Source organism: Sorex araneus, chromosome 4, assembly GCF_027595985.1.
Source record: "Sorex araneus isolate mSorAra2 chromosome 4, mSorAra2.pri, whole genome shotgun sequence".
NCBI classification, from domain to species: Eukaryota; Metazoa; Chordata; class Mammalia; order Eulipotyphla; family Soricidae; genus Sorex; species Sorex araneus.
In genome coordinates this window covers 178,309,014-178,597,371 of record NC_073305.1, presented here as the reverse complement: position 1 = coordinate 178,597,371, position 288,358 = coordinate 178,309,014, and the positions used below count along the sequence as shown (strand labels likewise).

General features: G+C 46.3%; 3 protein-coding genes across 4 annotated transcripts; 1 reads left to right on the top strand and 2 right to left on the bottom strand.

The window, feature by feature from the left end:
- Positions 1 to 76,203: 76,203 nt before the first annotated feature.
- Positions 76,204 to 204,902, bottom strand: CCDC170 (coiled-coil domain containing 170). The gene is made up of 11 exons (XM_055136748.1): positions 204,837 to 204,902; positions 177,285 to 177,413; positions 174,785 to 175,041; positions 169,938 to 170,082; positions 164,676 to 164,861; positions 137,129 to 137,446; positions 125,628 to 125,828; positions 120,602 to 120,775; positions 115,956 to 116,198; positions 81,763 to 81,999; positions 76,204 to 77,694 (listed from the first exon to the last, which is right to left on the bottom strand). The coding sequence occupies exons 1-11, from the start codon at positions 204,900 to 204,902 to the stop codon at positions 77,494 to 77,496; spliced, it is 2,157 nt and encodes a 718-aa protein (XP_054992723.1). The 3' UTR covers positions 76,204 to 77,493.
- A 10,245-nt stretch (positions 204,903 to 215,147) lies between these two features.
- ARMT1 (acidic residue methyltransferase 1) lies at positions 215,148 to 228,352 on the bottom strand. The gene is made up of 5 exons (XM_055134914.1): positions 228,183 to 228,352; positions 225,292 to 225,397; positions 223,524 to 223,768; positions 219,772 to 219,937; positions 215,148 to 216,802 (listed from the first exon to the last, which is right to left on the bottom strand). The coding sequence occupies exons 1-5, from the start codon at positions 228,221 to 228,223 to the stop codon at positions 216,038 to 216,040; spliced, it is 1,323 nt and encodes a 440-aa protein (XP_054990889.1). The 5' UTR covers positions 228,224 to 228,352; the 3' UTR covers positions 215,148 to 216,037.
- Positions 228,353 to 228,593: 241 nt separating this feature from the next.
- On the top strand, positions 228,594 to 277,306 carry RMND1 (required for meiotic nuclear division 1 homolog). Of its 2 annotated transcripts, XM_055134912.1 has the most exons (12): positions 228,606 to 228,753; positions 236,509 to 237,026; positions 242,746 to 242,854; positions 245,122 to 245,197; positions 247,329 to 247,368; positions 251,320 to 251,420; positions 252,243 to 252,349; positions 252,772 to 252,836; positions 253,650 to 253,726; positions 256,006 to 256,126; positions 275,869 to 275,985; positions 277,176 to 277,306. In XM_055134912.1, exons 2-12 carry the CDS (start codon positions 236,523 to 236,525, stop codon positions 277,215 to 277,217), a joined length of 1,359 nt encoding a protein of 452 aa, XP_054990887.1. In that variant the 5' UTR covers positions 228,606 to 228,753; positions 236,509 to 236,522; the 3' UTR covers positions 277,218 to 277,306. The 2 variants fall into 2 exon arrangements, with proteins under 2 accessions (XP_054990888.1, XP_054990887.1); XM_055134913.1 differs by lacking the exons at positions 252,243 to 252,349; positions 252,772 to 252,836; positions 253,650 to 253,726 and having other exon boundaries at positions 228,594 to 228,753.
- The last annotated feature ends 11,052 nt before the right edge of the window (positions 277,307 to 288,358 follow it).

Sequence of the window (288,358 nt, the reverse complement as noted above, 5' to 3'; positions counted from 1 at the left end):
GTGTATGGTTTGTGATAGGGTTGTTAATCCGATGCCTCCTGGTTTATCTACTTCTAACCAATGGAACACTTTTTTCAACCCCTCGGTCGCCTTCCTCATTCTTCATTATCATCTCATCTTTACGGGAACAAATTAAAAGGAATTCACCATGCCCTATTACCTGGCCCCAATCCCTCTATCCAGCCTCGGACACTGAGCAAACTCTCTTTCTCTGACTCCAGTAACCCATGCTTACGTCTCCAACCTTTCCCCTTCTGCGTCAGCTCTGATCCGACCACTTCTTGTTCCTTTCGAAGAATGTCTCCTCCCTGCCAGATTGCCCAGTGTCACCCCTGCTGAATTCCCATGGTGAAGTGTTGCGTCTCATCCCTCCAGCAAGCTGTACTTGTGGAGCAACTCCTCTGTGCCAACCCAGGATTAACAGACATGACTGAAGAGTTTGAGTTGAGGAAGGAGAGGGATACTTCAACAGAATGATTGTAAGCCTGGCAGCCTGATGATTGATGCTTCAGAACTCAAATGCCCATTTACTGAACATATGATAACACTCTGGCCAACGCAGCCCTTTTGGTCTGCTTGCTGAGATTTTGGTACAGTTCTCACGCTTTAAATTCCAATTAAGTCCACTGCATTATTTCCCTGAGAAGGGGGTCTTACTCTACCTTGACCTATGACTGTCATTCACCCATTGCCTGACACACAGACAGTTGCTTTTATTCTAGCAATATTATGAATCAAAGGGATGGACAGAGGAGCCCATTTACCTCCAAACCATATCCTTCCATCATCCTCAAGCCATGAACTATGAGTGTGTGGTCAATTATCGGAGCATTGAGTAACCCCAATTGCCAAGACATCGTAGTCTGGGTATGACAAAAACTGCTTCTATAATACCAAAATCTATACTGAAAACTACTTTCTCCAAAGCCCAGATAAGTTCAGGATCCTTGAAATTAGGACAATAAGCAAAAAATAAACAAAATATTGGAAATGAAGAATGAAACTAGATAATCATACCAGAGATGGGGTGTTGCTTGCTTAAATTACACAGTATTGGTGTTAAGTAGATGGAGGTGGACAATGAGAGCAGGCATTTGGATCATTAGTTCTCTGTAAGTGTAAAATGTGCTTTAAATGGCTGGTAGTAGTTTAATTTGAGATCATTCCTTGGGCCACAAATGTGTTTAATATTGTTTTTTCTCAAGTAAATTTTACTTGATTATATCTGGATTTTTCTCATAAAGTCATTTCTACTGTTTTGCTTACTCTACTCCCTCAAAGAAAAAAATGACCCGCAGATATCATTTCAGGGGATGGAAGCCCCAGAAATCATATCAGCCTTTCGGTACATAAATACGAGTTTTAGGGGGTTTTTCTCTGAGAAAAGAACCTAGAAATATCATTTAACTCTTGAAAAAGCCTACATTACTGCCAGCGAGATAACTTGGTGGGCTGAGGCACATGCAAGAGATGTAGCTTTGATCCCTGGACCCCAAAGTACTACTGGGAGCAACTTCCAAAGGACTAAAATAAAGCACAGAGTACCACCGGCTATAGTCCCCAACCCAAAGGAACCAAGGTCAGTATCCAGAAATAGAAAATAGATTGGTTCTTGGCTGGGTTTGAAGTAAGAAAGAGGCTTAAACTGCAATGGACACAGAGGGTCATTTTAAGTTGTTGGGGAAAAGAAAAATCATTAAAATTTATGCTAAAAAACATTTTAAAAATAAGTCAAAATTGGGGCTGGAGCGATAGCACAGTGGGTAGGGCGTTTGCCTTGCACGCGGCCAACCTGGGTTCGAATCCCAGCATCCCATATGGTCTCCTGAGCACTGCCAGGAGTAATTCCTGAGTGTAGAACCAGGAGTAACCCCTGTGCATCGCCGGGTATGACCCAAAAAGCAATAAATAAATAAATAAATAAATAAGTCAAAATTTCTTGAGACTGGAGAGCAGCAGGTAAGACACTTACCTTGTACACGGCTGACCTGAATTTGATCCTCAGCATCTCATATGTTCCCCCAAGTCTCACCAGGAGTGATCCCTGAGCACAGAGCTTGGGGTAAGCCCTGGGCACTTCTGGGTATGGCCCAAACCACCCCACACCCCCCAAAAAAAATTTTAAAGAGGTCTAAATGACTAAAAAGAATGAGTTTATTATTATAAATATTTCAATGCTAGCAATACACTGTCTTTTCAAAAATTTTAACAGTTCCTATGTGATTGCTTTTCCTTTTCAAAATTAGCACCTTTGACCAAATTAAGTAGTATAATTTACACCTTTCTTCTAAAACAAATTGGGATCATCCTGTCTCATTTTTTAATATCTTGCTAGAAAAATTCCAAAGAGGTCTCAATTTCCAAAGCTTCTGGTTCATTCAGCAATTACCAAGTTGTGATATGAAGCAGCCCCTGGAATTCAAAGTGAGAACCACACAACTTCCTCTTCCTGCAGAGATCAATCCTAAGCTTCCTGGCCCTATCACAGCCATCTCTTTGTGGGGGAGGCCCTCACCTGGAGGTGCTCAGGGCTTACTCCTGGCTCCAAACTCGAGGATCACTCCTGGAAGAGCTCTGGGGACCGTATGTGGCGTCAGGGGCTGAACCCGGGTCAGCAGCATGCAGGGCAAGGGCGCTACCCACTGTGCTATCATCTCTCTGCCTTCCCGGTAGCTTCATCTTTAGAAAACAGAGGAAAGTGAAAGTTGATCTGAGAAAATCTGGAAGAGGGTCAGCCCCAGCCTGACAAGTTCATGCTGCTCTTGCCTTTTCTCCACTAGGAAATCAAGGGCAGGAGCGCAAAAGAGAAAGTTATGAACAAAATCAAACCTCAGTTTTTGGAAAGTGGGTCTGGGTCTGGGGAGATTGCGCAAACCTTCATGGGAAAGTGAAAATCCTATAATGGGAGGTAAGGGGGTGAAAACTAAGCTATCAGGGGGAACGGATTTTCTCTGAAGGGGGGACAGAGCGGGGCGACACCCGTGAGCACCTGCCACACCAGCTCTTTTAACCGCTGGGGCTTGCAGTACCTTTGGTACTCTTTCTGTCCTTAGGGAAAAACTCAGACGGATCCACAGTTGATTTCCAGCTACAACCAGCCCGGGACCCCACCAGCCCAGTCCTTGCCCCAGCTGGATCTTTGCTTGCTAACATGCAGAGACATCTTACAGACATGTTGGCAGAACCTGCTCCCAGAAGGAACAGGGGTGGAGGACGTGGCCCTGTCAATCTGTCAAGCTGGGGAGGTGAGGGGAGGGGGATGTTGGGGGAGTGGAGGGGAGGGCGGAGGGGCGCGCGCAGAAACCAGCAGGATCCCTGGTAAGCTCTGAAGCGGAGCTAGCAGCCCGCCCCCGAAGAGCTATTTATTCAGGCAGAGAAAGAAGGTTCGTTTCAGCCATAAATTTTTAGGTTATGTAACACCCGGCTTGAAGAAAACGAGGCTTGTTTCTTTCCTTTTCTTTTTTTCCTGGAGAAAATGTGTTGTGAAATAGTCTAGGAAGAGCTATTCCAGGCTTCACGTCCTGCTTCTAGAAGCTTCCCCAGAAGCACAGGCTCCGCAGAGTCCTGAGCAGCGCCGGTGGAGGAGGAGACAGGACCAGGAGGAAGGGGGGGCCACACGCCCACCACGTGAGAGCCAGCACCAGAGAGCTCAGGGATGAGTTAATGCAAAGGGGTGCTCATCTCCAGGACTAGATTTGGACGGAAGGACCAACATTCTGAGAGATGAACAACTGGCCAGGGCGGGGGGCGGGGAGGGGAGGGGACTGTCTTTGAAAGGAAAAGTTACAAGGTGAGGTCCCACCTGGAGGGCAGAAGCAGAAGGAGCGTTAAGTGTTAAGTGAAAGGGAACCAAGCCCTGATTGGCTGATTGAGTAGAAACAGGAAGTGGACGCCAGGCAGGCCAGACAGGTGTGAAGGTGGTCCAAGAGGTCATGGAAGCAACAGGGTCTCATGGACAAGAGGGGGAGGACATGAAGTCAAGACTGGGTCAAGGAGGAGCAAGGCCATTCCAACCGCATGGACTGGATTTTAGAGCTGCTCTAGGATTTCAGGTCACTCTTCAGCCAATACCCATTTGTTGATGCCTGCAATATGGCAGTATTTGCCTAGATGCTGGGCACACAGCAATGAATAAAAAATAGGGGAACACTGGGCTGGGAAAGTGGTTCAACAGTAAAGGATGTTTTCCATGCTCCAGACTTGGGTTTGATCCTTGGCACTGGAAGAAAGAAAAAAAACAAACCCTAAACTATAACTAAAATAGATCCCCTGTCAAAAAAAAAAATCTCTGATCCCACATATGGTTTGTTGGAGAAAGAGGAGAACACACTAGTGGATAGATGAAATTCAGAGAAATTCCAATGGTGAGCAAGTGGCAAGATGAGAACTAAGAAACAAATGGGACAAGAAGCACCAGGACCAGAGTTGAACCCTGGAAGAGGATGTATAGACACGGAGACTGGAGAGGCTGATACTGAGCAACCATTGAAGACGGTGTGGGGAGAATTGACTCTCCGGGGGGAGATATTCAAGGGCAAACACAAGCTGTCTCAGACTGTATATGCATTGCAGTGGTGGTGACCCTCACCTGTTGTTCTATGTGTTAACATTACAATGACTTTGATCGAGTGAGAGGTGGGAATCATTTGAGAAATAAGGTCTTAAGTAATCAATTAAAAAGAATCACTTTAATCATGTTAAGTGAAGTGAGCCAGAAAGAGAGAGACAGACATAGAAAGATTGCACTCATCTGTGGAATATAAAATAACAGAGTGGGAGACTAACACCCAAGAGTTGTAGAGATAAGGACCAGGAGGTCTGCCCCACAGCTTGGAAACTGACCTCACATGCTGGGGGAAAAGGCAGCTCAGATAGAGAAGGGAACACCAAGTAGAGGATGTTGGGAGGACCCATTTGGGTTGGAAGATGAGAACTAAAAGTAGACTATAGACCAAACATGAAGGCCACTCAATACCTCTATTGCAAACTACAACACCCAAAAGGAGAGAGAACAAAAGGGAATGCCCTGCCACAGAGGCAGGGTGGAGTGGTGGGGGATGGGATGGAGGTGGTGGAAGGGATACTGGGGACACTGGTGGAGGAGAATGGGCACCGGTGGAGGGATGGGTAAATGATCACTGTATGACTGAAATGCAAACACAAAAGTTCATAAGTTTGTAACTGTACATCACAGTGATTCTCTAATAAAAATTTTTTAAAAAAAGAATCACTTTATACAAAGGCACTGATCAACAGACAAAGGGAAGGAAACATAGAACCTGATTGTGCCAGAAGGCCCGGCCCAGTTAAAAATTATAGGCAGTTCTGATAATATACCACTAAGACAGGGTATAAATTTAGGTAACAAATTTGGCCAGTTCGAACTATGTCTGGACTCTGTGCCCGTGATCCGGAAGCTTTCTCCAGGTTTTGGAGAAAGTCCCTGGGAACTTTGGTCTGAGAAGTAGCTCTCGCCTCCCCAGAACGGAGCCTGCCAAGACTCTCCAGATTCCAACACCACCCACCCACATGCCAGGCTCCAGAGCCCTGCCAAGTGGTTTGTATCCTTTCCCCCTTTTAACTTCCAGTGGAGTTATGTCTATTTTTATAACGTGGACTTTACCCCTACCCCCAGCCCACAGTAAAATCATTGAGTCATAAGTGAAATGTCTCCATGCAGGTGGGACTCGGTACTTTTGAGATCTGATCTCAGATTGCACAGGTACATCTGGGGAATTGGATGGGAGAGAGATTGAACACGAGGTAAAGGAGAAAGGTCAGAGGAGGTAACAGGCTCCCCAGGGTGTGTAGGACCTAGAAGGCTGTCCAAACGGGGTTAGCTTGTACCGGGATTGTGCCAGGAGACCATTGAGAGACTCCACAAGAGAAGTATCATGATCTGACTCGTGTTTTAGAAGCCACTTAGTCACCGATTAATATAGATAAAAGTGTGGGGGAGGGGGGAGGTACAGGGGCCAGTTAGAAGGGCACTGCCACAAACCAGATGAGAAGTGATGGTGCTGGCACTATAATAGTAGGGGGGCAGCTACTGACATTCTGGGTATCTTTGAAGGGTAAATCCAATATGTTTGCTGATGTAGTTGATGTCCATGAGTGAGAGGAAGAGAAGAGGCAAAAAAAAAAAAACACTTCCAAAGCTTTTGACACACAGAACTCTAGTATAGAAATATCATTTCCTGATTAAAGGAAGTACCAAACAGGGAGACTGGAATGATAGCACAGCAGGTAGGGTGTTCGCCTTGCACACAGCCGACCCCGGGTTCGATTCCTCTATCCCTCTCAGAGAGCCCGGCAAGCTACCGAGAGTATCCCGCCCGCACAGCAGGCCTGGCAAGCTCCCCGTGGCATATTCGATATGCCAAAAACAGTAACAACAAGTCTCACAATGGAGATGTTACTGGTAGCTGCTCAAGCAAATCGATGAACAACGGGGCGACAGTGCTACGACAGTGCTACCGTGTTACCCGACAGGGAGAGGTCTGAAGGAAGAGAGAGTTCCACATTCCAAGCAGGTCAAGTCTGAGATGGCAGTGTGGACAGTCGAATAGACATGGCCTTTGGCAATTAGTGGATCAGGGGAAGAACTTGGGAATATCCCTTGGGAGGTCATTGACATGGTTGGGACAGAACTTAGCATTTCAAAGAGCAGGTTGGTACAGCTGGGCCCTGGAATCTCTCTGCTTCCATTCAGCCTCCCCAGGCCTCTGCCCTCCGCCTTCTCCCAGACTGCCGCTCATCTCCCTGCTGGGCTGCTGTGGCCTGTGCATGCTTTCTCTGTTCCCAGCTTCCACCTCAGCCACACTGACTGCTTTGGAGCCCTAGTTTCAGAGCCCTCTGCTTTGGATACAACCTCCCATATTAATATATACAAACTAAGTTAAGTAGTCTGCTGTCTGCAAATTACCTTTCCAAGCGAGTTGATATTTTAAACACGAAACCTTTAGGCCACATCAAAAGGAGGAATCAGGTCACCTTTCAGTTATGTGCTTTCCTTTGACTTGCACTGGGGGAGACAGCTGATTCTAAGACGTTGCTTTTGAGGTAGAGAAAAGACATGGTACCTGCTCAGAAAGCGCTCTGGGGGGGGGGGGCGGGCAGAGGGGTAGTACGGCGAGTAGGGTGCTTGCCTTGCAAATGGCTGGCCGGGGTTTAATCCCTGGCATCCCATATTATTCACTGAAAATCACCAAGAATGATCCCTGGGTGCAGAGCCAGTAGTAACAAACAAAAAATATTTTAAAGCCCCCCAAAAGGACTCTTTCCACAGCACCTTCAAAAGGACCATCTATAGCCACCACAATTCAAATAAAGGCTATCATTAGTATTTCATACTGTCTCATTCAGCATTTTCATTCAGTATCTTAAGTGTTCCATGAGTTCAACCAAAGAAAAGGGGTCTTTTTTATATTTGAAAATCAGAAAGAGTCTGATAAGAGAGTGGCAGTGTGGGGCTGGAATGATAGCATACCAGGTAGGGCATTTGCCTTGTATGTGGCCAACCTAGGTTCGAGTCCCAGCATCCCATATGGTCCCCTGAGCACCACCAGAGTGATTCCTGAGTGCATGAGCCAGGAGTGACCCTTGTGCATCACCAGGTGTGACCCAAAAAGAAAAAAAAAGAGAGAGAGTGGCAGTGAGGTTGTGACAGAAAGAGAAAACTATTTATAGGTAAAAGTACAGTCAGCAGCCTTTCCCTGGAGACTCTTCTAAAAAGCACTTTTTCATTGGTTTTCAGTAGCTCACAATCCAAGTTGAGGGGTCTCCGTAAATGTTATGCCCAAACCACATCCTCAGGTGTCCTGATGTCTGGGGAGAGAGCGTAGAATTAGTTTTTAAAAGGAAATCCTCTGACATGATACTGACATGAAATGCAAACTGAGAACACTGAGTTTTATTCTTCTTTCCACACCATTTCCCCCTTGTGTGTGAAACACACACACACATGTGCATGCGCCAGGCCATGACGTTGCACACACCACACACAACCATTTCTGTGTGCCAACTTTCTTCTTCTTTCCTTACATTTCCCTCCATATGGTTTTCTTTAAAGCAAAAATACTTTTCATGTATACTAGTACCACACAAGAGAAAGTGTCTGTAAATCTTCATTAATGGAAAAGATGAACTCCAGCACCTGAAAATATCAAGCTGAAACAATGCAATATCCCAAATTTAAACCAAGCCTTCCTTCCTTTGCAAACTCTGCCACAGAAATTATATCTCTGTACCCCATTCCCGGAGTGATTCTAATATTGACGTGTGAATAAAGAAGTAAAGTCAAAAAGTCATGCACATTACAAGCAGCTAAACACAGGCCAAAAAAAAAAAAAAAGGAAAGCAAGAAAAATTAAATCAATCAACCTTTGCCAAGTGGAAAAGAACATAACCAGTACAGACTGGAGTTGTATATTCAGCTTTTAAAATAGTATTTTGAACAATTGAGACTGGGTACTGGGTAATCTCTTAGAAAATTTACAAACAATGCAACAGAACAATGCAACCAGAGTCAAAAGCACTGGGTACATGTTACTCTACTAAGCAAAACTGAACACACTGAACTTCTTTAATAAAATGCTCTAGGTATTTGCTTTCCTAGACGGTAGTCTTTGCCTCAGAGAACCTGGGCTGTCAGTCACCATTCTCTAGCCTTGTCTTAAAAATCCATTTAAAACACTGTCAGCAAGTCTACTTATTCTCATTTTACAGTTGTTCAAAAGAGGAAGGAGGTAAAATACCTGGATCAATGAACGCGGCTTTGTATAAAGCCATCTCTGCTGGCTGGTGTCATCCGTACCCAAAAGGCCTTTTGTCCATCCTCTCAAGAAAATCAGAGGCTAAACTTAATGTGCACTAACTTAAATTCCCTCCAAAATTTTCCAAGCACTCTACAACTGTTACCATCCCCCTTGTTTATGAAACACACACATACACACACACCATCACACATCATCACATACTATCACACACAATTAAACCAGACTACAACATAGCACTTCCACACATAACCATGTCTGCGTGTCAATATTTCTGCTTCTTTCCTTACATTTGTTTTTATACAGATTTCTTTTTTTTTTCTCAAATCACCATGAGATTCAGAGTTACAAAACTGATAATGGTCCTGTTTCAGTCATACAGTGTTCCTACACCCATCCTTTCAAGAATATACATTTCCCACCACCAATATCCCTAGTTTCCCTCCCCCCACCCTTCCCCCTCAGTCTGTGTTTATGGCAAGCACTTTCCTTCTCTCTCTCTCTCTCTCTCTCTCTCTCTCTCTCTCTCTCTCTCTCTCTCTGTTAAAAATATACATATTCTTCATATACATGGAGCTATAGCACAGCGGGTAGGGTGTTTGCCTTCCATGCGGCCAACCCTTGTTCAATTCCTCTGTCCCTCTCGGAGAGCCCGGCAAGCCACCGAGAGTATCCCATCCGCACAGCAGAGCCTGGCAAGCTACCTGTGGCATATTCTGTATGCCAAAAACAGTAACAACAAATCTCACAATGGAGACGTTACTGGTACCCGCTCGAGCAAATTGATGAACATCAGGATGACAGTGCTACAGTGCTAGATATACATTAGTACTACGCAAGATAAACTGTAAATCTTTTAAAAGATTTACACTTTGCTGTAAAATTAACAGCAAAGAAGAACTCCCTTAAAACAGTTCCATGTATCACATATCCTGCCTATGTGGGTTTTTTTCCATACTCTGCATCTATTTCCAAATTACCTTCTAATGTCCAAACAGTTATAATTAATTCTAAGTAACTATCCACAAGCTTTGCTTCTGCAGGATATGGGAGAATATACCTGTTAGGAAATAAGAGCCATCTTCCAGAGCTTGGTTATGTTCTTGACTACATAGTGGTGCCAGCTTACCTGGGTTTGGGAGGGATTGATGTGGAGAAGGTTCAGATGGGGGGATCTTCAGGCCATCTCCCACTAGCAGTGCTAATGCAATGCGTAAGCACCAGGAGAGGGGATGATGCAAAATCAGGGGAGGGGCTGGTGCCCTTGTGTTGGCTTTATAAATGAGCACCATTTGACAATAGTTATGACAAGACCACACAGGGAGAGCCTGATGTTTCCATGGAGTAACCCATTAAGTAATGGGAGTACTGAACTGACTTTCCTGGGAAGCAGGGAAAATTCTCCCAAATGATAGAGAGAGGGATGCCAAAAGGGCTTTAGTCCTTGGAAAATTCCAAGCCAAGCTGCATTCCTCTGTAAATGCCACCAAATTGTTCCACGTTTTCTAGGTAGGTTTCATTGTTTGTGACTCTAAGAAAGGGCACCAAGGAAAACTTGACCTTCCCTTCTGAGGTTCTTCAAGGGCTGGTGGATTCAACAAATGAATACCAGACAGATGAGGAGGAGAGGAACAAATTTGATTACATGTGCGTGGAGAGTTGACTTGGCTGTATATTCTATCATCATTTTGAAGGTAATGGCAATGGTTTCTCTTAAAGGTGACAGCATCTTGGGAAATACCTACTCTGGGATATCTTTTTTTTTTTTTTTTTTTTGCTTTTTGGGTCACACCGCGAGATGCACAGGGGTTACTCCTGGCTCATGTACTCAGAAATCTGTCCTGGCGGTGCTCAGGGGACCATATGGGATGCTGGGAATCGAACCCGGGTAGGCCATGGACAAGGCACAGGCAAAGGCAAACGCCCTACCCGCTGTGCTATTGCTCCAGCCCCTCTGGATATCTTAAGGAAGACCTATATGAACCACACAGCAGAGCCCTTCCTTCATTAACAGAACCGGAACTTAACATCTCAGCTCAAGGCAGATTGTTGACGGACATCTCCAATACCTCAAGCCATTCAGAAAACAAGGTCTTTGGAAGACCAAGCCCAGAGCTGACCCCTATGTGGGGAAGCATGACAAGAATTATGGGTATAGCTGGAGGTTTCCCTGCTATTCACTCACTCTCTCCCTCCCCCACCCAGCTCTTGACCTATCGGCTCCTTCCTTTCCTTGCTTCTCCCACATTCTGACCTCTGTTGTTTCGAAGGCACTTGCTTACTTCCCCTCCTTCCAGAAACAGATTCAAAACCTTGTCTCTGCTTCCTAGGTCTTTGCCACCCCCTCCACGTCCACTCCAGATGAGACTGCCCAACTGCCTTGGGTGGAAGCAGTCAGCTCTCTGCTGCCCCCACCCGGTCCACAGCAGCACCTGCAGATGGTAACCTATGCAAATGGGTCTTAATTCCAACTTGATAGTTGGCATCAACTTGAATGTTGCTCATTTTGTTTCATTACATTCTGTTGTTAAAATATGTCTCGCGCTGGGGCTGGAGCGATAGCACAGCGGGTAGGGCATTTGCCTTGCACGTGGCCAACCCAGGTTCGAATCCCAGCATCCCATATGGTCCCCTGAGCAACGCCAGGGGTAATTCCTGAGTGCAGAGCCAGGAGTAACCCTTGTGCATCGCTGGGTGTGACCCAAGATATATATATATATATATATATATATGTATACATATATATATATATATATATCGCGCTGCAAAAGGGAATTCCCTGCCACAGAGACGGGGTGGGAGGAGGGGGGTGGTGGGAGGGATGCTGGGAGCATTGGTGGTGGAAAATGAGCACTGGTGGAGGGATGGATACTTGACCATTATATGACTGAATGTAAGCACAGAAGTTTGTAAGTCTGTAACTGTACCTCACGGTGATTCAGTAATAAAAAAAATTTTTTTAAATATGTTTCGTGGGCCAGAGTGATAGTACAATGTTAAGGGCACTTGAGTTTCATGCATTTGACCTGGATTCAATCCCTGACAACACAGTCGATTTTCCCCAAGCCCCACTGGGAGTGATCCCTGAACACAGAGTCAGGAGTAAACCCTGAGCACTGCTGGGTATGGTCCAAAAAATTTTTTTAATTTAATTTAATTTAAAAAATAGAATGTAACTCCCAGGGTTGGAGAGATAGTACAGCTGGTAAAGTGCTTGACTTGCTTTGGCCAACTCAGGTTAAATCCCTTGTACCATATATGGGCCCCCAAGGACCATCGGGGTGATCCCTGAGAGCAGATCCAGGAGTAAGCCTTAAGTACTGCAAGGTAGATGCCAAAATCAAATAAATAAATATATCTATATTAGTCACTGTCATCTTGTTGTTCATTGATTTGCTCGAGCAGTCACCAGTAACATCTCCATTGTGAGACTTGTTGTTACTGTTTTTGGCATATCGAATATGGTGAGATACTCTCGGTAGCTTGCCGGGCTCTCCAAAAGGAATGAAGCAATCGAACCCAGTTCGACCGCAAAGCAAACGCCCTACCCGCTGTGCTATACAAGTGTTTTATATGGGTCACAGCAGCAAAACTGATTTAGCAGAGTAGTTGGTTCCCTGACTTGTGAAAAGAAGCCTTAAAGTTAAGGACAGAGAATGAGCTAAGTTTTTGTGCTGATGAACGCTCTGTATTATCGAAAAAGGCTGGAGTGGGCTTCTCTGTATCAGATCAAACAACAAAAACTGGACTGATCAACAACGCATGCCAAATCTCGAAATGAGATTTGGGAAGAAGAACGTTTCCGCTCCAGGAGAGTATCAGCTGGAGAACTCAAAGGCAGGCCAAATGGAAACATGCTCAGGGCCACACACAGGTGCGATAACAGTGAAGCCAATGTTAAGGAAGTCAGCATGGGGAGGTTCTCCAGGGAGGCCATGTGGTGCAAGTGTGGGTTCTACTTCAGTGGCAGTGATGGGTGAGTTCACCTTTGTGACCAGGGCTGGACAAGCATTTCTTGCACTGTAACACTGTCGTCCCGTTGTTCACCATTTGCTCAAGCAGGCACCAGTAACGTCTCCACTGTGAGACTTGTTACTGTTTTTGGCATATCGAATACGCCATGAGTAGCTTGCCAGGCTCTGCCATGCGGGAGAGATACTCTCAGTAGCTTGCCAGGCTCTCTGAGAGGAACGGGAGAATCAAACCCAGTCAGTCACATGCAAGGCAAACACCCTACCCACTGTGCATTTCCTAGAACGCATTTTCTGCCTTATTTGTCACATAGACAGCTTTTTTTTAAAAAAAAAAGTGCTCAATTTGAAGCTGTAAGACGTGGCTGGGTTATTCACTAGCCGGGGGCTATGGCACTCATTTCTTCAATATGGCTTCCACGTCCAGTGACTCTCTAGGGAATAACAATCAAATATAAGCAAGTTAAACCTCTCACCCTATAAATCTAAGTTTGGAACACCGCAAATGCTTTTATGAGTAGCAGTCATATGCTCCGCCCTGTCAGGAGGTTGGACAACCCAAGACTGAGGAGATGCTGAGAGACTGGGAGTTGGGTGAGGGCTCACTTCTGGTTTACTTGGCCATCCGATCTCAGAAGGTGAAGGGGTCTCTTAGAGGGCATTAAGTCCATCCATGCCTGAATCTTTTCTGGAGGGCCTCGAAGTACTGCTTTGACATTTTCATAAAAATATGCAACATGCAGAGAACAATGACCTATAGAGAGGATAAGTGAATAAAAACAGATGCAGCCAGGAAAGAGATATAGAAACCAAGATTTTGAATTTTTAAATGCAATCTTACGATCTATGGGTTGGTCCTTCTACGAAATTCAGCAAGAGGGACTTGTGCAAAGAATTAGAGGAGCAAAAAAGGCTTAAGTACAAATTATAGGATTGAAAAGTTACAATTGGAAGAACCCTGGGTTTATAGCAAATTAAATATAGTCAGAGGTCCAGTAAACAGAGAGTGCTCAGAAGGAAAAGGACGTTGGAACACAGTTTTAAAAGGATTAAGAAAAGAGAAAATAGCTTCTTCAAATGTGTGTTAGAGATTTTGCTATGGACTGAATGTGTTCCCACATACCTGCTTTAATATACCGATCTATATTAGAGCAAAAATAAAATAAAGTAAAATATAGATCTCAAACAGTTCTTAGCATTTGATGACTAAGTGATGCTTGTGGATAAATAAGGTAGAATAGGAGAATTTTTATTTAATTTGGGGGGATCGTCTCTCAAGCAGTATTCAGGGTGTGGGAAATCATCTTCCTAATAATAATCCTCAGGGCAAAACAGTTTAAGTACTTTAGAATTTAATGGGACAAGCAAAGAACCCCTGGAAAGAATAGAGTAGACGACAGACAGCAAAGGACACTCTGGAAAGAATAGAATAGAACAGCTAGGGTCTTTTAGATGTAGAGGGCAATGCAGGCAAAAACAGAATAGGAAGTTGTCATGACTACAGCCTGCTGATTGGTTGTTTGAAATATCCCAGCCTCTGCCTCTGCTCCTAATGGACCCATTGAATCTTGATGCGCTTACAACTGTCCTAATGTCTCTGTCCACATAAACAACAGCTCTTGTGTTGGGAGCCAGGGTGGGGGAGCAATACTGTACTGAGTTAATGGCCATCTTAAAAGGTCACTCTGAGGGTTGCTGCTGAGGCTCCCTAACCCGAGGACAGTTCTATATGTTTGTTTGTTTGCTCATCTCAATCTCTGGGACTAGCTCCATGGTGAAGGATATAGAAATTCATGACACTAGGGGCCTGAAGGGCATTCCCAGCAATACTCAGCCAACCTGCGGGGAGAAGGCAACTGGGACAGAGACGGGACCATTATGACAAAGATACAAAGATAACTGGAGATGATAGCTCTGGATAAGAAGTGTGTGTTAAAAGTAGGTAAAGGAATAAACATGATAACCTCTCAGTAACTGTATTGCAAACTATAGCGCCCAAAGGAAAGAGTGTGTGTGTGTGTGTGTGTGTGTGAGAGAGAGAGAGAGAGAGAGAGAGAGAGAGAGAGAGAAGGAAAGTGCCTACCATACATCCATAGAGGCAGGTGGGGGTGGGGCGGGGGGGAGGGGCAGAGTAGCAAGAGGGAAACTGGGGTCATTGGTGGTGGGAAATGGATACTAGTAGAGGGATGGGTGTTGGATCATTGTATGACTGAAACCTGATCATGAACAGCTTTGTAACTGTGGATCTTACAGTGACTCAATAAAAATAAAATAAAATAAAATACTCAGCCAACCAGGCTGGATAGTTCAAGGCTAGTGCCCTTTGATGCATTCCTTCCTGGGTCCAGCAGTATTGGAGACCACAAAGACAGCCCAGAAATGCTCAGAGACCACCATGGTTATACCTGAGAACTCGGGGAGGGCTGTGATCCTGCCAAGGCATGTGTCTTTCACTCCCAAGGTGTCTCCGTAGCCCCATAATTTTCATTATTTCAAGTAAGATTAGAATAATGTTCATAATGAACATTCTGAAAGTCAAGGCTAAAATGGCACCTTTTGGAAAACTCACCGGAACACACTTTTTAAAAGTAGAGTTATTTCAGAACTGTGACCCTGTGTGTAAAGTCGATTTCTTTTTCTTTCCTTCTGATCCAAATTGCCTAGGATCCTAACACGGCGGGGTGGAAGAAGGAAAAACTGGAAGAGGATACTTTTGGTTTGTGAAGCAACTCATAAACTCGTTAGATCATTTTAAGTCACTGATTTCACCATCCGGCCATTCAGACCCAGAGAGACAGCGGAAGTGTTTGTCTAGGCCTGACCACATCATCAGTACCACCAGCCACAGCACCTGCCTGTAATCAGCCCCACAGAGACCTCCAAGCAAAGGTCAGTGAATGCGTTCACAGCACCTTGTAGATCACCCAGACCACTGTACATAGTTGCTGTTTGATGTAATCTGGAAATTTCTTGTAGGACCTGTTTCCATGTGCATAGATACTCAACAATGCAGACTCCATCCCCTCATCTCATATCTTTATTAGTATAATTTGAACCTTCATACTCCGTTGTATGAGTCCAACTGGGTCATGTTTTCATGTTTTACTGCAGCATACAATGCTTGGCTTAGAAAATAATAGTTTGAAAACACATCTCTACATTTTTTTCTTCTTTGGAAAGCACAGCATTCTCGTGAAAATCTTAGCAATTCCTAAAAATATTCTCCTGTCCTTGTACTTGCTTCAGCTTTTGTATATGTGTGTGTGTGTGTAAGAGTGGGGTTCAGGATTAAGACCCAGCAATACTCAGAGATCACTCCTTGCACTGCTTGGGGGACCATATGTGGTACTAGGGATCAAGCGTAGGTCCATCAGAGTCAATCAAGCACCTTACCCCCTGTACGGTCTCTCCAGCCCTTTATCAGCTTCTTGAAGGTATACAATGGTACTGCTGAGTCTGATTATTTCAGGTATCATGGAACTGAAATTTAGGTTCAAAAAAATGTGTGTATTATCTTTCAATGGAGACAAAATGATGTTAAGAGGAAAGTTCATTGCTATGCAAGCATTCATCAAGAAGGAAGAAAGGACCTGTATAAATAACTTGACCACACACCTTAAGCAACTGGAAAATAGCTAACAAAAGGAGCCCAATGCAGGCAGAAGAAATGAAATAATTTTTTTAAAATAGAATAGAAATTAATGAACTGGAATCCCAAAGAACAGTCTGAAATACCAATGAAACCAAGAATTGGTTCTTTTAAAACAATAAACAATATTGACAAACCACTAGTAAGACTCACAATGAAAGAGAGATAACCCTAATAAACTGAACCAGAAATGAAACAGGGGTCATCAAAACACCACGGAAATTCAAAAGATCTTGAATCAAGGTCACTTTGAGAAACTTTATGCCATGAAACAAGAGACCCTAGAACAAATGAACACATTCCTGGGCTCCTCTGACCTCCTAAGGCTGAACCAAGTGATTTGGAACACCCATCACTGCTGGGGAAATTGGAAAGGGGGAGTAGTGGCGGCTCTTGAACTCTGTACCACAGAGCACTATGGCACAGAAATTCTCTATAATTTCGCAGGAATTAATGTAAGTGTCAATTCTTTAAAAACAAAAACAAGTCACTTTTCAAGGTCAGCTGGCACCAAGAACTCCTATGGCACCCCAGGTTTCTGCATGAGCGACTGACTTGGGCAGCTGCGTGGCTCTGGGAACTCACAGATGACCAGGCATCTGCCCTGGACTCAAGCTGCATCATGACTCAAAAACCTCCCCGGCTACCCCCTCGGCTCCGGCCACAGGTCACAAGAGATGCTGCAGGGCCTCTAGAATCTCACTCTGGACCCAGAAGCCAGGTAAGACTGAGAAAACCATCCCCACCCCTGTGGCCCAGAGCGCAGACCACGGCAAGCTGCTGCAGGACCCCAAGGACTCACCATGAGCGGCTGGCTTGGATGGCTGAGCAGCTCCAGGAACCCACAGCCAGCTGGGTCCCTGCTCTGGGTCCATCTCTGCTTGGTCGGACTCCACCATCTAGGGACGGACCTCACCAAGATATTAATCTGCTAAAAATTCGGGTATATGGGTTTTGTGATTGAAATCTCCAGGCTTTCTTGGGCTGGGGGCGGTGACCTCCTCCCCCACCACCCTGTACCTCTAGAATTCCTGATAGTCATGTCCATACCCCAAGCTCGCAGCCAGCTGGGCACCTGCTCTGGATGCCAAGACTGAAAACCAGCTCTGCTCACAGTTCCCACGGCTCAGCCGCCAGCAGGGCGACCCTGCCATCGTTTCTTCCCCAGACCAGCCCACACCCCCGATGTATATGATAAAGGAAAAATCTCCCGGAGCATCAACTATCTGGAGACACAGGGTGGGGGCTCTGCAGGACTGGTGGCTGCAGCCCACACAGAGTGTCCAGACAGTGAACAGTAGCAGCCCTGGCCCTGGTCCTGGTGCCTGCCAGGGCCACTGCTGCTATCACCACTGGGACCCAGGGGTACAGCACTGCCAGCAGATCAACCTGCACCCATGGGGTGAGAGCATCAGCAGCCTGATGGTGCCTTCAGGCTTCCTGATACCCAAATTTGCTGTTTTACCTCTGGCTGGATTCCCACCCCTCAAGAATACATTTCCAGAAAAATTAAACCACCAAAATTAGGTATGTGGGAGCCACTCCCACAAGCCATCTCCAGCTCAGCCATATAAACTCACTTATTGGCTTTGCTTCAGAGACCCATAAATAAATCTCAAAAACAGATCAAAAGCTGCAGTTAATCTCGGATCCATGCAAGGCTAAACAGACCAGGGTAGATCAGAGGGGGGCAGTCAGCCCGCCCAATCAGAGCCCCTGGGAGCCGCTTGCTCCCACAATCCAAAATCTCTGCCATGCCCTGGCCAGCTTTCACTATCTCAGTATGGACCTCACCAAGATATTAATCTGCTGAAAATTTGGGTATCCCAGTTTTCTGACTGAAATCTCCAGGTTTTCTCAGCATCAGGAAGGCTACCTTACCCCACCTTCCTGTACTTTCAGAAGTCCTGGCAGTCATGTCCACACCCCAAAGCCACCACTCAGTTTAAAAAAAAAAAAACCTACTCCAACTGTGCCTTCCTGATAAAAATATTAGACACTCTGAATAAACATGATGATCTCTTAGTGCCTGTATTTCAAATCATAATGCACAAAAGGAGAGAGAAAGAGAAAAATAAAGGTGCCTTCTATAGAGGCAGGAGTGTATAGAGGAGGGAGGGGTGTAGAAGGGTGCGGGGAGGGAAACTGGAGACATTGGCGGTGGAAAATGTACACTGGTGGAGGGATGAGTGTTGGAGCATTGTATGACTGAAACCAAATCATGGATATCTTTGTAATGGTCTATCTCACAAAGAAAGAAAGAAAGAAAGAAAGAAAGAAAGAAAGAAAGAAAGAAAGAAAGAAAGAAAGAAAGAAAGAAAGAAAGAAAGAAAGAAAGAAAGAAAGAAAGAAAGAAAGAAAGAAAGAAAGAAAGAAAGAGAGAGAGAGAGAGAGAGGGAGGGAGGGAGGGAGGGAGGGAGGGAGGGAGGGAGGGAGGGAGGGAGGGAGGGAGGGAGGGAGGGAGGGAGGGAGGGAGGGAGGGAGGGAGGAAAGAATCTTCCCCAAAAGCCCAGGCACAGATGGACTCTCCAGAGAATTATTTCAAATCTTTAAAGAGGACCTACTGCCAATCCTTTCCAGGTTCTTCCAGGAAATTGAGTAAATAAAAACACTCCCAAATGATTTCTATGCAATAAACATCACCCTGATACCAAAAGCAGACAGAGACCCCACAATAAGAGAGAATTACAGGTCAATGTCTTTGATGAACACAGATGCAAAGATCCTCAACAAAATACTAGCAAATAGAATTCAAAAATCATCAAAAAAATTGTCCACCATTAACAAGTAGGATTCATCATGGAAATGAAAGGATAGTTTAACACATACAAGTCAAATAACATAATACAGCACACAAACAAAATAAAAAATAAAAACTATATGATCATATCAACAGATGCAGAGAAATCATTTCACAAGATTCAGCAAACTTTTGTGAAAAAACTCTCAACAAAATGTAAATATAGTCAGAGCCATTTACCACAAGTCCACAGCAAACATTATTCTCAATGGAGAAAAATTAAAAGCTTTCCCTCTAAGATCAAGACAAGTTTGCCCACTCTCACCACTTCTATTCAATACAGTACTGGAAGTACTTGCCATTGAAATTAGGCAATAAAAGCTATCAAGTGTATCCAGAGAGCAAAGGACAAAATCACACTCTTATTATTTGCAGATGACATGATACTATACTTAGAAAATCCTAAAGACACTACACAAAAGCTCTAGAAACAATATATTTGCATTGTAAGGTGACAAGTTACAGAATCAATACCCAAAAGTCCATGACTTTCCTATGTACAGACAATGAAAGAGAAGAGTATTTTTTAAAAAGAAAATTTTCATCCACAATTGTGCCTTAGAAAATCAAGTACCTCAGAATCAGCTTAACTACAGATGTGAAGGACCTATATAAATAAAACTATCAAAATACTGCTTCAAGGGGCTGGAGCAATAGAACAGTGGGTAGGGCGTTTGCCTTGCATGTGGCAGACCCAGGTTCGATTCCCAGCATCCCATATGGTCCCCTGAGCACTGCCAGGGGTAATTCCTGAGTGCAAAGCCAGGAGTGACCCCTGTGCATCGCTGGGTATGACCAAAAAAATCACAAAATACTGCTTCAAAAAATAAAAAAGGTCACAAGGAAATGGAGACACATCTCCTGCTCATGTATTGAAAGGAATGACACTGTCAAAATGACAATACACCCCAATGCATTACACAGATTCAGTACAGCCCCTACAAGAATATCCAGGACATTTTTCAAAGAAATAGTTCAAACACTCTTGAAATTCATATGGAACAACAAACTCCCATGAATAGCAAAAGAAATCCTTGGAAAAAGAAGATGGAAGACATCACCTTCCCCAACTTCAAACTGTACTACAAAGTGGTAGTAATTAAAATAGCATGTTGTGGGAATAAAGACAGACCTACCTGCACATCAATGAAATAGAGTTGAACATCATGACACAGATTTTCAAATATATGATCACTTTATCTTTGATAAAGAAGCAGGAAATATGAGATGAAACAAGGAAAACCTTTTCAACAAGTTGTGATAGGTAAACTGGGCAGCTACCTGCCAAAGAAAATGAACTCTCTCTAACATCATGCACAAAAATAAGACAGATTAAAAATCTCGATATCAGGCCCAAATCCATAAGGTATATAGGCAGGAATCCCCAGGACATTGAAGCTAAAGGCATCTTCAAGGATGAAACATAACTGACCAAGCAAGTGGAAGAAAAGATAAATGGGACTACATTAAACTAAGATGTTTCTGCGCTTCAGGTCCGACTTCGGGGGGGGGGGGAAACTCCAAACAATAATAGTGAGTTTTTTTATTGAAATATTGAATGTAATTAAAGTAAAGAGAAAGTAAAGTGAAATTTATCAGCTTCACAGGCAGGGGGTGGGGGTCGGGCGAGGTATACCGTGATTCTTGGTGGTGGAATATGTGCACTGGTGAAGGGATGGGTGTTCGAGCATTGTGTAACTGAGACTTAAGCCTGAAAGCTTTGCAACTTTCCACATGGTGATTCAATAAAAAAGAAAAAAAAAAGAAAAGTTTCTGCACTTCAAAGGAAACAATGACCAGAATACAAAAAGGGCCCACGAATGGGAAAAATTATTTACCCCACACTATCTGATAAGGGGTTAATATCAAAAATAAAGCACTGGTATAACTTTACAGGAAAAAAGCATACAATCCCATCAAAAAATGGGGAAAAGACATGAACAAACATTTCCTCAAAGAAGAAACGCAAATGACCAAAGGACACATGAAAAGGTGTCCTATATCACTAATTATCAGGGATATGCAAATCAAAACAACAATGAGTTACCATTTCACATCACACAGACTGGCACACATTAAAAAGAACAACCAGTGCTGGCATGGAGGTGGAAAGAAAGGGACACTCATTCACTGCTGGTGGGAATGCTGATTGGTACAGCCTTTTTGGGAAACAATATGGATATTCCTTAGAAGTTGAACTTGCATACAACCCAGAATTACTATTCCTGGGAATATACCTTGGTGGCCAGAAACACAATGCAAAAAAAGCACCTGCACTCCTAAATTCATTGTTCACTATTCAGAATACCAGTATCTGGAAACAACTGGAGTGCCTGACAACAGATGACTGAATAAAGAAATTATAAATAAAGAAACTATGGTACATCTATGCAAGGGAACACTATGCAGATGTCAGGAAAAATAAAGTCATGAAATTTGCTTATGCATGGATGGAAATGGAGAGTATCATGCTAAGTGAAATGAGTATGAGAGAAAGGGACAGACATAGAATGATCACACTCATTTGTGGGACATAAAAAATAGTCTGAGAATAATACCCATATACAATAGAAATGAGAACCAGGAACCCTCATAAGAAACTCCAAACAACAAGGTAGTAATAACAAAAGTGTTGTTTCTTTCCTTTAAAAAGGGTGGCATTCATCTGAATCCCTCAGAGATCTCCCCTGGTAGTGGTGGGGAAAGGAGAGTGTTTACTTGATAAATTAGAAAGACTCACCCCCAGACTGCAACAGACGCAGCAGAGAAGTAGTGTGAAACCCTACTGAATTTACTGAGTTTATTAAGTGAAGACAACAGTCTGGAAGACTCAAGCAGTGCTCATCAGCTCTGTGATCTCTCAGATAAGGGCTTTAGAGAGAACTTGATAAGAATGTTTAATGAGTTCAAAGAAACAATGGTACAAGTACATAAGAGTAGGAGGCTAGGTATGAGAAAACTATGGTCAGAAGTGGCAGAATTAGGTAGATGAAATAAAAATCTCAATGGCCCTGGGATCAGAATAACAGCAGTTGAGGATAAAATCAAAAATCCTCAAGATGGGATAGAGAAAATCTCTTGAAAATAACAGAAGACTTTTAAAAGGTCTCAAAGTACATGAATAGCACACCATGGGATGAATTCAAGAAGAGCAATATCAAAATAATTTGATTGTCTGAGGAAGAGAAAATCAATTTCAATAAAGAATCATTAGTCAAAGAGATCAGAGCTGAGAAGTCCCCAGAGATGAATAGAGCATGCCCCCATATTCAAGAAACCTGAAGAGGTGCAGCCAAAAGAGAAAACCAGACAAAAATTACTCCAAGTCACATCTTTATGTGAATGACAAAAGCCAAAGAAATAGAGTATTGAAAGCAGCAAGATCGAATGAGGAAAATATATGCAAAGGAGGTCCTTCCTTGAGATTCACAGCAAATTTATCAAGTTGGACTATGGCCCAGAATAAAATGGTAGAATATTATTCTTTATAAAGATGAACAATATGAACACCTCATCAAGATACTCTGCCTATTATCATTCATATTAGAAGGAATGATACAGAGCTTCATAGATAAGCAACAGGTCATATACTTCACAGCCATTAAACCAAGTTCACAAGAAGCATCAAAAGGGCTTCTTTCAGACACTACACACTTCACAAATATACATAACTTCTACAGAACTAGGCAAAAACAATTCTTTTGTGTCAAAATCTCACTCACTGCCAATGTCCTAAAGGTACCAATCAAGAAACACAGAGTAGCAGGATAGATCAGAAAATTGACCCCAACTTTCTGCTGCCTGAAAGAGAGAAATCTGAACAGTCAGAGCAAACATTGGATCTAAAATCAAAGGATGGGAAACAATATTTCAAGCAAACCCTTTAAAAGGCCAGAGTTACCGTACTGATACTGGACAAAACAATCTTCAAGTTTAAAAACAGTTATGGGGCCAAAGAGAGTCATTTCTTAATGGTCAAGAGATATATACACTCTAAAGAACTTACACTCCTGAACATTTATGCACCTAATGAGGGACCATAAAAATTCTTTTAAAACAACTAGTAGCAGGCCTGAAGGAAAATACTGACAGCAGCATAATAGTAATTTGAAATCTCAACACTGCTTTATCACCTCTGGATAGATTAACTACACTAGAACTCAACAAGGAAATGCTGGTTTTGCAAAGGAAATGCAAGAGATATACTTGACAGACATTCAGCCCCCAAAAGTTGAATACACATTCTTCTCCAATGACACGGGACATTCTTCACCATGTGCTAAGTCATCAAACATACCTTCATGAAAATCAAGAAAAGAGAAATTGTATCAATATCCTCTCAAACCAAGATATATTGAACATGGAAGTTAACTACAAACAAAAATGAGGGAAAAAAACTCAAACACTTGGAAATTAAACAGTTCGCTATTGAAGAACCAGGGGTCAAACAGGAAATTGAATATTCCTGGAAGCACATGAAAATAAACATATGAGCTAACAGAACATATGGAACACAGAAAAAAATGATGACAAGAAGAAAGCTCATAGCAATGCAAACATTCAGGAGGGAAAGTGAGGAAACGCCCACAGAAATCACAGCTGCTAATGCACAGCTTAAGCAACTAGTAAAAGACCAACAAAAAAGAACCCAAATCCAGAAGGAAGGAGATAAACAAAGTTAGAGCAAAATAAATAAAATGGAAACTAAGAATAAAATAGAAAGAACAACAAAACAAAGGGCTGGTTATTTGAAAAATAAAACTGACAATTAGCAAGATTTACCAAGAAACAATGAGAGGAAATCCTTTTAAACTGAATCATAAATTAAAGGGGAAACATCACAGCAGATACCACAGAAGGATCATCAGGGATTACTTGGAAAATCTTTATGCTGCAAGACTGGAGATCTTACAAGGCACAAGACCTGATGTCCAATTTGCTTGTTATTATTATTATTATTATTATTATTATTATTATTAAATTAATCACCATGAGATACAGTTAAAGACTTACAAACTTTCATGATTTGCATTTCAGTCAAACAATGTTTGAGTACCCATCTCTCCTCCAGTGCCCATTCTCCACCACCAATGTTCCCAGTGTCCCTCCTGCCACCCCTACCCCTTTCCACCCCCTGCCTTTGTTGCAGACACATTCCCTCTTACTCTCTCTCTCTCTTTTGGGTGTTATGGTTTGCAACATAAGTACTAAGCGGCCATCATCTTTGGTCCATCGTCTGCTTTCAGCACACATCTGCCATCCCAAGAGATCCCTGCAACCACCAGTTACTTAGTGGTCTCTTCTCCATCTCAGCTGCCTTTTCCCCCAGCAAAAATGTCCAAGTGTTATCACTACAATTTTATATGGTATTGGGAGCAATTAGGCAAGAGAGATATTAAGGGCATCCAATAGAAATAGAAGTCAAATTCTCACTATTTGCAGATAATATTGTACGTTACTTAAAAAAAGCCTAAAGTTTCCACCCAAAAAAGCTCATAAAAACAGCAATAACTTTTACAGCAAAGTAACCAGTAAAGAAATCAACATGCAGAAATCTGTAGATTTTCTATACACAAATAATTAAATAGAAGAGAGAAATTTTAAAACATGATACTATTCACAATTGTATCTCAGAAAATTAAGTACTTTAGAATAAACTAAACAAAAAAGGGTTAAAAACATACGAAGAAAATTACAAACTAGTACTAAAAGAAATAAAAGAAGACAGAAGAAAATATACTCATATCCCCTGTTCATGGACTGGAAAGATCAGTAATGCCAAAATGATAATCTTGCCCAAAGCAAAAAATAGATTCAATGCAGCCCTTACAAAAATACCATGACAGTTTTCTAAAGACATAGATCAAACATTGTTGAAATGTATATGGAGTGATAATCCCACACACCAAAAAGCCAAAGCAATCCTAGGAAAAAGGAGTTTTTTCTTTCCACACCTTCTAACTCTACTATAAAGCTGTAATAATCAAAACAATGTGGTACTAGACTAAGGATAGACTCTCAGACCAATGAAATATAATTGAAAGTCCAAAGATAAATCATCTGTTATATAGACAGCTTAGTTCATCTTCTATAAAGGATCAAAAAGTATGAAGTGGAACAAGAAAAGCCTCTTTGACAAATGGTGCTGGAAAAACAAAATAGGAGAGGGCTGGAGCGATAGTGCAGTGGGTAGGGTGTTCGCCTTGCATGTGGCTGACCCTTGTTCAATTCCTCCACCCCTCTCGGAGAGCCCGGCAAACTACCGAGAGTATCTCGCCCAGCAGAGCCGGCAAGTTCCCCGTGGCATATCCAATATGCCAAAAACAGTAACAACAGGTCTCACAATGGAGACGTTACTGGTGCCTGCTCAAGTAAATTGATGAGCAACGGGATGACAGTGACAGTGACAGCAAGAGAGAAAGAAGGAAAGCATCTGCATAGAAGCAGATGGGGGTGTGCAGGATGGAGAGATGGAAACTGGGGACATTGGGATGGGAAATGAACACTGGTGAAGAAGCAGGTGTTGAAGCATTGTGTGACTAAACCCCAATCATGAACTACTTTGCAACTGTGTATCTCACAGTGATTCAATAAAAATAGATCACGAATCACGAAGTCCCGTTGATCGTTGGTTTCTCGAGCGGGCTCAGTAACCTCTCCATTCGTCCTATCCCTGAGATTTTATTTTTTTTTTTTGGCTTTTTGGGTCACACCTGGCGATGCACAGGGGTTACTCCTGGCTCTGCACTCAGGAATTACCCCTGGCTGTGCTCAGGGGACCATATGGGATGCTGGGATTTGAACCCTGGTCGGCCGCATGCAAGGCAAATGCCCTAGCCACTGTGCTATCTCTGCAGCCCCTCCCTGAGATTTTAAAAGCCACACTGGAGGCTCTTTCAGGGTCAGAGGAATGAGATCCAGCTTGTTACTGGATTTTGCATATGAATACACCCTGGGAAGCTTGTAAGGCTGTCCCATGTGGGCAGGAAACTCTCATTAGCTTGCTAGTTTCTCCCAGAGGGAGAAGCAGGTTATAAGATATCGCTTCTGGGAGCTTGCTTTTAAGTCTCTGGATGTTGGCCCTCGATGGACTTACACACACCTGGGTTCCTCTGCCTGTACCTTCATGCATGAAGCTTGTCCGAATGTGTGGAGAGGGGCCTTGAGCATGGCTGTAGCTAGGTTCTGGTGTTCCTCGGCACCCGGGAGCTACACTCGGGACAGGGAGGGAAGATGGAGCCCATCCCCTCCAAGGGGTCCTGGGGAAGATAGCCAGGCATGCGGGTAAGAGACTCTCTATATAAATAGATAAATAAATAAATGGAAAACAGTTCAGCCACATGCAAAAAAACAAATAAATTCAGACCCCTTTCTAACATAATGTACAAAAGTCAAAGCAAAATGGATTAAAGGCCTTTAATAGCAAATTTAAATCCATAGGTTATATTTAAACAATGTAGGTAGAACTCTTCATGACTAAATCCAGAGGCATCTTCAATAGTTCAATGCCGCTGGTTAAGCAAATGAAAGCCAAGGTAAACAGAGAGTACTACATCAAATAGAAGCTTCTGCACAGCGAAGAAAACAGCAGAATAAAAAGACACCCACAGACTGTGAGTATTTGTCCAATACTTCTCTGATAATGGGTTGATACCCAAAATATACAAAGCACTGGTAGAACTTTACAAGAAAAAAAAGCAACCCCATCAAAAAATGGAGAGAATAGGTGAACACAATTTCCTCGAAGAAGACATAAAGAAGGTCAAAGGCATATGAAAAAAAATTCTCTGCATCACGTATCATCAGAGAAAAGCAAATCAAAACAATAAAACATTATATCATACCAGTGAGACTGGCACAGAGCACAAAGAACAGAAACAACTATGGATGTGGGGGCAAAAATCACCCTCACTCATCATTGGTGGGAATACTGACTGGTCCAGCCTTTTTGGGAAACAATATGGACACTTCTAAAAATACCTAGAAGTTGAGATGTCAATGGGCAAGCCAATTCCACTTCTTGAGATCTATCCAAGAGCCCAAACACTCTGTTCTGAAAAGATATTTGCACTACTTTGTTCACTGCAGCACTGTTCACAGTGGAAAAAAAAACTGAAAATAATCCAAGTATCCAAAAACAGATGACTAGATAAAGAAACTATAGTACAGGGCCAGAGTGACAGCACGACACGTAAGGCATTTGCTTTGCATGTGGCTAACCTGGGTTTGATTCCCAGCATCCCATATGGGCCTCCAAGCACTGCCAGGAGTAATTCCTGAGTGCAGAGCCAGGAGTAATCCTCTGTGCATCGCTGGATGTGACCCAAAAAAGAGTAAAAAAGAAAAAAAGAAACTATGGTATATATCACTTGTATCACTTGTCATCCACGGGACGTCAAAAGAACGCCTGGCCACCCACTTACAAGATGGTCAGACTTCTTCATCAAGACCCTGAAGGAACAGTTTCAGGCTCTTCGTGTTCCTGGAGTGAGCAGACGCCGTTGGGCTGCACTAGCACGCAACAGGGATGAATAGAGACATTATTGGCGCCAGCTCGAGCAATGGTACATATACACAATGGCTTAAAGAAAAGATGAAATCAAGCAATTTTCTACTATGAATGGATCTGGAGAGTATCATGCTGAGTGAAGTCAGAGGGAAAGAGACAGACACAGAGTGATCACTCTCATTCGAGATATAAAGAAGCATTATAGGGGAATAACAAGTGCCCAAATGCAACAGAAACTGAGAGCTGGGGTGTGGGGAGACAGGGAAAGGGAAAGGATACTGGGACAATCGTCGAGGGAAGCAGACACTTTGGTGAAGGGCGTGATGCTGGAATGTTTCGTGCATGAAACCCTACAATTAACAGTTCTGTAAATAACAGGCTAAAATCTTAAAAATTGAATTAGGATAAACATATCTAATGAATCATTGAAACTGAAAATATACCAAAGGTGATATTCAAACTATCTTGCAGGCAATAAGATAAAAAAGGTCAAACTCACATCTATAGCTCATGAAAGAACTTAACTTGAATTCAATTTTTGAATTCAATATTTATATCTATAACGCATATATTTATAATGGCTCTATAAGTATATAATTGCTTAGTAAAACGGCATATTTATACATGTGTCACATAGAGAATAAATATAATACTCATCTTAATAAACTAGAGAAGAGAAAATATACCCCCAAATTGAGAAAAGAAAGTAGAGCCTGGATCCCCACAGCTCCTGTCATGCAAACAATGCCCCAGGTTCACAGCTGCATGACTGATCTCAGAAGGGATGCCATGCCAAGCCAGTGCAACGCACATTGGTCTTTGGGCTGAAAACTCTGGGGCGCCCTCTAGAGGCGGGTAAGTTGGGTTAATGCTGTGACTGGCGATGCCCCAGCGGCTGCACACACACCCCACAGCTGGCAGCTGGTCAAATAACCCAACTTGACTGCATGACGACTAGTATCTGCAGAGACACCAAGCAGACAAAACTCTCAGGAACGCAAAAAGCTCTCGCGTCTTTTCAGAGAGAGGGCTGGCAGCCTCCCCCACCGCCCGTACTACCGGAAGTCCCAGCAGCCACACCAACATCCCGCAACCCGCCAACTTCTCCACCAATCTCAGGAGAGATGCAGGCCAAGCTGATGCTTCTCATGGGTACACCAGACTTCGGGCTGAAAACTCTGGGGCACCCGTGGGAGGGAGGAGAACCGAGAATCATCCCAGTTCTACAGATTCTGGAGCTCCTGCAGCACGCGGCCGCACAACATCTCCAGATTCTACAATACTGACATTCAAGTTTCTCATATTCTTTGTTGGGCTCTTGGGTGGTGCTCAGGAGAAGAGACGGAAGAGATGGAGGACTTAGTAGCTGAATTTGTTTTGTTTTGCTTTTTCGTTTGTTTTGCTTTTTGGGTCACACCCGGCAATGCACAGGGGTCACTCCTGGCTCTGCACTTAGGACTTATCCCTGGCGGTGCTCAGGGGACCATATGGGATGCTGGGAATCGAACCCAGAACGGCCACGTGCACGGCAAACGCCCTACCCGCTGTACTATCACTCCAGCCCAGTAGCTGAATTTGGAAAGGAGGAGGAAGAAGATGGTGGAAGAGAGCTGGGACAGTGGAATAGTAACAACAATTTCTTGGGAGTTCCAAGTTAGAGAATTAGAGTGTTAGAGAATTAGGATCCACATTTGATCCCCAGAACTGCCCCCACAGAAAAAAGAATATAAATTAGATCTCGGTGATTATGAAATCTGGCTGAAGAAGAAAGGCACATTCATAGTGAAAATAGAGCGAAGATGTTATCAGTGGGTAAAACAAGGTACTTCTCCTTGCTTGGTTCTCTATTGTTAAGAACTTAAAAGAGGCCAAGATGGGATCCCGGGGTCCGCATGTGTGCGCCCTCTCCGCAGCTGCACGAGCGTGACTCCAGACACCAGCTAAAGTTTTCAGCATGGGCAGCTCCTCGCAGAATGTCTCCAGACTGAGAACTAAGCCATGCCCCCATGCCCGCCCAGGAGGGGAAAGGAATCTCTCTCTCTCTCTCTCTCTCTCTCTCTCTCTCTCTCTCTCTCTGTGTGTGTGTGTGTGTGTGTGTGTGTGTGTGTGTCTCTCTGTCTCTCTGTCTCTCTCTCTCTCTCTCCTCTTACTTGCCGGGGGTGAAGGGCGTGGTGACTGCCATATTATGATGACCACAGATGGGGTTTACAAGCTTGCAATGATCCAATATCTGGAAGAAATCTCCCTGGACTTAGTTGCTAAAGTACAGAAATGCTCAAGTACAGAAACCTCATATCTCTTCATAACAGGTCTGACTCTAGTGGGGTACTCCTAACAATAATAGTGAGGATTGTGTTGAAATATTGAATGTAACCAAAGTAAATAGAAAGTAAAGTGGAATTTATCAGTTACAAGGCGGAAGGGAGTTGGGGGGGGGCAGGATGGGAGGTGTACTGTGTTTTCGTTTTTTTTTTTTTTTTTGGTGTTGGGATATGGGCACTGGTGAAGGGATGGTTGTTCCAGCATTGTATAACTGAGATTTAAGCCTGAAAGCATTGTAATTTTCCACATGGTGATTCAATAAAATAAAATTCTTTAAAAAAAAAAAGAACTTAAAAGAAAACAAATATGGTCTCTTTCTGTATCACCAGAGAAGTGGTGTTTGTACTTAGCCTTTAAGAAGGGGCCAGGATTGAGGGCCAAGAGTTAGTCTAGGGGTTAAGGAGCTTGTGTCCTAGAACCCTGTCTTCACACGTAAGTAGGCATCAGCCAAGTGCAAGCAGAGTCTCTGTGGATATGCTTTGGACCACAGAAATAGATGGGACTAGGCAGGAGCCCCTTCACTTTCAGAAACTGATCATAGTCTTAGATCCTGGAGCTGAAGGTGCAGTCTGGAGGGATGTGGTTGGAGAGATACACAGCAGAGTGGTAACAAGGCCTTGCCTTGCACGCAGCTGACCTGAGGTCAATCCCGCAGCATCCCATATGGGAGCATCACCATGTGTATTCCCTGAGTGCAGAACCAGTAGTAATCCTTGAAAATTGCCAGGTATATCACTCCCAAAATAAAAATATAGTCTGGGAGGATTGGCAATGGAGGTCAGGTGAAGATCAATGGTCAGAGAACCCAGAAGCTTCTTCATTATCACCCATCAGGAAACTACTTACTGCTTCCCTGGAACAACAGGGAAACACTCTTTCCCCATAGAAATAGCTGAGATTAGTAACATACGCCCCCCCCCAATAAAAAACAATGCCTTATTGGTGGAGCAACAAGGAAAGTATCATGTTAAGTGAAATGAGTCAGAAAGAGTGGGACAGATATAGAAAGATTGCAGTCATTTGTGGAATATAAAGTAACAGAATGGGAGACTAACACCCAAGAGTAGTAGATATAAGGACCAGGAGGATTGCTCCACAGCTTAGAAACTGGCCTTGCATGCTGGAGGAAAAGACAGCTCAAATAGAGAAGGAACGACGAAGTAAAGGTTGCTAGGAGGGCCCGCTCAGGATGGGTAATATGTGCTGAAAGTAGACTATAGACCGAACATGATGGCCACTCAATGCCTCTATTGCAAACCACAACACCCAAAAGGAGAGAGAGAGAGCAAAAGGGAATGCCCTGCCACAGAGGCGGGGTGAGGTGGGGGGACGGGGTGGGAGTTGTGGGAGGGATACTGGGACCATAGGTGGTAGAGAATGGGCACTGGTGGAGCAATGGGTACTTGATCATTGTATGACTGAAATGCAACACGAAAGTTTGTAAGTCTATAACTGTACCTCACTGTGATTCACTAATAAAAAAAATTTTTTTAACTGAAAAAATAAAAAACAAACAAACAAAAAATGCCTTTTTTCCTTCCCCTTCCCTTCCCTTTGCTGTTAGGACATCACACAGAGATCACACATGGTTTGTGGTGCTTGGACAGCACATCCACTTCAGTTGTGGCACACACACACACACACACACACACACACACACACACACACACTTGGTGTGGCTCCTGGCTACCATGCAGTAGGCACCTGATCCCACGCAGAGAGGTGGCTGGTGTGGGAGGATAAAGTTTAGCATCTCACACTCGAGCCAGGCAGGCCTCACCACTGAGCCACCTCCAAGAGCCCTACGAAACACTTCAGCAAAGTGATGGATAAGGAAGCTTGTGTGTCTTCTTCCTCACTTCCCTTCTCGTCTAAAGCCCAACAGCAGAACCAGCATGAGAGAGCCACGGGGCCTGGGACTTTCCTCTGTTCTTTAATGTCTCCACACTTAAGATTTAATTTTTTTCAATGTAATTTTTCCTTTCCCAGAATGCCGGTTCCTTATGGTGGACACATCTCAACGATTTTCTATGAAGAGCCCAAAGAAAGACACGGAAATTAGCCAATTTCCTCTGATCATTACAGTTGTGCTAATGGAATTTTTTTCAATAATTTCTAAGTTTTTCAATACAATGCTTTAGACTCTCACAAAGTAAAATGTAATTTTTAAGTGACAGAAGAAAATATAGAAGGAAATAACTGTCCGAGAGATTTAGGGGAATTGAAATAAAATAACTAAAATGATTTGAGAACTAGAATGGGGCAAAATTTATGTCTCTTTTTCTTTGGAGTAATAATTTGAGATGATGTCTCTATCCTTAAAAGAGAATATGGATGAGAGTGAAATGACTTCTTAATATGCCATTGCACTTTGGGAAAATGTGATAAAACATTTTATATTAGTTACCTGAAGTAACTTAGAAAAAAATTTATTTTTGAGGTATTGGAAATCTTTTTAGTCTCTGTATGGGATAGGGAGGAAATTCATGAATTTATTTAGAACACAAAAAATACGGAAGTATGGAATAGTAGAAAGACAGGAGGGTTCTGCGCATGAACAGCTTGCTCGCTCTCTCTCTCTCTCTCTCTCTCTCTCTCTCTCTCTCTCTCTCTCTCTCTCTCTCTCTCTCTCTCACACACACACACACACACACACACACCAGTTCCTCCAGCTTCCATGAGGGGTGCTCATTCAGTAGTTGCCAGATTCAGAATTTATCCTGAATATATCAACTATGATTTACTCCCACTAAGCGCAAGTGACTTGTGCGGGAGTGGAAAGCGGGGAGAAGATCCTTGTAGATAGCTCTGCAGGAGAGAGAGAGTCACACAGAGTTCACACTCCTGTTGTGTTCCAGCCACATTAGGGCTCTATGTACTTTCATTGCCATTTCTGCAGTCTACATTCAGGCACCGGAACCTCTAACTGTAATGTCTCTTTAAAATAAAATCTTTCCAAGACCAGCTTAATGATGAAATGAAAAATGAATTATTGCCCAGACGGATCCTTCTACAAAACAAACCTCTTGAAGAAATGAGTGGATGGGATGACACTTGGGCTCAGGTCCAATTCCCTGAGCCTCTGCTCTTTCTCTGACCCAACCCTCTTTGGTTGTCTGCTTTAATGGAAGCAGCTCTGCTCCAGGAAAATAAGCACCTGATAACATCTCTTTCAACAAGCAAATCTCTGCTGGGTACAGTCGAAGCAAGGCAACACGAATGCTGTCTTCTCTACCCAATATCTCCCCACAAAAGGAATTTGGACTGTTCACAAAATGGGATTTAATCTTTATTTCTGCTTATCACAATAATAGTAAAATTACAAAAACAATTTCGAGGATTACAAGTTTGGGGCAGGGGAATTTGGCGTGTTCGCTTCTCCTTTTATAATCAAAGGCAGTCATTTAGAAAATAGTAGTTTGTGCACCCAAAGTCATCATCATAATAAGTTAATGATGCTTTCTCATATTTAGAAAATACTTCATCATTTTTAAACCCAAACTCATCACAATAATAAAATAACAGGATTCGGAACTTCACGACTCATCTCAGAAGAGACACCAAGATGATCAGTTTCACAGGTACACTGGTGTTAAGGCTGAAAACTCTGGGTCTCAGCCCTGCAGAAGCAGCTGCACAACCCACGGCCTCTGCCATGAAAATGGCTCTACTTCACTGCTTGACAGCTCTGAGGAAATTCCCAGGTATGTTGGCCTCTGAGCTGAAAATTCTGGGGTATTCTCTGGGTGGGGCTGGAGCAATAGCACAGCAGTTGGGCATTTGCCTTTCACGAGGCCGACCCGTGTTGATTCCTCCGCCCCTCTCGGAGAGCCTGGCAAGCTACTGAGAGTATGGAGACCACACAACAGAGCCTGGCAAGCTACCCATGCGTATTGGATATGCCAGAAACAGTAACAATAAGTCTCTCAATGAGAGACGTTACTGGTGCCCACTCAAACAAATCGATGAGCAACGGGATGACAGTGACAGTGATTCTCTGAGTGAGGATGGGCAGTCTCTCCCACCCACAACCCCAGTACTGCTGAAAAGCCCAGCAGACACACCCGCACCCCACAGCCTACTCCACATAGACAGCCTCGCTTCACAGCTTCACACTTAACCTCGGAAGAGATGCCAAGCTAGTAGACATGACAGGTTCACCAGTTTTCAGGCTGAATAATGTGCAGCCTCCTCAGGGGAAGGTGGGCCAAGAATCGTCCCAGTTATACAAATTCTGGAGCTCCTGGAGCTCATCTCCAAATTCCACAACGCTGAGAGTCCAGTAGGGGCACAGCAAATTTGATGGGAAAGTAGCACAGAAGCCAACTAAGCTCAATAAATAAAAACAACACAGAAGGCTCATCTTGTAACAAACAGCTCAGTTAATCCTCAGACAATAACTTTTTAATAACCCCTTTGTGATATTTAACAATTTTCACAAATTTCCTTTTACTGAACTGTGGTTTCTTTTTTTAAAAAAATTCTATGTATCATTTTGTTATAACAAGCAATATAAAATAAATTATTATGTGCCTACTAAGGGGGCAGACTTGGGGGGGGGGTGGAAAACTGGAGACGATGATGGAAGGAAGGTCACACAGGTGATGGGATTGGTGCTGGAACATTGAGTGCCTGAAGCAACTGTATTATGAACAACTTTGTAAACCACAGTGTTTAAATAAAATTAGAAATAGCAGGATAGAAAGTATAGGAGGTAAGGCACTTGCCTTGTGCAGTTGACCCCAGTTTAATCTTAAACAGGTCATATGATCCCCCAAGCAGCACCAGAAGGGAGCCCTGGATGTGCCCCCAAATACAAAAAAAAAAGATAATAAAATAGAGGCCACAACAGGTAGCTGATGCTGACTGATCCCCAGCACTCCATATGGTTTTTCTGAGCCCACCAGGAATGATTCCTGAGTGCAGCGCCATGAGTAAGCCCTGAGCACAGCAAATAATAGAATAATGACATGGTGTTTTTTTTATAAGATCATTTTAAGAAAAACTTCCCTTTCCTATTTCCTTCTCAAACTGGAAGTGAGAGAGTTTTCCAAGAAGTGCTTTAAAGAGATGAGAGGCAAAGAATACTGGACATAGCCTATTTTGTCTTAATTCACTTTTTGCAACAAGCCAAACTGGGCTCCAGTGTGGAAAAGTGAAAATCAAACTTTGCACACAGAAGCCAGAGTGATAGTATGACAGGTAGGGTCTTGCCTTGCACATGGCTGACCTGGATTCAACCCCCAGCATCCCATATGGTCCTCTAGGAGTTATTCCTGAGCACAGAGCCAGGAGTAAACGTTGAACACTGCTGAGTGTGGCCTCCAAAACAAAACAAAACAAAACTTTGCACACCAGATACAAAAAAAAAAATCATTGGCTGTTTTTCTAACTTTAGGAAAATGTTATAGTTTGCATTGTTAAAACCATATTCAATATTTTTGTCAGGCAAGTATTTTGTGTGTGTGCACAAGTTTTTTTGGGTGTACAATTTTACAATTTTTGACCCTTATTAGATGGGCTGGAGAAAGGGGATTTTGGAAGATCACACTGTCAAAGATAAATTTAACTCTGGTCATTTTCTGAAGGCCTTCAGAAAATGAGTTTATGTTATCTAAATTTTATCCTTATTATCACTGTCACTGTCACTGTCATCCCGTTGCTCATCAATTTGCTCGAGTGGGCACCAGTAATGTCTCCATTGTGAGACTTGTTGTTACTGTTGTTACTGTTTTTGCATATCAAATACGCCATGGGTAGCTTGCCAGGCTCTGTCATGTGGGCAAGATACTCTCGGTCGCTTGCCGGGCTCTCCAAGGGGGGCGGAAGATTCAAATCCGGGTCGGCTGCATGCAAGGCAAATGCCCTACCTGCTGTGCTAACATTCCAGCCCTATCCTTATCATAACATGATATATATTTTTCATAGTTGTTTGTTCCTTAATAGCTCTTCTTCAGTAAACTATTGGGCTTAATATATACCTAGAAATGATGTTGTTAGTATGATACTAATACCAAAAGGACAGTAGAAACAAGGGCCAGGAGGACTGATCCACAGCTGGAAGCCTACCCCAAGTGCTGGGGCAAAAGGCAGTTGGAATAGTCAAATTTGGTGTTGGAATTATGTACATGGGAAGCCATTATTAATGGTATTGTACATTGCAATAGCTCAATTAAAAAAAAAAGAATATCCAAATCCAAATTGCAGAGAAGCTGCTAAAACCCATCAAATGGTGCCAGGAAAACTGGATAGCTACGTGTAAAAAAAAATAAATAAAATAAATGAAACTGGAACCAGAGAGATAGCACAAGGTGTTTGCTTAGGACACAGTCAACTCAGGTTTGATTCCTGGCACCCATATGTTCCCCAGAACCTCCCTAAGACTATAAGCGCTGAATACAGAGTCAGAAGAAATCCCTGAGCATTGCTAGATGTGAACTAATAGCAAATAAACACAACTAGATCCGTATCTCACACCACACACAAGAGTTGATTCATAGTGGATGAAGGGCCTCAAGATTAGACCATGATTCAAAAAATACATTGAGGAAAACAGTGAAAATGCTCCAGGATATATACCTCGGAGGGGTTTTTTCAATGTTTTAACTTCACTGGAAAAAATCAAACAAATTAGACTAAGTCAAATGGAAAGGTTTTTACATTGCAAAAGAAACTCAGACTTAAATAAAAAGATGCCCCATTGAATGGGAGAAAATATTTGCACACAGTAAAACAGATTTAGGGTTAATATCCAAGGTAACAAAGTTTATCCATATATATAAAAAAAGATAAAAGATAGCCCCATCCAAAAAAAAAAAGCAATACTTTCTCAAAGATGCCAGTAAGCACATGGAAAAGTGTTCATTGTCACTTGTTACCAGGAAAAGCAAATCAAAACAAGAATGAGACATCATCTCATACCAATGAGACTGACATACATAAAAAGATGGAAAACAACCATTCCTGAAGGGAACATGGTAGAAAAGGAGTTGGTGGGAATATTGTCTAGTTTGACCTCTACAGAAAATAATACAGAGATTACTCAAAAAAAAGTAAGAACAGAGTTTCTGTATGACCCAGCTATTCCATTTCTACCCCAAGACCTCAAAAACATCAATTTAAAAAGATGTATGCGCAGCTATGATCATTGCAGTTTTAGATCAATAGCCAGGATCTAGAAACAACCCAAGCATTCAATGGCAGATGAATGGATAAAGAAGTTTTGTTGTATATACACAATAAGACACTGCACAGGCTGAATGAAACTAAAAGGTATCATGATAAGCAAAATAAGTCACAGAGAGAAGAACAAATACCAGATATCCTCACTCATTGTGGTATATAAACAAAACAAAGAAATGGAAAGTACCAAATGATAATAAACCCTTGACCCTAGATTACAGAATTTGGATTGCCCAGTATAGTGGTTAAAGAGGTGGACTGGAAGTGCCCTAGACACATAGGTGAAAAGTCTTGAGTACTTTGGTGGTGATGAACTGACTACACATCAAAACCATTAACATTAACACTACAGCACACATGAGACCTAAACTATAGGCATTACATTTATTAAATCTTTAAAACTTTTTAAGTCCAGGATTCTCCATAGGAAGAATATCCTTTAAGAGTTGAAGCTAGAGAGAGGACACACCATACAACAATGTTTTGATGAAAATCAACACATTCCCCACATCTTTTGGGTTCATGTCTTATATCTTTCATTGACTGTTTTTTATAGACTAATCTTTTCACTCCCTGGGAAAACTGGTGCATTGTTTTATACCATAAGCATAGACACATATGATCAATGTTTCAATTTTATATTGTTCTTGAGTCATTCCTTAATTGTCTGTGTGCAAAGAAAAAGAGAGGGAGAGAGAGGGAGGAAAGAAAAGACCACCCATCTTACATTGCCTCCAAGATGATACCTCTGAATATAGGACTTTCTTTCAGGATGCCACTGTTGGTGTCTTAGAGAGTTCTGGGGTCACACAAAAGCTTCAACAGCAAGTACAGGGAAATGAGCAAAGAAAGCTAAACTAACTCTGACATCAGTGATTCTTTTTTTTTTATTGAAAGATTCTCCAGTATATCCTTTTACCTACTTTTAACACTCAGCGCAATCATTTCCATCTATTATTGTCATCCTGGTCCCTTTTTTTTTTTGGCTTTAGCATTTTATTTTATTTTTTTTAATTCTTTTATTGATTCACCATGTGGAAAGTTACAAAGCTTTCAGGTTTAAGTCTCAGTTATACAATGCTCAATGACATCAGTGATTCTTCATTAAGCTGAAAATTCTTCACTGAAGCTTAGACAATTATGGGAAGTCAACATGAAATAAAACATGGAAAGAGCACCTACCTTTTGCGTCTCTGCAGATGGAATTCTTGGGAAACGTGCTCAACCAAAATGCTGACTCTTGGATTGGGGCCCAGAAAGTTCCCTTAGTCTCGGCAGAAGAACAGATCTTAAAAGTCAAAAGATGAGCAGATAAGTAGAAATGGAATTTTGAAGTAGCCAACCAACTTTCATCAATGTCTACAGGTTCTCTGTTAGTTTAACAACTTAATTCCCAATCCAACTTCTTCCTGGAGTATACATTGTCTCAGAAACCCTATGTCCCAGGCATTTTATAAAAATAGTCTGCTTTTGTTGCCACATAGAATTGTATAAACAGCGAAAAGGGAAAGATTTAAATGGTGAGATGTTATATCCAAGAGCAGGTAGCTCAAAGCCAATGTTTCATAGAGGAAAATCTTGAGACTTGAACAGTATAAAAGACTGCTGAAAGTTACAATGAATTTGAAGTCAGACCATTCCTAAACCCAGGCTCCCTGAGTCACAACGTAGGCATGTTTTCCATTACATAAAATAAATAATGACCTAATTTACTAGCTGCACCAAAGTTTAACAAGAGTTTTCAAGGAAGCATGGGAACACGCCACATTTTTTCTTGTAAACAAGGGATTTCATTTTCCAAATCCCTGATAAAAAATTTTTAAAACTAGCCTCTGCAACCAATTTTGGACAGAAACTGACCATCGATGCACTTGTTACTCATTTCTCTTTACTTCCTAAAGAGTGGTTTCCTTTTGGGATGGGGGAGCAGAATCTCAGAGTGCTTCCTCCTGATCCATCTGATCCATCATCCATGGTGATAACACTTAATGAATGGTGGTCTTCTCTGCTCTTCCTGGTACAATCACTTATTGGGCTGAAATGAACTAATTAATTGCAAGGGATTTGAAGACATGGGAGCAAAAGATGAAAAGACAAGGAGAACTGACAACAGGAGCTCCAGGAAATATTGAAAGTCAACTCAAGACTCAGACCTAAGTTTGCAACCTGACTGTTAAGTGGGGGTGGGGAGTTCAGGAGTACAGATTATCTCACTACTGTTTCCTCCCCCCTTTTAATATGAAGAGTAGGTCAAGGTCTGATGTGAGATGTCTATTCTTCATAAGCTAGAACCATAATCATCTGCCCCAACTGAAAGTAAATTGTGGTTGTCACCCATAAATTTTCTTCAAACATACTGTAACACATAGTACTGTGATCAGTGGCAGGCAGACCAGTAACTACCTAGTACATCCAGAAAGGGGAGAATTATCATTCAAATATTGAAATATCTCTACCGTAGTTGTTCAAGTGCACTAACTTGAATCCCCAGGGCAACCTTTCAACCTTCTCCAGCTAACTTGGGCCCTTCCCCCAAGTCTGAGTTCTCTCATCTCATCTCATGCCACCCAACACCTGGCAAGGTAGCATATAGTTAAGGAAACCACAGGATCTGCTTACGTTACTCTGACCAGCATCTAATTGGTTGATCCCCGTGCTATATAGATTGTGCCCAGGAATATTTAAATATCTACTAGTGTCAGTGGGGAGAGGAATGTGACATTCCACAGTCTTCAGAACCAAAAGGACAGACATGCAGGAGATGGAAGTCAATACTTTTAGAACCTTTGTACTCACTAAGAAAAGTCCCATCCTCTGCCCCCTGGAAGCAATCCCTCCCCAGGAGACACACCCAGGCCAGGAGGGGAATGCTGCCTAGGTCTCAGCCCCCACTCACATTTTGTCAGAATATGCTGTCTCAAGGCTTTGCTTTACACAACAGATTCCCACTTCCCACCCTGAGCCTTACTGACTTCAACGTAGACACACAAGTTGCAAAACCTTTCTAAGAAAATCTAACAAGCTTGTGGGACTTTTCCCATAATTCCTGTGAATTCTTTTTTGTTATTATTATTTGAACTTAGGCAATGTGATTTACATATATTTTAATAACAGAGCTTGGGGCAGTCAATATGCTAACTCCAAACCTACAACCAGTCAGCGTCCTTCCACCAATAACCCAAGTTCTCTTTGCTCTTCTCCATCAATGCCCTTAACAAATTCACTTTTTTTAAAGTTAATTAAATCTTGAGTCACACATTTTCCATAATGTTGGCTTTTATTTTTTGATGTATCTAGTTCTTCCACCTCTCCACATTGAAGTGTCCAAGACCCTTGACCAACATTCTTGTTACTGTCACTCCACCTCCTTTTTTCCCCATCCCATCTCCACTTCTCATGTCTTACATTCTCGGTTCTATAATCCAAGATTTGCCATCATCTGATACCTCCCATTCACTTGTTCTGTTCACAAGGGCACTACAAAATATTAATTATTTAACTACTGGAATAAGCCAATTTTTGTACCCTCTTCCCCAATTGTCCCACTTGCTATTCTAAAGTAATCCCAGTATTGGTCAATTTTAACCACTCATGAGAACTGCCTAGGAAACTTTCCCTTTACCCACTCACTCAGGCTGAGTGGTTCTCATGGGATCATACAGTGCTGAGATTGAACCCCGATATGTTCTACCACTTTAGACACCTGTCTGGCTCTCACCTAAAAAGAAATAATGCTTTTCTACAAAATATTGATGCATAAGCCCAACCCCATTAAATCACAAGGGTGTATCTCAAGCATCTATTTATATTTTAAGTTCATCAGGAATATCTAATGTGCAAGCAAGGTTTAAAACCACTGTTTTGCCTGACGCCAAGATGTGATCCCGGGGGCCGCACGTGTGTGCGGCCTCTCCGCAGCTGCACAGCGTGACTCCAGACACCAGCTAAATTTTTCGGCATGGGCAGCTCCTCACAGAATGTCTCCAGACTGAGAACTAAGCCGAGGCCCCATGCCCGCCCAGGAGGGGAAAGGTATTTCTCTCTCTCTCGCCTCTTCCTTGCCGGGGGTGAAGGGCGTGGTGACTGCCATATTATGATGACCACAGATGGGGTTTACAAGCTTGCAATGATCCAATATCTGGAAGAAATCTCCCTGGACTTAGTTGTTAAAGTACAGAAATGCTAAAGTACAGAGACCTCATATCTCTTCATAACAGGTCTGACTCTAGTGGGGTACTCCTAACAACAATAGTGAGGTTTGTGTTGAAATATTGAATGCAACCAAAGTAAATAGAAAGTAAAGTGAAATTTATCAGTTACAAGGCAGGGAGGAGGGTGCTGGGGGTGGGATGAGAGGTGTACTGTATTTTTTTTTTTGGTGGTGGGATATGGGCACTGGTGAAGGGATGGTTGTTCCAGCATTGTATAACTGAGACTTAAGCCTGAAAGCATTGTAATTTTCCACATGGTGATTCAATAAAATAAAATTCATTAAAATAATAAATAAATAAAAAATAAGACCACTGTTTTGGGTTCTGGAACTATAGTTGAATGATAAAACACCTGCCTTGAAGAATACAAAGTTGGTAGTGTATCTCGGCATGATGAGCTTACTTGCTTCTTCCTTCTGTATCTTACTATAATAATTAATCTCTTTTTTTTTAAAAAAAAGAAAAAAATTGTTACTTCTCTGTATTTAGCAATCCTTAAAACTTTTAAAATGTGGAGGAGCACCCTTATTCATGATAGCCAAAAGTAAAAACAAGCCAACTTAACAAGCCATTTAATGGCAAATGGATATACACAAAATATCTACATAGTGGAGTACTATTGGGCAATAAAAGTGACTGAACTACTCTAAAAAAGAAAAAACCTGCCTTGAAGAGTTGAGACTTTGGGTTTGACCCCTGGTGAACCCTGCGGGGGGGTAAACTGTCCTAAACTGCTAGAAATATTATTTAGAAATAAAGAAAGGCACACGATTATGCCGACAAACTGAATTTGCCAAGTGTCAGGAGGTGAGGGGTGAACAAGAAGGGACGTAGAGACACTGGTGGAGAGATACTGGCACTCTAGTGCTGTGTATGGTGCAGTAACATTGTATGCCTAAAACATTAATACTATGGTAAACTACAATACTTCAATAAATATTTAAAAATTAAGCAGCATATTGGGAATTTCCCATCTGTGTGTGATGAACCCTTTTTGGCTATACATATTAATACTTGTTGTGATGAAGCATATATTCTAGACAATTTCTGAATATATATGTATGTATTTTAATCATATTAAGATAAAGAACACTCAAATACAGACCATTCAATTCCAGAGCTAGAACATTTCCAAAACAGAGAAAATCTATTTTTTTCCCTATATCAGCACCTTTAGCTCTCCCTGACCAGGTAACCAGACCTTAAAATACTGTTTTCATCCTTCTGTTATTTTATTTTATTCACAGATATATGTACAAACATTGAATTTTTTTCCTGGTTTTATTGTGGATTCCTATGCTGTAATTTTTTTTGAGGTTTGATTTTTTTGTGTGTGTTCAAAATTATGTTTGGATGAATTTGACCACAACATTTCAGCCACAACAGCTGCCTCAACAAAGTTTTGAAGATGAGAAAAACGAAAAGTTAACAGAACTAGCAGCTTGACTAGAGTTATGTGCTAACTATGATTGAGAGGAAAGCAAACATAGATCTTCCCAATAAACCCAATCCCTGAAAAGTGCGAGAACTTATCTGGGCAGTGAGATAGTATAGTAGTAGGTAGGGCACCTGCCTTGCGTGTAGCTGGTCTGGGTTCAATCACCTTCACCCCATCCCTGAGCCCTGCAAGGAATGATTTGTAAGGTCAGAGGTAGGAATAAGCCCTGAGCACAGGCAGGTATGGTAAAAAAAAAACAGGCAGTTGGGGGGAATGCAAAATAAAGCCACTGGTAGCAAAACTGAGATCTTAGGAACACAGATTAAGCTAGTTCTCAATCCCTAAGGTATGTTCATTAAAGTAGCCAAAGCAAATCCTGACATTCCCTATAGTGGTCACTGGAAATCCGACATTTTCCCTTAAAGTAGATTGTACATTTTACCTGTCAAGTGAGTGAATAGAATTGATGTTCATTCCAATTTCCTCAAAACTAACAAACTCTAAAGTGACAAACTGATGGATGTTATCTCCTCTGAAATAAACACAGCATATCTAGAAGAGTGATAGCAAGTTCCTTCTTTTTTTTTACTATGGCAAATAAAAATCCAGCCTAAGATAGTACAGCCATAGGGCATTTAACTTTGCATGCAACAGACATGGCTTCAATCTTTAGCACCACATGGGATCCCCCAAGCCTACCAGGAATGATCCCTGAGCGCAGAGCAGGAGTAAGCCCTAAGCACTAGTGGGAGTGGTCCAAAAACCAAAAATAAATACATAAATAGACATAAGTAACTCTTAATAGTAATATCTCCCACAAACAACTATGAACAGTAATAGGTTCTTTTAAAGACAAACTATACCTCATTGATTCTATGTCTGTTCCCTCCTTTATTTGGCTTTCATAATAACAAGCTGCTATAAATTTTAGGGATAGCATTGAGTTGATGTGTAAATCATAGTATTTCCTATTTTTTAAACTTAATTGAGAGTCACACTATAAACCTTTAGATGGCAGTTTTGAACTGAAAGCTCTTGGTGAGGTTAGACTTGCTAAGGAAGATGTTCTTTGTTGATTTCAATCAACAGTCTAATCTCCAGGTCTTACCTACTGCTCAGGAGTGAAGCCATATTTCAGAGATTTACTAGATCCCATAAACGAATCTAACTGATTCCTAGTCACCAGAATTCAAGGTAAGATGAAGCATCTTTGGACAAATCAAATAGAGAACCATTTGTAAATGGAAGTTTTCTGGATGACCAGTAGAACCAGAAAAAGCAGAAAAATCAGCACTGGCTGATTCTCTGCAGCAAAGACTTCCATAATTCAGGAAATAAATTGAAAAGTTCTGAGTCATTTCCTTACTGATCACAACAACCTTAGCTTGAATTGCTTTTCTAGGAATCCTCATCCGCTGATGGTAGGGATCTCAACTAGTTGAACTTCTTTACAAAGCAATATAGACACTTCTTTTTAAAAATATTTGGAAAAATAAAATTGAGTTTCCATATGACTCAGAAAGTCCCCATTTCTTAGTAGTTACCTCAAGACCCAAAACTCTATTCTAAAAATATCTTTGTATTCCATTGTTCATTGCAGCTAAACATACAATAGCTAAAATCTGAAAGTAATTCCAGTATCTAAGACCAAATGACTGGATAAAGAAACGATGGAATATATACACAGTAGAATACTACTTGGCTATCAGAAAAGATGAAATCATGCAGTTTTCTGCTATAGGAATGGAGGTGGAGAGAATCATGCTGAGTGAAGTCAGTCAGAAGGAGAGAGACAGATGCAAAAATGATCTCTCTCATATGTGGGATATATAAAAATCTGGTAAGAGAATTAAAAATATGCCCCAAAGTAACAGAACATAAGAACTGGTCTTTCGAAGCTTACCATAGCAGAAGGACATGTTTTTGAGGTGGGAAATAGCAGGTAGGGGTGTGAGGGGCACTGAGATGATAAGGATTAGAAAGCAAACACTCCAGTGGAGGGTATGGTGCTGAAACATCCATGCATGAAACACTACTATTTACAGCATTATAAATCACAGTGTAGCACTGTGGTACTGTCTTCCCATTGTTCATCGATTTGCTCTAGCAGGAACCAGTAACGTCTCCATTGTGAGACTTGTTACTGTTTTTGGCATATCGAATAGGCCATGGGTAGCTTGCCAGGTTCTGCGTGTGGGCGGGATACTCTCGGTAGATTGCTGGGCTCTCCGAGAGGATGGAGGAATCAAACCCAGGTCAGTCACGTGCAAGGCAGACACCCTCCTATACACTGTGCTATCTCTCCAGCCCATTATAAATCACAGTGCTTAAAATAAATTTTTTTCATTAAGTTAAAAGTTTTTTAAAAGACAATGTTTTAGGGGCTGGAGTGACAGCACAGCAGGTAGGGCATTTGCCTTGCATGCGGCCAACCCGGGTTCGATTCCCAGCATCCCATATGGTCCCCTGAGCACCGCCAGGAGTAATTCCTGAGTGCAGAGCCAGGAGTAACCCCTGTGCATTGCCAGGTGTGACCCAAAAAGCAAAAAAAAAAAAAAAAAAAAGACCATGTTTTATAACTTGATCTGTATCCAAACCCAGGATTTCGATTCAGATTTAAGAGGCTGGAGCGATACATTGGGTAGGGTCTTTGCCTTGCGTGCAGCCGACCTGGGTTCGATCCCTAGCATCCCATATGGTTCCCCCAGCACCGCCAGGAGTAATTTTGGAGTGCAGAGCCAGGAGTAACCCCTGAGCATCGCTGGGTATGACCCAAAACGAGCAAAACAAAAAAAAAGATTCAGATTTAGTTGCTTTACTAGTTCTGACATGAATTCTCTAAGCCTGGATTGTCTTTATCCATAAAGCTAGAAAATCATTTTTTACTCTCAGCATTATGTGAGATGAGTAATAACTGTCATGAACTTAATACACCACACAGTATTTGCTTACGATATGCTACAGATTTTAAATAACAACAGCAAATGCTCATATATTTATAAATATATGTTTAGCATGGCATTTAACTTTTACACAGAGAGAGAAAGAAAGCAATGCTGTTGGGGTTTTGGTTTTGTTTTGTTTTGTTTTGTTTTGGATCACTGTGAGATACAGTTACAAGGCTGTTCACGGGTTTTAATCATAGAATGTTCCAACACCCATCCCTCCACCAGTGCACATTTCCCACTACCAATGTCCCCAGTTTCCCTCCTGCCACTTACCCACCCCACCACCACCACCACTACCTCTATGGCAGGCATTTTTCTTCTTTCTCTCTCTCTCTTCTTTTGAGCAGTAAGTCACATGCTTTTCACACCATACTATCTCTCCAGCCCATGTATAGTAATAACACATAATAATTCACTATGAATAATTCCCCCAAAAGAGAACAAGTTTTGCTTAGAAGACTCTATGGAACATGAACTATAGCATATGATGCCACCCCAAAATTTGTTTCAATGTACTATAATGAGTAAGTGATAGTATTAAAGGATCCTTTCTTAAAAATAATTTATTTAACTCTTTCCATGGTACAATATTTTGTTGTGTACCTTCACAATAATTTTAAAACCACATATATTAGAATTATTTGCAATCCTAAACCTGTAATCTGAGAGGATTTTTTAAATTTTGGTATTGTTTTTGGGTTTTGGTTTGGGGGTCATACCTGGTTGTACTTAGGCATATTCTGGTTCGAGTGTCCCCTGCTAGTGCTCAGGGGACACTTTGTAATGCTGAGGGTGCTGGCCTGGGTCACAGCCATTGTAGCCACAAGCAAGGCAAATATCTGACATCCTGTATTATCTGTTCATAACCTAACATCTGAGTTTTTAAGAATGTGTAAACTAACTGAGGAGTCAAATAAAATTCAAAATGAACAAAATGTGTTCCCAATAGTCTAGGCATTTGCTGCTTTAATCCAGTTAAAAAGTTGTTTGCTACCATTCACTGATTATCTAAAACTTCTCCTAATGTAATAAGGAGATGTCAAGCATGCAATAAGTGCTTAAAACACCAACCACTGTGCTCACACAATAACCCACAGGCACTCCTGGAATTACTTTAAAAGAGACAAATGCTCTAAGTCTCAAATGATTTAAATCCCCTATGTGAAACTTTGGTTTGATTTCATCTTTTCTAGATATTATACTAGATAATGAGGTAAATTTCATAGAGTAGAAAAAAATTAAGAAGACTTACCTTCTCTGAGAGCCAAAGAATGCACTTCCTAATCAAAAGATTAGGAACAAGGATGAAGATAGTTACTCATGTATCTGACTGATCAGATCCTGGAAGCCTACTAAAATAAACTCTATTAACCAAATATTGTTTTTGAACAAAGCTGACACAGTTTGTTTAGGTATTGATAGATTTCCTGGGAGTCATTTCTGCTTTCAGATAAATTTTGCTGAGAAATCACAGAGCTGCTGTCTTAAAAACAGTCAGGACTCTTTCCAAGACAACAGATATTCTATTCACTGTGAAGGGAAAGGCTAGTCACTGGTATTCAAGGTAGGCACGCCAACACAAGGTAATGAAAAAGTAGGGGAACAAATCACAAGTATTTGATGTGTCAAATACTTGGCATGTCAACCTACAATATTCTACTCACAGCCCTATAGTGGGAGGCAAGAAATTATAGAATCTAAAAAGAAGCAGAGCAAATGAAATTAATCAGAAAGAGAGGGACAGACATAGAATGACTGCACTCATATGTGAAATAGAAAGTAGCATACTATGAGACTAACATCTAAGGACAGTGAAGATAAGGGTCAGGAGGATCCAAACTCCATGGTTTGGAAGCAAGCCTCATGTGCTAGGGCAAAAGGCAGTTGGGATAAAGAAGGGACTACTAAGTAAATAATGGTTGGAGGGATCTCTTGGGATGGGAGATGTGAACTAAAAATAGACTAAGGACCAAACATGACGGCCTCTTAGTATCTGGATTGAAAATCATAATGCCCAAAATTAGAGAGAGAATAAGAAGGAATGTACCTGCCATAGAGGCAGGGGGTAGGATGGGGTGTGGACGGTGGAAGGGACACTGGGAACAATGGTGGTAGAAAATGTACACTGGTAGAGGAATGGATGATCGATCATTGTATGACTGAAACATAATCATGAAAGTTTGTAACTTTATCTCACAGTGACCCAATAAGAATAAAATAAAATAACACCTTAATAAAATATTAAGGCAAAATTTAAAAAAGAAACAGAAGCAGAGCTGCTGGTAGGAGCCAACTTGCTGCCCTCTCCCAACCTTGCTGTTAGCCTTGTAGATGGATTACACATTGGCACCCACAGTCCACACTAATAGAGGGAAAATTCCTGATGACATCTCGCCCACCCCTGAAAAAGTAGCCGAGATACCTACAGGCTGAGAGACTGCTCTGAAGAACTGCCTCCTGGCAGACAGACACACCTAATGGCTAGCAACAACTTACATCCTCCGGCCCATAAGCACCCCAATTCACATCCCAAATCATAGCCTGCTAGCAAAGGAGGCCCCGCTACCTGCTTCAATCCCTTACTGGCCCATGACCGGGCAGATTCTTCTCAGTACTAGCCCCTCATTGCCCACTCTACTCCACCTGGGACTAAGATACCAATCTCCTTCTAGAAGCCTCTCCTGGAGAGACACAGTGATTCACTCATAGGTGGGATATAAAGAATCATAGTACGGGAATAACTAAAGTACAAAGACAATGGGAGAGAAGAGCAGGAGAAGGGGACCTTAGCAGAAAGGGTGCCAGAGGGGAGGAAGGGAAGAGGTGGGACAGGTCAGGGAAGGAACCACATAAAGGAACATGGTCACTCTGATCAGGATTAGGTAGGTGCTGAAAGGAGGTCAGGTAACTCACATGACACCCTATTAGTAACATTACGGTAAACCCAAGTGCCCAAAATTGGGTGGGGGAGAAAAAAAAAAAAGAAAATAGTGCCTGACTTAGAGGCAAGCCAGGAAGTGAAAGGAAAACTGGGGGACGTTGGTGGAGGGAAGTGGACACTGGTAAAGGGACTGGTGTTGGATCACTGTACGCCTGGAACGCCATCATGAATAATTTTGTAACTCTGTAATGCAGGGTGATTCCATTTTTTTAAAGAAATTTTTTACCGGGAAGCCTCTCCCCATGAATGGGTTTTCCCAGTACCCATCACTGACCGGGTTTGTGTCACAGCACCTTGCTGGCTACCAGCCACCTGTAACTATAAACGTCCCTAGAACTGCCCAGATCTGCTTGATCTGATGCCAGGAACGTACACTGTGTGTCCCTGGCTGGCACCCAGGCCTGTGCGGCCATGGCCTCCTTAGCGGCCGCCAGTCACTCCTGATGCTAATTCTCCCTGTAGCCGTCCAAGCTCGCGCGGCCCTGGCGGCACAGATGATGCCAGACACTCACCAACGTGTACCACTGGCGTCCACCCAGCTCTGAGCAATCATGGCCTCCTTAGAGGCTGCTGGCTACTCACAGCTCCGAACTGCGCAGGTCCACCTGACCTCAGCACCACTGCAGGTGTCGGGTGCTGACGTCTGCTAAGCCCTCTTTAAGCCCAGGCCCACTTGACGATGGTGCCGTAGTCACAGCCAGATACTCACAACAGCAAGATCTGTAAAGATCAACATGGAGATCCGTGTAAAATCAACATGGAGAGTCACGGTCACTGTCACTGTCATCCTGTTGCTCATCGATTTGTTCGAGTGGGCACCAGTAACGTCTCTCATTGAGAGACTTATTGTTACTGTTTTTGGCATATCCAATACACACGGGGAGCTTGCCAGGCTCTGCCGAGCGGGCTCCATACTCTCGGTAGCTTGCTGGGCTCTCCGAGAGGGGCGGAGGAATCGAACTCGGGTTGCCCACGTGAAAGGCAAAAGCCCAACTGCTGTGCTATCACTCCAGCCCAACATGGAGAATATCATGTTAAGTTAAGTGAGTCAGAAAGAGAGGGACAGACATAGGAAGACTGCACTCATTTGTGGAATAGAAAGTAACAGAATATAAAGTAACCCAAGAATAGTAGAAATAAGGGCCAGGACGATTGCTCCACAGCTTGGAAGCCGGCCTCACACGCTGGGGGAAAAGGCAGCTCAGATAGAAAACGGAACACTAAGTAAAGGTTGTTTGGAGGACCCGCTCGGGTTGGGAGATGCGTGCTGAATATAGACTATAGATGAAACACAATGGCCACTCAGTGCCTCTGCTGCAAACTATAACACCCAAAAGGAAAGAGAGAAAAAAAAAAAAGGGAATGCCCTGCCTCAGAGGTGGGGCAGGGTGAGGGGGAAGGGGTGGGGGTGGTGGGTGGCATACTGGGACCATTGGTGGTGGAGAACGAGCACTGGTGGAGGGATGGGTACTTGATCATTGTATGACTGAAACATAATCACAAAAGTTTGTAAGTCTATAACTGTACCTCACGGTGATCCACTGGAAAAAAATTTTTTTTAATTTTAAAAAAGAAAGCTAAGATACATTTTGCCCTAATATTAATTTCCTTCAAATTTCAGCAGTATTTTCTATCCATCTGTCAATAGTATTTGCTGACAAAAGCTGCATTTTTTTGTTACCATATTAGTGTTTGTGTATTACTTCAGTCATGTTTCATGCCAGAGAAAGCAAGTATTTCCCTAAGGGCATTAACTTCTTGTGTTTGCAATTACCAAGAAACTCCAGAAGTCTTGTATAATTTATTACATTTAATAAAATTCTGTCAAATACTGGAGAAAAAAGAAATAAACAAAATCAGGACATAAAGGAACAAATCCACAAAGAAATCATAGAGAGAAGAGAGTTAAGGAGAGGACAGGAGTTAAGGGACTGCACTGCAAATGATCAACCGTGGTTTGATCCCTGGCATCATATATGGCACCCTCAGTACTTCCAGGAATGATACCTGATTACTGCTGGCGGAGAGGAGAGGAGAGGAGAGGAGAGGAGAGGAGAGGAGAGGAGAGGAGAGGAGAGGAGAGGAGAGGAGAGGAGAGGAGAGGAGAGGAGAGGAGAGGAGAGGAGAGGAGAGGAGAGGAGAGGAGAGGAGAGGAGAGGAGGGGAGAGGAGAGGAGGGGAGGGGAGGGGAGGGGAGGGGAGGGGAGGGGAGGGGAGGGGAGGGGAGGGGAGGGGAGGGGAGGGGAGGGGAGGGGAGGGGAGGGTTGGGCAGGGGGGATGAAATTAGAAGTGGTGAAAAAAATTTTAGCTTTACCTAATATTTGGTTACTACTTCCAGGAGATTATATTAATTTATTACTATTGCACATTTATTTCAAAATTCAAACAGCAGAAATTTGGGTCTCAGTGCTCTCATGTGTTACATATATCATATATGTAATGCAAGTGTTACATATATCACTATATCACTGTATCACTGTCATCCCATTGTTCATCAACTTGCTCGAGTGGGCACCAGTAATGTCTCCATTCGTTCCAGCCCTGAGATTTTACCAGCCTCTCCTTACTCATTTTTCCCAACAATTGGAGGCTCTTTCAGGGTCAGAGGAATAAGACCTGTTATTGTTACTGGTTTGGGCATATCGAATACGTCACGGGGAGCTTGCCAGGCTCTTCTATGCAAGCGGGATACACTCAGTAGCTTCCAGGAGCTTTGTTTTATATAGTCTCTGGATCTTGGGCGTTGATGGGATTACATGCCAAGCTACTGGAAAATAGGGGGTCTGGGTGGAGGAGGCCCAGTCCCGATCCAAGCAGACTTGGGAGATCTCAGCCCCGGGTCCCCCATGCTTGGGTTCTTCTGCTGGTTCCTTCATGCATGAGGCTCGTCCGAGTGTGTGGAGAGGGACCTTGAGCATGGCTGTGGCTGAGTTCTGGAGGTTTTCGGCTGCCAGGGTTTTTCTTGGGGTGGGGAAGGAAACTCAACCTGCCCCCCTAAGAGGAGCCCCGGTAAAGACAGCCTGGTGCAGGGATAGGAGATTCTGCCGTTACATATATAGGATCTAGACACTCTCAGTATCAGTATTGCAAATCATAATTCCCAAAAGTAGAGAGAGAGTGTGGGGAATGTTGTCTGCCATGGAGGCAGGGGAAGGGAGGGGAAGTGGGGGGTATAACGGGGATATTGGTGGTGGGAAATGTACACTGGTGGAGGGATGGGTGTTTGATCATTGTGAGAGTGTAACCCAAACATGAAAGCTTGTGACTATCTCACGGTAATTCAATAAAATTTAAAAAAATGAAACACCCTCCATGATAAAGGTTGCTACAACAAAAAAATTGTAAATGTGCCTGTCAAGGAGACAAGTTGAGGGGTGAGAGAGAACCTGGGGATACTGGCAGTGGGATTGTACTGCAACACTGTATGCCTGAAGTCAACAATAAATAACTTTGTAAATCACGGTGTCTTAATTTATTAAAATTATTTTAAGCTGAAGCTTGCAAACAAGTCACATTATTGGCGATGGGAGGTTTAATGTATAGGAGGAAATACTGCACAGTCTTTCTTACTGACTAACTGCGTAGTTAATAATAATCCGCAGAAAATAATCCGCAGAAAACCTATTTCCTATAAACTTTCTAACAAGTAAGAGAGGACTTTAGCTAGGAAGAAGCACACCTATTCAATCATTATTTAGAGGTATCAAAATATGCATTATGCTGTTGCTTATAATTTGCGGTCGGCATAACCCAGATGAAGCATGGGATAGAAAAACCTGGTGTGTTTGGGGAGCGATTTCTACAAAGGACACTGAAAAGCTGTGGGCCTCTAAGAACCAAACTGTCACTATCAGGACATGTAAAAACTTTGGCCCTTGAGGATCATCATCAGATGAAGCTTTTTGTGAAAATAAAGTCTGTGCCCAGTGACCTTCCCCAGGCCATATGCCCACTTTTTTCCACTTAAGTAACCTCACTTTCATGGGAGTCATTTTCAAAAATGAGTTTGTTTTTCTGTGCATAGTTATCCGTCTACTCTTAACAACTCCCCATGAAGCCTTTCCCACTATCCGAATTGCACATTAATTCCTAATAACACCAAACGCACATTTTGGTTTCCTCTGCAAAAGCATCAGTAACTCTAATGGCTAACGTTATCACTCAATGCTCTTCCACAGCGGATCACGGTATAAATGATAGAGCAGTATTCAGTCATCATAGAAGCAATGTTTTTCTAGTACTGGGGGCTTTATGCTGTTGATAGAAGATGAAAAATAAAAAGGTACCGCTGGTTGGAAGGAATCTATCTCATGTAAGAGGAGGCGATCTGTAGCCGGAGCTTTGTGAAGACTCTGTCGGGACAATGGTCACTGAAGTCTAGGTATCTAGGGCTGAAGTTGACTTTCAGTCAGAGAAAACAGGGGCCAGGAGGACTGGTTAGTAGCCAGAAGCTTGCCACAGAGAGTCTGGGGGCCAAAGAGAAGTTAGGATAGAGAAGGGACCAGTAAGACAATAACAACTGGAAACAGTTGGATCATTTTGGACAGGAACTAAGTGTTGAGAGTAGATAGAGAGATATACCTGATAACCTTTCAGTATCTGCATTGCAAACCATAAGGCCCCAAAGAGATAGCAGAGAGAGAGAGAGAGAGAGAGAGAGAGAGAGAGAGAGAGAGAGAAGAAAAGAAGAACTTGTGATAGAAGCAGGTAGTTGGGGGAGGAGAAACACACTGGAGACACGGTGGTGGGAAATGTACACTGATAAACGGGTGTTGGAACATTATATGACTGAAACCCAGTCATGAACAACTTTGTAATTATATCTCACTGTGATTCTGTTTTAAGCAAATAAAGTTAGTCTTTAGTCATGTCCCTTTCCCCACTGTCCTGCCTGCAGTCAGAATATGTCTCCACCATGGACATCCTTTAAGTGAAATTGTCCTTAGCCAGAGACCAACCTGAATACAAAGAAAATCAGCAGAAATATGCATGATCCCAGCAAACCCTCACCAAGGAAAACTCAGTACTGTCTTCTAACAGTTTGGTTTATTCTATCTCTGGATTCCAGACACCTGCCTCTCCACCACCACAACTTGGCAAAATTTCCTTAGTTCCTGCAAACCCAACATTATGATTTGTTTGTACATCATGTGGCTTTCCTTAACACAATCAAAACATGCCTCTGCTATCTAACAGGTCCTTTCCACCACCTATACACTTGTAACCCTCACAACCAGCTCGTGGGACAGGTAAACACTCTTGTCTCAGTTTTCACAGGGTGTAGGTCTACTCTGATGAGTAACATACAATTTCAAAGTGGTGAATCTGGACTCAGAGTGAACCTCTCACATTTCAGAACTTTAAACCTCTAGGAAGTAGGACTTCCAAATGTATTGGTGGCCCCAAGCTGGTCATCAAAAGACATTAAAGTTTTCAGACAATCCAATTTCCTAGAAACTTCCAAATGCTAAAATTAATATACATCTCACATATATACTTATTCATTCAGGAACCATTTGACGGGGTTGGAGTGATAGTATAGCAGACAGGGCGTTTACTTAGCATACAGCCACCCCAGGTTCCATCCCTAGTATCCCATATGGTTCCTTGAGCACTTCCAAGAGTAACTCCTGAGTACATAACCAGAAGTAGCACCTGAGCATCACCAGGTACAGCCCCCCCAAAAAATATTTAATGAAAATCTTCTGCATCTCATCTTAGATAAAGCAAAGATTCAAAATCAGGAAGTTATTACATCTCTGGAATTCAGATGCAGCAAAGTGACACAGAAGCAAAATAAAGAAATATACTAAACTCCTCCCCTTTTCTAGTTTCCCTAATTGCTCATTCTTTAATACTGTTTACATTTTTCCAATTACAAAAGAATGAAATTATACTCTTTTCTTCACATAGAAGTATCAGGTTTGTTCAAGAACCAAAGCATACCAATTCTTCCCCCAAGATGTGATCAAGATAGATAATATATTTCTATCTGTTCTTAAACATTTTTGTTTTTACAGTGCTAAATTCAATTTAAATCTATACATTTTTTCGTGTTCCCCCAAATCTCTCCAGCCCGCGAAGAGACAACAGTTGAAAGCGCTCCTAATTGAGTGGGTTTCGTGAGCGGTCCCGACCTGAGAATAAAACTGGTGAGGTTAGAAAGAAGGAGGCTCAAGACAACATTTGCTGATCAAGAGCATCTTTATTATCAGTCATGCTGGTTTTATACCTTTCTTAGCAGGGGGTTGGTACATGAGTTGTCAATCATCAGGGAGGTGTCTTCTCAGACCAAATAAGGAAAAGTTTGGGGTGTTCTTTGGTGGGCTACAATATTCTCTAAGAGTCAGTTGAGAAATAGTGGGGAGGGGAAAGAGCGGTTGCGTAGATAAGGGTTTATCTGGCAGGAACATCTGTCAGGACCACACAAGGTTTCCTAAGCTAGGGTATGGCTTTTAAGTAAGGTATTCTACTCTACGGGCCCTGAGGGTCTCGTGGTTAATTGTCCTGGGCTACTTTTACTTCTTGAGTTTAGCTATTTCCTTTGTCACAAGGGCACATGTGCCTCAGGTTATGCAAACGCTGGTAATGGAATTTTCCGGTTTGTACAGAGTAAAAGGTTGAAGGGTTCAGGGTCCTAAACAGTCCCTAACACATTTTAGTGCTTTCTTTTCCTTGCCAAAAATACTCACAAAACACGTATTTGATAAAGGACTATTAACAAAGATACACAAATATTCTCTGAAACTCAACAAGAAAGGAAATAACCCAATTTAAAAATGAGCAAAAGACTTGAAAGAGAAGATATACCAGTGGCAAAAAAGCATATGAAAATATTACCAATATCATTAGCAAGTTGTAAATCAAAATGACTCAGATACCACATCACACTTACTAAAGTAGTCAAAATCTGGAAGATTAACAATGTCAAATGCTGGCAAGGGTTTAGATCAACAGAAACTCTTAGAACTGCTAGTGGGGATGGAAAACCCTTTAATGGCTTAGATGTTTATGCTGCCAAGGAAATTATAGGTACAGTTCCTTTGGAAGATGGTTTAGTTTCTTTATAAAAGTAAATATACTATTACCATATTATCCAGCAACCAAATTCCTTGGTATTTACTCAAATAACTGAAAACTTATATGCATACAAAAGCCCATGTGCAGATGTTTATAGCACTATTACTCATAATTGTCATAACTTGAAAGCAATGAATTTGTCTTACAAGTAGGTAACTGCATAAGTAAACTGTGGTAAACCGCACAAGGAAACTTATTTAGAGTAAAAAGAAATACATTATCAAGTCATGAGAAGACATAGAGGGATCTAAAATCCATCATACTAAGTAGCAGAAATTTATCTGAAAGAGTTTTCTGCTGTTTGATTTCAGATATGTTGCACTGTAGCACTGCCATCCCATTGTTCATCAATTTGCTCAAGCGGGCACTAGTAACATCTCCATTGTGAGACTTAAGTTATGAAGACAGGAAGAAATATTGGGGTGAAGAAGTAGGGTGGGATAAACTGGCAGCGTACAGAGGAATTTCAGAGCTTCAAAATTGCTGTGTGAGACTTGAATACCCTCTACAATGATACCCAAGTGCCCTACATTTCTCAAAACCCATTGAGTCCAGAGCATTCTAAGAATGAAAGTGTCTCCTTATGTAAACTGCAAAGTTGGGTGATCAATTGTGTATCAGTTAGTTCAAGCTCATCAGTTGTAACAAATGTCATGCTTAGTGTTGGATCTTGGTAGTGGCAGAGTCTGTGTATTTGTGGAGAGGTAGAATGTGTAGAAAATCTCCACAATTTTTGCTCAATTTATCGTAAACTAAAAATTGTTCTTGCTGTGAACCTAAGACTGTTATAAAAATATATAAGCCTTTTTAAAAATAAATAAAATGTATTTTTATTGAATCACCATGAGATATACAGAGTTTAAAAATTTGTTCACGATTGAGTTTCAGTCATACAATATTCTAACACACATTCCTTCACCAGCATACAAAAAATGTATTTTTGAATAAGATAATTTGATACATTTTTGAAACATTCATTCAAAATCTATTATTTTATTTATTCTAGCCTAGTCCTGGATAAAAGGTAGTTCCTCCCTGGAGATTTAGAACCTGCTCCAGTGTACAAACCACTGAATTTATTTCATGTACATGCAGTGACTAGAAAGAAGTGCAGAAAAGGAAAGTTGAGTAGCTGAGACAGAGAGACCATGAGTCACCCCAGGTAGAAAGTAAGTCCTGGGTCACATCTGTTTCGAAGCCACAGTGCAAACATACTAACATTCAATATTACTTAGCACTTTCTCAAGATAACTCTTTCTCTACAACTATTTCTCCCCACATATTTGGGGCAGAAGAGACCAGGAGTGTGCTGCTGATAGGACAATTTGCAAATTAAACATTTATTTCTCAAACAAAATTTTTTTTCTTCTATAAGAAACACATTTGGGGGCTGGAGGAATGGTGCATAAGATAGGCATTAGCCTTGCATGCGGCTGAACCAGTTTTGATCCCAGCCACCCGATATAGTCTCCCAGCACTGCCAGGAGTAACACCTGAGCACAGAACCAGAAGTAATCCCTGAGTACCACTGACTGTGCCCCCAGCCTCCTCCCCCCAAAAAAGGCAAGAAAAATAAAAACACATTTTTATGTGGTCAGAGGTCATGCAGGGGAAGGGTGATGCATGCCGAATGTAGACTAGAGACTGAAAGGAATGGCCACGCAACACCTTTATTGCAAACCACAACACCTAATCAGAGAGAGAGAACAAAAGGGAATACCCTGCCATAGTGGCAGTGTGGGGTGGGGGGAGACGGGACTGGGGAGGGTGGGAGAGATGCTGGGTTTACTGGTGGTAGAGAATGGGCACTGGTGAAGGGATGGGTTCTCGAACTTTGTATGGGGAAAACATGAGCACAAAAATGTATAAATCTGTAACTGTACCCTCACGGTGATTCACTAATTAAAAATAAATAAATTATTTTTTAAAAAAAAAAGAAAAAAGAAAAAACCCACATTTTGTTGGCAAATAGTTTTGTAAGTCTCAATGAGAGTAATGCAACTGGGGTGTCTGTGAGGGCTTTGGCATTTGAACAGGACAAACGGCCATCACGTCACTTTCCCATCAGGCAGGAGCCTGGACATCTCGCTGAGTACCTTCTGATGGACGACTTGACAACCAAGCCTGGGTCTTGATGAAAATTTTTCTCTTGAGTTCTTTGGAGATGCTTCTCTTTATTCACAATTGTCCATTTAGTATTCTAGACTGACAATAATAGTGGAAGTGCTGTGTTCTTATCACAACAGGTTTCCTTTCACTTTTTTTTAGAGAAGCAAGAGCTTTTATTGAGTGAAACTTGCTTAGAAAGACGTGAGAACAGAGAAAAAGGACAAATGTGTTCAAGAGAGAACACGGGCGTCTCCAGAGTGGAATGAGCAAGTAACATCCCGTTGCTGATATCCCATTGGCCAAAGCAAGTCACATGGTCAAAGGCAGAGTTGTAGAGTGGGGAAGGATTGCATGAGAGCATCAATACCAGGAGGATTCATTGGTGACCCTGTGAGTAACAGTCTGCATGGGGGACGGTGGGTGAAGGAAGGGCACTTTTTGTTTGCAGTGATTTGGTTTAGGGGAAAAGGCATTCAGTAGGAGAGCATGGTGACTGAACATAGCCAGGACCTAATAGTAATACTAATCACCAAATATATGTCAAATATATGTTGACAACTGTGATGCGCCAGGCAATGAACTCAATATTTTATATTAATTACCTTTGGAAGTCTTCATTTTAAAATAAGAGATAATACACAGAGACAGGACAGTAAAAGGTGAGGTTTAGATGGGAGTTTTATTTGTACAATTCCAAAGTCCCTCTTACTTATCCACATATCACCTGACTTCTTAATGAATGTAGTTGTGGGAAGAACCATTCCTTAAAAGTTGACGTTTATGGGCCAAATACGTCACTCAAGGTCTGGAATTTATGTTTTTCTTGCAGGAGGCCCAGGTTCGATCCATAGCACCCCATGGTCCTTGAGCACTATTGGCAGTAACTCCCCCTACCTCTCTCCACCCTCCCCTACACACACACACACACACACACACACACACACACACACACACACACACAGCACCACCAGGTATAACCAGAAAAGAAAAAAAAGTCTTTAACTCACAAAATTAACAAGCATTCTTGATCACACACCTCTGAAAACTTGAATTAAGCTCATATGAGATACCTTCTTCACTCAGAACTCATAGACTTGAAGTCTTCTCCAGATTTTAGTGAGAATCACTGGGAATTTTTGCCCGAAGAGGGAACCCATCCCCCTGCCAAAAACAATCCAGATCCAGGCAGCATCAGCTTGCAGAACACCTCACTGGACTTCTTCTGATTGTTTTCTACCAATTGAATTGTATGTTTATACTCTTGCAATGTGGATCCCTGCCCCCCAAAAGAGGAAACCCTATAGAAATTAAATGGTTGGCTCAAATCATAAAGAAACCTCTCTACCTGGGTAGGAGCTAGAAGATTTGAGATGCACACATCTGTGGTATATAGAATAACTGGATGAGGAAATTTAATTCAGTCAAAGGGAGGGGGTGCCCAAGAGGGGACGAGCCTCACCCAAGACAGGATAAACCTCTCTAAAGAGCAGACCAGCAGGAAAACCCAGGTATGCGGGAACTCGTGACTGAGATCTCCAAGCCCACTCAGATCAGGGCTAGGCCTCCTCCTCAATTCCCCAGTTTTCCAGGAGCTTGGCAGTCACACCCACAGACAGCCCCTGGCACCATATAATCTCATCAACAGTCAAGACCCTGGACTATAAACTAAGGCTCCCAGAAGAGAGCACTGCAGAATTTCCAGAGTTCAAGGGCGCATTTGCAGCCACACGACCTCTGATACTCTACCTCACTTACTTATCTTACTTATCAAAAGTATCACATATTTGGTTTCTAACATACTTGCCTGTATTCTCTTATATATTCGGGCTCAAATGGCTCCAGAATGGAATACACACCTCTTATCGTGGTGGGATGGTACTCAGTGGTGGGATTGGTGTTTGAGTTCATCTGTAATGAACTATTGTGAACTTCTTTTATGAAATTTTTAAAAAATAATAAAAATAAATAAAAATGAAAGGGGGTGCCTAGATCACTCTTGACCCCAAAACTTAAGGAGGAGAAAGATAGAGAAGGGAAAAGTAAAGGAGGGGGAGGGAAAAGATGAGAAAGGGAAGTAACGAGGGGACAGGGACTGAGGGCTTTGGATATACTGGTGATGTGGGCAAGTGGCATAACCATATGTGCGGAGCACAGACTCGACAACACTGAAAACATGAGACATACACTACAAGCACCCAACTCTGCAATGTACCTGTTCAGGTGGCAGGTGGGGAGAAGAGGAGCAGGGAGATGGATCGATGGAGTACAGAAGCACTGGTGGAAGGCAGTTGGCCCTGGTGGTGAGATTGGTATTGAAATATTTTATGCTTAAAAACTCAACTATCAATAACTTTGTAAATAACAGTTATTTAATTAAATTGAAAAATCATTTTTAAAAAATTGAGATCCAAACTTCATATGCATGAGATGCACAGACACAGTTTTGACTCCTATTTTATATAGACAGAGCCTGGCCAGGCTCCACACTCGGGGACTGGCAATAGAATCCTGCCATGGAAAGGCAGAATACCACAGAGTAGACCACACCGTGATGCCACCTTGTAGCAGTCCCTTAACCTTCCTCGGGTTCTGTTCCTTCAACTTTGAAGTGAGGATAATAGCAGTGTCTATCTTAAGTCGTTTCAGGAGAGATTAAATGAAATGGAGTTTGCAAGGAGTTCAACTGCAGACTGGTACATAATTTAATAGCATCTATTATTATTGAGATTAAGTGCTTTTCAGAACGTCTTAGGAAGCTGCTCTTTCTTGTAAGGCCCCAATCATCTCTGTGGAGGTCTTTCCAATGACTACTAATAGAACCATGGAAACTATATATTAGATTATTAATAAGAAATCTTTTTTTAAAGCCTTCAAATAAGCTTCTTGACTTAGCTGGAAAAAAATAAGTTATGCAATTCTTAACAGTATATGAATTGTATCCACCCAAACTGTATAAGACATATTCCACGTGTTTATGTCAACTCAACCTCCATGCTGAGTCACTGTCACTGTCATTGTCATCCCATCGCTCATCGATTTGCTTGAGGGGCACCAGTAACATCTCCATTGTGAGACTTCTTGTTATTGTTTTTGGCATATCGAATATGCCATGGGTAGCTTGCCAGGCTCTGCCGTGCAGGTGGGATACTCTCAGTAGCTTTCTGGGCTCTTCAAGAGGGACAGAGGAATCGAACCTGGGTTGGCCACATGCAAGGCGAATGCCCTACCCGCTGCACTATCACTCCAGCCCTCTGTGCTGAGTGAAATCAAATTTTATTAGAGTTATTTATTAGAGTTATTTAAACATAATGTTATATTTAATATTATGATTTTTTGTGCAAAAAGGAAAGGCTCAAAAGATGCATTGATTTTAGAGTAAATTTGGTTCAGGTAGATAGTTTGTGAACTAGACAATGTACCTGGCATGACCAAGGTTCTCAGTGTAATTCTGGGCATATTCATAGCCCCACAAACTCTGGTGGCTTCTTGAGCACTACCAAGTCAGGCACGGAGCCATCCAGCTCATACTGCTGGACCAAGAATAGTCAAGAGTAGACCTGAACCCTCCTAAGCATGGGGGTGGCTATTTAAGAGTGAAATGAGTCAGTAGAGGGACAGACGTAGAATGACTGAACTCATTTGTGAGATATTTTTTTAAAAGTAGAATGCAACTAGTTCCCAAGGACAGTAGAGAAACAGGGGCCAGGAGGATTGGTTCACATTTGGAAGACTACCTCAAGTGCCGGGGAGAAGGCCATTGAGGTAAAGAAGGAACCACTACGACAATGATAGTTGGAAATGATCTACTCTGGATGAGAACTGCATGCTGAAAGTAGGTAAAGACCCAGACATGATAATTTCTCAGTTCCTGCATTGCAAACCATAATGCCCAAAAGAAGAGAGAGAGAGAGAGAGAGAGAGAGAAGGAGGAGGAGGAGGAGAAGGAGGAGAAAGAAGAGGAAGAGAAAGAGGAAGGGGAAGGGGAAGGAGAAGGAGAAGGAGAAAGAGAAGGGGAAGGAGAAGGAGAAAGAGAAGGAGAAGGAGGAGGAGGAGGAGAAGGAGAAGAAGGAGAAGGAGAAGGAGAAGAAGAAGGAGAAGGAGGAGGAGAAGGAGGAGGAGGAGGAGGAGGAGGAGGAGGAGGAGGAGGAGAAGGAGAAGGAGAAGGAGAAGGAGAAGGAGAAGGAGAAGGAGAAGGAGAAGGAGAAGGAGAAGGAGAAGGAGAAGGAGAAGGAGAAGGAGAAGGAGAAGAAGAAGAAGAAGAAGAAGAAGAAGAAGAAGAAGAAGAAGAAGAAGAAGAAGAAGAAGAAGAAGAAGAAGAAGAAGAAGAAGAAGAAGAAGAAGAAGAAGAAGAAGAAGAAGAAGAAGAAGAAGAAGAAGAAGAAGAAGAAGAAGAAGGGTGGGAGGGATATTGAGGACACTGGTGGTAGGAAATGTACACTGGTGAAGGAATGGGAATGGGTGGTGGAACATTGTATGACTAAAACCCAATCATGAACAGCTTTGTAACTGTGTATCTCAGGGTGATTCGATATAGAGGTGGTTGGGAGAATAGGGACAATGGTGGAGGAAAGGTCACTCTGGTGGTGGGACTGGTGGCAGGACATCGAAAGTCCATAACAACTGTATTATGAACAACTTTGTAAACTATCGTGTTTTGATCAATATTTTATTAATTATGTTTTTAAAAGGTGAATATTTAAAGGGAAAATTACTGTATACTTTTAAAGGTACTTCATAATTTTGATCTTCCTCACATTGTTACATCCATACACACAGTCACCCTATATACAACAGGCCATTATGTTCTTTTGCAAAGTGGAGGTGTTAAATGAAATATTTGATATCATTGAAAAATTCTTCTAGTTGAGGGATAGTCCATTAGGAGAACGCTTGCCTTGCGTGTGGCCAACTTGGGTTCAATCGCCAGCATCCCACATGGTTCCCTCAGCACTCCCAGGAGTAATATCTGAGTACAGAGCCAGAAGTAACCCCTGAACATTGCTGGGTATGTCCCGCCTCTCCCCAAATTCTTTCACTTCTTTTAAATTGTCTCCAGCAAAAGGAAACCATGATAGATATTAAACTAAAACCAAGCCTGGAAATAATCTTCAAAATTTCACTGTGAATATCAACATTCTAAAAAGAGCAAAAAGTAGCATAGGAAGATTTTAGATAAAATTTGGGTATAAGTACACAACAGAATGTTGTCTCTTTAGCTAACAACAAACATTCCAGTCCTCCTAATAAAATCTGGTCTGAGTATTTTTTTTCAAGTATACTCACTGGTATAGGAGGAAAAGCAAAAATCTGTGAGTTCACCAGAATTGAGTTCAAATATCATTCTGTTTGTGAGGGGGTGCCTCACCAGGGGTGGACCCCTTTTGACCACTTTTATCCTTTTTCTCCTCATCTCTAAAAGTGAGACTCAAAATTCCTCCTTGAACAATTGTTGAGAGGATTATACAGGTAATTGTAGATGAAAATTCTTGGTACACCATTTGACACAGACTAAGTAGTTCTTAAATGTTTATTTGTTCTGCCCTCTCGACATGCTTTCTTTTAAAAACGGATTACCTTCCAACCTACACTACAGCAGAACATAAGTCCTTGTTGAAAGCCACAATTATTGACAATATAAGCTTTTACTTAAAGGCTCTCTATTAAGGGATTAAATTCTATGCAGTCTTTGTCATTGAAATTAGCCATCACCTTCCAAATACGTGGCAGCTGAATAAATCATACTCTGAGAAAATCATTACATTTTACACCTACACTCATAACTGGAACTTTACTAAAACCAAATGATGTTTTTCAGTAGCACAATAGTTGAGCAACAATTGCACTAACCACCAATACTGCCTTACATGCTTAATCAACCCTTTTCAAAAACCTACAAAGAACCAATCATCCTTTTTCTCAATTTTCTCCGTGTCAGACGGGTTCTCAGTACCAACGTTATTTCCAAACTCTGATTTACAAATGGTGAAACGCCTGTGGCAGGACTAGAATAATTATTCTAGTCTTCCTAATTCTCCAGCTTCTACATAGTAGGTAATATTCGACATTCTTTTGGTGAAGAGCCTTAAACCCTTTTTTTGTTAATTCAGGGGCAGGGGAGGGGTAAGTGGATATTGTGGATGAATTGGCACTCAATGTCCATTTCTCCCTTTTCTTTAAACAGCACTTTTGCCATCTCTGGTTGCCATCCATTAGTCTGTCAGTAAATCAACTTATTGGGTCAAGCCCAGCGTTTCTTAATGGAATAGAATGGTCTTGAGCAGCAAAGAGTTGAACAGCAGACACTAGAATAGCAGCCATCACATGGTCTTGGAAACTTCTCTTTCAAGCAGGCCTAAGTGTAACTGTGTGTCTGTGAGTTAAATGGAGTGTGTAAAAAAAAGAAAAAAAAGAAAGGTTGGGAAACAGTGGTCTAGTAGGCTTTCAGTACTTCTAACATTGGAGAGCTGAGACTGATGTTTTCTAGAACCCCTTGAAAACAATATTCTGGTTTAATCTGGGTTCACCCAGTCAGATGCTCAAGTATGATATCTTGAAGATGATACTGGTCAGTTCTGCCACGACAACCATTTATGTTGACAAGCAAAAGGGATCATTAGCAGGGACCTAACAGCCATCAAATACTTGGGTACTGAGACAGAGGAAAAATAAAAACCAGTTCGTGGACAACATGGCATCAAGAAGGGTCCCTGAAAGTGGGCTTCCAGATGTTAGTAGGGCCAATAAAACTTTGGAGCCTCTGGCTTTTAATTTTTAAATTGAATCACTGTGGAATACACAGTTTCAAAGTTGTTCTTGGTTGACTTTCAATTATACAATTTTCCGACACAAATCCCATCACCAGTGTACATTTCCCACCACCAATGTCCCCATCTCTCCCCCTCACTACCCCCACCCAGTCTGTCTCTATTGTACTCTATTGCAGATACTCTATACCTCTCTCTCACACACTTTTACTCTCGCTCTCTCTTGCTTTCACTCTCACTCTCTTACTCTCACACTCTCTCTTTCCTTTTGGGCATTATGTTTTGCAATACAGTTACTGAAATGTTACCATGTCTATCCCTTTACCTATTTTATCATTATATCATAAAAGGTTATAATTTGTATCCCTTTACCTTGTCCAGAGTGATCATTTCCAAGTGATTATCATTGACTATCACTGTCATAGTGGTCCCTTCTCTGTCCTAATCACCTCCCTTCCCTGCCCACATAAGGCAAGCTGCACGGCCGTGGCTGGGTTCCAGAGGTCCTCAACTGTCGAGCCTCTGCTCATGGCAGGAAGGGAAATGCAACCAAGGGGCCCCAGGGAAGACAGCCAGGCACAGGGGCAAGAGAACTGCATGGCTCTCTTCCAGGAGCTTGGTTTTATAGTCTCTGGATGCTGGCCATTGATGGGATTACACAACATCTAATAGCCTAAATTTCCCTCTTGGAGATCCTGACATGCTATGGAGAGCCTATTACACACTCAGGAGAGCCTGGCAAGCTCCCCGTGGTGTACTCATATCCCAAATACAGTCACGATCATGATCACAAAATCCCGTTAATCACCGATTTCTCGGGCAGGCTCAGTAACATCTCATTTCATCCTTTCCCTGAGATCTTAGAAGTCTATATCGACTCAGCCCTCCTAACGATGTTGCACTGGGGCTCTTCAGGGTCAGGGGAATGAGATCCCGCTTGTTACTGGATTTTGCATATGAATACACCATGGGAAGCTTGCAAGGCTGTCCCATGTGGGCAGGAAACTCTCAGAAGATTGCCAGTTTCTCCCAGAGGAAGAAGTAAGCTAAAGATATCACGTGGCCATGAGCTTCTGAGAGCTTGCTTTTAAGTCTCTCTCTGGATGTTGGCCGTTGATGGGATTACACACACCTGGGTTCCTCTGCCGGTACCTTCATGCACGAGGCCTGTCCGAACATGTGGAGAGGGACCTCCAGCATAGCTGCAGCTAGGTTCCGGTGGTCTTTGGCCATCGGGAGTTCTGCTCGGGGTGGGGAGGGAAGCTGGAGTCCATCCCCTCCGAGGGGCCCTGGGGAAGACAGCCAGCCGTGAGGGCAAGAGACTCTTTGCATCACTCTCTTCTGAGAGCTTGCTTTTAAGTCTCTCTCTGGATGTTGTCCGTTGATGGGATTATGCACACCTGGGTTCCTCTGCCGGTACCTTCATGCATGAGGCCTGTCCGACTGTGTGGAGAGGGGCCTCCAGCATGGCTGTAGCTAGGTTCCAGTGGTCTTCAGAGAGTCTCTTGCCCGCATGCCTGGCTGTCTTCCCTGGGGCCCCTCAGAGGGGATGGGCTCCAGCTTCCCTCCCCACCTCGAGCAGAGCTCCCAGCGGCCGAAGACCACCGGAACCCAAATACAGTAACATATATACATACCTCTAGAAGAGCCCGGCAAACTACTGAGAGTATCCCGCCCTCACAACAGAGCCTGGTAAGCTACCCTTGGCGTATTTGATATGCCAAAAACAGTAACAATAGGTTTCATTCCCCTGAGCCCGAAAGAGCCTCCAGTCGTTGGGAAAGATGAGTAAAGAGAGGCTGCTAGATCTCAGGGCTGAGTGTAATAAGACATTACTGGTGCCCGATTGAGTAAATTGATGAACAACAGGATGACAGTGATACAGTGATATAAAATTTTAAATATAATCCTTAAGGATTTCTGTTAGAAAACATGCCTATGGTATAAGAAATAAATCCCATGCTCTCTGCCCAGATATGACCCCGAGCAGCCGCACATGAATGGCTCCTCTGTTCCTGAATGCCCATGATCCTGGAGGCCAACTGACTACTTTCAGCACCCAGCGGTGGAGAGGGACCTCCAGCATAGCTGCAGCATTTCTTGCAGAAATGCCTCTAGACTGAGAACTAAGCTATGGCCCATGCCGCCCCGGGAGGTGAAAGGTTTTTCTCTCTCGGCCTTTCCTTTCCCCAGCAGCGTGGCGACCACCATCTTATAAGGCCCACTAAACAGAGGTACGAGCTTGCAATGATGTGACTTCTGGCAGAAATTCCTCCGCACTTAATTACTAAAATACCAGAAATCCAAAACCACACGACCTCATAAACTCTTCATCCTCAGCAATGAAAAACAAATTATCAAATGATGCCTTTTCGGCAGATCTAATTGTTGGGGGAAAATTCCAAATAATAGCGGTGAGTTTTCTGTTGAAATATTGAATGTAACCAAAGTAAAGAGAAAGTAAAGTGAAAATCATCAGCCACACAGGCGGGGGGTGGGAGTGGGATGGGAGGTATACTGGGGTTCTTGGGGGTGGAACATGGGCACTGGTGAAGGGATGGGTGTTTGATTATTGTATGACTGAGACTTAAGCCTAAACTCTTTGTAACTTTTCACACGGTGATTCAATAAAAAATAAAATATAATGAATAAATAAATAAATCCCAGCACATATATAGTCCATAATCACATGAACTATTTATCTTTGGACAAATGGAAAATCCTTTAACAACATCATTTCTCTTCTTGTGAAAATGCCAGTTGGTTGTTGCCTTTCCGTCTGTGCATCCATTGTAGAGCTGACAGGCCAGCTTCCTGGTTTTTGTTCCTCCATAATACCCATGTATATTTTATGTGGTACAGTCAAATATGTTAGGTTGATACAATTTTGGAAATAGTGTTTTAAAAAATTTAGCACTAGCTCTTCAACCAGATAAACTGGAGAAATAATTGTTACTGAGGTTATTATCCTGGCCGTTACCTGGGTCACTGAAATATTTGCATAAAATCTCTCAGGAGAGGGTTTAATCTTGATCTGTCTAAGTTTCTGGTTTCATCATCTATTTTGCAGGTCCACAGCACACGATTCAAGGTCAAGGGGTTATGGGCAGAAAAGCTTGTTAAAGAAAACCCATGTTAGTGAATTAATTGTAATATTATTTGAGACTTAGATATTAGGTCTGATTTTTTTCACTGGAAATCATTTCATGACTTTATAGCCTTTGAGTTGGAAGTTGTTTTTTTGAGGTTCCTTGGTTCTCATGTTTTCTCCCTATTAGCCTAGGAGCCAGCCAAATAATAGCTCATTTCCTCAATCACTGTCTTCCTAACACCTTGAATTATTTCCACATCCTCCTCTTCTCAACTTGGTATTAATCCCAGCTATCGATGTTTCTGCTGCTTTTCCTGTCCTAGTGAATAAGGCTGGAGGAAATCACATACAATCACAGGAAAGTGACATGTCAAATGCCTGGCCTTCAAACTCACTTGTACAACTGGTAATCCTTCATCCTTTTTCTTGTTAGATCTCACCGCCACTTCCAAAATGGCTATTACAAATATTCCTCCCTCCCTCAAGGCCCTTATTATTATCTGAACGGTTACAGATAGTCTTGCCTCCTATTTCACCCAGAAAATCGTTGCCATTACAGGAAGTACTTCAATACCAGATCCTAATATGACCTGACATCCACATAAATCCTTTGCTCCCTTCCCTTCTCTGTCTCAGGTTATTTCCTCTAACCGACCACTTGCCACTTCAGCAGCTTGTTAGTACCCACAAGCATTGTAAATATGTTGACATCACTCTAATCTCAAAAAATAAAAATAAAACTTCCCTCCACAATGTAGAGTCTTATGCCTCTCTTCCTGTTAATTAATAGTTGAACAGCTTGAACAAGTGGTCTACATCACTGTCTTTCTGCCTCCCCGAACCCCACTCTCCATTCGCATATTCATAGCAACCTGACTTCTGTCCCCACCTCCCCAGCTCCACTATTTTTGCTGCATATCTCTATTACTTTGAACGAACAGATTTTACTTGAGTTTTGGGTAACATTCGATACCATAGACCAAATCCTTTTTTTTATTCCGAACATTCTCTTCTATTTGATTTCATGATGTGACCTTAAATTTGCTTCCCCTTACCTCAATGGGATTGTGGTGGGGGGGCTTGAGTTAGGTTATTTAAAGGTATTGAGACACAGAAGTGGAAAGAGAGATTGATGGAAACTTCAATGTGGATCTAAATGGGAACTGACCTCACAGGACTCTGAAGGTCAAAAGTTCAGGGCACTGGAACAAGGAAGACTGTGCAAGACTAGGAATGCTGACAACACGTTACAGCTACATTCTCATGAAAATGAAACTTCTTTCTCCCTCTGCTTCTGTGTATCCTATCATCAATTCTTCCCTCTTTTCCTTACCTGCAGCTTCTACTTCTCTTATTTGAAACTCCTCTTGCCTGCAGACTTTCTAGTACTTTCTGATGGTTTTTTAAATGTTAATTTTTCATTTTATTGAACCACCATAAGATAGAACATTACAAAGCTGTTCATGGTTGGGTTTCAGTCATACAGTGTTCCAACACCCATCCCTCCACCAGTGTACATTTCCTACCACCAATGTCCCCCGTTTCCCTCCCACCCTACCATAACACCCCCCACCTCAGCCTGCTTCTATGGCAGGCATCACTCTTTTCTCTCTCTCTCTCTCTCTTTGTCTCTCATTTTAGGCATTATGGTTTTCAATACAGATGATGAAGGGTATTATGTTATTATATATTATTTTATATGCTATTACATCATTATTATGCATATAGCTTTATCTACTTTCAACACTCATTTCAGAGTGATCATTTCTAACTGCTGTCATAACGGAATCTCCTCTATCTGAACTACTCTCCACTTCCCACATTACCCTTGTGGTAATTTCCAACTATTTGACCCAGCAATACCACTCCTGGGAATATACCCTGTGGGTTCAAAATCACACAGCAGAAACACCATCTGCACTTCTATGTTCATTGCAGCACTATTCACAATAGTCAGAATTTGGGACAGACATAGAAGGACTGCACTTATTTGTGGAGTATAGAATAACTTCACATGAGGCTGACACCCAAGGACAGTAGATACAAGGGCCAGGGGGATTGCCCCATAGCTGGAAGCCTGCTTCATGAGCGGAGGGGAGAAGGCAGATAGAATAGAGAAGGGATCACTAAGAAAATGATGACTGGAGGAATAAGTTGGGATGGGAGATGTATGTGCCAAAAGTAGATAATGGATCAAACATGATGACCTCTCAGTGTTTGTGTTGCAAGCCACACTGCCCAATAGGAGAGAGAATATGGGGAATATTGTCTGCCATGGAGGCAGGAGGAGGGTGGGAAAGGAGAGTCACAATCACGACATCCCGTTAATCACCGATTTCTCGGGTGGGCTCAGTAACATCTCATTTTGTCCTTTCCCTGAGATCTTAGAAATCTATCTCGACTCGGCCCTCCTAACGATGTTGCACTGGGGGCTCTTCAGGGTCAGGGGAATGAGATCCAGCTTGTTACTGGATTTTGCATATGAATACACCATGGGAAGCTTGCAAGGCTGTCCCATGTGGGCAGGAAACTCTCAGAGGATTGCCAGTTTCTCCCAGAGGAAGTAGGCAAAAGATATCACGCGGTCGCTTTGCATGTGGGAGGCCCAGATGTGGACATGTGAGTGGTAGCCCACTCTCTTGGGACGCTGTCAGACTGGCTGCTGGAGCCCAGATGGAAACCGGCTGCTGTTCACGGTCTTAGGGGAACCGCTGATCTACTCCTTGTCGTTCCCCCAACACGGGGAGGGGAAGGGGCGCTTTGGAGGTGCCAAGTCAGTGACGATTGTGGCAGATCTGTCCGAGACGACCATCCAGGCGCCATCCAGAGAGGAGAGGCTTGGGGGACAGGCTCACTCCATGGTGTGAGACCCAAGCGGGGAGCTTCTGGCTGTGCTCATGAAAGGAAACCCGCAGGTGCAGGAGGGGATGCCAGTCATCCTTCTCTTCCGCACCGGGAACAGCCCCGTGTTTGAGCTGCTGCCTTGTGCTGGTCCACAGGGAAAGGGGGGTATACCAGGGATATTGGTGGTGGGGAATGTGCACTGGTGGAGGGATGGGTGTCTGATCATTGTGTGATTGTAACCCAAACATGAAAGCTTGTAACTCTCATGGTGATTCAATAAAATGTAAAAAAGAAAAGAATTTGGAAACAACCAGAGTGTCCGAGAACAGATGACTGGTTAAAGAAAATATGGCACATATACACAATGGAATACTATATAGCTGTCAGAAAAGATAAAGTCATGAAATTTGCTTTTAAATAGATGGACATGGAGAGTATCATGCTGAGTGAAATAAGTCAGAAGAAGAGGGACAGACATATAATGACTACACTCATTTGTGGGATAGAAAAATCATAGTATAAGACTAACACCCAAGGACAATAGAAATAAAGGCCAGGAGGATTGGTCCACAGTTGGAAGCCTGCCTCAAGGGCTGGGGTAGAGGGCAGCTGGGATAGAAAAGGGACCATTATGACAATTATGACCATTATGACCATTATGAAGGGGTTTCTCTGGATGGAATATGTGTGCTGAAAGTGGGTAAAGGACCAAACATGATGGCCTCTCAGTATCTGTATTGCATAACATAATGCACAAAAGGGAGAGGAAGAGAAAGAGAGGAGACAAAGAGATGTACCTGCTGTAGAGACAGGCTGAGGGGAGGGTGGCAGGAGGGATATGGGGAATTTGGTGGTGGGAAATGTACACTAGTGGAGGGATGGGTGTTGGAACATTGTATGACTGAAACTGGATCGTGAAAGCTTTGTCATTTTATCTGACAATGATTCATTTTAAAAAAATAAAGCTGCTACTCAAATATTAAGAATAGAGGGATTTTGCCCACAGTTGATTTAGAAATAGGAGATCAGGTATAAACATTCTCTGCATCTAGACTCATAGTTTTCAGTTAGAAAACCATACTCAATTGCACGTGTGGCTGAGGGGAAGACACATTTCATTATTAACCTCATTCAGAAGTCATTTCCATACTGTGGGTTCACCTTTCATGTTTTTCTCGATGGATTGGGTTAAATGTCTTTTACAGGTGCTCAGGGAACTCTAAGAAACATGAGGAAGACTTCTTTGAATTCTGAGATCTTGGGGTATGCCACTGTGGCTCCCCATTATGTAGCACTGTAGCATTGTCGTTCTGTTGTTCATCAATTTGCTCAAGGGGGCACCAGTAACATCTCCATTGTGAGACTTGTTGTTACTGTGGGGTTTTTTTAATTTTATTGAATCACCGTGGGATAGTTACAAGCTTTCATGTTTGGGTTACAATCACACAATGATCAAACACCCATCCCTCCACCAGTTTGGCATATCGAATATGCCACGGGGAGCTTGCCAGGCTCTGCCGTGTGGGAGGGATACTCTTGGTAGCTTGCCAGGCTCTCTGAGAGAGATGGAGGAATCGAATCTGGGCCAGCCTCATGCAAGATAAACACCCTACCTGCTGTGGCTCCCCTTTATAGTAGCATTAATCCTCCAGCACCCATAGTTGTTGGCCCTTGACAACCTATTGACAAGGCTTTGCTCTTGGCAGAAGAGAGTCCCTCACCCTGGGTCATAGGCACTTCCCAAAGTGAGCTCTCACTCAGGGATTAGTCAACTGGGTCACATTTAGTCTTTCTGTTCACACTTACTGCCTTTCTTCCCTTTTCTTTCTTTCCTCCTTTCTTTTTTTTTCTTTTTCTTTCCTTCCTTCCTTCCTGCTTTCCTTTCTTTCTCTTTCTTTCTCTCTCTTTTTTCTCTTTCTCTCTTTCTTTCTCTCTCTCTCTTTCTTTCCACCACAGTGAGACATACGGTTGCAAGGTTGTTTATGATTGGGTTCAGTCATATAATGTTCCAACACTCATCCTTTCACCAATGCACATTTCCACCAATGTCCCCAGTTTCCCTCTTGCCCCCGCCTTCTCCTTAAGCTTCTATGGCAAGCACTTTTCTTTTCTCTCTCTCTCTCTCTGTTTCTCTCTCTATCCTACTTTTTTCCCATCCTAACTGATTTCTCCAGTCATCATTTAAGTTAACAACTTAGAAAGTTGTTCTAAGTGTGCATTGCAACAAACCTCACGAACCCAAATTCTCATATTAAGTTCTTTCTAAGAACCCCAGCCTAAGATATTACTCATTATGCTAGTAACTCATTATAAGATGTCATTTTGATCATTTTTCTCAAGTGGTTTTATCAATCAATCAATCAACCAACAAATAGTATGTACATATGCAAAAGAAACTTGGGTCACATACTTAAAATATTATTAAATGTGTTTGGATAAATGGAATTTAATTCATACAACAAGGAAAAAAGTAAAGTACTAACCACTATGGACCATTTTAGTGAGTCTAGAAGAGTCTAGGAATATAATAAATTATAAGTCTAAAATGGGAAATATAATTACACCAGCATAGGTAGGAATGTGGAGAAATGAGGACCTGTGTACACTATTGGGGGAATACAAAAAGTTTTGCATCTTTCAAATAATTCTTGGGTGTCAAAAATTAAAATCAGAATTGCCCTACAACTGAGTGATTCCACCTCCTTTCAAGAGAGTTGAAAACACAGTCTTAAAAAGTATCTACAGATCCATGTTTAGAGCAACTTGATGTACAAGAACTCTAACAAGAGCAAAAGCCCATAACTGGATAAGCAAAATGTAGTGTTTTATATATAGTGGAATATTATTCAGATTTAAGAAGGAAAAAAGTTTGAGACATGCTGCAATATGAATCAACTCTAAGAACATTATGCTATTAGCAAAATATTCTAATCACAAAAGGCTTATTATAATTCCACTTATGTAAGGTACCTAGAGAAATCAAGACCATAGAGAAATAAGGTATAATGATGATTACCAGGGACTGGGAGATGGAAAGAATGGGAAATTATTGTTTAATAGTAAACAGATTTACTAGATTAAAAGATGTAGGAAAAGTGTGGTGATGATGGCTTCCCCAAAATGTTAATATACTGGACCAGAGTGAACAGGGCACTTAATATGCATGCAGCAAACCTGGATTCAATATTTTGCACCACATAGAATCCCCCAAGCACCACTAGGAGTGATCCCTGAGCACAGAGCCATGAGTAATCCCTGAGTACTTTCAGGTGTGGCCCCTAAAAACAATGTTAATGGGACAAAGAAACTATGGTACATTTACACAATGGAATACCATGCAGCCACCAGAAAAAATGAAGCCATGAAATTTGCTTATAAATGGTTGGACATGAAGAGTATCATGCTAAGTGAAATGAGTCAGAGGGACTGGGACAGACATAGACTTATTGTTCTCATTTGTGGGACAAAAAATATAAGTAGGCTGGATCGATAGCACAGCCGTTGGGCGTTCACCTTTCACGAGGCCGACCCAAGTTCGATTCCTCCGCCCCTCTCTGAGAGCCCGGCAAGCTACCGAGAGTATCAAGCCCGTGCGGCAGAGCCTGGCAAGCTACCTGTGCATATTGGATATGCCAAAAACAGTAACAAAAAGTCTCTCAATGAGAGACTTTACTGGTGCCCACTCAACAAATTGATGAGCAACGGGATGACAGTGACAGTGGCAATGTAGTATGAGACTAATACCTAAGGACAATAGAAGTGAGGGCTAGGGGACTGGTCCATGGTTGGAAATTTACCACGAGTCTGGGGGTGGGATGGGGGACAGTTACGATAGAGAAGGGGCCACTGTGACAATGGTAGTTGGAAATGATCACCCTGGGCAAGAGCTGAGTGCTGAATGAGGTAAAGAGATAAACATGATGACCTTTCAGTATCTGCATTGCAAACCATAATGTCCAAAAGGAAAGAGAAAGAGAGGCAGAGACAGAGACAGAGAAGGAAAAGTGCCTGCCACAAAGACAGGCTGGGGAGGGGTGATGGCGGGAAGAAAACGGGGGACATTGATGGCAAGAAGTGTGCAGTGGTGAAGAGACAGGTGTTGGAACATTGTATGACTATCTGACTGAAACCCAATCATGAACAAGTTACATGATCCACCATCATGTGACTACGTAACTCATGGTGATTATTCAATTAAAAAAAATTCAAAACAGAAGCCAGCGGTGGGGAGCGGGGAAACAATGTTACTGGCTTGTGGTAAGCTTGTGGTACTGGTGATGGGGATGAGAGTGGTGCCTGGGACCAGACTGGGAAGCACGGGGGATCAAACCCAGCCTCTCCCACAAGCAAGGATGGGACTCCACCACTGAGCTACATCCTTCGTCCTAAGGTGGTGGGAAATGTCATGGTAGGTGCTTTGTAGCTCAAAACAAAGTGATCCTGTTGAAAGCATCTTTGAATAAAACCCAAAGTAAACTTGCAAATAAAAGCAATCAAGTTTATTAGAGATTGCAGTTGGAAAAGGAAAGCGATGATACACTATGAACACCACCTCACCCCGGTGACCACTCTCTAGGACTCGGGGGAGGCAGGGGCCACTCGGTAATACCACCCAATGATGATGCTTCCTCCGCTCAGGTCTGAGTCCAGCAGGGCAGCGACTTGCACTGGCGCATCTGCAGACTGTAGCGCTGCGAGCTGCCTTCCTCGCCCTCTGTGTTGGTATCTGCAGCCTGGTGATGTGTTTCCTCGGCAGCTCCCAGGCACAAGAATCCAGACAGCATTGACCCAATCCCGGTGGAGAGCCCTGGGAACGCTCCTCGTGTGCTATCTCACACAATCCGGCCCATCACACTCACTTCCTTTCTTTTGGAGTTCTCATTTCCTCTTCCTATTTGGGAGTAATTGGTCCTCGCCATCCTCCCCCCAATACACACATACACGTTAATTAGATGCCAGTTTATTTTTACCCCTGATCTACAAAACATAGTTTTTCTTCTTTCCTCGGCTAGTAATCCACTTAAATAGTTGCAGTAAATTTTTTTTTTTGCTTTTTGAGTCACACCTGGCAATGCACAGGGGTTACTCCTGGCTCTGCACTCAGGAATTACTCCTGGTGGTGCTCAGGGGACCATATGGGATGCTGGGAATCGAACCTGGGTCGGCCTCGTGCAAGGCAAACGCCCTACCCGCTGTGCTATCGCTCCAGCCCCAGTTGCAGTAAATTTACTTCTAATATTTCTAGCAATGTCATTTTGTATGAGCCCAGTAAGAGATATCAAGCTAAAGTTTGGTTCTTCCTGGGGACATCTCACTAGATATTCCAGACCACAGTCCTCAGGCCAGATTAATCTTCCTAACCCCAGAAGGGTCCTTATCCAGTTACCTCTTTTGTGTCATGACAGTTTGTCCGTGACCATGATCTTAACTTATAATTAAGTATTGTGGTACTTGGCCTGGCCCATTTTGATGCAAGGGTCGCTCACAGTTTGCCCTGGGTCCATCAGTCCCTCATCAGGACTAGGTTCTAAGTGCAACTGAAGCTTAAGCCAAGTAAATATGGATGCCCAGGAGTAAATATTATTTTGTAGTCAATTAACTCCCATGTTACATAGCATAGCATCAATTGTCTTCCTGTGTCTATGCAAAAAGGACATTGCCAAATAAACCACACATATGATATAAAGGAAAGAGAAAATCAATATAGAATTATTAGTTGTGCCTCAATTGCACTGTTGTAGGAGTAGCTCAATAAACCCTAAGGTCTCTGTAGGAGCAGCAAAGACAGCTCAGTATTATCCAACACCACATGGCAGAAATAAAATAATCGCCTTAAAGAGTAACATGTTTTCTCTCAGGGAAGAAGACAGTTTCTGAAAAATATCTGTGAAGTAGAATTATTTTTAAGAGAAGTGGTAGCTATTCATAATCAGATCCCGATCCTGAGAGTACCCTGATTGCATTTGATAGTAGTGAATGAAATGACATCAGAGTTCTTCACCCTTCCAGGTTCCACACTGAAGCTTTCATTATGAAAGTGCAGAGCTTGGACTGTCCAATCATTAAAACTATCACCAGAGGAGGTGGGGAAGCAGCTCAGAGGGGTAGAGTGCAAAAATCACCATCGTGTGCAACCCTGAAGCAAGATTTACGACCACTAGGGTTTGGTTGGGTTTGGGTTTGGGTTTTGTGGGACCTCAGACCTATGTTTTATCCAAATTATTAGGTCCGATGTTTTTTGAAGAGATCAGAAAGATCACACTCATAGATCTCAGTCACTGTTGGGCTTCAATCCCGGATTGCATGGCTGTTTTTTGTTCTTTCTCCAGGTGATACCCACCAGATCAGGAACAGTGACAGACCTGCCCCCTCACTGACAAGGGGGCCCTTGGAGGCAGAGCCAGTGGTTTTCATTCTGGTTCCATCAACTACCAGCTGCAATTGTGAATCAGTAACACTTTCTCTCTGAGCCACAGAGAGGCTGTAAAATAAAAACATTAAAGTTTCTCCATGCGGTTATTCTGAGAATTAAATTGGGTAGTAAAGCCCCCGACTCATAATTGATATCCATAAATATAAATTCCTTACTGCTGTTTTCTGGTCTAGATATGCAATTGAGTGGAATTCTTCTGGGTCCCTAACTGCTATCAAATGAAATAATAGGTGTGTTTAGTGCCAAGCATACACCTAAATCTGGCATCTTTGAGATTCTTTTTTAAATTCTGTCATCAATGAATTCTCGCTCTACCATCAGTATACACAACAGTCACACATGAATCCAATTTCAAATATATGGGGATTTTGTGGAACTGAGAATCATTTCCCATCTCTTAGTGTCACCTTTCCCGAGAGAAACAGTGTTCAATTGAGAAGCTTTAAATGGTCTTTGAGGTGCCTATCTACCCCCGTGGTCCCATTTTGGAGGCAGGCACAGGTGACAAAGTGATGTTGATGTGAGTGGATCAGTCGCTCAAGACATTTGATGATTTCATAGTCTGGAAGAGCCAGACTCGTCACATTCAAGCCCAGCATCTGAGAAATCACCTCCTTGAAGTCTACCAGCTGAAATGGCAAACAGAAACATTAGCTGAGAGAATTGATACCCATAATGTAAACATGACAGTATATATGCATATAGAAATAAGCAAAAAAAAAAGGCAATACTGCCTACTGCTATGCCAAATGAAACAACAAAAACCCAGGAAAATCTAGGCCACAAGTCCAGGTGGTGAGAGGACAGCAAATAACTCGTTCTCTTTAACCTTTGAGTTCTAATTAACAAAGTAAGAATGCTAAGTTACTAAATTCACTCTAAAGTCCTTCCAGGGACCAAACTTCAGCAATTTCACAACCATGTAGGAGTCGATAATGTGGCATTGGCTACCTTATCAAAACTTCCAGTTGGGTAACAGGTCTGAGACCAACTCACTCAGACTCCATTTTCTCATTTTTCAGGTTTGAGGCTATTCTGATATTCAGATCCATTATCAGTACTATACATTGCAATAATCCTAACTGATAAAGACATGGTGGCAAGAGAGAGAGAGAGAGAGAGAGAGAGAGAGAGAGAGACTTAAGTTATTTATTTAAAAAGCAACCACTTGACAATAAATAAACCTGACAAGCACATAAAAGACAAAGTGAAATTAAAAAATTGCCTATGAGGGCTGGAAAAACAGCTGAAAGTGTTGGAACACAGGAACCCCAGGTTCAGTCCAGTACCATCAGGGAGCAACCTCTCAGCACCACTGGGGAAGTGGCCAAAAAACGAACAAAAAGTTCTGTTTCTGCTGAGAGGTCCTAGCTAAAATTCATTAAAGGAGGTAGTACTGATAATGTACATCAAGTTGTACCTAAGTAGCACTGTGGCACTGTCTTCCCATTGTTCATCAACTTGCTCGAGCAAGTTCATCAACTTGTTAGTGTTTTGGGCGTATCCAATACGCCATGGGTAGTTTGCCAAGCTCTGCCATGCGGGCGGGATACTCTCGGTAGCTTGCCGGGCTCTCCGAGAGGGACGGAGGAATCAAATCCGGGTCGACCACATGCAAGGCAAACGCCCTACCCACTGTGCTATTGATCCAGTCCATACCTAAGTATAGATGCCAAATTAAGCTAATGAAATGCTTCTGGACTCCCCATGGTGGTCCTGGAGCATCCTCCTAGTTTTGACAGAAGTCCTTCGAGACATTCACCTAAGAAGCGTCCCATTTTCTCCTTGAATAGGACAGTCCACAGGACGCTCTCTGGACCACAGCTGGGCCCCCACTGAGTTCAGTCTCCTGAATATTACCAAAGAGTATATATCCTTCTCCTCTTCTAACCACCAATTCAACTGTTCGATTATATTGTTGCTGTGTGACTCCCACCACCAAATACATTCACACCATGGTTCATACCTTTGTCTGGAGCTGTAAGTGAACCCTCTCTACCCCGGGGGAGGCTAGCCCTTTAGATCCGGATCTCATATTACAGGACCAAATGAAATGACAATTATGTATGTGCTCTGCATGCTAGGAGTTCTTCATGAAGTTACTGTGTGGACCAGTGTCTGGCACCGCAGTAGAGAAACTTGCCTGGAATGCATAAGACCTCAATACGATCATCGGCACTGGCAAAAAAATTAAAGAAGTTGGTGTGATCTGTGTGGGTGATAAGTATCTATGCAGTGGAATTTTTACTTGGAATAAATCTCTTAAAATAAAGAAGGACAAAATGCAAGGATGTCAAGCAAATAGAAACAAGAGGACTTCGGCGGGGCTGAGCCATAGGACACGTGTCTTGCACGTGGCTGGCTCTGTGGAGTTCAGTCCCTGCCCCCCATAAGCTCTCCCCAAGTCCCACCAGGAGTGAACTGTGAGTGCAGAGTCAGGAGTAAGTCCTGGGCACTGCTGAGTGTGACCCAAAATCAAAAAACAAAAACAAACCAAAAAAAGGACTTTTCAATGATGGCCAGATCATACAGTTGGCCTCTCAAAGTCCATCATGCAGGATGTTCTAGGACCACTTTGCCCACTCTAAAAGGAAACTCAAGAGGTAGAAAAAGGCTGAAGACAAGGATTGAAGTGCACCCGGGACGCTCCAAATTCTTCTTGCTAAAGTAGAAGCAGGATAAGTCGGGGGTGTCTGGGCAACACCACCACAGAAGTACCTTTCATTTTAAAAATAAAAAAATATAGATGAGGCTGTTTCACTCAGGGCACCCCAGAGTGGGGGAGTGGAGCCCGTCCCGCCCCAAGGGACCCAGCCCTGGCAGCCAAAAACCTCCAGAACTCAACCACCGCCATGCTCAAGGCTGCTCCCCACACACTCGGACCCTCACCCACGAGTGAATCTTTTCCTGAAGCTGTGCGACACTTGGTAGAACACAGCCTACCCACACTTCATCAGTACTGCGCCACTTTCGATGGAATTCAGAGTAGGAGGCAACCAACCTTAGAGGGAAATATCATATTATTTTGGTTCTGTTTGGGGGCAGGGATGGAAACGCCCCAAATATGGTGGTGGGAAGGTGTATGGTGGTGGGGTTGATGTTTGAATGTTAAATGCAATCAAATATTGTGAACTAGTTTATAAAATTTTTTTAAATTTTTTAAATTTAGAATCTTTTATGAAGACAGCCATTATGCCCAGGTGACCCGGGATCTGCACATTCCCACTGGCTGCTCACGAGCTTCCTTTCTGTCCTGAGTGCCACCTAGGAAACACAGCACCCTCTTCGACCTCATCTCTCAGAAGAAAACATTTCCCTCCATTTTTCTGCCCTTTTGAATACAACCAGAGCCCTCAATTCCTGAAACAGTTCCCTTCAAGAATACTGACTCTGGGGCTGGAGCGATAGCACAGCGGGTAGAGCGTTTGCCTTGCACGCGGCTGACCTGGGTTCCATTCCCAGCATCCCATATGGTTTCCTGAGTACCTCTAGGAGTGATTCCTGAGTGCAGAGCCAGGAGTAACCCCTGTGCATTGCCGGGTGTGACCCAAAAAGCAATAAATAAATAAATAAATAAATAAATAAATAAATAAAATAAAGAATACTGACTCTTCTAGCTCGATCTTCCTCAACCCCCTCTGATACATGAGCCAGACCAGATACAGCTAAAGAGGGGGAATGTCTGAAGATGGGAGTCCGCTCTGTGCCCTTTTGAGCTTGAGAAAGGGTGAGATGAAAAAAATGAAAGCAAGGGGGTCAAGATACCCGGACAAAATTTTTATGCCTGACCTCCTGATGAGCCCACCAGATAAAGCTCCCCTCCTTGCAAGCAGAAGGCCAGTGAGTACTGTTTTATGGTTTCCATCTGGATTGGGTTGGCTACCAAGTCTCAGTGCCACTGTTTGGAGATCTGACCCTATTTCCTGCAAGTGACCTGGGCCAGAGATAGGATTGCCCTCCAGAGACTGATGCCCTGGTGAAAGTCAGCAGATCTGGAACTATGCAAACGTTAGTGAACTCAGCGAACAACCCCAGAGCCTAGCTTTCCACCAGTGTGCTGTGGCTTTGATAAGAATGCCTCTTCTAGGGAGCTAAAGAGATAGAACAGTGGGTAGGGCACTTGCCTTGCATGCGGCTGACCCGGGTTCGATCCCTGGCATCCCATATGTTCCCCCTAGAACCACTGGGAGTAATTCCTGAGTTCAGAGCCAGAAGTAACCGCTGAACATTGCCGGACATGTGGCCCAAAAACAAAACAAAAAATCAATACCTTTGATTTCCTACAGTTTATGCCATGAAATACATGAGTTTTTTATTTGAATAAATCACTATAGTGATTTTCATGCCAAAAGGACACTAGAGAGCATGCAGTTAAGTGGAAAGGAAGAGAACATTTTAGAAATTGTTTTTGTTTTTGTTTGTTTGTCTTTTTTTGCTTTTTGGATCACACCCTGCAATGCACAGGGGTTAGTTACTCGTGTCTCATACACTCAGGAATCACTCCTGGCAGTGCTCAGGAGACCATATGGGATGCTGGGAATCGAACCCGGGTTGGTCACATGCAAGGCAAACACCCTACCCGCTGTTCTATTGCTGTAGCCCCAGAAATTGTTGATAAAGAAGTATGAATAATTGTCAGGTATACGAATTGTCCTTATTTGCCCTGAATAAGATTTTACCACCTGATGTATCCTCACCTGCTTTTCTCTCTTTTCTGCTTCTTCCAGAGATTTTTTCAGGGTCTTCATTTCACTGGTGACCCCCTGCATCATCTTCCTGGCCTTCTCCTTATCCTCCTTCGCCTCATGCTCAGTGCTATCCAACTCTGACTTCACTGATAACAGCTTCTTCTCGGCTTTCTCCTTCATCTTCTCCAGCTTGTCTTTGCATTTATTCAGGTCCTCAATGGCTTTGGTCTGTTCCAAAGTTTTAATCTAAGAAGTCGAGAGAATACTGATCAATCTGTTTGTGTTTATGTTGGAAAAATGGATCAAGAAGACAAAAGCAGAAGTCAATGATAGTCTCTTAACAACTCTGTATATAAGAAATACAAATATAATTAAAAAATGGAACACAATACCATATTTACCCATAAACATACTTTACCAAGCATAGATGTTGGACAAACATCTCAAAGACAAATCAAGTTCGTGAATCACCTAAATTCCCTTATAGGGAAAGCTAATGAGATTTTGAGAAAAAAAGAAAAAGATGGCAGGCCAGAACAATAAAATAGCAAGTAGGGTGCTTGCCTTGCACATGATTTTCCAGGATTTGATCCCTAAGCATCACCAGGATTGATACCTGATCACAGAGTCAAGAGTTAGCCCTGAGCACCACTGAAGGAGGAGAAGGAAGGGGAGGAGGGGGAGGATGAGGATGAGGACGAGGAGGAGAGAAAGAAGAAGAAGAAGGAAATGAAGGAGGGGGAGGAGGAGGAGAATTCAGAAGAAGAGGAAGAAGGAGAAGGAGGAGGAAGATAAATAGGAGAAGGAGGAGGAGAAAAGTACGAGGAAAGGATGAAAAAGAGCAGAAGAAAGAGGACGAGGAGGAGGAAGAAAAAGAGGAGAAGGAGGAGGAAGATAAAGAGAAGCAGGAGGAGAAGGAGGAGGTGGTGGCATGATTGTGGGATAAAATATTAAAATAAAGTCTGCTGCTGGGGACTGGAGCATAGGATGTAGGATGCTTGTCTTACATGTGGCCAACCCAGGTTCAATCCCTGCCATCTCATGTGGTCCCCTGAGTACTGCCAAAAGTAAGTCCTGAGTGTTCAGAGCCAAGAGTAACTCCTGACCGTAACCAGCTGGGTGATCTGTAAACAGGCAAACAAAAAAACCCCACAAGATCCACTATTACTTTCAGACAGAAAGTAATAACAAGCTCCAGAGGCCATAGCTATTTGCACTTTTTGCCCTTCCAAATAGTCATCCCTAATATAGACACAGTAAAAAGAACAAAATTCCCCCCATGATTTAACCATAAGATAGTTCCACCTAAAAGTAACCTGTCAAGTGAAAGAAGCACTATCTCAGAAACGATGTCTTCCGACCTGACCAATGAGTATGAGAGTGAGGAGTGGGCATCAAACCCTACTATTATCAAGGGAAGGAGGTGGCTCCCTAAGGAATGCTACTAGGATATTATAGCCAGAGCACAGAGCATCCTAGAGTTTGAAGTGCATTTTGTTAGCTCAGCACAGATTCCACATTCTGCATGCAGAGCATGAGCACATGCTTAGCATGTGAGAGGCCCAGGTTTGATTCCTAGCATGGTTGCACACACACACACACACACACACACACACACACACAATACCAATGCCACCATAAATTAACTCCCAAGCACTACCAGGAGTATTTCCTGATCACTGAGTAGGAGAATCCCAAACACAGGAAAGGAAAGGGAAGGGAAAGGGAGAGGAGGGGAGGGGAGGGAAGAAAGGGAGGGAGGGGAGGGGAGGGAAGAAAGGGAGGGAAGGGAAGGGAAGGGAAGGGAAGGGAAGGGAAGGGAAGGGAAGGGAAGGGAAGGGAAGGGAAGGGAAGGGAAGGGAAGGGAAGGGAAGGGAAGGGAAGGGAAGGGAAGGGAAGGGAAGGGAAGAAGGAAAGAAAAGAAGAGAGAAGAGAAGAGAAGAGAAGAGAAGAGAAGAGAAGAGAAGAGAAGAGAAGAGAAGAGAAGAGAAGAGAAGAGAAGAGAAGAGAAGAGAGAAGAGAAAAGAAAAGAAAGTAAAAGAAAAGAAAAGAAAAGAAAAGAAAAGAAAAGAAAAGAAAAGAAAAGAAAAGAAAAGAAAAGAAAAGAAAAGAAAAGAAAGGAAAGGAAAGAAAGGAAAGGAAAAGAAAAAAGAAGAGACAAAAAAGAGACAAGAAAAGAAAAAAGAAAATGAGGACAAAAGCAAGAGCTAGTTATCATGTGGGGGTCAGAACTCATGTGTTATTGCTGTTGAGAATGCAAAGAAAGACGTTTTTGTGGAAAGTCTGGCAGTTTTCAAAATGTCAGACTTAGAATTCATTTACAACCCAATAATTCCACTCCTAGGTATATCTAGCCAAGAGAAAGGAGGAGGCGCTAAAGAGATAGCACTGTGCTTGCCTTGCACGTAGCTGACCTGAATTCAAACTCACTCCAGCACCCTATGTGGTCCCCCAACTTGACCAGAAATGACCTTTGAGCACAGAGCCAAGAGCAACTCCTGGGCACTGCCAAGTGTGACCCAAAAATAAAAAAAGAGAGGGAGGGAAATGAAAACACGCTGTTATGTAAAACTTCCTGTATATAAATGTTCAAAGTACATATTCATAATAACCAAAAAGTGAAAACATGTATCAATTGATGAGTTAATCCATAAAATAGGGTACAGTGGAATATTATTAGATGATAAGTAGAATTAATGCACTGATACATCCTTCAAAAGAAATGAACCAAGAAAACATCATGCCAAGGGAAAGTGTCTGATCCTATTTCTGGAATTTCTACTCCCGTTCTGTAGAGATCCAGAAAAGGCCAGAGCCTAGTGGGGAAGAAAACAGGGAGAAGATGTTAATGTACACACGTGTTCTTATGAAGGTGATGAAAAGAAACGAGAGAGTGGCGGTGTGTGTTCCACTCTGCAAATACACTAAGCACCATTAAACTCTACCATTAAACTACCATTAAATTCTACCTAAAGGAGTAAGTTTTGGGGTATATGAATAATGTATTGAACTTTTTTTTTTTTTTTTTTTGCTTTTTGGCTCACATCCTCCTAGCTTTGCACTCAGGAATAATCCTGGCAGTGCTGGTGGGGTGGGGGGGGGGCATATGGAATGCCAGGGATCGAACCCAGGTTGGCTGCATGCAAGTTTTGCAAACACCCTACCCGCTGTACTATCGCTCCAGCTCCTGTATTGAAATTTTTGTTTCCCTAGGTCTCAGTCTAATCAGAGGGTGGGCTAGAGATCAATTGAAAGGCTAATGAAGGCAGCCAGCAGGTTTTGCTCCAGGTGAAGTGAGGCAGAAGGAAAAAGTGTAAAAGGCAGGTAAGAGGAAGAGAACAAGCCGGCCAGAGGCGAAGGAACGTGTGGCAAGCTAAGAAAGGCAGAACCTTTCTCTTTATCCCTCAGTAGCAAGCAAGGTTTTGCTATTGAGCAAGGTTTCTAGGAAACCCACGGCACTCTGGTTCTGGCTCCAACGCAAGCCGTGGTTGTGGTGGACACCTGGGAAGGCCCTGGGGACGCCGGGGGTAACTCAGGAATCACTAAAGGAAACGTCCTCGCTTGTGATTTTCTGATAGTCCGGCATGCAGTTGTGGTCATGTCTGAACCAGAACCCTCTAGAACCACAGCAATTCAGGCAGAAGGGGACAAAGCCCCTTGGGAGAAATTACCAGGAGAAGAGCTTGCCAAGTACCATCCTTTTTCATAGGTTAGTGCTGGCACTCAGGAAATGTGAGAAATTCTACATTGGTACCCAAACATTGGGGCTGGAGTGATAGCACAGCGGTTGGGCATTCACCTTACACACTGCCGAACCGATTTCGATTCCTCCACCCCTCTCGGAGAGCCCGGCAAGCTACCGAGAGTATTGAGCCCACACAGCAGAGTCTGGCAAGCTACCCGTGTGTATTGGATATGCCAAAAACAGTAACAATGAGTCTCTCAATGAGAGACGTTACTTGTGTCCGCTCAAACAAATCGATGAGCAATGGGATGACAGTGACAGTGACCCAAACATACTCCTTTGAGTTACTTACTGAAACACTGGAAGAGCCTCCAGCTAGATAGTTCAAATAAGGAATATCTTGTTGATCCCTGCAACACCACATGACCTCAGTATAAACTAGAGCACAGGGAAAGATAGCCAGTGAATGGCAGTTTGCACTAAAGAAATAGGATTATCAAAGCAGAGGAGGCAGGAAAATGGAGATCATACGATTATCTGCTTGTTATCAGAAACAAAGAAATGTGTCACTGAGGCAGCCTATTCCCATATCTGATAAGAAGATACTAGCTCCGTGCCTCAGAACTAATCTTGACCTTAAAATGGTAACCTCTGACCACCTCAGGTTCCAACAACTTTGTCATAGTTTGTTTTGCTGGCTAATGTCAACAGAAGCACTTTCTTGACCCATTTTTAACAATCAGGAAACTGGCTGGTCAGACTAGGAACTGGGGGACAAGGTTTCCAATCAGTAGACAGAGCAAATTTTACTCTGGAGACTACCCGTTCCTTCTCTGTCTATCAGTTTTCTCCTTGCCGTTTTTGAAGGGTCAGATCAAGCGATCAACTGCAGACGTGTGCACATGTACATGTGGTGTTTTTAGTCAGTTCATTTTATGTCTGTTTATCTCCCTGTCTGCGAGGAACACTCGAGTGTTAGAGCCAGGTTGAAAAAGATTTCTCCTCAGAATATTGAGCCTACAGAGAAGGCTCAAATTCTCAATCTAAATTTCATATTGGAAGAACATTAATGGTTACTAACAGCTGAAATTCTTTTGAACTTAAGACTCTGGCTTTCCGGCCCCACGCGAGATCGACCCCGGAGGCAACTGAACCACTTTGGACATGAGCGGCGCCCCCAAAATGCCTCCAAACTGTGTGCTGGGAGCTTTTGGCCCAGGCGCTGCCGGCAGGGTATGGTCTTTTCTCTCTCAACTCTTTCTGTTTGAACGCAGCAAGGCAATAGCCGGTTTTTAGACTCTACAGGAAGCCCGGGATAGCCGATGGGCGGGACTTCCAGATCCGCCCTGTGCCGGCCGACATTTAAGCACAGAGCCATGTGGGGACGCTCCTTTCCGGCCCCGCGAGAGATCGACCCCGTAGGCATCTGAACCACTTTGGACACGAGCAGCGCCCCCAAAATGCCTCCAAACTGTGTGCTCGGAGCTTCTGGCCCAGGCGCCGCCAGCGAGTGATGCAATTACCAAAAGAATTTTCCCTGGACTTCATATAGAAATCCAAAACCTAATATCTCTTGATTGTCAGCAACGTGTAAATGTTCCTTTTTGCCAGGGCTTACCGTGGGAGGAAACTCCAAACAATAGTACTGAGTTTTTTGTTGAAGGGTAAAAGATTGTAGCGATAGAATTTTAGGCAGAATTTTCCCTGGACTTTATATAGAAACCCAAAACCGCGCGGCCGCGGCAGCCTAATGTCATCTAATCATCAGCAATATGAAATGGTTCCGTTGTAATGGGTTGGACTTTGGGGGGACCATAATAGGGTTAAAGTTTGTAGTGACGTGTAATTTCTGGCTGTACTTTCCCTGGACTTTATACAGAAATTCAAAGCCGTGAGGCCGCTGCCATGGCCGCGCAACCTATTGTCATTTAATCATCACCAATATGAAATGGTTCCTTTTTAACGGGTCGGACTTTGGTGGGAAATCCTAACAAGAATAGTAAGTCTTTTGCTGAAATATTGAAGGCTACCAAAGTGGTAGCCATCTCTATAGACTGAACTAAGCCACTTCCCCACGCCGGCTGAGAAGAAATATCCTTCTTTCTCGGGAAGAAACGCAGCGTGGCGTTAACCATAGTATGATGTCCATTAAGCTGACACGGACCTGGTGGCGTGGGAATGGGATACAAGGGAATAAATTATTACGTACTTGGAACAGCGGGATGCTGGTGGAATCTCGAGCTGGGGCCGATACCAGCGTATTACTTTTGGTTCCAGAAACTGCTTGCAGACATTCTACCAGACTACCAACTAAGCCAGAGCCCCACGCCGGCTGATGATGGGAAATAACCATCTTTTTTGGTTTGTTTTCCCTTTGTCAGGCAGCTGGTGATTACTAAACAGGCGTGAACTCGGTGGCGCGGGACAAGGGGGGAAAAAAATAGAAAGGTTATGTAACAAACAGCGGGACTTAATATCTCTACATTCTCAGCAATGGAGAGCCATCAAATGCTTCTTTGACAGTGGTACTGTCTTTTCTTTTTTGGGGGGAAACCCTAGCAACAATAGTGAGTTATGTGTTGAAACATGGAATGTAACCAAGATAAAGCATAAACGAAGTGAAACTTATCACTTACAAGGGCGGGGACTGGGGGGGCGGGAGGGGGCGGGAGGTATAATGGGGTGGTTGGTGATGGAATATGGGCACGGGTGAAGGGAAGGGTGTTTGAGTATTGTATAACTGACATAATACTGAGAACTATGTAACCCTCCACATGGTGATTCAATAAAATTTAAATTAAAAAAAAAAAAGACTCTGTACTGTCTAGGAAGAGCTGTGAAACTAGAGCCTGAAACTGAAGTGAAATAAAGTTCAGAGAATGCAAGGCTTTATCTTACAAGCCTCAGCCAAATTTAATGAAAAAATTAGGCTGGTTTACAACCAACAGAGGTACAGAAGCCATTAAAATAAATTTTCCTCATGTTTTCATAAACATTGACAGTTCAAGCGTTTTTTTTCTATGCTAATATCAAAGTTTGGTAAAAAAAAAAAAAAACCAAAGGGCTTTTTCTGTGTCTGAAAGCATGTTTGTATTCTTGTGGGATTGTTAAAAGTATCTGGTGTAGAAAGCTCATAATTTTAAATAGCTAAGGTACAAGAATGATTGGGCTGGAGCGATAGCACAGCGGGTAGGGTGTTTGCCTTGCACACAGCCGACCCGGGTTTGATTCCTCCGTCTCTCTTGGAGAGCGCAGCAAGCTACCGAGAGTATCTCACCCACATGGCAGAGCCTGGCAAACTACCCATGGCATATTTTATATGCAAAAAACAGTAACAACAAGTGTTACAATAGAGACGTTACTGGTGCCCGCTCAAGCAAATCGATGAGCAACAGGATGACAGTGAATTAAAAGCATTAAAATTCATTTTTTCCTTCCTAATTATTTAAACACCATGGTTTACACAAAATTGTTCATAATATATTTGCTTTGGGCATTCAATATCAATCCTACCACTAGCATGACCTTCCCTCTACCATTAAGCATCAAAATTCTTATCTTTGAAATAACTAAGGATAGGGCCGGAGCGATAGCACAGCGGGTAGGGCGTTTGCCTTGCACACGGCCAACCCGGGTTCGATCCCCGGCATCCCATATGGTCCCCCAAGCACCGCCAGGAGTAATTCCTGAGTGCAAAGCCAGGAGTAACCCCTGAGCATCGCTGGGTGTGGCCCAAAAAGCAAAAAAAAAAAAAAAAGAAAGAACTAAGGATATATGAAAAGTATAAGCAAATAAATCCAGGAGAATCTGAATACAGTTCTGACCTTCCTCCCTACCAGTCCAGGCAAGACCTCGTCAAGTCCTTCTTTTTTTTTGGGGGGGGGGTCACACCCAGCGATGCTCAAGTATTGCTCCTGATTGTGCACTCAGGAATTATTCCTGGCAGTGCCTGGGGGACCATATGGGATGCTGGAGATTGAACCCAGGTCTGCCGCATGCAAGGCAAACGCCCTACCCACTGTACTATCACTCCAGCACCTTCTTTAAAAAAAGAAAAAAAATGTAACTCAAGGTTTTCCATGCTGAACATCTAAAAGATATATGTTAAAAAATTAAAATGACATATAAAGTAATCAAATATACTAAATAATGAATGATTGATGTCTTCTCCCCTCCATTTTGCCCACCCTTTTCCCAAAGAGAAAGGGATACTTTAGGATTGTGTTTTAGTCCAATTTTATTGTTGAGACCTGTTTCAGGGGAACTCAGGGAGGAAGAAAGTCTGAGAGACTAACTTAATCTACATAATAAAGAGCTGAGAGAGCAACAGGAAGGATGAATTCATGTCACCTAAGCTGCAGGAGCTGGTATGTGTGTCTGTGTGTCTGTGTGTGTGTGTGTGTGCCTGCACACACGCACACTTAAAATAATATGGTTACAATAGTGTTGATATTAAAAGTTACTTCACCTACACCATCACCAAAGTACCAAAGATCCTCCATCACTATTCACATATTTCCTCCATTTCTTTTAGAAATTTCTGTTTTTAACACAATCAAATTATTGCTTTAACATCTCACTACTGCTACACCATACCCACCTGTCTCAGGTGGTAAAAGAGAGACTCGTGAGGTGGTGCGGGTGGTAGTTGGGAAAAAAGTAAGAAAGAAAGAGAAACAGAGAAAGAGCTTTAAAAATATTTCTACTCTTATCATGCTATGTGAAATGAGTCAGAAAGAGAGGGACAGATATAGAAGGACTGCACTCATTTGTGGAGTATAAAATAACATAACACAAGACCAACACCCAAGAACAGTAGATAGAATCAGGAAGATTGCTCCATAGTTGGAAGCCTGCCTCATGAGTGGGCGGGGAGAGGACAGCTGGAATAGAGAAGGGATCACTAAGAAAATGATGGCTGGAGGAATCGGTCGGGATGGGAGGTGTGTGCTGAGAGTAGATAAAGGACCAAACAGGATGACCTCTCAGTGTCTGTACTGCAAACCATAATGCCCCAAAATAGAGAAAGAGTATGGGGAATATTGCCATGGGAGCAGTGGGAGGGTGGAAAAGGGGGTGGGGGTATACTGGGGATATTGGTGGTGGGGAATGTGTACTGGTGGAGGGATGGGTGTTTGATCCTTGTGTGATTGTAACTGACATGAAAGCTTGTAACTATATCTCACAGTGAATCATAAAATTAAAAAAAATTCTACTCTTATGTGGTCACTTTGGACAAGGACTGGAAGCTAAAAGGAGATAAAGTGGCATGTTTGATACCCTCTCAGTAACGATATAAACCACAGTGCCCAAAAGGAAAAAAGAAAAAGTGTCTGCCATAGCAGATTGTGGTAAGGGAGAGAACAGAAGGGAAACTAGAGACATTGGTGGAGGGAAGTGAACACTGGTAAAGGGATGGAATTGGAAAACTGTACACCTGAAACTTAATCATGAATAACTTGTAGCTTCATAATTTAGAGATTAAGGTTTACAAATTTTTAAACAATTATTTCCACACCTGGTAAATAAAGTCCTTCTTTGTATTTTCTTTCATTTTTTTAAGTAATGATAATAAACCTAAAAAATATCCTTTAGTAGCTGAACTGCTGATTGTTTACTGAGAAATGATTTGGAGAGGGTTGTGCTGTAGGTCATATTTAGAGACTACGGCCAGATAATAAAACTCTTCCCTAGCCGGAGTGCATTTCATTGAGTGTAACTGAGTTTCAGAAGTATGGTACATGGAGGAAAAATCATTCTGATCTAAGCTGGAAATCAGAGCGCTGGTAAAAACAGTTGTGATTAGAATTATGACATGATACTGAAGACATGTGATTCTTTAGGAGATGGGAGCCCAGATGGGAAACTAAATTGACTAGTGTGATGAGCAGATAGAGTGAGTGCATCTCTAAAATATGCCACTTGGGCAACTAAGTTGTCTTGTGGTGAAGGCAATCAAGACCCATGAAATTAAAATATATATATATTAAATTAAGAAATGTACCTCTCCCAGAGAGAACAAAATGGAATACCCTGCCATAGAGGCGGGGTGGGCAGGGAGGACGGGATTAGAGGGTGGGAGGGATACTGGGTTCATTGGTGGTGGAGAATGGACACTGGTGGAGGGATGGGTTCTCAAACATTGTATGAAGGAAACACAAGCACAAAAATGGGTAAATTTGTAACTGTATCCTCACTATGACTCACTAATTTAAAAAATTAATTAATTTTTTAAAAAAAGAAAGAAATGTACCTCTCCCTGGGGCTAAGGCGATGGTATAGGAGGTAGGGCATTTGCTTTGTAAACAGCCAACACAGGTTCAATCCCCGGCATCTCAGATGGCCCCCCCAACCACCACCAGATGTAATTCCTGAGTGCAGAGACAGTAGTAACCTGGGTGTGACAAAGGAAGGAAGGAAGAAAGAAAAAGAAAGAAAGAAAGAAAGAAAGAAAGAAAGAAAGAAAGAAAGAAAGAAAGAAAGAAAGAAAGAAAGAAAGAAAGAGAGAGAGAGAGAAAGAAAGAAAGAAAGATAAAATGTACCTCTCCCCTATCTAAAAGAATTGTTTAGATAGTTTGTTTCAGTGCTGGCTTTTTTTAGCTGACTGATCAATTTTACTATCAAATATCTGCTGTCTTCAGTCTGTGAATTCTCCTTCTCCCCATGTAAGCCCCAATCCCCATCCCATTTCTCAGCTCATGATGACATACAAGCTTCAGTGACCCAACTTGCCCTTTAACCTCATATCTTTACATTTTCTTTATATACAGAATCATTTTTCTCTTATTAAGCTGTCCTTTAATACAGGGGTTGTCACATTCAAGAGCCAAGAGAAACAAAAGGGGAAAATTTTTTTTGCTCCACTACAGTGAGCTCACTAAGATGAGGAAGTTTGAATCAAATACTTAAGCCGGAAACTTCTATTTACCTGCGATAGCACAAATGAGTTCTTAATACATTTATTTAATTAATAAATTCCTTCCCAGAGAGTGAGGGAGTTAATAGCAGACTTCTTATACAAAAGAAGTATAAGACTTCTTATACAACAGACTTCTTTTGAACTGGTTCCATGTAAGAAATAATAAATCCCTTGGAAAATCAAGAGATGCCGTAGGGCTTGCAATCAAGAAGACATAAGAACATACACAGTTTGAAACACAAGTATGAAAATATGTAAATCTGTAACTGTACCTTCATGGTGATTCACTAATACAAACAAATAATAAATTTTTTAAAAAAGTTTAACAAACCCATGATCAGATATAACAATCTTCACATAAAAATTGATTCTTTAGGGGCTGGAGCAATAGCACAACGGGTAGGGCGTTTGCCTTGCACTCGGACGACCTGGTTTCGATTCCCAGCATCCCATATGGTCCCCTAAGCACCGCCAGGAGTGATTCCTAAGTACAGAGCCAGGAATAACCACTGTGCATCGCTGGGTGTGACCCAAAAAGCAAAAAAAAAAAAAGATTCTTTAACTTATTGATTTTAATATTGAAGTTTTGTTATCTAATCAGTTTAAACTCTAAAGTTGTATCAACACTTTTGGCTTTTTTCTACATTAAAATAGTAATAATTTTCTAAAAACAAAAAAAAAGAACATACACAGCTTAGGTAATTTGCAGGGGACAAGATGTCAATAGTAGTCAGGGGAAAGACTGGTTCAACTTCAAAACAATGACATGATTCCCATCAAGTAAGCACTTGAGACCAGTCAATGACACCTTACTGAGTGCAGTACAGGGCTGACCTTAAAGATCATTTATAGAATCCAAGGTCTTTCAGCTCCTATTTGAATATGGACTACACATTAGATACCAGGATATTAGAGCGCTGTCTCAGTGTTGGTGAGTATGCGTGGTTATTAAACAGTAGCAAAGAGTCCCAACCTCTACCATTTTAACTAGCCCAGTTTCACAGCTCACTTCCACACCTTATAAGCACAGCAGGATCACAGGAAACCCAATAAGGAAGACATTTAGAAGCCCACCATGCTCAATGAGCATAAAACAATAACACAGAAAGCTCAATCAGCACCAACCACCTCAGCAAATCCTCAGTGATTTTAGTGACACCATTGTGAGGATGTTTAGTGAGTTCAAAGAACAATGGCACAGGTAATCAACAAAGCACAAGAAGGTATGAGCGCTGAAATGAGAAAACTAGGAGAAACTAAGACTATGTAAGTGATGAAAAAAAGAAAACTCAATACAAGCTCTGAGCAGCATATTATCAGTAGCTGGGAAAAAGACTAAGGAGCATCAAAATGAGATAGAGAAATTTCTAGAAAACAACAGAAGGTGGAAACTAGTCTAAAAAGAAATGACTAGCATACCACGGGACTATGGGATGAATTCAAGAGGAACAATATAAGAATCATTAGAGTCCCTGAAGAATAGGAAGGTAAACTTGATGAAGAAACAATAGTTAAATGATAAGGATTTCCCCAGAGTGAAGGAATATAGGCCACCAAATCTAAGAGGCTCAATTGGTGCCAGCAAAATTAGACTCAAATATGAAAACTCCAAGACACACTGTGCTCAGAATGACAAAGTCCAAACACAGAGACAGAATACTGAATGCAATAAGCTCAAAATGAAAGCTGCATCCAAAGGAAAATCCCTAAGATTCACAGCAGATCTATCAAATGAGACTACATAAGTCAGGAGAGAATGGAGAGATAATGTATAAAAATCCAATGAACTAAACATGTCAGCAAGAATACTCCAGCTAGATGATCACTCAGATTTGGATAAGCGATACAGAGATACAAGGACAAGCAATGGCTTAGGAAATTTATGGTTTGCAAGAAGCATTAAAGAAGCTTTAAAAGGCAGGCTGAGATGTGACCCCAGTGCCGCACATGTGCGGCCTCTCCTCAGCTGCATGAGAATGATCCCAAAGGCCAGCTAAACTACTTTTGGTACCAGCAGCTTCTTGCAGAAATGTCTCTAGACTAAACTAAACCGCAGCTCCATGTCTGCCCAGAAGGGGAAAGGTTTTTCTCTCTCACCTTTTCCTTGCCAGGGGTGGAAGGGCGTGGCGACCGCCAGCTTATGAAGACCACTAATGAGAGGTACAAGCTTGCAATGATCCAATTTCTGCCACAAATTTCCCTGGACTTAATCACTGTCACTGCCATCCCGTTGCTCATCAATTTGTTCGAGCGGGCACCAGTAACGTCTCTCATTGAGAGACTTATTGTTACTGTTTTTGGCATATCCAACACGCACAGGGAGCTTGCCAGGCTCTGCCGTGCGGGCTCGATACTCTCGGTAGCTTGCCGGGCTCTCCAAGAGGGGCGGAGGAATCGAACTCGGGTTGGCTTCAGGAAAAGCGAATGCCCAACCGCTGTGCTATTGCTCCAGCCCTCTGGATTTAGTAAAATACAGAAATCCAAAACCTCATATCTCTTCAAGTCTGATTCTAGGGGGGAAACTCCAAACAGTAATAGTGAGTTTTTTGTTGAAATATCGAATATAACCAAAGTAAAGTGAAAGTTATCAGTTACATGGGTGGTGGGGGCCCACTGGGGGGCTGGGACGGTGGGCGGTATACTGGGGTCTTTTTGGTGGTGGAATATGTGCACTGGTGAAGGGATGGTTGTTTGAGCATTGTAAAACTGAGATTTATGTCTGAAAGCTTTGTAATTTTCCACATGGTGACTCAATAAAAATTTTTAAGAATAAAAATATAATTAATTAATTAATTTTTTAAAAAGAAGCTTTAAAAGGCAAAATAAATGCCTCAGCTCTTGACATTGAGTGTGGCATTCACTCATGGAGCTTATGGTTCCCTTCCTGCTAAGAGATCTTGTGCATTCACAATAACAAATTAGCATTTCATTTATAACAAATGTTATAATTATATATTATCAAATGTTTGAATTTTTACATCCACAGAGATTTTTATTACAAACTCGTACTTATAATGCAGATACATATGCAGTATCTATAATATCTCCTAACATAAAGTCAATATGCACTTTCTCAAAGATTCTCCCCTTAAATTTTTCTTAACTCCCTTCACTCTTACTAATTTTGCATTTATAGGATTTATATATTTTATTTAAACTTAAATGTATTATTACACAATTTTTCATAATTATAATTCTTTAAAATTTTATAAATAGCACTGTCATCTCATTGTTCATTCATTTGTTTGAGCAGGCACCAATAACATCTCTATTGTGAGACTTGTTGTTACTGTTTTTGGCATATTGAATACACCATGGGTAGCTTGCCAGGCTCTGCCGTGCAGGTGGGATACTCTTGGGCTCTCTGAGAGGGATGGAGGAATCGAACCCGGGTCAAAATATAGCAATTGGTAACTTCTTTTAAACTATTACTTGTAAAGAGTAAAAGATCTTTACAGTATTCTCATAAGTGTTTTACAGATTAGGTATTTTTAAAACAAAAAGTTGGGACAGGAAATTTTTCAGGTATGATCAATACATATATGTCATATCATTAACAATGTCTAGCCATTAACATTTTTAACATGTGTGTATACCTACACACCTTCCCCATTGGGTGTCCTGTGCTCCTGTTGTGTTCATAGGGTGTGGACGTGAAACTGGGACATATGCTGTGAAACTGGGAAAGTTGACATGAACATACGCTCTACATAATATGTTCTATAGATTATCAAACCCTCTACAAATTAGGGACACTAGATATATGGGGGAAATGCCAATGTCAGAAGAGTTTCCCTTTAAAACAAAGACCTTTACTTCATGTGCAGACTCTTGATGCTACAGAGAAAAATATGTGGCAAAGTGGAAACTTGCTTGGAGAGTTTGTTGCATTCAAAACCTTCAACGAGGCAGAGGAGACACATGCAGCTTTTCAGCTCAGACTGGGAAAAGCAGTTACAGTGGCCCTCGACCAAAGGCACCGCAGACATCTTTGGAATGCCAGTGGCACATAAATCAAGTCCTAATGAGAAGAATGATCGCCAAGAATTTATGAAAAATAGAAGATTTTATCGCAGTCCTAGAGGCTGTCTGAATTCCTTCAGTTGGAGAACTGACGCTCCCAGCCAAGCTCCATCCTGGGAGCCAGACGCTGGGTCTCCGAGAGGACTCAGCCTCCTCTGTCCAACCAAACACAAACTTCCGGCAAGCAGGCGGGCCAGTGGGCTTCCTCATCCTCCTCAGAAAAGTTCCTGAGAGGTTAGCAAGAGTCAGTGCTCACCCTCCACCCCAGCCCCATTTTACTGGGTCAGAACAAATCATAATCAACAATGGTCCCCAGACCCCCGAGGGTACCCCAGGATGTGACACTGTACCTGGTGGTCTGCTTCCTAAGAGGAAAGCATTTCAGACTCCAACAAACTATATTCTCTCTCATGGTTAAGGGCCAACAGCCCTGATAGGATAGTAATCCGCTTTCAAAATAGGATCTCCTGGTTGTCTCAGATGGTCTAAATTCTTCCCCTGGAGGGTTTTCAACAAGGCTGCAGGAGGAACATGCTCTCCTGTAGCACCTGGGCACAAACTGCAGATAGTTTGCAAACAGAAAAGTAAGAGAGTCTCCCGATGACCCAAATAGACACTGTGTCCTCCTGAAGGGATCCACAGAGATTTCTCCCAGAGAATCCTATAGCAGAAACCAAGAAGGTATTCTTCTTCAAAGACTGACATAGCTCCACTTCCCAACACCCAATCCCAAGAATCTCTTTCTGGTTGAGTTCTGCTCAGTGCACACATTCAAAGTGTGTGAGCTCAGAGAAGCAATGGATTGATATGAGTCCAACAGGATAGGTTAAAAAGAAAAGATGCAAGGCTGGAGTGACTATGCAGCAGGTAGGACAATTGCGTTGCACGCAGCCGGCCCAGGTACAATCCCTGGGTCACTCCACATGGTCTCCTGAGTAATTCCTGAGTGCAGCACCAGGAGTAACCCCTAAGCATCACCAAGTATGGCCCAAAAACAAAACAAAAGAAAAAAGTACAAAAACAAAGGTGAACCGGCAGGGTTGGAGAAAGTTCTGGAGAGGGAAAGGAATTAGGGAGCGACTCTCTTTCAAGGCTTACCAAGAGCAATGAAAATTAGGAGAGATGGCTGCTGAGAGTTGATGAATGGTATTATCTTTGGTATTTCCTGTAAAGACCACCATGAAGTTAATGGCTCTCTACTTGTTTTGGGTTGTCTGATTGCTGGTTTTGGCACAGCATCCTACTAAGATAGCACCACATTTACAGACTTAGAGCCAAAAACTTGCATCAAATATCTATTCTTCCTTTCTTTCTTGTTTCCCAAAACAAGAGTCCATTGGCAGTGAGAAGTACTAAGTATTCCTGGGAAGTGCTGTACATAGTGGTGCACGTTCCTCCAGCCCACTGTCTAGCATGACACTAGGGCAACTAGACTGCTAAAGGATGGCATTTTTAGGATGAAAACTTCGCAGGGTGATAAAAAAAAGAAAAGAAGGACAACTCAGGATCGCTGATGACCACAAAACTCTCCTACTAAAAGCACAGAATGTCTACCTCTAAAACAAGGACCAGGAGGACTGTTCCATGGTTGGAAACTTGCCACAAGTCTGGGGGTGGTAAGGGGGACAGTTAGGATAGAGAAGGAACCACTAAGCCAGTGATAGTCAGAAATGATCACTCTGGAGAAGAACTCCATGCTGAAAGAAGGTAAAGGGATGTACACAATGACCTTTCAGTGCCTGTATTGCAAACCATAATGCCCAAAATAAGGGAGAGAGAGAGGAAAGAGACAGAGAGACAGAGAAGGAAAGTACCCACCGTGCCCATCACAGAGACAGGCTTTAGAAGAAGGTGGCAGGAGGGAAACTGAGGACATTGATGGTGAGAAATGCACACTGGTATAGGGACAAGTGCTGGAACATTATATGGCTGAACCCAATCATGAACAACTTTGTAACTGTGCATATAAATTATATACACAGGTGGGATATCTCGGTAGCTCACCGGGCTCTCTGAGAGGGGCAGAGGAATTGAACCAGGGTCAGCCGCGTGCAAGACAAATGCCCTACCTGCTGTGCTATCGCTCCAGTCCACATTCTTAGTATTTTAATAAAATCACTGTGATTCAATTTTTTAAAAATTATGAGGCAAAAAAATCAACTTTCATGCTTCTTTTCAATGAGAAAAAAGTAAATATTACTACTGTCTAAAACACCTTATCACAGGGTCTCAGCGTATTTAACTATAATCATAACCAGTGAAGGTCAGGAAGCAAGTGTTGCTATAAGACTTACATAGACCCAGACATCCCAGCAGTGAATATGTTCCCCCACACCACCAGGAATGACCCCAGAGCACTACCAGGTGTAGCCCAAACACACACACACAAAACACACACACACACACACACACACACATACCCCATTGATTTACATAAAACATGCATTAGAATTCCACCAAATAATTTCAGTGGCTACATTTGTATTTGTGAAAACTGTGTCTGTGCCAATTAGCCTACTTTTATTATATCTGGTTAAGGAGAAAGGAGAAAAATATAGTCAATACCTAAATAATGATTTCTTGATAAGTGAAGGCCAAACTATGCCATAACATGCATATAAAATATATCCAGTGGCAAAACAAATTGCTCTGGTCTTTTGCAACATAAACTACAAGGACACCAAACTCATAAGAATCTGTATCATAAGCAATGGCACCATACATTTTTAGTAGTACTGTCTGAATCACTGTCATCCTGTTGCTCATCGATTTGCTCGAGTAGGCACCAGTAATGTCTCCATTATGAGACTTGTTACTGTTTTTGGCATATTGAATATGCCACAGGTAGCTTGCTGGGCTCTCTGAGAGGGATACAGGAATCGAACTCGGGTCGGCTGCATGCAAGGCAGATACCCTACCCGTTGTGCTATCGCTCCAGTATACATTCTTAGTATTTTAATAAAATAATATGGTCTAGCCCTCCTCATTACCTCTGAGTATTTTTGGTTTCGGTGTTTACTGTTGTCTTATTTTGCCTTGTATTTACTGCACTAGAAACTTAAATCAGGGTTTCACACGTGTAGGGCAAGTGCTAAAATACCACTTAAGCACATTTCCAGCCCCAATATTCTGATTTTTTAATTTATTTTTATACTTTTAACCTCTAAATTAGCTTATCTATTATGATGATAAGGATCAAACTAGGGGCTGGAGCAATAGTACAGTGAGTAGGGCATTTGCCTTGCATTCACCTAACTCGGGTTCCATTTCCGACATCCCATATTGTCTCCTGAACACTGCCAGGAGTGATTCCTAGGGCAGAGCCAGCAGTGTGACCCCCCCCAAAAAACACAAAAATTTATTAAAATATGAAGAGATTACCAAAGTGTTGTTTTTACATCTGTAATCCATATTATAAAATAATTTTGAATCAACACAAGAATAGGAAACCGTAAAAGAATAATTTTCTCTCAAAAAATGGATAAATAGTTCCTTAGGAAAAAAATCTACTTTTTTCTTGGGCATAATTCAGGAAGTAATTCTGCAGGACTCTTTAAAAAGATAGATTTGCAAAATGCAAGCATCAAGGGTTTCAACTTTGGTTATGCAACAGAAATAAAAATGTCGCTCGCAGATGTGATCCAGCAATAAGGCACTTTCTCTGCATGTGTGAGACCCTGGATACAATCTCTGGCACGGCAAAAAGGAGGGGTGGGGGGAAGACAAAGAAATGCACTCAAAAATTTCACGCAAATCTTCAAAACAGGCTTATTTTTCAGTCTAAAGTGGAAGCAATCCAAATGTTCGCCAAATGTTGAATGGATAAGCAGAATGTGGTATAGTTATATATCGAAATAATTATTAAGCCACAAAAAAGGAAGTGTAATGGTTAATTTATATGTCAAATGTCTGGGTCACAATGTCCACATAATGATGTTTAGTCAAACATCATTACAGAGATTCTGTCAGGCTGGTTTAGGGTGCAATTAACATTAAAATGAATGAGTAAAGAAAATTGCACCGCCATAATGTGGCTGGCTTCATCCAAATAGTTGAAGGCCTGAATGGAACCAAACACGGGCTTCTCCCAGGCAGAAGGGATGTCCACCAACAGATGTCCAGCGGGCTAGTACTAGAACTCTATTTTTTAATTTTTTTCTTGTATTATTAAAGAACTGTGGCTCACAGTTATTGATGAGTTTTAGGCAAATAATATTTCAGCACCAATCCCCCCACCTGTGTGGAAGTCCAGTTTTCCTGGTCTCCAACCTGCCTCCAGCAAAGTCTTTTTAATTATTGACCATGGTGACATTTTTTTTTCCTTTTTGGGTCACACCTGACAACGCTCAGGTGTTCCTCCTGGCTCTGTACTCAGGAATGACTCCTGGCGTTGCTTGGGGGACCATATGGGATTCTAGGAATTGAACCTGGGTCGGCTGCATGCAAGGCAAACGCCCTACCCGCAGTGCTATCGCTCCAGCCCCGACCATAGTGACATTTTGGAGAACCCCTGCTCTCCTCAGCCGTTAGCAAGTGTCTTGCCTTTTCATCTCTTACTTGACTATGTCAATCTCCTGCTTAAAATGCTCCACTGGCGAGGCTGGAGCAATAGTACAGCGGGGAGGGCGTTTGCCTTGCACAAGGCCAACCTGAGTTCGATCCCCAGCATCCCATATGGTCCCCCAAGCACTGCCAGGTGTGATTCCTGAGCACAGAGCCTCGAGTAACCCCTGAACATCACTGGGTGTGACCCAAAAGAGCAAAATTAAAAACAAACAAACAAACAAAAATAAACAGCCCCACTGGCTTCCTAAATTCAGAGGTTGAACCAAGCACCGCAGTGTCACACAGTCCCTGTCTGACATGGCCCTGACTCAGCTCCACTCCCCAGGCCCCAGACACGCTTATGGTGGCAGCCGACAGAGCTTCCACTTACCTGCATACTGCACTTAGTCATCATTCACTATTATTTTATTCTCTTCAATTTGCTGGCTCTAATTCAGTATTTCTCATTCTACCTCCACAATTTTTGCCACATCTGCCTAACACCTGTATATATATATTTTTATTTTACCACCTTTCAAGTTCAAACTAATATTATCAGTTTATAAGAAAAGGTAGGATTTGAACAAAATTTGCCACAAGTGAAAGATTTTCTGCAAAGCACTCTATAATGAAAACAAAATAATATTAATTACTAGGCACTAATCACATGCCCAGCACTTAGTTTAAGGCTTCTTCTTTACTGGAAAGTAGATGGGCAAGTGTGCTAGAGGTAAAAACACATCATTGTCGATTAAGACTTTTCTCCTTCCAAACATGATAGCCGCTCAGTATCTATATTGCAAACCATAATGCCCAAAAGTAGAGAGAGAGTATGGAGGAAACTGTCTGCCATAGAGGCAGGGGAGGGCTGGGGGGGGTGGGGATACTGGGGACATTGATGGTGGAAAATGTGCACTGGTGGAGGGATGGGTGTTTGATCATTGAATGATGGAAACTCAAACATGAAGGCTTTGTAGCTGTATCTCAAAATGATTCAATTAAAAAAACCCAACTTTTCTCCTTGATAATGAAATAATTGAAATAAAAATGAAAGGAACCCAGTTTTCAACTGAGGACTGAACATTGTATAATGTTTTGTCAGGTCCCACCTAGAAACAGTTGTGTGTACCACTAAAGGTAGACACACCACACTTGGCAACGTTGCTTTACACCACGGATGCTGGAATAGGAAACGGCTAAGCCAGATACTTACTGGAACCATGCCTCACAGAATCAGATTACCCAAAGAGCAAAGGTCAATTACAAGAGTTAGACTTCCCTGTGGAAAGGCTAAAAGGAAAGACAAATTGCAGAAAACATAGAATCGTATAGAGCGAAACATCTGCGGGCTGAAACAAGTAGATCTTGTTGAGACCCAAGGGGTACAGAGACTATAAGACAAGATGAATTTCTAATTGCCAGTTTCTTGGCTCAGCTCTCTGCTACAAAAAGTGAGCTGCGATGACACCAAGATCATTGAAGGCTCAAATAAATGTCTGAGCCCGGTTGAACTTCTACACAAGAGCTCCTGCCTGGAGCCAAACTCTGCGCCACATTCACAGTACATTCTGGTTGTGCTAAATGATTCTTCACTTTTTCTCAGTGAGACACTATTCATGGAAGTCACAAATTGGGAATGTCTTGCTCCGTTATTATCACCACTTTTGGCTTCCCATGCTCTGTTTGAGCATGCCAATACTGCTTTGGTTCCTGTGCTGTGTTTCTGAAGGTCCCAGCAACTAACTTCTGTTCTGAGCGATTAAATGAGTACAATTGGCAACTAATATTTCTATCAAACTTTGTGGCGAGTCTCTTAGAATATTTGAGCTTGGCACTAGGTGGGCACATACTGAGAACTGGCTGAACCTGCAAATGAATGTTATCAAGCCCTTCAGAGCCCCCTTGAATCAGAGAGGAAATTTTCATTCCTTGGAGAGAGGCTGGCATAAGCAAGGCAGGACCCTAGCCTTAAGGGAAGCAAAGATTTCTGAGATAACAAGCAGTTGGGGTGTCGAAGAAATCAGAAACAGGAACCCATTACAGAAATTGGGGACTCGGTCACAGAAAAGAGACAATTTTTACAACTGTGTGTAAAACTAAAATAAGCAGCAAAGACTGAGTGTCTCCTGTATTTCTAAGCTTCTGAAATTCTCTGGCAGGCAGGAGTAATCCTATCATGTAAGAAGCGGTATCCCCACTGGCAGGATAGAGAGATTTGGGGGTGGTGAAATAGGGGCTTTAGGTCACTAGCAGACTTTTCCAAGCACACCACCACCCTTACAGGAATATCTTATTTAACTCCTCTTCCAAAAACCAATGCTCATCAGACTAACAGGATGACATTCCCTCTTAGTAATTAAGAATTTTACAGCCCTTTCACAATAGCCAAAATCTGGAAACAACCCAAGTGCCCTAGAACAGATGACTGGTTAAAGAAACTTTGGTAAATCTACACAATGGAATACTATGCAGCTTTTAAGAGAGATGAAGTCATGAAATTTCCTTATAAATGGATAGACATGGAACGTATCATGCTAAGTGAAATGAGTCAGAAAGAGAGGGACAGACATAGAGGGACTGCACTCATTTGTGGAGTATAGAACAACATCACATGAGGCTGACGCCTAAGGACAATATATACAAGGGACAGGAGGATTGCCCCATAGCTGGAAGCCTACTTCAGAAGTGGAGGGGAGAAGGCAGATAGAATAGAGAAGGGATCACTAAGAAAATGATGGCTGGAGGAATCAGTCAGGATGGGAGATGTGTGCCAATGGTAGATATTGGACCAAACATGATGACCTTTCAGTGTCTGTGTTGCAAGCCATAATGCCCAAAAGGAGAGAGAGAGTATGGGGAATATTGTCTGCCATGGAGGCAGGGGGAGGGTGGGAAAGGGGGGTATACCAGGGATATTGGTGGTGGGGAATGTGCACTGGTGGAGGGATGGGTGTTTGATCATTGTGAGATTGTAACCCAAACATGAAAGCTTGTAACTGTCTCACAGTGATTCAATAAAATTAAAAAAAAAATTTCCAGCCCTTGGCTGTCACGCCCACAATTTGCCTCCGGGCGCCATCTCAGCACTCCAATATCCCTGGTCCAAAGACTCCCAACTGAATCCCAAAACAGATTAGTGCCCTACAGAGATGTCTCTGGAACACAACAATTTACTATCTAGAAATTTATATTTATAATCACGGCCATGCTAGCTCTCATGATATTCAAAATAAACAATGGAAAATAAATTATCTAGCATCTGACCCTGGCAGGTAGACTTGAATGGTGGAGGGAAATTTCGAGCAAAACATAATGCCCAAAACTGGGGAGATTGTCTGCCACAGAAGCAGGGTGAGGACTGGGATGTGGGTGGTGTAGAGATGGGTGTCCAATCATTGTATGGCTGAATCTCAAACATGAAAGCTTTGTAACTCTATCTCACAGTGATACAATTTTTTTTTGCTACTCAGCTATAAGATTTAATTATGCAATTTTCATAGACTGAAGTCAGCAGAAGTTATAAGAGAGACACTGAATAATTCTTCTCGTATATATAATACAAAGAAAATGGTTAGGGAATACATCAAGTGGGCAAAAATAACAGAATCTGTGATCTGAGCTGCTACATAATCACACTTACCATGGTGGTAATATGGGCAAATGGGATTTGAGGACAGTACCTTTGTAAAGCAGGGGATGGTGGAGGGAAATGGACATTTTGGTGGGGTGTGTGGAGTTGAAATGTTCTATGCTTGCAATCCTATAATTGAAAGCACTCAAAATGACAATGAGTAACATTGAATCTTAAAAATAAGTAAAATACACAGAACAAATATGTATGCATGATAATTGAAGTAGTGATACAATTTTTAGAAAAAGGGTAATGTGGGGTTCATGCCCAATTCAATCAGCTTAATCAATGGCTGAGCAAATAGCAGTACTCCTATATTAAAAAAAAATTCCAGTCTTTTCAATATTCACTTCTGCTTGGGCTCTTTGGGATTATGCTCTGCTCAGTAGGTTAGTGTTCACAGCAATCTTCACCTTTCCTTCCACTGGTCCTTTCCTAGAAAAAGTTGGATCCTATGAACACATTTTTCCAATGGAAAGTGTCCTGCAAGAAATTTACTCCCCGGTTTTAAAATCCAAGTTTACTTTATCAACCCTTGCTATTATAAGCCTGGGTAGCTAACATGCAATGTGATGTGTGGAAGCTATTCTTGTCTTTGCGCTGATAATAAGGGAACCAACCAGTAGAACAGTCTTTGGTCCACAGACAATGATAGTGCTATGATGGTAAACGGGCTCCTTGGAAAGAGCTTCTGAGTCACCCAACATTGTCGCTTATGGCATCAACAGCTGGAATGTTCCAGTGAAAATGCAAGAAAATGAACACCTTCCTTCTTGGCCCCTTTGAGGATAACTAGAAAAATTTTTAGATAATTAAGTGAGCCTTTATCAAAGATGAAATATTTGGGGCTGGAGTGATAGCACAGTGGGTAGGGCATTTGCCTTGCACACGGCTGACCTGGGTTCAAATCCCAGCATCCCATATGGTCCCCTGAGCACCGCCAGGGGTAATTTCTGAGTGCATGAGCCAGGAGTGACCCCTGTGCATCGCCAGGTGTGACCCAAAAAGCAAAAAAAAAAAAGGATTAAATATTTGCTGCAAGTAACTATTTTACCAGGTGGACTGGAGAAATAAACACCAGTTTCAGAAATCTATGGTTTGCAAAGTGGAGTGAGCACTCAGGAATATTTAGAGACAGAGTCCATAGAAAACTGAGGGAGTCCATCTTTCATGAGTACACTGCTTCTCTGTCTTGCCTGGTCCAAAAAAACTGGACTCATAAGATGGATGACACTCACAAAATGGCTGAACTTAGGTCAAGCCAGACTCACTGAGAAAAACGCGTTTACTATGTCAATGTTGTCTTGAGGAAGACACAGCACTATGAGCTGAGGGTCAAGACAAGTAGACGTAAGGTGAGGGACCATAGCAAAAAGGGCAGATGGTCCACAAAACAAACAAACAAAAAAGATGTGAATGACATATGGAAAAAGATAAACACTTTTCCATTCAAGTCTTCCATAAAAAATGGGCCTCACCTTGCCCATCTCACCCCACTCAGAGAAGTCCTAGACGTTGCTTCTGACTGACTGCCAGCCAGCCGCCTCAGCCACTCATTTTACAGACGAGTGAAAGAACATCATACTTGTTTGGTGTTTAACCAAGCTGACACAGTGAACAGCCCCTTCAGAAAGTCACTTCCTCCGATGCACGGAAGTGACTTCCTCCCAATTAAGTAAGTGGTTGAAAGGACTTTCTCCTATTTATAGTTGACTGGGTTTTTCTCATGAAGTCAATGCTAGTGTGTGTGTGTGTGTGTGTGTGTGTATGAGTGCACACGTGCACATACAAGTTCTGCCTCATAAAAACCTTATGAATAGATTATTGACTCTGTAAACTGTTTCGCTACACCCATTGACAGTGTCTGTATCTTATCCAACTCACAAACTTGTGTTCTTTCTCCTAGAAGCAGGGACAAGGGCTTCATGCCTACTTGAAGAAGTGTCTCTTGTTAGAAATGTTTTAGTTTCCATTATTTTTAATTTTTTTTTAATTTTTTTTTTTGCTTTTTTGGATCACACCCAGCGATGCTCAGGGGTTACTCCTGGCTTTGCACTCAGGAATTACTCCTGGCGGTGCTTGAGGGACCATATGGGATGCTGGGGATCGAACCCGGGTCGGCCGCGTGCAAGGCAAATGCCCTACCCGCTGTGCTATCGCTCTGGCCCCCTATTATTTTTTTTATAAATGTTTTCATTTCTGGAATGTGCAATACTTGTGTGATAGAATTCCTGGTTTAACTCCAACACTCATTTCTTAGTTTCCTATCATGTAAGACACTAACATTGCAAGCTTGTGGCAAAGAGTTTCTATTGTCTTGTCAATTTATCTGTAGATCTCAAACTACTTTCAAAAGACAACATTTATCAAAATTATTGGTCAAGTTTTTATCTTGAAATATAAATTCCCCAGAAACTAAAAAAATAGAAATGTTTTATCTTTTTTTTTAGCAGACATGTGCAAAGACACATCTTAAGTGTGGTGTTTCATAACCACCAAACTGCTCTCAAGACAGTTAAAATTTGAATGAGCACCATTTTCTTCTTCTTTCCTTTTCCCATTATTTATGAAATGATGTTTTCAATAGTATATTTGTGATTTTTCTGTTTCCCCTGACTGTGTTTTCTTCTCTTTTTGGGAGAGCAGAGAACTGATATCCCAGACTAATTTTTCCACAGAATACAATTTAAGAAGAAAATGACAAAACTAGGGGCTGGAGCAATAGCACAGCGGGTAGGGTGTTTGCCTTGCATGCAATCAACCCGAGTTCGATTTCCAGCATCCTATGGTCCCCGAAACACGGCCAGGAGAAATTCCTGAGTGCAGAGCCAGGAGGAACCCCTAAGCATTGCTGGATGTGACCCAAAAAGCAAAAAAAAAAAAAACCTTATATGTAACATAAGGACTTTGATGGAGGGTCTTGGGCACTGTGGGTGGTGAGGGGAAGTAACTGCGGACATCAAAACCATAAATATTAACACTATTGTAAACATGTGATTAAACTATAATTGAAATTTTTGCCTAAAATAGTACTGGAACTACACCCCCCGGAAACCTCAGGAGTGCGGCAGAGGTAACTGGACAGCAGCAGCAGGGACATAAGTGTCCCCTCCCCACAACAGGTATGGCAGCATGCTGGACGTGGCCTCCGGGGCGGCTGCAGTTATTTTCCCCTTTTCCAGCACATTGGACTCACAGCTCAACCTCCATTACCTAATTCTAAAGCCGACATCCTAACTACCCCAAACACATTAGGCCATGGACCACTAGCCTCGTCCAATCAAAGTATACCGAAAAAGCGGCCACCATCGACCGAGCTCATCCAGAATCCTTTCTCAAAGCAAGACAAGAATACTGATAGTGAACTGGAAGGTCCCACCTCCATACCACCACAACGACAAGAAGAAACAGAATGAATCCCTACCATGAGGAGAGGATGAAGAAAAGAGTCCAGAGGCCTCAATGGGGGTTACCTACAAATACGATCTCTCCAAAAAGAATTCAAAGATGGAGTGATAGCACAGCAGGTAGAGTGTTTGCCTTGCATGTGGCCAACCCGGGTTCGATTCCCAGCATCCCATATGGTCCCCTGAGCACTGCCAGGGGTAATTCCTGAGTGCAGAGCCAGGAGTGATCCCTGTGCATCCCCAGGTGTGACCCAAAAAGCAACAACAAAAAAAATAATTCAGAGATGAAATGTTGAAGATGTACAATGAACTCAAAGAAATGGTGGAACACGCATCCAGCAAATCAAAGAAGGACATGAAAGAAACAATGGAAGTGACAGCCAAGAAAATACAGGAAGAAATTAGTGCATAAATAAAAAAAAGCTACAAACAGAAATGTCATAAATAAAGGAGTTAGTAGATGAAATAAAAAAAAACCCTCAGTGGGTGCCCTCACAGTAGAATGACTACACCCAAAGACAGAATCAGTGAGCTTAAAGATGAGCTGCTGAAAACATGAAAGTTCATAAGTTTGTAACTGTACCTCACGGTGATTCATTAATAAAAAAAAGAGAGAGAGAGAGAAAAGATAAACTGTCAAAAGAATGTATCAATAGTAAAAATTTAGGACGAGAGATGTGTTTCAGCTGTAGAAGACTATGCTTGAACATGTGAAGCTGTGGGTTCAAGCCTTTGTATAACAAACAAAAATTTTAACAGTTTTAATTTAATAATAAAGCTATTGTTTTATTAAGTAAAAAAAATGAGCTGCAGAAAGCTTACAGGCAAAAACAGACAATGGGGGAAAAAACTCAAAATAGCTATAGGGCGAATCAGAGTCCTAGGGGATGAACTCAAGAGAAACAACGTAAGAATCACGTTGGGATACCAGAAGGGAGGCAACTCCAATGAAAAAGCCACAGTTAAAGACGTCATCGCTGAGAAGTTCCCAGAGCTGGAGAAAGCAAGCATCCAGATCCAAGGAGCCCGAAGGGTGCCAGCTAAAAGAGACCCTAATAAAAAGACTTCAAAACATATCATAGAATGATGGATGCCATGGATAGAGACACAATACTGCAAGCAACAAGGTGAAAGAGGGAAATCACATACAAAGGAACACCCCTTAGATTTACAGCAGACCTATCAGAGGAAACCCTCCAAGACCAAGACAATGGTGGGATATAGTGAAAAAACTCAACGAACTGAACACGTCACCAAGAATACTTTATCCGGCTGAACTTTCACTCAAACTTGAAGGAACGATACACTATTTTATAGATAAACAACAGCTCAGGAACTTCATAGACTCAAAACCAAACTTAAAAGAAGGACTAAAGGGGCTACTATAAGACAAGAAAAACTCCCAGAAGTGCAACAAACCCCTACAGAAAGATGGCACAAAACCCCATGACAATACTCTTACTCAATGTCAATGGTCTAAATGCACCAATTAAGAGATAGAGTGGCAAAATGGATTCAGAAACTGAACCCAACATTTTGCTATCTACAAGAAATACATCTGAACAGTCAGAACAAACACAGACTCAAAGTCAAAGGATGGAAAAATAATCCTGCAAGCAAACAACTTCCTCAAAAAAGTCAGGGAGGCCATACTAGTATCTGACAACATAGATTTCAGGTTGAAAAAGATTAGAAGGGAGAGCGAAGGCCACTTCTTATTTTTCAAGAGATATGTACAGTAGGAAGAAATCACACTCCTTAATGTTTATGCACCTAATGAGGGACCAGCAAACTACCTAAAACAATTGCTAACAGATTTTAAGGAGGACATTACTAGCAACAGAGTAACAGTTGGAGATTCAACACTGACTTGTCACCTCTAGATAGATCAACAAGATTAAAACTCAGCAAGGAAACACTGGCCTTGAAGGAATAAATAGAAGAGAGAGAGCTAATAGATCTGTACAGAGCTTTACATCCCCCAAAAAAGAAAGAATACACATTTTTTTCCAGTGCACATGGAACATTCTCCAAAAATAAACCACATGCTGGGTCACAAAACATACCTCAATAGAATCAGGAAGGTAAAAATTGTATCAATTATCATTTCAGACCATGATGCACTGAAGATAGAATTTAACCACACACAAGCGAGGAGAACCAAATCAAACACCTGGAAATTAAACAACTCAATGTTGAACAAGTGGGTCAGGAAGGAAATCAAGGAAGAAATCAAAAGATATCTGGAAATAAATGAGAATGAAGACACGAGTTACCAGAACTTATGGGACACAGCTAAAGCCGTAAAGAAAAATTTTCATAAAGAAAATTCATGCTGCCGCCAAGATGCGATCCTGGGGGCCGCATGTGTGTGCGGCCTCTCCACAGCTGCACGAGCGTGACTCCAGATGCCAGCTAAATTTTTTGGCATGGGCAGCTCCTCGCAGAATGTCTCCAGACTGAGAACTAAGCCGAGGCCCCATGCCCGCCCAGGAGGGGAAAGGCAGTTCTCTCGCGCGCCTCTTCCTTGCTGGGGTTGAAGGGCGCGGTGACTGGCCATATTATGACGACCACAGATGGGGTTTACAAGCTTGCAATGATCCAATATCTGGAAGAAATCTCCCTGGACTTAGTTGCTATAGTACAGAAATCCAAAACCTCTTATCTCTTCACAACAGGTCTGACTCTAGTGGGGTACTCCTAACAATAATAGTGAGGTTTGTGTTGAATATTGAATGGAACCAAAGTAAATAAAAAATAAAGTGAAATTTATCAGTTACAGGGCGGGGGGGGTACAGGAGGGGCGGGATGGGAGGTGTATTGTGTTTTTTTTTTTGGTAGTAGGATATGGGCACTGATGAAGGGATGGTTGTTTCAGCATTGTATAACTGAGACTTAAGCCTGAAAGCATTGCAATTTTCCACATGGTGGTTCAATAAAATAAAATTATTAGTAAATAAATAAATAAAGGGAAAATTTATAGCATTTCAAGCATTTCTCAGGAAGGAAGAAAGGGCCCACATTAATAAGTTGACTTCACAGCTTAAGATCTTAGAAAAGGACCAACAAAAGGACCCCAAATCAGGCAGAAGGAAAGAAATAATAAAACTTAGAGCAGAAATTAATGACATGGAAACAAACAAACAAACAAAAAAACAATTCAAAATATTAATGAAACCAAGAGCTGGCTCTTTGAGAAAATAAACAAGATCAATAAACCACTAGCAAGACTCACAAAGAAATAGAGAAAGAACCCTAATAAACAGAATCAGAAATGAAAAAGGGGACATCACAACAGAAACCAAAGATAAACAAAACATCATGAGAGACTACTTTGAAAGTCTGTATGCCACAAAACAGGAGAACCTAGAAGAAATGAATAAATTCCTGGATTCCTATACTCTCCCAAGACTGAACCAAGAAGATCTGGAATACCTGAATAGACCTATCACTGTCAAGGAAATTGAAAGTGTAATTAAAAGTCTTCCCAAAAAGAAAGTGCAGGTCCAGATGGATTCACTAGCAAATTCTTCCAAACATTTAAAGAGGCCTTTGCCAGTTCTCCTCAAGCTTTTCTAGGAAATTGAAGAAACACAAACTCTCCAAAACAGTTTTATAGACACATATTTCCCTAATACCAAAGCAAACAAAGACACCACTAAAAAAGAAAACTACAGGCTGATATCCCCGATGAACACAGATGCGAAGATCCTCAACAAAATATTAGCAAGTAGAATCCAACAACTTATCAAAAAGATCATACACTACGACCAAGTGGGATTCATCCTGGGGATGCAAGGATGGTTAAACATTTGAAAATCAATCAACATAATCCATCATATCAACAAAAGAAAAGATAAAAACTATATGATCATATCAATAGATGCAGAGAAAGCATTTGACAAGATCCAGCACCCTTTTATGATGAAAACTCTCACCAAAATGGGTTTTGGAGGAACTTTCCTCAAGATAGTCGAAACCATCTACCACAAGCCTATGGCAAGCATTATCCTCAATGGTGAAAAACTAAGAGCCTTTCCCCTAAGATCAGGGACAAGACAAGGATGTCCACTCTCACCACTTCTGTTCAATATAGTACTGGGAAGTACTTGCAATAGCGGTTAAGCAAGAAAAAGATATTAAGGGCATCCAGGTAGAAAATAAAGAAATCAATCTCTCACTATTCACAGATGATATGATACTATATTTAGAGAACCCTAAAGCCTCTACCAAGAAACTCCTAGAAACAATAGACTTGTATAGTAAAGTCACAGGCTATAAAATCAATACCCAAAAGTCCATGGCCTTCCTATATGCAAATTAATGAAAGAGAGGAAAGCGACATGAAAAAATCAATCCCGTTCACATTCATGCCTCAGAAAATCAAGTACCTCGGAATCAGCTTAACTAAGGAGATAAAGGACCATACAAAGAAAACTACAAAACACTACCTCATGAGATAAAAGAGGACACGAGGAAATGGAAACATATCCCCTGATCATGGATTGGGAGAACTAACATCGTCAAAATGGCAATACTTCCCAAAGCATTATACAGATTTAATGCAATCTCTATAAGGATACCCATGACATTCTTCAAAGAAATGGATCAAACACTCCTGAAATTCATATGGAACAACAAACCCCTTTTAGAAAAGCTAAAGCAATTCTTGGGAAAAAGAAGATGGGAGGCATCACCTTCCCCAACCTTAAACTCTACTACAAAGCAGAAATAATTAAAACAGCATGGTACTGAAACAAAGGCAGAGTCACAGACCAATAGAACAGGGTGGAATATCCTCATAGACACCCTCAACTACATGATCATCTAATCTTTGATAAGGGAGCAAGAAATGGAAGTGGAGCAAGGAAAGTCTCTTTAACAAATGGTGCTGGCAAAACTGGACAGCTACATGCAAAAAAATGGGCTCAGACCCTTACCTAACACCATGCATAAAACCCAGATCAAAATGAATTACCTTATGAATCAGACCAGAATTCATAAGGTACATTGAAGACAAGGTTGTCAAAATCCTCCATGACATTGAAGCTAAAGGTACTTCAAAGATAACAGACCACTGACCAACCAAGTGGAAACAGAGATAAACAAATGGGACTATCTTAAACTAAGAAGCTTCTGCACTTCAAAAGATACCGTGACCAGAATACAAAAACAATCTACAGAATGGGAAAGTATGAATATACTTTCATACTGATACCCAATACCCACCTAATAAGGGACTGACATCAAGGATATACAAAGCACTGGTTGAATTCTACAAGAAGAAAACATCTAACCCCACCAAAAAATGGGATGATAAAATGAACAGAAACTTTCTCAAAGAAATCCAAATGGCAAAAAGGCAAATGAAAATCATCAGGGAGATGCAGATCAAAACAACTATGAGATATCATCTATACCAGAGAGACTGACTGGCCCAATCCAAAAGAACAAAAGCAACAGGTGTTAGCAAGGATGTGGAGAGAAAGGGACTCTCCTTCACTGCTGGTGAGAACGCCGACAGATTCAACCCTTTTGGGAAACCGTATGGACGCTTCTCAAAAAATTAGAAATTGAGCTCCCACTTGACCCAGCAATACCACTGCTGGGAATATATCCAGAAGATGAAAAAAAGTATAGTAGAAATTAAATTTGCACCTGTATGTTCATTGCAACACTGTTTACAATAGCCAGAATCTGGAAAAAAACCAAGTGCCCAAGAACAGGTTAAAGAAACATTGGTACATCTATACAATGGAATACTGTGCAGCTGTTAGAAAAAATGAAGTCATGAAATTTACATATAAGTGAATCAACATTGAAAGTCCCATGAGAAAAAACGAAATCATGAAATTTGAATATAAGTGTGTCAACATGGAGAGTATCATGTTAAGTGAAATGAGTCAGAAAGAAAGAGACAGGGCTGGAGTGGTAGCACAGCGGGTAGGGCGTTTGCCTTGCACGCGGCCGACCCGGGTTCGATTCCCAGCATCCCATATGGTCCCCCAGCACTGCCAGGAGTGATTCCTGAGTGCAGAGCCAGGAGTAACCCCTGTACACTGCAGTGTGTGACCCAAAAAATCAAAAAAAAAAGAAGAAGAAAGAAAGAGACAGATATAGAAAGATTGCACTCATTTGTGGTATATAAAGTAACAGAATTCAAGACTTACACCCAAGAATCGTAGAGATGTGTACCAGGAGGATTGCTCCATGGCTTGCAAGCCGGCCTCACATGCTGTGGGGAAAGGCAGCTCAGATAGAGAAGGGACTACCAAGTAAAGGGTGTTTGTAGGGCCAGCTCAAGATGGGAGATGCAAGCTGAAAGTAGACTATAGACCGAATATGATGGCCACTCAATACCTATATTGCAAACCACAACACCCAAAAAGAGAGAGAGAGAGAGAGAGAGAGAGAGAGAGAAAGGGAATGTCCTGCCATAGAGGTGGGGTAGGGTCGGGGGATGGGGTGGGGGTGGCAAGAGGGATACTGGGATCATTGGTGTTCAATAATGGGCACTGGTGGAGGGATGGGTACTTGATTGCATGACTGAAACGTAAGCACGAAAGTTTGTAAGTCGGTAACTATACCTCACAGTGATTAATTTAAAAAAATTTTTAAAGTACTGGAACTGGAGAACTAGTAAAGTAAGTAAGGCATCTGCCTTGCACACAGCCAATCTGGGTTCTTTTCACATCATCCATCTGACCCTTTCAGCCTGAGCAGAGAGCCAGAAGTAAGCCCTGAGCACTGGGTATGGCCCCAAAACCAAAAAGAACAAACAAACAAAAATAGAAAAAGCTGCTAACATCACTAAAACAATCTAGTCCAATAACAGAGAAGAGGTGGGTATTCCAAAGTGTATAAATGATAGTTTCAGTGAAAAAATTCAATGAGTTAGAGCACACCTTTGCACATCTGAGCAAACATCTGTACAGGTAGAAGTCTAGGTTTGATCCCCAGCACTGAAAGGCTTCTGAGCACTATAGCATGGGCGCTCCCCCAAAAATGTACGAAGTCTTTAGGTCCTTTGATCTAAAGGTGGTAGCATTTGCTAGCGTGTTCATTTTTTCATTTCTCATGCAAAAATCTCTCCATAGTCCCTACTTTCATAGTCACTACACTTTGAAGACATGTTTTCATTTAACATCGCCCAATTTTGACTGACCTTTCTCTTAGCAACTATGTCTTCATTTCAAATACTGAAGACACACAAAATTGATCTCAAAGCCTGATGGGTGGCCTTTTTCTAACAACGCTAAAATATCAGAGGCCATGAGAATGGAAAGACAGTACAATGGGTATTGCAAACTGTAATGCCCAAAAGTAGAGAGAAGTATAAGGGATATTGTCTGCCATAGAGGCAGGGGAAGGGGGCTGGGAGGCATACTGGGGGCTTTGATGGTGGGAAATGTGCTATGGTGCAGGGTGGGTACTCCATCATCGTATGACAGAAACTCAAACATGAAATCTTTGTACCTGTACCTCACAATGATTCAATAAAAAAATTTTTTTAAGTTTTTTAAAAAGATAGTTCAGGGGCTGGAGTGATAGCACAGCAGGTAGGACGTTTGCCTTGCACGCAGCCAATCCAGGTCTGATTCCCAGCATCCCATATGGTCCCTGAGCACTGCCAGGGGTAACTCCTGAGTGCATGAGCCAGGAGTAATCCCTGTGCATTGCCGGGTGGGACCCAAAACAAACAAACAAACAAACAAAAAGATAGTACAATGGGCAGGGGCCTTGCACACGGCCAACCTGAATTCAATCCCTGGTGGTGAAAACGGTCCCCTGAGACCCACCAGGAGGGATCCCTGAGCGCAGAACCAGGAGTAAGCCCTGAGCACAGCTGGGTGTGGCCCAAAGCCAAACAAAATCAGAGGCCATTCTAATCCCCCCCAACCCCCCTGCAACACACCCCCATGTGTCTGTGGTCAAGTTGTCTCTCTTTCATGCATTTTCTTTACGGTCAGCGAAATGCTGCCGCGCACTCGCCTTCAGCTCGTTGGTGTCCGCCAGCTGGGCCTTGAGCGCCGTGTTGGACTCCCGGCACTCGCTCAGCTCCTTCTGCAGCCTGTCCGTCTTCCTCTGCAGCCTCCTGACGGCCAGCTGGGCCTCGTCTCGCTCCGCCGCCAGCGCCGTGCGCACGTGCTTCTCCTCCTCCAGCTGCGCCACCTTCTGCCGCAGCAGCTTCACGTGCAGTTCCCGGCTCTCCAGCCTTTCTTTCTGGGCCCTGAGCTGTGCGGTGCAAACACGGGGGGCAGAAGGTAAGGAGAGCGGGTTCGGAGAGCGAGTCTAGGCGGTGAGGTGCTGCTTACCTGGCGTGTGGCTAGCTCTAACTCACTGCGGATGGCCCCTAGAGCACAGAGAGCAGGGCTGATGATCCCTGAGCGTTTCTGAGTGTGGCCCCCACACCAAAACTCATAAAAATCTGGGGCTGGAGCAATAGCACAGCGGGTAGGGCGTTTGCCTTGCACGCGGCCGACCAGGGTTCAATCCCCGGCATCCCATATGGTCCCCCAAGCACCGCCAGGAGTAATTCCTGAGTGCAAAGCCAGGAGTAACCCCTGAGCATCGCTGGGTGTGACCCAAAGAGAAAAAAAAATCATAAAAATCATCATCATCAATCACCATCATCATCATCAAACCATCAGCAAATATACATAAAGTCTCTGCACGAGGTGGCCCTCTCTCCATATATCAACGCGAGATTAATTTATTTTTTTTCTTTTTTTTAATTTCTATTTTTTTTTTATTAATGAGTCACCGTGAGGGTGCAGTTACAGAGTTTTGTGCCTGTGTTACAGTCATACAGTACTCGAGTTTAATCTAATAGATTCCCTTTCCTGGATAGAGCTTTATTCTTAGTTTTTTCCAAGAACTGACTTTGAGGCTATAAAGTAGGAGACAAATAACTACCAAAAAATGCACAAAGAAGCAGGCTTTCAAGATTTGCTTCCATCCAACATGATGCACATAAAAATCAAAACATATGTGCAAGGGGCCAGAGCCATAGTACAGCGGGTAGGGCGTTTGCCTTGCATGAAGTGGCTGACCCAGGTTCAATCCGCGGCATCCCATATGGTCCCCCCAGCACTTGCCAGGAGTAATTCCTGAGAGCAGAGCCAGGAGTAACTCCTGAGCATCACTGAGTGTGACTAAAAAAAAAAAAAAGTAAGGGCTATTTTTGGATACTTTCATTGTTTAAAAAATACACAAGATGGGGCCAATGAGGTAGGACAGTGGTTAAGGTGTTTGCCCTGCATACAATCAATGCTAGTTCAATCTCTGACACCATACTTATTCCCATGAACACAGATAGATAGGACTCTTCCCTCCTAAAGAAAACACACAACACAGACACACTCACATACACACATGTACATGCACACATCTGTGCATGCGGAAAAAATTACCCAATAGTCTTACAATGCACCAGCAACTTTTCTATAAAATTTTTGCTGTTGTTTTTTTGCCTTGTATTCTTTAAATATACATTGCTTATTTAGTGCCCTTTTTAGCCAAAATCTCACAAGTGCTTCATTCTTGTGATAACGTTTTGTGATAGCATTTAATTTAGGTATTTTTTATATATTGGTCTTGCTAAAATAGGATATAGCATTTTTTGCATGGTAGAAACTAACAAGAAAACTTTCCTTTAATTCCATTTTTATACTTTATGGTGAGTAGTAGGGAAAATGTGACTATAGATCTTTCCTGGCCAAAATTATGGAAGCTAATGACCAACCTATTTCTACCCACAAGCAACCCCTTATATTTTACTAGAAATGAAAATTGTGGCCTCTTGATAAGAAAAAAATAATAAAATAGTCTCCACTTTGCATTTAGCTGTATTCAGATACTGCATTTTTGTATTTTTTTGGTTGGATCATAAAAAAAATCCACATCATAAAGTGTTGTGATGTAAAACAAACACATCAAAATGTAGGGGCTGGAGAGACAGCTCAGTGGTGAGGATCACACACCCACCCTCACACCTGGCACTATTGGATGGAGCCCCGGGGGACCCCAAACATCACACACCTTGAGAAGCACTGAACCCTCAGTCCGAGCAGTGAACTGCCTAGCCCAGTTGCCAAGGGAACTTCCAAAATTTTTGGTTCATTGGAATCTTTATTCTCTGCCTGGCCTCTACCATCCTCAAGCCAGGCAGAGAAAGAGATCTTCAGGCAGCACTTATCATCGTCAATCAAGCTTAAAAATGGAAATCACAGTGGTTTTAACAAAAAGATTGTGGAACTTGAGTGGGAGAAAAAATCCCCGTAGGTCACAGTTACCAAATGGAATATTAACGACAGAATCCTCTTCCAACAATTGCAAGTTCCAGGAAGTCTATAAATTTAAATGGCATCGGAAATGAAGATAGTGACATTTTCCCTAATTATATACTCTGCATTTGTAAAGTGTTTGCAGTTATAAGAGTGAAGTGAGACCAAAGTATTGCATCGAAGATTCAGCAGAATCTTCCCGACTGTTTCTGTTGTTGTTGTGTTGGGCTTTTGCAGTGTCGAGGTTCTCACAGAGGCCCCAAAGACACTTCCATTTTAGTATGGCCTTCGAGTATTTCTGTAACTAAACTACATTCTTGGACCTCCATGTCAAATTCCGCTCTGCCAAAATGTAATGCTGATAACTTCTACACAGTGGTTGTTCCAATAATTAGACAATGCTTTAGAAGGATTATGGTGATAAGGGTCTATCTCACAGTGATTGTGTCAAAAAACCTTTATAAGATAAATAAATATATTTTTTTAATTTAGAAGAAATATTATGGTGAATATAGAGAGGGAAAGCAATGATTCAAAAATTTTTATGGGGAAACAAGCTGTGCTCAATTTAGTATTTCTCATGTTTTCCTGATCTCTTAATAAAATATTCCTGACACTGGAGAAATAGCACAGCAAGAAGACACTTGCCTTGCATGTGGCTGGTGTGGGTTTGATCCCTGGCATCCCACAGGGTCCCCTGAGCACTTCCAGTAAGTAATCCCTAAGCATCACCCTGTGTGGCCCAAAAACCAAAACAAGCAAAAAAATTTTCCTGTAGACAGTCAATGGAGAAGAGAGCCAACATAAACTTAGTATTCTGCATGAACCACAAGTTCCAAATTTTATTCATTAAAAATCAGCAGCCACACAAGATAGGTACCATCCGTGATTAAATCATGGACAAGCGGATCATTGACTTCTGTCATTTTTCCAAGGTCACACAGCTTGGTGGCACTAAACTGAAAGTCCCAGATGTGGCTCATTAAGCAGTCTGCTTTCTGTATTTCTACCATAGAATATTCTCCTAAGAACTGCTCTAAGAACATATCTGTGTTCCCCCTCTGTTTCCCCAATGCCAATAATTATATAACTAATAATTATATTTTAACGCTTTTCATCTATTTATTTAGTCTAAAATCTTTCTAACATCCGAGGCTGGAGCAATGGCACGACAGCTAGGGCGTTTGCCTTGCGCACGGCTGACCTGGGTTTGATTCCCGACATCCTATATGGTCCCCTGAGCACCGCCAGGAGTAATTCCTGAGTGCAGAGCCAGGAGTGACCCCTGTGCATCACCAGGTGTGACCCAAAAAGCAAAAAAAAAAAAATCTTTCTAACTTCCTGAGAGTAAGTGAAAAGTTCTCATAAAGATAAGGATAGCCTGAGATGTAAGCTTGATAAGCTAAAGTGAGCTGGTTCCTTAAAGAAAAAAAAAAACTTTAAGAGAAGAGGATGAACCTGGAGGCTAGAACCTTGAGTGAAATCAAAGAGAAGACAAATGTTAGATAATTTCACTCAGCTGCAGAACCTACGAAAATGAAGCAAAGGAAAAGACAGTTTTGAACATGACAAACCCTTGACCTTGGATTACAGTTCTGATGACCAAATGCTGAGGGAGAGTTGGGAGGGAATAATGAGTGGACTAAAGCTGAGATACACAGGACAGTGGCTGGGGGCTGGAGGCACATTTGCGGTGAAGAAATACAGGCACTTTTACATCAATACCATCTATTTTGGTATGAATGTAATCATCTAACCCCCTTCTTCAAAAATGTTCAGGTTTGTAGAAAAGAACTTCCATACTCATCCTAAATTGTTTATCACCAGAAAAGTACATGAAAAGAAATAAAACAATGGGGCTGGAGTGATAGTACAGCGGGTAGGGCATTTGCCTTGCACTCAGCGGACCTTAGTTCGATTCCCAGCATCCCATATGGTCCCCTGAGCACCACCAGGAGTAATTCTTGAGTGCAGAGCCAGGAGTAACCCCTGAGCACCACAAGGAGTAATTCCTGAGTGCAGAGCCAGGAGTAACCCCTGGGCATCACTGAGTGTGACCCAAAAAGAAAAAAAGAAAAAGAAATAAAACAAGATGCTTCTATTTGTTTATGTCACTGCTGTCCGGTGTCCAAGCTCACAATCAAACACAGCCAGAGATGATGCATTTACCATCCTTTCAGATGTGAACTAGAGACTCCGATTCTAAACATACGTAGGTATACACATGTGTATGTATGTATACATAAAAGACAGTTCCTAGCCACATTGGCAAGCACAGGAAGAGTAAATTAGTTTCGGTATCTAAGTTTTTCGAAAATCCCTTGTCTCAAGGCCATTTCAGTGTCCCCCTACCTTCCGCTGTAAATTGTGGGCAATCGTCTTGTTTTCAACGACGGCGCTGCTCTCTAGACGGACCAGCTGCTCCGTGCGAGCTAAAACAACATCCAGACGCATGTCAAAGCCAAGCTCAGCCGCCATCTGGTCCAGTTTCATTTTCTCCGAGAGCTGATCCAAAAATTGAAGATACTAAACCCGAGAACCAAAGGGAGAAATGGGACATGGAAAAATGAAGTTAACAGGTGATCTCACAGAATCTTCCTCCTGTAGATCTCAGGGAAGCCCGCAACGCAGCCAGCCGGGTCCCTGAGCGGGGCAGGTGGGGAGGATGTTCTGAACCACACTTCCACCCCCCAGCCCTGGCTCCTCGTCCAAATTCCCCCCTGACTTGGGCTTCGGGCATGGCTCAGTGGTAAAGCTCATGTCTTGGATGGAGGATGCCCGGGTTCAATCCCTACTCCTGCAAAAATAGAAAAAAACAAGACCCTAAGGCTCCTGACTCTCCTCGAGGTCAGTGGCCTTAGTGTCCAGTCAGCCTAATACTGTACACTCTCCTTCTTATTGTTTTATTTTTCATTTTGCTGTGCCAGGGACAAACCCAGGGCCTCACACGTGAAAGGCTCTGCCACAGAGTCATTCTTCATGCTGCTGTCATGTGGCAAATCTGTCCTCGCCCTGACCACACTCACATCTCCACTTGGGCTCCGTGTTGCCACCACCACCATCCTTTCAAGTTAATTCTGCACCTGCTAAGATCCACCCATACGTGGACAGTTAGAGGCAACTTTTTTTCTCCAAAGTGACTTCTAGCCTCAAGGTAGAAAATGATGACAAGCAGACTCTTTTTGTGTGTTTGTTTTTCACTGTATCACTGTCATCCCATTGCTGATCGATTTGCTCGAGTGGGCACCAGTAACATCTCCATTGTGAGACTTGTTGTTACTGTTTTTGACATATGGAATACGCCACGGGTAGCTTGCCAGGCTCTGCCGTGCGGTTTGCCTTTAGTTTTTATATATATATATTTTTTGAGAGGGATGGAGAGGGTTTTGGTGACACAGGGCAGTGCTTGGGTCTTACTCCTTGACTCACTCCAGGTGGGGCTCAGGGGGCCATATAAGGTGCCAGGGATTAAACCTGGGTCGGCCACATGTGAGGTCAGCACCCTACCCACTGTACTATCTTTCCGACCCTTGTTCGGTTTTAAATGCTTTAGAAAATGTGGTTTTTAAGAGTTCTCAGTGTATTGAAATTAAAGGGCAATGCTCTGAAACATAGCCATAGCAAGAATTAATTTATTTCATTTCATTTGGCTTTACATGCCAGGATTCAAACACAGGAACTCACACATGCAAAAGAAACCCTTTCTCCCTGAGCCACACCAAAGTTTATGTTCCTAAAGGCTAACATCATACAACTGTTCTAGGATCATCCTCCACATGACTTCCGTGGCGTACCTGGCTATGAACAGACTTAGACCAATGTTAACTAAACATATCAATCAATGAGTTCCCTAGGCATTAAGTTTCTTCTCATCACAATCATTCCCTACCCTATCCATCAAGAAATTTCCATTCAGGGGCTGGAGCGGTAGCACAGCAGGTAGAGCATTTGCCTTGCACGAGGCGAACCCGGGTTCTATTCCCAGCATCCAATATGGTCCCCCAAGCACCACCAGAAGTAATTCTTGAGTGCATATGCCAGGAGTAACCCCTGTGCATTGCCAGGTTTACATGCCAGGATTCAAACACAGGAACTTGTTTGAATCCTGGCATGTAAAGGAAAAAAAAGGAAAAAAATTTCCATTCAAGACTTATGTTGGACTTCCTTCCATGAGAAACCATTATTAATAGTAATGTAAACCAAAAAATTTTTTTAATTTTTAAAAAGAATTTATATGTAAATACATATAATTTCTTGATGAATAAAGCCAATTGGCTTAAATCCCAAATCTAAGACCATCTAGATAAAATTATTTGTGTCTGTTTTTCCTTTTTTTTCACTAATACACATAAATTTTCATAACTTCCGTATAATCCACAGTCATTATTTCCATCACTTATTATCCATGCTACAAGGCCACCAGTGCCTTTGTCTCTGCCTCACCAGTTTGTCACTTCCTAATGCTGTGACATTTCCCCTTGGAAATTTTCATCTCTAATCTGTGAAAATAAAAATGAAATACTTACTGTTGCCTGCGTTTTAAATAGAGTCAGTGCTTATGTGAAAGTACTTCTTGCTTCCTATTATTATATGTGGCATCCACTGAGGTCACACAACAACCAAAGTGACTGAGATTGGGCCCCAGCAAGATCAACAGAGAAAGTGACTATTTCCAGGATCTTGGCTGTGCCTCTACAAGTGAAGGTTGCTTGTATATGAAAAACTGTATATTTTGCTCATTTGAATCACAGTTTAGCAGATACTTCTATTCTATTTTGCTCAAACCTCAGCTTCCTGGATCTAAATGTGAATTCCAACTCCAATTTTCAATTACACAGGCCTACGAGCCTTACTAGGATATATACTCCATAGGCAGCTGTTATCTGTGGAAATTTTCTATAGATACCGTTTCCATAACTGAGTTAGTTGGGCTTACTCCCAATTAAAATGAATGTGCCACTATAATGAAAGAAGGAAGGAGATACCCATGGCCCTAAAATACTTGCCTCAGTAACGCTTCATCTATGATTGAAATCACACGTTTTGACTGTTGCTCTAAACTCTGGGGAGACCCAAAAGAATAAAGGAAGAAAACAGAATTCCCCGGGCCCACTGGAAGCAGGAGTCATAGGAACAGGTGAATTGAATTAGAAGATGAACTGAGGCAGGTAATGTGAGGTGACAAATCAGCAAATGCTGCTTGAAGGAGAACCAAGTCTCCCGGCAGACAGGAAGCGTTATCGATGCTGAGGCTTGCGGAGACCATTCCCACCCAGTGTGGACCACAAGGGCCCATTTTCTGGGAGAAGGGGCAATATGCCACAGGCAATATGCAATACACCAGGGGCAATATGGACCATCCAAGGGGAAAAACTCTGTAAGGAGAATGTTGTTCATACACTTGAACATGGAGCTCTATCTTTGAATTTGTTTTCATTTCCAAATTTAGTTCTTTAATTTAAATTTGTATTTTACATATTATGTGGGGCACCAAGATTCACAATATTGTGAGCCACTGGACTTCAGGCAAACAACACTGGACATGGAGGTCTCAAGACTCAGGCATCTGAGAAGTGTGGTCACTCGACCTCATACCTCTTCATTCTCAGCAATGGAAAACACATTATCTAATGCTTCCTTTTCAGCAGGTCCGACTTTAGGGGAGAGACTCTCCAAACAATAATAGTGAGTTTTGTTGAAATATTGAATGCAATCAAAGTGAAAGTAAAGTGAAATTTATTAGTTACACAGGCGGGGGGGGGGCTAAGGGTCAGGGGGCTAGGGGCGGGGGGGGGCTAGGGGTGTGGGGGTGTGGGGTGGAGCTATACTGTGATTCTTGGTGGTGGAATATGTGCACTGGTGAAGGGATGGGTGTTCGAGCATTGTATAACTGAGATTTAAACCTGAAAACTTTGCAACTTTCCACATGGTGACCCAATAAAAAAATTTAAAAAAAAAAAGACTCAGGCATCACTTGCTGACCAGGTCTCTGTGGATCCCTGGAGCCTCCCGACTTGGCACCACTGACTGAAGACGCTTCAGGGGAGGGGACCCCCAGAGGCAGTAAGAGAACCTCAGTGAGGGAAAGGCAGAATGGGGTCCTGCTCCAGAGAGTGCCAGTCCAGTGGGAGATGAAGAAAAGTGTGGTCAGGTTCCCAGACTTCCGGGAAGCTCCCTGTGGCAGCAGATGAATTGAGGAGGAGGGGCGGGGGGAGGCAAGGAGCACTCCCTCTGGTGTTTGTCCGCATGCCCGGAAACACAGACGTCCCAAACACAGACTTCTCTCCCTCTCATTTCTTTCTAAATAAGTATCAAGGCAAACCACGTTGCTCCACACACAAAAATTAATTATTATTATTATTATTATTATTATTACAATACAGAGGTGATTTGGGGGGGTGTATTTGTGTGGTGTGTGAGTGTGTGTGTGAGTGTGTGTGTGTGTGCATAGATTTCAGATGTGCCAAGGAAACAGGATTTAGAGTGCAGAGGAATTGACTTAAAAGGAGATGTCCATGTTGTGGTATATCTACGTACTTGAACCACAAGACCAACAAAACTGTAAGCCTGAGATCCAAACCACAACAACCAAACCTAAAATTGTACCTGTCAGGGAGGGCTGGAGGGACTTTGGTGTCATTGGTAGAGAGAAGTTGACACTGGTGGTGGGATTGGTGTTGGAACATTGTGTGCCTGGAACTCAACTATATTCATTTATATATGCACTTTGTAAATCACGATGCCCTTAATTTAAAAAATGAATTAAAAAACGTTTAAAAAATGAGATATCGGGGAATGGAGAGATAGTACAATGGGTAAGGCACTTGCCTGACATATGGCTGACCCCAGCTTTATCGTGGGCACCAGATAGGGTCTCCCGGGCATACTAGGATCGATCCTTGAGCACAGAGCCAGGAGTAAGCCCTGAGCGCAGCCAGGTGTGGCCCACCCTCCAAAAAAAGAAATCCTATTTATCTGGAAGTCATCATTCCTTTCACTGAACTCCTACAGTACTTTATTAATCAGAACATCTACCATAAGTCTGAGAGCCTTTAGCAGAGCCAATTATTTGGATGTCCATCTCTTCTGGTCAATTATCTTTTAAAGATCAAGGACTGAGCTAGCCATGCCTTAATTTGGGATCTCATATATAATAGGCATCCAATAAATATCTTCGGAGTTTAACTAAATGAATTCCGGGAAACTCCAAACAAGAGGAAAACAACCCCCAGCACTATCTATTATTCCCTGAAATTGACTTCTGACTCACAACTTAAGCCCCGTCTGGGAGCCCTGCAAAGGTCAAACTATTTTCAGCTTCGACTTTATCCCCCCACAGAAGTTCCCGCCCAGGACAGAGCCCTCCTGTTATTATTACTTTCTGTTTTTCAAAATGCAAGTTGTCCCGCAAGACGTCTCCAGAAACTAGTTCTCCTTCCAGGTGTGTCAGCTGACCCTGAAGCATCTCCAACTTGTTTTCTGCCTTCTGGGCCCGCTGGAGTGCTTTCTGGTGAAATCCAGACTCATTTCCCAACTGTTCAACCAGCTCAGATATTTGGGCTTCAAGCTGGGAAACCATCTGGAAATAAAGAAACAGAACCAAGATAAGCGTTGTTTTAGATGCAACGGAGTATTAAGATTTAGTGCTCAGCCCAAGCAAGTTAACTATTTATAACCAACTTCTAGTTTCTTTGCACAGGTTGATGGTTTTTTTTTTTTTCAAATCAGGAGAGCTGCATTTGTCTCCACTTGAAGCAGAGATGCATTCACTTCCTAATACTTTCATGACTACTTTTAATTTTTTGTATTACTAATTACACAGCTTAATAAAGAAATATTTATGAGTAACATTTACTGATCCCTAAAACTGTCATTAATTTAGGTACATTAAAACTTAATTGAAAAAAACAGGGGCAAAAGTACATCTATAACCTGAAAGTGTTCTCCAGAGATATCCACGCACTAAACAAAATTGGTTCAAGATCATATGTTCTGTTAATCTTGATAAAAAATTTTGAGACATCAGGAATTCAAGTATATAAACCTGAATCCTCAAGGTTTTTTTTCTCCAACTTTTTATTGGCTAAACTTCCCTTGTACTCACTCTGTACTTTATAATTAAATACTAATATTATCATCTCAGATCAAAATTCCTTTACTGGGCTGGAGCGATAGCACAGCAGGTAGGGCATTTGCCTTGCATGCAGCGGACCCGGGTTCGATTCCTAGCATCCCATATGGTCCCCTGAGCACCACCAGGGGTAATTCCTGAGTGCAGAGCCAGGAGTAACCTCTGTGCATCGCCGGCTGTGATCCAAAAAGCAAAAAACAAACAAAAAAAATTCCTTTACTATGATGACTCAATATAGGACCAAAGATGACATGCAAGAGAACAAGGAAGTCTAACTACTACAACCTCTTCTGTTGCATAAAATAATCTCTTCTCTGTTAGTCTCCAGACTCTCACATCCACCAAACTTGCCCAAAGCTTCCACCCTGATAGTTCCTCTCTTTGTCTTGAATATTCCCTTAAACCAATAATCTAGATTCATCAAAAACTCTGAACTACTGTGAGAACACTCAGATATCCTCAAACAAGTTGAATTTTCAGAAAATACTCCATTTCTCTCTTTGTCTTGAATAATCTTAAACCAATGATCTAGATTCATCAAAAGCTCTGAACTACTGTGAGAACACTCAAATATCCTCAAACAAGTTGAATTTTCAGAAAAGACTCCATTCCATAAAACCTCAACCTTGAGGTTATACAATTGTTTTTGTTTTGACGGCTTATTAGAGGAGTGGAAAGAGAAAAGTGGTACGTATTTACATAATAGCACCAATATTGCAATCATTGAAATGTCCAAATAGTTTAAGACTAGTCTTTACGTTTACTTGTAAGGTGTGCTTTGTTTTTGTATTGGAGGTTTTTTTGTTTGCTTTAATTTTTTTCTTGCCTAGCGATAAACACTCATGCTTAAAAGCATGAAGACATCTGGGAAGTTTTCAACTATGTTGAAAGTCCATTAAGATTTATAAAGAGTCTAAGTTGAGGAGCAGCAGGCATAAGTCAGAGACAGAGCTCTGTTTCACTGTAAGGAAGACATCCCACAGCTGCTGCAGCCCACGCCGAGACCTACCTTCCCAACTCTGTGAATAACCTCAGGAGAGACCCACGCCAAGTAGGTGCAACTCACAGGTACACTGGTCTTTGGGCTGAATCCCATGGGATGCCATGGAGGGAGGGGGTGGACAGACTGAGTCCTCACTCTCCCTAAGACCCAGCAACCGCACCCACATTCCACAGCCTGAATCCACCACGTAAACAAAGGCCCAACGTCACAGCTTCACAACTAATCTCGGGAGAGATGCCAAGCATGCAGCAATGGGTACATCAGGTCAACGGGCTGAAAACTCTGGGCTGTCCTGGAGGAGGGAGTGGGGGAGGCAGAGGGAGGACTAAGATTTGTCTCAGTTATACAGATCCTGGAGCTCCTAGAGGGTGACACCTCCAAGTTTCATAAAACTGACGGCCTCGTAGGAGCACAGCAAATTAGATGAGAAAGTTACTAACTAAGCTCAATAAACGGAAGTACCAACTGCACTTAATAAACAAAAAAGGTAATACGGGGCCGCCGAGATGTGATCCCGGGGGGGCGCACGTGTGTGCGGCCTCTCCGAAGCTGCACGAGCATAAATTCAGAACCAGCTAAACCACTTTCAACATGGGCAGCTCCTTGCAGAATGTCTCCAGACTGAGAACTAAGCCGCAACCCCATGCCCGCCCAGGAGGGGAAAGGTATTTCTCTCTCTGCCTCTCCCTTTCCAGGGATGAAGGGCGTGGGGACCGCCATATTATGACGACCACAGATGGGGTTTACAAGCTTGCAATGATCCAATATCTGGAAGAAATCTCCCTGAACTTAGTTGTTAAAGTACAGAAATCCAAAACCTCATTTCTCTTCACAACAGGTCTGACTCTAGTGGGGTACTCCTAACAATAATGGTGAGGTTTGTGTTGAAATATTTAATGTAACCAAAGTAAATAGAAAGTAAAGTGAAATTTACCAGTTACAAGGCGGGGGGGTGCGGGGGTGGGCGGGATGGGAGGTGTACTGTGGTTTTTTTTTGGTGGTGGGATATGGGCACTGGTGAAGGGATGGTTGTTTCAGCATTGTATGACTAAGACTTAAGCCTGAAAGCATTGTAATTTTCCACATGGTGATTCAATAAAATAAAATTCTTATTAAAAAAAAGGTAACACTAAAAAAAAAAGGAAGCTAAACTCAGAGCAAAAAGCTCAGTGAACATTCAGTCAATGACTTCGATAACTCCATTGTGAGATATAACAATTTTCACAGATTTACTTAACTGAACTATTTTTTGAGAATTCCATTGGTCATTTTGTGGTAATAAGCAATACAAAATAAATTATTTTGTGCCTGCTGGGGGGCAGGCTTGGGGGTGGGTGGGAAACTCAGTAAATGGTGGTGGGAAGGTTACACTGGTGGTGAGATTGTTGTTGGGACAGTAAATGCCTGAAACAACTATATTATGAACAACTTTAGAAACTGCAGTGTTAAAAAAAAAAAGTGAAAAAAATTAAATTAAATTAATGTAAGAAATCCCTCTGGGAGAGCCTGCCAAGCTACTTGGGAGTATCCCGCCCACACGGCAGAGCCTGGCAAGCTACCCATGACATATTCCATATGCCAAAAACAGTAACAACAAGTCTCACGATGGAGATGTTACTGGTGCCCACTCAAGCAAATCGATGAACAATGGGACAACAGTGCTACAGTGCTAATGTAAGAAAGAATTTTTCCCAGTCTTTATAATTATAAAGTAATGTATATCTGCTGTAAAAGTTTTATTAAAGACCCCAAGAAAGTATAAATAAATCTAACGTAATCTCCCTGGTCCAAGCGCCCACAGACAAAAATTATTATGATTCTTGTAACTTTCCACATGGTGATTTAATAAAAAAATTAAAATAATAAAATAAAATTATTATGATTCTTAAGTCCTTTTATACACTGTTAAATTATTGTTGAGATGATATTATACACACAATTTTGTGTCTTTGCTTTAATCTCCAATTTTATGCATCTTTTCACATCAGGTAATGAAATGGCAGCTGCTGGTCATACTGGCCAATCAATTTTCAATAAAGTTATGGGGTAACTCTAAATAGTGCAATCAATTCACAGATTATTGATCACTATACTTTTTTATTTTTTACTATACTTTCTAATCCTTTGCTTTGATGGTTTTCAAATATAATCCAATATATTCTATACTTTCATGATTGCTCAAAAATCAAATATTTTATGGCCAATAGTTTAAGATGATATCTGAGAAATTCTATTTCCCAAAAAAAATTTTTTTCTTTATTTTGTAAAAATCAATATAAAATAAATTATTTTATGCCGGGGGGGGCAGACCCTCATTTTGTATTTCATTCCCTTAGCCTTAAAAATTCCTAACAAATCAGATCTTAGCAGTAGAGAAAGAATGTGCTAATCAAGATTAATATACCATCCAAAGTAGGCTTTTAAAACAAAAGCCATCAAGCAATTTCTGTACTATATTGTTTCCAGGGGTGGAGGAGGCAGTTTAAACAACACTACATGATAAAAGACATCACATGTTTCTGCCCAGCACAACACGTGGCTTTCCTGATCCCAACACTCTGTCCTATAGTGGACCCAGCAAAGACAAAACAGAAGCAAAAAAAAAATCTCAGCTGGAGAGATGCAGGTTGGACATTATTTAGCCACAGCCTGCTCCATTCAGCAGCCCAGGGAAGTGTTGCCTGCCGGGGAACTCAGCTTAGAAGGTGGCAGCCCATTAGCACAGTAAACTCAACGGAGGGCATGAGAGTGACCATGGGGGAAGAGAGAGATGTGGAGAGTGTAGCAGATGGGGTCAAGGTCGTTGGAGTCGGAAAGGTCTGGTTAAAAGGGTTAAAAATCTTGGGGCTGGAGCAATAGCACAGCAGATAGGGCGTTTGCCTTGCACACGGCCGACCCAGGTTCAATTGAAAATCTGAGGGATTGTGGGTCCTGTGGGGACCGTCCTAGTCCTGTCTTTCAGGCTGTCAGCCTGCTTTACAATGAGAAGTCTTCCTGGGAAGGACACACAAGGGACTGCTGCGTGGAATCTATACCCCCATTCTGAATGCACTTCCCAAAGACACAGTGTTCACTGTAGCCTTAGGCTGCAGCAAAGCACAAACTTCCCAAACATCCAGCCCGTCGAAGGCTGAACCATTGCAGTCTACCTAGCTAGCCTGCAAAGATTCTAAGGGTCCAGAGAGAACCAAGTGTGAACGACCCTACCTACCCTCGCAGCTTCAAGGAGCGAGCCACGCTTCTTAGGCTGATTCAGGTCTGAGTGTTTGTGATAGCACCAAGAATTTTTTGTTTGTTTGTTTGTTTTCTTTTTTTGCTTTTTGGGTCACACCTGGCGATGCACAAGGGTTATTCCTGGCTCTGCACTCAGGAATTACCACTGGCGGTGCTCAGGGGACCATATGGGATGCTGGGAATCGAACCCGGGTCAGCTTCGTGCAAGGCAAACGCCCTACCCACTGTGTTATTGCTCCAGCCCCAGCACCAAGAATTTTTAAAGCTAAATTTATAAAAATTTATTCAGATAAATTAATAATTCGGTATCACTCAGTTCTTTGGAACAACAAATGCCACTGAGTGAACAGATGAACTCCCTAAAATTCTGTTGTTCACACCAAGAAGTCTAAAAAACCAATATGTTCCTCTTCCCTTCTTTCTTTGCTTTTTTCTTTCTCCTTTCTTCCTTCCTCTTTATTAGAATTATCTGTTAGTATAAAACTATTGCTGCTCTGTGAGACAAAATGTACTGGTGATTTCAATACTAGAAAATGTGGGGAGGAAGGAAACTGTAATTTTAAAAGATAAACTTATATATACATATGTACACATATATATAATATGATATTTTTTAACAAGAGAAAGATTCTGGAATAAAATGATATTTCCAAAACAAGAAGTTCAGTCTGAGGAAAGGAAATGTCAATGCCCTAGAAAAATTAATTTATTTGCTAAAGATAAGTAGTTATTGATTTCACCAGAGAGGCACTTTGCCCTCAGATTAAATCAAACCAAATGGAATCCAAGAGCCCTGAGGAAGAGGCTCCTGGGTCACTTAAGGACCAATACCTTCTGGACATAACTCATTTCTGGTTATCCAAGCTCTAATTTGTACTTGGAAAATGTATAAAGTTATCAGGTACCAGGAATAGAACATCAAATTTTTCTTCCTTCTTGGCAGTGTATGTGGCAAATGTAATGAGCCCACTACTATGAACCCCTCCATCTGGTGCATTTCGATTTTTGTTCTGGTTTCAGTTATCTATTCCCCCCCAAAAAAAATTTTTTTAAGCTATGTTGAAGTTCTTCAGCACAGGTTTTATTTGGAAAGAGTCTTGGCGGAGATAATTGAAATGAAATGAGGTTCTTGTCCGCACTATGGCTGTTCTTCCTAGGGGGGTATTGAACACAAAGGAGCCTTAACTAGAAGGAAATGGGGCAAAGATGATGTGTAAAGCCCTTCCCTAAGCCAAGAGGTGCCGGGCTTCTGGAACATTCTAATTCTTCCCCCAAAGAACCAATTCTGCTGACACCTCAAATCTAGAAATTTTGCCACCAGAACTCTAAGACAAAACATTTCAGTTGTTTCATCACCCAATGAGTGGTACTTTGTGATAGCCCTCTTTAAAAAATGAAAGTACCAGGCTGGAGTGATAGCACAGCAGGTAGGGTAGGTAGGGTGTTTGCCTTGCATGTGGCCAATCCGGGTTCGATTTCTAGCATTCCATATGGTCCCCTGAGCACTGCCAGGAGTAATTCCTGAGTCCAGAGTCAGGAGTGACCCCTGTGCATTGCCAGGTGTGACCCAAAAAGGAAAAAAAAATGAAAGTACTATAGAGGCTGAGAGACCAACCAAACTTCACCTATTTGCTCTTCCAGATGTCCTCATGCTCAAGAACAGCCAGCAACCAGGTAATCTAAGTTTGGACAGTGAAATGCCAGTGGACACCTACTGAGTCTTCTGGTTAAATGTTCCCTTTAGTAGACAGCGCAGACCAGAACAGTGAGCCTGAAGGAAGGAGGGTGAGACAGGGAAGGTAAGTAAAGTACACATCTGGGGTTCTTCAGCGCATAAGGCTAGGTCCCCACTGCTCCTTGCTGAAGATGAACAAACCCTCCTACAGAAGAAATAAATCTTTAACATGGCCCTAAAGCAGAACCAAAGAACTAACCAGATAAATGTCTGTACACTTGTATTATTTTATCTTTAATTTAGGAAATGACACTGAAACCAATCACGGTTATTCCTTTCTGTACATAATTAATGTTCATCTAAATGATCTGCCAGTTAGGAAACATCTCAAAGAAGAAAAAAAATTGCCTCAAAATCCTAAACAAAAAAATGTGAAGATGTCGCAACTTTTGCTCATTATGTAATAAATCATCTCCAAAACACCTGTCACAAGTGTCCTAAAATTTCAAGGCTAAATAACATCTAAATAAATACTCATTTGTAATTCCTGGAAATTTGATCACAAAACATTCCTCTAATACATTGGTTTAAACAGGGGGTGACTTTTTCCATAGAGGATATTTTGCAACATCTGAAGAATTTAGACGTGGGTGGGGTGAGATAGAATGGGTACAATAAACATTAAACTCCTACCAATAGAATACCCCCCCATAATCATGAACTCTCTGGTCCAAAATATTAGTAACGCTCACACTAAGAAATCTTCCCTAAGCTACAAAAAAAAAAAAAAAAAACTTTTTTCAGGAAAAAGATTAAACTTTGCTCTAAGCAGAAAAGCAAAGAATGGGTAGAATCTTTCTAGAATTTTCTAGACTTGAAAAAGTCTAGATGCTGCCCTGATTTCTTCTGAGAATTCTCCATTTGGGAGAGAATTACCTAAGGAAAGTAATTTTCCTCTTCAACATTAAGAGACGAATTTGGGGTTAAACCAAAGCTAAACCCACCACTGAGACTTCACAAGACTGTTCCTCCATCACTGACTGTGTTTCTTTATCTTCTTTTTTTTTTTAATTTTATTGAATCACTGTGAGAACTGACTGTGTTTCTAACCATGGCAGGTGACAAGGAATGCTGTCTCTTCAACAAACAGATCCATTAATTTGTAAAGCTCCTGTTCCTCAGAAGCATTTCTAAGACAATATACAAAAATCCATTTTCTCCTGATTTCACTTAAAGATGAGTCACAAGAGATGCCAGATATATGCTTGATTTCAGGCTTTTAAATAGTGAGAGCAGCTATTGAAAAAAATTACAGGGTAGGAAAGGCGGACAAAGGGACTAAAAAGACTATGAATCATTCTCATTTTTATGGGGAGTGGGGGACAGCATACCCAGCTTAACCAATTTGCATCATTTTGCTTTCGAAAATAAACATATACATCATGCTGACAATTTTATGCTGTGTTTCACAGGCTGGAATTAAAATAGTCTTTTGGAAAACATTTGGAAAAACAGACGGGGAAAGATATAAAATGAAATGGCAGCTATTGAAGTACACTTGTTACTAGTCAAGGTTAATAATTTAATGAAATTTTTCTCCATCCTGTAGATCATTTTTGTCCCAGCCCACTGAATCACGACAAAAATCTGAATTATACTCAAATATGTTTCATCTTTATCCACAAAGAGAAAGAAATTGACACTTGAACTAAAGCACCACTTGGGGTGCTTCTAAGGCAAGCATTTATTTTGAAGAATTTGCAAAGAAAACTTGGTTAAATTTTCAATTGCTAGATGAAACCCTGAACTTTAACTTAGCAATCAATCTGAGGTATTTTTCAAAACATCAATAGGTAGAAAGATCTCTGCTTTTGAACAAGCATAAACGCAGTAGAAGAAATCATTCCAAGTGGAATTATGCATTATCCAAATACATTTGGATGGCATTTAATTTAGACCTTTATTGATCCACATTTCATCATTTGGATCTGAGAATTACAGGAATAGGATCTAGGCCGAAGTTGGCTCTGCTAAACGCAACTTGATGGAACTGGGAGAATCGCTAAGAGTACAAACAAGATCACAAAACGAAACAAGATTCTATCCTAGATGAAAGTTAAAACTACTCCTGTCCATTTGTTAAATGGGTCCCTTATAAGATCTGTCTAGACTTGAAGGGGTGGGAGGGAAACTAGACACTGGTGCTGAGAAATTACACTGGGAGAGAGATGAGTGCTGGAACTTTGTATGACTAAAACGCAATCATGAACAATTTTGTAATGCTGTATTTCACAGTGATTTAATTGAAAAAAGGGGGGGAAAAAAGAGTGAAGGGAGCTCAGAACACAGGTGTTGTTGACGCTAGTGGTGGGTTTGGAGGTGGAGCGTTGTATACTATACTTATACTACATAATTATTAGTTTTGTAAATCTCGATGCCTAAATCAATGAAAGATCCTTGTTTAATAAAAAAAATATTTTCTTGGAAACTTTCAGGATATATTCAGTAACTCTAAATCATTAAAAATGACCCATCTACACCCAACATAGTATTAAAAACACAGTATGAGAATAATAGCCAAAAATAGTAGGAACAAGGGCCAGGAGGGCCAGTCCACAGTAAGAAGCTTGTCACACATAAACCTGAAAACTTTGTAACTTTCCACATGGTGATAAAATAAAAATTAAAAAAATATATATCAAAAAATAAATAAATAAAAATAAAAATGCCAACTTTACTAAACAGTCAAGAGATCCTGGAAACTGTACAATAAATCTTCCCAAAAGTTAAAAAAAAAAAAAGAGGCTTGTCACAGAGCAAAAGGGAGAGTGCAGTTAGGACAGAGAAGGGACCACTGTGATGATGATAGTTGGAAATAATCACTCTGGATAAGAACTGAGTGCTGAAAGGAGGTAAAGTGAGGTAGGTAATAACCTTTCAGTAAGAGTATTGCACACCACAGTGCCTGAAAGGAAAGAGAAAGAGAGAAGTGTGAGAAGTGTCTGTCATCAAGGCAGGTTGGGGGAAGTGGAGAGGAAACTGGGGACATTGGTGGTGGGAAATGTAAACTGACGAAGAGACGGGTGTTGGAACATTGTATGACTGAAATCCAATCATGGACAACCTTAGAACTATGCATGCCATGGTGATTCAATGGCAAAGATTTTAATTTAATTTTAAAAAGGCAAGTAGGCTGGAGGAGGAGAGAGGCCAGAACAGTGATAATTAACAGACACTGATATTTACTAAATAATATGTTACGGCCTCCATAGCAATTGTTCCCAATCGATGCTTCCAACAAACAATGCCCTTTTGAGGCAGATACGTGGCAGGTCTAGAACCCTTATCTGCAATTCCAAACTCCAAAAGGATTTGGAAAACGATCGCTTTTGCGTAACTCATTTGCTGACCAGGCATGACCTAATCAGCTTTGCCAGCCAGCTCTGACCTGAAATGACACCAAGGTTGGCCCAAGCCTTGGCATCTCACAGACGATGGAGTGGCACGTGGCTTTTGTTGCAGAATGATATACGGGGAAGACGACGGGGTGCTGGCGGGCACCCACCTTGGAGACATGTGTCAAGTTCTTACATGTATTACCTTCCTGTATGCTCATTTTACCTTTCTAAGTCCTGGGAAATCTTTTTTGTTTTGTTTCGGGTCACACCCAGCCTGGCTCTGTGCTCAAGGATCGCTCCTGGCAGGGCCCAGAGGACCCCCGATGAGATGCCAGAGACACAGCTCATGTTGACCACGTGCAAGGCAAGTGCCCTACTCACTGCACCATCACTCTGGCCCTCCCAGAATACTTCTGAATTAAAAAAAAAATCCACAAAGCCGTAGAGTTTCAAAGGGTGTAGAGCCAGGGCTGTGTCTGGCTGGCCAGTGGAGAAACACAGTTCCAGAGGCGAGAGCTCAGGGGCTTATCACAGGTCCCCTGTGCATCCGGTGAGAATGTCACAGGCGCAGGTTCCGCCCAGGCAGATCCCACCCTGGAAACCCAGAACCCACCTCCTTGTGGACCGAGTGACTCTCTGAGCCTCCCAAGCATGCTAAACATGTGCTGGTTAATTTCTTTTATAAAATAACACACATTCCATGATCTTTGCATATAAGTGGATCAACATGGAACGTATCACGCTAAGTGAAATGAGTCAGAAAGAGAGGGACAGGCATAAAAAGATTGCACTCATCTGTGGAATATAAAATAACAGACTAGGAGACTTACACCCAAGAACAGTAGTATATAATGCCAGGAGGTTGGCTCCATGGCTTGGAAGCTGGCCTCACATGTTGGGGGAAAGTCATCCCAGATAGAGAAGGGAACACCAAGTAACATGTGATTGGAGATCCTGCGCAGGGAGGGAGATGCGTCCTGAAAGTAGACTAGAGACTGAACATGATGGGCACTCAATACCCCTGTTGCATACCACAACACCCAAAAGGAGAGAGAGAGAGAGAGAGAGAGAGAGAGAGAGAGAGAGAGAGAGAGAGAGAGAACAAATTGGAATGCCCTGCCACAGAGGCGGGGTGGGGTGGGGGGGATGGGATCGGCGGGTGGGAGGGATACTGGGTTCATGGGTGGTGGAGAATGGGCACTAGTGGAGGGATGGGCTCTCGAACATTGCATGAGGGAAAAACAAGCACGAAAAGGTGTGAATCTGTAACTGTACCCTCACTGTGACTCACTAATTAAAAAACAAATAAATTATTCTGAAAAATAAAATAAAATAGCACACATTCCAGTGAGACCAGGAACTAACTCGGCGGGTCGTTCGTGAGGCGTGCTCGATAACCACGCCTGCAGAGCTCACCGGCGGCGTCTCTCCCACTTACCCTTCTGCGACTCTCGTCCTGCAGATGCATTTCTTGAATCTTCTCCAGAATGGCATCTTCCGTGGCCCCGACCCTGCCGGAGCTCCCCTGCAGGAGGGCGGCGATCTTCTCCCGGAAGGATGCATACTGGCTCTGGAACACGCTGGCCGCATCCACGCTGGCCTGCAGGCTCTTCTCCAGCTCGCGGGAACGGTCCTTCAGCAGGCCCAGCTCCTGCTTGGAGGCCTCCCAGAGCCGCTGGCCGGCAAGCAGTCTTTCTTGGAGACCTTTTGCTTCGTGTTCCAGGCTTTCCTTCGCCTCGACGGCATGGAGCAAGTCCTAGGATGGTTACAGAAACAAAGATAATGTGATCAGCGTCCAGGGAGGGACAGCGTCCCACAGCGTTTGGATGCCTGAAGGCCTCAAGCATTCGGAGGAAACGTACGTGAGGCACACACTCCATTTGTCATGCTCGTGCCTCTCTCGGGTCTGCACAGGGTTACTAAATTGGACAAGTGAGGTCAGATAAACTTAGGTGTCTTCAAAAAGGGACCTGGGCTCAGGAAAACAAAACAAAGGAATTCACAGATGAGACTTTTCTTGGTGGACTGATGGAAAGAGCGAATGGAAGCCCATGCTTGGGCACATGCCAGTAGACTGTGCCCATCTAGAGACTGTGTTTACAGGACTACCTATTTTCTATCCTGGTGTAGACAGAAATTGAGTTTTAAACCCTCAATTAACCATTTGAGGAGCTAGAGGGGTAGTACAGCAGGAAGGCACTTGTCCTGGAGGCAACCAACCTGGTTTCAATCTCTGGGAAAAAGAGAGAGAGAAAAGAAAGAAGGAAAGAAAAAAGGAAAGAAAGAAAGAAAGAAAGAAAGAAAGAAAGAAAGAAAGAAAGAAAGAAAGAAAGAAAGAAAGAAAGAAAGAAAGAAAGAAAGAAAGAGAAAGGAGGAAAGAAAGAGAGAAAGAGAAAGAGAAAGAAAGAAAGAAAGAAAGAAAGAAAGAAAGAAAGAAAGAAAGAAAGAAAGAAAGAAAGAAAGAAAGAAAGAAAGAAAGAAAGAAAGGAAGGAAGAGAATAAGGAAAGAGAGAAGAGAGAGAGAAAGAAAGAAAGAAAGAAAGAAAGAAAGAAAGAAAGAAAGAAAGAAAGAAAGAAAGAAAGAAAGAAAGAAAGAAAAAGAGAGGAAAAAAGAAAGAAAAGAAAAGAAATAATTAGAATAAAGATTTTTTCTTAATATTGTTATAAGTATTGGAGTATCATTCTTTGGAAAACATCACTACATGGTGTATATGGGCAGACAGGTTTTACTTTTGCTTTTTATTAATATTATTCTCTTTAGTCTCATCAAGACTAAATATCCCGGTGTAAGTTAAAGAAAAGAGATAGAACTAACTAGCCATTTGGCAGGTAGGGGGTTAAAAGGAGAGGGAGCTGATTACCATACTCAGAATTATATGTATCCTAATTATCATATACGTATGTGCAGTGCAAGGGATCAAGCCCAGGGCCTCACAGATTTAAAGCAAATCTTCTACATTTTGTTTTTTTTTTGTTTTCAGGCCACAACCAGCAGTGCTCAGGGCTTACTCCTTGCTCTGTGCCCCCTAGACCTGAGGCTTGGGGGGCCATATATAGTATCAGGGATTGAGCCTTGGTCAGTCACATGCAAAATAAGCACCCTGCATGCTGTACTATCACTCTGGCCCACAGAAAATAATTTTTAAAGAAAATTAAAATAAGCTCATGAATATGAATAAGCTCATAAATAACATATGAACAGTAGATAAAAATAACAAAGAGCCTAGGGAAGGTAACCTGGGCAAGAATTTCTATCTACTGGGGGGATGGTGCCACCAGCAAATCAACCTGTACCTGCGGGGCAAGTGCATGAGCAGCCTGATGGTGCCTTTAGGCTTCCTGATACCCCAAACTTTCCCTGTGCACTTAGCTAAGCCCCGACAAATTGGGACCAAGTTTACCAAGAAATTAAATGTCTAAAAGTTTAGGTATGTGGGAGTCAAGCCCACAAACCACCTCCGGCTCAGCTATACAAGCTCATTTATTAGCCTTATTTCAGAGACCTATAGATAAATCTCAAAAAAGATCAAAAGCCGCAGTTAATCTCGGACCCGCCCATGGCTGAACAGAATGGGGTAAATTGGATGGGGGATGGGTTGGCTTGGGGCCCACCCAAACAGAGCCTCTGGTAGTTGCTTGCTTCCACAATCCAAAATCACCACCATACCCCTAGTCTGACTCCATTGTCTCAGGGTGGACCTCACCAAGATATAATCTGCTGAAAATTCTGGTATGTGGGGCTTGTGAATGAAATCTCCAGGCTTTCTCGGGGTCAGGATGGGCTACCTCCCCCCACCTCCCTGTACTTCCAAAGCCTTAGCAGTCACGTCCACACCCCAAAGCGGCAACCCAATTGAAAAGCCACTCCAGCCCTTCCATCCTGATAAAAAAAATACTGAATGCCAGGGCTGGAGTGATAGCACAGCGGGTAGGGTATTTGCCTTGCATGCCACCGACCCGGGTTCGATTCCCAGCATCCCATATGGTCCCCTGAGCACCGCCAGGAGTAATTCCTGAGTGCAGAGCCAGGAGTAACCCCTGTGCAACAGCAGGTGTGACCCAAAAAGAAAAAAAAATACTGAATTCCCTGAACAAACACCATGACCTCTTAGTACCTGTACTGAAAAATGTAATGCACAAAAGGAAAAGGGGAGAGAGAGAGAGAGAGAGAGAGAGAGAGAGAGAGAGAGAGAGGAAAGTGCCTGCCATAGAGGGAGGTTGGGAGTTAGGGAGTTAGGGTGCGGAGTTGGGGGGTGGGGGGGAAATGGGGGACATTGGTGGTGGGAAATATACACTGGTGGAGGGATGGGTGCTGGATCATTGTATACTGAAGCCCAATATAAACAGCTTTGTAATGGTCTATCTCACAGATATCAAATTTAAAAAAAAAAATTTAAAAGTAATGTGGAGGGACTGGAGCAATAAATAGTACAGCAGGTAGGGCATTTGCCTTGCACATGGCCAACCCAGGTTCTATTTCCAGCATCCCATATGGTCCCCCAGTACCTCCAGGAGTAATTTCTGAGTTCAGAGCCAGGATTAACCCTTGTGCACTGCCAGGTATGACCCAAAAAGAAAAAAAAAAGTAATGTGGAGTTTGTGCCCAATTCAATCAGCATAATCAATGGCTAAATAAATAGCAGTACTCCTACATTTAAAAAAAATCAAAAGAATTTCTATTTACCAGATTCCAGCTGAGTCTGAGGGATCATCTTTAAAATTCATTTAAGCCAAAACTAAACAACACTTGTTGACATCAAGATCTAAAATTCATGAATTCATATAAATTAAGCCTTTGGCTAATTAGCAGTGATATAGTATTGCAGCCTAATTCACTGGCAAAAGAAAGAAAAAGGTTGGGTTTTTTCCTTAAAAATAATGTGGGACGAGGAGCATATGCTGCCTGAGTCCATGTGCTGCTTGTGCCCGTGTGGCCGAGCACATGTGTCGCCCGCATCTCCCCTCTTGCGATGTGTACTTTCATGCTTTCATACTTTTGTGTCTAAAGCTCGGTTTTGTGTAGGGGCTTCCTCCAGCCTTGGAGAAGCCCGTGTTCTCCCTTGAGCGCGTTATTCTTACTATTTCTCTCTCCCATTTATCCCTTCCTCCCTCCCTCAGAAACCTCTGAATAAAATCCATTTACTTCAAAAAAAAAGAAGAAGAAGAAGAATGTGGGATGGGGCTGGAGCGACAGCACAACGGGTAGGCATTTGCCTTGCATGCAATAGACCCGGGTTCCATTCTCAGATGGTCCCCTGAGCACCACCAGGAGTAATTCCTGAGTGCATGAACCCGGAGTAACCCCTGTGCATAGCCCAAAAAGAAAAAAAAAAGAATATTGTCGGGCAAAATAACTAAAAAGAAATGTCATTAAATAATAAACTATATCGGGCTACTAAAATGCTATTAAAAATGTATTCATTTCTTTTGCATTTTGAAATGTACTTGGAAAAAATTGATCTCCATCGACAGTTTGGAGATGGAGAAGATGTGACCTGGAATGTTACTTCTGACTTTTTGTAGAAAAGAAAATACTGAGTTTGATTTTCTTAGAGTAAATTCTTTTGAATCACAGGAGTGTCTGGCATTTATTTGAAAGAAAACTCATTGAATGGCTGGCCAGTTCGAGAAGTCTGCCTTTTCCGGCAACAGAAGCAAGCCGACTGGGGTGCTTTTCTGTGAAAAATGCCTTGCTTTCCAAGACTCTGGCGACAGCACCGTTCCCTCTGTTCTCTTCCCCAACTCTTCCTCTTTCCTCAATTCCGTTGCTAATTACACAGGGCATTTGAGGAAGAAGTCAAAGCCGCTTGATCCAAATACAATATTAACCATTTTACAATATTTACTCCTTGCAGTGAGAAATGCAGGAGCTGCTCTCTTACAGCCGTCAGGACCTGCTCTCAAGAGAAGAAACTGGTCCCGTTTTATTTAGAAACAACAACCATGTGTGTCCAAAACAGCTCTTTCACAGGATGAGGGAGGAATAAAATCTGAGTCCCTCTGAATCCTAAAATCCTATAGAATTATGTATGTTGAGTGTTAAAAGTAGGTAAAGGGATGTGCCTAATAACTTTTCAGTACCTGTACTGCAAACCACGATGCCCAAAAGGAAAGAGGGGTGGGGGAGAGAGAGAGAGAGAGAGAGAGAGAGAGAGAGAGAGAGAGAAGAAAAGTGCCATAGAGGCAGGCTGGGAGGCATGGGGGTGATGGGAGGGAAACTGGGGACACTAACGCTGGGAAATGTACACTGGTGGAGGGATGAGTGTTGGAACACTGTACAACAGAAACCTAATTATGAACAGCTTTGTAAGGGTCTATCTCACAGTGATTCAATTTTTTTAAATCTTTAAAAAATAAAAATAAATTAAATTTAAAAACAATAATGTATGTTAATTAATAAATTGAAAATCAAAAAAATCTTAACACAAGAGGAGGGAGTTTCTGATGCAGAGAATGACATTTTTGACAAAGTGTTTACACGATGTCCTTAAGAGATACATACAAATGACCAGTGAACTAGTTTCAGATTAAGAAGCTTTCCTTGCATTCAGTCTATCCTGGTTTGACCCTCAGCACCACACCTGGTCCCCTGAACCCTGACAGAGGCGATTGCTTGAGCTCAGAGCCAGGAGTAAGCTGTGAGCACCACCGGTCTGGGCTCAAAACCAACCCAAAAAATCACACACAAGGGGCTGGAGCAATAGCACAGCAGGTAGGGCGTTTGCCTTGCAAGAGGCTGACCCGGGTTCGATTCCCAGCATCCCATATGGTCCCCTGAGCACCGCCAGGAGTAATTCCTGAGTGCAGAGCCAGGAGTAACCCCTGAGCATCGCCGGGTGTGACCCAAAAAGGAAAAAAAAAATCACACACAAAATAGCCGACACGAGTACCACAGACTTCTGTTCATTTGGAGTAAACCCATCAATTGCAGCTTACCCCGGAAGGCCCATAAACACAATTCAAAAATTTCATTTCTGAGGGATTTTTCTGATGACAGCCATCAGATGGCTGTCAAACTGCCTTAGGAACCAGGACCCAAACAGTCTCCTCTAATGCATCCAAAGCACCACAGTTTATTGTCTAGTTTTTTGTCTAATTTTTTTAAAAAATAATAAAAACGCAGAAAATTCAGATTTCTTTGGGGGAATCCTTTCAGGCTGCTAGACGATTCGCTGTTTGTCAGATGAAATTTAAAACTCGGGAACAGTGACTCCGAGGCCTTGAGAACGGCTGCTCCCCAGGTGCTCTGATTAAGTGCTTCAGGATTCAGGGACACTGGGATGATCTGGCTGCTGACGACAGATGTCCTCGGACAGCAAATGCAATTACCTGCACAGCCATCGGGACAAAAAACAACTTCGAGTGGAGCCCGGTTGCATGGTTACCTCAAGGATACACGAACGTAATGTAACCTCTGACTCACTGGCTGGGAGCTGGGGACCACTGTCAGGCCACACTGACACGAGACAAGACACAAGGTACTCCTTCAGGGACGTCCTGCAGGGCTGACCTGAGAGGCAGTCACGTTGCTAAATGATGACAAGACCCGTAGGGACAAGCGCCAAGGGTGACTTCAATAGTTTTCACTTGCAAATCCTATGAAGGCAACGCATGACTAATTAATAGCCAAAAAATATATATTTGTAAATTATATCATGGAGACATGCGCTGTAGCCTCGAAAAAGTACCGAAATTGTGAAAAGAGGGGTAAAATGTCTGGCTTGGTTTGATTTGAAATCAAGAGAGAATGAACAATGTCCGGTGCATAGCATAATGATTTGCTATTTTTTTTTGTACTGCTAAATGATCGCCAGAGTATGTTCCACTAACATCTGCCCCCATACACGGTGGAAAATTCCTTTTGGAGGCATGAGAACTGATCGGACCTACTCTCTTAGAGTCTTCCCGATATACAATCTAGACCCAGTATTAACCTTAGGCATGTGCCACGTAAGACATTTCTGTTGGTAGAAGCCCACAAAATAACAGTAGTCCCTAAATAAGAGACTGGGTATGGAGTTGGAGCTGCCGGCTAGGTCTGAGTAAGTACATTCCACGACACTCACACAACAGTGAATTCTCCTAGCCGTGCACTTTTCTGAATGTCTTTCCCCTCTCTAAGCAATTCATGCTTACAGTGGCGCCCAACGCGGGGGCTCGAAGATAAAGGCTCCGTACGGAAGAAATAGAGAAAGGGGAGAGATAAAGAAAGGGAATTAAGAAAAAGAGAAGAAAGAAGAAAAAGGGAATAAAGAAATAGAAAGGAAGGAAAGAAGAAAAAGATAAAGGGAATAAAGAGATATAAAAGAATATAGAGAGAAAGAAAGGAAGGAAAGAAGAAAAAGGGAATAAAGAAATAGAGATAGAAAGGAAGGAAAGAAGAAAAAGATAAAGGGAATAAAGAGATATAAAAGAAGAAATGTAGAGAGAAAGAAGGAAAGAAGAAAAAGGGAATAAAGAAATAGAGATAGAAAGAAGGAAAGAAGAAAAAAGATAAAGGGAATAAAGAGATATAAAAGAAGAAATAGAGAGAGAAAGAAGGAAAGAAGAAAAAGGGAATAAGGAAATAGAGATAGAAAGGAAGGAAAGAAGAAAAAGAGAAAGGGAATAAAGAGATATAAAAGAAGAAATAGAGAGAGAAAGAAAAGAAGGAAAGAAGAAAAAGGGAATAAAGAAATAGAGATAGAAAGGAAGGAAAGAAGAAAAAGAGAAAGGGCATAAAGAAATATAGAGAGAAAGAAGAAGAAACATAGATAAGGAAGAAGTAAAAGAAAGGAAGGGAGAAAGAAGAAATATAAGAAATATAGATAAGGAAGGAAGAAGAAAAAAGAGAAGGGGAGAGATAAGAAATATAGATAAGGAAGGAAGAAGAAAAGGAGAAAGGGAGAAAGAAGAAGAAATATAGATAAGGATAAATAAATAAAGAAAAGAAAAGAAATGTTGAGGCAACAGACCCAAGATAATATAGAATCCAAGTAACTGGAATACATTATAAAATAAAATGCAATTTTTTATATTCTAAAAAAAAGAAATATAGATAAGGAAGGAAGAAGAAAAAAGAGAAAGGGAGAAAGAAGAAATATAGACAAGAAGGGAAAAGAAGAAAAAGAGAAAGAAAGGGAGAAAGAAAGATAGGCAGGAAGAAAGAAAGGGAAAAGAAGAAAAGGAGAAAGGGAGAAAAGAAATAAAGAATAAATAAAGGAAGAAAAAGAAAAAGGGGCAATGGGCAATTCTGTAACTTCTCAGCAGGATGCCTATGTTGACACTTTGAACTCTCTAACAGAAGCAGCTGGTCTGCCCTTAAAGAAACAGATAATAAGATGCCTCCTTGAGAGGATAAAAAAGTATTGTCATTGGTTTAAGCCAAAAAATATAGAACAATTCAATCTAGATTTAGAGGCAAACAAAATAGGGAGAGAACTGTGTCATGCACAGAAAAATGGAGATTTGATCCCAGCAAAGGAATGGAGGGCGTACAATTGCATTGCTGGCGTCCTGAATTTTTCACAGTTTGACTTTGAGTATGAGGAGCCTTCTCTCTCTTCTCATACGGCTCTCTCTACTAATTCATCAACTCTTTTGTCTTCTCATATGACTCTTTCCACTAATTCATCAAATTCTAAGGCAACTTACAGGGAAACTCCTGTGTTAGTGGAGAAAAGTGGGGAAGAATCTTTGATATTACCAAAATGTTGTGTTAAGCCAACAGCATCTGTCTTATCTGGTGAATCATATCAAATTGATGATTCACCTGCCCAGTCTGAGTCTGACAGCGTCAAGTCAGACACAGAAAATTCGGTTTTAAAAGAGGATGTAAACTCCCAACAGTTCAGAAAAGTTAATGAAAAATTAGATAAATTAATTAGACAAATGAAGTACCTTGAGATGCACCACCCTTCTGAAAGAAGAATAATGCCTACTGTACAGGGTATCACTGATCACTCTTTGGCAGTTCCTTCCCCTCAATTATATAAGAATAGGGAAGAGAAATCTCTGTGTCGACATTTTAATTTTACTCCTGAGTTGCATTCTCTGATGCAAAAATATGAAGCTCCTTTATATAAAACAAAGTTGAGTCAACAGCCTGCTCAGTTTGTGACTTTTCCAGTTGTTTGTAATCCTGATATACAAAGAAAAAGACAGGCAGGGGAATATGAGCCTGTTCCTTTTAAGTTTCTTTCCTCGCTTAAGCAAGCTGTGACCACCTATGGTGTTACTTCTAACTATGTGCTAGCCCTTCTAGAAAATTTTGCAGAAGCTAATACTATAATTCCGTTTGATTGGCAAACTCTTGCAAAGGCAGTATTAGAAAATTCTCAATATGTACAATTTAAATCCTGGTGGAGAGAAGAGGCTGAGAAATTTGCTAGAATTAAAACACCAAAACAAGTTGATAATACTATAAACCAGATTTTAGGCACTGGCAAGTGGGCTTTAGTGGAAGAACAAGTCCGTTTAGGGGCAAACATTTTAGAAGCTGTTAATAAGACCTGCCTAAAGGCGTGGCGTTATCTTGAGACCTCTGCAAAACCTACTATGTCATTCACAAAAATATTTCAGGAAGCAAATGAACTTTACACAGATTTTATTGCCAGACTCCAAGATTCTCTTGAAAAGGCTATACCTGATGAAGGCCTTCGTGAAATGCTTATGCTAACTTTGCGGTGGAAAATGCTATAGCAGACTGCAAAAAGGCAATTCAAACTGCTAAGCTAATGGGAAAAAACTCTCTGGATGATTTTATTAAAGTATGTAGGGAAGTGGGAACACCAACCCATCAGGCACAAATAATAGCTGCTGCTTTTAAAAGAGTAAACCAGATAAAATGTTACGGCTGTGGAGCTTTGGGACATCTCAGACGGGATTTACAAGTATTGACTCTAGAATGAGAAAAGAACCAGGCATCTATAGAAAACGTAGGAAGGGGAAGCATTGGGCCAATGAATGCCATTACAAAAGAGAAAAAATTAGAAAAGATAATGAGCCGTCGGGAAACCGGAGTCGGGGCTCGACCCAGGACCCCTTCAACAATACGGGAAATCTTCAAAAAAAATCTATCAAGAGTTCTTCATCCCCTACCATGATAACAATCAATAAACCAAAATTCAGAATAGTTCAGAATAAATAAGTTCTAATAGAATTAAAAATGATTTAGATACAATTAATAGGAGACGTAAGGTCCTTTACAGGGACCCAGTCTCTGGGAGTTGGATGCCAGGCCAGGTGGAAAGGTGGGGTCGAGGTTTTGCTTTTATTTCAGCAAACAGAAACCACTTTAGTGTCCTACAAAGAGACTAAAACTTCTCAGTGAATAATGGATAGCAAATGAAAAAACTGCAGTATGGATTCTTTTTTCATGGATTTTTGCCGGCTTTGTAAAAACAGAAGCGCTTCTCTTATTTTCTTTTTGGATCCAATTCTACAAGCAAGAGACAGGCTAGCTGGACTGAGAAACGGAGGATAATCCCAATAGGCCGACAGGGAAATTTTTACCCTGGGGATTGCCCTTCCTTTCTCTGTCCATCAGGTTTTTTTTTCCTCTGGTTCTTAGAGAGTCAGAATCAGGATCAGGTATGTATGAATGCACATGCATGTGATTTTGTTGTCTTTCTGTATGTCTGTCTGTGTTAAGTGTTTAAATATTGAAGTCAGATTGAAATCAGAAGTGGCAATCCTACTCCAAAAATTTTTAAAAGTGTGAGTGTTTTTTGGAGCTTATTAAGAGTTGTAAAATTAGAGCATGAAACCAAGGTATAAAAGATTCATGATTTAAAATATCTAAAGCATAAAAAGATATTGGTTTATTTTAAGAGATAACAGGTTTATTATAAGAAACTGGATGATATTCCATGCATATTTTATTGGGACATGTACGAAGTTTGAGAAGGAGGAAATTTCTAATTTTACGTATGGATGCCGGTGATTCTTCTGAGAGAAGTATCTGATAACAGGAGTACTTCAACAGTTACTGATTGTGGAAAAACCTAGACTGTGAAGTTCATCCAGAAATAGCATGAAAGTGTTGTTTTTGTTTAGAGACTAATTGATCTTTGTTGACAAATGTCTCTGAACCAGGACTGGAACTGAAATATTGCTTAATGTGTATAAACTCTGTATTGTAAAGTGAAAAACAATTTCTGTAAAATAAGGTTAGATTTTCTTAAGATTTTCTTGAGGTATTACTGGAAAGATTTGTGAAAATGTTTGTATTGTTTACTACTGGTCATTTTAAACAAAAAAGGGGGAAATGTTGGTATACAACATCCCTTAATCTCAGGCATAAAAAGCTAGCTAGGCCTGGATGTAAACGGTTTATGTTTTGGTTACTGTAACTTTAAATGGCAGTTACTGTTTCCGTTGGTTGATTTGCATATTCGCCTATGTGGCTGAATATGATTGGTTTGTATGTTCATTGAATAAATAAAAGGAGGTTGAACAGGCGGCTCTTGGGCAGGCCATAACACAAAACCTCCGGAGGCAGTCCTGTGATCCTCCCCCAAAAATGTATATTTCTTCTGGGAGTAAATAAAATTGCAACATTGTTGCAACATACAGTCTTCAAGAATTACCTATTTTAACCCCAAGAATTATCTATCTTACTGCTACAAGTCTGTGCCTTATGAAAAAAAAAAGTATGGGCCATGTCATGAATTTGCCCACAGGTGTCACCTAATTTTTTCTGTATTGCTCTCATCTTAGTAGACCTGTCAGCATTGTCAGCACTTAAGTTTGTTTTTAAACACACATTTGATTCCCATCATGATGCTGCTATTATGAAGATTTGGAGATGCACGAGCTAACAGTCCCTCTCAAGAATTCAACATCTAATTATCATCAGGGTTGAGAACCTCTGGCTTGAATTTCAGTCATTCAACTCCCGGCAAATGTCATATCAAAAATCAGTTGGTTATTTCTCTGTGCTGCAGTTAAGGACAAGAGCTAAACTCAGAAATTTCCCCAAATAGACTTTTTCATGCATTTTGAGCATATGTATGAAGTTGAGTTTAAATTTCCAACCAGATTTAATATATATAAAATATAAAATGTCATTTGTCTATAAGTTCAGCCCTAAAATTATACCTGTAGGATAGATTACTAGATACAAGAACTGAGACAGAAAATTCCCCAGAGTAAAGAAAAATAGTAGACCACACATGAATATTCATTGGTATGTGACTAGTTAAACAAAATCCATCCATAATATAAAATACTATACAATCTTTTTTTTTTTAATGAGGATCCTTTTTATATACTGATATGGGAAAAGCTCCAAGTTCTAATTAGTGAAAAAGAATAAGGTGCTTAACTATGTGCCCACTATTACTTGTAGATGAAAAGAGAATAATATAGAAAGGCACAAGCACCCACCAATTCTGACCATATGAGAGCCTGGATGCATGGCTGTTGGGACAGAAAATGAAGACATGTAGATCCGACACACCTACGTAAAGGTCTGTTGAGAGTGCTGAGTCAAAAAACACTGTTTCTAAAATGTGAATAATTACAGTATCGTGTGTAGATATAAAAGAAAGACTAGAGAACACTTGGATATGCATGAGCTAACAGTCCCTCTCAAGAATTCAATGCCAAGAGAGTATGGAGGAGATTGTCTCCCAGAGAGGCGGGGGGAGGGGCGGGGTAGGAGGAGAAACTGGGGTTCTTGGAGGTGGAAGATGTGCACTGGTGGAGGGCTGGTGATCAATCACTGTAGGACTGAAACTCACACAGGACAGGAAAGTTTGTAACTGTATCTCACGGTTATGAAAAATATAATAAAATTAATAAAATAAAAGGAACATCCTGAATTTAAAAAAAAAAGTAATGTGGAGTTCATTCCCGAGTCATTCAGTTTAATCAATAGCTGAATAAATGGCAGTACTCCTACATTTAAAAAAAAAAAAAAGAATTCAATGCCTACTTATCATCAGGGTTGAGAATCTCTGACTTGAACTTCAGTCATTCAACTCCAGGCAAATATTTTCACATTAAAAATCAGTTGGTTATTTCTATGTGCTACAGTTAAGGACAACAGCTAAACTCAGAAACTTCCCCAAACAGACTTTTTCATGCATTTTGAGTATGTATATATATATGTATTTATTTATATATTTGGGTTTAAATTTTCAAAAAATTAAATATAAACATGTCCTTTGTCCCTATAATTTCAGCCCTAAAACTGATTCTGTAGATTAGATTACTAGATAAAAGAACTGACAGAAAATGAGAGGCACCTACGTAAAAGCCCGGTCTGTTAAGAGTGCTGAGGGACTGGAGCGATAGCACAGTGGGTAGGGCGTTTGCCTTGCATGTGGCCAACCGGGGTTCGATTCCCAGAATCCCATATGGTCCCCTAAGTGCCGCCAGGAGTAGTTCCTGAGTGCATGAGCCAGGAGTAACCTCTGAGCATCACCGGGTGTGACCAAAAAAAGCAAAAAAAAAAAAAAATAGAGTGCTGAGAGATAGTACAGAGGGTAGGGTGCTTCCCTTGCATGTGGCCGGTTTGATCCCCAACATCCCATATGGTCCCCAGAACTGCCAGAAGTGATCTCTGAGCACAGAGCGACAAGCAAGCCCTGAGTACCACCAGAGGTAAGTCCTGAGTGGAGAGCCAGAAATAACCTTTGAGCATTGCCAAGTGTGGCCACTCCCTTAAAAAAAGAAAAGGAAAGAAACAAAGACATAAGAATAAAAAACATTTTGTTTGCTTTTTGTTTGGGGGTCACATACAGCAGTGCTCAGGGCTTATTCCTGACTCTGTGCTCGGGAATCACACTTGGCAATGCCTCAGCCAGCTGTCAGGTCAGCCATGTGCAAGGCAACCATCCTGCCTGCTGTACTAGTTCTCCAGCCCCACAAAAAATATATTTATTAAATAATAATAATATAGTGCTGAATCACTGGTGCTGTGAACACATACTCTCTCTTTCTACCCCTTTGACTAGCTTTCACATACATATCTGGAGTAAGAACTGACGTCGGCTCTCCTCCTAGACTCCCACCTGAACCAGACCACCTCTGGAATTTGGCATTCACTTTGGGATTTCAAATCAAATAGAGACAAACCCTTCTAGAAAAGTATGGAGTATAATATGACTTGACTGACAGCTTCCTTAAAAAAAAAAAAAAAACCACACACACACACACACACACACACACACACACACACACACACACACACACCCCTCCCAGTCCCATTCAGATAGCTTCAAAAATGATGAGTAAGAATTTAATCAGCCTGGCAAGCTACTGAGAGTATGGAGCCCACACGGCAGAGCCTGGCAAGCTACCTGTGCGTATTGGATATGCCAAAAACAGTAACAATAAGTCTCTCAATGAGAGATGTTACTGGTGCCCACTCGAACAAATCGATGAGCAACGGGATGACAGTGACAGTGACAGCAATTTGACATTTTTTTTTTTACTGTCACAAGTGAGTTATCTCAAATAGCACTACAACACTTACGACTTAGATGAAATTCAAGTATCTTAGTGTGTACTTTTAGATGTTACCAAGAGAGGGCGCTGTGGTTGAGAGCATTTGTATTGATTTTTCAACAAGACACAATTTCAGGTTTGGCTAAACTCTTCCGTGCCACACACAGCTCTGTTGTGCAAACAAGCACACATCACAACACGCAACATTTCAACACTGATTTTCCAGTTATAGCAAGAGAAAAAATTGTTAAAGTATATAAAATCCAGAATCCCTCTGTTCCCTCAAAAGATAATTAAATCCGGTTATACCTTTACAGAGAAAACTGACAAAACTCTATCCACATAGAGAACTGAGGATTGATTTCCTTTGAAATGCCACATTTGTTTCCTTTTAGATGGAAGATACATATAAATATGTTTTATTTACTTAGATTGCCTTAAAACCTCTTACTGTTAGCAGGCCTCTATGAGACTAGCTGTCTATTGTAAGTGCTTCAGTAGCACAACACAGAAATGGCTTGATATATTATTCTCTGCAAGCAGTACTGTCATTGATCCAACCACACTGATATATAGAGCAAGAAGCTAGTCAGGCTGGAGAGATAGTGCAAGAGGCAGGGCACCTGCCTTGCACACAGCACTCAGTCAGTGGTGACAACACAGGTCACGCCTTGTGCCCTGCCAGATGGGATCCATGAGCACAGAGCCAGAAGTAAGACTTGAGTGCCACCAGGGGTAGCCCCTCACCCAAAAAGAAAAGAAAAGAAAAGAAAAAGAAAGAAAAAAGAAACTAGTTCATTGTTACATCATCATCATTATCATCCCACTGATAGTCGAATTTCTCGAGCAGTCTCAGCAACGTCTCCATTCGTCCTAGCCCTGAGATTTTAAAAGCCTCTCTTTACTCATCCTTTCCAATGGTGCCACATTGGAGGCTCTTTCAGGGTCAAGGGAATGAGACCCATCATTGTTACTGGTTTTGGCATATGAATACACCATGGGGAGCTTGCAAGGCTCTCCCAGGTGGGCAGGAAACTCTCAGTAGCTTTCCAGGTTCTCCCAGAGGGAGAACTAGGCTATAAGATGTCCTCCGGGAGCTTGGCTTTATAGTCTCTGGATGTTGACCATTGTGGAATTACACGGCACCGGGGGCAGTCCCCGGGTGTGACCGCCTAGCTACTGGAAAATGGGAAATCTGGGCAGAAGAGGCCCAGTCCTGATCCGAGCAGGCTTGGAGGTCTCAGCCCCGGGTCCCACACACCTGGGTTCCTCTGCCAGTTCCTTCATGTTGAGGCTCGTCCGAACATGTGGAGAGGAGCCCTGAGCATGGCTGTGGCTAGGTTCTGGAGGTCTTCGGCTGCGGGAGCTCTGCTCGGGGAGGGGAGGTAAACTGAAGCCCATCCCCTCCGAGGAGCCCCGGGGAAGACAGCCAGGCATGGGGGCAAGAGACTCATTGTTACAATAAAAATTTAAATATTTATGTAAGGTATAAACATAAAAAAACAGATTTTAATACAGAGATTTATGATCCACTTTTTGTTCAAATAAAAATACGGACTGACCAGAGCTGTAGTGATAGTGCAGCGGGTAGGGCATTTGCCTTGGACATGTCAGACACTGATTTGTCCCAGCACCCCATGTGGTCCCCCAAGCCTCGCCAAGAGTGATCCCTGAGGGGCTGGAGCAATAGCACAGCAGGTAGGGCGTTGGCCTTGCACACTGCCAACCAGGTTCAATTCCCAGCAACCCATATGGTCCCCTGAGCACTGCCTGGAGTGATTCCTAAGTGCATGAGCCAGGGCGAACCCCTGTGCACCGCTGGATGTGACCCAAAAAGAAAAAAAAAAAAGAGTGATCCCTGAGTGAAGAGCTAGGAGTGAGCTCTGAGCACTGCTGGGTGTGGCCCAAAAATGAAACAAAAGGTACTGGCAAAAAGCTATAAATATGATCATATTCTCTACATTAATTCTACACATATCTTTCAGAAAAGGATATGTGCTGTCTACATAACTATCTTCTTTCCCCCATATTCATTCATTCTATTTGTATTTTCCAACACTTAAAATCTAAGGTTGTGTCAGATCAAATAGTTCTCTATTATTTTTGTTGATATTTCAAAGGCATTTTGTCACTAACAGATTGACACTAAAGAAAAATTGTTTCTTGTTTTTAAACTGCTTGAAAATAAAACTAGAAATGGAGACATTAGAGACAAGTGTGAGGAAGGTCCTGAAAGTGTATTCTAAGAGAAAATGTTAAAAGAACTGGAGCATTTATCCCAACAATATCTTCGAACAATTGAAAGACATTTATGAAGCTGAACCTATAGGATTAGGTTTATTCTACTTGTGCTCATAATCCATTGGAGTCAAAACTTCAGAGTAACACTGTACTTCGAAACAAGACAGCCGGGGCCTGAGCAATAGTCCAATGGGTAAGGTGTTTGCCTTGCAAGCAGCCAACCCGGGTGCTCCCAGCTCCGTATATGGTCCCCTGGACCCTGCCATGAGTAATTCTTGAGTTCAGAGCCAGGACTAACCTCTAAGCTTTGCCAGGTGTGGCCCTAAGCACCTCCCAACCACCAAAAAAAAAAAAAAAAAAAACAGAGGAAGCCCTTTCTCAAGTCTGAACTATACCAGTGGCATTATCAACCTTAGAAAATAATTAGAGGGTGCTGGAGCGATAGCACAGCAGGTAGGGCATTTGCCTTGTATGCAGCTGACCCGGGTTCGATTCCCAGCATCCCTTATGGTCCCTGGAGCACTGCCAGGGTAATCAGGAGTAATTCCTGAGTGCAGAGCCAGTAGTAACCACTGTACATCACCAGGTGTGACCCAAAATGCAAAAAAAAAGAAAAGAAAATTAGAAGTCAGATTAAGCTTAAATTCTCTTATTAACAAATTCAATGCAAGACAACAATGAATGTGGCCGCTCTGAGGCCAGTGTGGTCCCGACTGCCAGACAGTACTAAGTCTTAGTCTTGTACTGGCCAGTCCAGGCCTCTCCCGAGGACCATGGACAGTTCCCAGCCAGCCCCTTAATAAAGGATACCAGCCTAGGGAAATGGGTTACAGATCACATAGATTACACAAATGACAAAAATATTTATGTCATCGTGTTAAATGCTATTGCAACTGATTTTAAACTCAGAGTGAACGGAAGACAAAGCACTGAAGAACTCTGTATGCTGCCTATTGCTCTCGATATACTATTATATTATTCATTACTATAACATAGCAAAAGTTATATATTAGAATATTATTATATCTCCATTACCAAGATCTAAATGATAAAAAAGCAGAAGCAAATAAATATCTCATATTTCATAACAAGAGGGCTAAGAATAGGTGAATTAGGTGAATTATTTTAATGTCTTCATAATAATTATCAGAAGTGGGGGCTGGAGCAATAGCACAGCAGGTAGGGCATTTGCCTTGCATGCGGCCAAACTGGGTTCGATTCCCAGTATCCCATATGGTCCCCTGAGCACCGCCAGGGGTAATTCCTGAGTGTAGAGCCAGGAGTAACCCCTGAGCATCACCAGATGTGGCCCAAAAATAAAAAAATAATAATAATAATTATCATTATTATCAGAAGTTAAAAGAAAAGTAGGAATAAGAGAATAAATTTTAAAAAGTTTTTCAATATTACTGTGCAGTCTCCTGAACAATTATTTTAATATTTTACGTGTATTAATTTTATATTTTAAAGTTTTATCATTATAAAGTTTTGGTTGTTTATCATGAAAGATACTATTTTAATAATTATTTTCATTTTAATTTCTCACCCAGAGACTACAGTAGAACTCTCCCAGCCTGAGTACAGAGCGACAGTACAGTAGGTAAGGTACCTGCCTTGCACACAGCCAACCTGGATTTGATCCCCAGCACCCACTCCATAAACTCCTGCCAGGAGTTATCTCTAAGTCAGGGCCAGGCCTTTGAGTAAAGTCAGATATGGTTCCCCTGCTAAAAAAAATAAAAATAAAATAATAAAAAATAATAATAACTCCTACCTGCTGTCTTATTGCTCTGACCCCCATAGGGGAAAAAAAAAAAGAAGTCTCCCAATCTTACAGAAATCAGAAAGAGACTTAAAATTCCATCATAAATGACTTCAGGGGCCAGAGCAATAGCACAGCGGGTAGGGCATTTGCCTTGCACACGGCAGACCCGGGTTCAATCCCCGGCATCCCCTATGTTCCCCCAAGCACCACCAGGAGTAATTCCTGAGAGTAGAGCCAGGAGTAACCCCTGACCATCGCTGGGTGTGACCCAAAACACAAAAAAAAAGAAAGAAAGAAAGAAATGTCTCCGATGCTATTTGGTGGCCACAAGCCAAGGGACTTTCATGCACTCCATGTTTCACTAAGACGGGAGCAGGACGAGGGAGAGACATGATCTCCTCTCTTCCGAGCCTAACTTGCTTGGGTGGACTGCCCAGCAGAACCACACAACACAGAGAGGAAGTGGGACACTCCCTGCCTCTGAGGAATCCCAGGAAAGGCAGGGGACTAGCTCGCCAGGACACCTGGGGAGGGCGAGGCAGAAGGAAGGAGTCAGCCCTGACCACAAAACAAAACAAGCAAACAAAATATGTCTGATTTCTCGTGAAACATGCTAGTAAGTTCTCACTAGCAGGAAGTATTTCCACAGAAATACTTCTGTGGAAGTATTTCTAGTCCTTAGGTAATAATATATTTCTTTCAATTCCTTTGTAAAAATCAAACAACTGACAAAGCGAAATTTAAACACGTGAGCAGCATCTATCCCGGGTACTTTATAAGTATTATGCCATTCATTCCTAACAATAATTTTTTAGGGGGTAGGGGAGAGTCACCCAAGTTTCCTTGCTCAGGAATCACCCCTGGCAGTGCTCGGGAACCACATGGGATGCCGAGGCTCGAACCCACATCAATGTGTGCGAGTATGTGTCCTACCTGCTGTCCTCTTGCTCTGGCCCTCTCCTAACAGTCAGTGTGAGAAATGGACCCTTAAATTACATTTCTATTTTAGAAACAAGAAATGAAGGGTCAAAGAGGTTTTAAAAATAAAAGCTCCAGATGTCTCGGTTCACACAGATGATTCTGGTGCCAGAATGAAAAGCCCAACAACCTTAAGAGAAATGAGCTAAAGGTCCTTTTTTTCCCAAAGTTTTTTTTTTAATTGTTGTATTTGCTCTTGGTGAAATTAAAAAGTTATTCATGCTTGGGTCTCATGGATACACTATTTCAACACCAGTATCCCTTCACCTGTGACCACTTCCCCCCCACCCCACCAGTCTGCTTTTATGAGAGGTGTGTTTTTGAAGAACAAGTTTTGGGGCTGGAGAAATAGCACAGTGGGTAGGGTGTTTGCCTTGCATGCCACCGACCCGGGTTCAATTCCCAGCATCCCATATGGTCCCCTGAGCACTGCCAGGGGGTAATTCCTGACTACAGAGCCAGGAGTAACCCTTGTGCATCGCTGGGTGTGACCCAAAAAAAGGCAAAAGAAAAAAAAAACAAGTTTTTGCGCTTACAATACTGCTGCTGATTGGCTTCTGGTCATAACACCTGAAAATGCTCTTGCTGGTAGACTTATGGCACTAAACTTTGATGGGGGAAGTCACAGCAACCACACATAGAGAGGTGGGACATGCCCCCAGGAAGCCCACCCCAATGTAAATTAATGGTAAGTGCGTGAAAAACGAAAACCAAAGCCACAGCCTTACCTCTTAGCCCCTCTGCTCTCTGCATTGCCCAGACCCCCTCTAGACATCCACCATGGCAGGATTCCCAACCAGGAAAGGAGCAGGCTCATTCTCCCAGCCCAGGGCTTCCTAACCCCAAACCACCACATTTTCCTTCTTTAAATCTAGATTTTTTTAACTCTTTTATTGAATCGCTGTGAGATAGACCCTTATGAAGCTTATAAAACCTCATGATTGGATTTTAGTCATACAGTGTTCCAACACGCATCCCATCCCTCCACCAGTGTACATTTCCCTGCACCAGTGTCCCCAGGTTCCCCCCACCGACCCCCCCAATTCCCACCCCTGCCTGCCTCTATGGCAGGTACTTTTCTTCTCTCTATCTCTCTCTCTCTCTTCTCTCTCTCCCCTCCTCACTCTCTTTCTCCCTCCCTTTCTCCTTTCTCTCCCTTCCTCCCTCTCTCCTCTCTCTCCCTCTCTCCTCTCTCTCTTCCTCCTTTCTCCTATCTCCTTCCTCTCTCTCTCTCTCTCTCTCTCTCTCTCTCTCTCTCTCTCCTTTTGGGCATTGTGGTTTACAATGTTGATACTGAAAAGTTCTCAAGAATATCCCTTACCTACTTTTAACCCTCCTATCTTGTCCAGCGTGATCATCCCCAGCTATTATTGTCATACTGGTCTCTTCTCTATCTTACCTACCCTCAGCCCCATACACAATTGTGGTTAGTTTCAACCACTGACCAGTCCTCCCTCCAACCCCTGTTTTCCCTGGCCATGGACATACATCTAGATTTAATGAAAATGTGAACCATATGCTGGAAGGAGATTGTCTGAAATCCTATAGCTAAGTTTAACTTCCGCTGATGTGAACATCAACAGTCTAGCCATATTGAGTGTCTGTGTGAAGGAGTGACTATTTTTCTTATTGTTGACTCATGGGAAGATAACAAGAGAAAAGGTTTCAAGATCTGATAGCTTATATTATCAGATACAATCCTCAACATCATCAACTGATGATTTTCAAATATCAATACCCCATCATAATAAGAAACTCTCATGTGCATACTCATCGGGACATTTCTCATTAAATCACTTAAAGATTACTCCCCATCAGTGCCCCAGTCTGCAGCTATTTCTGGACATTCATTCTGGACTTCATAATAAAGTAAGTTTCCAACCTCAAAAACAGAGATTTAGGCAGCATTTTGAAATTCTTTCTGAGACCATTAAAGTGTCAGGAAAGTCACCTGACATCATTTTGTAGTATTAAATCTTTGGAGTCATAATACTATGAATGGATACTTTATTCAAGACCTAATTTTTTATTACCCACTTTACTTTTTTAATGATTTTGGCAGAAAGTTCACCCCAAAGTGAATGTGTTTGCAAAGTCTGAAAAGCATTGCATCATTTAGAACACTCATAAGAAAAGGAGCAATCTCTGCTATTTTAGTGGCCTTTTAGTGGCCTTTTGTGACACATTCTCATTCCCTACCACTAATCTCCAGAAGTGTGCTTCTATAAGTAGACATTACATTCTTTCTAATGTCCAAGGCTTGGTTATTTAATAATTGAATTCATTCATTCACTGGGGAAGGCTGCAGGACTACCTAGAGTCATTCCACTGACAAATAATCATTGTCATTGGAATTGAACATAGGATGTACCTGTGACTGTGCATGTCCAGAGGATAATAATAAGAGCATAATAACATAGTGCCTGGGGGTTCAAATCCCAGCCTTGCCACTAAGGAGCTGTGTGAACTTAAGCTAAGTACATAATCTCTCTGAGCACGTATGACAGCATAATTGCACTAATACTAAGTGATCTATGGATGGTGACCATGGTACTAATAGTTGTTGATAATATCAACTGAAAAATCCGAAAGCCTTAAACCCCATCCAATGAATTATTGATGAAAAAATGGTTGAAAGTCATTTTGAAATGATCCTATGTATATTGTAAGACAAAGAAAATGAGAAAATATTAGGATTGAAAGATACCAATAAAGAGATATTTAGAAAACTCGAGATTATTACCAGTGTCCATTTATTGCTAAAAATGTACTAGTAGATTGGTCCACTAATGAAATGACATCCAAGAGGCAATGAGCCCACCTAAAGCCTAAATCTGATTTTCCAAGCACCAAAGAAAGAAGACATGAAAGAACTCTAAATAATTGGCTGAATTTAGTTATGATTTTTGAATGAAAAATAAGAGACCTGGGATGTCATTTGTTAGAAAGCAAGGATGCACTGGAAGGTGCAGGGCCCCCAAATCCACTAAAAGACTTTTCTGCTGGCTCAATCTACTGGAGTAGGGGCACCCCAACAAGAATAAGACATTATAGGTCCAGTGGACACTTGCCTTGCACATGGCCGACCCGGGTGCAATCCCCAGCATCCCTTCCCTGAGCACTGCCAGGAGAGATGCCTGAGTATAGTAGAATCATAAATAAGTACTGAACACTGCTGGGTGTGCCCCCCCCAGATAAAAAGAATAAGACCTTGTAATAGAATACAGAAATGAAAATGCACATGTCCACAGGGTTGAAAAAGAAAACTCAAATATGCCAAGCTTTTATTCATAATAAAATGCCATCTAGCAAGTCCAAGGAATGAAAAAGTTAAAAGTTCCACCTTCCCCTTCCCATTAAATTAATCAAGAAGCAATCAGAGGTAACATCACCCAGCAAAGCCGATGGGAAAAAGAAATAATCCCCCCAAGAATTACCCCATAGATACCTCGCATAAGTGCAGAATTAGCAAATGTGCCATCATGCTGAAGAGACGGGCAGCCTGCAGTGTCAGTGACAGTGGAACAATTCGACATCATTTACTTGCCTTTAATGTGACATAATATCAAGCATACATCTGGACCTCAGAAATATTCTTGCAAACAATCCAGCCTCTAGATCCAACTATAATTGACAGAGTACAGAGAAACATTAGACAATATCATGAAGCAAACAGCCCTGACGTCTCCCAAACCTCAATAAACGCAAACGTTATGAAAGAACTAGAATCAACAAGCGCAATGAATGAACGTAGACAGCATCTCAATTGGAGGAAGAAAGTATCTCTAAGCTGCACTCTGACGGCAAGTGCTGAAAGCAATGTTGGCTATTTTATGATTATTGGCTCTCTGTGCTGTGTAACAAATTACCCCCAAAATTATGGGTTCGAGTCAGAAAACAGCTATTATCTCACAGTTTCCATCTCACAGTGAACAATAATGCCTCAATACCACCTGTGGAAGTTTTCAAGCCCACGTGGCTTTTGGTACCCCAACCCTTTATGGGCTTAGTTCTTCCCTTGTGTGCGGGTCGAGAATTGGAGGATTAATTAACTGGGTCTTTCTGACTAAAACAATCTCTTTAGAGGCTAGAGGCAGTGTACAGCAGGTAAGGTGCTCACCTTGCATTAAGGTAACCCATGTTCGATCCTGGCACCCCATAAGGTTCCCCAAGATCACCAGGAGTGATCCCTGAGCACAGAGCCAGGAGTAAACACTGAGCACCCATCAGGTGTTGCCCAGAAATACAAACAAAAAAAATTTTTTTAAAGTTAGACACAAGGCCAGGTAAATAATATAAGGATTATGGTAGCACTGTAGCACTGTCGTCCTGTTGCTCATCGATTTGCTCAAGCGGGCACCAGTAATGTCTCCACTGTGAGACTTGTTGTTACTGTTTTTGGCATATTGAATATGCCACGGGTAGCTTGCCAGGCCCTGCCGTGGGGGTGAGACACTCTTGGTAGCTTGAGGGACGAAGGAATCAAACCCGGGTCGGCCACATGCAAGGCAAACGCCCTACCTGCTGTCACTCCAGGGATTATGGTACTTACCTCAAATTCAGCTGACTAGGGTTCAATCCCCAGAACTGCACATTTCCCCCAAGCACCACCAGAAAGTGATCCCTGAGCACAGAGGCAGGAGTAAGCCCTATGCGCCCCTGAATGTGACCCAAAAGCAAACAAACAAACAAGATGTTAGGCAACTCACTGGCCAGTGCTCCAAGCATGTCAGGCCCATGGTAGCGATGGATCGCAACTCCTGGAACCTGGGCTCAGGGCTCCTGTGTGAGTTCTAACCTGGCTTTGGTCTCTCCCATAAGCAACGATTCCAGTGAGATCCAAAGAGTGAGTCTACATTGTTCATATAAAGTGTGTAAGAGGGAAATTACATACGCAGGCCTTACCTATTCCATCAAAACTCTAAAATATTTTAACACAGAAATGCTTTAAAAGTGTTAGCAATGACAGGTGAGACATGATTATTTCCATAATGAGATCCAAGTATAAAACAAATTCTAATGTGATATACTTTAGATTCCAGGGTTGAACTGGTAGTATGTAGATGAGAATAGGAATTTTTATATTGTCTCAAATGGCTTTAACCTTCTTATTTACATAGGTCAGAATCATATAGTACTCACTAACTGGCCCCTACTGATTTATTTTCTGATCATTCTATTTGCCATAAAGTTTCATTGCAATAAGTAATATAAAGTAAATTTATTATATGCCAAAGTGGGCAAGTCGGGAGAGGGAGGGAAACTGGGCATATTGGTGAGGGAAGGTCCTACTGGTGGTGTTGGAACACCAAATGCTTGGAGCAACTGTATAAAGAACAACTTTGTAAATCATGATGTTTTCAAAAAAAATCAATTTGGGGGGGGCTGGAGCGATAGCACAGCAGATAGGGCGTTTGCCTTGTATGTGGCCAACCTAGGTTCGATTCCCAGCATCCCATATGGTCCCCTGAGCACCACCAGGAGTAATTCCTGAGTGCAGAGCCAGGAGTAACCTTTGAGCATCGCTGGGTGTGACCCAAAAAGAAAAAAAAATCAATTTTTTAAAAGAGTGTCTGAAAGAAAAGACTCTATGTACAAGTCAGTCTTCAAAGTGACACCCATACCTGGGCTCACTCTATTTGAGTTCTGTAGTCAGAAAGAATATATGCGTGTCGATAACTTGCTTTTGAAGTTATTAACTTGCAAATACTCATGCATATAACTGGTGCATCAAAATAGATTTTAGCTAGTTCCCCATTGTCTTCCTGCACCTTTTTCTCTATCTAAATTTTTTCCACATGAAAAGGGTAGAGGAGGGGCTGGAGCAATAGCACAGCGGGTAGGGCACATGGCTGACCGGGGTTGATTCCCAGCATCCCATAGGGTCCCCTGAGCACCGCCAGGAGTAATTCCTGAGTGCAGGGCCAGGAGTAACCCCTGTGCATTGCCGGATTTTTAGTATCACACTGGACTTAATTTTGTCCCTTCACAGTTCATTTGTTAAAGTCTTAACACCGAGTGCCATGGTACTTGGAAACAGGACCATGGGTGCGAGATCACTGGGTTCAGATGGATGTCGGGGTAGTGCTGGCATTAGTGCCCACTGAGGAAGGGGCACCAGAGAGTGATCCCTGCCACATGATGTGGGGAAGCAGCCGCCAAACACTGGGAAGGGAGCCCTCACCTAGAACCCCGGCCTAGGACTCGAGAGACAAGTGCCTGTCATGAGGTCTCTCTGTGGGGTTTGCTTATGGCCGTCCATGCAGACTCAGACAAAGGTGCAACACGAGTGAAGGGACTTGACACCAATCATGAAATCTTCTCTCTTCTATGAACTCCAGAAAGAAGACATTGGCCCCAGCAGGTCCAGGCGATGGTCCCTTTGAGAAGTGGACGCTCTGTGGAATCCTTATAAAGGTCGAATCATATAGTACTAACTGGCCCCTGCTGATTTATTTTCTGATCATTCTATGATCAGCCGGGTGCCCTGGCTCCACACTATGTCCCCATGTATATTCAGGGGAGTCCATGTGAGGAGGGAAAATGAGATTTGTGCAAAATACAGAGGAACTCTGAGCTTCCATGTGCACAGATATGAAGAGAAGCAGAAAACACTGGCTAGGATGCAGGACAGATGCTGGACTTAGTGGAGCAAGTGGACCCAGGACCGCCACATGGGAGAGAACGCTGAGTGGAATGTTTGTGTCGGCTTTTTGGTTCTGAGGCCGACATCTAGCAGTGCCCTGAGCTTATTCCTGGCTCTGTGCTCGGGCAAGATTCCTGGAGGGAGCTCAGGAGACCATAAGGGATGCTAGGGATAGAACCCAGGTCTGTTACACGCAAGGCAAACGCCCTACCCGCTGTATTATGGCTCCAGCCCAGATCCTAAAACCGCTTTTTTTTTTTTTTTTGCTTTTTGGGCCACACCCAGCAATGTTTAGGGGTTAGTCCTGGCTCTGCATTCAGGAATCACTCCTGGTGGTGTTCGGGGGACCATATGGGATGCTGGGAATCCAACCCGGGTTGGCCGCGTGCAAGGCAAACGCCCTACCTGCTGTACTATGGCTAGAGAGTTGAACTTACCTATTTTTTGTCTCTGTGAGAATGAAACACTTCTCACAGCGACTCCCACACAATGAAAGGTTTTATTTCTTGACTTATTCATCATTGGTTTGGGGGACACACCTGGCAGTGCTTTGGGGGCCTTGCTCAAGCTCAGGGCTCAGGAGTCATTCTTTCGGCTGCTTCAGGGTATTGTACGCAGTGCTGGGAATTGAACCTGAGCGCTTGCATTTAAAGCACACGCTCCAGGGGCGGGAGCAAAAGCGCAGCGGAGAGGTTATTTGCCTGACCACAGCCAGCTCTGGTTGGATGGCCAGCATCCCATAGGGGGCCCTGAGCACCTCCAGGAGCAATTACTGAGTGCAGCGCCAGGAGCAACCCCTGAGCACACTGGGGTCAAAATAAATAAATAAAGCTCCAGCCCCTCATGGGAGGTTTCAGAGATGGATTTGGTACAGACCCTTAGACTCTGGTTTGGGTTTTTTTGTGTGTGTTGTTTTGTTTTTTCTTTTCAAGTCACAGCCAGTGATGCTCAGGGGTCACTCCTGGCTCTGCACTCAGGAATTACCCCTGGCAGTGCTCAGGGGAATCTAACCTGGTCGGCCACGTGCAAGGCAAACGCCCTACCCACTGTGCTATCCCTCCAGCCCCCCAGACCCTTAGACTCTGAAGACAGAAATCAGGTTCCCCAGGGGAAGCTGGACTTCGCTGAGGGAGTCCCCTGAACTGAGGTGGGTGACACTGGCCTGGAGCAGCAGACGTGTGAGGTAACAGTGCTCCCCTCAAAAATAAATATTTGCCAAATTAGTGTTGCTCTGAAAATGATAAGATGAATAAATAAAGGTTTATTGGGGCAGGGGGCTGGAGAGATAGTACAGCAGGTAAGCCGTTTGCCTTGCACCTGGCTGACTCCAGTTGAATCCCCTACACCCGATAGAGGGGGGCCCTGAGCCCCCACAGATCCCTGCGCACAGAGTAAGCCCTGAGCACCCCTGGGTGTGGCCCCTGATTTTCTTTTTAATAATAAAATTAATTTTTTATTTTAAATCAATTGTGAACAGAGCTTCTGGGTGGCAGAAGAAAATGCATTAAGGAGAATCCCTGCCGCTGTCCCTCCCCTACCTACCTCGGCGTCCACTAAAAATTGTGTCTCCCAGATGCACTTGCTATTTGTTTAAAAAAAAAAAAAAAGGATTCTTACGTGTCCTGAAAGATCCTTGTTGTTGAACCCGAGTAAGTCACGATCTGGACAAACCTTTCCCTTTGGAGTGTTTTCAATTTCCCTCTTTCTAATTAGAAAACCCTATCCAACGGTCTGCTGAGGTCACCCTGTCCCTTGGTGCCCCCGCCTGCCCTCCGCCCCCGCCTGCCCTCCACCCCCGCCTGGAGCGGCCTTGCGAGCCGGGTCAGCCCCGTGGGCGGCCGCTCGCCCCCGCCCGCCTCACCCGCGCGTCCCGCCCGCGCCCCGCGCCCCGCGCCCCGCGCCCCGCCCGCGCGCCCCTACCTGGCCCAGCCGCTCCCGCTCCTGCGCGCCCAGGGCCGCCCGCCGCTGCTCGCCCTGCAGCTCCGAGGCCAGCCTGGAGATGGTTTCTCTGCTCGCCTTGGCTTCCATCTCGTGCACGGCCCTCGCCTCTTCCAGAGTCACAACTTGGCCTTTCACCGTCACGTTTTCCTCGCGCAGCTCCTGTAGCTGGAGAGAAAGCAGTGAACCACTGTCCCGTAGGAAACAAACGCACAAACAAACACACACAAACAAAAGCAATTTCCACTGCTTCTTGCGAGCCACTTCCCCTCGGGACTGCTTTACACCACTTGGGGAGGGAAATGGAAATTAGTACCGTTTCTCCACGGGCTCCCAAAAGGCCCCGTTTTCAAAGGCTTCCTGTACACACGGTGAGAGCCGGGGCACAGGTTCAGGGGAATCAAATGCTACAAGATGCACAATGAGAGTTCAGCTAAACACACACACACACACACACACACACACACACACACACACACACACAGAGCCTGAGGTTGCTACAAGATATACAATGAGAGTACAGCTAAAAGTGTGCGTGGGTGCGAGCAAACACACACACACACCGCCTGAGACTATTACAATATACACAATGAGAGTTCAACTAAAAGTGCACACGCGCGCGCGCACGCAGCCTGAGGTTATTACATGATACACAATGAAAGTTCAGCTAAATGTGTGCATGGGTGCCGGCACCCACACACACACACACACACACAGCCTGAGGTTATTACATGATACACAATGAAAGTTCAGCTAAATGTGTGCATGGGTGCCGGCACCCACACACACACACACACACACACAGCCTGAGGTTATTACATGATACACAATGAAAGTTCAGCTAAATGTGTGCATGGGTGCCGGCACCCACACACACACACACACACACACACACACACAGCCTGAGGTTATTACAAGATACACAATAAGAGTTCAGCTAAAAGTCCACACATACACACAGAGCCTGAGGTTGCTACAAGATGCACAATAAGAGTTCAGCTAGAAGTGTGCACACACGCATGCACGCACGCACACACACACACACAGCCTGAGGTTGCTACAAGATATACAGTGAGAGTACAGCTAAAAGTGTGCGTGGTTCCCGGCAAACGCACACACACAGCCTGAGGCTATTACAATATACACAGTGAGAGTTCAAATAAAAGTGCATGTGCGCTGCACATATGTCGCCCGCATCTCCCCCCTTGAGATGTGTACTCTCATACTTTCGTGTCCAGTGCTAGGATGTGTGTAGAGCTTCCTCCACCCTTGGAGAAGCCCGCGTTCTCTCTCGAACGCGTTATTCTTACTATTCTCCCATTTATCCCTTCCTCCTTCCCTCAGAAACCTCTAAATAAAACCTGTTTACTTCAAAAAAAAAGTGCACGCGCGCACACGCAACCTGAGGTTATTACAAGATACACAATAAAAGTTCAGCTAAATGTGTGTGGGTGGGTGCAGGCACCCACCCACACACACACACACACACACACACATACAGCCTGAGGTTATTACAAGATACACAATAAGAGCTCAGCTCAAAGTGCACACATACACACAGAGCCTGAGGTTGCTACAAGATGCACAATGAGAGTTCAGCTAAAAATGCGCGCGCACACGCACCCGGGGGCTGAGGTTGCTACAAGATACACAATAAGAGTTTGGCTAGAAGTGCACACACACACATGCACACACACACACACGCGCGCGCGCGCACGCACACACACACACAAACATACACACACACACACACACTTGCAGTGCAGAGCAAGCCCCAGACTCAAAGCTTATACAGCAAGGCGCAAACAGGAAACCGAGCTCTCAGCCCACATCCCTTGCGGGGCTCTATGTGCCACAGGCCACGGTTCGGGACTGGGGGAGCAGGATTCATGCATGAACACACACAGGGCGGCCCCTTCACGCCTGCACACGGAGGAAAAGCGTGCGGCCTCACGGGGCTGGGGGCTTCTCCACCTCGGCCCTGGGTCCCTCCGCTGGCTAACGGGACTATTTCTAGGATTTGCAACGTGGAGCGGGAGAGGAGTGCAAGCCGCCGGGCTCCGGGCTCGCTGGCGATCTGGCTGGCTGCGTCTATTAGCCCACGAGGACACCTACAGGAGGACGTGGGACCCGCAGGACAGGCCTGAGGGCAGCGCTGGCAAAGTGACCTCTTCCTCCTCCACAGCCGCCTGCCAGGGTTTCCTCCTGCTGGCAAGCCCCCTCCCCACACTCTGGAACAGCCCCGCCCGAGGGGCGCCCGCCTTGAGCCCCCTACCTCTAGCCAGCTCCTTGCCGTGTCTCTGGCCCCAAATGTGCTTCTGGTTTGGATTGGTTTCTTGCCCTCCAACAGTGCTCAGGAGGCCCGTGGTGGCAACTTGGCCCACGGTTCCATGTGAGGGTCTGAGGATGGAGCCATGCTCTAGCTACAGGGTGTTGGAGATTGTTGGGGTTCCCCATGACTGTATTTGGGGGGCTCCGGGGCCACTCCTGACAGTGCTCAGGAGCCTGCATGACTGCCCCCAGCAATGCTTGGCGGGCCTTCTGGTGCTGGGGGTGAACACAGTGTCCCCGCGTACAGGGTGTCAGACTCAGCCCCTATGGTATTTCTCCATCCCCTGAATTTCTTTCCCTCCCGGGTGTTCTGTTTCAGCAGGGATCCAACCCAGGTCTCGTGCGTGCAAGGCGTGTGCTTTTCTACTCAGCTCATCTCTGCCTCGGGATTCGGTTTTCTTTATCGTCCCCTTCACACCTTCTGGTACAACATTGGGCTTTTAAAAAACATTAAAAATCCCTCTTCATCTCTTCCCCCGTAAGAGTGAAAAACTCCGGACTGGAGAGCTAGTGCAGAAGGTAGGGCGCTTGCCTTGCACACAGCCCACCCACGTTCGATCCCCAGAACCACTGTATCATCCCCGGAGCACAGAGCCAGGAGTAACCCCTGAGCACTGCTGAATGTGCCCCACAAAAGAAAAAAAAATAACAGAATGGAAACAGAAGAAGAGCACATGCCAGCACCCAGACCAGCCTCTCCTGACACAGGCGCTCAGCAAACACGATGTGGGCGCACGAAAGCTCAGGAAGTTTGTCGGTGACAGCAGGAAAGCGGAGGAGAGCTGTGAAAGGAACAAGTGAGTTTGTCCTCCTTCCCAGGGGGATGCCCAAGCAGGGACTGACCAAGCACCAGCCCTCCGGCCACCTGAGGAGCAGCATGAGAAAGTGCTGGAGTCTCAGCATCTGCTTGGAATCCAGGCTCCAGGAGCACGGGCTTTGCATGAAGGAAGCCCGGGTTTCGGCCTCGCCACCGCATGATCAGTCCTTGAACCAACACCGAGTGTGTGGCCTGGGAGTTACTAAAACAAGCCAGTGCACTGCAGGGTCCATCAGTACTGGGGAGTGTCATACAGTACGGAGAGTGTCATACAGCAAGGGTCACTGTCAGTTCAAGAGAATCGCTCGCCATCCCCAAGGGGAAGTGCTCCTGTCTGCATGCAAAGCTGAGGGGGAGCACTGGCAGGGGTGCGGGGGGTTGGGGGGGAAGCGGGGACCGGTGGAAGGAGCTGCCTGGAGGGACCGGGCAGGGTGGGGGAGCAGGCTTCAGATGGGCTGCTGTGAAGGTGCCAGGAGATTTGGAAGGAAGGGCGGTCCCTGCGATTTGGTACCTGGCCCAGGAGGTGCATCTGAGAAGTGGGTGCAGGTGGGCTCTTGCCCGTGGCTTGTCCCAGGAAGCCTTGCTCCCAGGACCACAGCCACTCCTGAGCAGCCAGAACCCAAAGCGTTAGATAGACAGGAAATGGTCGAAGAGAGAGGGGCCAGAGGGGACGGTGTTTGCCCGGCATCCCACCCACCCCGGCACTGCCTACGGTGCTCGAGCACCTCCAGGGGTCACATCTGAGCAAGAGCCAGGAATAGCCTCTGCACAACCACCAGGTGTGGCCCCAAAGCTGCCCCAGCACCACCACCCCACCCCCAACAAATTAAAAAGTCTGATTAAAAGGGTAGCAACACCCAGATTCACCTGGAAGCTGGGAGTCAGATGTCCTGAAAGGAATTTCTTAATTCCTTCTGCTGAAGTTTCTTCTCCGGGACTTTAGAGATAATCCCCGGTCTATAGCACAGTGTGCACCTCACAGCCGGGCCTCTGCGACAGGACAGGCTGAGGGAGAAGGAAAGGGAGGAGGGGGTAGGGGAAGGAGGGAGAGAAGGAGGAGGAGGAGGAAAAGGGGAAGGGGGAGGAGGAGGAGGGAGAGGAGGAAGAAGAGGGAGAGAGGAGAAAGGGGAGATGGAAAAGAGGGAAGAGGAGGAGGAAGGAGAGGAGGAGGAGGAGGAAGGAGGAGGAGGGAGGAGGAGGAGGAGGAGGAGGAGGAGGAGGAGGAGGAGGAGGAGGAGGAGGAGGAGGAGGAGGAGGAGGAGGAGAGAGGGACTTTGCACAGAGAGTGAGACCAGAGGACCTTTGAGGACAGTGGCACGGTCCGGAGGAGCGCTTGCCTTGTCCGCGTGAGACCCTGGGGACAACCCCCAGACACCAAAAGAAAAAAAGAAAAGGAAGCAAAGAATGGTGGCAAAGAAACCCGCCAGGAAGCAAGAGAGGGAAGAGCAAAGGAGCAGACACAGGGCTCGCCCAGGGCTGCAGGTGACCACTGAGTCCCCGCTGTGACGCGAAGGGCCACCTTACTAGCAAGCAGGAGCCTTAAGTCGTATTCAAAGTAAAATTCCAAAGTGTTTTTCGATTCTCATGGCCTTACACCCAGTGGGTTACCCAGAAAGGACACAGCGCTGGCTCGGTGGGAATGTGTGTTTCTGTCTGTCACAACAAAATCTCTGCGTGTTTGTTTGTTTGTTTGTTTGTTTGTATTTTTGCTTTGGGGGCCACACCCAGGGATGCTCAGGGGGTATTCCTGGCTCTGCCCTCAGGAATTACTCCTGCCCATGCTCTGAGGACCGTAAGAGTGATGGGTAAGGCAAGCACCCTATCTGCTGTACTTTATTTCCAGCTCACATCATTAACTGAATTATTAATGGATGGGCAACAGGTCGGAGACAAGTAGAGTCTAGGCAAATAGATTTCATTTGGATTATAACGAATGCCAAATAATGACAGGAAAGCTCTCAGTATCGAGGCTCGGGGAGAGGCCAGCTCTGTCCCTGGTATCAATCGACATCACACTTGGGGATTTGTCCCCTTCTCCTGCCACCCACACTCAAGCACAGCGCAGACCACAGAGGTTTAAATCTGCATATAAACACCTTTAGAATTAAATCTGCATCAGAAGCTTCCTGGTTCTTCCCGTCTGGATCCAAGCTCTCACGGAGCTGAGCTAGGAACTCCTCATGTCTCTTGCGGTTCTTCGAGATTTGAGTCTTATTCTCTTCATTTTCTGTTAAACACTTTCTGTTGGGAAAATGATAAAACAAGTCAAGTTTGGAGGCCACGGAAGATCAGACACAGGACCCAGCACTGTCATGCAAACATAGTTGAGATTAAAAGGGCCGGAGAAGGGCGGAGGGGTGGGGGGGGGAGAAGGGGATCGTCATTGTAGGGCACCTGCATTTTGCAGACAGGGAGGGGGTCTTCCTGGCATCTTAGATCTAGGGAGATAGATTCCCGGCCTCCTCTCCATCCCCAGCCTTCTCAAAGCTGTTCGAATGGGCCCTTTATGAATCCATAAATGGATCCAAAGGGATCCACACAGCCAAGGGTGTGTGTTGAGGCTTCGTAGGGAAGGGGAAGCTGCTGATTCAGTTCTAGGGGATCTGCTTTGCTTTGCTGTCAAAGATTATATAGTGATCTGTCAGCGTTAGTGAGGGCATTTTCCGGTTTGCGGATCAGTATGACTGTAATAAATCAGATAAACAGACAGACAGACAGATATCATCAGGAGCAGGGTTTGTTCCCCTCTCTAGGAAAAAAAGCAGTGTTCTGTCACTACTAATTTTCACACTCCCTCTGAGTCTTTAAAAGAGTAATGGACTGGGCCAGTCAAGGAAACTCAACAGATTAACGCTCTACTCTGAATATATAATAGGTAGTTTCACTAAAATAGCATGATCGACTTTGCATGCAGGTCATTTAAATGTAAGGCAGATCATTTTAGGAAGTAGACATATTTTAAGGCAAGTCATAATCACTTCAGTAATTTGGTACTATTTTTCAGTATACACTAGAGAATAAACATGATTATAGCTTTCCCTTTTTACCACGCTGAGTGTTTACTGCGAATTCTTTCACTCTGTTCAAAGAACTACAAAACATGTAATTGCATATTCTCGAAGTCTTACCATATTTCTATTTAGAAAAATGCATAACAACAAGACCAACATCAAATATACATCTAAGTTCTTATTTTTAGCCTATAAAAGGTAACTTTCTTTTTGGTGTCTCTGACTCAGGAAAAGCACAGTTAGTGCTATAGATTTACATATATATCCAAACATTAAGTCGTATGATTTTAACCTTATTTTCCTATTCTAAATCGCAACTTGGTGTATATTTTTTAAAATAAACTAACCAGGAGTTGGAGTAATAGTACAGTGTATAAGGCACTTGCCTTGCACGCGGCCAACCCTTTACTTGCTCAAGCACCACCAGGAGTAATTCCTGAGTGCAGAGCCAGGAGTAACCCCTGAGCACCTCCAGGTGTGGCCCAAAAACCAAGTGGTAAAAAAAAAAAAAGAGAGAGAGAGATATTTGGATGATGGAGGTAAATGTTTTAGCAATACTCAGTATAAAGAGTCAATAGTAACTTGGTTACTATTTTTTTAGAAAACAATATCATAAATGACTTTCAGAAACATCTCATTTTCAGTGAAACTTGCCCATCTCATTTCTGTACAACCGAAAGTGCTCCTCAAGAAAATGTGAACTACTGCTTTTCAGGAATCATAAGGTTTTGGGTAATTTTAATTTCTTTGGCGCTTTTAAATATAAAGAAACTTTTTCACGGTGACTATATATCATTTTATTACTTGTTTATCTCATTTAAGTGAGTACTTATTCTACACCGGGATCTATTAAAGGTACTAAAGATGAGTAATAAATAATATAAAAATACAAGTCCATATTCCACTGGTCGGCATTCTAGTATGAAACACAAGCAGTAAAATAGTATTATTATTTTAATGAACATTAATCACTGTATCACTGTCATCCCATTGTTTGTCGATTTACTCAAGCCAACACCAGTAACGTCTCTATTCCTCCCAACCCTGAGATTTTAGCAGCCTCTCCTTACTCGTCTTTCCCGATGATTGGAGGCTCTTTCAGGGTCAGGAGAATGAGATCTATCGTTACTGTTTTTGGCATATTGAATATGTCACAGGTAGCTTGCCAGACTCTGCCCATGAGGGCAGGATACTCTCAGTTGCTTGCCAGGCTCTCTGATATATATATATATATATATATATATATATATATATATATATACACACACACACATATATATATTAGTTTCTATTATTTGTTGCCTACTGTCTGAACTCCATCAAATATGGTGTGGCAATTATGGAAAATGGGCAGGAAAGCAGCCTGTAGTCTGGCGGTGGTTGGGTAGTGGAGGTCGGCTGCCAGGGCTGGGTCCCTTGGGGTGGGGGTGGGGTTCTCACCCGCCCCCCTCTGGGGAGCCCCAAGTGAAAACAGCTGGCGCAGAGTCCCATTGAATGAACATTAAATGAGTATTAAATGACTAATGTGATATTAAAAGAATGGAAAAAATTCAGCCGGAAGGGGAACAAATATTGGGGGAGAGAGAGGTGCAATTCTCACTCCAGTGGCTCATGGAAGATGTCACCGAGAAATGAATATAGAACTTGGAAACACAGAGAGAGCCCACATGGCACCGGGGAAGGAGTCTCCTGCCAAAGCAATAGCACAGCGGGTAGGACGTTTGCCTTGCATGCGGCCGACCCGGGTTCGATTCCCAGCATCCCATATGGTCCCCTGAGCACCACCAGGAGTAATTCCTGAGTTCAGAGCCAGGAGTAACCCCTGTGCATCGCTGGCTGTGACCCAAAAAGCAAAAAAAAAAAAAGAAAAAAGAAGAAGAAGAAGTGGCAAGACCAACGGCTCTGAAGTGGGGGCTTGTGGTAGTACCAAGATCTCACCAATGTAGCACCACACTAGGGGTGCTGATGGCATAGCAGGGAAGTCAGATAGCTGGGAAGGAAAGCTGGGAAGAAGGGCTGGAGAGAGAGTGCAGAGTTAAGGCACAGGCCTTGAACGAGGCTTTCACAGGTTTGATCAGCAGCACCACAGAACACTGTCAGCAATGATCACTGAGCTCAGAGCCAGGAGCAAGCCCTGAGCACAACTGGGTGAACCCCAAAGCAAAAACCAGAAGGGTAGGATAAAACCCAGCAAGTGTAGTCTTCCAAAAAGAAGAACATGGTTCTGAGAGAATCCGTGTGACGAATGATGCAGTAAGTGAAATGAGAGAATGATGAACAGTTTCCCCTGCAGTACGTGGTTACTCGCTCTCTCTGCAAGTGGTTTCAAGAGGAATGGATTCCTGAAAAGGGAGACTGAGAATTAGGGGCAGGACTGGAGTGATAGCACAGCAGGTACGGCATTTGCCTTGCACGTGGCCAACCTGGGTTCGATCCTCGGCACCCCATATGGTCTCCCTAGCACTGCCAGGAGTAATTCCTGAGTGCATGAGCCAGGAGTAACCCCTGTGCATCGCCAGGTGTGACCCAAAAAGCAAAAAAAAAAAAAAAAAGAGAGAGAGAGAGAGAGAGAGAGAATTACGGGCAATGAGCCCACATGTGCATCTGAATACTCAGCTGGAAGGAGATAAAAAGGTCAGGAGCTGCAGTGTTGGGCATCTTCTTTTCGATGGAATTGCTACAGTGAATATCAAATATTTTATTTTAACATTATTTCCATTACCACATATAGAATTCACAAAGCATATTAGAGGCAAGGACTTTCCAATTTTGTCCTAAGAGCCACCTTTGGCCAGAACCAAGTATGGAAATTCTAGTTTCATGAGCTCCCTGCATGAACAGCAATGACACCTCCTGAGTGTTTTTGTAACTAGTTTCTGAATGAACACCTCTCCTTGCGGGCTTCTCTGATTAAACCTCTACTCAAGGGAAACCTTCCAGCCTGGATAGTACAGTGGGTAGGGAATTTGCCTGGCATGTGATCCACACAGGTTTGATCCCCCGAATTCTGTATGGCCCCTTGAGCACCACTGGGAGTAAGTGCAGAGCCAGGAGTAACCTCTGAGCATCGCCAGGTGTGGCAAAAAACAAAAATAAATAAATAAAGGCAATCTTCCAGTTTGTACATATGAGCATCAGAGCTTAACATAGAGTTTCCATATATATATTCAGGAAAATGCTTTGTGGGAAGACTTTAGTAATGAGCTTGAGGAGGGGAGTCTCAAGACTCCAAAGATACTGGGGTTAGTCAGTTAGTTGGTGGGGGAAGGATCTGGGGCTGCATTCAGCAGAACCCAAAGGTTACTTCTAGCTCCGTGCTCAAGGACTGCTCCTGCCACTGCTCAAGGCACCACATGGTGCCAGGAATGAACTGGGGTTGGCCACATGCAAGGCAGTTGTCCCAAGCCCTGTCTTATGTCTCCAGTTCAAAGCCAGTAACTTTGGGGATTTTTTTTCTTTTTTGGGTCACACCCAGCAATGCTCAGGGGTTACTCCTGGCTCTGCACTCAGGAATTACTCCTGGTGGTGCTCAGGGGATCATATAGGATGCTGGGGATTGAACCTGGGTCGGCCATATGCAAGGCAAACACCCTACCTGCTGTGCTATTGCTCCAGCCCCCAAGCCAGTAATATTTTAACTGAGTTTTAGGGTCAGTACATCCAATGCTGTCATCTGTTGGGGACAGAGCAAGAGGACAGCAGGTAGGATCCTCCCTTGCACGCAACCAACCTGGGTTCAATCCCCAGAATCCCATATAGCTCCCTGAACACTGCCAGGAGCGATTCCTTCATTCAGAGCCAGGAGAAAGCCCCAAACATTGCTGTGTGTGGCCCAAACCCACCCCTCATCAAAAAAATAGAGGCATTATCTGCTCTCAGATGCTACTGTTTTATCACAAACTCAACTGAGATAGATATTGAAAGCATCTTACTGTAATTTCTCATGTAGCTCGATGACTTTCTTCTTTAACTCCTGGTTCTCCTTGATGGCCTGGTGAGCTGTGATTTCTGTTCGAATTTTAGAATTGGAAAGTACTACTAATTCTTCCTCCAACTCCTGAACTCTGTCTCTCAAAGAGGTGAGGAGAGATGATTTCCGAGCATTGTTTTCTTTGTAGTTCTCCATTTCTGCTTTCAGCTCTTGACAGGAAGCTTCTTTGGACAGCATCTTAGATCGAAGGTCTCGAAGCTAACATGGAAAAGCAGTAAAAAATTTTAAAAATAAAAATAAAACGATGTTGTAAGCTTAGAGTTCCTTCAAGAAACCCCAACCCACACTTTCAATTTTCACTCTTTCATTCACAACTTAATCCAAGTTTACTTTATTCTCTGTTTTGTAATTGGATTCCCAGAGGGAACATTAGGCCCAAGTAATGGACTTCATGGAGAAAGCAGTTCCGGTTCTGCTGCAGTGATTTGCATTCCAGTTGTTCAGTTGTCATAGTTGGTGAAAAATTACTGAGCCAACATATCACAGAATTTTCTGGCTCTTTATCACATTTCCTAGGGGACCCTACATACTGCTTCCTGTATGTATTTTGAAAGTAAACTTCCAGAACCAGTTGGGATGGGAGATGCATGCTGAAAGTAGATAATGGACCAAACATGATGACTTCTCAGTGTCTGTGTTGCAAGCTATAATGCCCAAAAGTAGAGAAAGAGTATGGGGAATATTGTCTGCCATGGAGGCAGGGGGAGGGTGGGAAAAGGGGAGTATACCAGGGATATTGGTGGTGGGGAATGTGTGTGCACTGGTGGAGGGATGGGTGTTTGATCATTGTGAGATTGTAACCTGAACATGAAAGCTTGTAACTATCTCATGGTGATTCAATATTCAATAAAATTTAAAAACTTAAAAAAAAAGAAAGAAAGTAAAGTTCCAGAGAAACAAAAAAGCTGTTCCAGGAAGATAATGGCATGCCAATGCATCAGGAAGGTAGGGTGGCCGATGTCCTCCCCTGTCAAATACCATGTTTTTCTGGTTGGTGAGACACAATATATCCTATGTCCACTGGCAATGGCTTCATGTCCCCGGAAGCAGAATCAACTTTAATCTATCATCCCAGCAATCAGCTGGTTCAGCCAACCCACATCTGGGGTCTCCAGAGATCAGTATTCATGGATTTGTACTTCACTGCCACCAACAAAGCAGTCTTTACAATGAATATTAATTAATTATTATGACCTCCTGGGCAAGTCAGTGGTAAAACACATGCCCTGCATGTTTGAGACAGGTTTGACTTCTGACACCACTTAACAAAAAATTGTCACTGTCATCCCGTTGCTCAATTTGCTCGAGTGGGTACCAGTAATGTCTCCATTGTGAGACTTGTTATTACTGTTTTTTGGCATATCGAATGCACCACGGGGAGCTTGCCAGGCACTGCCGTGCAGGCAAGATGCTCTCGGTAGCTTGCTGGGCTCTCTGAAATGGGCAGAGGAATCAGACCCGGGTTGGCCATGTGCAAGGCAAACGCCCTACCGCTATGCTATTGCTCCAGCCCTACAAAAAATTAATAATAATAAAAGGCCTCATCGTCTATCTTTTTTTAAACCAAAGAGTAATATCTTGTAGCAACATAGTCTCACTCAAAGGCATTGTGAAGGGGGCCAGAGCAATAATATTCAGGAAGGGCATTTGCCTTGCACACAGCCAACCCAGATTCGATCCCTGGCATCCTATCACATCCCCCAAGAACCACCAGGGGTAATTCCTGAGTGCAGAGCCAGGAGTAACCCCTGAGCATCACTGGGTGTGACCAAAAAAAAAAAAGACATATTGTAGATGTCCTGATTGCTGTCCACTGTCCTTAAGGCTTTAAATCCTTATTGCTGCCATTGATGCTGGAAACTATAGAACCAGGAACCAAGAGGTTATGCTATGTGTGACAGCCTAACCACATTCATTTCCCAAGAAAATATAGACCATCCAACTCTATTTCCATCAGCTGTTCTTCTGAAGTCTTCTTACGGCTAAAGATATATAGTTCCCCTTTTTCAGAGGGAAACGGGAAGAGAACATAGACCCCACTGCCCTTCCTAGAATTTTCCTTGGTCAATCAGAAAAACCACAGGAAGTCATTCCAAATTCCATCCGAAGACCACGAGACCACAAGCACTCCACAGTAAAAGGACATTCTCCAAGTCGCTCCAAAGCCCCTGCAGCAGCATCCCCATGTCCCCAGGTGGCCCCGAGGACTCTCAAGACTGTGCAGTTCCTCTGAGCTCTACATCCAGCCCACATCACCTGGCTTGACTGCAGGTACAGACCTCTCAGGAACACTCATGAGGTGAACGCAGGATTAGAGCGGCATACATGTAACTCCAGTACTCTGTCATCCTAGCCCTGTTATCTCATCGCCTCCACTTTTCATCACTCTCTAAAAAAGCCAAAAGGGCCCATGTCTATGGGATGAAGACTCATCACCTTACCTCGGACTGAGCACATTCAAATTTGACCAAAGTGGCTGCAAGTTCGCTTTGGGTCTTCTCAACCACATTCCGATAGTGGTTAAGCTGCTCTCGGCTGACTGGGGCTTCCAGAAGATGGTCATACGCCTCCTGCTCAGGTCCCCGCCAAAGGACAAAATGGAAAGAAGCGTATAAATAATCTTCCCGGTGTAACTTGGCACAGCAAGATACAGATCGGGTGTTCTTTGTAGTCTGAATGAATGTGTTCAAAATGCTCCACAAAGAAGGGTCATTTTAAGATCCTTTCCTTCTTCTTCTCATAATTCTAACAGAGGCAGGAGGCAGCCACAGGATGATGGGTATGTCCCACAGGATCATGTTTAACACTGGCCTGTGGGCAGGGAGACAGGTAAAAGGGCTGGGAACCATGCAATGCACGTGGGGGTTTAGAATCAGCTCTGGCACCACATGGCCTCCCTGTGTAGAGGCTGGGGACCTCAATGCCCCTCCTGGAAGCTTTCAGCACAGCAAGTCACCATGAGTAATACACTGAGCGGCCCCTCCGCTGGCTCCCCTGAGCAGTTCTTAGGAGCCCCCTTCTCCAAAGAGATTACCCCTTGACCCTTTGGCTTCCTCCCACCCACCTCAAATGCTCTTCCACCACTAACCAGAAGTGTCAGGTACAAGGAGGCAATGTAGCTCCAACTAGGAGACTGTTTTGAGCACTCCTCTGCTTCCAGACCCAAAGATTATCAACTCATCTTATCTTCAGAAGAGTGCTTTATTAGGTCGTCCAGGAGATGACAGTGTTGAATATAAAAAATTGCCTCCTGCCTGATTTTCCACCACATCCTTTATCCTCAATCTCTTTACCTACCTTGGGGTCATGAGATGATCTGGTGAAGGCCAGAGATGAGAGAAGGTGGGGTACAGGCAGAGTCCTGCCCATCCAAAAAGGGAAAGGGGAAACTAAACCATAATGCCCGAAAGGAGAGAGAGAGAGAGAGAGAGAGAGAGAGAGAGAGAGAGAGAGAGAGAGAGAGAGAGAGAGAGGCTGGGGGAAGGGGGACAGTAGTGAGAAGAAAACTGGGGACATTGATGATGGGAAATGAAGGCACAGGTGTTGGAATGTTGTATGACTGAAACCAAATCACGAACAACTTTGTAACTGTGTATCTCACAGTGATTCAATAAAAATAGGTAAACAATTTTTTTCTCAAGCTACCAAGAGTACCTGGTCCGCACCCGAGTTCGATTCTTTCGCCCCTCTCGGAGAGCCTGGCAAGCTACCGAGAGTATCGAGCCCGCACAGCAGAGCCTAGCAAGCTCCCTGTGGCATATTCGATATGGCAAATTCGATATGGCAAAAGCAGTAACAACAATCTCACAATGGAGATGTTACTGGTGCCTGCTAGAGCAAATTGATGAACGACAGGACGAGAGTACTACAGTGCAATGCAAATAATATTTTTAAAGGGAGTAACTTCCCCAATGTTCCCCTGACAGCCCCCAGTACAGAAAAATGTATCCCTGAATAACCCAATTGTTCCCATTTTTCCAAGACATACTATAGCCAGAACCACCTCCTCCTCCTCCTTCTCCTCCTTCTCCTCCTCCTGCTCCTCCTCCTCTTCTTCTTCTTCTTCTTCTTCTTCTTCTTCTTCTTCTTCTTCTTCTTCTTCTTCTTCTCCTTCTCCTTCTCCTTCTCCTTCTCCTTCTCCTTCTCCTTCTCCTTCTCCTTCTTCTTCTGAGTCACTGTCACTGTCATCCCGCTGCTCATCAATTTATTCGAGCAGGCACCAGTAACTCTCCATTGTGAGACTTGTTACTGTTTTTGGCATATCCAAATACGCACAGGTAGCTTGCCAGGCTCCGCCACGCGGGCTTGATACCTCTCAGTAGCTTGCCCCCAAGAGGGGCAAAGGAATCAAACTTGGGTCGGCCACATGAAAGGCGAACGCCCAACCGCTGTGCTTCTTTTGAGAAGTATCATTTAATGAATTAAACATTTTTACAGAAAAAATATATTTCCTGAACTGGAGAAAAATATTTGACAGCAGAATAAAAGAGCGTATTCAAGACTAATAAAGTCTGTTATGGAAAATAAGTCTTGTTTACTAAGAAACAACATTCAGAAAAGGAGAATTCCCAAATGATATAGCAGAGTAATCATAATAACCAATTTCTTAACACATCAAAATTGCTTTTAAAAAAATGTACAAAACCCAGTCGTAAGAATTGCATTATAGTCAACAGCGCAAAAACTCATTGAGAAAGGAAATAACAACCTCCACAAATTAGTAAACAAAATACCTGAAGTGCAAATATAATGCAATTAGAATAGATCATGGAATCTATTCAGCAATATATTATGGAGCTATCATTTTGTTGAGATTTCAACTTTCATTAAATGTCAACTGTTGACATTTGATGTCATTTTGTTAAGGACATATTATAAATAATTTAGTGAAATTTCTGGATTTTAAGAGTCAAAAAAAGAGAAGATTTTCATGGAGAAAGAATAATCTTGAAAAGGAAATATTATCAGACCAAAACAAACTTTTTTGTTGTTGTTACAGCCAGAACCTTTTAAAGAAAAAATTCCCAGAAGCTTGCAGTCAGTTTAAGTGCAGGGAAAAGGAACTCCACATGAATTAGACAAACACATGTACAGGGCTTGACCTATGGATGAGTTGGGAACCCAGGGTTCTAGTTCTGTCCGTCACAGATCTGAGACTCTGAGACGCTGCTTCCTTCCTGACTCAGTCCAGAGACCAGCATCCGCCTCCGAAGATTCCAGAGCTTGTGGCCTCATTGAAAGGCCTGCCAGGAAGCTGTTCCTTTTGAAAGGATTAGAAGCTCACAAAGTGGAATTTCTTCCTAATCCTTTAAGTGTCTCCTGGAATGTGGAAGTAGCCACAGGGAACACACCCACGAAACCTGTTTCTAACTACCAGTTACTCGCCTGCCAAGGACGGCTGTTGGGAAACGCTTATGAACACAAAAGGCACCGTCAAGCCCTCCCCTGTCATAACTACAGAGCTTCCGTCCACAAAACGTCAAACACAACCCTCTGCGCCCGTAGCAACCCCGGTGGTGGCCAATCTCAACACATTCGAGCAGATGCTAAGTTTGTGCTCCCCGGGAGAGAGCATGAACCGAGCAGACCCACATCCTGTTCCATCTCACTCAGGGCTCAGAAGGCCCGTCTCTACCTTCACCACTCTGCTAAGAGAGACGGGGCTGTCCAGTTTGCGGGGTGCACCACTGATGAAGGGTTCTGGGAAAGCCAGCTCCTCCTGGCTATGATGATTCCTTTCAGTGACTAGCAGCGTGTTTTAGGAAATGATGGAGTCCTACTACAATAGAATCACTGCTGGGTTGGAGTGATAGCACAGCGTTCACAGTTTGCCTTGCATGCGGCCAACCCGGGTTTGATTCCCGGCATCTCATATGGTCCCCCAGCACTGCCAGGAGTAATTCCTAAGTGCATGAGCCAGGAGTAACCCCTGTGCATCTCCGGGTGTGACTACCCACAAAAAAAAAAAAAAAGAATACTCCCAGTCGTGCTCAGGTCAGGGAAACCATACGGGATGCCAGGAATTCTATCCGGATTGGCTGCATACAAGGCAAATGCCCTACCCAATATCCTATTACTCTGGCCTCATCGTACCATAATTTTCTATCACCTTCTTATAAAAAAAAAAAAGTTGGGTCCATGAGACCTCATACTAAGAGCCACAAGAGACATTTCAGAAATGGCTTTTACTTTAGAAAGTCGTGACCCAATGAAGAACACTACCCAAAGCGTAAGCATCCTCTAGTGCTCAAAGAAGGAGGAAACGGGCCAGACAGTAGTGCAGCAGGTAGGTGCTTGCCTTGCATGCAGCCAACCCAGTTCAAAGTCCCACACCCTGCAGGGTCCTTGAGTCTCCACCAGGGAGATCCCTGAGAGTGGAGCCTGGAGATGGTCTGGGACATCCAAGAGGAGACTGCACTGGATCTTCCCTGCACCGTCTCTCTGTGGCTCAGACTCCCTCTGCACATCTGCTGTACCCGTGCACTGGGTTCGGCCAGGTGACTGCCACATGCAAAAAAACGCAGACTCCAACATTGTCCTGCTCAGGCCCTGTCCTGCTCGGGACCATAGGGCCACACCCCACAATGCTCTGAAGGCCTTGTGGTGCCAGAGATCAAGCCCAGATCCGCTCCCTTGCCCCTCTCCTATCTCCCCAAAATCAGAGAGATTTGAGATAAACTCCCCCTCTTCTACTTTGTGGAACCCGAGTAGCTACTGGGAAACTCCTTCAGCCAGTCCACCTGCCCTGGGCTTCTGCCAACAAGCCTTTTTGGAATCTCTGTGGCTGCCACTGGCCTTTGCAAAATGAGCACTTCCTCTGTCCAGCTGTGGTCTCCCAATGCCCCCACCTCCTCCCTGAACTCCGTGCTCCCTCCAGGCCTTCCTCTTGTTCTGGTTGTTAGGATTTAAGCCATCTTTTTTCTCTGTTCGTCTTTGGTTTGGGTTTGGGGCCACACCTGGTAGTGCTCAGGGCTTACTCCTGGCCCTGCACTTAGGGGTCACTCCTAGCAGGCTGGGGGAGACCCTCTGGGGCACCGGAGATCAGCCCTAGGTCAGCCATGGGCAAACCCAGCTCCTTATCTGCGGCACTGTCTCTCCAACTCCCTGGAACCGTCTCTTTCTCTGTCCAAAAATGGAGATTATTTCTCGTTTTCTTGGTGGATTTCAGCTCATTTCCAGAAACAGAAGGGAGAAATGCTAACTGAAGGTCACCACTTATCAGACGTCTAGACAGAAAGATTCTGAACCTAAAGGTTCCGTAGTAGCTTCAAGGTATTAACTAATACCCTTGTGAAAATTCTCACTTAGGGAAAAAAACTAATTAAAATCAAGTCATACTGAGGAGGAAATGAGAATAAATATGAAGAGAAACCCTAGGAACAATCCTTAGCTTCTAAGTCTTCAGAATTTAGCGTGTGTGTGTGTGTGTGTGTGTGTGTGTGTGTATGTGTGTGTGTCTGTGTGTGTGTGTGTGTGAGAGAGAGAGAGAGAGAGAGAGAGAGAGAACATTAGCCAATAACTGTTTCACCGCTGTTCGTTTTGTTTCAAGGAAAGCAAAAGAGAGCCTACAGCCATAGTACAGAGGGTAGGGCAATTGCCTTGCACCCAGCTAAGCTTGGTTCAATCTCCCGCATCCTTTATGGTCCCCTGAGCACTGCCAGGAGTGATTCATGAGTTCAGGGCCAGGAGTAACCCCTAAGCATCGCTAGGTGTAGCCCAAAAATAAAAAAGAAAAGGAAGGAAAGAAAGGAAGGAAGGGCTGGGGAATAAAGACAGTGAATCAATTAATACAAAGTAAATATCAGCGATATATTATTTCTGAACTTAAAAATTGCAAATGTTTTAAATACACTTAGTAATCAAACCTAGTGAGTCATCTTATGAGGACGTGCAAATAGGAAAATAGACTGGAGGTGGGGGTCAGAGTGATAGTATAGCATGCAGGGCATTTGCCTTGCATGTGACTGACCCGGGTTTGATCCCTGCCACTCCATATGATCTCCCAGGAGTGATCTCTGAGCACAGAGCCAGGAAGAAGCCCTGAGCACTGCCAGGTGCGGCCCCAAAACAATAAATAAATAAATAAATAAATAAATAAATAAATAAAAGGAAAGAAAAATAGATCAGGGCCTAAGTGATGGGTCAACAAGTTGAAAGCATGCTTTGCATACTAGAGGCTGGGGTTTGATCCCCAGCACGGCCAGGAGTGACCCAAGCACAGAGTCATGAGTAGCCCTGAGTACTGCCAGGTGAGCATCCCCGACAACAACAGGAGCAAAAAAGAAATTGATACAAAGTTTCTAAAAAGGAATTTGGAAGTCTATATCAGTGTTATTTTAAAGTTAATATGATTTGTTCCAATGAGTTTCTGTCATGTAATCATGAGATATATTTGTGTAAGCAAGTTTCTTTCATGCAAGCATGAGATATATTTGTGTTTCTTATTAAAGTTTTTTTAATGTTTTTCTGTTTAACTATTTGCTTCACTGTTTTTTTTTTTTTCACAAACACTATCAGTTTCACTGTTCCACTATTACCCCCGTTATTACCGGGGCCCCTCGGAGGGGACAGGTTGCCTCTCCCTACCCGCCCCAAGCAGAGCCTTGACAGTTGAAGACCTCCGGAACCCAGCCACAGCTCAAGGCCACTCTCCACATGTTCCGACAAGCCTCACGCATGAAGGGACCAGCAGAGGAACCCAGGAGTGTGGGACCCGGGGCTGAGATCTCCAAGCCTGCTCTGATTGGGACTGGGCCTTCTCCACCCAGACCCCCCATTTTCCAGTAGCTTGGCAGCCACACCTACAAGCTGCCCCTAGCGCCACGTAATCCCACCAACGGCCAACATCCAGAGACTATAAGACCAAGCTCCCAGAAGAGAGCATCTAATAGCCTTGTTCTCTCTCTTGGAGAAACTGACAGGCTACCAAGAGTCTATTGCCCGCACGGGAGAGGCTTGCAAGCTCCCCATGGCATACTCATATCCCAAATACAGTAAAAGATATATACATCCCTCTCAGAGAACCCAGCAAGCTATCGAAAGTATCCCACCTGCATGGCAGAGCCTGGCAAGCTACTCGTGGCGTATTCGATATGCCAAAAACAGTAACAATAGGTCTCATTCCCCTGACCCTGAAAGAGCCTCCAGTCGTTGGGAAAGACGAGTAAGGAGACGCTGCTAAAATCTCAGGGCTGAGTGTAATAGAGATGTTACTGGTGCCCACTCGAGTAAATCAAGAACAACGGGATGACAGTGATACAGTGACAGTGACAGAGTGTTTTTCAAAACAGTAACTAGAGTGCCTAAAAGGCAATAGAGATTAAGATGCTTGCCTGCATGCAGCCAGCTACAGGAGTTACTCAGCATCACACATGGTCTCTGGTCCCCCCAAAAGGGATTCTTAAGCAGAGCAAGGAGTAACTGAGCACTGCTCGATGTGGTATAAAAGCAAAAAATTAACAAATCAACAAAAAAGTGACGATTTACTTCTCATAATGAGTTAGAGTTTTCATTAAACTCATGAGTTTTTTTTTTTTTCCTAGCTCTGGCTGGATGCCAGATTAAATAGAAAGATTTTCAGAAAGACAGCAAAAATTTCCAAAACTCTGTTTCAGTAAAAACTTAGACACAATTAGAGCTCAGCAATAGAATCCTGAAGGAAAAAATAAAAAGGAAGGAAAATAAAGTGATACAGTCACCAATAAGACCGTATTAAGTCATTTAAGACCATGTTTCTAGAGACCCTTGATGGCATAATACAATATCATTTTAATGGAAAAATCAAAATATGAAATTGTACCTATAACTTCTTCTCGGTGCTTAAAAAATCTTTGATATAGACACAAAAACAGTAACAACAAGTCTCACAATGGAGGTATTACTGGTGCCCACTCAAGCAAATCAATGAACAACAGGAGGACAGTGCTACAGGGCTAAACAAAGAATTCGAATCTAGGATACTTTTAAATTCTTAAATCAATAAGAAAATCATAACAACCCAAAACAAATAACTGCGATTACAAAACGGAGCTCTCATTAGCAGAAATGCAAATGGCAAAAAGAAAAGAAGAGCAGGAAAACATGAATGAAACAAAGATGATGCACAATTTTTGATGTATCAGTTTGGGGAAAATAAAATATTAGGTAATATCAAGTGTTAGAAAAGTGCAATTTTTAAACAATTTGCAATATAAATGCAATAGAATCTTAGTCAGGAATTTAAAATTATTAGATTTGGGTATGTCTATCAATTTGACTGCATATATTAAAATGTTCTATGTAAATACCATTTAACTTACTCTTAATTTGTATTTATCTGGAAGAATACCTGTGTGTGGGAAAAGACACACATAACGATATTCATTTGTACCATTGTTTGTAACAGGAACAAAAAGAGGGGGTTGGAACAATGGAAAATCCCGTCAACAGGGGCCAGAGAGATTATCCAATGGGCAAGGTGCTTGCCTTGCATGCAGCCAACCTGGGCACCACATAACATCCTCCACCCCCCAAACCTCCCCAAGAGTGATTCCTGCTTCAGTTCTAGCCAGGAGTAAGCCAGGTGTCAGCAAAAAAGAGAGAGAGAGAGACAGAGAGAGAGAAAGAGAGAGAGAAAGAGAGAGAGAGAGAGAGAGTGACACTCAGGAGGGTCCCTTTCATCTGTATGCTTGGACATGACACTATCTCCAACACATACGATAATAAAATAAGAAGTTTCGATCCAGAGCTTGAACCTCTTTCTTATAAATACAAACGGGGGTGGGGTGAAGTACCACGTGTACTGCACAAACAAAACCAGAGCAAGTTAGGAAGGGATTCCTGTCCTGTCTGCCACCTTGCTAACTCTACTTCCTTGTGTGGGTGACACTGACACTGAGCTAAAGGGAAGAGGGCCCATGAGTGGCTTTATTTTTTTATCAGGAAGACTGAGATTATCACTTATTTGTCAAATTAAATATACTGTAAGAGGTGGGGGGAGAGGGCGGAAAGATTGGAAACAATGTGAACTGTCTGCATCCTTTAGCTGGGGGTGGGGGGCGGGAATTCCCTTCTTAAAGTAACAGCAGGGTGCAGTGGAAAGAAACGAGGTGGATTTTTTTTTTTCTTTTTGGGTCACACCTCGGGGGTTTGCTCTTGGCTCTGCACTCAGGAATTACTCCTGGCGGTGCTTGGGGGACCGTGTGGGATTTCGGGAATCGAACCCAGGTCGGTCCTTTGCAAGGCAAATGCCCTACCTGCTGTACTATCGTTCCAGCCCCGAAGCGGGATCCAAAGGCAAAACACAAATGTTGCAACACTGTGTCTTTAAGAACTTTAAGGACAAAGAAACAGCGCTGAAGCACAGAAAATTTGAGCGCACTTGAAAACTCACTTTTTCAGAGCGCTGAGCTCTTGCCTTGCAGTCGTTAGTAAAATTTTAGAAAACTTTTCAACTTTTTCTGTATTTAAGAGTCTTTTTTAAAAGATAAAGCTATTTTACCCAATTCAAAATGCCAAGAGTATCCATTCGTCTTCACATGAGGACAATCTGAGTTATTAGGTTCCCGCTCTGCTAAGCCGGGAAGCAATTTTGTATTAATTTTAGCAAGCCAACTACATATGATTTGATTCTGCTGCGGATATTATTATGATAATGATTGAAATTGCCTCACGTGGTAGCTCCCAGTCTTTTCGGAATAAAGATGGCATAAGGAAGCCACGAATAAGGAAACGACACGCTTATTCATGATGCAGTACACAATGCACCCAATTATCTGACCTGGGGACAATGTCTTGGGCCAGCCTTGCTACTGTGGCATTTAGTTGTCTTATTATCCCAAGGACCAAAAAATGAGGCGAAAATCACTGTCTCGGAGACACAAAAGCTCCTCATCCATCCCTCTCTTTCTTACCCCATAACCCACCTCCAATTGTCCCAACATTATTCCATGGCGCGCTGCACAATTGCATTACAAGGTACTTCCATTACGAGCGCTCCCTTTCCATTTCTCTCGTGCTGTCTCTCCCGTCCTCCCTCCCTCCCGCTCAAGTTTCAGAATCGCCCCAGTGAGAGATTATTCTGAGACCCTCCCCGCTGTCTGCAGATCTGCCACCAAATATCTTCCCAGCAAAGCGTGGCAAATTCTGTTTCCCCACCGTAACCAAAGCCCTATCTGATTTTAACTACTACTTAGAGTTCGGGTGTTTGGGTTTCTCCTCTTTTGAAAGAACGTCCTAGTTGCCTGCTTTCTTCCCGCTTTGAGTTCTGTTTGGTTTCAGACGTTCATTGGGCCTTACAGGGAACAGTCTGATGACACTGGATTACAGGAAGTCAAATTTTGTGTCTACATCTTGGCAACAGCAGTGAAAGTTTTAGAAGAAGACATGTGCACATAAAACTCTCATAAATTCTCATAAGACAATTTATTATTTTTACTTTTCCATCCCTCTTTTTTAGAAACAAAAGGGCTTTTCTCTTATTCACTTTAAAAATGTGTGTGCAACATCCAAAAGAACAAAAGCAACCGCTGTTGGAGAGGATGTGGGGAGAAAGGGACCCTTCTTCACTGCTGGTGGGAATGCCGACTGGTTCAGCCCTTCTGGAAAACAATTTGGACAATTCTCAAAAAATTAGATATTGAATTCCCATTTGACCCAGCAATACCACTGCTGGGAATATATCCCAGAGAGGCAAAAAAGTACAATCGAAACAACATCTGCACATGTATTTTCATCGCAGCACTGTTTACAATAGCCAGAATCTGGAAAAAACCCGAATGCCCCAAAACGGATGACTGGTTGAGGAAACTTTGGTACATCTATACAATGGAATACTATGCAGCTGTTAGAAAAAAGGAAGTCAAGAATTTTGTAGTTAAGTGGATGGGCATGAAAAGTTTCATGCTGAGTGAAATGAGTCAGAAAGAGAGAGACAGACATAGAAAGACTGCACTCATCTATGGTATATAGAATATCAGAGTGGGAGACTAATACCCAAGAACTGTAGAATAAGTACCAGGAGGTTGACCCCATGGCTTCTCGGCTGGCCTCACGTTCCGGGGAAAGGGCACTCAGAGAAGCGATCACCAACTACATTGTAGTCGAAGGCCATGTGGGGGAAGGGAGTTGCGGGCTGAATGAGGGCTAGAGACTGAGCACAGCGGCCACTCAACACCTTTATTGCAAACCACAACAGCTAATTAGAGAGAGAGAACAGAAGGGAATGCCCTGCCACAGTGGCAGGGTGGGGTGGGGGGGAGATGGGATTGGGGAGGGTGGGAGGGACACTGGGTTTACGGGTGGTGGAGAATGGGCACTGGTGAAGGGATGGGTTCCCAAACTTTGTATGAGGGAAGTATAAGCACAAAAGTGTATAAATCTGTAACTGTACCCTCACGGTGATTCTCTAATTAAAAATAAATAAATTATTAAAAAATAATAAATAAAATAAAAAAATAAATAAAAATGTGTGTGCAAGTGTGTGTGTATGCACATACATACATGTGTTCATGCTAATGTTTGGTGATGAGGATCAAGCCAATTCCTCACACATATAAGGCAAGTTCTCTACTGCTTTGCTATCTCCACGCCCTTAAAAATCCTTACAGGGGCTGGAGCAATAGCACAGCAAGTAGGGCGTTTGCCTTGCATGCGGCTGACCCAGGTTCGATTCCCAGCAACCCATATAGTCCCCCGAGCACTGCTGGGGTGATTCCTGACTGCAGAGCCAGGAGTAACCCCTGTGCATCACAGGGTATGACCCAAAAAGAAAAAATCCTTTTAACTCAGCATCTCCATTGAAAAGAACATAATATTCCAAACTATTCTCTTTTTATCAATATTTGTTTGTTTATGAAGAGAAACTATGCCTTAGCCCAAATATTTATGCTTTATGGTTCAAGACATAAGTCAGTGACATACTTACTTTCTTTGTAAATTAAACCAAGAAAAATTTTCAGTAAAAAATTAAGCTGGGGGGAGGGACCCTGGGGCCATCGATGGAGGAGAATAGGCACTGGTGGAGGGATGGGTACTCAAGTATTGTATAACTGTAACACAGGCACGAAACTCTGTAACTGCACCCTCACGGTGACTCATTAATAAAAAATAATAATAATAAAAATTAAGCTTATTTGGGGTAGGATGGCAATTTATTTCTTTTAATCACACCCGGCAATGCTCAGGGGTTACTCCTGGCTCTGCACTCTGATGTAGGGCGGAAAATTTTTACCCCATTACTGTACTGCTTTTGAACTTCTCAAAAAGTTCCACCTCTCAGGGGGCCGGAGCGATAGCACAGCGGGTAGGGCGTTTGCCTTGCACACGGCCGACCTGGGTTCGATCCCCGGCATCCCATATGGTCCCCCAAGCACTGCCAGGAGCAATTCCTGAGTGCAAAGCCAGGAGTAACCCCTGAGCATCACTGGGTGTGACCCAAAAAAGCAAAAAAAAAAAAAAAAAAAAAAGTTCCACCTCTCAAACAAACACAAATCAAGTTCAAATTTCATAGAACCAGTCTCTTGGCCCAAAGACTATCCGATCTATCCATCAGTCTATCCGATTCCTTGCAGAAGTCCTGCCCAATATATTTATATTGCTCACTGACAGACATTCCCAATGGTTTAGCTCAGGTTACAGTCTGGGTTGCTGAATTCCCAAAGTCTTCTTTTCATTTTAACACTCAGCTTTTGGGAGCATTCCTAAACACGGAGCCAGGAGTAACTCCTGAGCACAGGTGGGTATGGCCCAAAAAGCATAAAAAAAGAAAGGGGGAATTTTACTCACATCTTGTAAAAATACAAAATCACAAGTCTCGGGGCCAAAGCAGGAATAAGGCATTTGCCTAGCACACGGCCGACCAGGGTTCAATGCCTGGCATCCCATACGGTCTCCCAAACCCACCAGAAGTAATTCCTGAGTGCAGAGCCAGGACCAAGCTCTGAGCACTGGCAAATATGGCCCAAAAACAAAAACAAAAAAGTGGGGCGTGGCTGGGGCTGGAGCGATAGCACATCGGGTAGAGCAGTTTGCCTTGCTTGCAGCCGACCCAGGTTCAATTCCCAGCATCCCATATGGTCCCCTGAGCACCGCCAGGAGTAATTCCTGAGTGCAAAGCCAGGAGTGACCCCTGTGCATCACCGGGTGTGACCCAAAAAGCCAAAGAAACAAAAGTGGGGAGTGGGGGGCCAGAATGATAGTAGAGCAGGTGGGGCGATTGCCTTGCACTCTGCTGAACCGGGTTCGATTATCAGCATCCTGTATAGTCCCCTGAGCACCACCAGGAGTAATTCCTGAGCTCAGAGTCAGGAGTACTCCCTGAGCACCGCCAGGTGTGGCCCCAAGACAAACAAACAAAAACATACACAAGACTGACATTTTTCTGTGGAAAAGGGGCCCCTCAAGAGGTGTTCTCGGGCCCTGAGGTAACTCCCAGTGGATCTCACCCAACCAGGCGGGCAGTGCTCAGGGGGTCTGATCAAGCCTTTGATTCTGCTGCGATATTATTATGATAATGATTGAAATTAACTGGAACTTTAACCCCTGGACTATCTCCAGCCCCAACTCTCACATATTTTTAATTTGCCATGACTAGAGATCAACCGAGATCAGAGATAGGAGCTCTAGAAGCAGCTGCGGAGAATATGAAATTGCTGATCACGGCACATAGAAGAGACACAGCCATGAATTATTCATTCATCTATAAAATACTTGCCTTGAAGGAACCCAATTACGATGCTTAGCTTTTCTGTACGTTGTTATGAATAGATCTCTGCTAAAACTTTGCAAACGCTCCTTTAGCTCGCCCTGCCTCTAGCAGCTCCTTCCTGTGCAATGATTCTCCTTCAAGGTTGAGTGCAGATGTGCATTACGTGAAATCATACTAACCCACACTTCACAACTTCAGTATCTGCAGTCTGTAACCCCGCTGATAGGCCACTTAAATTCACTCGTTAATCAGAAAACACAACCATTGTTTTGTCTTGCCTTTTCCTTCAGTTGTGACGATACAAAAGAATTCATTTCTAAAATTGGCATCCAGGGGCTGGAGCCATAGCACAGCAGGTAGGGCACTTGCCTTGCACGCAACTGACTTGGGTTCGATTCCCAGCATCCCATATGGTCCCCCGAGCACTGCCAGGAGTAATTCCTGAGTGCAGAGCCAGGAGTAACCCCTGTGCATTGCTGGGTGTGACCCAAAAAAGAAAAAAATAATAATAAAATTGGCATCCATGTGAAACTTTTCCTTAAGCAACCATCGTGTTCTCTGTTCCTATTCAAGTATGAAGTGGGTATTCTTACTTTACCAGAACATAAATTTGGTGAGAGGAATATAATTATCGTTCTGTATAGTCACCAGGCAAGAAAGGTTTATACGAGGTCTGCATTGACCATGATTAACTAACAAGGTGATTTCATCCGAACAGCAGCCACTTGAAACTGGAAGTATATCACAGTAAACAAAAAGAAATTCAGGGGCTAGAGTGATAGCACAGCAGGTAGGGCATCCCATATGGTCCCCTGAGTACTGCCAGGAGTAATTCCTGAGTGCATAAGCCAGGAGTAACCTCTGTGCATTGCCGGGTGTGACCCCAAAAAAAGAAAAAAAGAAAGAAATTCAGATTCAAAGAGGATAAGGAATTGGATCAAATCTCATGGCTGCTGCCATTCTGGCTCTCTCCTTATTCCTTTTGGGCCTCTTGTTCCCACCTTGGCCCTAAACTCTCTGGCTCTCATTCACAGAACCCAGCCGCCTATCTTGCTTTTCCTCTGTAATTACACCTTCCCCAGGTCTCAATGTAAATTAGCTCCCTGTGTGACAGATTTGTGCCTCATCCCTTCTCACCATTCACGTTATCACCACTGCAATTGTGTTTTACTTGTATGCTTGACTTCATAGTATCTACTTCCTCCAAAAGACTAGAGTAGGGTTCAAAGAGGCAGGGAAATGACCAGTTGGTTCACCCTGGGCCTTTGGGACTGCGCATCCGTGAATATTTGTGGAGGGAATGAAGGAACGAACGGAATGCAAAGGCGTAACTCAGGTCAAGGCCTGTCTATGTACACAGCCCAGACTCTGAGTCACAATGTCACTGGCCCACATATATCTGGTCAAACATACAATCACTTCTCTCAAATTTTTCGGAGATTTCATAGTGCTTTCCCTGGCTGTGGTACCAATGAACTGCATTTCCCTAAGGAACATTAATGCCCAAAGGTTTATTTCCCTGACTAAAGGCATTTCTCTCTCTCCAGTCATTTATTGAAGGATGGCAACTGTTTTCTACCTCTTCATAAATCTTGTAGAGAGCAGGGTTAGTTCATTGAGACACATTTTCGTTCACAGCAGTTTCTTTGATTTTTTTTTCCCCTAAAAATCTGTTCCCATTAAGATAACCTCTTTAAAAAGAAGCCTCACCCACTGCTGATGGGGCCGCTGTTTGATTCAGCCTCCATAGATAGTATGGAGGCTTCTCAAAACATGAAGCTTTCTGTGACCCAACAATTCCATTCCTTGGTATCTCCTCCAAAAGCACAAAAGAAATGGCTTTTTTTTTTCTCTCTGGAGAAGCCCATATTCTCCCTTGAACATGTAACTCTCCCTCACTCTCTTGCCCTCCCCTCACATTTCTCTAAGAGAACACCTTTAAATAAAACTATTTCACTCACTAAAAAGCAAACCCACACCAAAAAACTTTCACTGAAAAAGATATTTGTAGTGCTGTGTTTGTTACGGTGCCCTTCATAAAAGCCAAGATCTGGAAACCACCCAAGTGCCCCAGAACAGAGGAGCAGATAAAGTAGCCGGGTCTGTGTACACAAAGGAATACCATCGAGCTAGGAGAAAAGGCGAAATCCTGCAGTTGGCTGTGATTTGGGTGGAAATGGGGAGCATTGTGTTCAGGCAGAGAGTCAAAGGGAGAAGCACAAATATCAAACGATCTGTTTCAAATGTGAAGTATAAAGAAACACAGTCAGGGGCTGGAGCGATAGCACAGCGGGCAGGGCGTTTGCCTTGCACGCGGCCGACCTGGGTTCTAATCCCAGCATCCCATATGGTCCCCTGAGCACTGCCAGGGGTAATTCCTGAGTGAAGAGACAGGAGTAACCCCTGTGCATCGCCGGGTGTGACCCAAAAACCAAAAAAAAAAAAAAAAAAAAAAAACACAGTCAGGGGATCAACAATGGCCAGTGGCATCATTATATAATGTGTATGTGCGCACACACACACATATAATATCATAGTTTGCTAAAAGGAGTGGGGTGGATGAGAGGGGACCTACAGACAGTGGTGGAGGGCTACTAAAACTCTAGTGACCGATGTGATAGAACAACACAGTACTCCTAAAAACATCAGCACTTTGCCCAGCGATAGGACAGCGGGTAGGGCATTTGCCTTGCACGTGGCTGACCCGGGTTCAATCCCTGGCATCCCATATGGGCCCCCAGGCACCGCCAGGAGTAATTCCTGGGTGCAGAGCCAGGAGAAACCTCTGAGCATGGTGTGTGACCCAAAAGGCAAAAAAAAAAAATTAATTTAATTTAATTACTACCTAGAAGCCAGAGAGATAGTACAGTGGGTAAGGCACTTGCCTTACATGTAGCTGACACATGTTAGACCCCCAGTACTCCATATGGTTCCCTAAGCCTCACCAGGAGTGATGCCTGAGCAAGAGGCAGGAGTAAGCCTGAGCACAACTGTGTGTAGCCCAGAAACAAACAAAAGTACCCACCCAAATGTAAGCCAGGGGGAGGTAACTTCTTAGTCTAGATGCAAAGAAAATCTAGGACAAACTAACTCCATGCCCTATTTTAAGTGACTAGGTGATTTTTACTGTTTATATTACATACATCTCCATGGGAGGTATTGGTTGTAGCCATTAAAACTCACAATAAATATAAGTTTTGGAAGACTATACAGAAGAAACAGCTTCTGAGAGAATAGTGCAAGCAAAAATATCTGTTAAAAATGATAGTTGGAAACGATCACTCTGAACAAGAATTGAGTGCTGAAAATAGATAAAGGGATATATATATACATAATAATCTTCGGGTACTTGCACTGCAAACCATCATGTCCAAAAGGAAAGAGAAAGAGAGAGAGAGCAAGAGAAAGAGAGAGAAAATAAAAGTGCCTGCTATAGAGGCAGACTTGGGATTGGGGGTGAAAGGAGGGTAACTGGGAATATTGTCACTGTCACTGTCACTATCATCCTGTTGCTCATCGATTTGCTTCAGAGGTCACCAGTAACATCTCCATTGTGAGACTTGTGGTAACTATTTTTTTGCATATTAAATGTGCCACGGGTACTTGCCAGACTCCGCCATGTGGGCGAGATACTCTCGGTATCTCCGAGAGGGACGGAGGAATCGAACCCAGGTTTGCCATGTGCAAGGCGAACGCCCTAGCTGCTGCGCTATCACTCCAGCCCAACTGGGAATATTAGTAGTGGAAAGCATATACTGCTGAAGGAAAGGGTGTTGGAACATTGTATGACTGAAAGCCAAACAACTTTGTAACTGTGTGTCTCATGGTGATTTAATTCTTTTGAGTCTGTTCATCATAATTATAACCCCACTAACTATAGGTATAATAAAATGAAATGTTTTATTAGCTGTTTGATTCCTCTGTTCCTCTCGGAGAGCCTGGCAAGCTACCGAGAGTATCCCGCCCGCACGGCAGAGCCTGGCAAGCTACCCATGGTGCATTTGATATGCCAAAAGCAGTAACAACAAGTCTCACAATGGAGACGTTACTGGTGCCCTCTTGAGCAAATCGATGAGCAATGGGATGACAGTGATTATACATACATGATATAGATAAAGAAATATGTCAGAGCCAGAGAGACAGCAGGTAAAATGTTTGTATTGCACAGACTGAACAGGTTCAATCCCCAGCACCACATATGGTGCCCCAATCCCCCCAAGAAGTGATCTCTGAGGGGCTGGAGTGATAGCACAGGGGGTAGGGCATTTGCCTTGCACGCAGCCGACCCGGGTTCGATTCCCAGCATCCCATATGGTTCCCTGAGCACCGCCTGGAGTAATTCCTGAGTGCAGAGCCAGGAGTAACCCCTGAGCATCACCGGGTGTGACCCAAAAAGCAAAAAAAAAGAAGTGATCTCTGAGCACAGAGACAGGAGTAAGCCCTGAGCACAGCCAGGTGTGGCCCAAAAATCACACTAAAGATTCTAGAACTGAATAGATAAATCGCAAAAGAGATCAGCGAGCTGCAGAGATGCCGCCAGACCCCGCGCCAGGCTGAATCTCATATCCAGGGCACCCCAGAGGGGGACGGAGGAGTCTCTCGCCCACCCAAACAAAGCGCTGGCTGCCAAAAATCCCCAGAGCCCAGTCGCCACCATGCTCACAGCCAGACTCCACTGGCGTAGAACAGCCTCGTCCATGAGTGAGTCTGCTGAAAAATTCAGGTATGCGGGTTTGGTGATGGAAATCTCCCGGCTCCCATGGAGTCAGGGACAGGCGACCTCCCTGCTCCCCTGCCCATTCCCCTGTTCTCCAGAAAACCTGGCAGTCACACCCACAAGTTGACTCTGGTGCCAAATAAACTCATTAACCGGCCATGATTCAGAATCTCATAAATAAATTTTTGTTTTGCTTTTTTTGGGTCACACCCGGCGATGCACAGGGGTCTCTCTTGCTCATGCACTCAGGAATTACTCCTGGTGGTGCTCGGGGAACCATATGGGATGCTGGGAATCAACCCAGGTTGGCCGCATGCAAGGCAAACGCCCTACCCGCTGTGCTATTGCTCCAGCCCCACATAAATAAATCTTGAAAGAGATCGGCTAGCTGCAGAGATGCTTATAGACTCTAAAGTCGCCATCCAGTTAAAAATTTAACCTCAGCTGTATCAGCCCATCAAAATTTTAGGATTTCTGATTCGATATCTCAAACTCTACACCACTGATATACCAGGAGTTGCACACCACATTGGATTGGATGTAAAGTAGAAGGCAAGCAATCTCCATTAAGAAAATATTAACACATAACGCTTAACAACGTGGCAGTAATCTCTTGTACAAGAGCTTAATGACTCCAAGGTGAGATGCAACAATCTTCGCATGCTTTTTTTTTTTAAGGAAATCTTTTTTGGTCATTTTTAGCGAATTAACCATAACAAACAATACAAAATAAATTATTTAGGTCCTGCTATTGGGATAGGTTTGGGTGGTGGCTGGGAAAATAGAAAATAATGGTGATGGGAAGGTGTAATGGTGGTGGAAATGTGTTAGAATATTGAATGTGACAAATCACTGGCAAAAATTTTATAAAGATTAAAAATAATAATGAGAATTAAAAATGTTTTTAAATTCTGTAACTGTTCCCAAAGGGGATTTCCTGTTTTATCCATTCTAAAAACGCTTGATAAATTTTCCAAGATGTAGAATTTTGTAGCTTATTTTTATTCAGGCACTGTGACTTACAAAGTTATTCACGATTTTCAGGCATACAATGTTCCAACACCAATGTCCACTTCCCTCAACCAATGCCCAGTGACCCCAACCGCCCCCCACACACACACCAGATGCAACTTTTTTATTTTGGGCAACCTAGTTTAGGACACTGTTCCTGGTCGGGCTTTATGCATACCACTGTACCACCTTCCCGCACCCCGTCCTACAGAGTGAACACTTGCCCCATTTTTGTTATAATATTCTCCTCCCTCCTCATTCCTCCACCTAGTGGCAAACTTCCTACTGAAGACCACTTCTCCTGTTCTTTATTCCGATTGCCTTTAGACATTTTTTATTTCCCTGCTATATTTCTTTATATCCTGCTCATGATCAAGATCACTCTGTGTCTGTCCCTCTCCCTCTGACTAACTTCACTCAGCATGACAGGCTCCAGATCCATCCAGGTAGCACAAGCAAACTACATCACTTCATCTTTTCTTACACATACAGAGCATCCCATTTTCAAGACCATAGTTTCTTTATCCAGTTATATGTTCTTGAACATGGGTTGTTTCTAGATTTGGGCTATTGTGAATGGAGCTGCAATGAACACAGGGAGACAGGTGTCTTTTGTGCATTTTGGAGACCTTGGGTTATATTCCAATAAGTAAGATTCCTGAATCATATGGAGGGTCAATTCCTAGTTTCTTGAAGAGTGTCCATATTGTTTCCCCAAAAGGCTGGACCACTTGACATTCCCACATGCAGTGATTGCATGCTGGATTTTTAAAATGTTTTCTCTGCATCTACTGTCCAAGATGTATAATTTTATATTGAATTATTTTCTTCAACATTTAATAAGTTGTTTGTTCAAATTGGCTCTGTGGGAACAATTCCCTTAATATGGGGAAAAAAACTTCATCCCATCTTCCAAGAGCCATTAAACAGCCATAGAAAGACTTAGTTGAATTTTATTTCAATAATCATCAGTTTCTTGTCAATCTATAGAAGACACTGTTCATTCATGCTGGCCATAACCGAGCCTCCAGACCCCGCACCAGGCTGTTTCACTTGAGGCGCCCCAGAGGGGAGCGGTGAGAGCCCTCCCCACCCCAAGGGACCCAGTCCCAGCAGCTGAAAACTTCCAGTGCTTGGGTGCTTGGGTGCATGTGACCAAATGTGAGTTTGGTCCCCGGCACCCGATAGGGTCCCCCAAGCCCACCAGGAGTGATCCCTACGCAGCACTGTAGCACTGTCGTCCCGTTGTTCATCAATTTGCTAGAGCGGGCACCAGTAAGATCTCTATTGTGAGACCTGTTGTTACTGGTTTTGGCATATTGAATATGCCACAGGTAGCTTGCCAGGCTCTGCCGTGCAGGCAGGATACTCTTGGTAGCTTGCCAGGCTCTCCAAGAGGAACGGAGGAAGTGAACCTGGGTCAGCCACGTGCAAGGCAAATGCCCTACCCGTTGTGCTATTGCGCCAGTCCAGGGCCAAGAGCAGAGAGCTAGGAATAACCCCTGGGCACTTCTGGGTATGGATAAATTTTTTTTTTTAAGATTAGGTACACACACAATTGTTTTTTTAAGTATACCAGGAAACACTCTCTAACGTTTAGAAAATTCTTTTCTCCTACCTTTCTTTTAATGCCTTTTCTGAAGAATGCCCTTCCGCAGAGGCTGGGTGAGGTGGTGGGAGATGGGGTGGGGGTGGTGGGAGGTATACTGGGATCATTGGTGGAGGAGAATGGGCACTGGTGGAGGGATGGGTAAATGATCACTGCATGAGTGAAATGCAAACACAAAAGTTCATAAGTTTGTAACTGTACATCACAGTGATTCTCTAATAAATTTTTTTTAAATGCCTTTTCTGAGACCACACTCTAAAGGCAAGTCAGTGGACCGAAGAATAATGAGAAACCAGGGGTGTGTAAAACACAAAAATAAAAAGAAAGGGCGCGGCGGCGAGGCAGGTGAAGGAACGGAACGGAGCCAAGATGGTTGGTCTCACTTGCAGTTTATTCCAATCTTCCCTCTATACACTCTCCTCTGGAACTCTCCTCCTGCTCCCTCATACAGCTACCTTAAATCTCCCCGTCCCCCAGCAGCCTGGGGCTTATCCAAAGGTGTGGTTACAATCCATAGGGGGTATAGTTCTATCCCTTAGAGGAATGCCTTCACTAGGACAGAATCTCTCTTTCAGCAGGAGGACCCACCCAAGGGCAGAGTCCCATGAATGTGTTTCTCTTCTCCTCAGCCAGCAAACATATAAGAATTCATAATATTAATCATTTTGTATGGACACAATAAGAGATGCATTAAAGCTTATAGAATTGCTCTCCTGGGGCCATCTCAATCTCAGACTACAGTGCTCAGGCCAGTTCAGTCTTTCGTATCCCTGGCAGGGTCCCAGTATCATAATTACTATTGGATCATGACAGCATTTGTCTATGATCAAGCTCTTAACTTATAGTTAAGAATTAGGCACTTTGGCCAGGCCCATCTCGATGCCAGGGTAGCACATAACTCACCACTTGCCCTGGATCCTTCCCATCCCACGTCGGGGACCCTACTTTGGGGTGCTAGGAACTGAGGGCAACTGAGGCTTAAGTGGAGAAAGCAGATGCCCGGGAGGGAATAATATTAGAGGCCAATTAAGTCTTAAGTTTTATAAACATAATATTGTCTTCTTGTGTCTATACAAAAAAGACATAGCTTTAAAGTAAATTATTCAAAAGGCATAAAGAGGAGAGAAAGGCAATGTTATAATATTCAGTGTCCTAGGAAGTTCTGACCTTACCAATTAACAGAGTTTGATTAGAGGAAGAGCAGAAAAACTGGTAGAAGTGGTTACAGATAAACAAAGGAATGGGAGTGACTTGGGAGCACTTTGATGGGTGTGACTGATAAACCTAAGCTCCTTGGGCAAGGGGAGCAAGAACGAACCAAAATCAGGCCTAACATATTTAGAGCTATATTCCAACACAGGGGAGAAACTAATTTGTCATTAAAAGTTGACATACAAATGAATCCTCTGGTTATCATCAATCTTTTCACTTTTGATCCTGGAAGAATTTTTGACTTAGAGAAATGCTGCTAAACCAGAGCAGTGTTTCCCTGTGCCCTTGAACCAGCTTTCTCGAATGTCCATAATTTACGTGGTCAGTGGGGTGGGGGCACAGGGGTATTTGTGTGGTTCCGGGGGCACATCTGGTGTGCCAGGGACCTACTACCTACTCTGTTGCAGAGCTCACTCCTGGCAGATCGAGTGGGACCAGAGAAAGCAGCCAGCCCCTGCTTGCAAGGCACATGTCCGGTCTCTTGAACCATCTCTGGCCCTTGCACTGAATTGTCAAGTTTCCTTCCAACCACAATCGTGACACTTTTGAAAAGTACTCGATTGGTTTTGGGGGTTGTTTTGATTTTTGTTTTTTAGAAAATTTTGCAAAGGAAGTTTTTTACTAGCATTAAAAAAAAAAGTTTTTTACCAGCTGGGGACCTTTTTTTTTTATGCTAGTATAAAGCCCTTGTATATTTAAAATAAAATTAAAATATCTATTCATCTAGTTTAATCCCCACTGACAGCAGAGTATACTCCGAGGATTCTGATTGGCTCATAGTCTAGAATGACTTATTCTTCGGAAGGGAATAAGTCATTCTATGAATCCTTACATCTAGATCACAGATATTTGTTAGCACTAGCTTCCTTGTTCACACCGATTTAGTCTAAGTTGTATTTTTAGAGCTTTACGTATCTTCCTTACCAAATTCTTGTCTGATTGCTCTCTCAGACACGCTCAGAGGTTAATATGCTAAAAATGTTCTTATGTGGTGACAGATTTGTTCAAAGCTCTCTAGAGATGTTGCTTCTGTTAGTCACCATTTTATATATTTTAAAGTCGTAAAAACTTGAGCGTGATAGTTGTAGAGCGTGCCACAATTTGTCTTTGCTTCACATAACCTGCCAAAGAGTAGTGCTGATTACCCCTTGCTTCAAAGACAGGAAAGAAAAGGATCGCATTCAGATTCCCTACACTGGCACAGGCTGGAGACCCCACTTTGAGTCAGCTCCGCTAGGGTGGGGAAATTCTGACCTCACAACTGCAGCTGGTGAGGCCTGGGTGTGTGGCCTCTGGCACTAATCAGAGCCAAGCCACCGGTGCCAACTACACTTTTAGGATGACTGCTGATATTACTTTCTCTAAGGTGGTGACATTTTCCAGCTCTTATTTCAAATGTGCAGCAATGTTCTACTGTTCGGCTTCCAGCTATCTTCATAAACATCCTCCAAAGGACATCTCTGCCATCTACTTTTGAGCCACGACCCTCCAGTTTGCATCAAACGGCTCCTATATTTGTCATGCTTCCTAAGCTAGAAAAGTTCCGCTGAAGATATGATTTAGTGGTAAAAAAGAAATTTGAAGGGGAAAAAAACTGCAGCATTACATTTGGTTCAAGATGCACACTAACAAAAGCTGTCTGCTCATGCATTTGTCCTCTTGATTGTCAGGCTCATGGCTGTTGCCTGACATTGGAGTCTGTTGTGTTCATTGCTGTGTTCTTGGTGACCCCCTTCTACCCACGAGTCCTCCCCGACTGGTGGTGAAGAGGGGTTCCTGGGTATTGATGTTTGTGTTGGTGGGAGCAGCTGGTGGCTGTGATGTCAAGAACAATTCTAAAGCTGGTGAAGATGAATACAGGGCTGAGGAGCTAAGACAGAGGGTAGGCACTGCATTATATGCAGCTGGCCTGGGTTTGATCACTAGCACTATATATAGTCCCCTGAGCACTGCCATGACTGATCCCTGAGCAGGAATAAGCTCTGAGTAAAGTGGGTGTGGCCAAAAAAAAAAAGGAAGGAGAAGGAGGAGTTGAAGGAGAAGGAGAAGGAACAGGAAGAGAATAAGGAGGAGAAGGAGGAGGAAGAGAAAGAAGAGAACTGACACTCCTTTATTCTGTCATCTGTTACATAGCTTTTATAGATCAAATGTGAAATCCCATAGTTACTCTATGCATGAACACTAATGTGATGCCTGTTTCAGATGAAGAAACTAAAGTTATAAGTGTCATTTTTTCACCCAAGGTAACAGATAAAATGGCACCCAGGCGTGTCTGAACGCTAAGCCAACAGTCTGTCCCTGCAGCCTCCTGCAGCTTCTGAGTTGCACACTACCCCAGTTCTGTATTTTTGCCTCTTTCTCAGTACATCATGGCAGAGAAGGAACTAACCTTCCCAAGGAGAACGACGTTCTGGCTCCGTCATTTGTTAATGGAGCATCCCCATGGTGACCCATCTAACGGTGACTTCCGGCTCTGCCTGCTGGGTCTAATAAGACAGTCTGCTCCCAAGTGGTTCACAAACTGATGCATGAGCAGCTCTCACACAGCTGCCCCTTCTGCCTCTGCCTTATCCTCGGTAACATTTGGATCTATGCAGGCAAGTCAAATCCTGGTCCTGGTGAAAATGTCCTTTGTGCAGGTACTAAACTGTATCGTAAAACTCTCAGCATGCAGGGTTGGAGAGACAGTACAGGAGGTAAGACACGGCAGCCTTGCATGCTGCTATGTCAGGCACGACTCTGGTCCAAGTCACCTGTATCGCTGATGGTCCCCTGAAGCCTGGAGAGTATGGCCCAGACATTCCCCCCACCCCACAGAATATCTCTCTATGCTGGGAAAAGATAACCCAAATACACTGATTGGCTCACTGCTAGAAATCTCCATCCCCTCTTTTATGGGAAGACCTGGAAATATCACCAATGAGGGATACCAGCAGGAAAGAGGCAGAATGACCCTGAGCCTCAAGGGGGGAACACAGGGAAGCAGATAACAGCCTCCCACCACCACCAGAAAATAAACCATAAGGCACACTCAGGTAAGCCTATTCTAGGAAACAGATGACTTAGCACCTGAAAACATCAGTATCGGCAAAGGCAAAGCAAGGCTGAGGAGCTGTTGCAGGTCAGAGATGCATTAGAAAATATATATGAAGGCTGACCTGTGTGTGCGTGTTTGGGGCGGGGGCGGGGGTTCTGTGGTGAATGGCGTTACGGGAACCAGAGGCAAGACTTGAGCAGAGAGCACATTAGAACAATCTCACGACTGTAATAAAGTCTCTGCATCTGGTCATTGACCCTTGATGAGAGGAGGCCTATGGTTGTAGTGAAAACAGATCAGGAAGTCTGTGGTTTACATTGTACGAGTTTTAAAAAACATATAGATAAAATAATTTTCATTTTCTTTTTTTCATTTTCTTCATTTATTCGGCCTTGGGGCCACTAAATCTGGTGCCATGCTCAGGGCTCACTCCTGGTTATGCTCTCAGGGGTCACTCCTGGCGGGGCTCAGGGGACTAGGGGGGGTTCTGGGGCTGAACTCAGGCCTCCTGCTACAAGACAAATGCCTGAAACTATCTATCTCCCTGTGCTCTCTCCCTCTCTCTCTCTCTCTCTCTCTCTCTCTCTCTCTCTATATATATATATATATATATATGTATATATATATATATATATCTTCTCTCTCTCTCTCCCCCCGACCCCCGCCACCTCCCTTCTCTTCTCTCCCCATCTACTTCGCTGGAGATCAAATCCAGGGCTGACATCACGCATGCAAAATATGTAATGTATATGTTTTATTACACCTACGACTCTATTCATAAAGGGCATCTCACTACACTGGAAAAGAAGATGGAATTATCACATGAAGAAACATATCAATTTTATCTGTAGAAAGCACAACTTTTCCACAGACATGCCCAGAATCAGTGAACTCTCCTGATGTCAGTGTGAGAGCAAATCCCTCCCTGGGTGAGACTCCGTGTCATCCCACCCATGCCCCATCTCCGGCCCCCCCCACCCTCATCCCATCTCCAGACCCTCACCTGTGTCCCGTCCCTGGGCCCCCACCTGTGAGACCCCACCTGCATTCCATCCCGAGCACCCCAGCCCACCCCACACGGTTGCTCTCCAGAAGGCAGGGTCTCTCACGGTTACTATTTTTTTTTAACAAGCAGAAAGATTAGGTAAAAAATTCATTTTAATTGTCATAAAATGTATGAAACGTAGAATTTACCACCTTAGCACATTTTTGTTGTTTTAATTTTTAATGTTTTGTTTTGTTTAAGCTGGGCCTGCAGAGCCGGGCTTCGGATCCAGACCCTCTCCTACGTGCAAGGCAGCGCTCAGCTCACGGCTGCTAGTGAATTCCTCCACCGTGTCGGCAAACCAACCCCATGGTTTGAGTTTCTGAGTGTCCCCCCAGAACATGCGGTCAGTATGGCACAAGGAACATTGATGAAGTTTACAATTCCACAAAACACAACTGACCCCCTTCCTAGCAACTACCCAGACACACTCTGCCTGGTGGGGCCCAAAGGGGCTAGTTAACAAGACCGAGCCAGGATATGTGTGAGTGTGTGCATGCTTTAGCAAAAGTGCATATGTGTGGGACTGGAGCGATAGCACAGCGGGTAGGGCGTTTGCCTTGCACTCGGCCAACCCGGGTTCTAATCCCAGCATCCCATATGGTCCGCTGAGCACAGCCAGGCGTAATTCCTGAGTGCAGAGCCAGGAGTCACCCCTGTGCATTGCAGGAGTAACCCCTGTGACCCAAAAAGCAAAAAAAAAAAAAAAAAAAAGTGCTTGTTTGTGTGTGTGTGTGCGTGCGTGCGTGCGTGCAAGAAGTACATGTGGGTGCATAGGTGTTTTCGTGCGTGCATATTTGTGCGAGTGCGTGCGTGCATGCGTGTGCGAGCATGTGTGTGCATGAGCGCACATGAGTATGTGTGTACGTGAGTATGAATGTACGTGTGTGCGTTCGCAAGTGTGTGAGTGCGTGCATGTGTGTGAGAGTGTGGTGGGTGCATGCATACTTGCAAGCGCGGAAGAGTGTGAGTGCATGTGTGTGCTAATGTGTGCGTGTGCGGGTGGGTGCATGCGTGCATGCATGTGCAAATGTGTGCGTGCGTGTGCGAGTGTGTACCTAGATGCGTATGCTAACATGTGCGTGCGCGTGTGGGTGCATGAGTGCATGCGTGTGCGAGTGTGGTGGGTGTATGCGTGCATGCATGTGTGTGTACGTGCGTATGTGTGCTAATGTGCGCATGCGAGTGTGGGTGTGTGCGTGCGAGTGTGGGTGCGTGCGCGCATGCGTGTGCAAGTGTATGAGCACGTGTGTGCGGTGCGCGTGTGTGTTTGTTTTAGCATATCTGAGCCTCAAAGTCCCCAGTGCCTGTCTCCTGGGAGTAGAAGCCTGAAGGGACGCCGGAACAGCTGAGGCCGCTTCTGGAGTGACCAGCCGGCGCTTGGCACCTTCACTAGCCCCGGGTCCTCTACGTGAGCCAGAAGCTGCTCTCGGAATCCGGCCTCGGCGGTAACTGCCAAGGCAACGCGACGGCTAGCTCGGGGGGGTGAGGGGGGGCATAACCAAGGGGAGCAAACGGGCCGCTGGGGCAGCAAACGGGCCCGCCTGCTCTACGGGCCGACGCGCTCGGCCGGCCGCGGGCCTGTCGCTCCGCTCCCGGGACGGGGACCGGGACGCGGACGGGTCCGCGAGGTGGCCCGGCGCGGAGCGGAGTGTCCCGGGGGCGCTCGGACCGTACCTCGGGCGCGCGCGGCGGGGCGCGGGGGGCGTCGCGGGTCGGGTCCGGGCGCGGCGCGCGGCTCATCGCGGGCGCGGGGCGGGCAGGGCGCGGGAGCCGCCCGGAGCGTGCGACGCGTCTCCCTGGCAACGGGGAACCTCCGCAGGCCCCGGCGGGGATGCCACCCAGCTGGGCGGCTCCAACGGCCCCGGCCTTGGCGAGGGGGCGCCCCGGGGTGCGGAGCAGCCCTCGACGCTCCCGGTCCTCCCGGGCGGGGCGCGGCGGCCGAGCGGAGACTCCGGTGGTCCCGGCGCGCCCCGTCTGGGCAAAGAGCCCGGGATGGTGGTTTCCGAGGGGACAGTTCCAGGGCCTGGCAAGTGTATTTAAGCAGGGGTAAGTGTCCTGTTCGTAGCATCGCGCACGGGGCCGCCGGGGGAGGGGGGTGCATAGAACGTTTATTTAGCACCTACTGTGTGTAGGCAGCGGGTTGCGTGCCTGGGCTCCCAGGTTTGACGTTGCTAGCGACTTTGTTAGAACATTGCCGTTTTGTGCCCAGCTCTGCAAGTGATGTCACGAGCTTTCATGGGACCTCAGCCAACCCTGAAGAGAAACAAAGGCAACCCAACCATGACTTGGAGGCTGGAAACATTTGTTCTCTTACAAATGTTCCAAAGTGTGTTCTCAACACACAAAAGGTGATGATGAGCCGGACATTAGATTGGTTGCAGGTTTTGGTGTTTTTGTCTTGGATTTTTCGTTTGTTTGTTTTTGTTTTATTTTTGGTTTTGGCTTCGGTTTGGTTTTGGGTTTGTTTATTGGGAGGGGGCAGGGGAAGGGGGGTGCTCAGGACTTACTCCTGGCTCTGCACTCAGGGATTACTCCTGCTGGTGCTCCCAGGACCACACGGGTGCCCCAGATCTGCCAAGTGCTAGGCAAGCGCCCAACCTTTAGTCCTATCCTTGGTTACTACCGTTTGGCTTGGTGTGGGAGACCACACCCAGTAGTGCTCGGGGCTTACTCCTGGCTCTGCACTCGGGATTCACTCTTGGCGGTGCTGGGAGAGAGGGAAGCTACCCCCTGGGATGCGGGGGGCGGGACACAGTTCAACCACTTGCCAGGCAAACACTCTCCTGGCTGTACTTCCACTCTCAGTCCCAAGCATGCGCCTTTCGCCATGAGGAAGTGAACATAGAAGTTGGCGTGGGGTGGACAGCTGGTGAGTGGGGAGTGAGGGTGGGACCCCAGGCTGTAAACACTGAAGCGCCTTAGCGAAGGTCACACAGTTGGTGGCAGAACCGGAAGGCACAGCCCTGGGTGCAGTTCTGCCAGGAAGTGCCGGGGTTCTTGTGGCGGGCCAGCCCCTCACTCTGCAGCTTCCGTGATTGTTGCTGAAGATTTCTTGGCCTTGGCCCTGACGGTCAAGTGTCCCATACTCAATGTCAAATGCCTGGGCTCCCATCACACCCCCTCCTACCCACACACAAACACACTGACACACACATTGTCACTTGATGTTGTTGAAGATTTCTTGGCCTTGGCTCTGACAGTCAAGTGTCCCATACTCAATGCCAAATTCCTGGGCTCCCATCACACCCCCTCCTACACACACACACAAACACACATACACACACTTTGTCACTTGATGTTGTTGAAGATTTCTTGGCCTTGGCTCTGACAGTCAAGTGTCCCATACTCAATGCCAAATGTCTGGGTTCCCCTTACACCCCCTCCTACACACACACAAACACACACATACACACACACACACACACACACACACACACGCACACACAGAGTCACTTGAAGCAACCAAGAAAACAAAGGTAGTCCCTAACGGAGACCAAGGTCTTCATCAATCTGGCTTGTAGTAAACCCGCCCTTCTTCCTGACAGCAGCAGAATCATCAGGATGCAGCGATTAGGATGCAGTGCTGTCACTCACGCCATCGTCGGGGAGACCCCCGGGGCCCACCCAGGAAGGCGCCCCTCTGGCGACCACATCCAGCGGAACTCAGCTGCCGGAGGGAATCCCTCCATCCCCTGCGGTCACGCTTGTCTGCTCTTCTGCAAGGTGACACGAACAGGAATGTGCAGTGGCTGAGACGCAGGGCTGGGGGCCGGAGAGACAGAGCAGGAGTTAGGGCCACTGTCTCGACCCGGCCGGCTCGGGTGCGGTGCCTGCAACTGCAGATGGTGGCCAGGGACCAGCCCCAGACGGCCCTCGGCGCCTGAGAACAAGACAGACGGAAGAGGAGCAGCGCGGGGCCGGCAGCTCACAGTCCCACAGATGAGTGGGTGTCTGCCCTTCACCTCCGATATCTGGTGCTTGGAACCAGGAACCGGGGAGTACTGCATTTCTTGAAATTGTGCCTTGCTCTCCTCAGCTGACCAGGTTACGCTCGCCCTCACCCGCAGGCCTCAGCGAATCGGGAAGAACATCTCTACTGTGGCCTTATGGCAGGAAAACAGGCCAGTCACAGAGCAGTCTCGGGACCCTGGCCTCCGAGGGTGTGCCCCCCCCAAAAAAAAAACAAAGCAAAGGCCATGAGATTTGGGCCAACAGGTCAAACAGCTGGAGGGCATGTTCCGCATGTGGGCGCCCTGGGCTCAGTCCTCAGCACCGCATGGTTCCCCGGCGCTGTGACAGTGATGTGGGCAGGCAGGCAGAGAGAGAAGGCCCCCTCCCCAAGCAACAGCAGTCGACTTCCTGGGAAGTGATAGCCCCGACCTGTACACCCCATGGACAGATTATTACATGAAGGTGTGTCGTGTATTTTAATTTTTTTTTTAATTTATTGAATCACTTTGGATTACAAAGCTACAGCGTTGCTCATGGTTAGGGCAGACAGTGTTCCAGCACCAGTCCCTCCGCCAGCGTCCCCTGTGTCCCCTACAGCCTCCAGGACAGACACTTGTTTCTGGTGCCTCTGACTGTCCGGCTTCTTCACGCACTGCGGTGACCTCCTTCCAGCATGCCCCGGGTCCTCTCGAGTGAGCACTTCTATCCACCACCCTTCTCCTCCCCCCCTTCCTTCCAGTAGCGTCCATCCCACTGAAGACCAGTTCTCATGCTCTTGGGTTCTATGACCTTTGGGCCTTTATTATTCCCCTACTATGTTTTGTTTGTCTGTTTTTATTTTTATTATTTTTTAATTTTAGAAATTTGGGGGCATCTATTTTTTTTTTTGTACCAAAAAGAAGCTTGAGCTTTTTCCATCATGGAGAAAAGTTGGTGATCCTTTGGTTGTTCCTAGCTGGCACACCACCCTGCAACAACCACAAGAGCCACGAGTAACAATGACATCACCGTTACCAGCCAACAGGATGCTGGCTTTCTGGCCACCAAATTCACATGTCTGGCTTCAGAGCCGAGCTTCTCGCCTGCGTTATCCACCAGGTTGGCAAGATCATCATCTCATTTTCTTCATCCAGCTCATTCCCAATGTCCTTCCCCATTTAATTTTTTGTGTGTGTGTGTGTGATTCATGACAGAAGAAAGGGCATCAAGGCCTGCATCCTGGTCTTGAATAATTTTCTGCTGCTGTTGCCGAATTTCATCAAGTCTCAAGCCTCTGGTCTGCTCCGACTCCTCAGAGAGCCAAGGGGTTGGGTCCTTCTCGGTGGCTGGACCCTGCCTGTGGTTTCAGCATTCCTTTCATACCGATTTCATTGCTGAATATTCTCAGCAATCTCTTGTGCAACTTGGCAAGTAGGATCATACTGTCATGACAAATAAGCTGTATGGAATGAGAATTATGGAATGGTAATAAAAATTAAGAAAAGGTGACAGGGACTGAGGACGTGAAACTGACCCCCTAAGTTAAACAAGAGAAGGGAGGGGAGAAGCATTCCTGTCACGACCCCAAATAATGGAGTCAAGGGCCCACCAGGCTACTGGATTTCTGGGAGTGTTCTGGGCCCGAGAGATTGATGGGGGCACATGGGAGACAACCCCTGAAGGCCACACCAGATGGGCGAGACACACTGACACCGGCTGTTTTCCCTTTGAGCACCTGAAGGCCGTACCATGTGGGAACGATGCATTGATTGTTTCTCTTTTGCCAGTTACCTCTGTATGTCCTGTGTCACTGAGAAGTACGTAGTTTGTAGCCCACCTTTAGAGGATAAAAGAGAGACCCTCTCAGCAAACGGGGCTCCCAGTCTCTTTCTCTTCTGACTTGGGGTCCTCAGCACTGAGCTTCTAATAAACTCACTCTCCTATCCCGAGCTGTCTCTGTTCACTCTCAGCTCATGCCAGCACAACGGTACACTGAAAACCAGGGGCCGGGGGCCATCCTGCAATTGTCCCTTCTATGTTTTTTAATACCCCACAGAGGAGGGAGATTGTTCTGTGTCTGTCCCTCTCCCCCTAACTAGCCTCGCCAGCACGCTACACTCCGGATCCAGCCATGGAGCAGCCAATTGCATTACTGCATCTTTTCTTAGTGCTCACCAGTCTGCTATGCACTGTGTCCGTGTGTACAGGTAGACTGTACCAGAGTTTCTCCTTCTGTGTAAACACAAAAAAGCAGACTTCCGGTTTTCTTTCCAGTGGCAGCAACAACAGCAAAGAAAATCAGGAAGTTTCTCATCCTTGTGACCTGACCAAGAGCCGCTGCTTCGGAGAAGAGCGGGAGAGGCAGCAGGGCCTGGGGGAGGGGGGACGAAGCTCTCCCACACCCTCTCCTGCTTCACCCCTCCTTTCTCTAAGTCGATCCCAAACACCACATGGGGAGTGTTTGACAACGAAACTGCCTGTATGATCTTCTAGAACCTGGCTCTTCACCACCTCCCTCTTCAGAGCGTTTCATCCACTCCCTGTCTCCGGCAGCCGTGTGTCCAGAACTGCCCTTACTGGCAGTGTGGGAGAGTGGTAGCACCATTATACCTCAGACACACACTCAACAACGCCGACAGCATGAGATCTAAGACCGACCACTGGAACTGGGCAAGTGCCTGTCCAGTGATAGGCCAGGATGGGGGGGGGGGACGGAACATGGGAACGCTGGTGTTAAAATAGTATATGCCTGGAACCCGGGTCAACGAGGTCCACAGTGCTAGAGAATGCTCCGGACCCCAGACTGAGCTGATAACACCGGGACGCCCCAGATGGAGCAGGTGCAGTCTCCCCGCCTTCTCCAGATGGAATCCGGTGACCGTGAGCTTCTACTAACATGTTTCCGGTATATGGGGACCAGGACTATTTCTCCACACCACGCGGCCGCATAAGCAGCCACATGACCTTTCCTGAAATATATATATATACATATATCTACGCTCAGGAATGCTTTCTCTGCTCCTGAACAGCCATGATCCCAGAGGCACACAAACCAATCTTGAAACTCAGCGGCTGCTGGCAGAAATGCTCCTGGACTGTGAACTAAGCTACGGCCCAGTGACACTCCGGGAGGGGAAGGGTTTTTGTCCCTCTGCCTTTTCCCCTTTGCGGCAGCATGGTGACCGCCACCTTTCAGAGCCAATTGGACAGAGAGGTAGGAGTTTGCAGTGATGGGGCCAGAGTGGTAGTACAGTGGGCGGGTGTTTGCCATACACACAGTCAAACTGGATTTGATCCCAGGCACCCTGTATGGTCCCCCGAGCACTGCCAGGAGTGATTCCTATTTGCAGAGCCCTGAGTACTGCCAGGTGTGGCCCCAAACAAACAAACAAGAAAAACCCATTCTAAAAGGTCTGAATGATTATTGGGTGGATTCAAGTCATCACAGGAACGGAGTATCTGCTTATCCCAGTGGCTGTGGATTGTCTGAAAATGTTCATTTCGACTTTTTATAAGAGCAAACATTCTTTTATTCTTCTTTTTTTTTTTTTTTTTTGCTTTTTGGGTCACACCTGGCATGCACAGGGGTTACTCTTGGCTCTGCACTCAAGAATTACCCCTGGCGGTGTTCGGGGGACCACATGGGATGCTGGGAATCGAACCCGGTTCAGCCGCGTGCAAGGCAAATGCCCTACCCATTGTGCTATCGCTCCAGCCCCACATTCTTTTATTCTTAATGACAAAACATGACAGTCCGTGCTCATGTATATCCTTGTCAGCACTGAGGATGCTGTACCTTTTGAAAATGTAGTCATTATAACAAAACTGGAGTGATAGCACAGCGGGTAGGGCGTTTGTCTTGCATACAGCCAAGCCAGGTTTGTTTCCTCTGTCCCTCTCGGAGAGCCTGGCAAGCTACCGAGAGTATCCCGCCCACACGGCAAGCTACCCATGTCGTATTCCATATGCCAAAAACAGTAACAAGTCTCACAATGGAGATGTTACTGGTGCCCGCTTGAGCAAATCAATGAACAATGGGATGACAGTGACAGTGATTACATAATGTAAAGATATATATGTTAATATGTAATATTATGTATGTAATATTAGATATATACTTGGAGCTAGCATTAACTGATCTAATTCATCTGCCATGCTAATAGGCCGATTTCATCCTTAAGACTTCAGGTTAAACAGCTTTCTCAGAGGTTTACTTTTGTTTTGTTTGTTTCTCTTTTGGACCACATCTGGTAGGGGGGCTTCGGCCAGCAATGCTCAGGGGACCCTGTTGGGAATCAAGCCAGAGCATCTGCTTACCAAGAATCTATGCTGTGCTCAAAATACAGCTATGCAGGAGGAAGGGGCTTAGTGATAGCACTATCGTGGTACGATAGCACGATACGCCCCCTACGGTCAGCTGAGCTTCTCCAGGAGGGACCCCTGCACACAGAGTCAGGAGTGAGCCCAGGGCAGCACTGGGTACGGCCCCCAGACAAAACATAAATAAAGGGAGGAAGCACAGACATAAAGTCAGCGACTGCCCTAAGTACCAGAGTGATAGTATAGCAGGTAGGGCGTCTGCCTTGCATGCAGCCGACCCAGGTTCCATCCCCAGCATCCCATATGGTCCCCCAGCACTGCCAGGAATAATTTCTGAGTGCAGAGCCAGGAGTAACCCCTCAGCTGAGCACTGCTGGGTGTAGCCCAAAAATCCAGAGAGAGGTGACTCAATCAATTCTTTTTCAGTTTTTAATCTATTAAATCACTGTGAGACATAGAGTTGTTTATGATTGAGTAAGTAAACTCTTTAGGATCTGTTTTCCCTGTTACAAAGGGTCTGAAAGTGAAGGAAACGTTGCATCAGCAGAAAATGGGTTGTGGGAATTCCAAAGAAGACCTGAGGCCGTAGTACAGAGGGCAGGGTATGCCTTGCATACAGCTAGCCCAGGGTTCGATCCCCGGCATCCCATGTGGACCCCAGACACTGCAGCAGTGGTTCCCCAGCATCGAGTCAGGAGTAACCCCTGAGCGCCACTGGGCGTGGCCCCCAGAGGAAGAAGAGCTGAAGGCGCCCGCATACATCCACGCACCTCCGGGCAAGCGCGTCCCCTACCTGAGTTACAAGGCGAAGGATGAGGTCCGTGGAATGACCTTCAGTGGCCACTAGGGGGAGCCCGCACGCCAGGATCTTCCTTTGAGTCAAACCCTCAGTAGGCGGAGCCGTTGCCTGGCTTTGAGTTTGAACACAGATCAAGAGGAGAGCGAATACCGTCACCTTCCCAGTAGAAGGGTGACAGAGGGACACAGGTCCCACCCACGATTGGAAATCAAGTGTTTGTGAGGCCCAGGTCGTCATCACCAAGGCCCTGCTCATAAGGCTATGCAGGAGAAGAGGGGAAAAAACAACAAAGAATCCCTTAAACAGGAATTAATTATTAAAGTCGGGAAAGATGACAACAGTGAAGTGACAAGTGACAGTTAACCAGCTAACCTGAACAACTGGGGTTGAAAAGATACTTCACGTTAGTGCTTTTTTATCTTAGAGATGTAAAAAAAAAATTACATTTATATGTATGGAATATCTTTCCATACATATAAATGTAAACTTTCCCCACATACATATGCTAAACTCTCAGGTCTGGGACAAATGGAGACGTTACTGGTGCCCGCTCAAATAAATTGAATAAAATGGACAATGGGAGACAGTGACACAGTGATAGTGATAGATAAATATAGATATAGATAGATATAGATAGATAGATAGATAGATAGATAGATAGATAGATAGATAGATAGATATGGAAAAGACTTTAAGATACATGCAAACCTTGAGAAGAGTTTCCGGAGAAACTTTGATTATGGTCTCGTGTCCCTTTTGTCCCCTCTTCTCACCGTAACCATGGTGAGAATGCCCCAGGTTTCACTTATTGCTTACCTAAGTGCCAGGCACAGCGTCAGCACTTTAATTAGGTAATAGGAGAAAAGAAGTAGGAATGTCGTCTCCATAATCCCTAGCAGGCACACGCACGGAAAGGTGAGCGGCTCTACAGAGAAGCAGGGCCTTGGAATAAGCTCGCCGGGGGTCAACAGGGACAGCCATCAGGAGAGTGAGGGTGGAGATTAACGACTCACTGTGGGGGTCAGAGCAGCCCTACATGGCGGGCAGAATGTTTACATGCCATCAGCCCAGTCTGGATCCCCAGGACCACACTTAGTCCCCCGAACCCTGCCAGGAGTGATCCCTGAGCACAGAGTCAGGAGTAACCCCTCAACACTGCCAAAGTGCCTCCCACCTGCCCCCTGCTGAACAAAAGGAATAAATATAACTCAACTGTGTTGCTGTGTCTCTGGAATTTCTTCAAATCTAAGTAGAAGAGATCTGAGAGACAGTATACCATGAAATGCACTTGCCTTGCAACTGACCTGGCTTCAATCCCCAGCATCCCATATTGTTCCCTGAGCCCTGCCAGGAGTGATTCCTGAGTGCAGAGCCAGGAGTAACCCCTGAGCATTGCCAGGTGTGACTCAAAAAGCCTATAGCACTGTTGTCCCATTGTTCATCGATTTGCTCGAGCAGGCACCAGTAACGTCTCTATTGTGAGACTTGTCGTTACTGTTCTGGGCATATCAAATACACCACGGGTAGCTTGCCAGGCTCTTCCATGCAGGTGGGATACTCTCAGCAGCTTGCCGGGCTCTCCAACAGGGACAGAGAGATCAAACCCGGGTCAGCTGCATGCAAGGCAAATGCCCTAAAATGGGCCAAGGAATTGAAGCCTTTTCTCCAAAGATGGACAAACAGACTGTGAACACATTGCAGCCAACTACAGGGTTAGGGAAATAAAAACCCAAACTCCGAGGGACCACTTCACACAGTAAGGCAGGCGCCCTAGCAGCTGCCCTATGGCTCAGCCCCACTCGAACACCTGCTGAGGCTTGTTCTAGCAGCACTCCTCAGAACATCCAGGAAGTGGTGAGAGGCCCCGGGTCCATCTATTGAGGAGCAGCCAAGTCGGCACAGAGACGTGGGCAGAACCACGCGTGGCAGAATCGCATTCCGTAACCCAGTTCTGGAACATAAGCCACAGCTCCTGGGCCGTGGCTGGAAGCGGGTCCTTACTCTGTGCAGCCAGAAAGCCAGCCAGAGCCAGAAACAGGGACTGCCGGCTGCCCAGGCAAGGGGCACGTGGGTAGAGTGGGGTGTGGGACGTGGACTGTGGTCACAGCAGTGGTCACCCATGAGGCCCTTCCCTGGCTCCAGCCTGCTCCCCTCCTTTGTCGGTGGAGCACGGGACACAAGGGTCACTCCTGCCTGACCCGACCAGTGTGTTGTACCTGGAACTGGGCCGGGGTTGGTTGACCGCTTGCAAAATAAGCGCTTTAACCTTATACTATGTCCTGGCCCCCAGGGGTGAAGGACTGCCCCAAACATCCAAATCTCCTGCCCTGATGCCGGGAGGTGGGGAAAACAGGAGAAAACCCCAGGGCTTTGGGAAATACAAACTACAAAATACAAACAGCTCACACAGCCCCGGGGCAGGCTCAGCCCACTCTCAACTGCGCCCTGCAAGCACGTGTCCATACCCTCCAGATAAGCTCAGCAGTTGGGGGAAATTACATACTTAAAAGAGTAACCCAGGGAGGGGCCGGAGAGGGTAGGGCGTTTGCCTTGCACGCGGCCGACCCGGGTTCAATCCCCGGCATCCCATATGGTCCCCCAAGCACCGCCAGGAGTAGTTCCTGAGTGCAAAGCCAGGAGTAACCCCTGAGCATTGCTGGGTGTGACCCAAAAAGCAAAAAAAAAAAAAAAAGAGGAACCCAGGGAGACCCGGAAAGAGCAGACCCACCCGTGCAGGTGGGTGTAGACTTCTGACTCCGAGAACGCCAGGGCACACAACCCCGCTGCGTTTGTGAGCGACAGGATCAGAGAAGTGTTGGTGCCAAGCGTGGCGGTGCCCTGAGCTTCGAAACAGGTCACATCTCTGAAGGGTCCCCGTGAAAGTGCTCCCCCACCCCCCGCCCGCTCCCCTGAAAATAAAACCAATGAAATTTCCAGTAAAATTCATTATATTATTCTAATGCAAATCTTTTTCCCAGGTTTATTTCCCAATTTTAGATTCAAAACACAAGAGACTTGAAACTCAATCATTTAAAATCTAGTGGCTGCCAAAAAATGAGTAAGAATATATGTTAGTAGAATTCGAAATACAATGCACAATTTTTTTTCTCTCTAAAGCTTTTTGTTTTTTTTTTTTTAAATGGCACACCAACCTAAAAACCCATTTGCTTAAAACATTCATGTTTTAAAATTTGACTCTGCTTGGGTAGATTCTGGCTATAAGACAGAATGCAAACGGTATTACATTTCTTCAAAACCATTTGTTTCATTCTGTTCAACTGTGTGTCCTCCCCTACCCAGAGGTCAATCAAAATACAAATATGTGCAAATACAGCAGGCTATTGAAATAAATTCAAGTTGGTATTAATCTGAGGTAAGTTTCATGTGTAAAAACATCACAGTTGTAAGAAATGCCTCTTTACAATCATTAAAATGCACGTGTTCAGAAAGCCCTGGACCCCAAATGAGTAAAACTCCATGCTCCTTAAAATGTGGAATACCATGCAGCATTAGCACTGAAAAATATTTTTAAGCAAAAAAAAAAGGGAAAACAAAAAGCAGAACTCTAGTACTTTTGTTTTCTACTCAATAAAATCTATGGTCACCCAAACCCTTTAAGCTAACCATTTGACCTGAAATAAATTACTAAAATCCCAACATAAAATAAATATCTGTAACTAGCTCCCTCCACCCCTTCCCCAGTCGGGAAGGCCCCCGATGGCCCCCGGGAGAAGGCTGGGGTGGGCCTGAGGGAGCAGCCCCTTCCCCAAGGGAGGCCCGGGGCCTGTCACCTCGCTCTGCAAACTTAAGGTGCTCCCGGGGCGTATCACAGCGGCCCGTCAAACTGGAAGATGCCATACTTGCCGGCGGTCAGCCAGCTGGGCTCGGAGGCGGTGAGCTGCTCGGCCTGGCCCGGCCGCAGGCCCACCTGGATCTCGGCCTTCAGGGTCCGGATGCTGCAGAGCGGGGCGGGGTGGAAGCCGCTCAGGGCCTGGCGGAAGGGGACGGTGGACTCCCACTTGCGGTCCCCCGTCAGCTTGCGGTAATTCAGGTCGCCCTTGAACAGCACCAGCCGGGCCTGCTGCAGCTCGGCGTACAGGTCGGGCGCCACCTGGGCCATGGCGCTGAACTCGTGGGGCAGAGTCCAGAAGATGTGGTCGCGGTACACCCACCGGCCCGCCTCCACGTACCTGCCCCAGTTGCCCCCGCACTTGGACACCCACGGGTGGCCCGACTGCCCGGCCTGGTCGATGAGCCACTTGAAATCACGGGCGGTGGTATCGGACACGAACCAGGGGATCGTTTTCCCGTAAAAATAGATCTCGGTGGCCAGCTTCGAGGTTAACATGAAGTCGGCCAGAACTAAGTCCGTGACCAGCTCAAACCCGGAGTTATCCAGGACGATGGCCACGCGGACGGCCGCACCGCCCTCGGCCGGCTTGGACTCGCTGAGCAGGGACCAGAGACGCTCCATGTCGTTCACCAGAATGAACGGCTTGAGGTCGTCCACAGAACTGATCACGTTGGTCCTCTGGGAACTGCTTTCTCCGCCCGAGAAAGAGAGGTCACACTTATTTCCCCACAGTGAAATCTGAAAAAGAAAAAAGAAAGAAATATCTATAAATGTATCTATTCTCCTTTTGAATTATCAACACACTCGCTGTCTGCTGATATAGTACATAAGGGTAAGCTATGGCTGTAGCAATGTCACTGTAGCAGTCCCGTTGTTCATCGATCTGCTCGAGCGGGCACCAGTAACGTCTCCATTGTGACACTTGTCACTGTTTCTGGCATATCGAATATGCCATGGGCAGCTTGCCAGGTTCTACACATAAAAATACGAGAAGTCTTCTTCAAGTCTACACTTTCTCTGCTCATGGGAAGACTTTCTTTCATCTGTTTTGGTGCCATCCCCAGCAGTGCTCAGGGAACTGAGCCCAGTGGCAGGGACGCACCCCCGGTCCCCCACGCACGGTCCGCTGAGCTCTCTCCGCAGCAAGAGTCTATCCAGGACCCGGGCCCGGCAGAGTCAGCAAGCAAGCTCCTGGTCACTGGGAAACGAACACCAGGAAACGGCCCGGACGGCATTAGCACCCGGATCGAGTCTCTAGAATCCAAGTCTTGGCATCCTGCAGCCAGCAGCACACGATCAGAAGTCAGAAAGGGGCGACTCAGAGATCAAGTTTACAAGTCGAAGTAGACAGAAAGCGAATGTTTCTGTCTTCACCCCGGGGCAGCCCCGGAGGCCCTCAGCGTCTGGGGTCCCCCCCTGCGGCCCCCGCACACCTGCCGGGAGCCCTCCGGCTGCGGACACGGCACACTACCTGGGCGCTAGTGCTCTCTCTCGAAAGACAGGCCAGGCGCAGGCCCAAAGGCCCTTCCAGCTCTACTCCGTGGAGTTCACCCCTGCGAGGGCGGGTTCTGGAATGGAGCCAGGCCCATTGGGACCCCCGCAGTGAGGGAGGCGGAGCCTGCACTGCACGGGTTCCGCAATGAGGCAAAGAGGCTGTGAGACTTGGTGGGCGTGAGTGCCTCGGCCAATACTTGGCCGATCAGTAGATTCCCCCCAATGCTCTCTTCCCGACTGACTTCCAGCCAAAGGTACTGGGGGGACCATGTCGGATGCCGGGGATCGAACCCTGTCAGCCACGTGCAGGACATACGCGCTCCTCACGGTACTGTCTCTTCGACCCCTCCAACTTTCTTGGAGCAGGGGGGACACACCTGGCGATTTTTCTTTCTTTTAAAATTAATATCCTTGGGGGGGGGCGGAGACTTAGCACAGGGGCTGAGGCCCATGTCTCACCTGCCTCTGCCATCACTCCTAGGCGCGGGCTGGAGCAGGCGTGTCCCCGACACCTCCTCCAATTGGATAACAGCAGGGGAGGGGGGGCGGCTCAGGGGCTACTCCCAGCTCAGAGCCTGAAGGCCCCCGAGACGGGGCAGGAAGTGGCCCCCCTGCACCGGGGCACGCGCCCACCCAGGCCGAGGCAGCACCCGGCCGCAGGCTGCTGGGGTGCTCCTGGTCTCTCTAGCCCCCAGGTGGGTGCGTCCTGAGCCCTCACAGGCTGGATCTGCCAGGACGCTGGGCAGGGGTGGGAGAAAGGGCGCGGACTGTGGGCAGTGGGGCGGGTCCGGCCCTCTCTGGGAGCAAGCAGGGCTGAAGTGAGGCAGGGCGACTGGGGAAACGAACACCGAGACCCGGGGACTGACACACGGGCAACTCCCCCAGGCCTCTCCGCAGGCAGGCAGCTGCTCTCCTCGCCCCACGGCCGTGGCCACCACACCCGCCGGTCAGCGCCCGGTCAGTGCCCACTCAGCAGGGCCATGAACAGAGACACCTGGGCTCATGGGCTCACGCCCGAGTGTGCTTGAACAGCAAAGCGTGTCAAAACACATCCACAATGACGCAATGTGTCATTCCTCTGAGCAGGCCTGGAGTGAAGGATGCGGCCACTTTCACCCAAGACCTGAGCCCCGGCCTGAGCCTCACGCCCCCCTTCCTGCCCACACGCACCGGGTGGGGGCCCCAACTCAGGGGCTCAGGCGCATGGGCACAGACACACACAGACGCAGACGCACACACATACACAGACGCATAGCCACATGGACACACACAGACGCAGACGCACACACACAGACACACACACACAGACACACACACACACACACACAGCCCAAGCAAACCCACACAGCCACACTGAGTGGGCGCCTGTCCTCAGGCCTGTCCCCCAGCAGCCCCTGCTCCCTGCCTGAAACACCCCCCACCTCCCTAGAGCACTGTCTTCCTGGAAATGTCTCCATGTCTCATTCCTCTGGAACAGGCGGGGGCTTAGAGATGCTCCGGCACCTCCCCCAGCATTTTGGTTTCGGTCTCGCCCGTGATGCTCGGGGGTTACTCTTGGCTGCACCAGGACCGCTCCTTGTGGTGCTCAGGGGACCACACGGGATGCCAGGGACGGAAGCCCGGTAGGCCGTGTGCAAGGCAAGCGCCCGACCCGCTGTACTACTGCTCTGCGCCCGCCCGCCCCCCGCCCCAACCTGACGAGTTGGTTTTTGGTGTTGTTCGGGGGGGGGGGGGGGGCACACCCAGCGGTGTGCTCAGAGATCACTCCTGATGAAACCCAGGTCGGCCGTGTGGCTGTGGCATCGCTCCGGGCCCTGCACTCAGGACTCTAGGGGGTGCACTCCAAGGCCAGGGTGCAGTGACTGCACACGGCACAGGACAGACCCAGAAACGGGCAGGACACCCTGACGCGAACTGCGCCCCTGGGCTCCGGTGCCCCAGCCCAGCCTCCGCAAAGCCCATGGGCCAGTCTCACAGCACCCGACTCGGTGCACGAGCCCTCCTCACCCGAGTCAGACACCGGGGCAGGCCCAGGAACGGCCCTCGGGAGAAGCTCAAGGAAGCAGCAGAGCCCATGCCCCTCCCCTCCCCTCCCCTCCCCTTCCCCGGGCAGCCACACATGTCGCTGCTCGTGCTCTGGCTCACGGGGTGACCGTCCCGTGACAGCAGAGGCGCTCACTGTCCGTAGCAGCCCAGAGAGACGGCGCATCTACCTGGAGGAACTTGAAGAACTCGCTCTTGAGCCGCTCGCCCTGGAGGGCGTCGGGCGCGCCCAGCGTCTGTTGCAGGTAGGTGCACAGGCTGCTGACGGACTCCTGCGACTCGAAGAAACTCTGCTCCTTCGATTCGCGAAACACGTCGAAGTTGTCGATCGGCGGGCTGGAAATGGAGAAAAGCACAGGAGTACACGGGGTGCCTCCATACCGCTGTGCCGTGGGGTGCTGGGGGTGGGCTCGTGCAGGGGGTGCTCCATCACAGGCCCGGGGACCCAGCCCCACGTCACCTGCCACCCCCTGGGGCTCGAGGGACAGCACGGGTGAAGGCTCCGGCCTGGGCTGTAGCGTGCCTGGGTCAACCCCCAGCATCACACGGTCCCTGAGCACGGCCTGTGTCTCTACGTGCGTCTGTCTGTCTGCCTATCTGTGTGTCTGGGTCTACATCTGAGCACTGCCCAGGAGTCTTCCCCAAACACTCTAGGTGTGCCCCCAACCCCAAAATAAAATTTTGCTAGTGGAAAATACATAAATATACCAGCATTTATACATCCCAAACACTGCGGCTTCCACCCCGCCACCCAGTCACCGGAAGTGACATCCTGACTCCCAGGGTATGGCCAGAGCTCAGAGCACTGTGGAAAATTCCTCAGAGAGGGGCTTTCTTCAGAACTCTGGCCAGCAAATGCAGACCCACACCCCTGGGGTTTTACTTTTTTTTTTTTTCCTCTTCCCTTTTTGGGTCACACTCGGTGATGCCCAGGCCTACTCTTGACCCTGCACTCAGGGATTACTCCTGACGGGAGTATCGGGGACCATGTGAGACGCCGGGGATCAAACCTGGGTCAGCCGCATGCAAGGCAAGCTCCCGACTCTGGCCCCTGGGACACTTGATTTTCCTTTTGAGGCTCGAAAAGAAGTCCTCTGAGAGAACTTCTCAAGACTTCCTCGCCACATGGCTGAAATGCATCAGTCTCTCAGGGGCGTTAAAAAAAAAAATAGCCGCTGCACGGGCAGCAATGAATAACAGTGAGCAGGTGTGGTTTGAGAGCATTTTTAATGTCCCGGCAGAGATGCCCAAGAGTGGAATCGCGAGTGGTTAGAAAGAAGACGGGCAGAGAAGAACAGAACTCCAAGAGGGAAGAAGAGGAAAATAAGTAAGGGGCTAACAGGCATCAGGCATTCAGTTACACCAGAGACATGGGTGAGGGGCACAGCCACGTCTCCCAAACACAGACTCAACAGGACTGAAAACATGAGACCCAAGCGGCAACCACCGGACCTTTGCAATGTGCCTGTCTAGTTGCCAGGCGGGGCTGGAGTGGGGGCGGGGTGGGGAGGGAATCCGGGAACACTGGTAGGGGGAAGTGGACACTGCAATAGGGATCGGTGTTGAACTACTACATGCCTGAACCAATGATCAGTAACTGTAAACCATGGCTCTTGAATTAAAAAAAAAAAAAAAAAAAAGAGGCGCTGCAGGGCAGCCTGCCTGGCAGCCAGGGACCCACCCACCCAGCCTGGGAAGGTTGTGGATCATTATATAACACCGACCCCCACCCCAGGTCAGAACGATAGCACAGCGGGAACAGCATTTGCCTTGCACACGGCTGACTCGGGTTCGATTCCCAGCATCCCATAGGGTTCCCCCGAGCACTGCCAAGAGTAATTCCTGAGTGCATGAGCCAGGAGTAACCCCTGTGCATCGAGAGGTATAACCCAAAAAGCAAAAACCAAAACCAAAATAACCCGAACGCCCCCCTAGAAACATGGGCTCCCTTGACATCAAAAATGTCTTGGGACTGGATTGGTGGGGGCTCCAGCGTGTGGTGATGTGATAACACTGCAGATTCAGGCGGATGGCAAGGGGGAAGGTCGTGGACGCCGGGTTCAAAACCTTAGTCTGTGGTACAGCTCTCTCGCCACTGACCGGGTGAAGGGGAAACGGTGCCAGAAGCCCTGACCATCAGAAACATGGACATCGCCAAGGAACTCTGCCTGCCCCCCCCCCCCCCCCGCCCCCGAGACAGCCCCGCCCCATGCTGGCTGAGGACACCATCAAAGACGCCCTGGCTGGTGACAAGCTGGAACAAGAACCCAAGAAAGCAGAGGGAGAGGAGAAATGAGCCCCGGGGCCAGCCCCAGCCAGCCCGCAGACCTGAGACGCGCACGACACTCGATGCCCCACTGTGCCCGAGTCACCCCACAGCATCCTCGTGCCGAATCCCGTGCTTCCGTCCCGTAAGGCAGCCCACATCTATTCCTGCATGTGTCTGGCCACAGAACTGCAGCCAGCGGCAAGTCTCAGCTCCGCAGTTCACCAAGTGCACGTGCCCCTCCTCCTCCCTGAGTCTAGTCACAGGGAGATGACGCGACACCTGGGTGTGGGGATGTGAAAGAACCAGTTATTGTACGTAAAGCAGACCTGCACACATCTATCAATTAAAGAACAGAAGACCAGGCAAGAAAGAGAAAAGAGGGCTGGAGTGATAGCACAGGGGGTAGGGCGTTTGCCTTGCACGTGGCCGACCCGGGTTTGAATCCCAGCATCCCATATGGTCACCTGAGCACCGCCAGGAGTAATTCCTGAGTGCATGAGCCAGGAATGACCCCTGTGCATTGCCGGGTGTGACCCCCCCCCCCAAAAAAAGAAGAAAAAAAAATGAAAGAGAAAAGAAAAGAAAATTAGGCCAGAGCCACATATCCAAGAGTGAACAGGGAAAAGAGATTGCAATTTAGTCACCAAAGTATCACACGTAAAGGACAACGTGGGTGACAGTGAAAATGACAGCCGGTCACAGAGACAGAAGCACAGGGGGCTGGAGCAATAGCACAGAGGGTAGGGCGTTTGCCTTGCACGCGGCCGACTTGGGTTCGATTCCCAGCATCCCATATGGTCCCCTGAGCACCGCCAGGAGTAATTCCTGAGTGCAGAGCCAGGAGTAACCCCTGTGCATCGCCAGGTGTGACCCAAAAAGAAAAAAAAAAAAAAAAAGAGACAGAAGCACAGCCCGGTTACTCCATGCCTGTGAACGCGCTGAGCCCCACAGGCACAGGAGAGCGAGCAGGGCAGGGCTGCAGAGTCAGTGAGACGGTGTGCAGGGCTGGGGCGGGAGAGCCGGTCACCGAGCCAGCCAACCCCCACAACCCCCTCCCCAGAGAGCCTGCGGTGTGACTCGGTGAAGGGCTCGACTGGCATGAAGCCTGGGGTCCAGCACCTCCGAAAAACCAAATAAGCAACAGAGGGCCCTACTGACTCCTAGAACACCTCGCCTTGTTTCACCTTGTCTTTTACAAAGATTTCCAGTGAGCAATTTTGGTTTGTTTGGTTCAGCAAATGCGATTTGCTTTACCCTAGAAGGAAAGGGTTCTAGAAGGGTTAGCTCCTCGCGGGAGACAGCCCAGTGGTTCCTGCTGGAGGATTCGATACTGGCCCAGCTGATGGACGACTGCATCTGCTGAACTGAATTTGGGTTCCACCATTTATTATTTTAATTTGGGGCAGGGGGGGTCTTCCCAGCTACTCTCTGCCAGCATGTCAGTGGTTCGATGTGAGGCCAGGGGAGACGCTTGGGGGTCTCCATGTTGTACCCAGTGATGCTCAGGGGTCCACGTGGTAGAGGGACCCGCTGGGCTCAGCCATACGCTGGGATGCGCCTCCATCTCTGTCCTAGCCTCTCCGGTCTGCTTCCCAGTCCGACGAGCACTTTACTCCCCCACACCCACAAGTGACTCGATGACTGCACGCTCACCTCTGGATAATGGCCTCGTGGATCCGCCGGTACATGTAGCATTCCACAAGCAGCCACGGTGAGTAGAACCACCTTGGCTTCTCATCACTGGCGAGTAACAGACGCCCGTGGTGCTCTAGGTACTGGTTCCATATGTCAGTATCCACAAACTTTTCAACCAAAGGAATGATGGGCTTGTCCGTCTGCAGTTCGTTCCGTAATTTAGAAAGGAGGGAAATGGCTTTCTTTTCCGCTTCCATGCCTTCCTGCAGAAACACAGGAGAAAAACAGGCATGTAAGTAACTACAGTGATATCTGATTGTGCAGACATATATGTACAGGGATTCACGGCCATGGCTGGGTCGGGCAAGTCAGGAGTGAGGTGTGAGGTCCGGTCAGTGTGGACCATAACCCCAGCCCAGCTCCTGAACGAGGGTACAAGTATTTCCTCTAGAATCACGTTCTGACGAACCTAGACTTACAGCAAAATTGCATTTCAGAACCTTTTTTGTCTTTCAGACGCTACTACATTCCGGGGGGTGTTTCAGAGCCAAAGTGCTCAGAATACCCCTTGCAGTATTTGGGAGACTATCTATGGCACAGCCTAAACCCGGGGCTTCCTCCGTCTGGTGGGCCTCTCTCAAGCCCCCTTACAAACATTTTTGTTTTCAGGCTACAGCCAGAAGAACGCAGGGCCTATTCCTGGCTCTGTGCTCAGAGATCGCTCCTGGTGGGGCTCAGATCCCAGGGATCAAACGCAGGTTGCTCCCAGGCAAGGCCCTCAAAACCACTGCATCTCTGCCCCCCAAATTAAAACTTCTTGGGGGGGTTGGGGGAGGACTGTCAGCAATGCTTAAGGTTTGCTCCCGGCTCTGCACTCAGGGGTCACTCTTGGCGGGGCTTGGGGAACTACACGGGGTGCCAGAATCAAACCTGGATCAGCACATACGAGGCAAGTGCCCGACCTGCTGTATTCTCTCTACAAGGCCTAAATAAAACTTCTTTTTTTTTTTTTTTTTGCTTTTTGGATCACAACTAGCAATACTCAGGGGGTCACTCCTGGCAGTGCTGGGGGACCATATGGGATCCCGGGGATCGAACCTGGGTCGGTCCTGCACAGAAGGCAAACGCCCTACCCGCTGTGCTATCGCTCCGGCCCCCATAAATAAAAATTCTTAAGGGGTCAGAGAGATAGGACAGCAGGGAGGACACTGGCCTTACACACAGCTGACTGGGGCTCAATTTCTGGCACGCCACAGAGTCCCCAAGCCTGCCCGGAGATCCCTGAATACAGAACTTATTCCCTGAATTAGCACTAAGCAAGGCCTGGGGTGGCCCCAAAACAAAACAAATTCTTAAGTTGAAAGTCAAATCACGAAGTCCAACTCTTTCACTAACACTATCCCACCTTCCCTACTCTCTAAGACACCAAGACAGAGGGGGACGGAGGGAAGGGTGTGTTGTCTGACTAGAAACACGCCCCACCCAAATCCTGTGACCCTCCAGGCCTGCATTCTGCCACTGTGAGCCCTTAGAGCCTCTGTTGTGGTTGTTTTGGGCCCGTGACCAGCTGTGCTCAGGGTTTACTCCTCCCTGAGCTCAATGGTCACTCCAGGTGGGCGGGGGACCATATGTGGGGGGGACCATATGTGGTGCTGGGGACAGAACCCAGGTCTGCTGGCAAGACCCCGCATCTCCCCACCCATTTTATGTCTTAGGAGCTAACATTCTCACTGGGCGCTTCGGTCAAGGAGTTCACAAAAATTAAAGTTAAAAACACAAGTCTTACCTCTCCATGCTTCTCAAAAAATTCACTTTTATGTCTATGCAAGGAATCAATAGCCTTGGTTAAGATCTGTGGTATTCTGTCTTTGATTGTCAAGTAGGCGAAGGATCTGCAAAGAGAGTTACACCGTGCAGTTAGCAGATAGCAGATTAGCACTGCAGCACTGTCATCCAGTTCATTGATTTGCTTGAGCAGGCACCAGTAACGTCTTCATTGTGAGACTTCTTACTGTTTCTGGCATATCGAATACGCCACGGGGAGCTTGCCAGGCTCTGCCGTGCGGGTGGGATACTCTCGGTAGCTTGCCGGGCTCTCCAAGACGGAGGAATAGACCGGGTCGACTGCGTGCAAGGCAAATGCTCTACCCGCTGTGCTATCGCTCCAGATTAGTGGCATAAATTCGTTCAGCTCTGGAACACCCTGCTCCAAAGAAAAGCCCTCTTGGTCCAACCACTGCTGAGGTGAGCCAGTACTGTCGGGCCATGATCAGAGAAACCTGGACAGGCTTCTCACAGCGAAAGGAGACAGCCCTGGGGCCTCTAATAACATCGGTCCAGTAATTGTTATTACTATTATTATTATTATTATTTTGGCGTTTTTGGGTCACACCCGGCAATGCTTACTCCTGGCTCTGCACTCAGGAATTACTCCTGGCGGTGCTTGGGGGACCATATGGGATGCTAGGGATCGAACCCAGGTCGGCCGCTTACAAGGCAAATGCCCTACCCACCGTACTATAGCTCCAGCCCACCAGTAATTATTCTTATTGTTCCCAATCTATTCTTTTAACAGAAGCCAGTTTAACCAGAAAAAAAAAAAATCAGATCAGCAAACAGGCCCTCCCCCCCTTCTTCCCTCCCCTGAGTGACATGAAGATAAAACTGCATGGCAAGCTAGTGAGCCGGAGAACAGAAACACTAATCTGACTTTAACAATGCGACTCTCACTCCCGTCCATACCCTTAGCCAAACGTAAATCTCTGCAAAGACTTCCTTTGCAGGGCAAGGGGAGGCCCAGACCCAGGGTGCCCGGGGCTTTCTCCTGGCAGGGCTCCAGGGCCCTATGGGGTGCTGGGGAATCCCCAGTTAAGGGCTACTGAGGTCCAGGTGCCTGGGGTCCCTGCTAAGACAGCCTCCCCTTCCCCCAGAACAAGCCCAGGAACAGCTCCTGAGTGTGGCCCGAGGGGAAAGAAAAGAGTTAAAGATGCATACACAGGGCAAGATATTTTTGTTATTTTTCTGGTGGGGAGAGGAGCCTCCTAAAGTATTCAAGGTCCCGGTGAAACTGGGCTCCATCTACTGCCTCGGGCTTCAATGCTGGGCACTGATATGCTGTGATGTCCTGAGGCTGAGCTGAGGCACTGAGGACCCAATTCGGGGTCCCCTGCAAACCAGGCACGTGTTCCAGCCCTCTGAGGCGTCTCCTTTTTGATGGAAACACCTACCATTGAGGGGCGGGGGGCAGGGTCATTAGTGCTGAAATTCCGTAGGTTTTAAATTGCAAAGATGACTAGTTCCTTTACACCCTCCCTCAGGTCCCCGAGAGATGTGGAAAAGCAAGCCAACTTTTGCAATAACTTAAATTACCAAACCCGTCCCCGAGCCACCAAGGAAGGCTTGATGCCAAGGAAGGCTTTGCATTTTGCCCTACTTGGAGAACTCTCCCGGCTCAGAAATTTGGCCGCTGGATTTTCACTCTTGGGTTTGGTTTTGTTGCCGTCCACAACTTTTCCAGCAACCTACAACACCCACGGCCTAAATGGGGAGAGGGGAGCAAAAACCTGGAGGTTTTTCTTTTTTCCCCCGTTTTTAGGCCACAACCGGCGGTGCTCAGGGGGAGCTACTCCTGGCTCTGCGCCCGGGGATCACCCCTGGCGGGGCTGCGGGGGGGCGGGGGGGACCAGGTGGGATGCAGGGTCGGCCACGTGCCAGGCAAACGCCTTGCTGGGGGGGGGGGTGGGAACCCGGAGTTTCCTTGGCGTGACGGCCAACCGCAGCGATGTGCCTGCCTCGCCTCCTCCCTGACTGGCCCCGAACTGAACTTTCCCTGAATGCCAAGCCCCCCCGCACGCCGCCAAAGTGGGCTCCCCGGACCCGAGAGGGAACCTGAGTTCAATATCCGGATAGCAGAAGGGCGAGCGGGCCGGGAGCTCCGCAGGCGGCCGCGCGGGTGCCCAGCCGCTGCCCGCGCCGCGACGGGGCCAACGGGCGCGTTCCACCCGGGAAGGTGCAGCCCGCGCCCCGCAGCCCGTGCCCGAGTCCCGCAGCCCGCAGCCCGTGCCCGAGCCCCCAGCCCGTGCCCGAGCCCCCCATCCCGCAGCCCTGTCCGAGCCCCCCATCCCGCAGCCCGTGCCCGAGTCCCTCAGCCCGCAGCCCGTGTCGGAGCCCCCAGCCCGCAGCCCTGTCCGAGCCCCCCATCTCGCAGCCCGTGCCCGAGTCCCCCAGCCCGCAGCCCGTGTCCGAGCCCCCCAGCCCGTGCCCGAGCCCGCAGCCCGTGCCCGAGCCCGCAGCCCGTGCCCGAGCCCCGCAGATCGAGCCCGCCGTGACCCCCGCAGCCCGTTGTCCGAGTCCCGCAGCCCGCGTCCGAGCCCCGCAACCCGAGCCCGCCGTGACCCCCGCAGCCCGTGGTCCGAGCCCCGCAGCCCGTGGTCCGAGCCCCGCAGCCCGAGCCCGCCGTGGGCGCCGCGGGCCGGGTCACCGCTCAAGGGTGGCCGCGCCGAGCCCGGGCGAGCCTGGCTGGACCCGACCACACGGCCGCTGCCCGGGGACCGAGCACCCAACCCGCCCGCCCCCGGCTCTCCGCGGTCCAGCCCGCTGGGGACTCGCGGGCTCCCGGCGAGGCCCGCCCGGGAAGCCGGGGCCGAGCCCGCGGGGGCCGCGGAGCGCGCCACGCACCCGACGTCCTGGCCCGAGAGAGACTCCGGAGTGACCGCCATGGCCCCGCGCCCCGCCGGCGCCAACGCTCGGGCGGCACCAGCCTCTCGGGGCGGGGGGCGGAGCGCGGGCGGCAAAAAAAAAAAAAAGTTTGAACACGCGAACTTTATTAGGGGCCCACCCCCGGAGACAACCAACAATGGCCGGCTCGAGGACGCCGAGATCTTCCGGGGACAAAGGTGGGGGCCGCGGCGGGCGCCGAGAGGCGGAATAAGGAAGCCGGCGGAAGGCGGAAGCAAAGCTGGGACCGGGAGGTCCCCCCGACCTCCTGGGAGCGGAAAAGGTCCCGGCGGCGCGGGTCACGTGCTCGGGCCATCACGTGCGCCGGGCGGCGGCACGCTCCCCGGGCGGCCGGAGGGATCTGCGCCTGCGCAGTGCGGCTCACGGGGGCGGAGCTGGGCCGGGGGGCGTGGCCCCAGTGAGGGCCCCGCCTCCTCCTCCTGCTCCTCGGCGCCGCGGCGGCGGCGTTGCAGCACCCGGGCGCTTACAGTTGCGCCCTTGACCGAGGCTTTCCAACTCTTCTGGCTGAGAGGTTAGTGTCCAGCCTTTCCCGAGCGGCTTGTGAGCTTCGCCGCGGCCTCCTGGTGCCTCGGGCGTGCCAGGTTCCCTTCCCCGCTCCCGCTGTGGCCTCCCCCTGCCAGTTGCATGACCGCTGTTGCATGGCCACTTGCACCGGACCGGTGGTGGCTAAGCCGAGAGTCCAGAGCCCTGCACGCCCGGACACTAACCCAACGTTTGCGCCAGTGCCTAGGGGGGAGGGACTGCAAAGATGACAGGGCCCAGGGGTTCATTAGAGGGGCAGGCGCGGCGAGCGGAGCGCTGCTCGGGAACATTTCCTGCGTTGCTATATAACGTGGGGCGCCCCCGAGCTCGGGGCTTCAGCCCCCCCCCCCCTTGCCCAGCCAGGTCTGAAAAGTTCCAGACAGGAAGGTATTTTTGAGGGAGCTCGAGTTCACGTCACCGTGATGACCCCATTCCTCTGTCCGCTGTGCATTTCTTAACCAGGCCTGGTTAGTGAGTTCGGCTTACCATAGATGTAGGTAGAAGGGGGACACTCTAAGATCGGGAGTGTCCAGCGTTTCGGGAGTTGGGGGCCAGTAGCAGGCAGGGGTCTTGCTGTGGATAGCCCTGGCAGGTGTTGCTGCTCTCGTGTTCTTCAGCATAGAAAAAGTGCCCCAAGAACTGAGTAAGCTGTCTGGTATTTCCTCTTAAAGAAAGGTGTGTTGGCCACCCACCGTGTGCTAGGTGTGGCAGTCATAGATGACACAGTGGGACAAAGATCTGTCTGTGCTGAGCAAGTTCACGGGTGCTCACAGTCGGCAGAAGAGAGCTCCTGCCTTCTGCTCTCCTCCTTCTTCCACGCTGGCATTCTCCCTGATTAACTGGATAGTTGACTGATTTACCGTTACTATTGTCCGTTAACCCCTCCATGGGAAATTCAAGGGATTTTCACCTGTACCTGCACGGAGAGCCACTGTCGGGCATGAGGGAGAAATCGGCTGTTACTTGTGTGGTTTTTTGTTTGCTTGTTTTGTTTTAGGGTCCGAATGCCCAGGGGTTACTCATGGCTCTGCACTCAGGGATCACTCCTAACAGTGCTCAGGGAACCATATGGGATGCCAGAGATCAAACCCACGTCAGCCCTTGTAAGACAAGCGCTGTACTATCTCTCCTGGCATCTGATGTAGGAAGTGATAACTTAAGAACACAAGAGAGCCAGAGAGATGTTACTGGGGGTAAGGAGTTTCCCTTGCACACTGTCGGCCCCAGTTTGATTCCTGCCTATGGTCCCTCAGCACCTCCAGAAGTGATCCCTGAGCACTGTTGGGTGTAACCCAAAGAACAGGACAGAAGCACAACAGCGTGAATGTGATGTGAAATGCAGTGCAGGAGTGAAGAAGGAAGGGGAGGGGGTGCTGGCTGTGTTTTAAATGCAGTTGTGCAGTGACTTACAAGAAAAGGAGATATTTGCACAATGGGGGTCTGCAGGAGATCAGGGAATAAAGCTCACAGATCCCGGGGAAAGAGCACAAGGAATCTTAGTGCTGAGATCCAGGGGCCAGAATGCCTGAAGCAAAAAAGAACAAAGGAACAATCTGGACTAGGTGCTTCCTGGCCTTCCTTGCTGCTTAAACTGTGGGTCGTAAACCAGTTTGGCCACAGTGAAAGCTTTCTGAGTGAGTTTGGCAACCAGCAGTTCAGAATCCACAGTGTCATGAGTCCTGGGTGAGAGAAAAGCGGCTGAGAACAGACAGAGTTTATAAGAAGCCTTGACATGGCAGGGACAGAGCCCGTGGGGCCAAGGAGGCTACTTAAGGCCTTTGGCTTTTCATTTAAGGGAAATGCATGATCGGGGCCAAATTTTGTTGGGAGGAAAGAGGGACCAAGCCTAAGAGACCAAGGGCACAGCCCCTGAGGTCGGAACCCAGGGCCAGGGTGGTTGGACACCAAGGGAAAGAGATTCCAGCAGAGTCGCCGGGTCCCCCGGCCTCAGATGCGGCTGACGAAGGAGGGAACAAGAAGGCTCAAAAATGATTGGTGGGTAAGGGCCAGGAGGTTCGCTCCATGGCTTGGAAGCTGGCCTCACAGGCTGGGGAAAAAAGGCAGCTGAGATAGAGAAGGGACCACTGAGTAAATGATGCTTGGAGGGCTCGCTCGGGATGGGAGATGTGTGCTGAAAGTAGACTATGGACTGAACATGATGGGCACTTGGTAGCCATGTTGCAAACCACAACATCCAAAAGGAGAGAAGGGAAGTAAGAGGGCATGTGCCTGGCACAGAGAGGGGGAGGGGAGATGGGGGGTGGCTGGAGATACTGGGAACATTGGTGGTGGAGCATGGGCACTGGTGGAGGGATGGGTGCTTGATCACTGTATGACCGAAATGTAATCACATAAGTTTGTAAGTCTGTAACTGTATCTCAGGATGGTTCATTTAAATAAAAAGAGGTGATGGGTGGTCGAGTTTAGGGGAGTAGAGGCCGCGGTGGGTTTCAGTGAATTGGTGAGTGAAAACCCAGGTGAGGTAGTTGGGAGAAGCAGAGGACTGGGGAGCGTTGGACAGGGCTGGTCCTTTCCTCAAGGCCTGTATGGGAGGGAAAGCGGGTGCTGAGGGCGGCCTAGAGCAGAGGGAACCGAAAGATGCCTGTGAAGAAGGGAACTAGATGGCAGGATAGCAGGATGGGAGAAGGGTTTAGGTCTACGGACCGGACATGTTGGCCACTTAGTGCCCGTATTGAAAACCACAACACCCAAAAGGAGAGCGAGAAAGTGAGAGGAAATGTGCCTGCCGGGGGTGGGTAAGGGGGGAGGAGTGGGCAGGGGGGAGGGGGGTGGGGGGAGGGGACAGGACCATTGGTGGGGTAGGATGGGCACTGGTGAAGGGTTTAACCCCTTAGGGAGATGAGCTTTGAAGTGCAGAGGGAGGACCCGGAGCCAAGGCAGGACTGGAATCCCTGGGAGAGGGACCACCCTGTGGCAGGAGGAGCCCCAGGGGGCGGGTCTCCTTCTGCTGTGTCTGTTTTGGCTCCCACTGAGTTGGCAAGATCTCCAGAGGAGGCTGAGGGGGAGAGAACTGGGACTGGACTGTGATTGTTGAGATTTTGAACCAAGCTCTGCTCCTGAACGGGCAGGATATGAAAGTGAAACCAAAAAAAATTAATTTTAATTTTTTTTTTTAAAGCAAATGGGGAACCGAACCAGAGAGTAAGCCCTAAGCATTGCTGGGTATGACCCAAAACCCAAAACATTTTTCTTTATAAAAGTAAATGAGCGGCCTGAAAGAGAGAGAGAGAGAGAGAGAGAGAGAGAGAGAGAGAGAGAGAGAGAGAGAGAGAGAGAGAGAGAGAGAGCCTTTGCTGTGCACATGGCCAGTCCAGGTTCCATCCCTAGTATCTCCTGAGACCTCTACCCCGACCCCAGCACAGTGGCATGAGCAAACCCTGAGCACTGCTGGGTGAGGCCCAGAAACCCAAAATAAGATTAAATTTGAAAAGCGAGTGAGGTTAACTCCAATGGAGGCTATGTCAGGCGCGCGTGCAGGTGGGAGCAGCGTGGGGCAGAGAGCACTGGGACAGAGAGCCGGGAGGCAGGCCGGACCCGGGAGCGAGGTGTGGAGCAGTGAAGGGGGTGGGAGGGACAGCACAGAGGTGGCCGCATCATTGGACTGTGGGCCCCACTGGGGCTGAGGGCTGGTAGAATTGGGTTCTGGGAGTGAGGTCAGGGTCCCGGTGGTGTTGGGACAGGGGTGCTCCGAGGAGAGTGAGTGCAGCCCGCAGTGGCGGAGGGTCTAGTGCAAACCTGCTCGGGTGCAGCTTTAAAGAGCTTAGTAGGGCTGGGTAGTACCTCCCCCGATAGCACAGTGGGTAGGGCATTTGCCTTGCACGTGGCCGACCCGGGTTCGATTCCCAGCATCCCATATGATCCCCTCCCTGAGCACCCCCGGGAGCGATTCCTGAATAGAGAGCCAAGAGTAAGCCCTGAGCATTGGCGGGTGTGACCCAAAAGCCAAAAAGGAAAAAAAAAAGGTGCTCAGTCACCACACGTGCCCAGTGGCTGCCCTGTGCATGGCGGAGGGAGGACGGTCCAGCTCCCATCTGCTGGACGCCGAGCCATCCGGGAGACCATTCTGCCAAGGGCATGGGGAGGGCAGAGTCTGATGCCAGCGGTGTTGCGTAAAGCGGCAGGGGGCCAGCGGGAGAGAGGGTGCAGGGGTGACAGCGCTTGTCCTATGTGTGGTGACCCCACTGGGGTTCTTGGTGCTGCCTATGTTCCCCTGAGCCCAGAGCCAGGACTAAGCCTTGAGCACCACCAGATGTGGCCAGAAACTCCCAACACCCCCCCCAAAAAAAAGCTTTTAGGAATATTTATTGGCTTGGGGGAGACCATACCCAATGGTGCTCTGGGGCTCCTCCTGGCCCGTGCTCAGGAATTGCTCCTGATGGTGCTCGGGGTATCATATGGGCTGTCGGGGATTGAACCCAGGTCGGCCACGTGCAAGGCAAGAGCCCTATACGCTGTACTATTGCTCCAGCCCCTGATTATTTTAAAGAATATACACCAAGCTGCAATTTAGAGACTCTTGGGTAGAGAAATAAGATTAAAGTCATACGAGTTAATGTTTGGAGATATGTATGTAGATCTGTAGCACTAACTGTGCTTTCCATGAGTCAGCCGGTGCGAGGCAAACACTCTCCCCGCTGTACTTACTGCTCCAGCCCCACTTTTAGGATAATTTAAGATCGAGGAAATTTTTACCTTTCCATTTGTTTGCAGTATTCAAGTGCCCCACCCCCCGACTTTTTTCTGTCTTTTTGGGTCACGCCTGGCAATGCTCAGGGTTACTCCTGGCTCATGCACTCAGGAATTACTCTTGGTGGTGCTCGGGGACCATATGGGATACTAGGGATTGAACCCGGGTCAGCCACGTGCAAGGCAAACGCCCTACTCGCTGTGCTATCGCTCCAGCCCCCCAACTCCCTCAGAGTTTTTGCTTTTCACAAACCCAGAATAACTTTCTGTGAGTGTTGGCCTTCACTCCCACCAGTGAGACGCCCAGACTCTCATCTGTTTGTTCCCAGTTTTCATTCTGGCCCCGTGATTTCATGCATTCCACCCGAGATTCATAAACTTTGGTTTATTTTTCTGTTTTCGTGTTGGCCCCGTGCCGCACACACAGCACGGTACCGAGAGTCTCGGCCAGCCAGTGTCCTGGCCCCGGCCGGCCCGGAGTGCTCGAGTCACTGTGCCTCTGTCCCGGGCTCCCGTCCCCCGCCCTGCCTCGGGGAGAAGGCACGCCTCCCGCTGGCCTGTCCGTGAGAGCTTCGGTGAGCTCTAGTGGGGTTCAGAGGTAAGAACTTGCCAGAAGAGAGCAGAGGAGTCTCTGTCTGTGGCTCCAGGTTTCCCAACTTTCTCGTTAGCGTCTCGGAGGTGCTGGTTCGCGTCCAGGGATGGGCCTGGTTCCGAGTGCTTGGCCGCCAGCTGGACTGCAGTGCAGCGGGATCGCAGCCCCCTCCTTTTATTTAAAAAAAAAAGTTTTGGGGCCCACTTTGTGGTGCTCCAGGATTGCTCCCCTGATGCTTCCTGGGGTGGGGGGGGGGGCTTGCGGTGCCAGGATGGGGCCTCGGGACTCCGCCTGTTGAAGCTTTAGGGAGAGGGGTCGTGCCCCATCTCTGAGGCTGGCTCAGGTGGCCTCGGGAAGTGGCCAGAGGTGGGGGCAGGCTCCCTGGGCCGTGCCTGTTCTCTCTCTCTCTCTCTCTCTCTCTCTCTCTCTCTCTCTCTCTCTCTCTCTCTCTCTCATCTCTGTATCTCTCTCTTCCCCCCCCCACTGGTCACCTAAGGTGTCTCCTACGCATCCATTTGAGGTAGAAAAGCTCTGCTCACCCTGTGCTGAGAGGGACACTTTGGGGCTCCCCTAATCTGCTGCTGATTGTGCCCAGCCCTGACCTGTGCCTGTTTGTCCAAAGTCCCGGGCCTGGGTGTTTGACTTACCCCTCCCCCTGCCCTTTTGAGACCCAGCTCACACCCCACCTTCAAAGCCCGGGGAATGAGGCCCCAGTCAGTTCCCAGTGCCCATCCCCCAAACAAAGCCAAGAATAATGAACCCAGTGTCCCCTCTCTGACTGTGGCCCTCCGCTGTGTTCCTGAGGACGCACTTCCGCCCTGTCACCTCTCTCCCTCCCCCCACGGGTCCAGAGTCCAAGCTCAGACACCTGCCCCTGAACCTAAAGGGGTTACTGTTCCTGAGGCTGGACAGTCCGGCGACTCAGGTCCATCCCTGGGACCCGTATGGTCCCCTGAGCCCCACCAGAAGTAATTGCTGAGCAGAGAGCCAGGAATCAGCCCCAAGCATCACTTGCATGTGTGCCTCCTTCTCACCCCCACAAAATAATTATTATTATTGATCACTTTATACTTTTTTTTCTTTTTGGGTCACACCCAGTGATGCTCAGGGGTTACTCCAGACTCTGCACTCAGGAATTACTCCTGGCAGTGCTCGGGGGACCATATGGGATGCTGGGAATCGGACCTGGGTCAGCCACGTGCAAGGCAAACGCCCTACCCGCTGTGCTATTGCTCCAGCCCCTCACTTTATACTTTGTACAATGAATAAGGGGGAGGATTATTTTCAGATGTGCTCAGGCTGTCCTTTCTGTGGGTTGTGTATGTATGTCTGTGTGTACGTGTGTGTGTGTGCGCGCGCGCCCTGCGTGTTATGTGCGCATGTGCGTGTGCACACATACCCTGCATGTGTGCTTATATGTGTGCATGTGCGTATGCTCCCTGCGTGCGTGTGTGTGTGTGTGTGTGTGTGCATGTGATGTGTGTGTGTGCGTGCACACGGCCAGACACACATTCCCTCTGGAGGCAGCTGCAGCCTCTCTGGGAGGTTTTCCAGCCCCTTTGTGCCGGACTCAGCCCCCCGTGCTTCTCAGCAGCTCATCCTGTGGTTCTCTGGAATTGTTCCCCACAGTTCCGAAGGCCTGTGGGAAGTGGGGCCACGCTGGCCAGGCCTGGTCCCCTTCGTGGAGACCTCACTGGCCTCGCTGGCTGAGTAGATGAGGCGGGGCACATTTGGAAGGATGTCATTGATGAGTACCGGTTTTCTTGAAAGACTTGACGAGTAAAGAAGTTGGTGACGGCGCCCCACCCGTCTGCTTGCTGTCTGAGGTCCGAGTCAGCCCTAGAAATGACCAGAAGGAAGGCCAAGGGCTGTCTAAAGTCCCGAGAAGGGGCTGATTGCACTTGTTTTTATTTTTTCTCCTCTCGTTCTTCTCTTAGACTTACGAGGCATCTAGCAACTTTTACTTATTTAATTTTTTTACTGGAACATGCCTCTGACCTAGAAGAGGGATACTTTTGTTTTCTTGTTTTCTTTTTTGGGCCACGCTCAGCAGTGCTCAGGGGTTCCTCCTGACTCTGCACCCAGGAATCTCTCCTGGCGGTGCTTGGGAGACCCTATAGGATGCCAGGGATGAAACCTGGTTCATCTGCGGGCAAGGCAAGTTCCTTACCTGCTGTACTATCGCTCTGGCCCCCCCGTGCATATTTTTAAAGCTTTTTTAAAATCATTTTTTTGGGGGGGCTTCTTTGGGTCACACCTAATGCTGCACAGGGGTTACTCCTGGCTCTGCACTCAGAAATTACTCCTGGCGGTGCTCGGGGTACATATGGCATGCGGGGGATCGAACCCGGGTCGGCTGCATGCAAGGCAAACGCCCTCCCCGCTGTCCTTTCACTCCAGTCCTGCTGTTTTCTTTTTTAACTTTGAATTCTCTTTTCCTTTCAGCCTGCCATGTGGCAATGTCACCCAGACTCCTCAGCGCCCTGGCTGGATCTCACTGCATTTTAGCCAGAGCCTGTCCGTGCCGGAGATTGCTCCCTCGGGTGGCGGGGTCCCGGAAAGCGTTGGAGACCACAGCCTGCAGCATCCCGACGAGATGTCACAACTTGCAGCTGTTCTCTCCCATCGCCACCGCGGCTGCCGGCTTGAGCACGTCACCGCAGGGCTGGGAAAGGACCCAGAAAGTCGGCCCGGGGAGGCCACTCTCGGCCCCGCAGGCCACGTGCTGCCAGGCTGAGCCTCTGCCTGGCTCCAGGTCTCTGGCCTCACCCAGGACCGGGGCAGCCCAGCCTGGTCTCCTGGTTCCTAAGTGGCTCACGGGAACGCCGAGGAGGCCCTACTCGGCTCCCTCCACAGAAACTCGGCTCCCAAAACTGGACTTGCCTCAAGTCAAGCGGCCGCTCAAGGCGTCGAGGACCAGGCAGCCGTCCAGGACCAACCTTCCGGCGCCGTCTGTGGACGAGGTAAGCGCGGGCCCATCGGGGCCCGGCATGGGGCCAGCCTGGCCCGGGTCCTGCCGAGCAAACAGGCTCCAGGGGGAGCGGCCAGCTCAGCACTTCTGCAAACGCCGGGCAAACCCGCACCTGCCAGAGGGGGCTCAGCAGCCTGCTCTCAGGGTCTGGGTAGGGGTCGGGACCAAGTGCGGGCGGTGGGCTAGCTAGGAAGACGGCCTGTGGAAGGAGCAGTGGACCCTAAGGAAGACTCGAGACCCTGCCAGTGCTCAGGGGCTGTCCCTGGCTCTGTGCTCAGCGGTGACTCCAGCAGTGCTCAGGGACCATATGTCGTGCCGGGGATCGAACCAGGGTCCCAAATTTTATGAGCTTTTACAGTGCAGTATATGCTACTTTTCAGAGAAAAACCGAAGGTGAATTTCTCAAGGTTGTTGCTGCTGGCTGTGGCCGCCTATGGAGGAGGGTCTTTTATATACATTGGTAAGAGGTGAGAAATCAGACTGGAAATCCACGTTTAAAAAGCTTAAATCAGGGCTGGAGCAATAGCACAGTGGGTAGGGCATTTGCCTTGCACGCGGCCAACCCAGGTTCGATTCCCAGCATCCCATATGGTCTTCCGAGCACCGCCAGGAGTAATTCCTGAGTGTATGAGCCAGAAATAACCCCTGTGCATCGCCGGGTGTGACCCAAAAACCAAAATAAATAAATAAATAAATAAATAAAATGAAATAAAATAAATAAATAAAAAGCTTAAACCATGTACCAAGGTTTTGGTCCAAATTGTGTAGGAGAAGTTGAACTTAAATTGCATTCTGTTAACCAGTATGAGTGTATTTCTGTAAGCATAGTGATGTCAAAATAAAGTTTTAAAAAGAAAAAAAAATAACAGGGTCACAGCTGCTGTAGCGACATGCAAGTTGAGTGCCTTCCCTCCAGTTTTATCTAAGGACACTTTGGAGAAGGAGACTATAAGTCCAGTTTAGGAATGACAGTGGGAATAATAACCTTTCATAATCAGACCATTTGTGTATTCCCAGCATGAACTAAACAAGTGCATAGCACATGGGATATGTTGGTCCATGAATTGGTTCATACCTATAGGTGATATTTTGTAGAATGCAAAAAACTAATAGACCTGTAACTGTCAGGAGACCTTACTGCTGATTTTCAGTTCATAGTTTGCTTCAGAAATGGAGGATCAGATGCTTCTGTGAGTTGCTTATGATAAGAACATTAAGAACTTTGGGGCTGGAGTGATAGCACAGCGAGTAGGGCGTTTGCCTTGCACCCAGCTGACCTGTGTTCGATTCCCAGCATCCCATATGGTCCCCTGAGCACCGCCAGGAGTAACTCCTGAGTGCAGAGCCAGGAGTAATCCTGAGCATCGCCAGGTGTGACCACCCCCCCAGAAAAAAAAGCAAAAGAACTTTGGTCACTGAAACAAGCAACATGAAATCTTTGAAGAGTTATAAAGTGCCATCTTTGTGTTTCTTGGAAGGGTTGTCTGAATTGGAGTATTAAGAAATTTACCTTCCATGAGGGAAATATATTTATTTTATTATTAAATATATACTTTATTGGGCTGGAGCGATAGCACAGCGGTTGGGCTTTCGCCTTTCATGCGGCCAACCCATGTTTGATTCCTCCACCCCTCTCTGAGAGCCTGGCAAGCTACAGAGAGTATTGAGCCCGCACAGCAGAGCCTGGCAAGCTACCCGTGCATATTGGATACGCCAAAAACAGTAACAGTAAGTCTCTCAATGAGAGACGTTACTGGTGCCCGCTTGAACATATCGATGAGCAACGGGATAACAGTGACAGTGATATTTTATTATGTGTATGTTTTGTTATTAAATATATATATGTCCCACAGCATATGACGGGACCCACTTTCCTCTCAGAGAGCCTGGTGAGGCCCGAGCGGGCCCTTTTGTTGTACTTGCTGTTGTTAACCTCAAGGAGACACATTTCTTCTCTGTGTTTTCTCAGCTCTATAAGCAGTTTTCCACAATCCTGCATTGTTCTATGGGATAGTTTTCTGCTTCCCTTCAGGAAGAAATTTAAAGTAGATTTTCCAAATTTCAGGTCATTTCCCTTGAGATGGGAGAACATTCACATTTATGTAAGCGCAAAGAGGAAGTGTTTGCAAGGAAATCCTGCGAAGTCCAGTGAACCCAGAAAGGAGGCAGCTCTGGGCTTGGTGTCCTTTTGTCTGATGGGTGGAAAGGAAAAACAGAACCGTAAATACTTTTCTCCATCACCGGCTGGAGGAGTCTTTGTTTCCTAGGAGATACTCTGGGATATAATAAACTAGCCTTCAGTTACGCTTTCGCAAAAAATAGAGATATGGGGATGAGAGAGACAGTATAGTCAGTGAGGGGCTTGCCCAGCACATGACTGACACGGGTTCAATCCCCAGCATCCCATTTGGTCCCCTGAGCCCCACCAGGAGTGATCCCTGAGGGCAGAACCAGTAATAAGCCCTGAGCACCACCAGCTGTGGCCCAAACCAAACTTCCTCCCCCCAAACCGAAGCCGTGGCTAGAAAGATACTGCAACATGTACAGTTTTTGAACTTTCTTAAAAATTGGTTTCGGGGGGCGGGGGGCGGCCTTGGAGCGATAGCACAGCGGGTAGGGCATTTGCCTTGCACGCGGCCAACCCGGGTTCAATCCCCGGCATCCCATATGGTCTCCCAAGCACCGCCAGGAGTAATTCCTGAGTGCAAAGCCAGGAGTAACCCCTGAGCATCGCTGGGTGTGACCCAAAAAGAAAAAAAAAAATTGGTTTCGGGGGCCACAGCCAGTGATGCTCAGGGATAACTCCTGGCTCTGTACAGGAATTACTGAGTGGCGGTGTTCAGGTTACTATATGGGATGTTGGGGATTGAACCTTGTCAACTGCATGCAAGGCCAGTGCCCTCCCCACTGTACTATCGCTCCAGCCCCCATTTTACGAACTTTATTTGCAGTCAGTGCACAGCAGGACAAATGTCTTCTAAGCCAACTGTGTGTCATGACACGGCGGCCTTTATAGATTTCTAGCCCCGTCTGTGGGACACAGTTTCTGTGACCAGACTGAGATGAGATGGTTTTCCTGGGATTTTTTTTTTTTAAATAAAAAGGCCTTATTTGCTGTCCTAAATCTAATAACTCTTCAGGGTTGGTTGACACATTTAAGAACATTGTCAGTCTCTATCCCAAAACCTGAAAATTGCTTTCATCTATACATAGGGTCAGCGCCTGAGAAAGAGCAGTCGATTACAAAACACCAGAGAGGACGTGGATGACAGTGAGGGTACATCCCAAAGTAACTGCATCTTTCCTTAGTGGGAGAATGTAAGGACAGGTCCTCATCCCTTCACCAGAGATCTTCAGATACAGTCATGTCACGGATCAGCCCGGGAAGCACAGCCCCCGGGAGATGGGATGTGTTTCTAAAACACCACATAGAAAAGCTTGGTGCATTGTTCCTTTTTCTTTTCTTTTTTTCAACCCTCTTTCTGCTTTGGGTCACACCTGGCTGTGCTCAGGGCTTGCCCCCAGCTCTCCACTCGAAGTGGGGACCTGCTGTCCTGCCTCCCCGGCCCAGTGAATCAGTTTTTTCTTTTTTTTTTTTTAATCTCATCAAGCATTTAATGAAGAAATATTTAAAAATATAACCATAGGCTTTTTTTTGTTTCATCAGCATTTTATGAAGAAATACCTAAAAATATAACAATAGGGAACATTTCCCAGCTCATTTTGTAATATAATAGTGTTGGTATTAGGGGACCAGGCAGAGTATAGGGAGATGACCAGGGTTCGATTCCTGATACCTCCTGGTTGCAGCCTGCTGTGGCCCTGGAGAATCCCAGCATCGCCGGGTGGCTGCAAAATCTGTGGCAATGTTGGGGTAGACAGAAATCACTTGGATCGAAACCACAAGGCACTAGACAGACGCAAATGAATAAAATTACACAAACTATAAAAATAAAAATCCACAGAAATGGATGTTTAATGCTTCTTTTTCTTCAAAAGATGCTAGCTATTGCAAGGAAAGTCTTCAGCTGAGAAATGTCTTATCAACACGTGACAATGAACTTCTGCTCAGAATATGTAATGAATCACAGAACTCAAAAGAATATGGACGATCTCGTTTTAAAATGGAAAAATAGATTTGTGAATCAGTCTTAATAGAGGAAACAGGGGGCCAGAGAGAGAGCAGAGCAGGTAGGATGTTTGCCTTGCACACGGCCCACCTGGGTTCGATTCCCAGCCTCCCCTCCCATGTGGTTCCCCAAGCACCGCCAGGAGTAATTCCTGAGTGCAGAGCCAGGAGTAACCCCTGAGCATCGCTGGGTGTGCCCCGCCCCCCCCCCAAAAAAAAATAAAGGAAACAGTGATGTTCTCAGAGATCTGTCCAGGACACCTGTGCCACCATTGGTGCTAATGAAGCCTTGTCCAAGTGTGAGCCACTGGTGGTACGCGCCAGAGCCGGTGTGTTAAGGAAGGTGCTGTCAGTTATGCCAGGAACCAAATCAGCTCTGTGACCCTGGTTAAAAAAAGCAGGAGGTTATTTTGAGGGGCTGGAGTGATAGCACAGCGGGTAGGGCGTTTGCTTTGCACGTTGCCGACCCGGGTTCGATTCCCAGCTTCCCATATGGTCCCCGAGCACCGCCAGGAGTAATTCTTGTGTGCAGAGCCAGGAGTAACCCTTGTGCATTGCTGGGTGTGACACAAAACGCAAAAACAAACAAAAAAATAGAAGGAGGTCATTTGGAGAGAGGGGCAGTGAAGTTGGTCTGCAAAGGGATCCTTAGAATGACCAACTAAAAACTGTCACTGTCACTGTCATCGATTTGTTCGAGCGGGCACCAGTCACGTCTCTCATTGAGATACTTATTGTTACTGTTTTTGGCATATCCAATCCACACCGGTAGCTTGCATCACATTAAAAAAAAGTGAAAGCTAGAGTGAAAGTACAGCAGGTAGGGCACTTGCCTGGCACGCGGCCGACTCGGGTTCCATCCCCACCAGGTATGGTCCCCGAGCCTGCCAGGAGTGAGCCCTGAGCACGGAGCCAAGGCGTGAGGCCTGAGCATCACCGGGTGTGGCCCCACAACAGAGTTTTAGAGTCTGTCTTCCCTCCGTGGATTGTTTTGCTTTGTTTGGGGTCAGGGGCTATTCCTGGCTCTGCTCAGGAGTCACTGACCCTTGGTGGTGCTTGGGACCATTTAAGGGCCAGGGACCAAACTCCCGCGCACTCTCTTGGACCCCTGAAGGTGTCTTTCGGGGGAGGAACTGCATACCCCGCCGTGCTGAGTCGCCACCCGTGGCTCTGTGCTCAGGGATCACTCCAGGCGGTCTGTAGGGGGCCGTACGGGGAGCATGAGGGGTCTGACGGCGTAAGCTCTGTCTCCCCGGCCCCCTCCACTGCTAAAAGCCTCATGCTGTCCCAGGCCAGACGGCAAAGAGCACAGGGATCGAAGGACAGTGCTGCTCTGGGAAGGGCCACAGACCCTCGGGACCGCCCTGTCCCTCTGCCCTGGGACACGCTCCTGGGGAAAGCGTTTCCTGGGGGGAAGCCACTGGCCTGTGTCTCATCCCCACCCCATCTGGTCTGCACACACCTATCCGTGGAGATCTGAAGGAAACTGCCCCGGCTAGCGCAGCAGAAAGGCCCCCGCGCTGGCAGGGGACCGCGGACGGCATCCAGGCGCTAACCTGCCCCGTGGCCTCTCGCCGCACAGGACATGATGCACTGCACGGCCTTCGCCACGGCAGACGAGTATCACCTCGGGAACCTCGCTCAGGACCTGGCCTCCCACGGATACGTGGAAGTGACGAGCCTGCCCAGAGGTACATCTCCCTGGGCCCCCGGGGCCTCGGATGGCAAAGTGACTTAGAAACACATTTTCTGGGGCTGGAGTGATAGCTCAGCAGGTAGGGCATTTGCCTTGCACTCGGCTGACCCGGGCTCGATTCCTGGCATCCCATAGGGTCCCCTGAGCACCGCCAAAAGTAATTCTTGAGTGCAGAACCAGGAGTAACCCCTGAGCATCACTGGGTGTGACCCTAAAAGCAAAAAAAAAAAAAAAAAAAACCCAACTTATTTTCCTACGATCCCGCCTTCGACAAGCTCCCATGTAGGTAGGTCTCAGTCTGCCCTGTCCGGGCCGTGGTGGTGAGAGGGGTGCACTCAAAGAACTGGCCTGTCTTTTGCCAGGGACACAGAGTGGTCGCAGAGGCCTTCATTCACAGATCAAAGGCTTGGAGGTGTGCAAAGCTTTATTTATTGGATCATTGTCATTTGGGATGATTGGAGGGCCGTGACATTTCATTTCTATCACATTAAAAATGTTAGGGTAGGGGCCAGAGGGATAGTAAGCAGGTAGGGCGTTTGCCTTTACACGGCCGACCCAGGTTCGCTCCCCGGCATCCTAAATGGTCACCCTGAGCACTGTCAGAAGTTGAGTCCTGAGTGCAGAGCCAGGAGTAACCCCTGAGCATCACTGGGTGTGACTCCAAACCCAAAAATAAACAAATAACATTCAAAGCAGGAACAACCCCTGAGAACTGCTAGCTGTAGCCCACCCCTAAGTCCCCTAAATAAAAAATAGGTCATAGAGTTTTTGACTTGTTTACATTGACATATGTTTGATTTACATATTAACATTGTAGTCTATAAATTACAGACTACTCCTTTGTACTTACAAATATTACCATACCAATTTGTAAAAATCAGGACCATAGATGTGTGTATTTTTATGTATTTCATATTTATGAAGTTAAATAGATAAGGTGACTATAGTGGTAGTTGTCATGATAACTTGAACTGAGCGGAATTTTGCAAGAGCCCATATCTTTATTCCTGTGCATTTTCCATTGCCACATACTTCATAATGACACAGTTAAAGCACTGGAAAAAGTGAAAATAGTAAAATTAAATGTAGGGGCTGGAGTGATAGTACAGGGGTAGGGTGTTTGCCTTACACACAGTCAACCCGGGTTTGATTCCCAATATTCCATATGGTCCCCTGAGCACTGCCTGGAGTAATTTCTGAGTGCAGAGCCAGGAGTAACCCCAGTGCATTGCTGGGTGTGACCGAAAAAGAAAAAGGAAAAAGAGAAAAAAAATGTAAATAATGTAAAAAAAAAAAAAAGAACTGTAAAGGAAGAGAGTATTTTGTTACGGGTTAATTTCATGAAGAGACATTTCATTCTAGAAGCTAAAATGCTGAAATGAAGACTGATGATCACGGGATCCACATGGGTGTGAGTGGGCAGTGAGGGACAGAACCCAGGTCCCCAAGTTGTGTCACGTCCTGCCCCTGAGGACCCCTGCTGTGTTCGAGGCCTCACCCGTGCCCTTGAGCGAGTGTTTTTTGTTTGTTTGTTTGTTTGTTTTTTAAACTTTTTATTAGAGAACCACTGTGATGTACAGTTACAAACTTATGAACTTTTGTGTTTGCATTTCACTCATACAGTGATCGTTTACCCATCCCTCCACCAGTGCCCATTCATGGGGGCTGGAGCGATAGCACAGCGGGTAAGGCGTTTGCCTTGCACGCGTTGACCCAGGTTCTAATCCCAGCATCCCATATGGTCCCCTGAGCACCGCCAGGGGTAATTCCTGAGTGGAGAGCCAGGAGTGACCCCTGTGCACCCCGGGTATGACCCAAAAACAAAAATAAAAACAAACAAACCAGTGCCCATTCACCAATGGTCCCAGTATCCCTCTCACCACCCCCACCCCATCCCCCACCACCCCACCCTGCCTCTGTGGCAGGTCATTCCCTTTTGTTCTCTCTCCTTTTGGGTGTTGTAGTTTGCAATAGAGGTATTGAATGGCCTTCATGTTCGGTCTATAGTCTACTTTCAGCTCGCATCATCCAACCCGAATGGGTCCTCCCGACATCCTCTACTTGGTGCTCCCTTCTCTATCTGAGCTGCCTTTTCCCCCAGCATGTGAGGCCAGTTTCCAAGCTGTGTAGCAGACTTCCTAATCCTTATCTCTACAACTCTTGGGTGCTAGTCTCCCACTATGTTATTGAGCGAGCGTTTGAGGTGGCTGTGGCCTCGAGCCGGCTGGCGAGACACTCCCCCGCGTTCATCTTATTTCACAGACGCAGCAAATATTTTGGTGATGGGCGTGGAGAATTCTGCGAAAGAAGGTGACCCTGGAACAATGTTCTTCTTCCGGTGAGACACGAGGAGCCCTCGCCCACCCCAGGAGATGGACTCGGGGTCCCGTGATGCCACCCCAGGTGCAGGGCTGTGGGGGCTGGGCTCCCCCGACGACAGTCCCGGCGATCACTGTGTGCTGGTGAGGAGGTTGATCCTCCACTGCTGACCTAGGGGGTCCTGATGGTTTTAGGACTCCCCCAGTGGCACCACTTAGAGTATAGAGCTCTCTCGGGGCTCCCTGTAGCGCTCGAGGAGTGGTCCCTAAGCACGGAGCAGGAGTCAGCTCTGAGCACAGGCGAGGGGGAGGGGGGGAATGTGGTGCAGCTAGGTGCCCCCTTCCCCAAATAAATACGGTAATTAAAATTTTTTAAATAAATACGGTAATTAGCGGTCTCCCTAGTGGGCAATTGGCTTTTGCTTTCCCAGGGCACAGAGAGTGCCGGGGGGGGGCCCCTGCACGCCCAGTGCCCGCCCCTGACTCCCGCAGCCCTTCCTTTGCTTCTCCCCAGACTGCACCCCGCAGCTCATGCCTCTGCAGCCTGCTGGCCTGCACCCCTCCCTCAGGGCCCGATCAAGGCCACGCCTGCTGAGCAGAGCAGCTGTGGGAGGGCTCCTGTCAGCCTCTCCGCCCCCGAGGAAGACCCTTTGGCTCCTGAGAGCGAGGGGGGCTGGAGGCAAGACCCCCGGAACCTCTGCGAGAATCCGGGTTTTGCCCACGCAGGGAGCCAGGACTCTGATCCCCAGAATCATCCTCCACCCCCGAGCACCGTCGTCCTCTAGCTGTGCCGTCTGTGTGGGGACTCCCCCTCGCCCCCAGCCCCAGACCTGGGCCCCCCAACCCTTCACCCTTGGCCAGCACATGAGCAGCAGGGGGCAGGGATGAGGAGGGCAGGGTCAAGCCGGCCCCAGGCGCCCTGTGGTCCTGCACCCTCAGTCCCCCGGTGGGGGCCTCACCTGTCACAGTGCTCGGTGGAGTCACAGCGGGAGGACAGCCACAGCCCTGCCCACCCAGGGGAGGACCTGCGAGGGGGAAATCAGGTGCAGGCCACAGACCACACATCCCTGGTGGCTGTGCTCTCCATGTTTTGAAAGCCGTGTTGTTTTTGCTACAAGCAAAGATGGGGCGGGGGGGGTGTTTGTTTAGTTTGGGGGCCACACCCACGGGTCCTGGGGGAATTGACAGTGGGCAGTCCTGGACAGACATTGCATCCTGTCACACCCCCTCGTGTGTACCGGACACTCGGCTCGAGACCCACGGGGACCTACGGGCCGTTGTATTTTTAGCGGCTTTCATCTCTGCCTGTCCCTCCGCCCGTGGGGTACCCCAGGGCCGTGGTGCCTCCGTCCCCCGCCTGGAATAGCGCGTCCTGCCCCACTTTGCAGTCAGAACAGGGTCATCTGTGGCTGTCAGACTCGTGTCCTGGCGCTGTAGGGACACTCTCCCCCAGGTGCTCTTCTCTCTCTTGGCTTTGATCTGATGGCCCTTTATTCTCTTCCCAGGGCCGAATCTGCCGGCTGCGAGTTAGAACAGGTCCCAGCACATGTCCTCATTCTGATTTCTTTGTACTTATTTTTTGGCTCGGGGGCCCCACGGGCAGTGCCCAGAGCTTACGCCTGGCTCTGCGCTCAGGAATCAGTCCCTGGTGATGTTCAGGGGACCCTTGGGATGCCGGGGATGGAATCCCCGTGGACCGCATGCAAGGCCAGTGTCCGCCCTGCTGTATGGCCGCTTCCGCCCTTACTCGGATTTCTGTATCACAGAATTGGACCAGGAATGAAGCAGTAAAGAGCAATGTGATTCTGCAGGGCAACAGGGATAGCTGTTTGTCCTGTACATCATCTGAGAAATGCATTACTAAGCGGTCAGGTCTTAGCGAGAGTTCAAAGGGCATCTCTTACTGAGCATGCTCATCCGGGGACCGTGATGCCAAGTGCGGCGTGAACCATACTTGTCAACATCTCTGTTTGCAGGGCCGGGGTTCAGACCCAGCACCCCTCATTCGGGAGGCAGGCCTGAGCTGCTGCACCACCTCCCTGATGCTAAAGCATAGTTAAAATGCATTCTAGATGCATTTAGAAGTTTCCTAAGCCTGATGTTACGGATAGCCCTTCACCTTAGCTGATGGCTTTTATTTGTTTCCATCAGGGAAGGAGCCTCCGTCTTCTGGAACGTTAAAGACAAAACTGTAAGTATCAATAAAGTAGGAGAGTAAATTGAAGGTAAATTTTTCTATTTTGTTTTGGGTCACACCCAGCAGTGCTCTGGGCTTATTCCTGACTCTGCACTCAGCAGTTACTCCTGGCAGTGCTTGGGGGACCATATGGGATGCTTGGGATTGAACCCAGGTCGGCTACATGCCAGGCAAACACCCTACTCGATGTACTCTCACTCCAGCCCCGAACCTTATATTTTTCTGAGTCAGTTGTTTATTACCTTAGTAATCTAAGCCATTAGAAAATAACAGATAATCCACTGCTTCCTTGAGCTGCTTTATGTAATGTGTATCCTAACAGGTTGGTCTTTAAGAATTTGCTGTATTTTGACTTAATCGTTTCCTGCACACGAATTTGGACAGCTGGCTGGCTACACTGCAGAGTATACTTTGCAGATGATCCTGTACAGAAACAATCTGATTGTACATACAGTTCGCTGGAATTTGGCCAGTTTTTTTTTTAATTAATCAAATTTTCTAAAACTTGATCACTCCTAGGACATCATTTCTCTTACCAGAATTTGTTTAACACAGCCCTTGTTGTTGTTGTTGTTATTGTTTTTTGTTTCTTTTTTGGGTTCCACCAGGTGGTGCTCAGGGCTTATTCCTAGCTCTGTACTCAGGAATCATTCCTGGTGGGGTTCAGGGGACCATATGGGATGCCAGGGATAGAATCTGGGTAGTCCGTGTGCAAGGCATGTGCATATAACCCGCTGTGCTACTTTTTTTTTTAATTTTATTTTTATAAAGTTGTTCACCATATTTGATTACATTTAATATTTGAAAACCAATTCCACCACCATTACACCTTCCCACACCATATTTCCATCCTGAACCTTAAGCCCTGCCCACAGAGCAGAACTGAAATAATTTATTTCATATTGCTTATTATGAATAACCCACTAAAAATGAGACAAAAGTGGTTTCTTAGAGGAAAGTGTGTGAAAATTGTTGTATTTCACCAAGGAGAGCCTTAAGCCCTTCTATAAGAGATTAGTAACATGTTGTTAAAGGTTGAACCTTATATATATGTATATATATATACACACATATTATATATTACACACACATACACACACACACACACATATATATGTAGCACTGTAGCACTGTCGTCCCGCTGTTCATCAGTTTGCTCAAGTGGGCACCAGTAACGTCTCCATTGTGAGACTTGTTACTGTTTCTGGCATATCGAATACAACACAGGGAGCTTGCCATGCTCTGCCATGTGGGCTAAATACTCTCAGTAGCTTGCCAGGCTCTCCGAGAGGGATGGAAGAATCGAACCCAGGTCAGCTGCATACAAGGCAAACGTCTTACCCGCTGTGCTAGTGCTCCAGTCCATGTGTATATTTGTATAAATATATTTCCCTCTAAGATTGGTTGCCTTCTACCTTAAACCCCATCAAATGTGGTGTGCTACACTTGGTACATTAGTGGTGTAAGGTATGAGATGTCCAGGATTAGCTTCCCTCGTGGGTGAGGCTTGTCCAGGCGTATGGAGAGCAGCCGTGAGCATGGTGGAGATTGAGTTCTGGAGGTTTTTGGCTGCTCCAGCCCCTAATTTTTGCAAGGATACCTCATACCTTGTTATTTGGGCTTTTTTGTGGGGAGGGGCAGGGGAATTGGAGTCACTCACAGCCATGCTCGGGTGTTACTCCTGGCTCTGCACTCAGGAATTACTCTTGGCAGTGCTCAGGGCACCAAATGCGATGCCTAGGATTGAACCTGAATCAGCTTGGTGCAAGGCAAATGCCCTTTGTACCCGCTGCACTACTGCTCTGGCCCCTTGCACTCTTTTTGAAAAGGTGTCAAGAATATAAACTATAATGTTACAGTAGCAGTACCACTTGAGTGCCCAGCCTGGAGTAAGTCCTGGGAGCTGCTGGGTATGACCCAAAAACAAAAAGAATACAGTACCACTTGTGATTCTCTGATCCCTGAACACAGCTGGGTGTGGCCCCCAAACCAATTTACAAAACAGAAACACAAGGTCAGAGATTTAGTAAAAGAGCAGGGTGATTGCCTTGTCCCACAGACCCCAGTTGTTTAGTTTTTTTTTTTTTTCCAAGTGTTTGGGCTACTCCTGGATGTGCTCAGGGGTTACTCCTGGCTATAAGCTCAGGAATTAAGCCCTGGGGACCATATGGGGTGCTGGCAATTGAGTGTGTGGCAGCCACAGGTGAGGCAAGTGCCCCGCCCACTGTATTCTCTGGTCCCATCCAACCCCAGTTTGAATCACTATCCCAAGCACTGCCAAGGCCCATTCCCAAGCTTAGAGCCAGAAGTAACCCCTGAGTTCCACCAGGCATGGAGCCCTACACACACACACACACACACACACACACACACACACACACACACACACACACACACACCAGGAGTAACCCCTGAGCTCCACCAGGCATGGAGCCCTACACACACACACACACACACACACACACACACGTATATCATCCTGATAAGTTGGGATCTTTTGTTGATCTTGTTTGTGTTGGTCACACCTGGCAGTGATAATCAGGATTTGAACCTGGGAGCCCGTGTGCAAAGCAACTCCTTAACCTCCAGCCCTCCCATGAGCTTAATATCACGATGAATTGCCTTTAAGGAAAGTCAATTTTTTAAGAATTTTAGAAATATTTTTTTAAATCATTACTTTTTATCTTTTTTAAAGTTGTTCACAATAATTTATTACTTTCAATATTCTGACACCAATCCCGACACCATTACACCATCCCACCACCATGATTAGAAATTTTCCTACTACCACCCAGATCTGCCCCAAAAGCAAGAACTAAATAAGTTATTTTGTATTGCTTGTTATGAATAATCCATTAAAAATGATCCCAAAAATTTCCTTAGAGGAAAAAGTGTATGAAGATTGTTGTATCTCACCCTGGAGCCATTAAGCCCTTCTACAGGAGATCACTAACATGTTGTTAAAGGTTGAGCCTTGTGTGCTAATATATATGTTTTTTTCAATAGAAACAGATTGCCTTCTACATTACACCCCATCAAGTCTGGTGTGCTACTCTTGGCTCAGTGGGGCTGAGTATGAGATGTCAGGGGATGGAGCTAGAGTTAAATTTTTAACTGGATGGTGCCTTTGGGGTGCAGAGGCAACTCTATGGCGTGTTGCTCTCTTTCTCTTCCAAGATTTATTTGTGAGTTTCTGGATCAGGGCCGTTAATGAGCTTATATGGTGCCAGATGCAGTTCATGGGCGTGACCGCCAGGCTGCAGGAAGAACAGGGAGATGGGGGAAGGTCGCCCATTCCCGACTGTGAGATCCTGGAGATTTCAGTCACAAAACTCACATACCTGAGTTTTTCAGCAGATTCATTCTCATGATGAGGCTCGTCCCGAGTCTGTGCAGATTGGCCATGAGCATGGCGTTGATTGGGTTCTGGAAGCTTTTGGTTTCTGGGGCTCTGTTGGGGTGGGCAGAGCGACTTACCCACCCCACCCCGCCAGGTGTCCCAATGGGACAACTTGGTACAGGGTCCAGAGGAATCTCTGCAGCATGTTGCTGTCTCCAAGATTTATTTATGAGTCTGAATTTTAGAAATTTTAAATCTTGAAATTTAGAACATTGTATGACTGAAACTCAGTCATGAACTTTGCAACTATATATCTCACAGAGATTCAGTTAAAAAATATTTTTTTTAAATATTCAAAAAATGCCACCAAATGTAAAGAAACCCTCTGGGGCTCGAAGAGTCGTGCAGTTCAGAGGAAGTCGGTCCTGGTGTTGAACATCCTCCCTCCCTCCCTCTCTCTCTCTCTCTCTCTCCCTCTCTCTCTCTTTCTCTCTCTCTCTCCCTCCCCTCTCCTCTCCTCTCTCCTCTGTCTCTGTCTCTCTCTTCTCTCTCTCTCTCCTCTGCCTGTCTGTCTGTCTCTGTCTCTCTGTCTCTCTCTCTCATAGATGAAGCACGTGATGCGAGTTCTAGAGAAGCACGAGATCCAGCCCTATGAGATTGCATTGGTCCACTGGGAAAATGAAGAGCTTAACTACACAAAAACAGAGTAAGCAGCCTCCTAGCCAATGTACGCAAAGGTCTCCCGCCCCCTCCTCCCTCCCTTCCTTTCCCTTTCCCTCCCTTGCTCCCCACAGTCGATGGTGCTCGGGGACCTTCTGGTGGCAGGGGTCAGACACAGGCCCTGCACCTGCAGACCGTTCCCTCTGGGGTCCGAGGCGTCTTTCCACCCCTTCTCTCCCAGTTCTGTGAGAGTCTGAACATCGGGCCTTTCAGACGCTTGTTGAGAGCCGGGCAGGCGCACAGGCCCGTCCCGGAGCGTGCTCTGAGCGTCCGTGTTTGCATCTGCTCTGTGTTTGCATCTTGGAGCGTTTCCCGTGGCTCATTGCCCACAAGTGGAATTCAGATATTCCACGGGGGATAGAAGAACGCTTGTAGGATTCGTGATAAAAATTGCCAGAGTGGGGGGCTGGAGCGATAGCACAGAGGGTAGGGCGTTTGCCTTGCACACGGTCGACCTGGTTTGATTCCCAGCATCCCATATGGTCCCCTGAGCACCGCCAGGAGTGATTCCTGAGTGCAGAGCCAGGAGTAACCCCTGAGCATCGCCAGGTATGACCCAAAAAGCAAAAAAAAAAAAAAAATTGCCAGAGTGACCTCTGGAAAGATGATAAGGTGACTCTTTCGTTTTGCTTTTCTGTTGTTAGGGTATTTTTTTAGGGAGTAATGTTTGGGCCACACTCAGCTGCCCGGTGCTCCCGCCCCCGCTGTCCTCAGCAGACCCTGCAGCACTGGGCCCATCCCAGGCCTGCTGCGTGCAGGGCGGCTGCCCGGGCGTGGACTGTGTCTCCAGATGATGTCCCTTCCCTAGGGGCCAGTCCAAGCTGCAGCGCGGTGAGATCCGGCTGAACGCCGAGCTGGACCTGGACGAGGCCATTCTGGAGAAGTTCGCTTTCTCCAACGCCCTCTGCCTCTCGGGTACGTCGCCTGAGCCCACCGGGACCTGCCGGGCGGGGGGGTCTGTCCTGTCCTGGCTTCTGCTGAGTGTTTTTCCCGAGCGGGCAAGGGCGGGGGGGCCTCTCCATCCTTCCCCCCTGCTCAGATGCAGCGCCCCCTTGGAACACACACCCGGGCTCCCCTTTTCTCTCTTGAGGGGTGGGAGGGGACCCTCTGTGCCACCCGAGCAAGCCCCGAGCCGTTCTTTCCGGCCCCGTGTGCTGCTCTCGGGACAGCCGACGGCAGGAACCTCCTCTCGAGCTTGGTCCTCCTTGATCTACACTCGGGGTCCCCTGTAGAGACCAGAGATGCCCCCCCGCCCGCCGGCGCGGCCAGGCCCAGCTCCCGGGAAGGTGGGGAAGCGGCCTGCGCCCCGGGTGATATTGTCCCTGCTCCCGCCCCAGTGAAACTGGCCATCTGGGAGGCGTCGCTGGACAAGTTCGTGGAATCCATCCAGTCCATCCCCGAGGTAAAGGACACCAGCTTTTTCCCTTCTTTCCGCGGGCTCGCCTCCGCCTGGGAGAAGAGAGGTTCCTCAGCACGGGAACGGACTCGGTTCTCACGGGGACTAGAGAGATGGGCCAGCAGGCGACTCAGGTCCAGTCCCCAGCAGCCCACAGGTGCCCCCGGACTCGCCAGGAGCAGCTCCTGAGTGTGAAGCCAGGAGTGAGCCCCGAGCACTGCCCAGCGGGGCCCACCCCGCCAGCCTCGTCCCCACCCGGCCAGGCCCTGCTCGAGCGCTCGAGACAGCTGCCGTGGCGGTCCAGCGGGCAGGGCAGGCAGGGGCCTTCCTTTTGGGCGAGGATCTGGGACACGGATCCTAGGAAAGGCGAGTGGGAGGTACAGGAACGGACAGTTCTGGAGAAGAATTGTAGGGTCTCCCCGAGTCTCATTCTAATGGACTGTTTGCTTTTGTCTTCTTAGTTTCTATTGGGGGGGGGTGGTATCTGGCAGTGCTGGGGGCTACTCCCAGCCCCGTGCCCGGGGATCAGGCCGTGGGCTCGGGCTGGCGGTTATGGGAGTCCCGGGTACACCTTTCCGTCCTGTTAGTGCAGAGGGTTGTTGGGTTGGGGGCCACACCCAGCTGTGCTAAGGCCTGACTCCCCCTGGCTCTGCACTCCTAGCGGCGCTCAGGGGGACCGTATGTGGTGCCAGAGGTCCGACCCAGGTGGGCCGCGTGCAAGGCAAGAGCCCTACCCATTCTACTATCTCTTGGGCCCCGGATTACTAAAGATTTGTATGTTTATGTCTCTGTGTGTTTCCTCCCCTCCCCCCAAAATAGTCTTTAAAGGCTGGGAAGAAAGTAAAACTGTCTCACGAAGAAGTTATGCAGAAAATCGGTGAACTCTTTGCCCTGAGGTAACTATTCCCCCCCCCTATGAAATTTTATCTATTTAATAGTAATCTCAGGAAAGCTTTCCTGTAACTCTGTATTAATAATAGTAATAATAATAATAAGCAAGGATTAGTGCTTTTGTAGGGCCTGCAGCTAGCTTTGCTTCTCTCATAAACCAAGCACATTGTTACCTATTAGGAGTGCTCAGCTAGTTCAGGAATTAGACTCCAAGGAATTCTGATGTGTGTAGTTTCCATGTACGCCCCCCATAAGAGTGCAGGTGTCCTAGAAAGGTGGAAAGATACACTGTAGGATTCAGGTCATGGGACTTCTCCAGGAACTGGGTATTAGGAACCTGAGGGTGAGGCAGAAAAGGAAAGGTGGGGTAAGACTCGAAACCAAGGGCCGGGGATGTGGCTCAGTGGTCTAGCACAGTCTTGCATGTGTGAGGCCTTAGGGTGGGCGAAGGGATGGAGGAGAGAGAAAGAATTAGGGTGATTTTTAATTTGGGGGGGTGGGGGGCAAGTATCAAACCCAGAATTTTATATAAGTAAAACGTGTGCTCTGCCACATTCCTATCTGGAGAGGTCAGATCTCGGTCCGTTTTCTTCTGTCATTTGCATCTTGACACCATGTAGGTTTTTGTTTTGTTTTGTTGTGTGTTTTATCGAATCACCGTAAAATACAGTTACAACGCTTTCATGTTTGGGTTTCAGTCATACGATGATCAAACACCTACCCCTCCACCAGTGCACATTCTCCACCACCCATATCCCCCTCCCCCCTCCCCCCACAGTCGCTCTGTGGCAGACAGTCGCCCCCATACTCTCACACTCTCGCTCTCCTTAGGGGCATTACAGCGTGTAGGTTTAAAGGGCGCGTGTGAGCGTGGGTCCTTCGGAGGAGGCTCGGGGTAGGAGATGCTGCCGGACTGAGGCCCTGGGTTCCATCCCTGTCCTCAGCAAGTGCGGTACAGCCCAGTGGCCCCTGCACGGTGGCCCGGACAGGTGCTCTCTGCTCCGGCTGCTCGTAAAAAGGCATCGCGTGTGGAGCTGGGTACAAGTTGGAGACCCTGTGTTCAGTCCCTGGCACTGCAAAAAATACATATGTGCCCATTTAGTATAAAGAATTTTTTTTTTGGAGGGGGTCATACCTGATGGTGTTCAAGGCTGACTCTTGGTTCTGTGCTCGGGGATCGGTCCTGACAGGACTCGGAGCACCATATATAGCGCTGGGGATTGAGCCCAGGTCGGCCGCGTGCAAGGCAAGTGCTGCTATACCCGCTGGACTCTGTCTCTCTGCCTCCAATATCAACATTTTAATAAAACAGAAGCTTAAAGATTGAAAAATGGGCTGAAAAAGAGGTAGTACAGTGGGTAGGGCACTTGCCTGGCTGTGACTGACCCAGGTTCAATCCCCGGGACCCCACATAGTCCCCTGAGCCCACCAGAAGGGATTCCTGACCACTTCTGGGTATGGCCCAAAAACTAAACAGGAATTGAAAAAGAATAGAAAATTTGGTGTTTTTCTGCTTCAAAAAGTAATATAAATGCCAAAGATTGCATTGATATGTGATTGCAAATTCGGAAATTCTTTTGCAGATTTGTTTCTCTCTCTCCCCCCCCCCTCTCTTTTTGTGGAATGGGGGGAACATGTTTGTGCTACCCCTGGCACTGCTCAGAGCTTACGTCTGGCTCTGCATATAGGGGTCAGATCCGGCAGTTCTCGGGGGACCCTCTGGGACGCTGGGGATCAGACCAAGGTTGTCCATGTGCAAAGCGAGCACCCTGCCACTGGATTATCTCTTGGGCCCCGATTTGTGTTTCTCAGAAGGATTACTAGAGCCAGCAGTTTTGGGGAGGAGGCACCCCTGACAGTGCTCAGGGGCTGCTCCTGACTCTGTGCTCAGGCTTCACTCCTGGTGATGGTGGGGAAGTATACTTGGTGCTGGGGACAGAACTGGGGTCCGCCATATGCAAGGCACGTTCCTTGCCCCATGTACTGACTCTCCCAGTCTTTTTTTTTTTTTTTTCTCTTTTTGGTCACACCCAGTGGTGCTCAGGGATTACTCCTGGCCTTGCACTCAGGAATTTCTCCTGGAGGTGCTTGGGGACCATATGTGATGGCAAGGATCAAACCCAGGTTGGCCACATGCAAGGCCAGTGCCCTACACCCGCCCCCCCACCCCCCCGCCCAGTCCTATCTCTCTGGCCCCTCTCGTGTTCTGTAAAATGTATTTAACAGCAGCCATGACTGTTACAAGATACAAGGGGGGAGTCATCACGCCGCTTCTTTCTTTCAGACACCGGATAAACTTGAGCTCCGACTTCCTGATCACCCCTGATTTCTACTGGGACAGAGAAAACCTGGAAGAACTTTATGATAAAACCTGCCAGTTCCTTAGCATCAACCGCAGGGTGAAGGTACGTGCCTCCTCCCTCCCCTGGGATGTGGCCTGTGATTCATCTGATTTGGGTGAAGAGAAGTTGTTCAAAAATGTTATGGTCGGGGCTGGAGCGATAGCACAGCAGGTAGGGCGTTTGCCTTGCACGTGCCCGACCCGGGTTCGAATTCCAGCATCCCATATGGTCCCCTGAGCACCGCCAGGGGTAATTCCTGAGTGCATGAGCCAGGAATGACCCCTGTGCATTGCCAGGTGTGACCCAAAAAGAAAAAAAAAAATGTTATGGTCGTGGGGCTGGAGCGATAATACAGCGGGTAGGGTGTTTGCCTTGCACGCGGCCGACCCAGGTTCGATCCCCAGCAACCAATAGGGTCCCCCGAGCACCGCCAGGAGTCATTCCTGAGTGCAGAGCCAGGAGGAACCACTGTGCATTGCCGGTGTGACCAGAAAAGCAAAAAAAAAAAAAAAAAAAAAGTCATTCTCGGGGACTGTTGCATTCATGCTCACGGTCTGAATGGTGGTGGTTCCCGCCCCCCACCGCCCCAGAGAGCCCCAACCCCTCGCCATGGTCCCTGTGTCACTTCTGGTCGCCTCCAAGATTTTAAAGTGATAGGGGCTGGTGGGCTGGAGCCTGTCTGACTGCTCTGCAGAGCGCAGGGTGCCGCTTTGCTGTCCCATCGGCCAGTTTCCCGCCTAAGGTGTCATAGGACGTCCTGGGGTTCGCCGCGCGGACTGGAGAAGATGGGGGGTCTGCAGGGGCCCCGGTGCTGCGGGGAGCTCTTAGAAGGTCTCACGGGGCAGGAGTTCCTGGGCCACAGAGCCGCCGTGCTGCCGGTGAGGGGAGACGGGTTTCAGGAGGAGCTGGACCCAGCAGAGGGTGGCGGGGCCCCTCTAGAACTGGACAGCCGGCTGGGCCCCGCTGGCCCCCGAGCTGGCTGGACCCCACTCTCTCAGGACGGCTGGCCGCGCCCAGGAGCCCGGGAGAGGAGCTGTAAGGGATGGGGGTGCGTGTGCAAGCGGGTTACAAGCAGAAAACTGGGGAGACCGGGCGCCGGCAGGAAGGGGCGGCCAGCGGAGGCCGTGCGGGGCGCAGCGGGTCCGGCCCCCTCTGTGGACGCTGAGAGCGGGGGCGCCGGAAGCCGGCGCGCTGGTGGGCGGCGCTGCATGCAGCTCTGCCCGTGTCTCTCGCGGGGACACCGTGGCACTGCGCCACCCACACCGACCTGCCCCCTCGCGCTCTCCTTCCTTCCCCTGTGTCGGACTCGTTTCCCTCCCGACCCGTGACGGAGTCCTTACTCCTGTTTTTCTTTATAGTGTAGGAGTACTGCTGCATATTCGGCCATCGATGAGGCTGATTGAATTGGGCATGAACTCCACATTACTTTTTTTTTTTAAATTCAGAATGTTAATTTTATTTTATTATTTTATTGCCCCTCTCGGAGAGCCCGGCAAGCTACCGAGAGTATCTCGCCTGCACAGCAGAGCCTGGCAAGGTACCCGTGGCGTATTCAATATGCCAGAAACAGTAACAGCAAGTCTCACAATGAAGACATTACTGGTGCCCACTCGAGCAAATCGATGAGCAACGGGATAACAGTGATACAGTGATATTATTTTATTGTTGTTTTTCCCTACTTTTTATTGATTCGCTGTGAGATACGTTACAAAGCTTTCATATTTGAGCTTCAGTCACATAATCATCGAACACCCATCCCTTCACCAGTGCACATTTTCCACCACCCAAATCCCTTCTGTTCCCTTCTCCCCAACCCCTGTTCCAACCCTTCCCCTGCCTGAGTGGCGGACAATTTCCCCCATACTCTCTCTCTACTTTGGTTACATTCGACATTTCGACGCCAATCTCACCACCACTCAAACCTGCCTGTGAGAAACTATCTGGCAGGGGGAGACCAGGGAGAGCCCCCGGCGGCCACCCCTGGGTATTTGGGGGGTGGTCCCGGGCCGCTCGCCCAGCCAGAGCAACCTGGGCCATGGGGCAGACCAAGGAGGAAAAGAGGGCCAAGCCAGTTGATTGGTCAGTTGCCGTTTATTCCATTCTCTCCTGACTCTCCGCTTCTCTCCCTGCTCTGGATCTCTTCTCACTCTGGAATCTCCCTCTTCACTAGTCTCTCCCCCTACTTCTCTCTCCACCTTGCCCTCTAGGCTACACACGGCAGGTAGGTCGGGTAGCAAAATCTATGTAAGAAAGCCCTTCCTGAGGGCCAGGCATTCCAAAGCCCTTCCTGACTGCCAGCAGCAAAATACCTCTTAAGGTTTTTCTCCTTTCCTTAGTCCAAGAACTCACTAACATCTTAATCCTAGTTATTTTTGTATGGACATAGCAAGAGATACATTGAGGCTTACAAGGCAGCTCTCCTGGCAGCATCTTGCCACAGACTCAGACTGCAGCACTCAGGCCAGATTAATCATTACTAACCCCAGCAGGGTCCAAATCTAGTTACTACTTCCTGGATCATGACAGCATTTGTCCATGACCAAGCTCCTAACTTATAGTTAAGCATTAGGCACTTTGGCCAGGCCCATCTTGATGCCAGGGTAGCACACAACTCACCCCTTGCCCTGGGTCCGTCCCGTCCCTCATCGGGACCCTGCTTTTGGGGATCTAGCAAGTAAGGGCAGCTGAGGCTGAGGTGGAGAGAACAGATGCCCAGGAGGAAAATATCATGTAGAGTCAAATGACTCCCAGGTTACAAAAGCATAGCATTTGCTACTGTCTTCCTGTGCCCATACAAAAGGACATGGCTCTGAATAAACTATGCAAAGGACTCAAGGAGAAGAGAAAAACAATATTTACAAGTCAACAAAACACAAAGAAAGAAGTTACAAATAAACATAGAGGAATGGGAGCACTGTGGTGGGAGTAACCCAATAAACCTAAACTCCCTAAGACTGTGTTATCCTACACCTGCCAAAAAGACGATGCTAGACGATTTGTTTTGTATTTCCAACCCTGTGATGCAGCCAACCAGCCCGGCACCGCCCGGCGGCTCCGTCCCCCAAAGCCCTGCGAAGGAGGCCACCATGACGCCCCAGCTTGGCCCGCCCTAACGCACACCACTTTATCCTGCTTCACGAGTCTGGAAGCTGCCAAGTGGGGGCCGGAGCAACAGCACAGCAGGTGGGGCCTTTGTCTTGCACACAGCCGACCCGGGTTCAATCCCCGGCATCCTATATGGTCCCCCAAGCACCAATTGCTGGGTGTGACTTCCCTCCCAAAAAAATAAGCTGCCAAGTGAATGATGTTATTTTGGGGGTTCCCCCTTGGCACCCCGTCCCCGGGGCCCACGTGCAGCAGACACTCCCATTCCCACACTTCTGCTCCGCACAGGATCTGGGGGAGGGACGGAGGGAAGACAGTTGGGGGAAGACGCTCGTCTCACCCACTGAGGCCCACACCTGCTTCAGTGGCCAGCCCCGTCTGGAGGGATCCCTGAGCACAGAGCCAGGTGTCAGCTCAGACAACCTCCAGGAGGGGTCCCTGAGCACTGAGCCAGGAGTCAGTCCTGAGCACTGCCAGGTGTGGCCCCAACAACAACCCCACAAAAATCGAACCCAACCCAGGTTTGCAAGTTCATTTCCCTACAGGGCCTGCAGGGGGCAGGGGCGGGCAGGGGAGGGACCTCCCGGGCTGGAAAGATTGGGGGACTCAGCAAGGGCTCATCACATCACACAGAGGAGACAAAAAAAGGCCAGTACAATCTGATGGCGGCAGCAGACCTGCAAGCAAGGTTAGAGGCCAGCTAGGACCCACCATGAGAGGTGCCTCTCCCAGACCCTCAGTGTGGCAGGAAGAATAATGACGGGTCCAGCCCACGGCCACGCACCCCTACTTCCCGGGGCCTGTGAGCGTGGCAGGGCAAGAGTTCAGAATGTGTGTGGAGGTGGCTGCGGGCACTGTTGGGAACGGCAGCGGGGCGGTGGCAGGGCCCAGCTCACCTCTGCTGCAAAGATGGGAACACAGGCGACCACCCAGATGGACGAGGCCAGGAGTAGATCCTGCCCACAGCCTGGCTGGATGTCCAGGGTCGCCTAGAGAAGCAGCACGCCCTGTGGCGGCGGCAGGGCTGCACTATCTAGCCTTCAGACAGCTGAGCTGAGCAGGAAGATGGGACGAGCCCCCAGGGGAGAGCTAACCCCCAAGACAGGCCCCCAAGCGAGGGCTGGGTGACAAGCGCGGGACTGCCAGGGCCTGAGCTGAGCAGGTGGGCGGGAAGAGAGGTCGGGCAGCTGCTGGGGTTGGAGACGGATGGCCCCAAGTCACAGGAGCGCTGGCAAGGAAAGGGAGATGTCCCGGAAACAAAGTATCTAATCCCGCTGTAACAAATGTAGCTCCTTGGCCTGCAGGCACTCTTAGAAAGTGCTTAGGAGGGAGAGATAATACAGACCTAGGGCATTTGCCTGGCGCACAACTGACCCAGTTCAATCCCCGGCATCCCCTGTCGTTTCCCCCAGCACCACCAGCATGAATTCCTCAACTCCTGGGTGCAGAGGCAGGAGTAACCTCGAGCATTGCTGGGTATGACCCAAAAAGTCAAAAAAAAAAAAAGAAAAAAAGCACTTTCCATAGTGCTGCTCCCACGGGGGCCCTGGACATGCGAGTCTGGAGCAAGTGCCCAAGTCCGTCTAGGGTCAAAGCCCCTCAGGTCTCCGCCTGCTTTACGGGAGGGGAGGCGCCCACAGCTGTGGCTCCACTCACTAACCCCTGCTCCTCCCGGCCACCACACACATCTTTAGTAACCTCAGTCCCGTCCCAGCAAACATCGAGGAACATGTCATCTACGTGGCCACTTTAAGGGACTCTTGAACTATTGCTCCAAAAGACAAATCCTGGTGGGCTTTTAGGAATTTCTGCATGCTGACATGAATTTCTGGAGGGAGAAGGCGGCAACTGCCCCCCTCCCGCCACCCCTCAGCTATGCCCAGGGCTTGCTCCTGCCTCTGCACTCTGGGATCACCCCTGGGGGGCTCCGGGGCTCATCTGGGGTGCTGGGACTGGACCTGGATTGGCCGTGTGCACAGTGAGCACCTTAACCCCGTTCTGCATCCCTGGCCCAGGTGCATTCTGCTGTCCCTTCCCAAGTCCATGTGGAAATCTTCACTCAATGTGGCAGTATGAGACAGAGGCTCTCAAATGGCCTGTCCCCCCCCCTCAGACAAAAGGAGGTGGTGGAGGTATATGCTCTGTGCATATACATAAGAGCATTTCTCTCTCTGTTCATAAGTCAACCGAGTATGCGCACCAGAAAAAATAGTAATGATGATGATGCCATCTTTTTCAGTTTTAGAATATATATTCTAGCCTTAAAAATTGTTTTTCCCCTATTTGTGTTGCGATAGTGGGGTTCCCATCCTACTGATGTCTGTTCGCAAGGCTGCACCTGGACAGTCACTTCCCCTGCCCATCCACTGACCGTGCCTGGCTTCTTCTGCCCCATCCACTTCATTTCATTTAGGGTGGGGAATTCTGTTCTTCAGACTCTGCTACTCACAGTGAAAAGGAAAATTACATGACACCCCGGAGGACGCGATTGGTCACTCAGAGCGTCGGGGGCGGGTTCAGGGATCTGACTCCCCCAATGGGGTTCTGAGGAAACTCCTGGGAGGCGGTGACTCAGCAGCATTAGAATCGGGCTGTGAAGACTTTTCTCTTGGCTTCACCCTTTTTTGTTTCGGCGGGATGGCCTTGGATCACACCTGCTGATGCTCAGTCTTCCTCCTGCCTCTGGCTCTGCACTCGGCGATCATTCCTGCCGGGGCTTGAGGGACTGTGGGGTGCCTGGGACCCAACTCAGGTCAGCCACGTGCGAAGCAAGTGCCCTACCCACTGGACTATCTCTCCGGCCCCTCTACTTTTATGTTTGGTCAAGTTTTTCACCCACTTGTAAAATTTGATATTCGTCAGTAGATTGTTGTACATGAACATATACACAGCATTTTTCCCCCTAAGTATACAGTTTTGGATTTCACTGTGTATGTTTTTGCTTAATAGGTATTCGTATGTTTCCTATTATTTTTTTAATTGGTAATGCCAGTGTATTTTCACAGTAGTAACGAAAGGAAACCGTGATGTTTCTGTTAAAATCAAACTTTCATTGAGTACATTCAGCTGGATTTTCTAGAGCTCTATCTAAAGCTTAAGTCTGATCTCTTGAGTTTTAAATCACTTGTATCACTTGACATCCCATTGATCTTCAATTTGCCCTAGTGGGCACCAGTAACATCTTTCGTCCCCATCGAGTAGTGTAGCCCAATGATATCTGCTCGCTCCAGGAACAGGAAGAGCCTCAAACCATTCATTTAGGGTTTTGGCGAAGAAGTCCGACCATCTTGTTGGTGGGCGGCCACGCAGTCTTTTGACGTCCCGTGGAATCCAGTCAGTAAAATGCTGGGATAGAGAAGGGACCACCATTAAATGATGCTTGGAGGGCTCGCTCAGGATGGGAGATGCTGAAAGTACACTATGGACCGAACATGATGGCCACTTAGTACCTGTATTGCAACCTCTAGCACCCAAAGGGAGGGAGAGAGAAAAATGCTCTTATGTATATGCACAGAGCATATACCTCCACCACCTCCACTACCCAGCCACGCCACGCTCCAGGCCGATTTCCGGAGACTTGGGCGGAACCTCACACATGAGTGAAGGTTCTGTCCCACAGAACCAGGAAAAGCAGAACTTTGCGACCTTGGACTCCAGGCTCAAGAGACCCGGAAACAAGATCCTCTGTCTTCCTCCTCCAGTCTCCGGCACCCCAGGGATCAAACCCAGACGAGTTTTAAAAAATGGAAAAAAAAAAAAGAGCACAGCAACAGAAATATCATAGAAAGAAATGGCTGTTCGTGTGAGGGTTCTAATAGGGCTGCTGTATTTCAAATTCTCTGCGCGCTGTTCATACGTACTCTAGCACCATATTTAACAATCCCGCATACATATGCATGCCCGTCTGTCACAGTTATATTTATCCTTATTCGTACATAGGTGAAATATTTCTCTTTGCTCTCATGAGACAAAAATATTGATTCCCCGATGGCTGCATCCCTCCTGCTGGTGAAGTCCACTGTGCCCAGTCAGTCTCTCTCGCCTGTTCACCACATGACAGTCATCAGCCGAGAAGACCTTGTTGCTTTCCCAGTGGTCAGGACACAGCCGTGGCCGAAGCAACTCTTGGAACACAGAGATCGGCCATTTTTGTTTGTTCTGCTGCTCTGGGATCATTCCTGTGATACTTCAGGGCTGCTAGCGGGCTCGTGTTCTGAGGCCTGTCCCCCTTCGGGAGGCATCTGTGCGGTGCAGATGAGGCCTGACCTCATCCGGCACGCAGAGTGTGTGTGTCACCCCTCTGAGCTTTCCCTGGTCAGGGCTGGCATCTCCCAGGAGGCCACGCAGAGCTCCTCTCCCGGGGAGTTGGGGTGCAGGGAACGCCTTCAGTTCTCATTTGTCCTGGATGGTTTTTTATTTCTCCACGTAGCTCCTGTCTCTGCGCTAAGAATTATTCCTGCCTGTGCTTAAGGGAACCGCATGGGAAGACAGGGATTGAACCCGGGTTGGCCGCATGCAAGGCAGACGCCTTACCTATTGTGCTATATCGCTGGGGCCACCCTTCCCTTTGTCCCGGGAGGGTTTCATGTGAGAGGTCGGTGGTGCATCTCCTGTTTCCTTGGCACTTGGGCCGTTTCCTTCTTGCGACTGTGCCACTATAGTCATCCTCTCTCTCTCTCTCTCTCCCTCTCTCTCTCTCTCTCCCTCCCTCTCTCTCTCTCTCTCTCTCTCTCTCTCTCTCTCTCTCTCTCTCTCTCTCTCTCTCTCTCTCTCTCAGCTCTCCCGGGTTCTGGCCATTTTCGTTTGTGTGTCTTCATGGTGTTTTTCGGGTTTATTTTGCCTGGCCCTTGGTGGGTCCCCTGACTCTGCAGGGAAAGTTCTCAGCCAGTATCTTTCCCACTTTTCTTCCTCTTTTCTTTTTCCTCTCTCTGGTATTCTTGCACTGTCAGCACTGTCATCCTGTTGTTCATCGATTTGCTCGAGCGGGCACCAGTAATGTCTTGATTGTGAGACTTGTTACTGTTTTTGGCATATCGAATACGCCACGGGTAGCTTGCCAGGCTCTGCCTTGCGGGCGGGATACTCTCAGTAGCTTGCCGGGCTCTCTGAGAGGGATGGAGAAAGTGAACCCGGGTCAGCTGCGTGCAAGGCAAATGCCCTACCCGCTGTGCTATCGCTCCAGCCAGGCTGGCTGGTATTCTTAGGAGTCAGAAATTATTCCTCTGGCTATTGTCCACCGAATTAATCTTTCCTTCAGTTTGCTTACATCTCATGTCTGTTGCTCAGGGTTTTTTAAAAAATTTTTAAATTGTTTTAAATTATTGAGGTTTTTTGGGAGGGTCGGGGTGGAGCTTTGGTCCACACCCAGCGAGGCTCATAGGTTTTTTCTGGCTCTGCACTCAGGCATTATTCTTTTTTATGTATAGTTTTTAAATTTTATTTTATTTATTTATTTATTTATTTATTTATTTATTTATTTATTTTTTGCTTTATGGGTCACACCTGGCAATGCACAGGGGTTACTCCTGACTCTGCCCTCAGGAATCACCCTTGGCGGTGCTCAGGGGACCGACCATATGGGATGCTGGGAATCGAACTCAGGTCGGCCGCGTGCAAGGCAAATGCCCTACCCGCTGTACTATCTCGTTCCAGCCCCCTTTATTTTTTTAATGAATCACCATGAGGTACAGTTACAGACTTACAGACTTTCGTGATTACATTTCAGTAGTACAATGATCGAGTACCCATCCCTCCACCAGGGCCCATCCTCCACCACCAATGTTCCCAGTATCCCTCCCACCATCCCCACCCCATTCCTCCCCCCGCCTCTGTGGCAGGCACATTCCCTTTCACTCTCTCTCCCTTTGGGTGTTATAGTTTGCAATGCAGGGACTAAGTGGCCATCATGTTCGGTCCATAGTCTACTCTCAGTATCTCCCACCCTGAGCGAGCCCTCTAAGCATCATTCACTTAGTGGTCCCTTCCCCATCCCAGCTGTCAGGCATAACGTTACTCCTGGTGGTGCTGGGGGACCATACTGGGTGCCAGGGATTGAGCCTGAGTCTGCTACGTGCAAAGCAAACACCCCATTCAGGGTACTATCATCACTCCAGCCGCTTTATTGCTTTTCTTAAATTTTTATATCAAAGCTGGAGAGATAGCACAGCGGGTAGGGCCCCAGCATCCTATAAGGTCCCCAGAGCACCGCCGGGAGTAATTCCCGAGTGCATGAGCCAGGAGTAGCCCCTGTGTATCACCGAGTGTGACCCAAAAGAAAAAGCGCAAAAAAAAAATAATTTTTTTAATATATCAATGTGATTGGTTTTAATTTTTTTTTTCCTTATTGGAGGCTGGGCCACACCCTGCAGTACCCAGAGCCTCTACCTGGCTCTATGCTCAAGTGACCTTGTGTGATGAGGGATTTAAACCGGGGTTGGCTGCATGCGAGTCACATGCCGTGCCCAGGTCCTCTCTCCAGCCCCGCCCCTCCTGTGTGCATCAGTTCTTTTGTTCTGTCTCCAAACACACAGCCTTGGTTTTCTGCTTCCCTGACTCCCTGCCCTGTTAGCCTCTGCGGTTCTCTCTCTGTGGACCGCGCCCAGCAGTGCTCAGGGCTTCCCTCCGGCTCTGCTGCGCCAGGCTCACGCCTCACCGGGCTCGGGGGGACCTTACGTGGTGCCAGGGCACGAATCCAGGTGAGCCAGGCGCCAGCGCCCTGCCCATCTTGTCCTCTGGCTCTGGCCGCAGCGCCTTCGGTGCTGGTGGAGTGAATTTCCGTGACGTCCCGCGTCGATTTTTCTCCGAGCTGAGTGCCCGGCTCGGACCAGGCTTTCTTCGTTTCAGCTCGCAGTGAGGAGACCGTTGGCCCAAGGTCATCCCCAGATGGTCTCGAGGGTTGCGGTAAACCTGGGGGCTTCCCTGGGCTTCTGTCCCGTCTCCCAAAGCCCGCAGGTTCCCCTTGGAAGTAATCCTGTCATTATTCCTGGAGGTCCCGCCACTCCGGGTGGTCCAAGCTGCGCTGGGTCCCGCTGTTCCTGGCGAAGCCAGGCCTGGTGGTGCCTCGGGGCAGGGAGACCAGGTGGCAGCCGGCCTGCCGAGAAAGCAGGGCCTGGGCGTGTGGCACTTGAGGGCGCCAGAGCAAGGGGGTGGGGACCCAGGCAGGTCAGTGGGAGCAATGGGAAGGTCAGGGTGGGGGGTGCTGTGGACCCTGCAGGGAACCACTTGTTATTTATGGGCGTCTGCTAACACGGCAAAGCGGAAATCTCCAGGCTCAGGGTCGGGGTGGGGGCGGTGTCTGCACCTGGCTGCTTCCGGTGAGCTCAGGAGCATGGATGGGGCCAGGGAGATGGCTCAGAGCGGGGAGCACGGCCCTGCATGCTGGGCCACAACACTGTGAGCCGCTGAGCACTGCCAGGGCCACCCTCTTGCCCCCCCCCCCCAGGAGAGGTGGATCAGAGGCTGGAGCAGTGGCACAGCAGGTAGGGTGCTGGCGGGCTTGCACGTGGCTGACCTGGGCTTGATCCCTGGCTATGGCCCCCAAGCCCCACCAGGAGTGAGCCCTGAGCATTGCCTGGTATTGTCCAAACCAACCCCCCGGGCCCCACCCCTTGCCTCCATCCTCTCCCAGTCATAAAAAAAAGGGAGGGGGGACTGGAGCGATAACACAGCAGGTAGGGCGTTTGCCTTGCACGTGGCCAACCCGGGTTCAATTCCCAGCATCCCATATGGTCCCCCGAGCACCGCTAGGAGTGATTCCTGAGTGCATGAGCCAGGAATAACTTACACCTGTGCATCGCCGGGTGTGACCCAAAAAGCAAAAAATAAAATAATTTTTTTTTTAATTTAGAAAGGGAGGGGAGGGGATGAGGGGCCGGGGCTGTAGCTTGTTGGTGGAGCGCCTCCCCGGTGTCTGAGGACCCCGTGCGCCCGCCCCAAAAGTGACCAGTGAGACTGTGAAGCTGATTTCACAGCGCCATCAGCAGGTCTCACCTGTTTACTCTTTGGGGGGTGGGCGGCAGGGAGAGGGAACCACACCCAGAGGTGCTCAGGGGTCACTTCTGGCTCTGAACTCAGGAATTACTCCTGGTGGTGCTCGGGGAACCACAGGGGATGCTGGGGATCGAACCCGGGTCGGCCGCGTGCAGGGCTGATGCTCTCCCGCTCTGTCCCGCCTCTCCAGCCTGTTCTGCCAAACTGAAATGCCCTCTTCGGCCCAGATTGGACAGGGACGTCCGGACCTTGCAGGTTCCGGACTGAAGGCCCCCCGCCCCCCCGGGCTGTCCAGCTCTGACCGTGCAGCCTGGCTCGGGGCTCTAAGATCTGCTGACGGGGCCCCTCAGGCCAGCCACAGTTCCTCCGGGCACAGGCCGGGGGCCTCCTCCTGCCCTTGCCTCAGGGGCATCCCCGCTGGGCAGGGGCTCTTGCTTCCTCCCCACCACCCCGCTTAAGTCACCGTGTCCTCACCCCTCTCAACAGTGGCGTCTTCCAGGTCAGCCTGCCACGGACTTGAGGCTTCACAAGAGGTGGGAAAGGCTTGAGTGATGGCGTAGTGGGGAGGGAGGGCGCTTGCCAGTGCCCCATGGTTCCCCCAAGCCCTGCCGGGAGCAATCCCTGAGCACAGAGCCAGGAGTCAGCACTGCTGGGTGTGACCCCCAAAACAGCAGGAAAGGTGGGAAGCAGGTTAGAGGTGTTTCAGTGGGGGCGAGGGGGTCAGGCGGGGCAGGAGTGACCTGCCTCATCTTCACTGTAGCACTGTCCTCCCGTTGCTCATCGATTTGCTCGAGCGGGCACCAGTAACGTCTCCACTGTGAGACTTGTTGTTACTGTTTTTGGCATATTGAATATGCCAAGGGTAGCTTGCCAGGCTCTGCCGTGCAGATGGGATACTCTCGGTAGCTTGCCGGGCTCTCCTGAGGGACGGAGGAATCGAACCCAGGTCAGCCACGTGCAAGGCAAACAACACCCTACCCGCTATGCTATTGCTCCAGCCCTTCCATCCTCACTGTAGGTTATTTTAATGGACACCCCCCCCCCCAAGCACTGACACCTGAAAGCTGCAGGATGGGGCCAGGGCGGGTCACCACCACCGGGACATTCTCCGAACCTCGCCACTGTCACGAGGGACAAAGGCCCTGCCCATGGCTGAGGTCGGGGGGACGCAGGCAGCTCTCATCTGCGAGCCTGCTCTGGAGGGCGGGATGCCAGCCCGCCCCAGGCCCAGCTCTGCAGCCCTGACTGCAGCCTGAGTGCCGCACACAGGAAGCCTGCCTGGGGTGGGGGTGGGGGAAGTGGCTCACCGCAGCACTGCCGGCCTCGCCTCGAACCGCCCCAAGGCTGCACAGACAAGCGGCTCCAGCTAAGAAGAGCTTTTGTCCAGCTTCAGGGTCTCTGTGTGTGATGGTTTTCTCTCTTCGCACTGCCCGTGGATGCCTCTAAGGCAGGGCTGGCAAATGTTAGCGACAAGCGGAGCTGCTTGCTTTGATGTGTTGTGTTTTTGTTTTAATTTTTTATTAGTGAATCACCGTGAGGTGCAGTTACAGACTTACAAACTCACGTGCTTGCTTTTCAGTCATACAATGGCCGAGTGCCCATCCCTCCACCGGTACCCATTCTCCACCACCACAGATCCCAGCATCCCTCCCCACCCCGTCCTCCTCCCACCCCCACCCTGCCTCTGTGGCAGGGCATTCCCTTTTGCTCTCTCTCTCCTTTTGGGTGTTGTGGTTTGCAGTAGAGGTATTAAGTGGTCATCATGTTCGGTCTATAGTCTACTCTCAGCCCACATCTCCCATCCCGAATGGGACCTCCTAGCACCCTTTACTTGGTGGTTCCTTCTCTATCTGAGCTGCCTTTCCCCCCAGCATAGAGGCCGGCTTCTAAGCTGTGGAGTAATCCTCCTGGTCCTTATCTCTACTGTTCTTGGGTGTTAGTCTCCCATTCTGTTACTTTATATTCCACAGATGAGTGCAGTCCTTCTATGTCTGTCCCTCTCTCTCTGACTCATTTCACTTAACATGATACTCTCCATGTTGATCCACCTAGATGCAAATTTCATGACTTCATCTTTTCTAACAGATGTGATGCATTGTTTTTTGTTTCCACTGTCAGGCCTGCGGCCCCGGGGTGGGGTGAGGTGAGGGGGTAGGGTTAGCCCTCGTGGTAGAGCACATATGCCTTCCCTGCATTTGATCCCTGCCGCCAGGAGGCTCTGAGCACTGCCAGCTTGAGCACCGGACCTGCAGCTCTGTGCCCCTTCACCCGGTCAGAAGGGAGGGCGAGACCCGGACTTTGAGAACAACACGCTGCTGAGAACCGAACAGCTGGAGGGACAAGTGATAAGAGCCGTTTCCTAAAGGCAAAGGCCCCAGATTCAGAAGTGACATCTGGAAACCCGGTTCTAATCAAGTTCCCAGTTTTGTTTAGTTTTGGATTTGGGGGTGGGGGGGTTTATACCTAAAACAACCCCAGCCACGCTCAGGGGTTCCTTCTGGTTCTGCACTCAGGAACCACTCCAGGTGGGCTTGGGGGACCATGAGGGATTCCGGCCATAGAACCCAAATCACGACCCACCGGACTATCTCTGGCTTCTCAATTTAAAATTCCCAATTTTAGCGAAGGGCCAAGTTTGCAGGGCTGGAGTGATAGTACCGCAGGCGGGGCATTTGCCTCACACATGGCTGACCCAGCTTCAATCCCCCGCACCCAGTATGCGCCCCCGAGCCCACCACGAGCAATCCCCGAGCACAGAGCCAGGAGTAAGCTCGGAGCACTGCCCCACCACCCCTTGAAAAACAAACCGGACAAAGAAAAAACTCCCAAAACACAAAAACCAAAAGGGCAAGGTGGATTGTTTAGTCCTAAGGCCTGTAGCAACTGGCCGTCCCTGGACGCTGACCTCAGGCCGCACCTGAGCGGGTCACCTGCAGGTCCCTCGTCCCATCCAGCTTCCTGGGGTGCAGGGGGAAGGGGCTTCCCGTTCCATCCTGAGCATCTTGTGGCCTGGTCCCTCCAGCCCTAAGAGGAGAGACTGTCACAAGGGCACGGAGTGGCCTTTCGTCTGAGAGGGGGGGACAGGCCATTTGAGAGCCTCTGTCTCGTACCGCCACATTGAGTGAAGACTTTCACCTGGGACTTGGGAAGGGACAGCAGAATGCACCTGGGCCGGGGATGCAGAACAGGGTTAAGGTGCTCACTGCACACGGCCAATCCAGGTCCAGTCCCAGCACCCCAGATGAGCCCCAGAGCCCTGCCAGGGGTGATCCCAGAGTGCAGAGGCAGGAGCAAGCCCTGGGCATAGCTGAGGGGTGGCAGGAGGGGGGCAGTTGTCTCCTTCTCCCTCCAAAAATTCATGTCTGCATGCCAGAAATTCCTAAAAGCCCACCAGGATTTGTCTTTTGGAGCAATAGTTCAAGAGTCCCTTAAAGTGGCCACGTAGATGACATGTTCCTCAATGTTTGCTGGGACGGGACTGAGGTTACTAAAGGTGGGTGTGGTGGCCAGGAGGAGCAGGGGTTAGTGAGTGGAGCCACAGCCGTGGGCACCTCCCCTCCCGTAAAGCAGGCGGAGACCTGAGGGGCTTTGACCCTAGACGGACTTGGGCACTTGCTCCAGACCCGCATGTCCAGGTGCCCGGGTGGGACCAGCATTAAGGAAAGTGCTTTTTTTTTTTTTTTTTTTGGCTTTGGGTCATACCCAGCAATGCTCGGGGTTACTCCTGCCTCTGCACCCAGGAGTTCCTGCTGGTGGTGCTGGGGGAACCATAGGGGATGCCAGGGATTGAACTGGGTCAGTTGTGCGCCAGGCAAACGCCCTAGGGCTGTACTATCTCTCCCTCCTAAGCACTTTCTAAGAGTGCCCGCAGGCCAAGGAGCTACATTTGTTACAGCGGGATTAGATACTTTGTTTCCGGGACATCTCCCTTTCCTGTAACAGCTACCAGTTGTGCTTGCCAGTGCTCCTGTGACTTGGGGCCATCCATCTCCAACCCCAGCAGCTGCCCGACCTCTCTTCCCACCCACCTGCTCAGCTCAGCCCCTGGCAGTCCCGCGCTTGTCACCCAGCTTGGAGGCCTGTCTTGGGGATTAGCTCTCCCTTGGGGGCTCGTCCCATCTTCCCGCTCAGCTCAGCTGTCTGAAGGCTAGATAGTGCAGCCCTGCCGCCACCACAGGGCGTGCTGCTTCTCTAGGCGACCCTGGACATCCAGCCAGGCTGTGGGCAGGATCCACTCCTGGCCTCGTCCATCTGGGTGGTCGCCTGTGTTCCCATCTTTGCAGCAGAGGTGAGCTGGGCCCTGCCGCCGCCCCGCTGCCGTTCCCACAGTGCCCGCAGCCACCTCCACACACATTCTGAACTCTTGCCCTGCCACGCTTGCAGGCCCTGGGAAGTAGGGGTGCGTGGCCGTGGGCTGGACCCGTCATTATTCTTCCTGCCACACTGAGGGTCTGGGAGAGGCACCTCTCATGGTGGGTCCTAGCTGGCCTCTAACCTTGCTTGCAGGTCTGCCGCCGCCATCAGACTGTACTGGCCTTTTTTTGTCTCCTCTGTGTGATGTGATGAGCCCTCGCTGAGTCCCCCAATCTTTCCAGCCCGGGAGGCCCCTCCCCTGCCCACCCCTGCCCCCTGCAGGCTCTGTAGGGAAATGAACTTGCAAACCTGGTTGGGGTTCGATTTTTGTGGGGTTGTTATTGGGGCCACACCTGGCAGTGCTCAGGGCTGACTCCTGGCTCTGTGCTCAGGGATCCCTCCAGACGGGGCTGGCCACTGAAGCAGGTGTGGGCCTCAGTGGGTGAGACGAGCGTCTTCCCCCAACTGTCTTCCCTCCGTCCCTCCCCCAGATCCTGTGCGGAGCAGAAGTGTGGGAATGGGAGTGTCTGCTGCACGTGGGCCCCGTGGATGGGGTGCCAAGGGGGAACCCCCAAAATAACATCATTCACTTGGCAGCTTTATTGGGGAGGGGGGTCACACCCAGTGATCGGTGCTTGGGGGACCATATGGGATGCCGGGGATTGAACCCGGGTTGGCTGCGTGCAAGACAAAGGCCCCACCTGCTGTACTGTTGCTCCAGCCCTCACTTGGCAGCTTTCAGACTCGTGAAGCAGGATAAAGTGGTGTGCGTTAGGGCGGGCCAAGCTGGGGCGTCACGGTGGCCTCCTTCAGCAGGGCTTTGGGGGACGGAGCCGCCGGGCGGTGCCGGGCTGGTTGGCTGCATCACAGGGTTGGAAATGGCCAGAGAGTAGCCACGTGTCCAGTGGAAGGGAGCGGGCAGCAAGTCCTGACCAGGGGCACGTGGAGGGTGTGCTAAGGGGACTGAGGCCAGGGCAGGAGGCTAGGGGGTTTCACAGAGCCCCCCCAAGATTGGAGCGGATGGTGCCAGCTGGGCTGTGGCTGGACTCAGTGCTCTGAGATGACATTTGGGGCAGGGTGACTATCGCAAGCCAGGCCAGGACCTGGGACAGACACGGTCCACCTGTTCCGGATGAGGACTCACCCGGCAGTGCTCAGGACTAACTCGTGCCTCTGTGTTCAGGGATCATTTCTGGCAGGCTCCCGTGACCACATGGAGTGCCAGGAATTAAACCTGGTCCGGGCACATGCAAGGCAAGCGCCCTATCCACTATACTCGGGCCCCAAAGGGCAAATTTCAGCATGTTCGAGACTTCCAGGTCACATGACAAAACGTAAGGACACTGTCTACGTGCTGGAGACTTGGTGCACTTCCAGGAGTGACAGCCCCCCCAACACACAGACACACACCCACACACACACCCACACACAAAGTAAAAATAGAGGACAGAGCCAGGACTTCAGACACACACACACACACACACACACACACACACACACACACACACACACACACAAAGAATGAAGAGAGGACAGAGCCAGGATCTCGAACCCTGGGCAAGTTACAGCCCGGCCAGGTTCTGGCTCCCAGCTGCAGAGGGCAGTGCAGAGCGTGGGAGCCGCGAGTGGGGACAGGGTGCGAGTTTGTGTCCTGTGTGCCGCCCAGACGGGCTCCAGCCGCGGCAGCTCTCACCGAGGAGCCGGCAGGAAGCCCATCCGTGTTCTCCAGCCAGCTGGAAATGCAGTATGAGGCGAAGTCAGGTCTCTACACGGAGAACTTTTCTGGAAAGTGACTGTAGTTTGCTTTTTATTTTTGGTTTTGGAGCCATACTCAGAGATGCTCAGGAATTACTCCTGGCAGTGCGGGGGGGGAAGGGGGACTTTTATGGGCTGTCAGGGATCGAATGTGAGTCGACCACGTACAAGACAAACTCCCCGTCTGCTGTTCTATCACTCCAGCCCCCAAATAACTGTAGTTGAAACGGGTCTTTCCCACGTTGTGGGGGCCGCCTTTGTACTGGGGATGAACTCCGGCAGCGACTGGGCCTTAATCAGCATCTCGGTGCTGCCGAGGGGAAAGGCCCGGCTCGGTCTGGTGGCTGTCCCGGGCATCAGCAGGTGGCTGACTGGGGTCATGTTCATCTCACTGATGGCATTTCCTAGGTCAGACCTTCTGGCAGCTAAGGGACAGCGTGGTCGGTGCCCAGACATCAACAATAGTGAGGGTGGAGGCAGCTGGCCCTAGTCGGAGGGCATCTACACGGACCAGACTGAGACAGTGACCAGCCCAGGAGCTGGGAAACGTCGTCCAAAGACAGGACAGTGTTGTGCACTGCCCGCCTGGGTTCAGTGGCATCCCGTATTGTCCTTTGAGCACTGCCAGGGGAATTCCTGAGTGAAGAGCCAGGAGTCAAGCCCTGAGCACCACTGGGTGTGGCCCCAAAAGCAAACAAGCAAAAGAAAGGCAGGAGGATGTAAGGGCCAGGGAGGCACCCAGAGGGCTGGTGGGTTGGAAAGAATCACTGGGAATGGCCCCAAAGCAAAAAAAAAAAAAAAAATCTGTTAAAAAGTGTCCAGAAGGCGAAGGGCGTGGCTCAGCCCCACCTCTGTGGACCTGCCTCTGACATGCTGACTGTGTAAGGCCCCAGGTGGGTTCAGTTTCTGGCACTGCAGAAACTTCTGGGAGTTTCAGGGGAATTGTAACATTGAGGACTCAATCCTTTGAGGAGCTGAAGAGAAAACGGAGGAATAAAGTTACTAACTCAAGTCAAAACAGTGGAGGGGGTAGAGCATTTCAAAGGGGGAAAAGCAGGAGGGTGAGGGGGAGGGCAAGACGCCGCTTAGAGCAGGGGCACTGCTGTTCCCGTCACACGGGCTGGAAACCAAACCAAGGTGCTGTGAGGTGTGCTTTCCAGGGCAGTCTCTCTGTGCTGGGGTGACTAAGCCTCGCCACTGCATGGGCCAGGGTGCTTGCCTCGAGCACAGACACGCTCTGCGCAGTTGCTGGGCTGCGGCTCTTTCCCTCTCGACACCTACACCGTCAGCACCCCGACGGAATCACAGGGACAGACTGCTTTTATGGGGCTTGCAGGGGGACTCTTGGGTCACGCCCGGCGAAGCTCAAGGGTTCCTCCTGGCTCTACACTCAGGAATTACTCTTTGGTGGTGCCTGGGGGACCCTATATTGGGGATTGAACCCAAGTCAGCCACGTACTATCGCTCTGGGCACCAAACTAATTTTTTTTTAATTTATTTTATTGGATCACCATGTGGAAAGTTACAAAGCTTTCAGGTTTGGTCTCAGTTATGCAATGTTTGAACAACCATCCCTTCACCAGTGCACATATTCCACCACCAAGAATCACAGTATACCTCCCCTCCCACCCCCCAGCCCCCAGTGTAGCTGATAAATTTCACTTTACTTTGATTACATTCAATATTTAAAAAAAAAAACCCTATTATTGTTTGTAATTTCTCCCCCAAAACTACTTTTAAAATGTGTCCCCATTGGAGGTGGGAAATGTGCCCCCGGGAAGGGGCCAGTGTTGGAACACTCAATGGCTGAAACCCAATCCTGAACAACTTTGTAACTGTGTGTCTCAGTGATACCGTCTAAAAAGAAAATGTGTCCGCAGTGTCCCAAAAATGCAATCCAGGGAGGTTAAAGAGGAGACTCCTCACCTGTTACTGGGGGGCACAGGGAAGGGGGAATAGAATCAAGCACATGCTCACATATACAGAGCACTCTGCCAGGGGCCTCCGCCTCCAGCCCTCTCCTCAAGTCTAAGGTCAAGGCTAATTTGTTGAACCCCTCAGCCCAGCTCAGAATGCAGAACCTCTGGGTCAGTGCTGAGAGCAGCGCCACCTAGTGGTGAATGTGCAGCAACTCGAGTGTCCCAGGTCGGCCGGTGGGCACTGGTAGTTTCCTAGCAGTGCTCAGGGATCACTCCTGGTGGGGCTCAGGGACCGCAGGAATCGAACATGGGTCGGCTGTGTGCAGGCAGACACCCTAAGCACTGTACTGTCGCTCCGGCTCCTGAGCCGCTAAAAGCGTACACATATGAGCGAGCTTCAGTGTACCCCCTTTTTGGTACACAGGGGCTGGGGTTGGTGCTCAGAGCTTATTCCTGGCACTGCCGGAGGCCAAGCCAGGGTCAGCCACACGCAAGTGCTTTATCCCCCCTCTCGCGTGTCTAGCCCAGGCAGAGTATTTCTTGGGAGAAACCTGTACAAGAAAAACCATCTGTAGGTAGATGCCGGGGCCAGCGGCCTTCGGAGGAGGGGCGGGGGGAATTCGGGCCTATTTCCTGAGTACATTTCAATACACGTAGGCTATTTCCGGAATTTTCCTGATGCAGGTTATGAACGAGAAACTGCAGCACTGCATGGAACTCACCGACCTGATGCGCAACCACCTCAATGAGAAGCGGGCACTGCGCCTGGAGTGGATGATCGTCATCCTCATCACCATAGAGGTGAGCGAAAACACAGCCAGAGGGGCCTGGAGCCATCGCACAGAGGGGAGGGCGTTTGCCTGGCACCCAGCCAGCCTGGGTTCAGCACCCCCTCCAACACACACACACACACACACACACACCTGCATGGTCCCCTGAGCTCCAAGAGCTGTAATTCCTGGGTGCAGAGCCAGGACACACACACACACACACACACACACACACACACCCTGCATGGTCCCCTGAGCTCCAAGAGCTGTAATTCCTGGGTGCAGAGCCAGGACACACACACACACACACACACACACACACACACACACACACACACACACACACACACACACACACACACACACACACACACACACACACACACACACACACACACACACACACACACACACACACACACACACACACACACACACACACACACACACACACACACACACACACCCCCCTGCATGGTCCCCTGAGCCCCAAGAGCTGTAATTCCTGGGTGCAGAGCCAGGACACACACACACACACACACACACACACACACACACACACACACACCCCTGCATCACACACCCCTGCATGGTCCCCTGAGCTCCAAGAGCTGTAATTCCTGGGTGCAGAGCCAGGACACACACACACACACACACACACACACACACACACACACACACACACACCCCTGCATGGTCCCCTGAGCTCCAAGAGCTGTAATTCCTGGGTGCAGAGCCAGGAGGAACCCCTGAGCACCCCTGGGTCTGGCCCAAATACAAATGTCCCCAAAAAAAGCGACATAGAAAATGATGGGGAAACCTATTACTGTGATTCAAGTCCGCCTTGCCATGTTGCAGGGACTGCCGTATTTTGCACGTGCACTAAAATGGGATTTTTGGAATAGCCCCATTTTAAAAAATGGCCTTCGGAGGGGAAGCTCTGGCTATAAATTACGTCCACTGTGGCTCCCAACTGAAGCTCCCGGGCTGGGAAAAGGGTCTTCTCTTAATAGGGGCGTTTTTTTGTTTTTTAATTCCATCATCGGGAGATCACAGTAACGAAGCTGTTCAAGATTGGGCTTCAGCCACACAATGTTCCCAACACCCGCCCCTTCACCAGCACACATTTCCCACCACCAAGGTTTAGGGGCAATTTATTAATTCCGTCTTAGAAGTCACTTTGTACCAATGGTTTGTTACAACTCATTCTTTCACCCTCAGGTAATGTTTGAGCTGGGGCGAGTATTTTTTCATATCAAGTGATCACCACAGGGAAGTGTTGCAAGAAATTCAAGTTCTACAATCAAAACAAAGTGTTCACTACTGGGGGGGGGGGTAAGGGGAGAGTCTCTTATTTAATAAGTATTTAATTTTTTAATCAAGAAATTGTTAAGATTTTTTCAGCTCCTAAATGCATTGCTGCTTGAATAAAAATTATGAATGTGTTGAATCCGTATCACTGATAGAATTTTTCATTTTTCCCATTTTATTTTTATTTTAGAAATCAAGTTCCGTTTCATGACTTGCCTTATTACCCTGTACTTCCCTGTATGATGGTCACACTGGCTTTAAACATTACTGACACAAAGTTAAAAAGCTTCCCATAACGGTTGCACCCCTTCTGTGCCGAGTGGGAAGCACGTGCAGCAGGTGTAGTGCGGTGCAGTGCACCGCGTGCCAGGGAGTTTCCCGAGACTGTGAACGCCCTTGGCCGTCTAACGCCGGTGTGCCAACAGCGGCTGCTCGGAGGGGGTGTTCAGTCTAACCACTCCAGACCCTATCAGTGGCTGTGTCGCACAGGATGTATGCTGTCCGATACACACTGGCCGCTTCTCTCAATGCATCCAGACGCCCTCCCTGCTGCAGCAGGGCTCCGGCCCCGGGTTTGTAAGCAGAGCCCACTCCCCGGGAAGCATCCCCCTCCCTCGAGCACAGGAGGGCGCGCAATACTTCAACGTGGGAACTCTGTGTCAGAGTCACTCTGTGGCTAAAGGGGACCCCTAGTTTCCCTTTTTGGGAGAGGCCAGTGCTGGGGAGGGCGGCAGTGCAGGGGCCAGCAGAGGTGTGATGTGACGGGCGTGGCTCTAAGGACAATGATCTATGACCCTGGTCCCCACACAATGAGAAGAAAACAATGTCCAATTAAATCATTGACTTTATTGAAGGGATCATGTTAAAATTCAACTCGAGGTATTACAGTCATTACAGTCGCGGTCACAGTGGGCAGGTTGGAGTCCTCCCTGCCCAGGGCAGGGTAGGCTGGGATGTGTCGAGAGGGCTCGGCTTGGGTGTGTGAAGCCCTGACACAACACAGGTACCTCACATAAAAATCAACCCTCCCCCTCCCCCCCCACTCGCAGGCCACCCACGTGTTTGTGCACATACTTACGATCTATCAGAAAAGACAAATCTTATGATTTAAACTTAGGGAATTCGGATTTCTTGACATGACAGTTTTTTTAAGTCACAACTTACCTAGTAAAATAATACCTACGAATGTTGTGGGGAAAAAGCTATTCTCCTGAGTCTCTCCTCAGCCACTCCAGAGGTCCTCCCCGGAGCCTGTCAGCTTAGTACTGGGTGGGCCCTGCAGCTGTGCTGGAGGCTAGGACAGGCCACAGCTAAGCCCGACCCAGCCCCCAGGCCCAACAGGCGACTCCACGGCAAATCAATGAACCACTCGGGCTTCCTAGTGTGTAAAATGGGTTTAAGCACAGCAACATCTCCCAGGGTTGCTATGGGGATTAGGAGAGTAAACAGATGAGAATTGCTGGCACACAAATCCACTGAAGGTAAAACCCTAGGGAGGTGAAGTCAAGGTGAAGTCAAACCCCAGGATCTGAACTCTGGCCGGGAAGCCTCAGGGTTAGCAGAGCCCGGAAGGCGCTTCCTGCATGAGTGCAGGCTCTTTTGACTAGCAAGGGACAAACCCAATCTTTGCAATGCCTGCTTTGCATACAGCAGGGAACTGCGGGCTGCCTTGCCGGGGAGCCAGTGAGTAGCACAAGCTTGCAGGTAGGAGGCTGGCCCCAGGCTTACATTCTGTGACAAAACTCACTCAACTAGCTTTAGTCACTGTCCTGTTCAGCCTTCCCAAAACACGGGGCTCAGGCCCACAGCCAGCTGGGGTCCCCGAGGCCTGGAGTCCTGTGTCCCATCCACACACATCTAAATCCTCAGGCTGCAGCCTAACTCTGAACTTCTGACCGGAGTCTCTTTCCTGGCCAGTTTACAGAGCACGGAAGTGGCCTCTCCCCCGCCCCGCGTACTGAACCCAGAAAGGCCCAGGCTCTTTCTGAGGGGACGGGTGGTGGGGGAAGAGTCCCCAAATGCGTCCAATTTAAATGTTTACTCAGACTTGCTCTATTGGTTTTGAACTGCCCTTTAAGGAAGGTGTCCGCTCTCTCTCTCAAAGCCCCTTCCTCACAGGTGCTATTCTCCCATGAAACAGAACAGGATCGCGGGGAGGAAAACGTTTAGGGGTTACAAAACCATGGATTTCATACATGCACAACAATTCTTTTTAAAAAAGGCTGTTTTATTGCAGCACAACCCGAAACACTCAAATGCCTGAAAACAGACTGTTTCAACATGCCCCAATCATGTAAATAAAATAGGAAAGCATGAGGGACTGGCAAGCCTACTCCGAGACAAGCAACACAACACAGGAAGTTGGGACTTGCTATCCTGGGGGTCAAGACACCGGCAGAGGGGGACAAACCTGTGCTGGACCGCAGGAAAACAAGCATCCAAGGAGGTGGAGGTCAGCTGGACTCACAGATGTTCTGGGAGAAGCCAGCAGTGAGGGGGGAGGCCAGAGAGTGACTCGCGGAGCCGTTCTGGGGGCTTTACTGTCTGCACTCGGAATCAAGCCGCAGGGGCCAAAGGGACAGCACAGCAGCGAGGGCGTCGGCCTGGCACAGGACTGGCCCGGGTTCCATCCCCAGAATCCCACGTAGTCCCCTCCCCAAGCAAGGCCAGGAGTAACCCCTGAGCACTGCCAGATAGCCCCCCCCCACAAAAAAAAACAACACCAACAAAAGATACATTCTGTGTAAGTAGAAAGCCCTGACCTTTTAAATTCGATTAGCACATGAGACTTTTTTCATGAACTTTTAAAATGCTCATATAAAAACACAGACAAGAATGCTTCTTGAGCTCATCACATGAAGACAATAACAAATATTATATAATTCCGGCCAAATCTAAACCACTCGGCGTTAGTCTCGAATCCAAGATGTTGCTCTTCGTTTTAAAAAGCCTGATCTCGGGAGGGGACGGGCGAGCCCCACAGCCGTTCTTGCCTTCCAGGCCCCTCAGGCCGCCCAGGTGAAATATTTTGGCTTTTCCGGAGTGACATATCCAAGCTCTCCAACACTGGGCTGGAGCGAGAGAACAGCGGGGAGGGCGTCTGCCTTGCACGCGGCCGATCTGGGTTCGATGACCGGCATCCCATATGGTGCCAGGAGCAATTCCTGAGTGCAGAGCCAGGAATAACCCCCAAGCATCCATCGCTGGGTGTGACCCAAAAAGAAAAAAAAAACAAAAAAACAGACCTCTTCAACAGCGACATCCCAGCAGCATCCCCCCTTCGCTGCTGACTGACGGAACACCAGCACAGAAAGCCAAACCTGTCACCAGTGCTTGGAAAAGTCTGACAAAATCGTAAATGTCCCCATGGTGAGATACCACAACTTTCAAAATTTTTCTTCTACGGAACTATCTTTGAATCGCTCCATTACACAACGAGTGGTGACAAGCAGGCGACAATGGGGATGGGACTGGTGTCGTGACATGAATGCCCGCCACAAATCCTCACACCTTTGTAAACCATTGTGTTTATTATAAATGAAGTCGGGGAAGGCCTGGGCCCCGCGGCCGGACAGAGTGAGAGGGACAGACTCCTGCTCGCATGCAGCAGACCCGGGCTCAGTCCCCACGGCCAGGAGTGATGCCCGAGCAATGCAGAGTGGCCCCAAAGACACAAGCATCAAAAGCCTGGGGCACGGAGCTGGCTCTACTGGCCAGAACTCAGGCCTGCTGCAGGCCAGAGGCCCGGCTCCGTTCCTAGACGCTCGGTCGGCCCCGCGTGCCCCGCACACAAGAACCCCAGGATGTGGCCAAGGACCCCAGGATGTGGCCCACAGACTTCTCGAGAGCTTTGTGCGTCTGAGATTATTATCTTAGATTTCAGATTCTGACTCCAGCACCCTGATGGCAACCGAGGCCGGCTGACGCACTCGTGCGCCGGTTCTGGAGAGCCCGGTCGGCCTGCAGCTGGAAGGCGTGTGCTTTCCTCCCGGCCCGGCCCAGGCTCCGGGGCTCCTGGGGCGCCACCCTCCCCGGGGAACCCAGAAAGAACTAAGGCAGCGGGCCTAGGCAGGAATGACAGCCCTCCTTCCCATCTACGCAGACACAACGCTACGGCAGGCCTCAGGGCCAGAGAGCCTCGTGCGCAGTCCGGCTGGAACTGGGCATCACATCAGCGCCCGAGCACTGAGCCAGGAGTAGCCACTGGCGACTGACTGTGAGTGTGATTCTGAATACGGCCACTCGTACTCCGAAAGGCACACACGCCGAGGGGCTGGGCAGCCGGAGCAAAGGCTGGGCACACACCGTGCCGCAGGACCCTGGTTGGACCCTCAGTACCTTTCGGTCCTCGGGCACCTCAAAACTGCATCGCAAAACCGAAGAACCAAAATGAAAAAAAAAAAATGATGATATGAAGATGAGGGAGGTAATCCCGACCCCCAAGTCATTTATTTCACTTTCAATAATAAAAGTTCCATGTCAAACTCAATTCTGTGGTTTTTTTTTTCCTTTTTGGGTCACACCCGGCAATGCACAGGGGTTACTCCTGGCTCATGCACTCAGGAATTACTGGGATGCTGGGAATCGAACCCGAGTTGGCCATTCGCAAGGGAAACGCCCTACCCGCTGTGCTATCTCTCCAGCCGCCAAACTCAACTCTGTAACTAAAAATTCAGTTTCACTCCCCACCCCTCATACTCCCCCCCCCATTTGAAAAAAAATAAGAATATTCCCGGGGGCTGGAAAGCCAGTACCGGAGGCGGGGTGTTTGCCTTGCATGCAGCTGACCCGGGTTCGACCACCCCCACCACATCTGGTCCCCCAAGCACCACCAGGAATAAACCCGGGGTACCACCAGGTGTGACCCCAAAACCAAGCAAACGGCACATGTACAGGAAGCAAACGACGGCACTGTGTCCCCGCGGTGAGCAGCGACAGCAGCAGCCACTGGCAGACACACCAGCACCACCGAGACCCGGGGGGCTTCCTCCACTCGCCTTTCTCACCCAGTGCTACTCGGGCCCCCCACAGGCCGTTCAGTTCTGCAGGCATCTGTCCCGGCCTCCGGGGAGCCATCACCCAAGGGACGCAGGGCGGGGGGCTAGGCAGGGGCAGGCGAGGAGCGAGCGTGTCAGCCACACAACCCCATCAGCACAGGAAGTGCCCAGCAGCAGAGACAGCCGCCGCCATCCGCTCCCTTCGCGTAAGGAAGTTTAGAGAGCGCTTCTGAGAAAACGAAACAAACCAAAACACAGACGTTCTTGAGGGCCCCGAGCACCACCTGGCTGACCCTCCCTCCCGAGAGCGGCCTGCGGGCCGGTCAAGTCCCGCAGTCAATCCACCCCACCCAAGGTCCACGTGGAACCCACAGCACACACGCAGGGGCATCACTGTCTTTACACGCCGGCCTGATGGTCTTTTTAAGGTTATTTTACTTGGGGGCCTCCCTGGCAGGACTAGGAGACCCGGGGCCCCTGGCAATTCTGCCAGCCTCCACCTCACGCAAGGGCCGAGGGTCTCCCGAGGACCCTGGCGACGGACCGGTGGTGATCTTCAAGTGATGCCCTGAGGAGCAGGAGTGCTGGGAGCCGAAGCTGGGCACTCTCCCTGCCCTGCCCGGGCACCCTTTAAGTTACCCACTATGAGCAGTCAGGGGCCAGAGAAGCAGCTCGCAGAGCTGAGCACAGCATAGCACAGGCTCTAACACAGGAGCCCAGATTCAGGCCCCGAGCACCAGTGGGAGCTCAGCAGCCCCTCATCACCGGTTTCTGTGTGCCCAAAGTGAAAAATGAAAAAAAAAAAAAAAAAAGATAACCACTAATCATCTAAGAGCACACCCGAAGAAGAGCTTTATACTATAGTTGCTAAAATTAAAATAAATCAACCAAGGGGCCAGAGATGCGACAATGGGTAAGGCAACTGCCTTGCAGCCTCCTGGCATTGCGTATGGTGCCCCCAAAGCACCACCCAGGGCCACTCCTGGGGATGCGCTGGGATCAGACCCAGAGCACAGCCAGCTCTGGCCAAAGCCCAAAAGCCACGCTGCTGAGAGAGGGAGCACGGGCCCGGCACCGCCCACCAGAGCTGTCAGGAGGGCACCACTCGGGAGCACGTCTCTCTCCATCACGTTTCAGCACGAAACAGATTCATTCGTGACACAAGCTGGAGAAATCTGTTCGGTTCTCCCATCGTAAAGGGTCTAGATTCATTAGTCAACTTCTGTGCTTTCAGCCTAGCTCAGACACAAGACTGAAAGAGAGCCAGAGTCCCCAGAGGGGGAAGAAATGACTAACGTACAGATATTATTTACACATCAACCTCAGCAAAGCCGCGGCCTCAGGGCCAGCGCAGTCACGGCACTTGCCCAGCAAGCAGCCGACCTGGGCTGGATCCCGGGGGCCGCACCTGGTGTCCTGCGTCTCCCAGAGCAAGCCAGGAGGAACTCAGAGCATAAGCAGATGCGAGCCCCTAACCCCCCGCCAAAAAAATAAACAACTGCTGGTTCAATCCTAATCTACCCAGAAAGAAAATACATAGACCAAAGTGGCTATTAAAATATGGGCATAACAAATAATGAAATAAAACATAGTAAAATATAGGCATAGGGACCAGAGTGGTAATACAGCAGGTGGGGCATCTGCCTTGTACTCGGTCAACCTGAGTTCTATCCCCAACACCCCATACGGTCCCCAAGCTCGCCAGGAGTGACCCCTGAGCAGAGAACCAGGAGTAACCCCTGAGCACCACCAGGTATAATTCTAAAAACACAGAACAGAAAAATAAAATCTGTGCTAAAAACTTCGGTACCCTGGGCTGGAGAGATGGTACAGCAGATAAGGTCCTTGCCTTGCACAAGGGCAACCCAGGTTTGATCCCCGGCATTCCCATATGGTCCCCTGAGCACTGCCAGGAGTAATTTCCTGAGTGCAGTGTCAGGAGTAATCCCTGCGCATAGCCAGGTGTGACCCAAAAACAAACAAAAGAAAGAAGCAAATTGAAAGTCTTCCCTTCAAGACACAGCTTACATCCTCTCCCCTCGAGGAGACGGGAGGTGGCGAGGGGCCTTCACTGAGGTGTCGGAGGGGCTTTCTCCTGCTCTCGGGCTGGCGGCCCCGGGAAAGGTCCCGCCAAGCTCAGCATGTGCAGAACTGAGTCCCGTCACCAGCACTCACCGTGAGCCACAGTCCCTAGTCCCAGCACCACCTAGCTAGCCCAGGGAACTGCGCACCCTACACACAAGCTTACTGCCTCACACCAAGCTGGGCAAGAACAACCAGAAAACAGAGAGCAGTACTTTCCAAGCTGTGGATCTGACCCATTTACGACCCACAAAATCAATTTAAGTCATCAGAGTCTAAGAAAAAAAAAAAACAAACCACAAAACAAAAAACAATCCCTCCTAAAGCAAGCAGCTTTCTGAACACTGTTCTGAGCTTGACATACGTACTCTACTCGGAGCACAGGCCGGAGAGCAGCTCCGTGCGCTGCGTGCTCGCTGCCAGCGGAGGCCCAGGCTCCGTCTCTGGCACCGGGGAGGCCCCAGACACTGCTTGGGATAGGCCCAAACCCTGCGTCCCCCGAAAAGGATCACAGCAGAAGCTCGACACCCGCAAAAGTACAGCACAGGTTTGAGACAAATGCTTCTGAAGTAGAGGAGACCTCTGAGGGAAAGCGGTCTCAGTAAGAACCAGCAAAATTCAAGACTCTCTCCTCCTCCTGCTGCACCCACCGCGCCCAGGGGCGACGTGAGGCAGGCGAGGGGGAAGGACAGGGGCTCCCACGCAGCAACACAGTGCCAGGGAACCCCAAGTGGACGCCGGGCACCTCAGTCATCCTCCAGGTAAGCTCTCCTGCACAAGTGACGCCTTTTCTGGGTCGGAGCAACAGTACAACACGTAAAGCACTTGCCTTGCACGCGGCCAGCCAGGGTTCGGATCCCTGAGCACTGTCAGGAGTAAGCCCTGAGCACCAGCAGGTGAGACCCCTCCCCCCCAACAAAAGAAGAATCTCTGAGCACAAGTTAAGCATTTTCTCTAAACTCCATTGCCAAACCAATGAAATAGAAGACATCTTTTCTGACTTAAACGCTGGGCCTGACATCAAACATGGAAGGCGTGGTAGTCTGCTCTCTACTTGTAACTCTAACATGCAAAAGCATGTCATTCTCCTAAGTCAAGAACGCGTATTTCATAAAATCACGTAATGAGAAAAAGCTGCCTTGGGGTCTACCCACATTATTTCCTCCCACTATGACTTTTATCAATGCTAACTTTTGTCTTCAATCTACACACACACACACACACACACACACACACACACACACACACACACCACACACGCACAAAAAACAAAATCCCCACATACATGGACCAGAGATAGGACAGTGGGTAAGGTGCTTGCCTTACTTTGGGTTCAGCCCAAGCAGTCAGGAGTAAGCACCCTCAGGTGTGGCCCCCAAAATAACAAAACCCAAACTCACACTCGACTGCCCCCTAACCACTGCCCAAGTCTCACTGGAACCACCCTTTCCAGAACGCAGCAAGCGCTATATCTCAGGCTGGACCTCAGTCTGACATACCGTTTCCAGCAACACAAAACTCTGCAGGATGTTAACATACCAATTTTTGATGAATCCACTTAGATTATTTGCTTGAACCATGATTTTCTTTTAAGTACCATGCATCAAACCATTTCCAACTCCTAACTTGCCAAATTTACTTTCGAACCATCTCACATAAGCACTAAACAATGACTGATTTCCTTTATTAACTCACAGCATTTGTGGCGTTTCCACAACCAGCCTGACCCCGCTGGCCACTTCTGCTGACCCTGTCCTGAGAGGCACCATAGCCCTTCTCTCGGGACTAAGCTTTCTCCCCAGTCCTTGCACACATGCATCCACCTAAAGATTTCCACTTCAACATTCTTCACATTCCTCATACTGTACAAAGTAGGCATTGTTTGTATAGTACTTGATAATGGGGATTAAAAATAAAAATAATTGACACACTTGGTAAAATTCAAGTATGCCTGCCTATGGCTTGAGAGAATTAGCAGAGCAGTCCAGTGCTAAATTCAAAAGCAATAACTCCAGAAGACGAGTAGATGCCGCTTTGGGGGGTGGGGGTGGGGGAAGAGTGAGCCAGAACTGTCATTACTCCCAATTCCGTGCTCTGGAGACCAAGCGGTACCAGGGATGGAACCTCCTGGACTCCTACAAGCAAACCCAGCCGTGTGCGCCCCTTCCCGGGCCAGGGATGCTCCTAAAAGCATCATCTCTAGGGACGACCCCAGTTTACTTCCATACAGCTTGAGGGCACAGTTCGGGGAAAGCTTAGTACTGGGGGGTGGCAAAAGAGGACCCGGGGTAAGCGGTGCCCAGAAGCTACTGCTACTCCTGGCTCTGTGCTTGGGGTCACCTCTTGTCACCATATGTGGTGCCAGGGATTGAGCCAGGGTCAGCTGCACAGGAGACAAGCGCCTTAAGGCCTTGGACTATCTCTCTGATCAGTATTTTAGGGAAGTTACTCGGGACTCAAAGCCAATGACCCCAGCCAAGTCTAGCAGCCTAAGTTCCTACAGGAAGGCTCCCTCCAACTTTGACATTCCTTTGTCCACTTTAAGCCATCAGCTCGCTCTGCTGCCGAGAACTGCTTCAGACCCCAAGAAAACTTTGCAGCTCAGCAGTAGAGCCACTTGCATTGCAGGCAGGAGACCGGGAGTTTGATCCCCAACACAGCAAAGAAAAAAAAAAAGTTTAAAGTCAAGATCGACAAGAACTCAATCTCCCTACCAATTAAAATCACGCCAGTTCTCTACTGAAAGCGGACAAACACATGGAACCTGGCATGCCTGTCTGAAGGCCAACTGGGATGTGTCAGGGAAGGAACACTTGAAATACCAGGGTCAGAGTTTGATTTTTGCAGGCAGTCATTCAAGCACTCAGCAAGGTCATTCATCTGGCAGATCAAAGAATAGGAAAAGCTCAAGGCAGGTATGTGCTAAGTCTACAGCACGCCAGTCCGATAGCTGCTTATTTGGTCCTCAAAGAATTAGTCACCAGCCGCCACGGGTCTAACTGGATTACTAACTCAAACACAGATTTTCAGGAGTGACACCACAAGCCTTCTGCCGTTTTCATTATCAGGCACCGCAAGCTCAAGTCTGACTGTGTAAAACCAAAACGGATATCCACCAGAGACCTTCGGGCCAGGGCAGTCCGGGCGCTGCTGCCTCCCTCTCCTTCCCAACCCGAAAGAGCCACTTCCAAGTCTTCAAAGGCGAGACGCGGCAGATTCCCACTCCTGAGACCCGGTCACCCGATCCTCTCTCCAACTCCAAGCCTTGCAAGTCTAGAAAGGGGCCAGGGCCGAAAGATAACCCACCCCAAAGCCTCTTGAGCCCCTTCCAGCCGTTCCTGTCCTCTACCCATTTTTTTCTTTCTTTCCCAAGACCTTTGGTAACAAGAGTTCGACCAACTCCGCAAGGATTCTGGCAGCACCCCTCAGGACCAGCTACTCAGCTGGGGCACACGCTCTGCCGCCTCTGGAGTCCTTTTTGCAACGCCCCCACCCTACCCGAGCAAACGAAAAGAACCAAAAAACAAGCAAAACAAACAAACAAAAAAATCCCAACTCCTGGAAGCACCCAGTGCCCACAGCAGCGCTCTGCCGCTGCCCTCCCGGCGCTGGTCCACTCGGGAGTCCCGGGAGTCCGACTCCTCAGGGCCCCCTGGGGGAAAGGGAGCAGCGGGAATCCCCAAGCCGGCCGCTCCCCGGGAAGCCGGGCTCCCGGCTAGCCGGGGGGTGCAGGGGGGAGGTGGGGGAGGGTGCGGGGAGCGACTGTCAAGCCCAGCCCCGTCCGAGCATCCCCGGCGAGGTCCCACCTCCACGCTCAGACAGCCCGCGGGGCTGCAGGAGCGAAGTTTCCCGGCCGGGCCGGCACATGGTCTGCAGAAGTTTGGCTGGAGCTGCAGGCGCGGGCGCGGCGGCGGCAGCAGCGGCGGTGGCGGCGGCGACGGCAGCAGCAGCAGCAGCAACAGCAGCGGCGGCGACGGCGGCGGCGGCGGCGGCGGCGGAGCAGCAGGAGGCGGA

Bases quoted from the DNA above. Each gene is read 5' to 3' on its own strand.
- CCDC170 (XM_055136748.1), bottom strand. From the start codon at position 204,902: ATGAGCCGCGCGCCGCGCCCGGACCCGACCCGCGACGCCCCCCGCGCC. The intron at 177,414-204,836 runs GTACGGTCCGAG...GGACCTGAGCAG, and splicing joins CCCCGCCGCGCGCGCCCGAG to GAGGCGTATGACCATCTTCT. The intron at 125,829-137,128 runs GTAAGTGGGAGA...CTTTATTTCCAG, and splicing joins AGGACGAGAGTCGCAGAAGG to ATGGTTTCCCAGCTTGAAGC.
- ARMT1 (XM_055134914.1), bottom strand. From the start codon at position 228,223: ATGGCGGTCACTCCGGAGTCTCTCTCGGGCCAGGACGTCGG. The intron at 225,398-228,182 runs GTGCGTGGCGCG...CTCTCTTTGCAG, and splicing joins CTCTCGGGCCAGGACGTCGG to ATCCTTCGCCTACTTGACAA. The intron at 223,769-225,291 runs GTAAGACTTGTG...GTGTTTCTGCAG, and splicing joins TTTTTGAGAAGCATGGAGAG to GAAGGCATGGAAGCGGAAAA.
- RMND1 (XM_055134912.1), top strand. From the start codon at position 236,523: ATGTCACCCAGACTCCTCAGCGCCCTGGCTGGATCTCACTGCATTTTA. The intron at 252,350-252,771 runs GTACGTCGCCTG...CTCCCGCCCCAG, and splicing joins CAACGCCCTCTGCCTCTCGG to TGAAACTGGCCATCTGGGAG. The intron at 253,727-256,005 runs GTAACTATTCCC...TCTTTCTTTCAG, and splicing joins GGTGAACTCTTTGCCCTGAG to ACACCGGATAAACTTGAGCT.